This window comes from Triplophysa dalaica, chromosome 1, assembly GCF_015846415.1.
Source record: "Triplophysa dalaica isolate WHDGS20190420 chromosome 1, ASM1584641v1, whole genome shotgun sequence".
Classification (NCBI taxonomy): Eukaryota; Metazoa; Chordata; class Actinopteri; order Cypriniformes; family Nemacheilidae; genus Triplophysa; species Triplophysa dalaica.
Window position 1 is genome coordinate 8,819,003 of NC_079542.1, and position 235,426 is coordinate 9,054,428.

The 235,426-nt window shown below is 38.2% G+C and overlaps 5 protein-coding genes across 7 annotated transcripts; 3 read left to right on the top strand and 2 right to left on the bottom strand.

Moving 5' to 3' along the window:
• Positions 1–61,082: 61,082 nt before the first annotated feature.
• LOC130411758 (NACHT and WD repeat domain-containing protein 2) lies at positions 61,083–103,342 on the top strand. Of its 3 annotated transcripts, none has more exons than XM_056737035.1 (8): positions 61,083–61,224; positions 61,798–61,969; positions 67,519–67,607; positions 81,509–81,625; positions 89,547–89,750; positions 91,549–91,699; positions 94,064–94,653; positions 96,965–103,342. In XM_056737035.1, the coding sequence occupies exons 1-8, from the start codon at positions 61,210–61,212 to the stop codon at positions 100,862–100,864; spliced, it is 5,238 nt and encodes a 1,745-aa protein (XP_056593013.1). In that variant the 5' UTR covers positions 61,083–61,209; the 3' UTR covers positions 100,865–103,342. The 3 variants fall into 3 exon arrangements, with proteins under 3 accessions (XP_056593013.1, XP_056593552.1, XP_056594205.1); XM_056737574.1 differs by having other exon boundaries at positions 61,094–61,254; XM_056738227.1 differs by lacking the exons at positions 61,083–61,224; positions 61,798–61,969; positions 67,519–67,607 and having other exon boundaries at positions 81,519–81,629.
• Positions 103,343–105,352: 2,010 nt separating this feature from the next.
• zgc:194930 (uncharacterized protein LOC557813 homolog) lies at positions 105,353–117,914 on the top strand. Its single transcript, XM_056747094.1, has 3 exons — positions 105,353–105,873; positions 112,737–112,789; positions 113,898–117,914. Exons 2-3 carry the CDS (start codon positions 112,758–112,760, stop codon positions 114,583–114,585), a joined length of 720 nt encoding a protein of 239 aa, XP_056603072.1. The 5' UTR covers positions 105,353–105,873; positions 112,737–112,757; the 3' UTR covers positions 114,586–117,914.
• Positions 117,755–132,796, bottom strand: rell1 (RELT like 1). Its single transcript, XM_056747083.1, has 7 exons — positions 132,442–132,796; positions 127,946–128,143; positions 124,626–124,700; positions 123,714–123,765; positions 120,243–120,506; positions 119,745–119,880; positions 117,755–119,083 (listed from the first exon to the last, which is right to left on the bottom strand). Exons 1-7 carry the CDS (start codon positions 132,479–132,481, stop codon positions 119,060–119,062), a joined length of 789 nt encoding a protein of 262 aa, XP_056603061.1. The 5' UTR covers positions 132,482–132,796; the 3' UTR covers positions 117,755–119,059.
• A 1,124-nt stretch (positions 132,797–133,920) lies between these two features.
• On the bottom strand, positions 133,921–137,063 carry rwdd (RWD domain containing 4). The gene is made up of 7 exons (XM_056749554.1): positions 136,855–137,063; positions 136,130–136,210; positions 135,885–135,994; positions 135,418–135,568; positions 135,098–135,209; positions 134,580–134,986; positions 133,921–134,411 (listed from the first exon to the last, which is right to left on the bottom strand). Exons 1-6 carry the CDS (start codon positions 136,876–136,878, stop codon positions 134,871–134,873), a joined length of 594 nt encoding a protein of 197 aa, XP_056605532.1. The 5' UTR covers positions 136,879–137,063; the 3' UTR covers positions 133,921–134,411; positions 134,580–134,870.
• A 2,158-nt stretch (positions 137,064–139,221) lies between these two features.
• adam19a (ADAM metallopeptidase domain 19a) lies at positions 139,222–225,906 on the top strand. Its single transcript, XM_056749588.1, is given in 24 exon segments — positions 139,222–139,729; positions 149,467–149,546; positions 161,038–161,114; positions 181,291–181,366; positions 191,633–191,709; positions 195,060–195,243; positions 199,203–199,268; positions 199,857–199,928; positions 200,086–200,252; positions 201,509–201,545; positions 201,547–201,594; positions 202,843–202,985; positions 206,140–206,317; positions 207,663–207,752; positions 207,942–208,137; positions 210,775–210,883; positions 211,328–211,532; positions 212,058–212,135; positions 213,938–214,046; positions 215,330–215,471; positions 222,242–222,338; positions 223,022–223,273; positions 223,535–223,716; positions 225,414–225,906. Coding segments are annotated over 24 exon segments (2,841 nt in total). The 5' UTR covers positions 139,222–139,605; the 3' UTR covers positions 225,466–225,906.
• Positions 225,907–235,426: the final 9,520 nt, after the last annotated feature.

The window sequence follows — 235,426 nt, forward strand, 5'->3', positions numbered from 1 at the left end:
TCTATTCTGATCCCATGTGTTTTCTTTTATCAGACAAACTTTTCTTGACTAATATTTTGTGACATAAATCATTATTATATTCACCCTTGATTGGAAATATCTTGGCAATAAAAGTAATCAAAAGTGCTTGTCAACGTTGACAATAAAGTAATCATTTAAAAAGTAGATTCTTTTTTTCCCCCATTTTCTGAAAAACTGTGACTTTGGACATCCGAGGTTTCAGAAGGATAGCGATGATATGCAGAATGTGGGTTCCCTTGAAAACCACTGGACTGTAAGAAAGGGATATATGCAAAATCTATGTTGTTGAGACTGGACATTCAAACTGGGATAAGAGATAATGTCTTACTATTCTACTTAAACAAACATTGAACAACAATGTCTATTGGTGTACTGTATCTAAAGCGTATAACATTAAATATATGAAACCGAATAATCTTCTTTACCAACAAAGACAGTATTCTATATTCTGCAGAAAAAGCAAAGAGTGGTTATCCAACATTGAAAAGATGGTAAATTAATTTATCCTTTGAATAAAATAGTTTTTACGACTTAGTTTATCTCCCGTTCGTAGTTGTCATGTAGATGTTTATTGAATGAAGAAAAAAACACTTTGGAAGAAAGCATTTTTCAACCCTCATGGAGACAGTAAAGCTGGAGCCTAATTTATATGTTTTTCAGTTTGTCTAATGAAGTCTGCTGTTTTCTTCTTGTATTCCACCGACAAAAGACTTCTCGAAGCCTCACATTTAAAAAAAGCTTGTTTGTTTTCATCACACATTCATTTAATGCTTTTAGGCGAAGTTTGACAGCAATACTAAGAAGTGTTACCCTAGTCTGCCCTAGAAAAGAAATATATCATTAAGTGATGATTGCATCAAGACTAACCTAAAATAGCTTACTGTGTGGAATAGAATTAAGAACAGCTGTGGGTGTGTCTGAAACTACTCTGAAGTGAATACATTGTGTATGTACAAATGTTCACGTAGATGTTATTGATTAAAGGCTTTGATGATTATAGCAGCACATTCTCCAGCAGGATCAGGGATCATTGATCCAGTGTCAGTAGACACACCGGAGGAATCATCTACTGAAAATCTGTTTTTTTTTTCACTTGAAAAGGGAGAAAAAACAGCTAGATTGCTTAGAATATCTGGTGGTCGTTCTGTATTGCAGTTGGTCTTTTGTTGTTATAGGAAATCTGGTATGTAGGTGGACAAGAAAAACAAACACGTGCATAAATATTTCTAAACTCAAAGAAACATCTCTTTGTTTGAGAAAACACCTTAGATCCAAGCTTAAACGTTGAAATGCCTTTAGTCGCACCGGATCGTGTGCCTATCTTATCACATACATCGCTTATCAAGGGTTACCTTTAAAACTGTTTTGATGCAATGGAAATAAGAGTAAAGAAATAACAGAAGGAAATGTTTACACTTTATTGCAGCAAATGTAAACACAGAGAGTATGATCTATCAGAGGTGTTAGAACTTTTGCCACACTGAACTGTGTGAGTCAAACATTCACCAGTGATGATGCAAGACACACGAAGAGACATCTGAGATGTTCCAAAGGCCAGGGTCTCACAAGGTGTTTCCTTGCAACAACTGCAGCTTCGCAGTGCACATGCAGGCGCGCAAGGGTGACGACACGTAACTGAGGTAGGCTATGAAAACTGGAAATAACTTAAAAGTAAGTTTCCAAATAATATTGATCATCTTATTCTGACTCGATCATTAATAGTCCCTGTATATGGACATCATATGTTTTTATTGCAAAGCAGGGTAATGGAAGCAGAGAGGAGAGATGATGAGTTTGAAGGAGGTAAGACTTGATAAACAAACGTCTGTACAGTACATCACCAGCCAGCCAGGTCTCAGACATCAGAGGAAAATGTCTCAGGAAACCTTTGTCAAGTCTGTAAAATTGTTTTGTTGCTTAGAAAAACATTTGTGTTCTGTACTTTCAGAAATTAAATTCATATTTAATTTACTAGCTTAAGTTTAGGCCATTACCTACGGCTGTGATAACTGTGTGCTGTTATAGGCAGTACAGTTTAATATAGAACATTGATTAAAAAATGAACCAACTTTGTTTGGACTTTGTGATACTAGAAAAGTTTTTTTAGATAAAATATGCTCTTTATATATAGTTTCTTGAAATACTGTAATTGTAAATTCTTGAAAATATGTAGGCTTATTAGTCATTATTATCATAATGAATGCAGATGTGCAAGATACAAATTCTCTCTGCTTTCATTATTTCCATACAGTGCATGCAAACATGTTAAAAAAGTTTATGGCCAGTATGTTAATGATTCTTAAATAATTTTAAATACAAAAATGTTTACCTTCCCCAGTATTGTTGCACTGTAGAAATAGTGCATTATACATCAGTTCTCTCTGGTTCTCGAATCTGATTGGCTAATAGCCGTGAGATATTCCACCAAGATCATCACGGGAACTGACCGTTGAACAGCTTCACTGACTGTTTGTATCACTCCGCCACCAAAAAAACTCTGACAATGCTGTCCTCGCAACTGCGTTACTCTGAAGAAGTTCTCATATGAAGTTATTATATTATGCTGGGATATCATGGAGCATCAGGTTAAAGCACAAAAAGATATTTTGACATTTAGGTCATCTTTTTCTATCCTATCCAATATCATATATTAAGTCAGTTAATAGAAAATTTGGTGGTATCAAGACTTGTTTTTGTTTGATGTCAATGCTGTTGGTTAGGCTTCATCTGGGTGTTGTCTGCACAACTATTATTAAATAACTATTCTGCTGCCTGACTCCATTGATTTATATTTATAATAGTTGAACATGACTTGAACACACCTGTGCCAAAAGCTCTGGTCACTTAATCTCTATCGGTCAGGGCATCATCTGGTAAGGGGCTGTGATACTGACTTTCTTGCAGTTGATCCTATTAATCTAGTGGTCTTGTGCTCGCCTACACTGTTAGAATTTTTTTTATCACTGGTGTGCTACCCTAAGTTTTTTTGTACCTTTACAGGTATACAGAACAAAAAATAATTTTGCACTTTTTGGGGTATGATTGTATCTTAAGGACTTATTGTTTACCGTTAAAGTTGCAGTTAAGTGATTTTTACCCCTAATATTCTTTCAAATGGAACACAATAAATCCTTAGGTTACAATAATGTACCCAAAAAGTTATAAGGTTGTGTGTTATATACCTAAAAGTAAATGTTGCATTTGCGAATTAATGTGAAAAGTTGCAATTTGTGCTAGACATAACTTAAGGCTTCTCAAATAATTATTATTTATTAAAGATATTTAATGAAGTCATGATATGTGCCATAGTTAAGTGACCATTGCTCTAATATATACATTTTCAAACATATTACTGTAATGCTTCTCTGTACCCACTTGGTGTCAGCGGAGGACTACCAAATAGTTTTCAATATGTCTTTTTCACCCCAAAACAGGGTCCTCTATTAATATAAAAATCTCAAAGAAAACGTTTTACAGTACATCACCACAAATTAAATTGTAACATCTTGAAAGCCTCCAAACTACTGTATAAATGTAAGCATCAATAAATGAGTAGTACTGTAGATATTCTCAAGAAAATCTAATGAGCCAAAGTTGTAAAGTTTTAAAATGTTGTTGCACATTTTTCATAAGAAACGGGATGGGTCTTTTAATAACTGGAATTAAATTATGAATCAGGATGGGAACAAGTTAGAGTGAAATATGGTCTGAAGACACAAAAAAGACATTTCAAGTCAAATCTTCAGCATCGCTCACTAACTCTCCTTCTCTCGCCCACTGTCTCTTTATCCATTAGTCTCTTGCTCTTTCTATCTCTGACTGTAGACTGTTCATAATTTTTTAATGTGGCCATTCCTCTATGTTTCAGCCTTTCTTCCTTGGCATTAATAAGAAGCCCAGGTGTCAGGGGACAAGTCAAACTTCAGAAATCAGTAGGTGTCACTGTGGGTGCACGTGAAAAGGGAGGAACTCAATGTATCCCGATTTGTGGAAGTAATGACATATTCAACACAGACACTCTGCATATATTTAAAGGTTCTCATGCACACTTTTCAAACCCAATCACACATGAGAACAGACTCGACCTGCGTGCGCCCACATCCACAAGCTGGTCTGGCACACAAACGTTCCTCCTCCTAACAATTGTATGTTGCATATCCGGAGTGCGTGTTGCAGCGGGGGGCATCATTAGAGACTCTCGTTGGGCTGGTAGGTGGTCAGGGCATGTGTGGAAATGGGGATGCATGTAAATGTCACAGAAGAAAGTCCTACTGTGCACAGAAGTCATTTATTTCCTGCTAACAGCCAGCTCTCTCGGGTTCTGCATTATTGATAAATGCCACATGTATGCCTGAAAATGCACAAACGCATGTGAATGAAACTCTCTCGATAGAATGTTTAGTGAGGAAAAATAACTGACGAACTGCCTGATTGGTCAACTTTTTAATAATCAAGATGTGTATAAGAATGTCGCAACTTTAAAGTGGCAGTCTGTAAGGTTTTTTGAGTAACTAAAACTTTATAAAAAAAATATTGAGCAAGTAAATGAACGAAAGGTGTATAAAACTGTCACTACCCTTGCTGGATTCACCCCAGAAAGCTTATTATAATGGTTTGTAATCTTCCCTGTCCGGTCGTCTTTTCCCGGAAATCCTTATTTGGTGTCTTTCGTCTATGCGTCATTTCGTAACATTCGTGTACAACAGAATGAAGAGGACCCGGCTGCTAGCCCGCGTGTACACAGACTTTTTTTTCTTGGAAACTTTTAGTATTATTTATGGCGCCGTTTATTACTTTTACTTTTAAACGCCATGCAGCGCTGCGCTGACATCTGTAGATTCATCAGTTGTGAAAACAAAGTAATACGAACTGATGAGAGTTTACAAAGAAAAATGGAATGTGATAGGACTCGTGTGGAAAAAAGGAATTAATGTGGGCAGACATGGATTTATTTCTTCTGAACACAACAGGTAAGATGTTTTAATATTTCAATAATAGATAACACAAAAAACGTAGCGCAGTTGTTGTGTTTCAGACGCGTACTCCGTTTCATCGTTTGTTATGTTCTTTATGATAAATGTAATGTAAGAGCTATTTGCATGGGTATTATCTGGGGACCTCGTGTGATTCAGAAATGATCTCCCCACATCTGTGTTTCATGTGGCGCACAGGCACGGGATAAGTGAAGCCTGTGATTTTACTCAAATTTACAGACTTATTTCCCAAACATTATGGCAAGGCTTTGCGTATAGTTGATGTATATATAGTTGAATGGCGTAGAATGATATATGACCGTACATGTCAGCATTTGAGACCCGCCGTCGCGTTCGGGGATCTTCCGTCCGGTTTGCGTAACAGGAGTTTCCATGAGAAATAACAAACAAGAGACTCCCGGCCAAAACCCCAGTTTTGCGCAATTTGGGTCTGTTTATGTTCTTATTTGTTTTTGTTATATCATCTGCCATATTATGTTTATTATGTGCTAATGATGTAAAGAAAAGATTCTCACAGGTGCACTGTCACAGGCCACAGGGACATACGACTCAAAACATCAGACATATCAACGTAGTTGAGCAGTGCCGAATCACAACTCACGTTAAGAAAATACCTTCGCACATCACCCGCAGTAGCAATTACAAACAGAGATGGCGACAAAGAGGACATTCTTACGGCCTGCCACTTTAATGGACGTCAACTACTTTAATTCATTGAGTTTATAGGGAGAGTATTATCTTGTCATTTCAAACCTGTATGACTTTCTTTCTTCCGCAGAACCTAAAAGAGGATATTCTGAAGAATCAAAGCCCATTCACCCACTCACATCTATTGTATGGACACAAAACCACTTTAGTGAGTGGGTGCCGGTTAACAACAATCTTCAAAATATCTTCTTTTTTGTTCTGCAGAAGAAAGAAAGCGATACAGGTTTGAGGCATTAGGGTGATTTTTTTTGTGTGTAACTTTCATTATGGCTCCAATGTTTAACTTGCCTCTTTATCGCTATCTTTAAATTTTTTTATTGCAGGTTACTTCAAGTGGTTGAAATCAAATGAAGTCAAACTGACATTTCCTGCGAAACCCGACAATACAACATATATTATTATAAGCTTAACATTGCTCAGTAACTGATTTTTCATTAATTATAATCACCAAATTTACAGATTGCAGCTTTAAAGGGGATCTGTAACTGTGTTTCATGCATTCTCAGTTCTTTACAATGTTAAACGTGCCGTCTTCTCATGCTTGACATGGTCAACTTGTCAAAAAATCAGTTGGACGTATGACGTAGTATTTCTGTGCTCGATACACCCCGCATTCTTAAAGGATTCTGAAAGTTCTTTAACACATAAAAATCTTTTTTGTGACAACTTTTCTTAGTCCCTTATTGGAAAATTCTCCCTGAAAAGCACGTCCACGTGTCAATCAGCGAGAGCCAGATGAAAGACTACACATCAACCAAGGAGAGTGGCAAACTGAGCATGCGCAAACTTCAACCAGCTGGAGCAAGAGAGAGAGAGCACTGCATTCGTGAAGTTCAGCCGTGTTTACATTTACATTTACATTTAGTCATTTAGCAGACGCTTTTATCCAAAGCGACTTACAAGTGGGGTAGGTAATGGAAGCAATTGGGACAGCACAAGTACAACAAAAGCATAAGTGCAATCAAAAAGAAGACTAGTCTCATATAGCCTAACACAGTATACAGAATCATTCATTCATACCTTTTTTTTTTTTCTTTTAATGGGTAGAGAAGAAAAGAGTAGAGAAGAAAATAAAGTCAGAACAGATCAGTAAGATGTTGGCGGAACAGATGTGTTTTCAGGTGTTTCTTAAAGATGGCTACAGAATCTGCAGATCTTGTAGCAGCAGGCAGATCATTCCACATAGGTGGAACAGATCCGGAGAAGGTGCGTGAGAGAGATTTTTTACCTTTATGGGATGGCACCACAAGACGTCGTTCGTTTGCAGAGCGTAGGGATCTGGCGGGTACATATGTCTGTATTAGGGAGTGAAGATAAGGTGGTGCCAAACCAGTGGTGGTCTTGTAGGCCAGGAGCAGAGTCTTGAATTTGATGCGAATTTGATGTCTTGAATTTGATGTTTGATTGTTCACTGCATTTCGTTGAAGAATGTTGTATAAACGGTGGATATAATGCTGGATTTGGAGATTGTTTGAAACTGATACATGGCGCGGTCCTAGATCCTAGACATAAACCGCACACGGTAAGTGAAACTGAGTGATTTGTTGGCAATGGGTGCGCACATGCTTTAGTTCCGCTCCCCTACCCCTCCCCATCAAACTAAAGACTCAAGCTTAACATGAGAGTTGCGTGAAACTTTACGAACTACTAAAATGTGGAGATGTCAGTCAAATTAAGATACACAAATACAAGACAATGAGAATACAAGATCAATGTAGATTGTAAATAGAGTAGCCTGATGTGTATGATGACCTGTTTGATAATTTCATCAGAAAAGCTGGTCTTATCACAGTTTTACTGAGAAAGGAATTTCTTTTTTCGGTGAAACATGGCTGCCTTCATTTTTATTGTCTCCTGGTTTGTTAGCTCTAAAATTTCCAGGTTGAAATATGTCAAATCAGGCCAATTTATTCATTAGTTGATTTTAACTATTAACTTGCTTGAATAAACTGTCACTTTTAAGAGGCCATGGAATTGAGGTCATGTCTAAATTACCTTCAAGTAAGAAAAAATTATCCACATTGATTTGATCCTATCTTATCTGTTTAGACAAAGTGATGAGTGTGTTGTTGCCCATCGCGCTTTTAGGCATTCTGAGCTGTGAGGAAAAGAAAAACAGCAGGGTGGGAGAATCGTGTTGGAAATGTCTATGAGGAATTCACGCCTTGGCTGGCCAGACATACTGTTATTTCCCAGAGTAGTGCTAGGGGCTAACACCCTTCTCTACCGCCACATACGAGACGCACACACAGGGAACAGTTTAGAACACAGGCCCATCAATTTTCCGTTTTTCACACCAGGGATGTCTTCTCACAGTTGTCTTTGTAGCATTGTACAAAATGTGTTTCGGGTGCATGTGTTTGCATCTCTATTTTTGTGGTGTTTTACTGTATATCAAAATGATAAATTGTGCCCGATGTCGCACGCTTTTCCCAAAACATGTTGATGCTTGTCACTATTCAGACTTATTTAAACAATTATGGAGTCTGTCATTATATTTTTCATTAAACTGATGTAATTATCCAAAGTGACTTACAGATAAGGGAACATATAACAATTGGAATTGGAAATTATGATCACGTATTTGTCATCCCATCTGAAAACAAACCAAGAGAAACCATCTCAGAAATTCTAATTATGAACCATTAGCTTTTACTATTAAAACCCTTACAAAATTCTGTCATCATTTACTCATCCTTTTGTCATTTCAAACCTCTAGGATTTTCTTTGCTCTGTAGTGCACGAAAGAAGATATTTTGAAGAATTTTCAATGGGTACTGCCGTTGATCCGTTACAAACATTCTTTAAATATCTTTTGTGTTCTGCAGAAGATGGTCGTACAGGTTTGAAATGATAATAGAGTGAGTAAATGGTCAAATAATTGTATTTTTTGGTGAATACCCCTTTAATAGTTTTCTATTTGTTCCCATCTGCCAGATAAGATTCAACCAATAGAATAAATCACATACCGGTAGACACCCTTATAATTTCCACTAAATTCAATACAATTGTCATTATAATCATTAAATGCATAACATTTTCTATTGTGTTTTGGGCAGGGATATCCGTCTTAGAAAAAATAATCATTGGCTAATGCAGAAGTTTTTTTTAAAAGGTTTAAGTTGAATACGAATTTTGAGTTATTGATGTAAAGAAACTATAGGAATACGGTACTTACCCCAGAATCATATTTTTTCTGTTGGCCAAACAATGCAAATTTGTTTGCTCATGAATCACACAGGCGATGCTTTTAGATCCTTCTCATGCTTTTTAACATTTGAAAGCTTCAATCTCCAGAATTGTCATTTTATGAGCAAACTATTCCTTTAATAATAGAATCGAGGTTGTCACAGAATGTGTGCCAGTATTTGTGTGTGAAAGTGAGAAGACCAGGAATAGATAGAATCAGGGTCATACCAAGGAAGCTCTTTACCAATTCTTGAACACACACACACAGAATAGTTAACGCCCTATTGCACATTTTGTATTCTCTGCTCATGGCAGTTAAGATCTGTATGTGACCCTGTAGCAGTCTCTCCTCTCTGAACGGCAGAAAGGTCAGCGTATCTGCTCATGAAAGAAATACATAAATAAATAATGCCTCAACACACACAGGTTTACAGGCAATAAAAAAAATAAACATTCAATGTTAGGCCAGTCTCTGGCTGTGAGAATGAAAAAAAATAGCTGCTTTCAATCTTAATGAAACATGTCAGTGTGTGAGTAACACGGGCCAGAAATGTGTGTGCCCAGCATTCATAGAGAATTATTCTGCAGTCTAGTAGCTAACAAAAGAAACTCAAATCAATACCCGTGTATTTATTTGCTAGGCAGCCGTGTAAAAAGCAACATAGTGTACACTTAGACGTTCATTATCACGAAATAAATCTCTTCAGGGTTACATGAGAACATTTAATTTTGCATCTGGCTCCTGATCACCCTGTCAGGGTTTAGTGTGCGATAATGACTAGCTGATTGTCTATAGCCTTTGTGTGTCCAACTGCCACTTCATGCATTGAATGGTAATTAAAGAAGAGCCAAGTATGAAGCATGGTTTCTCGGAGACTCACACACACAAAAACATGGAGAAAAATCTGTGTCACACTATCCTCGTGTGGCATTGATATGTTTCCCTATTGTGGAGAGATGTTACTGTTGTTTGATATCTTGTGTTACGATAGTCCATGTATGTGTGTGTGCTCATCTGGTGACTTAATAAATGTGATTTGCTGTGGGAGTCTGGGGTCTCTCCAGTAATGAGACTCAGTCTTGCACGCTCATGCACTCATGTCTTCTATCCTCCACTTGAGCTGGCTCAATTTCTCTCTCACTACCCTACAGTTTACCTTTTATATCGCACACCTCCATCTGCGTTTATAAAAAAATTGTGAAAGTGAAAATGTATATTTTACCTATTGTATGTTGGAAATGTCTCAAGTCCAATTTTTTGAGAACTAAAAACAATTCTAAATATAATGGTTCTTAAAGTTAGTTTTTTTTTAACACCCCTAATAATCTGACTATATCGTGGATCATCTAGGATAGCTTGTGTGATACAGATCATGGATGACAGAAACAGCACTTGCGTTACAAGATCTGGAGCCATAGGCTAGCTAGGGATCAGTATATGATGGGGTCCTGGAGATGTTGCTTAGTAACCACACATTCAGGACACCCTGGAATCCCCATAGCAACATGCCACCATGGAACACCTTAGCAACCATATAGAAATGTAACCACTAACCAAACCATAGCAATGTGGAGCTGATTTAGAATCTAGTTTACCTCAATTGTTTCTAATTATTAATATATATGACATTTTGATATTATATGTAAATATTGTTATCAAGTCATTAATAGTATGTTAGTTATTAATAATATTATTAAAACCAATAATACATGTTATAAATAATAATGATAACAATAATTCAATATTGTGTAACAATATTTTTGTATGTTACTTAACCTTGCTGAACTCCTAAAGAATCTCCATCCTATGAATTAATCTTGATTAAATTCAACATAACATGTTTGAGGACTATAATTTACAGTTAGTTTATCCCTTAGCTCTATTACTTTTACCTACACTTAAGTAGCATACAGTATACGAATACTCTTTGTTGGCCTTGAGAAAACACAGGGAAGAAAAGAATGCCTGACGTTTTATAGTTCAACAAAAATCAACTTTATTTTTACTATGTCCGTGTCTACAAAACACACAAACTCCAAGAATAAAACTAGCTCAATCATTAATTAATTCGCATCAGAAATTAAAAACTGAATAGCCTCATTTTGTAAAAAAGACACCTTATCATTCATTATGCCAAATACACATGGTTCTGTAAGCGTACTGAAGCCTTGAATGACTAAGCTAATGGTTATTCAATATCAAATTCATTAAAAGGAATGTTTGCCATATGTGAGAATAAAGGAAAAAATCCCTGGTCACAGTTAATCATTTAGTGAATCCTTGGCTTTTCTGCACATTTGAAGTGATCATTAAAAAGAAGCTGAGGAAGTGGCGTGTTAATAAAAGCAGTCAGCAGAGTAATTGCTGTGTGGCGGGTCTACATGTCTAGCAGCATGCCCGGATATGTGTGTATACAAGGCTAAACCCATATGTATAAGAACACAATTTTATAGGGAAAGTTTACCCGAAAATGATTATGTCATTTATTCATCCTCATGTCATTTCAAACATGCATGATTTTCTTCCACAGACAACAAAAGATATTTTGAAGAATGTTGGGAGCCAAACAACATTGGACCCAAATTTGAGACATTTCTCGAAATATGTTTTGTGTTCCACAGAATAAAGAGTCGTATACAGATCCAAACGGTGTACATCTGAAACCCATTATTTTGTTTTTAAAATTTTCACCACATAAATTCGACATGGCTATTGAAAGTTATGCACCAAGTCTGTTAGGGTTGGCCGATGTCTACCAAATTGGCATTGGACAATGTCTATAGTGATTGGGGCATGCATAGGCACGAGCTGCACAGATACACAGAACTGGGCAGTTATAAATTCAGGTGTGCGTCATTATTATTCAATTATTATAGAAAATTATAAAAGTAGTATATATAAAATTGAATATTTATATATAATACATCATTAAATAAAATTATAAAAATGATCATATTGTCTAATTATCATGTTTGCATATGCATGTTTTAACAGTATACATTAATTTAAGTATAAATAATTCCTTCTCTATACACGTAAAAGCGGCTCATAATGAAGGCCACATTTCTACAACCACAGCTCCTGACTGCTACTAATTCTATACAATCTCGCTCTGTCAGGGCGACAGGCCCTGACATTTATTTGATCTCTCTTGCTGTCTCCTCCCTAATGAACATGAGATGTTATGCCGCTGTTTGCTGCTAACCATCTCCTTCTAGCCCTCTATATTCTCTCTCTTCCTTTCTTTTGGGCCGAACTCAGACCTTTCAGCATCCCCGAAGGATAGCCGAACCATTACTGTAATTAACTAAGGAGGGAGAGAGAGATGGAGGGGGGGTATTTTCTGCAAAGACAGCAACTTTTGCATATGGCTAGCCATAGGGATGCATGCAGCTAATGCCTGACTCTTTTCCATTACCGATGAGTGCAAGGGGGCAGGACCAATTTTAATCTAACAAAGAGCCGAGAAACAGTTTCACACATCTGACAGTCAGCTGCTTATGTTCTTACAGACGGAGAGAGGAAAATAGAAAGGAAATGTGCTGTGTGGTCAAGCCGACTTTTTGCATTTTAAAAGCTACAGTTTTAGTAAATGATACCAGATCACGGTAGCCCGAAACATCCTCCACATCCTGCCAAATGGGGAACTTGCCCATGCATACAGTTTGAGGTGTCTTGAGTTGTGCCATGACATGCATAATTCTGTATAGTGCCAATAAAAAGCAAACCTGTCATAGGAACAGTTCATTATAGTTAAGTCCCCAAAAGACCCAATTCTTGCAAATCTGTGTCTTTAAAATGAAACGGAATGATTCTCCGTTAGCCTTATAGGAGGTTTTTTTTGGATTGCATTGATTGACAGAATGAGTTAATAGCAGCAATCATCTGTAACATCCGCTTCCATCGGCTCTATTTGGAATATCATTGCAGACAACACGCACTGAGGCAGCGGCCTTCTGAAGCCACAGTGCTTAGCTTCAGGGCTAAGCCAGTGCGACCCCCTCTTTCAGAGACACAGAAATGTCACTGCAGTTTATTCATCCACACCTTCAGTTGTCCGGCCATCTTCTCGTCTCATGTCCATTCAGACTTCTGTTCATCTGTGCATTTATCCACGTGTGCATTCTTGCGTCATCTTCCGTGACAGTGTGTTTTCTACGGCAGTCTATTTTGTTGTCTCGTATTGTGTAGATTCAGGAACATGTTGTTCTGTTGATTGACCTTGTCACTGCTGACTCATAAGAAACCGTGTGTGTTTGTGTGCATGCGTGTGTGTGAGAGAGAAACAGGTGATGGATACATCTGTTCGCTCACTCAATTCCTTTTCACTTCAAATTAAGTCTGCTTTATATGCGTGATGGAAACTTGTTTCATGTCTTTTATATGTATTTGTATTAAAGTACAAAAATTGAAAAAAACCAAAGTAGTGTTTAAATAGAAAACAAAAACATTATATATATGCAGTGCACTCCACTATTATTGGCATCCTTGGGAAATATGAAATAAATAAGATAAACATAAACATAAATCTACATTGTTTCTCGTTTTGATCTTTTATTTAAAAAATCTACAAGGTTCCAACATTTCATTGAAGGATAACAATTTAAAGTAGGGGGATAATAACATGGTTAAAAAGTATTTTTTTTCTTTGTTACTCATTGAGACAAGATTAGACTTAGAAACACATTCTCTTAAAGGGCAAATTTGCAACATCTCCGGTCCATTAAGAGTTCTTTGTTATTGCGCGGATGTTGGAAATGGGAATTTTGATTGTTTCAACCATTTCCTTTTAAAACCACTTTCTATTTTGTGTAGCTCAACAATCTTTTGCTGCACATCAGAACTATATTCTTTGGTTTTACCCAATGTGATGATTGATTAAGGGGGTTTGTGCTTTAAGTTTAATAATATTATTTTCCTGTGCAGTCATGACTGGACAACATCATGTTTGTAGTCACCCTGGTGTGCTCAGAAAATTTAAATATTATTTGGAAATATACCTGGAAGATATTTTACTCATAAGAATTTTCAGGGGTGCCAATACTTTTGGCCAGGTTGTTTTTGAGAAAAGTTATTTTGACAATGTGATATTCCCCCAACTTCAAATTGTTTTACTTGAATGAAATGTTGAAATTGTTTAGATTTTAAAAAAAGATAAAACGAGAGACATTTTACAGCCTTCTTTGCTCATATTTACCAAGTTTGCCAATAATAGTAGAGGGCACTGTATTTAAGAATGTTATTAAGTTGATGTTAATTATTATCAATGATGTTGATGACCATGGAAGTCTGTGTTTAGTGATTTTAGAGGTAAATTGTAAAATGTGCATTGTTTAGCATGAGTAACAGCAAAGTGTAACTGAAAGTTATGTTTGTTCACAAAGTACTATAGCTCATCATCCTAACTGTACGTCTTCTGTGGTTGCAAAATGTGCATTAATTGTATTATTTATCTGCATTTTAGAACAGGTTTAAACACAGCTGATCCCATCAGAGATTGAGACAATCCACTTTAGAAGACAAATTAAGTAATTCAACTTAAAACGAGAGATCAAAGTGCAAAACCAAAGAGGTCCAAAATATCTGAAGAAAACTCTATCTTATAGCATCTTGATGACAAAACAAGCAACTTTCATCCAGTGAAACCAATATTCGGTGCAGTTTTAAAAAGCTTGTTTAGCAGTAATCATATTCTAATTATAGAACCATCCCAGGCATATTACTCCAAATAAAGAGCACTTTTTCTTAATGGCTAACAAACATATTCAAATTAAAATACAGAAGCCCATCTGCAGGCCATGTTCAGCAAGTGCTTTTTCAATAACCACAGACACACTGATTTGCTGAAATATGATCTAAACCAAGTACTCCAGGGAGTAATAGAATGTTTGAAAGTGTGAAATACTGTTTAATTCAATTCAAGTTTATTTACATAGCGCTTTTCACAATGTGCATTGTTCCAAAGCAACTTTACACGGGCAAACAGGAAAAACAGAAAAGGTAAAACACAGCACAGTGCATGGTGTTTATTGAACAAGCAAGATCAATCTAATAAATAATATCTAATTAATAAATAAATAAATGCAGTCTTCCGGTGAGCAAGCCAACACTGCCCTGCTGTGGTGAGGAACCCAAACTCAAATGATTGATTAATGGAGAATCAAAAAACTCGGGAGAAACCAGACTCAGCCGGGAGGGCCAGATCCCCTCTGACGTGTCATAGCTGCACTCAGTGAACGATGAAGGTTTGGTCCATTATAGCTTTGGGTGTTATAAACTAGAAATGATTGTAAATGTGGCTTTAAAGGCGGGGAAACCGATTTCGGAGTTACGCTTTAGACAACTAAGTCGGGCCGAGTACCAAAACATCCTTGTAGCCAATCAGCAGTAAGGTGCACCGTGCACAGGACAGACATTAGCCAAGCCGAACGCTGACAAAAGCGAAAGATGGGGGTAGGGGTGTGTTTGTTATGGTGATTTGAACATCAACAACAACTTGTCAAAAAACTAGTTGGACGTATGACATAGTATTTCTGTGCTCGATACACTCCCCCAGCATTCGTTTAGGTTTCAGAAAGTTTTTTTTGAACATGAAAATCGTTTTCGAAACAACTTTTCTTAGTTCCTTAATGGGCAATTCTCCCGGAAAAGTGATAGAAATAGCAAACTGTCGCATCAACCGACGAGATAGGAGGACACGCTTGCCATCAAGATTGGCTGCGCTGCATCATGATTGGCTGCGCTTTGGGCCTGCAGCTCGTTACACTTGCGATAGAGAGAGAAGTTGAGGTGTGTTTATTTGTTCACGGCATTTCGGTAAGGGGATTTTATATAAACGGTAGATATAACGCTGGATTACGAGTTCGTTTGAAACTGATAGATGGCGGGGTCCCAGCACTTAAAATGCGGGACATGAACTGCATGAAGTGAAACTGAGTCATATGTCTGTGTTTTGTTGACAATTGGTGCGCATGTGCTTTAGTTCCGCCCCTTTATCCCTCCGCACATGTCGTATGTTTTCGGAAATAATCGTACAGCTGTATCTGTCTTTTATAAATGTGATCTAACTAAAGACTCTATGGATATTTGAAGGGTGCAATGCTATTCTGTAAGTAGATTAACATGAGATATGCAGAAACTGTCTGCGGGCCAACTGTGCTAGCATCAGTCGCATCATTGTTAGCGGCGATGGCAATCTCAACAACATCCGGTCAATGTCCGGTTTTTACGTATGGCTTATTTGGTTTGCTGTCGAGTGCGATTACTGCATTCACACCTGCCAAAACGAACCACACCAAGAAGGAAAACGAACTCTAGTGCGATTCAACCGTACCAAATGAGTCCGGTGTGAAAGCACTCTGAGATACAACCACTTTAAATGATTTCTTTGCACCGTACACTTTATTATATTTGTCTTTTAGCACAGTTTTCCCCACTTTTTCATATTTAGGTAACTGCTTTTGGGTAATGTCTGAAATGGTACTTCATTTGGGGATTAATATTGTTGGACAATCCCAAATATGAGGAGACAAATTGGAGAAAGGGAGTGAGCCAGCGAGAGAGAGTGAAAATGGAAGATGCAAAGGAACATGAAGACAATTTGCTGTCTGGTTTGTTAATTGCGCTCCAGTAATTCTGTAATCAAACACACACACATGCACATGTACACAGAACTCCAGACTGTCTCTCTGTCTCATCTGCTTTAACACACCTGCAGACAGGCAAACAAAAACAGAACCTCCCAGCTGAGCTTTCATCTGTTGTTATTCCTCTGTAAATTTGATTAACAGGGAAAATCTTCCAGTCTGCTTTAAAAGATAGATTTTCTCAAAACTAAATCTTTAGTGCAATCTGAATAAATGTAACTTAAATCAGCATATTGTTGAGATGAATGAAAGCAAATATGAGCAGTAAGATAACTTCAAAAGCATAAACCACAAGTATCATTAGATACTGGTTACCCATAAAATCCTGAATTGACAAAAGTACCTAGTTGAGGGATTTAGTTTAATAAAATGGAGAAAACAACAGACATGGGGCTTCGAGAGGTTCAGGGTTTGGCTGGTTGTTGTTGCATGATCGCTCTAGGCCTGCTGTCAAATGCATCTTTAATGAAAACCGTTAAAAAATATCTTTGTGTTCTAAGAGTTTTGTAATATTATAGATGTTTTGTTAGGTTCTAGTGTTTGACTTTTCTCTAGGTGAGAGAGATAAGTGAGCTCCGAATGGTCACTGTAGCGATGGGTTTGAGTTCTTGGGACATTATCAGCAATCATTACTATCACGATGTCATTTTCAAGTGGCTCCATTGTGTAGATGGAAGCGATTGACTGAAAACATCCTGGCAGACCTGAGAGTTTCCTGTAGTTCAGTTCATTGAAAATTGTGCTATCGACAGCAAAATCAGGGGCACAATTCCCATCGAACACAAACTGATTAAATTTACAGTTAAACCTAATGCCATTGAAACGGATAGGACTGCTAACAGATAGAGTATATCAATCCTTAATAATATTAGCTATTAACAATACAACTTGTCTTTCTTCTCTCTAAATATTAATGCTGTAAGAGTCAAGAGGATGCGGGAACTATACGCCTCTGGATATTGTGGTAATTAATCCCATGTTAAACAGATTGCACCAGAGCCCCACCTACACGTTCTCACTGAACCTGCAGATTAAATACGCAACAAGGGTGCTGATTTACATAAGGGATCGGCACACAGTAGAATAGTTTGCGTGCGCAGTTTTAATACTGTTATGGAAGGCTCTACTATTTGGTTTGGGTAACTTTGGAGAAGCTAATCCTAATGAATTGAAATCAGAGGTGCAGAGCAAGGTGTTCCCCTTTCAAGTGCTTTTCAATGTTTTTTCGAACTGTTGGAAATTTTAGTGTATAAGTGCTGACTATGTTGGGTTTTTTGCCATGGGACAAGTCAGAAAAATAGCCGTATAAGAGAAACGTTGTAAGGAAAAGAGATATAGAGGCTAAACCCAAGTTGCATTTACACTCCTACGAATAAAGGTGCTTCACGATGCCATAGAAGAACCTTTTTTGTCTAAATGGTTCCATAAAGAACCTTTAACATTTGAGATTTTTAAAAGGCAAGAAAGAAAAGGTTTGCATTTAAGTTCTGGTCTTCTGCCTTTCTGCAAATAATGTGATTTATTAGATGTGTTTTGGAATGTTGCAGGAACATAAGTTTGGCTGGATTGATAACTGATCTATGTTCTACGTGAAACCGGTGCGCCCGTTTTATGAAAGAAGAGCACGATGGCGGAGCACGGAAATTGAAGGAAAAAGCGATACGAGTTAAGATAATGGTTCCAAATGCGATTGCTGTATTCTTCTGTCTTCATTTCTTTGTTTTTAATCACTCCGTATATGAGGGTAGGTTTCTTCAAAAATGCCTCATTTTGATTAAAACAGAGATAATTAACGTTTTTTGTCAAAGATTCCGCCCACATTATACTCCGAACAATCATTAAAAACCGCTAAAACATATACGTTCTAGGTTCTGGGATTCTGTACTTTTTCCCAAATGTGTGCAATAGTGCCTCCTGCTATACAACAGTGCAAATTCTGATTGCTGTAAAAACTCGTATTTGGCGGGGAAGCGTTTTTTTTTAATTGACGAGATAAATTGTCAATGACGGTGAAAGAGTTAATATGACTGAATGTCTGATAAAGCCTTTGTTGTTTACTGTATATCCATTTATATATTTAATTTTTCTGTTCTCAGACATAAAATAATAATTACAGCGTGTATGTGTGCACGTGACGCGGGGGCTGAGTTATATACAGCTGCACTCCATTTTCCGCACGCGTTTTCCAAAACGTACCAGGCATTGTTCAGCTAATGAATGGAAAACACACGTCCCTTCGCGGGCAAGGGCAGTGGCCTACGATCACGCTCTAATGAAGAGAAATGACAAAATGGGGAGTTACAAATTACCCTTATTGTAGTACTTCAAACTGACTGACGGCCTTCAGAATTTTCCATTACTGGAGAAAAGAATCCGTCAATGACGGAGAATTTTCGGTTAACTCGACCTCTGGCTGTGTTCACATATGCCTAAACGAACTGAACCAAGAGAGAAAAAGTCGCTCATGATATCATTAAAAAATATCTGACCGGCAATTTTGTTATTAATACTAATAAGTGCAAGTCCAGTCAATCTTTCTTGAGCCATGGAAGATCTCAAAGAGTTTTTGATCAGTTTGAGTTTGGAAAAGCTCAGTTGTTGAATGAACAAAATGTTATTTTAACGTTAAAAAAGGCTATTTCAACAACAGCAAACAGCAGTAATTTAAATGTCAAACCATATGCAAGGGCACCGCAGCAAGCCACCTGTACACCTTAAACATTGAGGAAAAATGATACTGGAATATAATCGCATAGACCCCAAAGGTAGGCTAATGTAAGTAATGTTAGACCTTCAGTGCAAACGTTAGAAAACGGAAGCTTATTTTTTTATTATAAGTACCAAGTTTATGAAAAAGAAGCTTATTTTTATTACAGAAATATAATCCAGGAAAGTTATTTTTAAAACCAGCTGAGTTAAATGTTGTGTATTGTGATATATTAAGATTGTAAAGCTATTTGAGGATGTTTAATTAAACACATATACAGCTGACTTTAGCTTGCAATATAGTTTACTAGGCTATGCCTATTTAGTTAAAATTCCTTTTCTCAACTTACCTTTATCTTGCTGTCTTTCCTCTTCCTCAGTTTTCTTCCTTTTTTCCTTTATCCTGCACAAGAAGGATGTTTCCTTTTTTGTGACATCATTGAGTTGAAATTCTTCAATCAACTTCAATTACATCAATCAACAATACTCTAGCTGTGCATGTGCATAACATAATATTGCGCTGTGATTTTCATTGAATAATGCATTTTGTGTCATTACCTATATCCTTTGAAATAATATATAAAGAAACGATGTCAAGAAATGGCCCAAGAGTACACGAAATGACATCGTTATTTATATAATATTTTAATGGATATTGGTAATAAATCAAAATTCTGGGGGCCCCCTAGTGGCCATGGGGGCCCTAGGCAGCCGCTTAGTTCGCTTATTCCTTGGGCCGGCTATGGTTAATTTACCCGCTAACGTGAGCTGCTGCATAACATGAAATGCAATAAAAAGGCAGAGAAAATCAGCGCTGTTACAGTTAGAGAACTAATGAAGTGAGTCGTACTGTACATTTAAAGATTGAATGACATGCTAAACCAAGTATGTGATTTGCACGATCGAAGAAATGTAATACAGTTTATGTACTATGTCTTTTTGAAAGATATTTCTCATTCAATACTGTCTCAAGCAGAGCCATTGATAGAGAGAGTCACGTCTTCTCCATTGACTCCAATGGAACAGCTTGTTCACAGTTTCAATAGTTCCCGGAAGTTCATAATAACTCATGGAGTTGCAACTAAACAGACCAACTGAGGTAAACTTCTAATGCATTTTTAAAATCAAAATCTATTTAATGAATAAAAAATGAACGAAATAAAGCATTTTAAAGAGAAAACATTACTTCCTGGAACTGTCTGAGAACTGTCTCTATCAATCGCTCTGGTCTCACGCAAAGACAGTGCAGCTTCAAAGAGACATGAACCAATAGGGTTTGAGTGCTAGCTCTGTCAGAGCCTTTCATTGGTTGAATGTACTGAATGAACACGCCCTTCACTAAACGAACGAGTCAATAGAGTCAAATGAAACGGAATCAACTGTCGTTCATGGTCTAATGTTCTCTGTGTTGCAATGCATATCAAGTAGTTACCTGAACCTTTCTGAAAAATAAAGTTACTGACCTGGTTAAATATAATTCTAAGGTCAAGTAAATTATGTCAAAACAGTTCAGACTTTATATGGAACATTTAATTACACCAATTAAATTACATACATTTACATTTATCTATTTTGGCAGACGCTTTTATCCAAAGGAACTTACATTGCATTATACTATTAATTTGTTTCTGATCCCTGGGATTGATCCCATGACCTTGGTGTTGGTAGTGCCATGCTCTAGCCACAGAGCTACAGGAAAGAAATTTGATTAGCAATAAGAAAATTAGTTAAACCAGTTAGATTTTAGTAGACTAAATATAATGCAGATTTCGTCAACTAAAACGAAAATGGGGATGACTAAAATATGACTAAAACTAAATTGTATTTTATGACTAAAACTAAATCAAAATTTGCTGTCAAAATTGATACTGATCTTAATTCTAATTTCATGTTAAATAGCATTTTTTTTTTGTGACAAACCAGCAGCACAGAAGGTTAAGTTAAGCCTTAAAATGTTAAAATTCTTTGTTAAGTTACTGAAATTGTTAAAATTTTGAAAATAAATGTTATTTGAATTTCAGTTTTATTTTTAAATTTTCTTCAAAATATTGTGATGCGTTTTGTATCGTGAACACAGCATCGAGATACCGAATCATGAGCTGAGTGTATCGTTATACCCTATGTATACTGTAGATACTTTTTCTGTAGCAATAAGAATTTAGACAATACTGTTTATACGTATAGTGCTGGGGACAAAGTAGTACTAAGCTATGATGCTTTGAATCTTTTTGATTGAAACATCACTGAACATAAAGACATTCAAGCATTTGAGCTGGGCTTTTAAGCAGTGGATCTCAAAGCTGTTGTAAGCTCTTTGGCTTGTTTCAATCTGCCATTTCAATCGAACCCCCATTTTGGGAGACACGTGTGGAGTCACCAGAGACTCATAGTGCAAAGACAAGCGCCAGAAAAAACACCACTTCATAATACCAGTCATATACTCAACTGTCATTGATTGCGCAAATATTCATACTTCATTAGCATACATGTTGTCTATCTTCCTACGGTATACATATGATACAGCCAGAAGATAAATATAAATAAATAACAGATCTTTATATCAGAACTTAATTGGATATATTTAGTACATTTTCATAGCTTATCTACATTTTAACTATGGTGAGCATTTAAATGTATTGTAACAAATAATTTGATCAATCATCAGAAAATATAGAATTATAACGGGAGATTGTTACTGTGAAGTACAGTATATTGTTACCGTGAAATAAATGACTCGTTCCATGAAATAGATTTTTGGTCATCCTCCCACCCCAAGGGGACTGTAAACATCTAGTCTTTAAAACTGCAGCTGTGGACAAAACCTTTAGTAACTGCACTTTTATACTGATAATTTCCATATCCGGTTAGCTTCACATTGAGTAAGTGCTGGACACATAGACACACCACCACATTTTGTGACTCTTTTCCTTGCTTTCTCTCTCTTTTTTCCTCCATTTAATTAATGTTCCCCTGCTGGACTGAAACGCTCTTGCCAGCTTCTTATTTCTTGTCCCTTTAAAGGCATTTGAAGTCAAAGGAATCAAGCTGGCAGATGTTGTCTATTGAGAGCCATTAGTGAATCTTTCTTAGTGAGAACGTGATTAAAGTCTCTTTTACTGGCCACATAAATAGCAGTATGCCTGTGGTCACATGACAGTCAAAACAGCAGAGTGTCATCCCGTATCCCTTTCATTAATGTCAGAGCGCTGCGCCGCTCCGCCTTTGACTCTTAGAAACAGAGCTAATAGTGAAGACTTTTAAAGCTGTTTAAAGCCCCAGAGAAAACATCACTCTGTTTCTGCTTCACGGTTTACTCACCCTGAACTAGTCTTAAAAGCATAGTGTTTAATTCTGCTATTGTTTACTCATCCGTATGTTATTACAACCTGTGTGACTTTCTTGTACGAAATGTATGAGAATTGCGTCACAAAATGTACAAGGCTGTCCCTAATTCCCATGAGCATTTTACAATTATCTTATTTTATATACCAAAAGTTTGCATAAGAATTTTTGTTAGTTTTGCCTAATTTCTTAAACATTTGTTTAGTCAAATCTACACTAGAAGCTGTGAAGCTAAAGAAATGAATGACCAAAATACAAATTCTGTCATCATTTATACACTCATGTCATCCAAAACCTGTATATGACTCTTTCTTTTGTAGAAAAAAAAGAAGGTATTATAAGAAATGTCACAATGTTATTTTGTCCATATAAGGAATTCGAGGGGGGCCACTGCTGTGTTTTTACCAACATTCTTCAAAATATCATCTTTTGTGCTCTGCGGATGTAAGTCATACAGGTTCGGAATTACATGAGGGTGAGTAAATAATGAGAATATTTTCCTTTTTGGGTGAACTATCCCTTTTAGCTCTTGCTATTTTATTGGGAATTTATGCATCGACTGTTATTGTTGTATCTATGATTTAATACTTCTGTTAATATTTCAATTTTCTATCATCTGTAGTGCGTGCAGGTCTAACATAGTAGTGAGTTATTGTCAAAATTTCAAAGGTGGATTCTTGTTACCATAGAAACCATCACGCAGCACATCCTCTCAGCTGTCCTCTGATCAAACAAAGTTTTCAGAGATTAATTGAGAAGGCGGCGATGATTTGATGTCCTGATGCCAAAGCTTGTCAATATCAGAAGATGTGGGCAGCAGCAAAATTTCAATAACAATTAAAAGCACACACACAAACACAGTAGTGAAACAAAAACTGGCTGTTTTCTTTCCGGTGTCTATGCTTAATGAGTGAAACTTACTTAAAATGTACTTTCTACAGTTTTCCATCATAGATATGCTTGAACACGAAAACACAAATGTGTTCTCGCTTGAAACCATGGCACAAGCTGATCGCATTCAGGCAAACAATCTGGCAACAGAGAACACGCTGCATTAGAAATGAGGTGAGTCATTCACCCAGGGTGACAAAAACCACACGCATACAAGAACTGAGATTTCCCCCATATGCTAACATTGAAAATCCTGTAAAATTACTTTCAAAGTGCATGTTTTATTGTGCTTTATAAATGTTTAAAAATACAGGAAAGAAAGCAGTTGTAATGCCATGTGAAATATAAAGTATAGTGTTTATTAAAACAGTACAGTTTGCCATAAAATTGATTTCATTAAAATAAAAAACTCCTGTGTAACAGTTTTTTTTAAGAGAGTGTTTGAGAAAGAGAGAGAGAGAGAGAGAGAGAGAGAGAGAATATGCTTCAGACATCAGAAAGAGAAGGAGTGAGATTAGCCTACACATTTAACTCGGCGTGCAGTGGTGTGCTATAAACAGCGACAAAAGTGTGCTGACGTTTTGCCTTGGAGCAGCCAACAAAGAAAAGTGTGTTTGAGTCTGTGTGTGGTGTGTGCGTCCTTGCAAATCCTTGTAACTGTGCTGAGTAATGAGAGAGGTTTAAAATTGTGAGTCAGTAGCTTTACATTCTCGTTCCCTCGTCTCCGCGCCAGCTCACGCCCTTGCCATCAAACAAACCCTGACAGGAGTGACCAATAAACTACATCACAACCATGACTTATGGCTATGAGCTTCTGATTCACGCGCTCTCATGGGCCTGTTTGCACCCTTGCGCAGCACCTGCAGCTGTTTTCATCTGTGGGGAGCTTTGACAGATAACGACGGCTGTGTATAAAGCTGTGATGTTTATGTGTCGTGAGGACAAAGAGGAAAATGTGCAGCGAAATCGCAGGAAGTGGAACTCTATACGGGCTGACAGCTGCAGGATAAAGAGAGAATTGCTAATAACAGCATGCAAATACTGAACCAGATGGGCCGCTGATGTCTGACTCTTAGGTGCTGTTAAACCAATATTGAGATCCACTGCAGTGTTAGATGGGACAGTATATATTCTCCACAGGGACCTCAAAAATCACATATTATTATACAATATACACTCTAAAAGCTTTGTCTGTGAGGTAATGTGAAACAATTTACACTCAAATAAATTGAGTAAATTTGAAAGCTGTGAAATCAATGCACTATACTGTTTAAATTGAGTAAATGTAAGTAAAAAATGTAAGTAAATCTGAGTAACTCAAATATTTATATTAGAATTCACCAAAAATATTAAGTGTATATTAAAAAATTTAATTTGTCAATTAAATACTTATATATTATATGATATATATGTACATTTTAGGGAAATTAACTGTTGGAATTGTATCATTTTTTTAACATGTCCCACAAAAAATCAGTTAAATGATTTTAAAATATTTTAATTTAATATAGCGGTCAATTTTTGTGATATTTACCATATTTTATATTATTTTATATAAACTTTAATTATTTTGGATGAGAAATACCCAGATACCTATTGCTACAATCACGATTTTTTAGTATGCATCGAATGCACAATCCAAAATCCATTTGGCCACAAGAACAGAGGAACTGGCAAAATTCACAAACTTTACAAAATAAAAATAACAGAAATGATGATCTAAAAGAAATCCGTTTTCTTTTCTCCGTTGAATCCCAACACAAACATAAAATGTGTTCCAGAAATAACACAAAGATCGGTCTAGATATGATCAACATAATTTGTGTTTTGTTTTATAAATTCCACAGATTATTATGTTCTTTAACACAACCGTTTTTAGATTGTAAGAAGATATTTAATCTATTTTGTTACCTACTGTCACAGCATTTGATTTTAAATGCAGTTCAATTTTCACTCTTTTACTCATGAACACAAGTAGTGCCAAGTTCCGTTATTTATAATTCTTATTAATGTCTCACTTCTGCTGGACCGAAAAATGTGGAGGTGTTTTGTCACTAGTCTTCAATGTGTTTGGCATGACATAGTTATTATGGAGAGAGCTATATCATATATAGTCTGCTTCAGACAAAAAAAATGTTTTGTAGAAGAAAATGGTCTCCACCAATGCCAATGTAAGACTCTAAAACCATTTCAATACGTGTCAAGGTTTGGCAGCTGGTCTTGTCTTTCTGCTGGTAGTTTCCTAACTAAATTGTGTGACAAAATTAATGTTTGGGCCACATTCAGTAATGCCTGTTAAAGGCGGGGTGTCCGATTTCCGAATTACGCTTGTTTAGACAAAGTCAGGCCGAGTACCTAAACAACCTTGTAGCCAATCAGCAGTAAGGTGCACAGTGCACAGGATGGACATTAGTGGAGCCGAGCGCTGATGAAAGCGAAAGATGAGGATAGGGGTGTGTCGGTTTTGGTGATTTAAACATCAACAATGGCTATGAACAATCAGACATCCTGCCTTTAATGCTTATTGACATAAAAAATATGTCTTTTCTGTCATGTATTTTTTGTTTTATAACCAGATGATCTGCTTATGTCTGACTTTTTATTAGAGAAGCTGTAAAACAGGCATTAAAGGAGCGCTATGTAATAATTTTACTTTATTAAATCAAAACAAAACTTAATGTATTCATAGACATTTGAGAAACATGCGAATATATATATATATATATAATATATATATAACATATATTGGTTTGTCCAAAAAGCAATGCTATAGACAGCTATTCCACACAGAAATGTGCGTTTCGTGTCGGAATGACTGTTTTTGTTTTGGTCCATGTGACCCCGCACACTGACGATTTAACCACTAGTGTATTTCGACAGCTGGTTTGCCAATTGGTGACAATCACTGCATATTGCAGCAAAGAAACGATCTGGGTCAGGGCAGATTCCACCGTTTCCGGTACTATTACATTGCAAAGTTATAAACTATATTATTTTACAACTTACGAGGAGTAATATACCATTTTTTTACGATAATTTAAACGAGACAGCAGTATACAGTTGAAAGAAAAAGTATGTGAACCCTTTGGGCTTACTTGGATTTCTTCATAAATTGGTCATAAAATGTGTTCTGATCTTCATCTAAGTCACAACAATAGAGAAACACAGTCTGCTTAAACTAATACCGCACAAACATTATACGATTTTAATGTTTTTATTGAACACAACATGTAAACATTCATAGTGCAGGGTGGAAAAAGTATGTGAACCTTTGGGTTTAATAACTGGTTGACCCTCCTTTGGCAGCAATAACCTCAACCAAACGTTTCCTATAGTTGCAGATCAGACCTGCACAACGGTCAGGAGAAATTTTGGACCATTCCTCTTCACAAAAGTGTTTCAGTTCAGCAATATTCTTGGGATGTCTGGTGTGAATCGCTCTCTTGAGGTCATGCCACAGCATCTCAATCGGGTTGAGGTCAGGACTCTGACTGGGCCACTCCAGAAGGCGTATTTTCTTCTGTTGAAGCCATTCTGTTGTTGATTTACTTCTATGCTTTGGGTCGTTGTCCTGTTGCATCGTCCATCCTTAAGCTTCAGTTGGCGGACAGATGGTCTTAAGTTTTCCTGCAAAATGTCTTGATAAACTTTGGAATTCATTTTTCCATCGATGACAGTAATCCGTCCAGGGCCTGAGGCAGCAAAGCAGCCCCAAACCATGATGCCCCCTCCACCATATTTCACAGTTGGGATGAGGTTTTGATGTTGGTGTGCTGCGCCTTTTGTTCTCCACACATAGCGTTGTGTGTTCTTTCCAAACAACTCAATTTTGGTTTCATCTGTCCACAGAATGTTTTGCCAGTAGTGCTGTGGAACATCCAGGTGCTCTTTTGCAAACTTCAAACGTGCTGCAATGTTTTTTTTGGACAGCAGTGGCTTCCTGTGCTCTTGCAGTCATCTTTACAGGACGACCACGCCTAGGGAGTGTAGCAACAGTGCTGAACTTTCTCCATTTGTAGACAATCTGTCTTACCGTGGACACATGGACATCAAGACTTTTAGATATACTTTTGTAGCCCTTTCCAGCTTTATGTAAGTCAACAATTCTTGATCGTAGGTCTTCTGAGAGCTCTTTTGTGCGAGGCATGGTTCACATCAGACAACGCTTCTTCAGAACAGCAAACTCAAAACTGGTGTGTGTTTTTTATTGGACAGGCCAGCTTTAATCAACACATCCAATCTCATCACATTGATTGGACTCCAGGTTTGCTGACTCCTGGCTCCAATTAGGTCTTGGAAAAGTCATTAGCCTAGGGTTTCACATACTTTTCCACCCTGCACTATGAATGTTTACATGTTGTGTTCAATAAAAACATGAAAACGTATAATGTTTGTGCGGTATTAGTTTAAGCAGACTGTGTTTCTCTATTGTTGTGACTTAGATGAAGATCAGAACACATTTTATGACCAATTTATGAAGAAATCCAAGTAAGCCCAAAGGGTTCACATACTTTTTCTTTCATCTGTATATATATATATATATATATACATAACACTAAACCTAAAAAAGAGAATCACAATGATGAAAATAATGCGTTACATAAACCCCTTTCAAAACTAAAGTTTTTCGAATAATCGTTTATCTGAAATACCCATTGTTGACTGAATATCACAGAAGACGCGGACTGCTGGCACAGTACAAGCGTAGTATGTGTGGAAGCACAAGGGCCCATGACGGATCTGTTCTGCAAACGTGTTGCTATACGCACAGCATACACACTGCACACAGGATTTGTATGAATCGGCTGTTAGTTTCACGTCAGTCTAGATAGCACACAATATCAATATATGCCTATATCTAGTTCAATTTCTCTGATCAACACAACAAAAAATTCTTCACCCAGCCAAGCAGCACTAGGCTCCATTATTAATATCTGAAATCAAATCCCAATCAGCTTGTTAACATGGATGCCAACTTGTGCTTGTATGCAAATTAAGCTAGAGGTCAACTCCCATCCCTAGGGCATTGTGGGTATTCTTGGCCTATATTTTCCAAATGGCTCTGAATTTTGTTTCTTTTTGAGCTATTATAACCCTCCCTCTCTGCTTTCTGGTGGTGTGGAAATACCGCCAGACTTCCAATTAAGATGGAATTTCCCACAGTTCATGACACCTCGGCTGCTCGCGGGAGATGTCGGAGAATCTGGTCTCACCCAAGTGGTGTCAGAGAACATTAAACAAGCATTCTGCTTATGAATACCTATTCTGATAATGGAATACCTCATTTTTAAACCAAGGCATATGCATTCTGTCCGTTAGTTGGCTTGGAGCTGGTTTTGTGAGTATGTAGTGAATACATTAAGAGTGTTTAAAGGTCCGGTGTGTAATTGTCTGTCAGAAAAAAATTAAATATAATATGCATAACTATGTATTCAGAGGTGTTTAAAGACCTTAGATAATGAAGCGTTTTGTCTTACTTACCCTAGAATGAGCTATTTCTATCTACAAACACTGTAGGTCCCCTAACATGGAATTCGCTGTATTGTTTCTACAGTAGCTCTAAACGGAAAAACTTCTCTACAGAGCGCGTTTCATAAATAGGTAATCTCCTACGGGCAAAGAAGCAAAAAATCTTATAGAGCGTTCACACCGTACGTGTCTTGCGCAAATAAATCGCTCTATTCAGCCGTTTTTTACAATGTAACAGATTGTCTGACCTACTTACTAACTTTCTTCCAGGCAAGATCCTTTTTATTCCTGTTTCGATAAAATTAAGATGTATCGTACCGCTCCAGGTATCCACATACAGCAACGATGATTTTGTCCTCTGCTCGCTACGTCATAATCATGTCACTACTAGAGCAAGCTCCTGATTGGTTTATTGGTTGATCGCGTCATTCTTGACGCAGGATGTCCTATCGAGTCTTTGCATTGAGTTAACACACTCGCAGTTAGTTCTGTGTCAGCCACCGTAGTGTTTCAAAATGGCAGAGGGAGCTGTGGAGTGAGCCATTGGTTTCAATTCGCAACCTCACCGCTAGATTCTATTAAAATTTCATTCACTGGACCTTTAGAAACCTTTGAAAAGCGCTTCAATGGTATGGAGAGATGATGATGTGGACAGCGGTTAAGGTCAAACTACATCCCAATTCCCTCCCGTTGCAATTTATCTAGTTGGTTGTCGTGTTACCGTTCTTATTAGCAGTATTTGGTCCCTCGCCTCTCCTATACGATTTTAACAAGCTGACTCGTACTCGCTCCCAGCAGGTGCACCTCTTCTGCTCAAAGTGGTCATAGTTCAGGTGTGAAATTGGATAGAACCGTCGTGCGTGGAGGTGTTTGTTTCTTCTGTCTGCCTTGTAAACATAGCAACAAGAGAAGGCGTCTCACAGTTTTTAGTTTGTCTTCAAACCAAGCGGACACATGTCACAAAAATTGAGTGTCATACAAACTTGTGATGAGAGAAATCCTGAAGGATTTGAACGTGATGTTTATAGTTCTACAAAAAATGTTTTGTAAGCTTACAAAAGTGAACCTTTGCCTTTTCAATCTAGACAAGAGTTAACCCCAGTCTTGGTTTATGTGAACGCAGATATAAAATGCTGACATACTGTGATATCAGGAATATGTTCGTCTTAGTCTGCATTCAGAGGTTAATGACATGTTAGGTGTCCACTCAACACGAACGGGTGAGTTCAGAAGTAGTCAGACGTTGCTGTGTGCCATAAAAGCCAGCTAGGGGTTGTGCGCCCTCATGTTAGTGCGAAAAACGCTGACCTGTCCTCTCCTGAGTAATCGTCTTATTAAACAGCAGCGCTAGCAGGCTGGACCTCAGCAAACCATCCCCATTCGCAATCATTTTCAACAAACTGCCAGTTGTCAGTCTTGGTTGATTGTCTGTCAGTTTGATTGACATTATTCCTTTCATTATGTAAATTACATGAATTGTAGTTATATTATTTCTTTATATGCTTTTTGTGCCTTGTGAAATATTTTAGATTTTGTGTTTTCATATTTTTCACACTCTTTTGTTTCTTCCATGAGACACATTTCATGCCAGAACTATTTTTGAAACTCACATGTTTGTTTTGTTTTCATATAAGGTTTAGTACTAGAAATGTCCGAAGGTGGAATAGCAATTAATAGTTTGAAGTCATCAGCCTTTAAAAAAGAGCGAGCGAGAGGGAGGGAGTCTGTTTGTACAGTTGTATGTGGTGTAGGTTGATAGGGAGGCGGGTAGGAACACACCAGTATTTCTCATTTCCTAATTGAGCTGACTAGGTAAATTACTGTTGGGTCTGGCTTTGTAGGAGGATTAGCTTCTCTTTAAAATCAATGGGACTTTAAGTGCCTCATTTGCTTGTTTTGTGATGAGCACTTTTTTCCCCATGAGAGTGAATCAGCATCTTTCACAGATGAAATCTATAGCCCTTGATTGTGTGTATACATGCTTGTTTATTTACATTTGTAGATGGACCTGTTTTCCCAGGGGCCACACCTCCTTCTTCGTGATTCACTGTTTACGCTGTCCTTTAAAGACTGAAACAGTGTTTTGCTTTAACTTCTCTAGTGTCGTTCAGTAGAAACTGTATACATTAGCTAAAATCAACTTATTGGTTTATTGGGTAAGCACTTAGACTTTATTGTTTGTTTGTTTGTTTTTATTCAAAGAAATTGTACTTGCAAGTCTAGACTCTCTGCAAGCTGTACACTCCACTGTAATACTGGTACAGAAGCTCTCCCGAGTTTTTATTTAGTTCTTATTAGTATCTCTTAATGTTACATTTATTATTCCATCTTAAAGATCATTGTATAACATTTTAAAATGGTTTTAAGTATTCTGTTTTTATTTTGTTTAAATGTTTGTGTAGTGTTAAAAACTGTAATTGGAACGACTTAAGACAGGGGTGTCCAAAGTCGGTCCTGGAGGGCCAATCGACCAATGCTGGTCCGGATCTTACTTTCATTCCAACTAATTGAACATTTACAACCAAATCAAAATATTAAGCAAATATCTTTAAGATTTAATTATATATGTGAGAATAAACTAAAAAGCTGTATCCGGAAGTGCATCTGCACCAGTGTTTATGAAATACAATGAATTTTCTGCAATGAAAAGTGAGATTTCAAAATGAACTCCTGAAATGCAATGTGCACCTATTTTTTCCCCCGTAAATGTCTGCAGTAATCTTTTCTGAATTTCCCCAAAGATATTTTAGATTTTTAGATTTCTCAAGGTAACATAACTTTTAAATCTCTTCAGAAAGCAATTTCATAGCAATACCGTTTCACCACCAATTTTCATGTCACACAAAACAAGAATATTCTTAACCTAAAAATTCCTCATTTAATGGCCTTGAATGTTTATTTGATAAATGTTTTAATATCACAATTGAAAGCTTAGAATGTTGCTCTGCGCCATCCAACTTCACTGCCCCACCCTGTGTGACCCCATCATTGATTTCAGATCTGAAAGAATGCCTCGTTCATCTTGTATGATCCCAAAAAAGAAAGTTTTCAGCGAAGTGACATCTGTTGATCACACGTCTGAGTGACTTCCAATAACCTCCTCCTTTCAGAAGGTTCTTATCGCTGCCGACCCTGTTCCATAATTCAACGTCTTTCTAAAAGCTGCAGACTCCTAAAGTGATAGAAAGTGATTTAATGAGCAAAGCAAAATCCTCCACGCAGGAAACGGTCGGAAGGGGGCTTTGGTGATCATTTAATAATGCCGGTGCTTATCAGTCAAGAACAAGCCTCAACTTAATGGTGTGGCCTGTAGCAGACACAAGATCATTTCATACATGAGGGAATTAGATGAATGTGCCTACAAAGTGCAAAGCAGGAGGTAATTGGAATGGGGGGGAGACGAAATTACTGGGTGTATTAATAGAAGATTGAAGGGCTAATGTGTGTGTGGCAGCGCCTCGGACAGGGAGGGGTAAAGAGGGGGGCTGTTGGTCGCTGGTGTGGGAATGTATATTATTTGAATTGGATACAAAAGTTGAAGCGAAAACACTATTTGCAACCCATTTAGATCTGTAAGCAGGCATGTTTTTGGGGTGTAAAGGATAATGGGGAAAATTTTTATTTTTGAAAATTTTGTCATCATCTTTTCATTTCAAACCTGTATGACTTTCGATTTTCTGCAGAACACAAAGGAAGATATTCTGAAGAATATCTGTAACCAAACCACGGTGGTACCCAGTTTTGTGCCCAATAGGGTATCACCTTGGATATCATCTTTCGTGTTTTGAAGAAGAAAGTCATACAGGTCTGAAATGACAAGAGCAGGGCCAGCCTTCACGGGATCCTTAGCAGAATTTTATTTGGGGCTTCCCCTTAGCCCCAATACAATCGACTATTGTCAATTTTTGACAATTCTATTAGTGTTTGGGATGTAGGAATGTCATAAAAACACAAACTGTGTATTGGGATTGTCAAATCATTTGATAATTTCATTACTGTCACTTAAAGTTTTAGCATAATGTTACATTCCATTTTTTGTATAGTGATTTTCATAATACATTGATCCGCACTGAAAAATAAGATTCTTGATGCATAAAAATATGCAAACAAATGACTCTTACAAACGTTTTATCACATTTTTGACAAGCATTCAGACTCACTGACTGACATCTAAACTGAAACACCCACAGTTTCATTCATGACGAAGATAACCTTCACTATTGGCTTTAAATATCCTGCCATTTGTCCCCTTAAGAATAAGCTAACAAAAGCATTCTGAGTCAACGCCACTTTTTATTATTTAATTTTTGGTTTTACTGAAGGTCATGGCATTTTTCTGTCTCTCGAGCGTTCTTCCGTCCCAGACAGGCGATAATCTCATGATCACTTCTCCAGCTCTCCATTAGAACAGCATCAACAGTCTGTCGTGTATATATGCAGAATCTTCTTGACAAGCAACACTTATGTTTGAAGTGGATAAACAGAATGTGACAAGCATGTGTGTGTGTCTCTGAGCTGTGGGTTTGTGTGTTGAACGGGGATACTTGGTCGATCATAGTCTTTTTTCCTCCATACTGTTGTTAAACTAAATATTCCAAAAATAAAATGATTATTTTCCAAATAGTTTGAGCTCTGTCATTACATAATGTGTTTCCGAAACATTTCATTGTTGTCAAACTGGCGAGTACATTTCCTTTTCCTTAATTTCTCTCTCCTCCCTGCTATAGTGACTTCCTCCTTCATCATATTTTCTGACAGGTTTGGCAGATAACAGTAACTATGCTTAATTGAAAAGCTGAATGATCTTTAATATTGTGTCAGTGGCGTCCAGCTAGCTCACTCTGCTGGCGTGCACTTCTGTGTGTTTCCAAGCGGTATCCCTCTTGCCAGGCACGACCGTTATGGCAAAGTAGCATGACACGCATTTGTCCTCCTGTTTTCTTACCAAATGTGCTTACATTAACACTGTTACATGGTATTGCAATGAGAGCCAAGCGAACCATAGGAAATCCTGCAGGCAGTGATGATTACATTTTTATTGCGATGCCACGGGTCTGTTGTTTGTTTGAACTCAATGAACAGCATGTTATCTCAGCGATTGTTTTTTGTGAAGTGCCTAGATTATGTTTACAGTCAGCAAGACGCCAACACTAGGGTGCCATTGTCAATCTACCATTAAAAAATTTAATGATGTCATCATGTATTCAGCCTCTCATCCTTAAGATATTTTGAAGAATGTTGGTTAATGAACAACGGCAGTTTCCATTCACTTAACAAAACAATGCAAGTGTACAGCTGTTGTTCGGTTACCAACATTTTTCATAATATCTTCTTTTGTGTTCTGCTGAAAAATAAATGGCCACACTTCATTTTACAGTGCCTGTGTTACAGTGTAATTATACATTTAAGTACTGAGTAATAATAATTAACTACATGTACTTACTATAGGTTTAGGATTAGGGTGTGGAATAGGGGTAGTTACATGTAATTTTGCATAATATATAGTAAATACATGTAACATGTGTAACAAGGGCACCGTAAAATAGTGTTACCAAACTTTTTTATACAGATTCATGCAATGTGTTTTCTGTACAGCTGCTTTGTAATAATGCAAATTTTTAAACAGCAGTTTAGAATTTTTTAATTGAGATGAATTAGTTATGTTAAATTAATATGCAGAGTTTAACGCCTTTACCCTGGGCGATAGAAAAATAATTGTCTTGTCAAATGTAACTTATCTGGATTCTACATTGATGCTCTATGCAAAGAGACCCATTTTTCCTCTGGCACTTTTAATCTATATTGAATCACAAATAGTTAAGTGAAGTGTTAATTCAAGGAGTTACTAAAACACAAAGAATTTTTATGAAGTGTTGTCTCATAGATTTATATTGTAGCCATTATGCAGATATAGAATTGTTCAGACCCAAGACCTCATAATAGCCATAAAAGCAGGGTAAAAATAACCGTTGGACAGACACGGCTGAGAGTCTGGTAATTCTTACCACATCATTAGAAACTTTAGAAGAATAAAGAAGTGATATAAAATTGCTCCAACTTGCTGCAGAGAGAAACAATTAAAATCTACCCTCAAAAGTAATGCATAATGTTACAGTAAAGAAGTCAAACCTCTCGCAATGTACCATTGTTCAGAGGAACTGTAAGAAAGACTGTCTAATTAGGGCTTCAAGGAAACTTTTCAACGAAAGTTTATCTCGTTCTGTTATAGTAGCTTCTTGTGTTAAAACAAGAAGAGAATGTGTTTGCATACACACATACTTTCTGTTTGAAACCGTTGTCATACAAAACAAGTTCAAATTAAATCAATTCAATTTTATTAAATTAAAGTGAGAAAGGAAAGAGAATGAGAAAGACAGGCAGAAAGCTATTCATAGTTTAGCTGGATATCCAGTGTCATAACAGTATATCTGTTATCTGTTGTGCAGTCTTAAAATAGCCAGATCAGATAACCTGACAGGCATCAAATAGAGAGAGAGAGAGAGAGAGAGAGAGAGAGAGATCCTAAGACAATACCTGTGGACACAACATTTATTATCTCTCTTTGTGCTCTCTTTCCATTCTTTACTCTATCATTATTTAGGCACTGTGTTAAATAGGTTAACATGATCCTTCTCTCTTCCTTTTAGCTTCCTAAATTAGGGCTTAGGGTAGCCACTTTTGGCTTTGCCACCTAGTGAAACTTGCGATATTTGGCATCCCTTGTTGACTCCCATAGTATAAATTTTCCCTACTATTGCAGTAAATGGGGAATGAGATTTTGGGTGCATTTCCTGAACAACGACATACAGTTACTCGCTGGTTAACCAACATATGATGCATTGTTGGAGAAATGAAGGATGTATTAACGACTGTTTCCCGAGACTGAAGTAACTCTGTCGAAGATCAATTGTTTGAACCAAGTTGGTTCAGCAATTCCAGTTGATGACACCACACAGGTTGTGGAGTAAAGACGTCTACTAATAAATAAGTTTAAATCGAATTAATGTCCAATTCTTGCTGTAAATAACACACATTGCTTTTAAGGACCACTTTTGTTATCCTATTTTGGTTTTCTGTTGCTTTACTTCACGATATTTCATCCATTTATAAGTGTCCTCCTACATCATGCCACCCAGGGATTGCCTAGAGTCAATAAGGCACGCAGGTCAAACCAATGCACACTTTTTAAAAAAAGCGCTTCTATTTTCTTGACCAACTAAAAGATGTAACATTTAATTTGTATATATTAACAATAATGGATATAAAATGCACTGCGTGTGCATGCTTACTTTGATCAAAAGCTTGATGCATGTAAGTCTACATTTCATAATAATAAGGAACGATGCTTCTAACCACAGCTCTAGACATGTAGTTCCAACAACGCAACTTTGCGATGCTGCTTGCGATTGATTGTCGGAACGATTGCTTTGGGAAACACTTAAATCATTGAACTATGTTGAAACGACGGAACTTGCGACTATAGTTGGCTAACGATGCTTTTGGGAAAATATCTTCCTTTGTGTTCAGCAGAACAGAGACCTTTATACAGGTTTCGAACAACCTGAGGGTGAGGAAATGATGTCAGAGTTTTCATTTTTGGGTGAACTATCCCTGTAATGTAAGCGAATGAAAGCACTTTTGCGTATTCGGTTGACCGCAGTGTGTTTTATATTTGAATTATGTTTATAATATTTATTTTGTTTCTTAAATCGACAGAAAGGTCGTGATGATCATTGATCATTAGAGCATTCATTCTATGGTTTAAAACTATTTTGCAATCTAATTGCGAGTAATTTCTCTCAGCCGTTTACAACATGAATAGACATCACAACTTCCAGTTTTGCTATTAAATCTTCTATTCACAATTTACTTGTGTGTGCATGTGTGCGTGCCTGCGTTGTGGACCCAATGAAAAGAGCATAATACACCTGCTACTGACAATTTGTTCCTGTATTAGTAGAGCAGCATGCTGAAGGGCAAGTTCGTGGGTTTCAATTCTAGGAAAAACAAACAAAGTGCCAAAATGTAAATTGCATTGGATTAAAGACTTTGTTAAAGGTCTCCTCATACGACCACTTTCAACAAGTTGGTGAGATTTATTAGGGTCTTCATGAAATGTCTGGAAGATATTTTGCTTAAAAACACTCAATGGCATTGTAAACAAACCCTTCTTACCTCGTCAAAAACAGCTCTGCTCACATCAACCCGTTTTGGTGCATGTCTCTTTAAATGATAATGAGTTACAGCGCAACCCACCCCCCTTCCGTCCGAATAAGGAATAAGGAGCAGTAACATTATAATAAAATCCGCTTTGGACATCACAATCGGATCAAAATCTTAGTGGCTCGATTTCTCACATGCTTTCATGGAAAGGCACACCAAAATAAACTTACTGGGTTCTTATCTTTCACGTTTTCTGGGTTGCTAGATGCACCCGGGACCCGATTATAGCACTTAAACACAAAAAAGGGGGGGTTTTCATATGATGTCTCCTTTAAATGTATCACTCTTAAAGGCGCAGTTTGTAAAATCTGCCGCTAAAGGGCACACATTCAAAACAGATGTGTTTAAAACAACAACAACTCGTAGTTTGATGACAGCGTGAAGAATATAATGGGAACTGTCCTCGTCAACTCCACTAACAATCAATCAGATGTGAATGAGAAATCGCGTTTATGGATGATGTAAAGTAATAAACTTTTATAAATGTTGAGTTTGATGACATGATTTTATTATATCATAATGAATTAGACGCATTTGACATAATTGATTAAATTAATTTATTACTATTTCGTCAGATGTTCTAAAAACGATTACTGCTTGTTAAGTAAATATACACATCACACTCGTGCTAAATTCGTTCTAAAGACACTCAAACAATAAGACTAACTTTGTTTCTGTCAGTAAAGGAATCATAACAGTCGCTTATGTCTAGTAAAACACATGCAAGATCAGCGTCTCTGTCTAGTTAAAATTTGTTTACATTTACATTTAGGAAATGCCACACTGATATTGGTCCTAGTTTGATCTCTCTGGATTATATCATCTTGTCCCAAACTCTTCTTGGGTCATTGGTGTTGTCAGTAAAAGCGGAAACAGAGGGTAACGCCAGAGACTGTGTTATTAGGGAGATGCAAGGTCTGGAGAAAGCGAGAAGGCTAACATGAATCACATGAGGCACCTCAGCCAATCACATAGCAGCCTCTAGTCTCCTTTCCTGCATTCAGCTGAAGGTTGCAGGCTTTCCATCTTTTGTAACGCGGAAATGACGCCATTGACAGGTGACTGCCAGACACAGTCCGGGTCACTGGTTAAATGGCATTTTCCTATGATTTTACAAATAGTTGGAAACATGTGAGATATTATAAGTTCTCAACTGAACAAGATATGTAACACTGACCTAGGGGTTACTGGATATTTTACTGCAAAAAACGTACAAACTGCACCTTGAATGACAGTGTAAAAGTAAGGCTGTGTGAGCGTGTGGCTCAGTCTTAGGTCTTCATATGTAACACATAGATTTGTTATTTTATTGTTTTAAAAATCTCCTTATAAATAGAGTGAATTGTGCATTGTGTCCGTGTGTCTATGTCGATGTGTGTAAATATGTGTGCATATTGTGTGTGTGGAGCGTATGTCTTCTGTGTTTTCACCTTTTTCTTGTTTTTACAGGTATATGATTTTAGTTGTTTTGCTTTTAGTCAATATGTCTCATGAACAGCTGCTTTGTAAAAATGGAAATTGTTAAAAGCGCTATATAAATAAAGTTGAGTTGATATGAAAGAGAGTAAAAATACTATAGTGTTTTGTGGCTGGGCCAGATAAAAGAAAGAAAGGGGAGAAAGTAATTAAGCAAACAATGTGTCAGATGTCACATTCAGCTGAGAGAAACCTGACTGTTGAGGTTTTTACCCTTCAAGACAACAGAAAGATCAGCGTTTTGCCAGCATAGCGTTGAAGCTTTGTCGTTTTGTCTTTAATTCACAAAGTTTCTTATTATCCTGATAAGACTGAAGTTGAGAAACAGACGCGCGACTGGAGGAAGAATTATCTTTGAATTAAAGTCTTGCATTGTCTTAGTAGACGCTCCAATGCGCTTCAATGTGTTCATGTTCTGCTGTCAGCTATTCAGGCTAATTGAATATTTTATCATCATTTTCAGTTACTGTACATAGAACGCCTCTCATTTTATTGTCCACTATTCTACATATGGTGTGGTTTGAATGAATAAAACACAGATTCACAGACACAATAATCTACGAGGAAAGATTTAGTTAATGAATGGCTCATAATGCCTCACTTTCCATTAAATTCATCTCAGTAGCAAGCATTCAAGACGGACATAGATGTACATGATGATACTCTATAATAATTTGAAATTGACACTATCCGGTTTGTATCTTGTGAGCATGCCTTTGGCACAGCCTGAAGCGGTATTGTCAGGTTGTAATTATCATCGAGCGTGTTTTATGACAGTTGTGTCATATGAATACAGAACAGATGTAACAGATACTCTTCAGAAAACAAAACACACAGATATGTGTAAAGACAATAGTTGCAGGAATAAAACAGACAAGCGTTGCCTGATAATTTGAATCCCACTTATTTAGCAACCCAGACTTGTGACTTTGAAATGTGTTTGTTGTTTGTTTGCGTGTATATTGTTTCACAAGGCTCCTAAAGTAAAGTATGACTGTATTTACGGGCAGACTACATTGTGTAATCATGTTCCCTATTATTATGATTAGTAAAGCTGACCACTGTGTTGACAAATATGCTGGATATTCTGTTCTGATGAGAGACTGAGGGAGAAAAAATAAACTGAAACTATTGTTAATAATATGTTTTCCTCTATGTGCGTCGCATGGGGTAAATAAGCAATTCAATTATTTTGCTTTGCTTCATAGGGCATAATATATGCTCAAGCATGTTTCATCAGGCACCCGCCTGGCCCAAAGTTAACTTCCGGCCTGTGTTTGTTGATCGGTCTGGCTAGTGACTAATAATATAACAATTTATATAGGATGTAATTTATATTAAAATTAACATTCAATAGTATATTATTTTGATTAAGTAAACAATTTGTTGAATAGATTATTTAACTTTGTCACATTTAAGTTTAGCCAGTACCATTCTTCTACTGGTAACCCAAAATAATCCTCGCTAGACATACTTTAAACTAGTTAGCTAATGTAATTTGATTGTTATCAGAAATAATCTAGAGGGACTCTTTCTTTACGGGTGTGAATCGGAAGATAAGGTTAGGCCACAAAAGCATGCTTGCGCAGTAATGTTTGTTTATGTTGTTGGTTTGAAACCGTCTATAAGACTAGTTTTAAATACAGTATTTCTACAAAAACATTCATTTCCGAGATAAACATTTCAAATGTAAACTGTGGGTCCCTGATAAATGACATATTCACCATTTACAGTACTCTTTCCTGGTGCATAAAATTATTTTTAAACCCAGCCTTCAGAGTACTAACTTGGGTTTTTACCTTTTAGAAAAAGTTTAAATTGGTCCCCTTCGAGCAGAGCCGTAGCTAGGAATTCTGCTACTCTTTAATAATTGTTGCTCTGGGCCCCAATAACATTTAGACATTTAGAAATTGTGGTGGACCTCTGGATCTGTGGCCTGTGGCTTTACCGATTCCTTCAGGTTTTTCTTTTCTTTTTTCAACAAACAAGTGCTTGTATATAATATTGTGTCTGTAATGCCATTTTGACTGAAGTATTGTACAGTAGTTGACTATTGCATGGTCAACCCTGAGTTGTTTTCAACGTCCTAAAACGATGCTGTCGATGATGACAAATATATTTAAATGCATTAAAAATACAAAATTGCTTTTTATATTTTATCATGAGCTATCATCGATTTTTGGAATAGATAGCCTATCCAAAGAAAACTCATAAAATCCTAAAGAAATAAATAAAGAGCGATAAAATAAAGTGAGGGTGGAACAGTATTTGGCCTGTGTTTAGAAAGATTATTGCTTGGTTTTGCAAATTTGCATAATTCTTGAGTGTGGCGCGTAATCGCTGCAATGCTAATTGAAATGAAACCGAACGGTGGCGTTTATTAATACGTTTTTAATATTAATATTGGTGATGCTTGATACTTAAGTCCTCATTACAAGCTTTACATTAGCATTTCCTTTTCGCGATTAGGACATTTTCTCATTTAAATACACAATAAAAGGAAAGATATTTGTGCACACATACACATAAACACACACATTAGTGAAATGATGTGCATGACTGCCTCCAGGAGCTGTTTTGACTATAAATTATTTTTATGTTGAGAATATTCAGTTTGACCTTGAAGTCAATTAAATACACATGCACACGCTCACAAATACTCTTTAGAGGCCATGGTGTCGATATTAAGGCTAAGTTTGTCCATGAACTTTTCAGCTCTCCTACTGTCTCCATAGCAACGTGACTACAGAGGATATATTTAATTCTTCATGGATTAAATTTAAAGATATGCAATAAACAAGATCACACATTCACATACACGTGCACCAAATCATGAATGCACACACATGGGTTTGCATACATGTCTGCATAATACAGAGGATTGCAAGATGATGATTGTAATAAAGTTCAATAAAAGGAAAGGAAGGAGTCTGGAACAGGAAGACATTTGAAAACATTTAATAAAGTAATATAACAGCCGGCGGCCCCTCACGGACGACCGCCGGCGAACAAAAACACAGTAAGACATAAATAAATATACAAACACTTTGGGCCCGGTCCTCTCTCTTCGACGGTCCGGTCGCTCGTTCCTTTTATATGCTCCCAATCTCCTACGTGATTCGAGCCCGGTGTGCGCACAGCTGGCGCTCATTCACAATTACTCACCGGACTCGAACCACGGTCTCGCCCCGCCTACTCCACTACAATGATGATGTGATTTGAGTGTTTATGTTTAAGTGTGCTCTATGTGTGTTTCTGTCAAATGTGTAAATATGCAATCTGTTTTTGACATTTACATTTAATCATTTAGCAGACGCTTTTATCCAAAGCAACTTACAAAGAGTTTAGGGATCAATAAGCGATCTGTTATACAGGAGCAATAATACAAAAGGTGCCAGTACAAAGTGACTGGTTTCACCAAAGCTAGACCACTACCTTTTATGAGAAAGAGAGAGGGTTAGTGTTATTTTATTTTATTTGTCTGTCAAGTATTCATAGAAGAGATGAGTTTTAAGTAGTTTTTTTGAATGTTTTGAGAGATGTGGAAGTTATGAAGAATGTTGTTGTTGAGCCAGTTGTTACTTACAGTTGTGTTATGATTCTCATGGTTTCTCTCTTTTGATGTATCGTGTATTTTAAAATATTTTCTGTATGTGATCTGTATGTGTCTGGAATTCTTGAGTGAGATTTATAAATAGAAATTAAAATATAAAATATAAGGCAAAATATATGTCTGCCTAAAGTGTGGAGCCACCCATACAGTGTCCGTTGTTTCCTGTTAGCCAAGTAACAGGATAAAGTGGAAAAATCAATTTAAATTATACAATCGATAGTGAGAAACCAAAGTCAACATAATATGTTAAATCTAATCAAGTACTATTAAAAAAACATTTGTAAAAAAATAATTATATATGTTTATTCAAACCTAAAGTTTTATTTGGCTTTTTCAATATTTTAAATTAGCTTTTTATGTTAAGTTTTAGCAATTTTGGTGTATGCTTTTGCCATGTTATAATTTTTTTTTTATTCTGCTATACAAGATGAATTATTTTTGTTTTAATTTTATTTTAGTTGTAGTTTATCATTATAATTTTAGTGCTTTTAACTTATTTTAGTTTATTTTTGATGCAACATTTCAGTTTTTCATTTAGTTTAAGTTTCAAGGTCAATGTTTTATTTGATTTCAATGAACAGAAGTGTTTTCAAAATGTGTATTTTAGTAAACTAAAAGAACCTAAGGTGTATTCATTTATTTCAGCTTTTGAAGCTGAAAGAAATACAGTTTTGTTTTGTACATCTGGCTGATAGGCCCCATTTATTGATAAATATATTGTGTTTCTTCACTTATACGATTTATGAAAATAGAACATGAGCAATAAGTGAGGGAAAGGGTGACAGTAAAATGAAAGGAAAGAGAAAAAGATTTTTCTCGTCGGCGGAATGTATTGATTGCTCACTGGTTCTTTCAGTGATTAGAGGAAATTTGCTGAGGGGTAGCGGTGCTGGACTGAGGCCACAGCATTGACCGTCTCCGTGTGTGTTCGAGAGGCAAAAGCAAAGGAAAAAGACAAAAAGATAGACAATATACGGTGGGGGAGGATAGTCAGGAAACATTTCAATCGTTTCATCGCTGAAGAAAGGAAAAGAGGTTTAATTTTGGAGTCCGTGTGTATGTGGATAAGTGTGTCGGGGGTTTAATTTTGGCTCCGGGAAATAGATGTTAGCCCTGACCTCTCTGTCTTATAAAGAACACAAGACAGTAATTTAGAGCGCTTGACTTCCCACTGACTGGCTCCAACTTTGCTCTGATCCGGTTGACGTCAGGGAACATTGGACTTCAGCTTTGTTTTGCTGCAATATTTGCTCCGTTTTTTTACAGTGAAATGAAATCCTAGCACCAGAGCAATCAAGTAGCATTGTTTAGAAAATTATGGAAAATACAAAAAGATATTGAATTCAGAATAATTAAATAAAATTGAACGTATCTCAATGAGACGTAATGTACAACATCCATCTGGACTCCTTATGCACTCAATGGTCGCAGCATAGCTGCGCAGTTACCATTTTGTGTGATGCCATAAGGTCAGAATATTAGCACACATAATTATTTTGTATTAGTTAAATGGGGAACAAAGACCCCAAAACCTTTAAAGAGATCACAGCGAGCCAAACATAGACGGATCAATAACAGGCCACCTGATGCCACAGGTCACAAAGCAATCCAAAGAGGAGAGAGAAAGGATGGATTAATGGATAAAAGAAAAGGTTAATGGCTGGGAGATGATGGAATATAAGGGACATGATTGTGTTATTTAGATAAAATAAATGTATTGCACATACAATTATGATGCATGTATTGAATTACATTCTTTTGGTCGCTTTTCTCAGCAAATATTGGTATATGCAATTAATTTAATGAATTTATCTGCATATCATGTAAATTTGATTAAAATCTGTAAGCAATTGACATCTAGCTAGCTATCAAGCTAATCCTAATCCATCTCCCAATGTCCTTTGTGTGCGAGATGCACATGAAATGAGACAGTGTTTTTATAAGAAATATCAAATGAAGCATGCAGGGAGATTGATTGACATCTTAAGACAGAGCAGAACATCAAAAGCCATGTGTTTTACAGCTCTCTATTGATCTGACCACGGCTAGATGTGCTGGGTTTTGAACCATATATTGCCTGAGGGAGAAAGTGTCCTTTGCCTAAGGGTAAGCTGTCTTAAAGGAGCGCCGTTCTGCGGGCACTCGATATCCTCAGGGGCACCAAAAATAGACGTTATTTTTCACTGCTGGAGATGTCTGGTCCCCTACACAGAAGCATGTGCAGTGCATACAGATTTGAAAACATGGTACAAACAGAGAAACATGTAAATGCAATCATATATCACATTTTACGCAATGTTCTGTTTCCTTCATTATTTTTAAAACTGCCTGTTGACCATTTCAGGGGCTGCCTAGTTGTCAGTTTTTCCAATATGCTGACATATTTGTTACCTAGAATTTCACTGAATTTATAGTAAAAAAAAAATGTATTTGCTCTCAAAAGTTGAGAGAACTTTTATAGTTTTCTCAAATCAAATAGCTTGGACAAATCAATTGGATTAAAACTGTAAATTTAGTTTAGTTGACTGCTGTAAAAAAAAAAACACAGTGTAATAGAGTTGTCAGAAGTTTAGAAATGCTCCTTTTTAAAGGGATAGTTCACCCAAAAAATTCAGAAATGAGAAAATTCGGTCATCATTTACTCACCCTCTGAATGTCGGCAGCCGAACCACAGCGGTACCATCGCTTTGTGTCTGACAATTAAAGTGAATTGGTAAAACAGTAACAGAACATTACATGAAAAATAATTTCTTTAATAATTGAAATTATAAATAAACGTTTATTAATTGCTATATTTAATATTTTTCTTAAATATATTCATTTATGCGTATGTGTTCATAAATACAAAATGAATGAGCACAGTACACAACATATAGGCTATTATGTAAACACAAACTTTTATTCTAGATGGGATTAATCGCTTGACAGCCCTAATTTATTTATTTAACATTTGTTGACAGAATGTTATTTTATCATATTTATTATGTTTAATTTTTTAATGCTATTATGCTTGCATAGTATCTGATTTTTATAAATCATTATGTTTTATAATCATTATGCTACAGTATACAGATATTACATAAATTTATACTTTTTAGATAAAAAATACATCATGTCATGATGTACATTGTTGTTGATTTATTGAAAAAAAAAATTTTTACTAGAATGTAACAAAGACTACTGGATTGTTCTAGTGAATACCTTAATACAAATTTTAGAACACAAAAATCTTAATAGGGGACAATTTAGTGTACTATAATAATCTGAAAAACATTCTATAGATTTTTTTTACAGCTGTTTTACATGTGCTCTGAAATTTGCACTGGATTGGGGTTTTAGGGATAGCTGAAATGTCTGTAAAACGAATGTATAATGCCGTGGCAGACAATTCCAGGTACTATTCATTTTTTTTCAATCGGGGTTTTAACTTACAGTAGCATCCTATTACACATTCCCAATGTCACAATTCATAATTAGACTGAGATGGGAATGCGTCACAGACAAGCAGTTCACCCCAATACTCACACCAACCCTCTCTCCCCTATGGGAAGCTCTGATTCCCATCAACCTTCAAGAAAACAATTGAGCACTAAAACCCTCCTAGACATTATGAGAAATGACATTTATTAATGAGAGCTGTAGAGATAAAACACTGTAAACAAGGTCATGCGTTACGCACACACTGCAAAGTGCAAACATAACACAGGAGTGCATTGTGTTGGCTTTTTTGTCATGCGATCATCTCGTTTTAATTTCCAGCATAAACACACACCCCCACACACATGCCATGAATGAGCACAATGAGAGTGCAGGGGCTACAGTATACCAACTGGGTTTAAACCCATTGTTTCTCATAATTACTGATTATCATTAAGCTCTATTGACCAGCAAGGGCATTATTACACAAATACACACTCACACAGACATTCGCACATTATAAACAACGCACTGCAGACAGCTGCTTAACAGAGCTTGCATTTTTAATCAGTTCCCTTGTTTACAGTAATTGATCGATGTACAAGTGAAAAGAGCGTGTAGTTTAGAATTGATATTATTGAAAGGAGGAAAAACCGTGTTCAAATGTAACTGTGTCAATGTTGCAGTACAGTTTTAAACAAGACGAATGATTTTAATTTCCAATTGTAGTTTGCGGAAATGTTATAGAACTAGGCATATAACATATCAGATTAAATATTAACACTACGGTTACTAACTGTTTGTGTGTTCGAAGTAAAAAAGAGCGATGCCTCCAAATTTTTATTTTACAACTAATAGACAAGAGTATGAGAATACCATCATCTAGTATGCCATGGATACCCTGTATACTGCCTAGGTTTTTTTCGAGAATTGCATTGTGGGATGCATCGTTTCAAGAATTGTGCTCCGTTGAATACTGATATTTTTAATCAAAGGCAGTCAGTCATTTAGTTTTACATGCATGTTGACAATTCGCATACTTCGCACAGTATACGCAAATACATACGGAAGCAATATTTAGCTAAAACGGTTGTGTGTTTTTTACTCTCATCCTTCCCTCTATATCTGTCTCTACCTCACTCTCAGACAGCTGAGGGTTCTCTGCAGCGCTCAGATTAGGTTAAGGGTGCTCACAGATACTGGTACCAACTGCACCAACTTCACAAGCCTTTCACAGACTCACATACACACTACTGCTGTGTGCTTTCCTGTTGGAACCCACCCAGGAACCCAATGTCAGCCAATTCAGTTAAAGTCTTATACAGTTGTTATAGTTTTACTGTAACTTAAAGGGACAGTTCTCCCAAAAATAAGATTCTGTCATCATCATTCCAAATCTGTATTCATTTCTTTGAATGCTTGGACCAATCAGTTCTTGGCCACCATTGACTACCATAATATGAACAATTATGATGGTAATGTTAAGTGTCCCATTACTGTTTGCTTTCCTAATGTACGTTCTTCAAAAGATCTTTTGTGGAGAAATCTATAAAGCAATTTTTCCTACTATGGTAGTCAATGGTGGGCATGAACTGTTCGGTTACAAGCATTCTTCAAAATATCTTTCTCTGTGTTCATCAGAACCAAGACATTTATACAGATTTGGAACAACTTGAGGGTAAGTAAATGATGACAGAATTTTCATTTTTGGGTGAACTGTTCTTTTATATGCATGAAAGAATTGTCATTGCATTTTTATGCTGTAGACCTGCATAAAGAATGTAACATTCTTTATTAAATTCTTCCTTTTTTTACAATACTGTATAATCAGTTCCTAAAACATTTGGAACCTCTCTTCGATATGTTGTTCGTTGAGGGCTTCTGGGTTACTGGGTCTCCAGTCATTTTATGTGCTATTTGGATTTGTGATGGAAACATAGGCTTGAATTATTGATATTCACAAAAAGTTATGAGTTCAGCAAATGCAAAACAACCTGTTATCAAAGTTGAATGCTTCAGTAGTTTTGTATTAAACATTTTGATTAATTTTATACAGGCATATAAAATGTTTGAGCATGCAGTGGGCTAGTGGGAAAGCTGACAAAATAATATGATAAGAGTGACAGATGCCCAGTGTTTATTCATGTGTCTCTGTAGTGTGTGTATGGTTGTTTAGCGTAGAGGTGAGAAAGCGCTTGACGGACATCATTTGACATTGTTGTCATGGCAACCATCAATATATTTGGAAGGACACCTGGAGCGCAATGATAAAAGAAGTCTAGCCATCAAGAAAGATTTCAAACATTAATTTGAGAAGAGTTCACATAAATATCAATAAAACATCACATAAATAATTTGCTTTGAACTTTTATACAGATACTGAGAATAAACAGGAAAACACATGCAAACAGTTGAGCAATGCGTAGTATGAGTGTTGTCTTACACAGTATCCACCTTCATTTGCACACTGTCCTAGAGGGCTATATACTACACCAAAGAAACAACCAGAAACCTATTGGTATGGCAACAAACTCAAGACAGGGGCAGATGTGTCAGAAATGCCTTAATTAGCAAGTAATTGAGTTTAAAAAAAAAAGTAAAACAAAAATGAGATTTTGGCAACAATACTTTTATTGTTATAGTTTTTTATTCGCTTTGCTTAAGATGTCTTGATTTGATTCTCTCACATTTCTACATGGATGTTCACAACAATTCAGTATATTAATTTGAGATCAATGCCAGATAGATTTGGAAATGTGGTAGTATATTATCAGTATTTTACGGTTACCACAAACAATGGGACGGGTATTACCATCAACTAAGACTCTTGGGCATAGTTCACTACTTTTACCTTTTGACATACTATAGTTAAAGGTGCAATATGTAATATTAGGTAGGATCTATTTACAGAAATGCAATATAATTTACATTACTATGTCATCAGAGGTTTAAAAAGACTTTGCATAATGAAGTGTTATGTTTTTATTACATTAGAATGAGCTATTTCTAATCTACATACCCGGGGGCCGCTTGCATGGAATTTGGCATGTTGTTTCTAGAGTGGCCCTTAACAGACAAACTGCTCTATGGAGCTCATTTCGTAAATATGGAAAATATTTATATTCTCCTTCGGCAAAGAAGCAAAGATGTGATGACATTGTTGTCCTTTGTCAGCCACCGTAGTGCTTTGAACAGGACGTGTGAGCAGTGGAGTGAGCCATTGGTTGCAGTTTGTAACCTCACCACTAAAGACTGCTAAATTTCACAAACTAAGTGAAGGTTCCCCCAAAAATGGAAATTCTGTCATCATTTACTTACCCTCTTGCCTTTTGAAACCTGCGTGACCTTCTGTCTTATGCAGGACACAATAGAAGATATTTTGAAGAAAGTTGTTAACCGTACAGCGCAGGCACCCATTTATTACCCTTTATTGCACACAATTACTTTTATAATTATACATTTAATATAATGATGATTATTGTTCTGTAATTTAAATTAAAAAGGTAAATTCTGGTTCTGTATATGAATATGGTTATCATTCAGGAACATGGTGTTTCTGTATATGAATTTGACAGACGCTTTTATCCACGATAAAAAGTGCATTCAAGGTTCATTTTATCGTTGTGTGGAAATCAAAACCATGACCTTTTAACTGCTAATGCAACGCTCTTCCTATTGAGCAACATGAACACCAAAGTTTCATTGTTCATCGTCTGATACCACCACTGTACAGTCATGTAAAAACATGAACCTCCAGCCATTTCCAAGGTTTCATCTTGATCTACTTAAACAAATTAGTTTTTTCTGGTCACATTCACCTTTGTCTTGTTCACCTAGGGGTGGAAAAAAGCTTTTTATTATAAAGCTGCTTTTAAACCGAATCCAACTGAAAAAAAAACGTATAGCTGTGTTTACAAGTGCCTTTTTAGAAGAGCAGTAGGAACACAAGACAGCAAGAGATTTAAGCTGAGATGAGATCCAGATTCATTTGTCACTTACTTCCAGTCTGTTGTATATGCCTAATTAAACAGATGAACACCCTGCCGGCACTGTGTGTCCTTGCGTGTGTGTCTACAAGGGAAAGAGAAAGCGATTAAAACAATAAGGCCAAAAAGCATTTTTAGTTTTATTTACATATTCGGCATTAAGTCCGTATGCATGTATATATGTATGAGCATGTGTGAAAGTGTTTGTTTCCATATGTTCACTGTCAAACTGTCAGGTTTGCGTTGTCCAGCGGGACCTCATTAGTCTGCACAGTCTTTGTTGTCATGTGTGTTTGTATGTCTCATCTGTCACTCATCTGTTCTCCACCTTTGTGATCAACTGAATTGAGAAGAAACCATGTGCATAGACTTCCAAACATATTCTCCCTTTAATATCCTCAATGTGAATATGAATTGAAAGTTGTGTTGAATATAAAAGCAGCTCTACTGTTGGACATGTTAAAATGTTACATGTGATTCATAATTTATTTTTGATGTGACCAGCTCATGGAGGCACATCCATAAGAAGTGCGAATGGAAAGAAAGTGGTAGAGCAGGCGGGAAACATGTTAGGATTTTAAGACGGATTTGGCATTAACCTGAAGGATTGCAAAGCCGTTGGAGCAGCAGTATGTGATGGAGGTGCATTTCCCCTGAAGAGTGTTGACACTGAGCCAAATTTGAAGTTTTAAGAACTTAAAGGGACAGTTCACTTCAAAATGATGTCATCATACCCTCGAGTTGTTCCAAATCTGTGTACTTGCCTTAGTTCAGATGAACACAGAGAAAGAAATTTGGAAAAAAGCTTGTATCCAAACAGTTCTTGGCCAACATTGACTACCATAGTAGTCAAGAACTGTTTGGTTACAAGCATTCTTCCAAATATCTTTCTCTGTATTCATCAGAACTAAGACAAGTATACAGATTTGGAATAACTCGAGGGTAAGTATGAGGGTAAGTTCCTTTATTCTGTGAGAAAGTTCCTCTTGGTTAGTGTGGTGCATTGTTTTTTCACATTGTCGTTTGATAAAAAATTTGAAGGAAACAATCTCTGTCTCTCACATTTTTCTTATTTGTTCAACAGCGGTCAATGTTGTGTTAAGTGATTTTTAGTAATTGAATGCAAGTAAGGCAGCAATAACTACATGCCTGAGGGGCATTAACATTACAACTATTAAAATAACATCTGTGGGGGAAATTGGTGGTTACACAAGATCTCATTTCCCTCCCTTTGACTAAAGCTCCATAGAAACTCAGTTGCAGTATTCACATGGTGAAGACTGAAATAGTCCTGACAGAATGTACGTAAGGGGTTGGTGCTTAAGTGTTTGTGGCTTTGACATTCAGACAGTGAAATATTGGTTGTAATTGTTTTACATGGGGACACGGTTGGAAAATTTTCTGAGATTTTTATATTTTTGTCTGGGCTATTTGTGACTTCTGCTATGTGTGAATACAGTGAATTGTAGCTGTGAGACTGTTTCTCCAGTAAGGACACTTCACTTCTCACAGCAGATGCATGTGAATCATCACACACACACAAATGCAATGCTTCGATGTCTTCATTTAGGTGCGTCATTCACTTGTAAAAACATATGCTTTGTAAGCTAAATCTTCAGAGTCATATTGTTACAAGGCATATTGATGTTTTTATTTAACGTGGTCATGACGCACATGATTAACTTCTTCTCAAGGGCACATGTGGCAGCTTTCAGCACTGCGTTGATACTAAGAGTATCTACCTATAGAGAATGTCCTGCTGACGTCATGGCTTATGTTGCATGTTGCAGTAGCGCCGCCATCTTGGGAGGATCATATACTCCTCTGCTTTTATTGTTTTGATATGTCCTTGTTTTGTTTAATATATATAGAGAAATCGAAGGTGAAAGAACCAGGGTCTTTTCCTGGACGACTATCACAGTTTTTAATAGGTCCTAATCAAACAAGAAAAACAACACACTATCGAACTCTGTAGCAGCGATCCTCCCAAGATGGTGCAACTTTCAACACAGCGTGATGTGGCTTCACATTCTCTATATCAAGCACTCTGACAGCTTTTCAGTATCAGTGTCAGGTGCTTCACCTCTCTCAGAAAGTTCTCTCATCAGCTGGTTCGGATCTGCAATCAGGCAACTGATGGGCACCTCTGCCTCACTCTCCACCTCTGTGTTAGCAGGGGCACCTGTGATTTCCAGCGAGAAAAAGACCTCAATACTTCTTCACAATAGCCGGGTTTCTATCACCCTGGTTCAATGTATATATAGAATTTTCGCAAATGCCAAGTTTTGAAATAAAAAACGTTAATTCGCATCTGAGCTTTTACGGTCGCATGTGGTGGGGTTTTTTTGTTGCACAAACACTAAAGCCACAAGACAAAGCCACTGTTACCATTGATTGTGTCTTTCTGGTTTCCAGATCTTTTTTATTTACTGTTGTTACTAGGTCACCAATACCACCGTGATCCGCTCGGACTTGATGGAAACGCACCAATTTTGCATTAGTCCTTTTCCCTTGTTATTGCAAACTTTAAAAAGATTCACATCACGTTTGGATGGTAACTCGCCTTATGATGTGCTGCGTTCCAGTTTGTCATGTAATTGTTTTTGTCTGACAATATTGTAATTGTTAAATTATTATTAAATTATTTATTGTTAAATTATTGTTAACAATAAAACACACATAAAAACTTGCATTTCAGCTCTATTTCAGTCACTAATTCCACTATGCAATGTTTACTATATACGTCATTCAATTTATTAATTCTTATTGACTGTAGCATCACTAAACTCCTCCTTCTTGCAATTTGTTGTAGGGATTGTGCATGGATTTCAACATACTGCAGTTTGGGACATACTTTCAGACACTATTTAAGAAAAATGTGTTGGTCAGTGGTTGCTCTTTTATAGCTTTCGGGAGTTCCCAGTTGTGTTATAAATAGGTAAAAACTTCAAATGTTTCTCCTGAAATTGCCTAGGAGAAATAAAAACAGAAACTAGACAATTTTTCAAATACATGAAGAGTATGGAGGTGTAAAAAGATGGTTGATTGGTGAGGTAAAATCATCTGGATTTGGGTACCTTCAGTTAGAAATGTTACAGTTTATTGCAGACTTGACAAATCTGAGCTCAGTTTGTCACATTGTTGGGACCTCCTTTGAAACTAGCACAGACATTTGTGAGATTTCTGTGTGTGAAACATCTGAGACACAGGAGTTTTTTTAAACCCAAAGTATAGTCCGGCCGACCTTAATTTCAGGCAATTTTGTGGACCGCGTGGACGGAATACACATGCGCGAAAAGATGTCCACAAGGGAACGCATTGCGCAGGTGTCAAAATCATCCATTCGTGCTCATCCGCTGTTGAGAATGCTCAAGAAGTTGTTTTTGCACAACACGGACGCAGAATGTTAACTATACCTGGGCCCAGGGGTGCCGGCAGAAATTCTGGGCCCTATGGAAACCAAAATTTCTGGGCCCCCTACAAATAGGAAAATAAAAAGGGGGTCTGCTCTTCTTGGCCCCTAAATCAGCCTGGGCCCTTAGAATCGTCCTTACCTTCCACCCCTTTACGGCGCCCATGCCCGGGCCTTTATGCAGACAATTCCATGTGATCTTAATTTAAGCTTCATGCAAATTGGGAGGAGGGCAACTCTTCAACATCTCACTACCAGGTGAGATGAATTAATTCCTTCAAAATGAAGCGTTATGTTTTTTTATCTTAGAATGCGCATTTCTATCTAAACTTCCCTATCTTCGATTCCCCTTTCACGGAATTTGTCATGTTGTTTCTACAGTAGACAGACAAACTACTCTACAGAACGAGTTTCGTAAATATCTCATCTCCCTCGGCCAATAGGCTTGAACGCTGCTGTGTCAGCCACCTCGGTGCTTCGAAAGGGAGTGGGCAAGCAGTGGAGTGACCACTAGATGCCTCTGAATTGCATAAACTAGACTTTAATTGGTTTTCTTTAATTAACAAGATTTAATGAGTTGACTAATACTTGCTTTCATTGAAATCAGAATATCATATCTCTGTTTTTCCTATGAATAAAAAAAAATGCAAGGTTTTACTCCTAGATGAATGAAAGATCAGAGTCTATGGAAGAATAAAGAGCAACACAATGTAACAAAAGTGGCACCAAAGCGAAATTATGTTTCGAACACTTTTCATTTAAATTTCATAGCATTGTTGTATTTGCAAGGTCTTCTTTGTCTGTCACTTGTAAGCACAGAGGACAGACCACAGAGGTCCTCTATGGTCTACTCAGTCTCTTCTGTTCTGTGCTCTAGCCGGACACACATTCAATTATGTTTGATAGAGATGCAATGTTTCACAACTACAGTAAACAAGAAGCAAGAGCTATAGGAAATAAGCTAAACACATTCAACATGATATATTTTTTTGTAACACAAGTTAAGAGAAATCCTGTATTTAGCTATAATACAGTGCAGCATATTATCAAGATAACTGGAAAAAAAATTATGATCTGTTTTGTCATAGCACAAAAGTATATTGTCCATACACATTCCCACAAAAGTCTGTAAGGTCACAGATTAAAATGCAGGTGGTCTTCCGCGTCTCTTCGCCTGTCAGTTACAGGTGTCCCCAAGGGAACACAACCCCACGCTATATCACACAGATTAGCCCTCAACCCACAGCAACCCAATCGCCATGGGAACAGCTTAGGCACTCAAAAGGAGGTTACCCACTATCGACTCACCCACCCTAAAAATGGCCAAAAATGTTTTTGTAGAACACAACCTCATTAAAAAGAGCGTTGTGTGTGCAGATGTGTCCAATTGGCTCATCCACGTCTGTCAGTGGGCACGTTTGAATATCAAAGGACACTGTATTTGACCAGAATAATGGAAGTATGTATGCTCGTTCACAAAGCATTTCTGCTTCAATCACAATGACTGTAATCAGATGAGGAGGTGGGACACAGACAAGAGAAAAATATCATCAGGCTGCTTACCTTCATGTGTGAACCTGTCACGGGAAAGGACAAAAAGATTAAAATCTCTATTTTTGGACTACCGCTTGTCTGCCACAAACTTTGTTTTTTTATAGCTGAGTTTGTATAAAAATAATGTATATAGGCATAAATTAATTGTTTATATGTAGGTGGTTATTTTGAGCGTTTTAGTACAATATATATACTATATACAGTACAAAGCCAAAATTAAGAGACCACTCCAACATTATTTAAAGTTTTTCTGAATTAGCTAGGTATGCTAAATGTTCGTTTCTGTATGATTCTGTAAACAAGTAACAACATTTCTCCCAAATTAAATTGTTGTTGTTTTTTTGCAGAAAATTTAAACTGGTCAAAATAACAAAATAAAAATTTTGAAGATCTTAAATACTGCAAAGATAAAAGTTTGTATGTTTAAGCAAAGCATAATACTAAAGTTTTGTTTATGGATATGATGGAATAGCCTGTATTTTCTTCAGTATGCATCTTTGCATTAGTCTTTCACATTGCTGTGTGGTGGCTTTTTGTTGAAATTCAACAGACACTGGACTGGAATTACCACAATATTACAGAAATGCTGGTTAAAGGCAAATCAGAGAGGTTTTTTCGCAGGTGGCAGTAATATAACAATTTAGGCCTATAATATATTTCTTTAATATTTTGATACATACTTTATTTAGTTATTATTATTAAATAAAATTTAAACTACTCAACAGTTATTGTTTTTTTTCAGAGGGTTACTGGAAGTTAAGTTTGGGCCATATAACATTAATCTTGCGCCTTTAACCCAATCAAAAAGTTTGTTTTCAAACTTAACACTCCTTGTCTTCTGTTGGTCAGGTGAACAGAAGCCCTGCCCTAAGCACACGCTATTGGTTATACCACTGCTACTGTGTCAGAGAGATTCTCCCACGAGCTCCATCAATTCTCCATGTAGTTAACCTGCTCTGAAACAAGAGCTACACTCTTAACTCTAAATATGTCAAAATCACAAATGACATAGAGAAAAGACTAATAAAGACGCACAAGCCATAGGCAAATTAAACAGGTTCACCGCCTTTAAAACTTTATCTGAACTGTCAAAACTGTGTTTTCTCTATTTTACTGTTTTCAGTCTCTAGTAGTGAGTCACTAATGACTTCCATAGACTGAGCTGAGGGCGTCCAATTTAAATGTCACATTGGTAAGCCAAAACAACCCACTTAGTCTGCCCCAAAGTCAGATCCTACTCACTTGCCAATATAATATGTTGTGTGTTTTTGTGTGGAAGAAGATAAAGAGGAGAAAGGAAAAGAGCAAAATATAGAAACTACGAAAAAAACAGCTGAATTTGCAGAAATACATATTACATTTGATTCAGAGACAGTCCCCTCATAGAGCTGCCCATGAAAGAGGAGAGTGACAAATAAGATCTCATTATTATCTCATTGCTTACACTACATTTACATTTATGCATTTGGCATTTTTATCCAAACCGACTTACATTGCATGATTCTATACATTTGTTTCTAAGTATGTACAATCCCCTGGGATCGAACCCACAACCCTGCGTTGTTCACGCAATGCTCTTACCACTGAGCTACAGGAAAGTTACTATCTTGAATGTTACCCTCAATTGTTACTCAACTATACACTCAGTTTTGCCAAGAATTAAGAAATGTAAAGGTACGCACATCTAATTTCTATTTCTGTTTGTTTATTTTTGTATTTCTCCTAAGGTGTTTCAGGAAAACATCTGAACTCTTCCTGATTTTTCACATATGCTGCTGCTTTAAAGGAACGCCAATCCACCCATGCTTGGCTGAATACAATGTTGTCTTTTGTCTCTTAGGAATGTGTGCATCTACCAGTCTCCAGGTAAAAAGCTCAAGGTAATATGTTTTCTCATGCGATTTTCTTTTTTTTATAATGATGATGCTGAATGTTTACACACTGCTGTTTTACAAAGCACTCCTTGAAGGGATAGTTCTCCCAAAAATGTAATTCTGCCATCATTCTTTTGTGTTCTGCAGAAGAAAGAAATCCATTCAGGTTTGAAATAAATCCTGACAGAATTTTCATTTGTGGGTCAACTGTCCTTTTAAACATGATCGCTTTTGATTGTATGTGTGGTTATTGCATTTTTTCATCCAACACAGCGTTAGCCAAACTCATTTTGTGATGACTAAACAACCAATGTCTCCCGTTAATTAGTTTAATTAGAAATTTCTAAAGGATCCCGCGGGCTTGAAAATCAAAGTGAATAATGCAATTCAGCACACTTTAAATGCTTTGACAGAAAGAAGGTTTAATGCCTTTTTCAGCAGTGCTCTGGAAATCGTTTGATATGCTGGAAAATGCGTTCATTGTCAACTTTTTTGCATTTTGCTTCTTTTAATGGAAGATGGGTCTCTTTTGTATTTTATCTTCACCAGGCTGTAAATGTGCTTGCGTCCCTGTATCAGAATAAAAAAGCTGAATAGTGAGCCGTCATGATTGACAGCTTTGCCTGTAATGCATTTTCTGAGATATTGGTATGTTTAACATACATGTTCAGTGTATCTTGGGGATGTTGTTTGTATGACATGCCATAAGCCAAACCTGAAAGGTTAAAGGGTTTTAAATGTGTTCTTAATATAAGAAATTCACAGTTCTGCTTCTTAAATCAATTACAGGTATCTTGAAAGCACATGCACCCTTTCTCTCCCTTTCCTTAATTGTCTGTTGTTGAAATCTTTCCCATTACACCGCTATATATACCTCGCCACCGGAATTATTGTCATGACAACCCATCGGTCTTTTCTCTATCAGTGTCTATTTACTAATCAGACGGCTTTTCTCGTGGGGGGAAAATAAGCATAAACCATGTAAACAACATCTGTCCAACAAACCTGTTGGAACATCTCTATTCTATCATTATGACTAGATCAGCTGTGATTGCTTTTGAAGCTGATGTTTTATGCCCTTGTTTGACGCCTCTTAATCCCATCCTTTTGTGCAGAGGACTTTCACACACACTGTCTCATCAGTGCTAATAGCTAGATTAAGTCGGCATGTTAAGGATATCTCATTCATCATTCAGGCTTTTATTGGCATGTGAGGCGCATGGTTTGTTCAACAAAAACATTTACATTTGCAGAGTCATTGACAGGATTAGCAGCCACGCTTAGCAGGACTGCCCGGAAATTTTGGCATCCCAAACGACTCCATTGTATGGATCATCTATCCGGCTTTCACACGTTGGCAATGTGCTCGATATTTCAGTACGTTTGAGATTTGTATTCCATATTTAGCACACCCTCAACCAATTGTTTCTCCATTTAAAAGTAAAATGGATGAGCATGTCTGTATTAAATGAACAACATTGACTGAATGGAGCAAGACCGTTTGGATTTGGGTTAGTGTATGGTGTTTTGTTTTGCAGTTGCAGTCTTGCACTCGGGCGCTGTCCATGGTTCTGAATATTCCACAGGCTGGATAGCGCAAATTACAACCAACAGTAATTTGTTGTATGTGGAAAATATGTGGAAAATATAGTGTTTTTGAACCTTAAATCTTGTAAACACATTGCATTACATCTAAAACAAACGATAATACTCATTTAAGCCGTGTCATATGAGTCCTTTAAAACCATTGTTGGGTCAAATATAAACCACTTGCTGGGTACTTTAACCCAACGGTTGCATTTGTCCATTTTTGACCCAATGCTGTGTTGAACCAACTCAACATTTTTAGAGAGTAATAAATCAGCATACACTCAAAATCAATTCTGCGTTTTTTTCAACCCATGATTGGATCAAAAGGTGTCAAACCCGACCATTGGGTTATAAATAAAATGATGCTTGGTTGGGTCAAATATGGACATTTTCAAGGTTAAATTGATCCAATGTTAGGGTTTTTCTCTTTTTCCCTAACCCTGGTGTAGTAAGCGACAGGACAGTTGATGAGAGAGGACCGGGCCCGAACATGTTTTACGTTTGTATTCATGTTCTTGTGTTTTACTTCCGTGTTTTTGTTTTGTTCGCCAGTGGTCGGCCGTGAGGGGTCTCCGGCTGTTATTATTTATATTAAAACTTTGTTTAAGCGTCTTCCGGTTCCCGCCTCCTTCCTTCCTTTTATTGAACCTTTCTACACCTGGTTTGAATAGAACCCAGCATTTATATTAGAGTGTATGGTACTTGCATGTAAAATAAAAGGGCTCTTAAAACTCATAATGTGCTTTCCTCAAAAGACCCATGTTTTCAAAACTCCTCCAAAATTATACCAATCTTCATATAAGGAAATAAAGTGGCTCTATTTTCCAATATCATGAGAAAACAATATTCTGCAATAAAACAAGCCAGGTACTTTTACAATCCGTCAAAAATGACACCATTCCGTTTGTCCACACAAATCAGCTTTCTTAACTCAGTCAACCTATATTTAACGCCAAAATCTATATTTTTTTAAACTTGCCCCAAATTGCTATGTGCCAATAGGCCATCCGTCAATGAAGGTCTCTTCAGCACAAAGCCCTTGATCTTATACATTCACATTGTGAGTCTCTCGCCCTCAGAGATGGAGGCAAACAATTTTCACATTCTATGCATTCTTGAACGGAGACAAAGCCCCTGTCTCTCCAGCTATGGAAGCTATGCATGCATTTGTCCCGGGGATTGAGGGTATCGATCTGCGGAGGGGTTATCTGGAGGCGAGGATATGCTGGTGGTGTAGCAGATGTATAGGAGGGTTCTGAGCAGACAAAGGACAGGCGTGGGGAAAAGAAAGGAAGTTGGGCTTTGATTTATGGGTCTCATGGCTGGTGGGTGTCTCTGGCGTCAATGTCGGTACACAAGGATGAATGCACAAAAGTGCATTCATGAGCAGATATTAGCCTTTTCATTCTATCCTTCTGTCTTTCTCTGTCTCTACAGCGCACATATATATCTCCATTCGAATAGCATGTACTATAAACACACCTACAATGTCAAATGTTAATTTAGGAGTCTCTTACATGTACTGTAGGTTAACCAATACATTGGTGGTGCATCGGTGTGGTCTAAAATAAGCAACAAGCCTGGTAAGATAACCATAAGCCATGTAGCCATATGGATTCCAAAATTGTCCCTGTAGAGTTGTTCTGTTTGCATGGCTGCTTCTGTAACAATCCATAATAATAATACATCCATGTTATTGCGTATAGTGATTATTTGGCCTGAAGATTGATTGTTGTGTGTGCATGTGGCCTGCCCGAACACATAAACATTGCACATGTGCTGTTAGTACACAACCTTAAATCACTGATTTCAACATTTTCAATCATTTTAGTTGGATGCATAAATGTGTGTGCGTGTGCATCAACACTTTTCACTTTCCCTAATTGCCAGTGGCATGCTGGGGCTGTTTAAACAAAACCCCACTACATTAGCTTCATGCCGCTCACTGTAAGACTCACATGCATGAGAGAATATGATCTTTCGCACTGCTCTGTGATCAGCACAAGCCATCCGAAGCCTGGCCTGTACCACAGAGTTAGGCACTGCCATACCGATCCAGAGTCGAAAGAGGGGAGTTGCTTCCGTCTTGGAGGGATTACAGCTTTACCGGAAGAGCAGAGGAAAGAAAGGTTAAGCCACTGCTGGTTGCCAGTTTCAGCAACTCTCCTCTTGCGGTGTTCACACGTGCATCATGCAGAGGGTCCGGCCCTTATATTAGAGCATCGTGCCAACAGAACCCAGTGTGGAATCGACAAAGCAATCCTTAAGAACAGTAAGATACTTATTTAAACTAATGTTATTTGAAGTATTGTATGATTGATTTTAAAATAAAATGTCCGGGGAGATGTGCTTGCTCATTTTAAGCTTTCTGATTAGGGTGTTTAATAGATTTTTATCCGAGCCTGCAAGGGTATTTAAAGAGGCTTTGCTTATTACCAGCAATTCGTTTGTCGTTTTTGATCTTTTCTTCTCTCGGACGTGATCAATTCTTGTAGCAGACAGCAACACAGACTGTTCCAAGTTAAGCTATTGAAACATCTTGGTGCTTGATTTGGCAAAGTGCTGAAGAACAGCGTATAGGAGCAGGCACGTCAATTTATTTGAACACTTCTGTCACGTTCATCGTTTCCGTGCACTTTTTGTATTTGAACAAAAACATCTTTGGGGAGGAAATAGGGGAGGTTTAAGCATTTCCCCGAGCGCGCAGCAATGCGGTCCAATCAATTACGTTTAATTCAATTCACTTTAACTTCTAGCACGCTGCGAAAGAGAAGCATTTATTGAAAACGATTCAGAGCCCTCCTCCTCCTCTCGTACCTCTGCTCGCCGCTGCGCATTACGAGACAGCTGGCGATGGGGGGACTATCCCTCCACTCTAATATCTGTCATCTCACTTGTGTTTTCCTCAAGCACTGCGGACAGAAAACACCGTGCGCGGACATTTATAGGACGCGGCAGGAGGAGGATGCTGACCGCCGAGCTTTGAGCAATGACCGTCACTCTTGTGACTGAATTGTAGCCAAAGATATTAAATGGGCGGTCGCCGTCTCCGCTGATTTCCGTGAATACCTGATCGGATACTGTTTAAGGCTCCAGAATGAAGAGGATGAACGTAAGCGCTTCAAGTGTGTTGTGCTAGTGTGTAAGCATGCTGAACGTATCCGTTACATTGAGTTTGTTAGACAGACTGCGTTTCGGCGTAATTTGGTTTACTATACGATTGACGCGCAACTTTGTCTTTGGATGTCTGGTATGTGATCAGAAACGCGACTGAGACAAAGCCACGTTCAACTCGTTGAAACAGCTTTAGATCCGTTGTTTGACCATACACAGACATCGTCGATTGCTTGTTCCCTGTGTGCGGGAATGATAGTAAAGGACTGCGGTTCGCGTAGGACTGCTGGTCTGGCCAGCTCATTGGCACAAGAAATCGGGTTTAAGTGATAAAGTAAACACTATATGTTTGCATTTCTTCTAAAATAAATTCTTACTGCGCGCTGATCTTCCATTTAAGAATATTACCAGCGTTGATTTTGATAGGCAATGTTAATAAGTCAAATGCATCGTTAGATGCAGAGTTGAGGTGAGATGCCAACGAAACGCACGTTTAAAATACGCAGGCAGTCATTCATTCATGAATGATACTGTATTTGTCAGCACGTTGAATTCTTTTCTATGTGTGCAGACGCACTGGAAGTCGCCACCCATGTGGCCGTCTGGAGTGGGGAGCAGGCAGCCCTGTCCCCGTGATTCTGCCCTGCGCAGAGCGGCCATCAGTGGGAACGTCCTTGCGCTCCCTCCGTTCCACGTCCCCACGGGCAGAAGCGTCCGAGTCTTCATCTGTGCCAACCCCGACGGTAAGAGCGCAAAGTATCTCTTTCCAGGCTAGCATTTCTAAATGATCCACGAGTGGTGCGTGCGTAAACTTGACACCTATGCACAATGTTAATCGTGCTCCAATATTCACGTGACTTTATGTATTTGGCAGACGCTTTGGTGCAAAACGACTTACTGTACGATGCATTTCAAGATCTACGTTTTATTAGTATGTGTGAAAATCTCAAACCCATGACCTTTGCGCCAAATGAGCTACAGGAACTTTCCCGTCAACCAGAAGGACACCTGTTAATCCCCAAACGATGTGCAAGACGCGCGTTATCATCAAATATGTTAATGAACCAGATTTTACAGTAATGGATTCAGACGGTTCCATATTATCCCATTTCATAACACACGCTGCCATCCTCAGAGATCCGTCTGTCTATTATGTTTGCAGCAGTGCTGTCCCGTGTGCTTTGACAAGACCAGCAGTGACATCGGTTAGTGGAGCCGTCTGTTTTATCGCTGGTCCATAGAAGCAAATGCTTGGCAACCGTGTCACAAATTTCGCACAGTTACACAATCTTCCTTAGTTGCGTTATAGGGAATCTCTCACGCTGTTAGTTCAAGACTGTGTAAAATTCTTGCTCGCAGTCGGTCATCGTTACCACCATCGATTTCTCGTTTATACACGTACAGTCTAAAACCCAATCCTGCTTAGAATTGACCTCAAAATAAATGAGTGCAACGGGAACCAGGCGGCACATATGCCGTCATACATTTAAATATGGGCTGCAGGGAGACCTTAAAATAGTACTTCTAATCTAGGAGTAAACAAGCCAAGGGAAAGTACTTTGCTGTAGAAGTGGGTAAGAAGAGTGAGAAAGAGGAGAAATTCGAGTGGAGAGGTGACCATGAAGGACCTTTGGGTACATTGCACTGGTGAGGGGATTGTCTTAATAAAATGATGATGAATTGAATAGCAATAAAACCATTGATATTCTCTACTGAAGATGTTTCACCCTGTGGATGTATTGTGCTCACACACTCCTGATGCACAATAATATTCTGATATCATTTGTTGAAAAAACAGACCATTATTAATTTCCCAAACTAAAACATTTCAAATAAGTAAAAATAATATTTTTGCATTATTCGCCTTCTGTTTGTGCATAAGGAGACAGCTCAGTCAGACAGCTCTCACCTCACTCACATTTTTGCATTATCACCTTACACTTTTATTAAACGGATGCAATTCATCCTTGTCTTATACTAGATTACTGTTTTGCATTAGATAGTGACCAGAGGAATTTTCTTCCAGTCAACAACGGTCAGCTTTAGAAACTGCTGGACGGAGATGATTTAGTGAGATGCAGAGGTGACCGGTGTGCGCAGAAGGTGTACTTGGGACTGTGATGTGGCTGACTTATAAATGTACAACCCAGAGGTCATTCATTCATTTGTCAAGGTGGAGAATTAATGATACAGAACTATGCGTTTCCTCTGTCCTTCTGCGGCTGAAACAGTCTGCTGTTGGGATTTGGTGCAATGCTCTTCCCCCTTAAGCACTAGAGGGTGCAATTTGTGCATCACAGAATTACAAGTGGAGTTGACCTTAGCACACATACACAGTAGTCTCAATAGTTTCACTTTAACAGTTTCTCTGACTTGAGAGCAATGATCTCAATTTAAGTTAGGGGCAGGTTTGGGGGTTAGATGTAGTTCAAGACAGCACCTGTCAGAATCTTGAGGATGTCTGAGGAAATGTATACCACAACATTAAATGCTTGTTTGGTTTTGTATGTGTCTCTGTAGGCCAACCAATGGCTCCTACAGTTTGTGTAGTTTTTTTTACTGCTTTAAAGACCTTGAATTGAACACTGTACTGTATAATATAGTGTGTGTTTTTAGCCGAGCTGATTTATTAATGTGCTTTCACAATCTTTTAACCTGGAACTAAGTACAACAGTTAAATCAAGTTGAGAGACCAGGGTCCAAAATTACCATCCACAAATCAGTAATTTATTTAACTTTTCAGCATGTTAAGAGTTGATATTAAGCACAAAATAGCATTGGTTTCTAGGTATTGCATTTAGAAAACACTCCAACGGCTTATCATAATAATAGGTAATTATGTGCTTAAATATTCAGATAATATTGATGCCTTTGAGCATTTAGTAATTAGTTTACTAATGCCATGTAGCTAATGGATTCCTAACAGGGACGTGTTTTAGTCACCAAAGGGATTTAAGCACACATGATCACGAGTAAACTTCTCATTGCATCGTCCTCAATCTTGCAAGAGAAAGAGACCTTTCCTAATCCCTCAAAGGCGTCTGCTTCGGCATCAAACAGCTCTATCACACTGAGCTCATCTATATGCAGTTATTGTGCTTCTGAAGACACATGCGAAAGCCCCATGGGAACGACATCTCCCCAGATTCTAGACATGATGGGAGGGAGTGTATGAACGAGACACAGTTATAGATCCAGTTTGGGATTCAAAACGATGTGGATATTCATAAACTATTTAAGCACATTTAGAACATTAAATGACTGTAAAAAGCTTTTTCTGAAGACGGTTCCTTCGTGGCCATGTTGCCTGACGTCTATATTTTTCCATGCACGCAATACAGGAGGGGATTGTTGTGGAAGTAAGGGTTTTTTGAAAGTATGGTTTATTTTTCAGGGATAGAGCAAAGTTGAAAGGATACTGAGAGATGTTAGGGATGAGTCATTTAATGTGGAACATAAAGAGCAATTTTGTTCCTTTATTTTCCTCCTTTTTCTTTACTTGTGTCTGAGATGATGTCTAATGGCAGCTTTTGATTTGGTCTACAATGCTTTATTATAGAAATCTAAGTCTTGTTCAAATCTTTTCTTTCCTCACAACATCGCACGACTCCCTTCTTCATCTTTCCTTGCTTCCCTTCCTCCATTCAATCCAATCTCCTTTTTAATAATACTCCCCACCCCGCCTTAGGAATGAGCTCACTAGTTGTACCTCTTGTTGTTCCTGTTTTTATTATCGTCAATCATGACAAACATGGCACATGTGTATGTGAAAGCCAGCCAGTTCAATAGCTACAGTAACAAATGTACAATACATTCTTGCTTTCTCTCAAAATATTTCACACCTTATTTCTTTGAAACAGTTCTTGATTTATAAATGTTGAAAGTTAAGATCTGATATGAGAATGTGTTTTTTAAAGCGTGTGGCATGTGAAATGTCTTCGCCAGTATGAGGTGCTTTTGACAGTGTTTGTCTTGTTTACTGACAAAATCACTGATCACGAAACGATTTGACAATTTTCACAGTTCATTATACTGTAAGCATATAAGTACATCTGTGCCAAAATGATCACACAATGAAGTTATATTTTTAACTTTGTTAGCAAAAAAGAAAGCCTTAATTCACTTATGATCTTCCCTTCAACCGTAGCTGGAATCCATCTGGCATTCGGATCCATCATTTAAAATGCATTTAATTTCAACACTTGCAAGATTCAGTGCTAAATCTTGACAGACTGAGTCCTGTCATTGTATGTAAAGATTCATCAAAAATGTGTGTTCCATAGAAAAAAAACAATATACAGCTTTTGATTGACACCTGAATGAATGAAGAATGATTTTTGGGTGAGCCGTTTCTTTAGTGCTCTGCTTGTCAAGTTTTATGTTAAGGAAAAAAGAACAAAAAAGGGTGAAAGAAGCGGGAATGAGATGAAAAGAGAATAGAAGGTTATCAATGCTGCAGGTTCAAAGACAAGGGGGTGGGTAAACCTGTAGGCATGTTTTATCACAGACAAAGACTGCAAAAGAACAAAAAAGAAGACGACAGCTTGAAAGACGTGATAGGCTGCGACTGGATACTTTATAGTACGGCTCAAATACCATCCTAAAAAAAGATCAAAATGGACAGATATGAAAGATTAAACACACAAGAGGTCCACAAGCTGTTCTTGTACCGACCAAAAACTCTTGAATGGATTGACACAGATATCTAAAGCATATTCAACACACATGATTGGCCTTCATTTTAAATCTCAAGTCAGAGTTTCCCGATCCCTGTCGGCTATCGGCGGATGTCTGAAAATGGGAAAACTGATGCTGACTGGCAAAAGAGGGAAAGATGTTGCAAGAGTTGAAACATGTGTCGATAACAGAAAACTGCTTAAGATTTTCTACTTGCTGTCAGTCCGAGGTAAATCAAAGAATGACAGACAAAGGAAGACAGAGGAGAGGATAAAAAGATATGTTTCACCAAACGTAGGGATATCATGTGACCTTGAAACAGTTGACTGTCATCATGCATTCTCAGCCTAAATCTTTAACCTTTAGAACACATTAAAGGGTTGTTATTGCAGTGTTAACTGTTCTGCAACGTAAAGGGATATGTCACCCAAAAATGAAAATTCTTGTCATCATTTAGTCTCCCTCTTGTCATTTAAAACTTGTGTGACTTTCTTTCTGTCACATAACACAAAAGAAGATATTTTGAACGAATTTTGGTAACCGAACAGCTGGCATCCATTTACTTTTATTGTACGAACACAAAACCAATGCAAGTTAATGGGTGCCGGTTATCAACATTCTTCAAAATATCTTCTTTCGTGTTCTGTGGTAGAGAGAAAGTCATACAGGTTTGAAATGATAAGAGGGTCAAGTAAATGATGACAAAATGTAAATTTTTGGTTGAATGGGTCAACTCTCATGTCTCATATTGCTCTGGCTGTCCGTGACAAAGAGTGTCATGTAATATACAGCAACTGACTGATGTTAAGTACAATACACATGCACGTCCACATAAAACACGCACACACACACATGGTCATCTCTGTTTTCAAATCATGCTGGCAGCTAACCCCAGTGAGAGAAAATACAATGTATGAAAGAACAGAGTCTTGAAGAGGATGAAAGGTATTGTGAGCAAAACATTTGTATGTGTTATGTGTGTTTTGCTTTTAAAGGGATAGTTCACCCCAAAATGAAAATTATTTCCTTATTTACTTGCCCTCATATCATTCCAAACCTGTGGGACTTTCTTTCATCTCGGGAATACAAAAGAAGATATTTTGAAGAAAGTTGGAAACCAAGCAAGACTGCCCTCCATTGTATGGACACAAAACCACTCAGACATTTCTCAAAATATCTTCTTTTGTGTTCCACAGAAGAAAATAAGCCATAAATATCTGGAATGACATTAGGGCACAAATAATTTTCATTTTGGGGTGAACTTTCCCTTTAGGCATTTGTGCCTATGACTTAAAAATCTTCTTCCACACTAACAACCATCACATGGTAAAGCAATGGTTTTACTAGGGTACTCCCATGATATTCTTTAAAGCACCACATAAATAAAATGGTACGTGGGTATTTATAAGGGATCATTGTATCATGGTGTATATCGAAGAACTGCGATTGTACCATCAGATACAATCACTGTAAAATGGTGGCACCTCAGACATTTTTTTTGATTGACAGTCTGTTACAATGTAAGATACAGACAATTATAAAGAATGATTTATGTTCATGTACAGATAAATGTTTGCTACATTGTCCTCTGATTATTCTTTGTTTTTTGTTACAGACACAGAAGCAGAGAGAAATGCTCTTAAAGAACATGTCTATCCCAAACTACGGGACTTCTGCAGGGAAAACTATGGCATTGAATTCCAGGTAACAGACTATCTGTGGGTACATCTCAGTCTGTAGTAGCCATAAGGTTCATGACCAATTTAAACACATTTCTTTTCTTTTTTGTTTCTCTTTATTTGCTTTCCTCTGTTTCTCAGTGGGTTTAAAAGATTGAGTGGCTTTGGGACTATTGTGTGATCTCTGCAATGATATGCCCAATGCAAGACGCAAACATGCCTCTTATATTCGCCCTCAGGAACGTGGCCCTATATTCTCCACTCTCTTCCTCTTCTCTGGAGAGGTATTTACAATGCAAATGGCCTGTTGTTGAGAGAATGGAGCAGTGGAGAGATTTTTATCAGGCAATTTGATAAACAAATGCAGTCTCTGGAACAGGCACCATGGCCAGTGGCACAGACAGCACGCTGAGATTGGACATAGGGCTTGACCTGATTCGGAGAGTTTACCCTTAAGGAATATAATTTTATATAAGATATTATGCCTCATTAAACAGCAGCCTAGCCTGTGATTTGGGTTTGTTTTTGGTGCTGCCGGAAAAGTGACTTTTGAATTACAGTCTCATAATTAGTTCCAGTTCTTAGAATATTTTATCCATATTAACAAGGCGGAAATGTTTTAGACATCAAAGTGCTTCTGCAGCCTTACGAGCAAAAACAACTGGGATTGTCATTTTTTTAGTGCTTGATACAAATACCAGTGAAATGTCACTGTTCTCGGTATAAATTTTAATACAACAGCCCAAACTATAAGCAAGTAACATTTATCAAATTCAAGTATTAATAAAAGCAGCAAAATAACAATGATGCAAATCAGGTAAACATTAATTTTGCAAGTTGACTGGTATGGTTGAAAGTGCATTATTAAGGTCCAGTGTATGAAATGTAGATGAGGTTGGTGAGGTTGCATCTAACAGCTCACTCCAAGCCTCTCTTTCAAAGTACTACGGAGGCTGACACAGAACTAAGATGTAGTCATGTTTTCACTTCTTTGCCAAAGGACTTTACATATTTACGAAACACACTCTGTAGAGCAGTTTGTCCGTTTAGGGCTACCGTAGAAACAATATGGTGATTTCCATGTAAGGGGACCCGTGGTGTATGTAGATTGAAATAGCTCATTCTAAGGAAATAAAAACATAACACTTAATAATGTAAGTTCTTTATATTCATCTGAAGACATAGTTAATATGTACATTATCTAAAAAAATAGTATTTTCAAAATTACACATTGGACCTTCTAAACTTCTTGCATGCAGTCAGAGTTTAGTTAACCAGACCAGAGCACTGAATTGTTTTCTCTTTTTATGTCAATATTGATGTTTGATGAATGGTAAGTGGCAGGTCTATTAGACTGCATTAACTCTGCCAGTAATGCACAGATCGAATATTCTGACACATCTGTTTTTTTTTCTCTATCCAAATGTATGAAGTAATGGCTTACTCTTCACACTACCATTGGTTGTTGTCTCGTTGCTTTTCTGCTTATTTGCATAAAGTTGATTTTTGAGGTGAAGCCCCTAAACTAACCGTATCTCCACATCCTATCATCATAGATGAGCAGTTCTAACAGTGCTTGCATGATCATGAATCTGTCAGCTCATCCACATCAGGTGTGACTGATCTGAGAGTGAGATGACACATGAAGGCCAGTCATCTGTCTAGGCTAGTCATTGATCTGCCAGACATGTAGTTCATGTTTGGGCTGTTTAGAATCCCTTGACACCTTGTGGCGTCCAGTGCTAGGAGAGATAACTAATCAAATAAACATTTCTTCATCTGCAGATATGGTTTTGGCAAAGAAAGTAGTCACTGTGTTGCTGTGTTTTGCCAGTCTTGCTATGAGGTTGTTCAAAGGCATTTGCATAAAGTTGAGCAAATTTAAACTTTGTCAAGTATCTAGACATGCCCACTTCTTGTCGCCAATGGTCACATTCACTCTGGATGTAGCTAGGCTACCACTGACATGAATGACATCGCTTTGTCGCTGGCGGTCTGAACGGGGCTTAAGGCTTCAAAAGATGATTATGGGGCAGTTTCATAGACAAGGCTTAAGGCTAGTCCCAGACTAAAATTATAGTTTGAACTGTCCTAACTTGCCCTGATATAGGCTTATCTTTAAATTTGCCAGTGTCATTGTTTTGTCTCAAGATGCAATATCAGTAGTGTTTTTTTTTTCTAATGCATTTTAAATATCCTTTTTTAGTTGAAGATATTTTTGTTGCTTTTATAAAAATACCTTAGAAGAATACATTGCTGGTGTGCATCTCGAGACAAAACAATGGCACTGATATAATTTAAGATATTTCTGGCCAAAAACAGGTCACACATTCATTCTAGTCTGGGACAATCCTTCAGCCTTGTCTGTGAAACCGCTCCTAAAAGGCTTAAGCCGTGTGTCCACCGAGGTGTTTACGCCTGCGTCCGGCGTGTTTTTTCAATTGTTTTCAACGGTAGCGCCGCGCTTCTAAAAAAGCCATGAGTAGACTTTTTTATTCGCTCAGCGCTAGTGCTATGCGTTTTCCCACGATCGGCGCCTTGTGTCGACCAAGCGCCCAGAGTTGAAAAACGCTCAACTGTGAGCAGAACGTTGCGCCCTGCAGCGGGGATTTTCAGCCGAGCTCCTACCATTTTCAGCCGCGTAAATGCGCCTCGGTGGACACAGCCCAGAAGTGTTGGCTTAAGCTAAGCCTTGTCTGTGAAACTGGGCCCAAATCATAGACTTAAAGCAGAAAACATGTTGTCAGAAAATCCTGAATTTTGAATTGTCTTCTTGAGTTTGGAGTTTAATTTTGCAAGGTCTTGTATTTTGAAGTTTTCTCAATTATGTTTCGTGGGGCCGGTTGCACTGAGGGGATTTTCCAAACGGAAGTGAGCATCCCTATGCCCTACTCCCTTCGAAGGGCTGACTCCTTGAAGTGAACTCTTTGAAGGGTTTAGGGCAATAATGTCTCTCGTGTATGCTTTTGGAACTCCCTGCACAAAGTGAATGACGAGCCAAATGTTAAATGCCTCTGCCTTTCTGCTTGTGCATCATTGTAGCTTATGTAGCCTGACACCTTCCTATTGAATGTGAGGCCACAGGTGTGTGTAAACATGGCTCATAAAAATCTTATTAATGTCATCTTGGCTTCACTTTCACCATGTTTTTATTTTTAAATAAATTGAAAGGAATGAGAGAGAGGGGGGAGAGAGAGATAGATAGAGGGAGAGAGAGATAGAGGTGTGAGAGAGAAAAAGAGAGAGAGAAAATGGACAAAGAGGTGAGTTCTCTCATCCGGCAAATATGATGTGGCAAATTGTGATTCTCTATGGTCACCGTTATTTGATTCTATTTCCTGTGATGTCCCTCGGAGGGTTGGTGTGTGTTGTTGGAGAGAGAAAGAATGTGTGTGTGTGTGTGTGTGTGTGTGTGTGTGTGTTTGCGTGCTGAAGGATGCATCTTCTTCCAGTCACAGCTAATACTTGCACACTAAATCCCTGTAACAGTTTTGCCTTCAGATCTGAAGAAAACTGTAATAAGCTTTTACAGTGTAGGGGAAGAATTAGGGTGTATGCTATAATCTGCTTAATGTGACAAATTATAATGATAAGAAAACATGATAATATACATTCAACTTTAGTTTCATTGAGTTGTAGTAGATGAGTATTATATAAATTACAGAGGGGGAGGTTGCTTTATAGTGTGTTATAATGTGATTTTTCTGGATGACTTTTATTTTGAATCAAAACAATAATCTCTAACATGTTATTTTCACACTTTTTTATTTTATTTTCTTGAAAATAGAATAGCAATACTTGGAAGTCGAATGATATCTAAGAACGCACTAATCTCAGACCCATGTGATGTCTGAAGAGACTGACAGACTGAAAATAACTGCGTTGTGCATTTGTTTGTACTTGTAATGAGTTATTCTTCGTAATAATCTTGAATCAAATCATTTTTGAATTCTCTGTTCAAAAATGAAATCAGCGTGTCCATAAAATTATAATGTTTTTATTTCAGTCTGTCCGAAAGCACTTCCACATCCCTGTCTCGCTGTTATCCAGATGGTCACACTTGTCCTGAAACCCTAACTGACCATTTAAACAACTGTGTAATGTGTTCCCAAACTCCCATTTAGCTTCCAGTCAACTTAATCACATCAACCATCATAATTTCAACATGCACATGCACACCATGACGTCCTGCTTTTATACAAACAATACCTTTTAATGAAGCTCTTAATAGTTCAATGGGGGAGCAGGAGACGAGCTGAAGGCACTTGCAAATGGCTGGTACTGTAATAGCGTTTGGCTGCCATGGCGACGGCAGCAGAGGCGAGGTTTGATTACAAGGCTGAAGTCGAGGCTGTGGGAAGGGCAGTAGAGCCGCCTGACACATTCAGACCATCAAACCTAGTAATAAGCATGTGTCTTTGTAATGCTTTTGAAGTGTTGTTTGGACAATTATTTGGCAAAAAGGCAAATTGCAGCATATCAGGGAATATGGGTTTAATTTTAAAAAGCAAAATAAAAATGCATTAAAAACCTCCCAGGAAATAAATCATACATTAAGTGCCATTTTATTCGTTATTAATATTTGTTGGCCCTTTTTTATGATATTGTACCATATTTGATTTTATGGTACTAAGTAAACAAAAAACTATGTTTTATAGTATGTTTTGATAACTTTATTTGCTATTAATATTTGTTCATCCTTTTATAACACTGTACAATATTTGCTTGTTTGGTACAAAAATGAACTGACTTTTTGAGCCTACACATGAAAACGCATGTTGGAACTAAAGTGAATTCTTTGGAATACAGACTAAAGGTTGGTCTCGTATGAAAAAAGAAAAGAAGCTGATTATTGCTAAAATCACACACACAAAAGAAAATGTTATGCTGTTAGGTTTATGGTAGAGAATAAATAAAAAATGTTTGTTTTTCTTTGATTAAAAAATACATACAGGTTGCAAAAGGATAACAAAAAATCCAAGCACGCTCCTTATAAAAAAGAATCAATTACTCTCCCTACATAAATTATTTTAAAAAACACCAAAGAAATCTGTATTCTAGAGTCTTTGACCTTTCCAATGATATATAGTTGTCATGATTCGATTAGAAATTGCATGCACAATATTGACGCAATCTTAGGTGTCCTGTAAACAGAACGGGTGACAGTTAACAGGATACGATATTTTTGGATTAATTTATTTGGCAATGAGATGAATAACAGCATATTGGTGAACTGAGGTAAAAGGTAAAAAAAACATGCACACATAGTGGAATTGGGCAGGTAAAGAGAGGAATTTACTCTGTGAATGTGACGTCAGGCTGATAAGGTTTGTTATGTCAGAATAAGATAAATTGCTCTTTAAATATCTTTTGTTTTTGGAATAGTGTGATCAAGTAAACTTCTTTTCCAACTTTCTTTCGGACCTCTATTTAATAGACTCTGTGACATCGAGAAATTGTGTGTTGACCTGCAGTAGACCAAACACAGAAATTGCAGTTTGTGCTATAGTAACTATGTGGTTTAATTGCGTTTTTAGGTTCATAAAGGTGATAAAGTGGATTGTGAACCAAGTAACCCTTTAGCTGGTGGCTTATTTGCACTCCTCGGTAGACCATGAATCAACCTCTACTGGCACCCTGGGAAGTTGTGTAAGCGCTTTATGCTGGCGATAGCACATTGGCTATGTCAGCATTCATTGGGGCTTCATCGGATGAGAAGGCGAGGAAAAAGGATGGAAAACAGCTGAAGGGTAACAGGAACAGGAAGAGATGAAAATATACAGGGACAGAGATCGAGGTACAAATGCTCACTTCTCTTGGGGCTTGTGTGTTGTTGTGCCGGGCCCATTGATCCAGGGCCTTGTATGGAATTAATGTGACTTCTTCGTTCTGACTTCAAACGTATCGATTAGCCATTTGCAGGAAAAAAGGCCATTTTCATTCCAGGCATAGACATGATTGATGTAAGGTTTTATGGTTTTAACATTTGGCTGCTCTCTCTCTCTCGCTCTCTCTCTTTCTCTGTTTCTTTCTCTCTCTCTCCCTCTCTCTCTGCCTTTTTTTCTCTGACTCTCCCTCATCTAAATTGATAAGGCAGGCAGCTGGTTGCCATAGCAGTAGTCTAATTGCAGAAGCACTCAAGATCAGTGCATTGTGGGTATTGTGAGAGATAAGATGAAGGCATGGAGATTGGTGACTGCTCCAAGGGTCTGAAGACGTGGTTCTCTCTTTAGGGTGGCTGAGCAAACAGTGTGATAAATCAGGAAACGGGTGGTTGACGTGACATGGGATTTTCACTGTCACACATGATAAAATCAAAATGATTAGTACTGTGATCATTTAAAATCCAGTGAATGGTTAAGCATATGTTACATGGACCTGTCGTTATAAAGCTGCTTTGTTATTCGATTTTTTTAATTTTGAGCCAAATCTCAAAATTGTCCTAGGGTGTGACTGTCTCAAGCATTCAGTAAATTTTAATGTAAATGGCAGTAAATGGCAATAATGTTTTCATCCATATATTTCTAGAAGCGTAGGAACTTGATACATTTTGTCTCTGAAAACCAAGTCCTCTGGTGTGACACCAGATCCTGATTTGAAATCAGGCAAATCCACAAACAACATTAATATGCCAAAAAGACCCCATTCAAGATCATGTTACTGAAGCCCCTGTGAGGCACATGACGTGTATACATGATCTCAAAATTGTTCCAATATTTCACTTTTTACATAATCATGGAAAGTTGAGCAAATTATTTTTGCTGACTGCTGTTGACAGGTTAGCTAGAAACAGCAAGGTCGTCATCTGAGACAAAAGACTGAACCTCCTTTCTGGTGTGACGGATAATGTTCACTGTTGTGACAACTGTACCGTCACACAAGAGGACAAGGTCAATTTAATAATAATTGTTGAACTCATTTCTTATTCATTTTTGATAATTTGTGGTGTTCTCAAATGTGATTGTTACATTAATTACAGTTTTTCTTTTTGAAGAAAATGTATTCTGGTAAGTGTCATGCAAATGAATAAAATATGGTACTACTTTGGGAGAATTTAAAATGTGGATTCAAAAATGATTTATTAATTAAATGTGTGATGAACTGGGCTTGTTTATTGTTTTATACTGTTGTATAAGGTCCACTTATGACGCTTGTGTGATTTTTACTTTAAACAACATCAAAATCAATAAGAAATAGGATATATTTCTACCCCGGGTCTGAGATTTTTTTAGTAACCGCGCTCTGCTTTGATTGGATAGCAGTTTGCTTAGTAGGAGCCTTTTGTGAATTTGGTAAGAGACTTAACGTTAGGTTACACATTAGCACCATTCACAGTTTTCACTCGCCAAAAGTATTATCTGGAGACCTCCTCTGATTTATAAATCACATCAGTATTTTATGTGACGCATTCGCACGGGATGATTTGACTCAAATTTATGGACTTATTTCCTGGATGTGATGGCAAGGTCTTTGCGTATAGTTTTTATAGCGCATCGTTGTATTGCGTTTAATGATATATGACCGTACCTGTCAGCATTTGAGACCAGAGATTGCGAACCGGACAAAACGATCACCGCTATCACGGGTCTCATATGTTGTGAGAGTTTCCATGATAAGTAAACAAAAGGGAGACACCCGGTTACTTATGGATATTACCCAGCACCCGAAATAATACCAAAACAGTTCAAAACAGCCTCCATTATTCTAAAAGTTGAAAAGACATTTATTTTCAATATATAACCTTGAAAAATAATATATGAGCCTGCCAAATCACAGAGATGGCGATTTGCACGGTATTAAGATCACAGACAACCTCTGAAATTAATCCAAATGACTAGAGGTAATACTAATCTCATGCAAATAGTGCTCAGGACACATCAAGCGATCTCTACAAAACACTAGGGATGCATATTACAAAAATGTTTTACTCACATAAGATTGCTGCGCCGTGCCTATTGAATCTAATATTGATGGCACGGCACTGCTTTTTAATTTAAGTCTCTCCCTAAATCTGTGCCTTGTTCATGATGGAATCCTCGGAGCAATGAAACAAACAAACACTTCCTATTTTCCCATATGAGCTGGAACGTCTTTAAAAATAAACTTTAACCCTGTATCTGAATCTGAAGGAAGGTTCTCCATACACACAAAAAACTTTGACTAAAAAGAGTTGACTAATTAAGTGACACCTTATATTTTCTGAAACTTCAGACTTCACTCCATACATTTACATTTACATTTAGGCATTTGGCAGACGCTTTTATCCAAAGCGACTTACAGTGCACTTATTACAGGGACAATCCCCCTGGAGCAGCAAGGAGTAAAGTGTCTTGCTCAAGGACACACTGGTGGTGGCTGCTGGGATCGAACCAGCAAACTTTTGATTTACCAGTTCAGTGGTTTAACCCATACATATATATATATATATATTTTTTTTTTTTCATCAGAAATGGTGTTTTACAAAACTTTTTTTTTACTGCATATTCGTCAACTAACCGACCACACTTTTTAGTCCTTCACTTTTATGTTTCGTTTCAATATTTCCCCACTTTTTGTTGCATACATGCTCATGCTATTTTTTACGCAGGGTGAGTGTTTTAATAGTAACAGTCGATTCATACATACTGTGCAGTGCGTATGCGGTATGTATTTTTTCACATGCCCATGTTAACAGATTAGATCATTCACACAGCATGCGGATGGGGTGCAGTCTGTCCGTTGTAGATGTGGTGCGGTACATCAGCGCAGCGATCGTTTACGCATTGAGTATTATTTTTATTGTACAGCACGGACTTAAAGTAATAGAACACGTATCATGCTCAAAATTAACACGAATTGACACAGAAATGCAGTAATTTCACCATGAATGCATATAAAAAAAGTTTACAACTTTTATTTATTTATTTATGTTATTTGTTAAATTAAGCACCCTTATTCTACAGTGTTTATATTGAGTGAGGAAGGTGCTTATATACAGACAAGCAGGTGGAAAGTACAAGACTTTAGCACAATGGGAAACACACGCTTAATTATTGAGGTAGAGAAATACAAAGTGATTTTTGACCCCCAGGACTCTTTTACAAAGACATGAATGCTAAAGAAAAGGCATGGGAGGCAGTTTCATCGGACACTGGAATGGATGGTAAATTGTTGTGAAACTCTTTTAATAGGCTAGGCTTATATAACTTCACTGTGTCATCCTAAATTTACTGTAATTCAAAGTCATATTTTATAATCTAGATACACCATGGAAATTTACGGTGGATGCTGTTATAGAGTTTATATATATCTATCAACCACTCGCACTAAACATAAAACAGAGAATCACAAAGATGAAAATAGCGCGTTTCCCTTTACCCATTTTAAAAACGTACGTTTCGATTAATCATATATACCAATATAAATACCAATTGTTGACTGAATCACACAGAAGGCGCGGACCGCTAGCGCGCTACAAACGTAGTATGTGTGCACAATGAAGCACAATGGCGCATGACGAATCTGTACTGCATACGTGTTACTCTACGCACCGCATACCCACTGCACAGCATGTATGAATACATTTTTTGCATACATGCTCATGCTATTTCTTACGCGGTGTTCTTGTTTTAATCGTGTGTTTTAATAGTAATACCTACTGTAGCATTGGCCGCTCATACAGGGGTCCTCACTTCACACATTTGTCTTCTGTTAAAGTGGAACATTGTTGTAGAGCAGCATCCAGAAGGACAATAACTCATAACCCATCTCAGGAGAATCTGTTGGCCTTTTTTATTGAGATGAAATTGGCAGCTGCATTGTAAATTATGTGCATCTTTTGCTCAATCGCTTTGGAGCTGATTGTGAATTCGGCTCACAACTATCAGTATCAAACCACTTGACTCCTCTGCCATTTACCTTTAAGATGAAAAGTTTTCTGTTCTGCAAGAGTTGTGATCAACACCGGCAGTAAAGTCAACGTAATTTAGATTTTAATAGCATCTGTAGACCTGTACGGTAGCTGTTTGCAGATTCTATAATTAAATTCAGGCTGTTGTGCTACTTCTTAATAAATAGCACCATTTGCCCTGCAACTCTACAAGATGAAACCAAATATATGAAAGTAGTTTTAGCAGCAGTGGTATTTGTAACTTTTTTTGACTTTTATGTTACATTGTGTGCGTTTAAGAAATCCAGGGAATGGCTTTATCATCATAGTCTTAAAATGTGTAGTTAGTCCACACCGTGACAGTATAAACACTGTATTGAGATGAGCAAACTGACATCATGCAATAAAAAGAAAGACACGTCTCTGTTTTTTCATTTAAGGCTCTTCTCTACGATGTGCCTCTAATACTTTCGGAATGATTTCATTCCAATTCATTCTATCTTCAAAACACTGTTGCAACGTTCTCGGATTAATCCTGAAAAATGGAGAGAAAAGAAAAAAGCAAGAGATAGATCATAGATGCAGCAATGTATTAAAACCTGTCAACAGTGCTTGTGTCTATTTTGTCTTTGTTCTTTGTGATTTTTGTTTCATTTTGTCAGCTTCGCTGAGCCAATTGTTAACTACTTAATGTCACTTTAAATATATCCCTGGTTTAGAATTGTCATGATTGTAGCATCTGAGCTGACCAGTTTACACATTTTCACCCCTTATTGCCAGCCATTCGGCTAAATTTGCAAATCCACAGATGAAGCCTAAATTCATGCTGTGTACTTATGCAAATACAGTCATATTTGCTTTTTGTTAGGAAATGATTTTTTACAGCCAGAGCATTCAGGGGCTGTGTAAACCTCATCATCATTTCTTTACTATAGCACTATTAGTGGAAAACGATGCTTTTCTGTCTTTTTCCCCTGTGTTTGGGTGTAATAAATCCCACTTAATGATACTCCCTATGAGATGTGTGCATATTAGCTTTGAAAAACATGAGTTTGTAGTCTCGTGTGGTTAAAACGTGTGCTGTTTGAATAAGTTTGAAGGAAAGAAAGCATAACAGTCAACATTTGTCCTTCAATTCAATTCTACCTGTTCTCATTTCTCATCAGTGTGATTAGTTCGCCATCTAAAGATATGAGTATCATAAAAGTAGACAGCTGTCATAATTCAGGGATTGAGTAGCAGACGTTGTGTTTATAAAATCTGTCTTTTGTTAGCGTTTGGGGAATATGGTCAGGCATTAATTTCCTTCACATGCTGGACTGCGGTGGCTCATTCACTTACTACAAATCTGAAGGCTTTGTGGCTTTAGTTCCCCAAAATATCTTCGTTTTGCTGAAGATCACAACTTTTTTTTACTCTGTCAGCTCCTCTGTTAAATTTATTGTGTTTGTTTCGCTGAAAAACATCGGATGCATGCTAATTGTCTCCCTATGTCCCCCTCTCGGTGAAACCTGAGGAGTTTGTCATCCATGTTGTCACATCCAGATGTTTGGGCTTCGATAAACCTTGTTATCGGGCTTTCCCGAGGGCTTCGCTGTCAGACTGTAATTGCTTTGTTAGTTAATAGTTCATCTCCATCAACCCTAAATTGTGTAAGTGTCAACATGTGTGTGTGGACTTGGTTTTTATAAGTTAGTGGGGACCTAAACCTGAATGCACACCAACTCATGGGGACCCGTGTCACTGTGGGGACCAAAATTTAGGTCCCCAGGGCACAAAAGCTTATAAAGTGTACAGAGCTATAATTTTTGAAAATCTAATAATGCAAAAACGTTTTCTACGATCTTTAGGTCTAGGGGTTGGGGATAAAATACACAGATTGTACAGTATACAATTTATTACACCTATGGACTGCCCCCACGGAGATAATAAACATACATGTGTGTTTGTGTGTATTGCTTTGTTTATAGTTGTAAGTTCCACATTTCTGAAAATGTCCACATTTGTGATAATATTTGATGTGATCCTCACTCATACCAATCATAACAACCAATCAGACCTGATATCATCATGCAATATCTGGCTTTGGGATTAAACAGACTTTTATAGTTTCTAAAGAATACACCCTTAAATATTAAGGAAGGGTGTACATGTAATGTACAATAATGTACAAGTAGACCGTTGCTATCGTAAGAATAAACCCTGTGTGATCACAGCGAACTGGTTTATTCTGCGATAAAAGCCGGCTGTGTGTACATTATAATGCTTATTACATAGCTACTTACCTCATAAATTGGTTATTAAACATCCCATTTTGATATGATATATACTTTTCAGCTCATTTTTAATCAATCGAGGCCTTACTTGAGGAAAACCCATTTACTAGGTTAGAGCTTACTAGGTAAGTTCAAATACCAGGAACAGGAAATTTTGTTAAATCATTTGTAAATAAAATGTCATATATGTTATTAAAGGATATACTTGACTAATATTTAATTTTAATGTATTATTAAACTGTGCCTGTCAAAATGAGGGTTACCGTGTGTAATTAGTTTTGAGCGGTTGTTATCTGTGAATATCCGACATTGGAATGTAGCGATTAGCCAATCAGAATCAAGTATTCCAGTGCGTTGTGTTATAAGTGTGTTTTACAAAATAATCTTATGCTGATTCAATTTACATTTATTTTCAGTTCATTTTTTATTACATGTTTTACACCAAGATAAATTAATTGTATTTCTAGCAGACTCATACGAGATGAAGGATACAGTCATTTAAAAGAAATGTATACATTTTCACGTTTTAACCCGACTTGATGTCTTTTGCCGTTTTGTTCAATCGAAATGTGAAAAAAACCACCTTGACTTTCCTCTTTCAGATTATAATGAAGCTAGACATTGTTCATATGAAGCATTTTGCTCTCCTTAGAAGTTTGATTAGCATAGAGATCTTGCTAGTCCCTTGTGCTCTATGCGCTTTTGGAAGGAAGCCATGATATATTTGTTAAATGAAGTCTGGGAGGAAAGCAGGGCACAATGCAGTTTTGGATTAGCCAGCTGAGCAGGAGAAATGTGTCTGAGATCTTAAAGAGCCACCCCAACACAAACGACAACAGAATTTCATTCGGCCTGCCTTGAGAATGCATGAATGGGCATAAAACACATGAAATTAAAATCACAGACCAGAGATGATCAGCATGCAAATCACACATACTATATGCAACCCGAAACCCAATATATTATGAAACCCCAGTCCTTCAAAACAATCGCATGCGTGTGGGGAGAGAGAGAGGTTTTCCCTGCAGCGTGTTTGCTGTTTGAATTATCTGCACCAGTGACACTGATTCTGACAAATGTGTCCAGGGAAATCCCTGTGTCCTGCCATACTGGTGCTGAGGAAATGGCCTGTCTCTCTTCATTAAGTCCATTATGACACACACCAAGACACAAGCCTCCTCTTTCTCCTTGGCTCACTCTCGTTCCACTATTATTGTCTCACCAATGCAGGTACAACTTTATTTGTGTGTGGATATTGTGTGCGTTAGTTTAAATCTATCTATTATTTGTGTGCCACAGACAGTTTTTGTTGCTATACCGTATGTACTGTAGTAAACTGGATAGCATAGGTAAGAGAATACGAATTCGGTGTCAATGATTGGCATTCTTGAGATATTTTACTTGTTCGGCAAACACACATATACAATTACAATTAAGATTAGCCGTGGAATCTGTTCTGGGCATGCGTGCAGTGTTAAGCTGAACGCAGGAGCATACGTTGTGAACGTTGCTTTCGCTTTGGTCTTCTCCACTCTTGTTCTCTCCCATTTTCTGTCTCTCTTTATCTCTTTCCTCATTCCTCTCCCTGTGGTTCGTTTTAAAGTGGTAATGTGCGCTGAAAGAGTGTGGAAATTCATACTCTCCCAGGATTCACTACTCACTTGATCAACTATAGTTGGAATTAAAAAAGAATTATGCTTCAGTTAAGAGTTTTGATACATCACTTTTATAAAATACAGTTTAAAGGGAAGTTGTGTTTATTCTTTATTGTGTATTTTTTAGGTGGTGGATCTCTACTGGGGCATTGATCCAGAGGAGTGGGACAGTCCAGAACTGCACAGGCTACGGATGAAACTCCTAGAGGAATGTCTGCAGACTTCAGCCGGTCCATGCTTTGTTGTGGGTATATACAACATTTTATCAAACCCTTAACCTGCACATCACGGGAATAATAATCAGGGTGTATTTGCATTTGCTCAGGGAAATATCAGTGCTTGCAAAGCAATGACGTTTAGAGAAGTAAACCCAAATGAGGAAAAGAACGACATCGGTTGTGTTATTCAATATAGATGTATTAACAGATAAAGGATGCCTTTGTATTCAATGTACCAGCTTTTTTGGTGTACAGATGAAGGAAGGATCAAGCAGAAATTAGTATGAAAATACTTCAGTGACGTCAATCAGATTTTGAATTGCAAAAATTCAACCAGTGTACGTCAGTGAAGGATTCAAACCTGAATCTGATATATCAAGATGAGATTGTAGGAATAAAGCTAGATTAGTTTGACCAAACCGTGGAAAGAAAATACAATGTTTAAATTATATCAGTATGGGCTGCCATGTAAGAACTGCAATAATAATACAAACCTTTTCTTCAAAACTCGGAAGCAAGTTAGTATAGTAGCACTTACAGGTTCCATCGCCCCAAAGTCTATGGGTTTTTTTAATTAGTTTTTTGGTAAATTGTTTGAAATAACATCTCCGGTTTTAATCTCTGACATGAAACACACCAGTTATCACCCACTCGTGATTTTTTCAATCTTTGCTGTGTCTTAAAAACAGCATTAGCTAACGTTTGCTAAATGCGACTACATCCTTTGGTTGAGACGATAGACATCATCGCGCATATAAATCTCACAAGTAATGCAACATGGGCACAAATCTTTGTTAAAATGGAAGGGGGTTCATTCACAGAGTGATAATTTACCATGAAACACATTTTTAATAAAGTTCGAAAATGTTTTCGGAGGCTTGGTGGTGGTTGATATCGAGCGATTGTAGTATAGTGTGTTTATAGCTTAATGTTAGCTGGTGACATGGCGATTGTATTTATGCTTCAAAAGTAACCAAAGTTGTTTTAAGATTATCTAGACAAAACGTATAAACTTTTGTTAATCGTAGATCTTTTTTTGCGATCTTCCAAAAGTCTATCAGAAACATTCTTAGGCTTTCGGTCGAGGGAACTAATATGGCGCTACGGGTCGCCCTACAAAAATCTCTGAGGTACCCTTTGGGTTCAGTTAGTAATCTATATGCTTTAAGCTTTGAATGATATGTTATGACTAAAATGATAAATGCTGCAAGTATTGTGTATTCATATAACACTCATCAGAAGTATACTGTATAATTACAATGTTGCATGTAACGTACAGCAGGGTTTCCCCAAAAAATGATTTCTGTGCTCACCTTGACAGTATCGATATCAAGCGCCACCAATACATTGTTATAATATTATGACGTTTGTATCTTACTTGTCATACAGTATTGAGGAGCTGGTATTATGTTTTTATTTATGATTGGTGTATTATGGGTCTTCAGTCTTATTCTGAGGCGCTAATGGTGAGACCACACATATGCGAATCAAGCACTTGAGTTCACTGGCAAGATGGAGCTAATTTTGTCTGTGTGGCTTGCTGACAAACACATACTCAGCAGAGTGACTCTCGGCACTTCTAATGTAGTGTGACATCATGCAGAAAGAGACATACACACACACACACACACGCTCCAGAGCATCATGTGTGTTACTAACAGATCAGTGGGCTTACATGCAATGAGAAATATACATCAACACATGACCACATGCTCCCTCACAAGTGTGTATGTGATGAGGAGGGGTCTAGGAGTCCGTTCTCAGGTGTAGAGAGATTGATTTCCTAATATTAAAATGTAAATGAGCAATCTGGGGTAGAGGATTGGGATCTTATTGGAGTCAGGGAGCGATGGGTGAGGTGAGGCAGAGTATGTGTGTGTGAAAGTGAAGTGGAGTGTGTGAGAGTCACTGGAAAGGGAATATAAACACTTTTGTCCTTCCTTTCTCTTTCTCTCTCTTATACTATCTGTCTAAAGGGCTCTGCATAGTCCAGGCGAATTGCGCTTTCGTTCTGCGTTTCGGGTAAAACGTTGAGAGACGATGTAGTGTTTTAGAACAATCCAACACCCCTTTGTTTCTGGAGGTGTGGTTTTCATGACGTATGCAAATAGTGATCGTAGAGGTGTGTGGGTACATCTGTACCATCTCTGCCACGCGACATTCAAATGCATTCATGCTGCTCAAATGTTATCGTATTTTTTTAATGTAGACCTTATCCGACCTCACCTCAGCTAAATAAAATGAGGCATTATTTCCCACAGACCAGGTGGCACTACATAACACACCCACCTATTACGTAATGGCCATGGACCAATGGTGACTCAAGGGTGTTTACCGGCCAACACAAACTTTCCAGGAGGGTTCTTTTTGGTTTGCTGCGGCGAACCAGTGAAACCAATTGTCGTTTGGACCAGATTTTATTTGAAATCAGGTCACAGACGGTCGTTTTTTCGATTTTTAATGTAGTATGCAGAGCCCTCTATACTTAAAGTGTGCCCTTATCTACCATGACAAGTCCCCTTTTTTGGATAGTCTAGAAAAATGGACCAAAATTCAGCTCCATGTGTTTATTATTTGTATAACGTGGATGAAGATGGGTCACTAGCTTGCAAGAATTTGCACGTTGTGAATCGTATAAAAAATTTGATTATTAAATCAAAAATACATATAAAAAAGCAATACTGAAACCCACCCCCAGCGCCACCCCTAAACCCAGCATCACATGCACAAAAATAAATCATACTAAAACGTACACATAATACTGTACGAATTCATTCGAATAAGCCATCTCGTGTTTCAAATTCCCATGAGATTTTGTTGGAAGCCTAGAGTTGGATATTATATAAAAAAATATAAATATTACGTTCCATCCTTCCACATTTCCATTTAGTCTGTATTGCAATTTGTCTAGCACTTACACCTTAGAAAGTGCACATAGCAACACACTGGCAACCACCCACAACACCTTCGCTTATGCTGCCACGTTTTTCCATAGACAAACACCTCTCACATTATGTTCAGAATGTAAAAAATCTTTCCCCACAGCTACTTTATTATTTATTATTTTTCTTTTGCAACTCATAGTTTCTCAGTTATTTCATAAATCTCTTTTGCCCTTGAACTGTCTCTTTAATTGTGTTTCTGACCATCTCCCCTTCCTCTCATCCATCTCTGTTCCATGCACTTCAAACTCTTCACCGCTTCATTCGGCTCTCAAGTGTCTTTCATCCATTTCACCTCACCTTTACAATGTGTGTCTGCTATTTCTCCTAATCCTCTCCTTCATCCTCTTCCCCTCACCCTCTCGCCTTCATATTCCCATCCTCTCTTAGTAAATGATATGAAGTGGTTTGACCTCCTTCCATGTAGGGCAGCGTCTGTTTTCACCCATATTAGCCTTTCTCATTCCTGCGATAGCATTAGCAGCCAGGTTTTGTGGCAGTAGACAAAGGAAATACAAAGCTCTTCATTTTGGTCACAGGCAAATAGGAGGAGTGGGTAAATAATTAAACTCGAATTAAATCGATGAAATCTGGATTAATCTCAATGATCAATATTTGCAGAGAAAGTGCTCAAATAAAGATTATTCAAAGGCAATACATCAATTTGGCAGACATGCACGTGTTAGATGTGCAAATATCGTCCAGTGTCCTATGCATTTGATTAGGTTGGTGACCAGTGTTTATTCATAATATGACCTACCAAGGACTTATTTTATATGAACAGGGCAAGATTTAGGTCATATTGCTCAGTAGTCTAGTCAAAAATATCCAAAGTCTTATTCCAAAGCGACATATGGGTCATAAAAAAGTATTTTTCCCTTGTGTACTTTCAGTACCAAAAGGTTTTCTGGAAATATGCTGCCAAATTTCCCAATTCATTATTTCATAATACTTGATATGGAGGTCATTTTTAAAGAAGAAAGACGTTTCAATCAAAATCCAGCTTGGCTGGCCCAAACCCGCCTTGAGTTCAAAGACAGTTCCCTTTAGACCTCATGTTTTGGAATGTGGAACAAGCAAACCCTGACACAGTTTGAGCTCTCCGAGCATTTGATCTAAATATCCATTTTCCTTCCTGCTGTTCAACGATGATGTGTTGTCATTGCATGGTGGTAGATGGTTGTATTCGAGTCTATTTCAGAGTCAAAACTGAGCCTTTGATCAGAGCAAGAGTGAGGGAGCGTCAAGACGGTTTTCTGCGGACAGTTCTGGGTTGCGCTTGTTGGTGTGTCTGCGGAAGAAGTCTTTAGGCAGATTATAATTATTTAATCTAAATGTGACGATTGAAAGAAATTAAACGAAACGATCAGAATAATATGGAAAGTAAATGAAATCGGCATGGGATTGAAACATAAATCATTGTCGTTTTTACAAAATATAAATTATAACAAGGCCGCCTGTCAGTCTTTGTGTTAGTGTTGTGGGGTAGCTTCCTCTTCCCGCCTGCGAGTCGGAGTTTATTATTCTCCATTTTTTTTGCTGAAGTTAGCTTCAACAGAGCGACGCAAATCATGCAGTCATGTCAACGATGTCCTGAGCTTAGCAGTCTTTAGACGTGGGGCATGGCATATCAAATTTAAACACACATGACAACTAGCCCATAAACAAACTTAATAAAAATGATTCTAAATAATTAATTCCATATCCATTGCATGAATTTAATAACATTTGTCATCATCATTTTAACTCAAATAAAAATATCAGAGGGACCCCCAAGTCTATTTTTTACCTCTTAGGGGGGACCCCTAATGCCTTATGGGGGGTCCCGGAACCCCCCTGTCCCCCTTCAATTCGAGCACATGTGTTATGTACACATGTACAGTTTAAAAATAATGCTTATAAACAAACCTTATCGCACCTTTAGTTTTGAGGGTATAAAAAATTCTGGAAAATGCATTTAAAATTGCTGAAGATCAGTTAATCCTCAGCAGCAGCAATACTTCCCACAATGCCACAGTGCACTCAGAGGTTATGGTTTCCCAGCTCAGTGACAGTAAGACTGACATCTAAGCTCATGCAAGAGGAGACGGCAGAGAAACACAGCTGAAACTGTCACACAGCCTGCGGCAGTAACAGAGAGAGTTAGCGAGAGAGAGAAAGAGAGAGAGAGAGAGAGAGAGAGAGAGAGAGGGATGGGCAGAAAGAGCCAGAAGCGGGAAACAAACACACAGTATAAAGAGATGAAAGACAGTAACAGAGAAACCAAACAACAGAGAGTTTGGAGGCAAGAAACTATGATACACACTTCTAGGACACCTTCAAAGTGTCTTGATGTTTTAATTCAGTGATGCCCAGTGTCATTGGTATTCTGCACACTGTCCAGCCAGATTATTTACACCTGCTGGTGTTGTTTTTTGTGAGGCTACACAAAGCATAATATATCCTAATGTTTTGACCAAGCTGGTTTCAAAGCATCTCAGAGTTATTCTATACATTGTTTATTGTGGTAAAACAGACAGCACTGTAGTATAATTTTACAGACACACAAACATATGTCTTGTTTTTCTTCTTGCCTGGGGATGTGACAATAGTGTGTATTTTCATCACCAGAAGAAAGGAGCTGGATTTTTATGACATCTGGGGTGATTGTAACATTGAGAATGGCAATCTCTTTACTCTGGTTAGAAAAGCTTAATGTGTTGTAGGAATTTCAAGAACCGTTTTTTTACTGTTGAGTATTATATGTTAATATACAACATATATATATATATATATATATATATATATATATATGTATAAATATATACAATCTCACGTTAATAAATGGGTAAATAGATATTAAAGAGAGTATCATATCACCTAATTCCTTTTAACACATTAGAAAGACTGAGAGTAAGGTTGAATATAGCTCATATTGCAGGTTTATTTTGATGAGATTTCCTGAAATGGGAGCCAAATGATTTTTGACATGTTTAGAATTGCTGGAGGCTGAGCACTGTATAGTTCTTAGCTCGCTTTGTTCAGGTTTTTCAGTCTGGATGTGTGCGATACATGAGACTTGCTTGCACAAAGTAACACCAGTGAACTAATAAATATATGTTTTTAGTCTTCGTTATTCATATTTCTATATGTTGGATTTAATTTCATTTTTATTATTGGCGAAGATTGGTGAAGCTAGCATCAGTATTATTATTGCTCGATGTTGTGCCTGTTGTGCATTTAGGCCACTCATTTACAACCCACACATTCCCTCCCATCTACCAAAGTTTCATAAAGCATTCAGTATGTTTTAAAAATGATCAGATCATTGGTGTATAGGCTTATCCAGCACAGTTTGGACTCTTTACAGCTGGCAGCTATGGGTATGTGGACACAATGACACTGGAAACATAGCGAATTGGCTTTGCTAATCTCAGCGGTAAGGACAACAATCACACAGAGGAGGCTAAATACAGAAGCTTTCTAAATAAAGAAAAGCTGGCATTGGTGCTGTCTGGGTCCAGCAGCCTTTATGTTTGTAAATCATTACCAATTGTCAATGTTAAATGCCAAACGTGGTCTGCTTTCCTTTGGTATTTGGTTTCTGATGCCTCTGTTAAACAAGCTACTCTGTTTTAATTTGTTTCTTGATGATTTTGTTGATTGAGCCCTGTTATTGAGGATCATTAAAGAATATTTCAGAATAGAGAGTTTTCTTTCTGTATTAATATTTGTATATAAATGCACAATCAATGTGTTGTATTCCTTTATTTGTGTAGAGGAATGGTTTAAAAACATACAAAATACAAACATACATACTCAAATATGACCATATTTCTGCCCATTTTAAGGAATGAACTATTGTTGAGAGTTGCATTCTTTTGTCTTTCTATCACCATCTGTGTTTTTAAACATAAAATTGCAGGTAAAACATATATTTACATCAAATGAAGATAACATTATATTTCCCATAAAATCGTACCTTATATCTCAACTTATAAATCATTATTTTGAATTAATTGTCGTGAATTGGTAAGGTAAGAAGGCAGATTTTCAACGCTGTCTTTTTATGTATTTACTCAATGTTCATTACTTTTTAACCCAAAAATAGCAGCTTGACATATTTGTCATGAAGACCCACTCTTCAAGGGCAAATCTTTTTCATGACATCTCAACCCTGTTACTGCTATTTTGTAAAGTTAACAGTGTGTTTAAAAGGTGCGTATTTGAAATATGAGCATTCAGTTCTCTAAGAAACACCATATCATTTTACAACCTTAAGCACAAAGTTTTTGTCAGCCTATCAAGCCTGTTATCTTTATTACATTTTATTGCACGGCTCGTTGGAATGCTCGATTCTGATTGGCCTGTCGCAACATTTTCAGGTTCGTTATTCCCAGAAAAATACCTCTCAAAACTAATAACACACGCTAACCCAGATGTAGCAAATCATTTTGAAAGGTTTTTGTGACAAATTAAATATTTATATGTCTTTTAATAACAAATATGACAATATATTTATAAATGATTAAACCAAATTGGCTGTTTGTGACATTTGATTGTCGTTCCTCACCTTAAAACCAAAAGTAAACTTAATTTCCTCGCGAAAGGTCTACATTCAGTAAAATGTATTAATAAAATATTTCAAATTCACATTTCATGTCCAGTTTTTTTCTCATGTGGCAAGTAGCCGTGTAATAAGCGGGATTATTTACAGGCAGCCAGTTGTTATCCCGAAAAAGCCCCTTTCGTGTGATACAAGTCTGATCACACTGTCGTGGCTTATTTCTGCGATAATAACCGGCAGCCTGTACATTTTCCCTTACACAACATTTATTCAAATGTAGCCATTTTGCTTGAAATGGTGAAATGCAATTAATACATGGTTTGTTTAAAATCTTACCTTTTTCTTTCAGTGCTCCTATCTCAGCTTCTTTCTTTCTTCTCTCTGCATTTATACTCATTTAAACACGTTTCTCTGTATGTTGTGATTAAGTTTAAATAAATGGGTTTCCTTCTTTCCCAGGGGCTGATTGGGGAGAAATACGGCAGCATCCGGGTCCCAGGGGAGGTGGAGTCAGCCGAGTTTGAGATGATCTTGGATGCGGCGGTGGAGGCGGGATTAGACACAAGGATCCTGGAGGAGTGGTACTGTCGGGATGAGAACTCCGTCCCGCCTGCCTACTACCTTAAACCAAAAGCTGAGATGCTGAAGAACTATCAGAACTCTGTGAGTACAGGAATAGATAAAGGACAGAGAGAGTAAGAGCAAATCTGAATAATTGTGAGTTATGTTACATTTTAGAACCGGAGCATTGTTTTCAAGGAATGCAATCAATAAAAATAATGATTTAATTCAGCTAAGATTTCGAGAAGAATATGCGTAAATCAAAGAGCTTGTCTAGACTACACAAATGCATTTAAAAGTCCATACTCTAGTCTAGACATACAGTAAGCAGTCTAACAATGAAGCAAACCCTGAGTCAACTGTTTTGGCCCTTTTAAAGCTATAGAGAGGGCACCTTCCACATCCAGATTCCAGCAGACCCGTTCTGTCCAGCTCACAGTGAAAGAGCCAGTAAATGTCAGCGCCTGACTGCTGTTTTATATGGAGCGCTGGTGAACCGGCACCAGGAGAGAACTCTGTTCATCGGCTCTGGAGTTTATTAGCTTCATAAATTCACTTTGCCTTCCATTAAACCTTACTGCAACTCTTTTTATTTTTCCTTATGAAATCGCACACAAATTCTGTTTCATTTTCTATCATGCCTGCACACACACACAGATCATGGAGCGTGTGTATAAATCAGGTTTTTTAAAGCAGAGTGGCTGCAAATTGAGGGAGCGTCTGTGATGCTGAGGGTCTCTGTTGGACTAAAATGAGAAAAACAGCATGCAATGAATTTTCACCTGAACTCGGCAAAAACACCCACTGATCTCTTTCTCTCCATCTCTCTTCTGTCTTTAGCCGTCTGTCTGGTTCTTGACAAATACTTACTAAACTGTCAAATGGGACAATAATCTTGTGTAATTAACATTAAATAGAAACCAAAAAAAACTTTAAAAGCTGGTACAATTTATCTGAATTCACGTTGTAATACAGAGGGTTCCAGTGGCCATGGTAATGTTCATATACTAGAGCAGTGGCTCTCAAACTTTTTTGGCTTAAGTACCCCTTTTTATGATTTTTTCAAGCCAAGTACCCTTTGACCAGACAACAACATTTAACTTTACAATAGAGTGACATGAGATTTAAACCTTTATTATATCTAAATTTATTCATTTATTTTTATGCATCTTTGTGTTGTCCTTATTTCATATATAAATCATATTATCCTTATTTATTGATTTTCATTATTTTTCCCTAAATGTCAGTTTCTTTCACATACCCCCTGCAGTACCCCAAAGTACCCTGGGGGTACGTGTATCCCCATTTGAGAACCACTGTACTAGAGAATTTAGAAAAATTTTGTTTTCAAGATAGTTAAAGTTAGTTAAAAATTAATAAATGGAAAATGCCAAAATTAGCCAAAACTTGTGATTTTGTGCAGTTTGTATAAAGGAATAGTTTAAAAAATGACGGAAGCGTGTTAAATAAATTGTTGCTGTCTTTCCGAAAGGGAACAATTTGGAAAAATGTGTTGCATTTGTGTTGAAAATGCAAAAAAACCTGTTATTTTTTAATGATTAAATACTGTGTTGTCAAAATTAATGAGCACTTTTTAATACTTTTTGTTGTTTGGGGCGACTAATTATCATAATTTATAGCAAAATATAAAAATCACAAGGTATGGAGATACAAGGTTTTAGAAGGACAGCAGTACAGGCTTTAACAATCAAGCCAGCAATTATTCAAGTAAAAATACTATGGATACATTTGTTATTGTTTTTCTTGCTTTGTGAATAAGTGTTAATCTATGTAACTAGGGCAGTGATGTAGGTTAGCTGTTTTATAGGCTTAAATAGGCAACATGCAAACACTGGAACCTTGAATAATTGGTTGACTCCATATGTGCTTCCCCCCACAGATGGAGTCAAGCAGCGTAGTCAAGTCAAAGAACGACAAAGCATGGAGGGCGGTCTCTGAGGACATCAAGAGGATCTTCAGAACCTCTGTTTTACAGCTGCAGGAGAAGGGAACCATGAAGAGCTGTCAGGCCAAGAAGTTTTTATGCTCGGGTAAACTTTAGTTATACTGTATTTATGTCTAAGGTTACTGCTAATAAAGATTCAGGTATGCCTGAGTCGGTTGTGAATGTTTTACCCTAAACATTTACTTAGTATGCAAACATATAGTTGTGAGTAACATCTTGAGATGCGTGAACAGAAATTTTATTTTTATTTTAAATTTATTTTACAAAGTGGCTAGGTTAAAAAGTACTGCAAATGTGATACAGTTTACTGGCACCTGTGTGATGGACATCAGAGGGTCTTTGAAACACCTCAATGGAACGTTACTTTTCAACAACAAAGATCGCTTGTCTGTTGAATCACATGCATAATTAAAAAGACTGAATCCTGTAACACAACAGTAGTTTACAGCTTTGTGGTTTCAAAGAGGGCTTATTCAAAGCCTATAATGAATGTAAATGTTACTTTTATCTCGCTCTTGAAAACCATTGTGACTAAATTAAAGTTTGCCCACATTAGACGGCATAAGAGAAGATCTTATCAGGCTAACTTAATTCTTCCAGGTTAATCCAATATTCAGTGATCCAGTTAAATCTCATCACCATATTCCACATTAGGGACTGTGGGTCGAGACGGGAGAAAGAACAGATTTACTGCTCGCTCTTTGATGCCTACTTGAGAGCATGGTCTTATAATTAAATACATCACTGATACACCTAAATCTTGACATGGGATGGAACCCCTGCATATGGGTGTTTTAGATTTCAAGCAAGGTATTTTCTATGCAAGGAGCAATCCGTTCTCAAACTCAGAGTTTATTAAAAAATGGCTTTGAAGTCAACTTCTGATTGACTTCCTTCGTATCTGAGATGCATAAAGTATGTGCCATTTTGGCCATTGTTTTTTTACTTAAAGGTACAGTTTGTAGAAATCGCCACTAGAGGGCGCAGGATTAAAATTAAAAACAATCGCGTAGCTTGTTTGATGGGATATGATGGAATGATGGGATATTTTGTTGTTAACTCCACCGCTGACGATTTCGCTGATACATCAATCAGACGGGAACGAGAAATCATGTTAGCGGAAGTGGTAAAGTAATAAAGTTTTATAAATGTTGTGTTTGATAAAATCATTTTATTTCATTATAATGAATAAGACCCAAGAAATGTAAGGTTTTTAACTAAATTGTTCGTCAGTAACATTTCAGTAATTGTCCAATTCGATGGTGTGATAACACTGCGCCGTTTTAAGTGTTCAAATCCATCATAATAAAAGTTATTTTGAACGTACCCACATCATTTGCAATAATGCTAGATGGACAGACGTAACAAACTACTTCCGGATCTGCCTACCACAGTGTCACGCCGTTGCTACGTCAGTAAAGGCAGTAACAAAGGGTAACTGGGATATGACGCCTTTGATAGGAGACTAAACAGCCCCGGTCCACTGTTTAGAATGCCGATTTTCTCAGGACTTAAAAGCAATTTGGTTATTGTAAGTACTCAGCTGAAAAAATATAGAACATTGGCTTAGTGGTTTTTGGAAATTTTACTACAAAATTCGTACAAACTGTACCTTTAATTCAAACATCACACATTTATTATCAGAATTGCTGTAGTGGATTTTTTTTTTGAAAGATATGGATTTGGTAGTTTTTTGTATTGAGGATTCATTTGCTTTAATGGCATGGAGATATTGTGGATTTTTTTTCATTTTACACAATAAAAATATTGCAGCATGTCAATTATGGTTTAGAATTATAAAACATTGTTTATTCCCAGGCTTAGAAGAAAACAACTCCTTCAAAGGACTTTTTATACTTTTATTTTGTCACTTTTAGATTAATAAACTTTGTGCCTGCTGCTTTATGCTATTTATATAACATACAATTTAGTGTTTTATTCCATAACATAAACCTATGTGTGATAGATAGATAGATAGACAGACAGACAGACAGGCAGGCAGGCAGACATGCAGAAAGACAGACAGACTGTTATATCATGATATGATTTTTAGTTATTGGGCGGTTTTGCGATCATGTGCATCCCCCATCTCCTCACATTTACAAAGTTAGCTGCAATATAACACTAAGCTGATGGGGTTGGCAGGCTATCACTGGAGAGCTGCCTTTGGAGGTTGATAAAACCAGTCAATGCTGGATTAAGAGATCATATCACATTTTTCTTTCCTTAAAGCTGCTCAGACAGCTGGATCTAATCATTTGCTAAACGCTGCCAAAAGTGTGGGAAGCGTTCACCTTCTGACTTCAAAATTAAGCATGTTTTTTCAAAGTGCCACTGTGTGTGTGCTGGATGTGTCTAATTAGTATATAGTTGCAGAGCAGAAAACCATTACGTGAAAAAATCTCAGTAATGCTAAATATGGACGGTTTTCTTTTTTCCTGTCTTTCAGCATTAGAAGATGAACTTGACTTTGCATTAGGCAAGCAAACCCCAGCCTTCCTCAAGAAATGCGTTTGCTACATCCGAAAGATCTCCAACTTCGATCGCTTCGCCAAACTCCCTGAGATGGCACGCTACATGGATACTGTGGTGAGCGAAGACCGCGTCATGAGGAACCAGGAAGCCTACGAGCGCCTACTGAAGGTCCGGGATGAGTTCATTCCAATGATCGTGGCGGCTTCCAATCTTCGGGTCTACTCGTCGGTCACGCACTGCGACATGAAACTCGGCTACTCGCAGGAAGTAGAAAGCCACTATGTTGAAGGGCTATGTAAACAGTTTTATGAAGACATGGTGGACATCATACAGGCAACTGTGCAGCAGAACTTTGATACAGAGACAGATCTGCTCTATGACGAGATTATACAGCATCTATCGCTGTGCAAGACTTTTTCATCTTTTTATGTCTATAAGAGCGAAGCCTTGGATATGGTCCAGGAATATCTGTATCCTTCGAAAGGTGGACGGATAACTCCCCTCGTGCTGTACGGAGGACCCTGTACCGGAAAGACCTTGTTACTGGCTGAGGTGGCAAAACAGGTACGGATTTTAAATCTGTGTGTTTTTAAGTGTGAACATTCTGACCTGTTTTTGAGGCCATCTGGATGACAGCAAATGTTAGAGTAGTATTGCTTAATGCCTGGATTTTGCCTCAAGCTGGTCTTTGCTTCCTCTGACTTGACATGTTGTGCAATGAGATTTAAATTAGCATTTAAATATTTTGGGCTACTGTTGCTTACAATGACAATATAGCGCAAGCCAAATAGACAGAATACTTATCATTATATTTACATATAAAAAACTAATCACTGATACACTTTAAATATTTATTTGTTACTTTCAACACAATGTTGGGTCAAAGAGGGACAACTCCAACCATAATTCTACCTATGCTGGGTTGTTTCTACCCAAAATTCTGGGTTGTTTTATCCCATTGTTGTATCAGAAATAATTTGGGGGGTTAATTTAATAGGTTTGTCCCTTTTTCTCCCATTTTTAGAGCGTATTATCCGAGTGGTTACACTTTACAATAAGGTACTATTTGTTAACAGTAGTAAATGCATTAGCTAATGTTAATGTTAATGTTAGTTCATGTCAATACAATTATTCATGTTAAATCATGTTGTTTAGTTTACATTAACTAATGTTAACAGTAACAAAGTTGGATTTTAATAATGTATTCATTAATGCTGAAATGAACATGAACTAACATTAATAAATGCTGTATTAGTATTGTTCATTTGTAGTTCATTTTAGCTAATCCATTAACTAATTGTTAACAAATAGCACCTTATTGTAAAGTGTTACCATTCAAGTTTAAAGTAAGATTTGGATGGTCCGCTAGTAGTGCAGCAAAACCAATTTGCCAACCTCAGAGGTTTACTAGTTTTAGTTTTAATACTTAAGGAACAGGCCTTTTCTTGGCAAAACTCTCCATGAGAAGATGTATCTACTGCCGTACACATTCAGACAAATTACTTGTTGGACGACTGAATCGTGTCCTGTGCTATTTTGTGAGCATCTTCCCACGAGCATTGCATTTTTGCATTTATCAATTGCTTTTTTTAAATGTAGTTTTTCAGATTTCTACTTATTCCCATCTGTCAGCTTCAGCAAATATTGTCTTTGGTAGAGATCGATGGTGTGTGTGTGTGTTATGTTTTGATGGTCCGAGTCGATGGTGGTGATAAGTTTGGGGGCAAGGAACAAAGGAGAAAGGGTAGTGTTGACATTTGCCGTCACCCATGGCAACCCGTCAAAGACCTCATCCTCTAATGTTAGTTCACAGATGACGAGCCTGGGGACCTTGACTAAGTCCCTCATCCTTGCTAATGCTCTCTCTCTCTTCCTTTCTCTGTCTTTCAGTGTCCTTCAGTGTCCTACTATCTAACATACACACTACAAAGACACAGACAACCTAAAATATTTATATGAAACTCTATTTCTGGAATGCACATCCCTACACGTCACACCACCTTTAATAGCCTCGAAGGGTGTGTCTATTCGCCACGTCTCTTATTTACTCCTAACATGTTTTCTCACTTACAAACACAGACACAACACAAACACAAACACAACCTGTCACAAATGCACAGAAATGCACAAAGACACATGGATGTAGGCAGTCCTCTTGGAAAATATGGCTTCGACAAAGCATTTCAATATTAACAGTCAGCATCTTCAGAGAGAAATAATTTTTTACGTTTCCTTGAATCGCATTCAAATACAAATGTGCTTAGATGACGAGGGAACGAATCAAACTGACTTAGAAAGTCCTTGTTGCACTCGGGGCAAGAAAGCCAGTGTTGAATTTATTGCCGTTGAGTGCATTCGATTATTTGTTATACAGTCATTCCTCTTGGTTTTCTTTTCTCACACACTGAGTTGTCAAGGTTAGTGTACAGTAGATCTACTAAATAATGGATGGACTCTTGTCATTTGATTTTTTCTTGCTGGAGTCGTGCGTATAATCACTTTGCTCTGGGTCACAGCAGTTCGGGGACTTTCACCAAAGTTTTTAATAGCAAATTTCTTTTTTAGTACTAGATAATAACCCATAGTTACTAATACTCCTCTTTTTAATGGATATGATACTTAATTAAATAGTTTTTTATATAGAATTGGTTTACTCCTATGTAATGGAGCATAATAATTGATAAAGTGTGGTGCGAGTAATGCCAGGGTCATGGGTTTAATGTATACCTTGAATACACTGAAGGTTCAATAAGGGGTTAAAAGGATCTGCCAAATTCATGAGTATTAAAAAAGTACTGATATTACAAGAAAATATTGGAATATGCAAAAATAGGTGCTGTTTTTCTAAACTACGGTTTCATTTTCTTTCTTTTAGGCCTATTCCTGGCTACAGAAAGAGATGGGTCCTGAGACGGACCCAGTGGTCATTGTAAGATTTATCGGTTCAACTGACCCCTCCACGGACCTCCGCTCCCTGTTACAGAGCATCTGTGAGCAGATCGCTCTTAACTACCGGTGCCTGATCCATTTCTTGCCAAACAAGATTCAAGAGATGAGGGAACTGTTGGTGAATTTGCTAGGGGAGTCATCATTCCAACGACCTCTTGTTATCATTCTAGATGCCTTGGAGCAGATGTCGGATGTTGATGAGGCTAGAAAGCTTTGGTGGCTGCCGGTCCATCTCCCACGTACGGTCCGCATCGTAGTGTCCACACTGCCTAACAAGCACGGGATTCTTCAGAAACTGCGTTCCCTGATACATGTCGAGGACAGTTATGTTGAACTGATGCAAAGAGATCGCAAAGCCTGCAGTCAGACACTTAAACAACAGCTGCTGAGCGTCAGAAGGAAAGTGACTTCAGGTCAGCAGATATACGTAAACGAAGCTCTAGCTAAATGCACGCTGCCCATGTTTGTCAACCTCATCTACCGTGAAGTAGTTCACTGGCGGTCACATAAGGATGTGGATGATAAATCATTGTGCTCCACAGTGCATGAAAGTATTGAGCAACTTTTCTACTCCATTGAAAACAAGCTTGGCTCACGCTTTGTCTTTCGGGCGCTGGGCTACGTCACGATGGCACGGGCGGGGCTGACGGAGTTGGAGCTGGAGGACATCTTGTCCTTGGACAACAGTGTCCTTGGGGACATTATGGTGAGCTCTAATCTTAAAAATCCACTACGTATTTCTTATGACTTCATAGCCCGGCTCAAAGAGGAACTTGAAGGTTACTTGGTGGAGCGTCAGATCCGCAATGTTACACTTATGGTCTGGGCAAATCGCCATCTGCATCTCATAGCGCAAAAGCTATACCTCAGTAATGAAGAAGATGTACATCAGATGCACAGTCTGTTGGCCGAGTACTTCCTCGGGGCATGGGCAGGGGGTAGAAAGAAGATATTCCACTGCGACAATAATCACTTCGCCTCGCTAAACATCTCCCAGCATCGAAACCCGCATCAGCAGCAAAGCCTCCATGATAAAACTTCTGCTGACAAGCACTCCTATGACAGACAGACACCTGAGCAACCTTGGGTTTTCCAATGTAACCTACTGGAGCCGGACATCTTTTTTGTTAACCACAGAAAGATGACAGAGCTAACGTACCACCTGACGAGAAGTGGCCGGACAGATGACCTCATGTTTGGTGTCATCATGAACTTCAGTTGGCTTTACACTATGATAAAAATAGGGCAGTTTGACAAAGCCTTATCGGATATTGATCTAGCATACAGTTGCACGCAAGAAAAAGAGCTCAAGTTTCTTGCAACTACACTTCGCAGCATAAAACTAAAAGTGACGAAGAATCCCGCGTCTCTGTCCGCTGAGCTCCAACAAAGGCTCCTTCCTGTTGTCACATCCCTTCCCAAACTCAGACACCTTCTTCTTGAGTGTGATAAGGATGGTCCTAAATACTGCTCCATTGTGCCACTGCACTCCTCCATGGATGTCACGTATAGTCCTGAGAGATTACCGCTCTGTACCAGCTACATGCAAATAGTTGAGATTTTACCCACGTTAGCTCCAAACATAGTCATTGTGGCTCTTGAAGACGGTTCCGTCAGCACATGGGACGTTGAGAGTAGAGAGTTGATAAGACAGATCGACACAGCACGGTCAGTTGTTCTTGGCATTAGGTTAACCACTGATGAGAAGTATTTGGTAGTGGCCACTACAAAAAACACACTGCTCATTTATGACAACCACAAGTCCTGCTTGCTGTCTGAAGTGGATGTGAAAGGGTCCAAGCACTGTGGCATAACTGGCGGTGTAGCCTTCATCAATGGATTTACATTGTCCAGCCACCATGCCTTAGCTTGGCTGGAAGCGAGCAAAGATGTCAATGTGATTGATTTACTCTATGGCTGGCCATTGTATCAATTCCATTGTTGGTATGAGGTAACCTGTGTTCAGTGTTCCCCGGATGGTATGTATGCTTTCTGTGGACAGTATCTAAACACCACAACTATATTTCACCTTGGCAGTGGCGACAAGCTCGCCACAATGACTTCTGAATTCTCTGGTGGTTTTGTTAAGTCCATCTTGATTCTAGACACAATCCATCAAATGGTAATGATTGACAATGAAGGCAGTCTGTCTGTGTGGAACACCAAAGATATCACAAACCCGAAACTGATGGAGGATTACGACTGCAGAGGAGATGAAAGTGAGGTGGTGAGCATAGAGCTCTCAGAGGATCAGCGATCCATCCTCATTTGCAAAGCGAGAAGCATTGAGGTGCTGGACACCAAGATTTGGAAGATGGCAGAGAAGTTTAAGGCCAAACGTAGTGAGAAGTTTGTGGCGGCCGTTCTGTCAAAGAATAGTCAGAGTATTGTAGCCTCCATGGAGAACACGTCATCCATATTTGTGTGGCGGAGAGATAGTGGACAGTGCATGGCCAGCTTGATAGATATATCTGGAGCCATTGTGAAGTTGATCAAATCTACGCACCACAACTTGCTGCTGTCCGTGGCCAGCAGCGGCGTGCTTTCCGTGTGGGACATTGATATTATAACAGCAATGTCTAACATTGATAAAACAGGCAAACCTATCCAAATCTTACAGCTGTCTGGAAGAGAGGACTTTGTGTACACCATGGATGGGTCCGAGGTCATCCACAAGTGGAACTACAGCACAGGTTTCATTGAGATGGTGTTCAAGCATGAAGGACTTGTGGACAACTGCGTTTTGACCACGTCTGGTGACCTCATGGTGACATCCGATGACAAAAACAGCCAGTACATTTGGCATACGACCACTGGTGAGAATATATTCCGCATCAATGGGCAGAGGATATCGCAGCTTCTCATCACACACAATGATCAGTTTGTTGTGTCCCTCTGCGAACAAAATGCCTCTCGTGTTTGGAGGCTTGCGACCGGTCACAAGGTTTGCAACATTCTAGTTACACTCCAGCATGCTCTCATTACCACAGCAAACACATTCCTCGTGGGCACCAACAAGAATAAATTGTTGGCTGTTAGTTTATGGTCAGGCAGTGTGTCCAAAAAGTTCATCTGTGATGATGGGATCACAATTGTTAACTTCAAATTAATCCCAGACAGTCCAGATTACGTCGTCTTCATCACCTCCACAGAAACGGTTTTCATCTGGAGCGTCGCTGAGGAGTCTGTGTGTAGGCGAGTGCAGCTACCCAGCAACTTTCTGAAGAACCTGGAGGATTTTCAAATATCTCCAAATGGGAAACTTGGGATTGTGTCAAAAGGTGATGAGAACATCAACATCCTAGATCTGCACAGCGGTAAACTGCGTCTGGTTCATGCTGCTGGCATAATATGGCGGCAAAAGCTCTCACGGGATGGACGCTACTTGGTGTACATCTGTTTCCGAAATTGCGATGAGGATGATGATGCTGGTGTGGTTTCGAGTCTGATCGTCATGAGACTGGCAGATGGTAAGAGCATCGGCACCTGTTCCCTCTACAAAACACCAACCTACCTGTGCCTATCACAGCGAGCACTTAACATCATTGTGGGATTCGAAGATGGCAGCATCGGCACCTACACGGTAGTGGACCGCGTGGACGCTGCTTTGAAAATCAAGATTGCCACGTCAAACAGCCGCCAAATTGTTAACAATGCCTCACAGAAAGTACGACCCAAGTGTAGCACCAATGCCTTCAAGACCATTGCTGACTGTGTGTGGAGGGAGTCCACGGAGGTCTTCTCTCGAGACAGTCCCATCAATGTGTCTGACAGTGGGGAGCCAGAGACCACTACGCCCACAAAGAAAACTGAACTGCTGCAATGAGAGCGCCCTTTAAGGACTCTGAGGGCTTGTTGGAACAAGGTAACGTTTGGGTGAAGGTGATTCTTGTTTACAGCAACTTTAATTCAGCTGCACAGATCAGTCCTCTGGGTAACAAAACTACAACAACAACCGGCCAATTGCTATTAAGCTGCACTTAAGCAGCAACCAATCACTTTGTTTTTCTTTCTCATCATCAAGATATTGGCCAGGATGGTATTCAAGGAGCAAATTCATGAAAGTATGAACATTATTCATTACAAAACCCAATCCAGTGGACTTTATTTTATATGTTCTTCCTTATTATGTGTACGCCAATGTGGCCGTAAATGAGTTTTGTCAAATCAAGCCATAATGTCACTTTATACAGATGCATAGAGAAATGTAATACATTTGTAGCCATATAAGAGTTGCTGCCGTTTTTGCTTTTTCTAAATGTTCATTTATGTCTGTTGAGTAATGTCCTCTGGTACTGTACTAATAAGGAAAATGTATGTACGTATGTGTACATATTGGCTGCTGCAGTTCGTGCAACTACTTAAAAATGTTACGTTGTGCTAAATGCAATCAAGTGAGTGCCTGGATTTTAACCTTTTCTTTCGTACAGAAACTGATGAAGAAACCTTTGCAGGGAATTTCTAAACACAAATACCTTGATACAAATATTTATCATTGCGACAAACATTCTATGATAAGCATACAAGGAATAATAATTGGGTTAATTTGGCATTGAAAGTTCATCGCTATATGTAAAAGAGCATTGTTGAAAAGTATGCTTGTATTCAGAGTAATGTATGAGTTCAGAATTTGATTGTTTTCTTTGACCAGAGAGGAAGTTGTGGAATTATGAAATGCGGGGTATTTACTCAAAATACCACATTTTGTGTTTTAAATCCATTCTCATATTTTCCATAATTTATCAATGTCACTTTTGGATCAATAATTCTGAAATATTCATATCTCAAAAAAATGGACAAAAAAAGTTATGTAGGTTTTACTGAACTATTATTTTATTACCTCAGTGAAAGTCTTTGAACTGACAAACTGAGAAAGTTAGGACTATTTGTGGCATTACTTAAAAAAAAAAACATGTAATTCACTGTACCAAAATAAGATTAGAGTACAGCTGTGCCGACCTACAAATATTGAAAATTGATTCCAAGACTGAGGATTTCTGTGTACCATCTCATCAGAAGTATCTACGCCTTAAACAGTTAGGTCATGTTATCTTATATGAACTACAGTATTTTTATTTGTTAGCTCATGTTCCTTGTGAGGTAAAGGTTGAATGTGTGCTAGAAAAAAAGTATTTTCATGTTATAGATGACTTGGATATATTTATGAATAGACTACATGTTATCATAAAAAGGTTGATTTATGAATGGCCTGTACAGGATGTTATTCACAAGGCAGGGTGGAGTAGTTGCACTTTATTTTAAACAGGTTGTTTACTAAGGTTGACATTAAAAAGGTGTACCATATTTTTGCCTTCAGTTAACTTATGAGTGTTTACTGGCATGTTGCAAAAGAAAGCAGTTTTATCAAAATGATCAGCCATGCCACATTCAAACAATTATTTCTCCATAACTCAAGGGCTATTCCGTCAAATTGTATGTTTACCTCTGGAAATACTGAGACATGGCCCGTATACAACTCACAACCTGTAGCAGTATTCAGGTCTTGTTAAAGCTGAAGCGTTTCATTTTTTCGATGTTAAAATATTTTCTTCAAAGTCAGTTTAATTCCCAGAGACTAGTATTACAAGATGGCTATGAGTAAGCTTTTCTTAGATTAAATTCCCCGAAAAGTCTAAAAACTCTTGCTTTATTATGCTTCAAAACATTGACTCAAGCAATGAAGCGCATTCGGGGCGGGGCTATCTGTTTGGCTGATAAATGGCTCCCCTTTCTGCCGTAATAGAAGATTGTGCCCCAAACTCATGCCTTTGGTTAGTGAAATAAGTTGTATAGAAAATCAGTTAATCTTTCTGTCGAAATTACACTCTTCATATTTACCTTTGCCCTCAAGTATGTATAAGTGATAGATATACAATATTTGCCAAAGTATTTATTTATTTTTCCTGTTTTATTTAAGGTTTATCTCTTTATTTATAATGTCCAATGGTGTTGGTGTTGGAGTTTTCTGGCTTCATTGTGTTTTCTAGAGTTACCATGAAAATAGCGTGAAGATGCATTATCTTTCTATAGAGAAGTCCATCTCTATTATATTGGAATGCCAGTTATAGATTATATTTGAATGTGTCAATATGAGAGCAGTTGAACAGTATATTATATGTTATGTAACTTGAATGACTTTTAACTACATGTTTGCAAAACCTAGTTCACATACTGGTATTGAATGTGTTTATTGTATTATTTGTATTGTCAAGATGAAATCCCTGTTTAGAGATTGATATATTTTCATAAATGTTGTACTTACATTTTGTTACAAAGTTGTTTAAGTATTCTGGAAAAAATAGCAGAAAACGTGTCTGAAAGCAATATGACTTAGTGTGTATGCATTGTTTGTATGGAACATTTTAATGTAATAAAATGATTTTCTTTCTGCCTCTTGAATTCGCTTTGTCATTATGCTTTCGTTACTTTTCTCTGTGTTCTCTATATTGGTTTTCTGTTCAAAAGAGAATGGTTGATTTATATATTAGTTTTAAAGTGCTTCTTTTTCCCAAACCTACAGTATGCCACAGTTATACAATTTGTAAACCAGCTCAATTTATTCTTGATTTATCTCAGAGATCTCTTGAGAGGCATTGTTTACACAAGCAAGGCTTTGTTAAATAGATTACATGGCACAGTTAGAAACTGAGACGTTGAAAGATTTGGGTGCTAGATAATAGTTTGAATATTTTCCAAACACAAAGTAGGTGCTGTATGAAATCAATATTACAATTAATGCTTGCTAACCTGGATTCTCTCCCACAAGTGTGCAGCAGTCCAAGCATGTCAGTAAACAAACAGAAGATCAGGGCGGGAATAGTGTGTTTAGTCTCTATGGAAACTGCGGAACCCTCTGTGACATCAGCCCCCTGTTGTTATGACCGGGAAACTGCCATATAAGCATTGTGCATGAGGAAGAAAGCCATCACACCATAGTCACTCAAAGTCATTTCTCGCTAAGAAGTCATAGTGTGACAAGAATTGTCATCAAACATTCAATATTTGCATTGCTAAATATATCAGTTTTCCTGATCACCCTTTATTTCTTTTGTTTCCTGGTATGAGCATGTTCCAAGCGTTCTCATCCCAAAATGGGGGGGGGGACTGGGGAATTACACTAGGTTGTGGTTAATACATTAAGTTTAAATGTGCAAACCGTTGTTACACACCATCTCCATTTATAACCTTGATTGTTTAATTTAAATAAGTTAAAAATGAAAAATGAATTTAAATCTATATTTTGTGTATGTGTTAGTCTTCTTTATCAGATGAACTTGAAAATATCTTTAAAAAGTTTTTACATACATCATTTTGATAATTCTTCAGTTTCAGTGTTACTTTATTCATTCAAATCTTAACATAATTATTTTAATTACTTTGTCCACCTGACCAGCACTTCTATTTGGTTATTTGGAAAAATGAAGCAAAGTTTACACCTACACCCGATATACAGCATTGACAAAAAATGCGGACACACTGCATGCTACTGTTTAAAAATTGGTATCATCATGACAAGACAAAATTGTTATTGATTATTATGAAATATTATGTGGTGTTTACCACAATTAAATATCATAACAGCTCATTATAAAATCAACACATGATCAGATAAGAAAAATTGAAGACTGAGCTTGGAAAGGTGTGTAGCGTTTACCTTTGGTGTAAACCAAACACTTTCATGTTGTTTTTCCAGAGTAATTTAAGGTGCAGCTGGTCAGAGTCAGTTCATCCTGTATTAGGCTATTCAAATTAACCACACAAAGAATACACTGTATGTAGTTGTGGTCTTTGTGCAGAATTAGGCATGAATGTTAAATAATAAAATAATAAATAACATTTGATAATAATAACAAACATCGAGACTGTTTAATGTGTGTATTAGGCTACTTGCACACGAAGAAACTTTTTTTTTTTTAGGAACTAAGTTGTGCAAACCGTTGTTACACACCATCTCCATTAATAACCTTGTTTGTTTAATTTAGATAAAATAAAAAATGAATTTAAATCTATATAGAAACGCATTAAAAAATGTCAAAGGATAGCAGACATGAATATTAGGCAAAGGGCCCAACACAATTAAGCAGAACACAACACAAAATTCAAAGAAAATTTTGAAAGAACACACAAACAAAACACCTGTTGAACGGAACACGACTGACTTGACATACAACACAGAATATTTTAAGAAATGAAGGTTGTAGCTTGACGCAAACCTCCCATTTACAAAGACATGTAAACCTCCACCTTCGGTTTCACAGTTAAGACCACAGGTTCAAACTTTCACAACTTCATTTGATAGTGTAATTTATTAAAGCAGGCTAAATGAAAGAGCTGTTGTTTTGTTTTTACTGATTGTTTGTTAACATACTGGTGCACCTGCCCAGAACACCTGCCATGGGCATGTCAGTATAGTGTTAAGCATTAGTCATAAGTTAAAGCTGTTGACCATTTCGCTGAGTTTCCTGATCCCTCGTCACATGGTTTGTCATCAACGTGCCGAGCACAGGCCCTCCTTTGGACTGCCACCAGAGGTTCAGATAGACGTGTCTGGAAGGCATGGGAGAGAGTCGCCGGGGACCTGCTTTTACTCGGAAGCACCAACACAAGGGAGAAAATAAACATTAAGAAGGCGGAGGGAACGTGCTGCGATGTGCGCGCGACGTCTTCTGGTTATGGAATAAATTTTTGGGACACTTCGCTTCCTTGGACCGCTGTTGTTATTTTTAAAATGGGAAGACGAGCTACGAACTGGAAAAAAATAAACGAGCACCGGACTTATCTGTGAAATTGTAGCCATTCTGGCAAACGACTGCCACACCTTCGTCCGTGTAACAGGTAACGTTAAAGGTTTTCTTCTTCGGCGTGTTTCTAACACTGGTAACATATTACGATACTCGGCATTGGTGCTCTGAACGGACTTCGTTTCCTCACCTGTTGTGCAACGCGGTAACCTGGATCGAAGTTACAATACATTACAACAGTTTAAATAAAGTTAGTTTATAATATGAATCGTTCTTAAAGGCAGGATCACTAGTTCGGTTTAAGCAAACAGAGTTGCGACAACAGTGACGCAGATCTGATGTTTGGTTAATATTCGTTGTCGTAAAAGTTGAAAGAAGACATGAAGGGTGTAGTTTTTCTTTCTTCCATTAAATATGCATGATATAGACATATTGCGTGTATAGCCTAGTGTCTGTTTTGGGTTCGGGTGTTAAAGGCACAGTTGACCAAAAAAATATAAGTTTTGTTGCCCTCTTCTAATCTCACATCCTTCTCTTCTGTGAGAATTTTTTATCTCGTGATATCTGTCACGAGTATAAGATTATACTGTTATGTTTTCAGTGAGTTAAAAGTTTATTATAGCATCAAAGCAATGAGCCGTCTCTAAAAATGACAAAATATTTGTATTATAAAACAAAGCTGGGACTGAATGGAGATACCAATACACACCCAGTCCTGCCTGTTGGCTATAACGCATTAATTGTCGATTCAGCTTTTGACTTTACTGTTAAAAAAACACTTTTTTTAAATTATGATCACTAGGGTCAATCTGTGTACAGTCAGCTTGTGTTGACTGTTATAGCTGTGGACAGTGTTAGGCATGGGGGGGTCTGAATAGGTTCATGCCGTTTGAATAGGTGTTGTTTACAGTCATTGTTTACTTTAGACTAATGTCTGCCTTTACTAAACAAGGTGTGGCCCCTGGGCTTCCATCCCGGTTTGGCTATGGCATTTTACCTTGACATTTAAACTACTGGTGTGTACACAAGCCTATATTATACATCTTAGTATGAACGGGTGTTGAACAAAGCATTACCTCTTTCCACGATTCATTGTTTTAATCTGTGTCTTTTCCATTAACAAATCCCTACTTTGTGATTATAATTCTGTGCATTACATCCATCAGTGAGTGCGCGTTTTAGTTAACCCCCCAACATGAAGTATGAATGTACAAGAAGCACATGTGTGCCTCTTCCCATTCGTGAGGTCCCATGACTGGATCTCTGATTGTGATAATAACCAGTGTATGCGTAGATTGATTGAAGAATGAACAAAGAATGAAATAGATTTTGGTGGCTTTGGAAGAAAAACTCAAATGGAGTGAGATTTCTGAGCACTTTGCTCTTGGTGTTCTTGGGTGACCTTGGAGGAAAAAGCTGTTCCCTTTGTGCGAGAGTTAATTTTTCACTGCATCCAGCATCTGTATAATGGAAAATATTTGTTGTCTCATACCAGGTGTACTGTAGTTTTAACTATTAATTTGGGTTGTTATTTACATTTTTGATTTGGAAAAGTGAACCGTGTTACCAGCAATATAGAGTAGTATACGTAGTTGTATTGGAATGCCTTTCTCTTGTGTGAATACAAATGTAAAATGTGACCGTAAAATGTGTTGCATATAACCTGAAATATTATTCAAATAAACTACATTAAGCGACGTCTCAAAGAAAAGTGAACATAAAACCACCTAGCCCGTAGTTTGTCATTTAAAAGGTTGTGTAATTTTGTATAGCAATTTCATGAAATCACATACTGATGTGAAATTTTGTATAGCAAGAAGTGATGTTTAGTGATTATAAACACAGGATGTAAGGTGTGTGTGTGTTTGGTATGTTTAGCATGGTATTAATTGATGAGATGGCCATTCTCTAGAGGACTAATCTTGCACATGTTGGTCTTTAGGTACTGAGGCCGTGGCAACAGTGTCACAGGCAACCCACCCATATTTGGCAATATTTAAAGGGGGCATCATTATTTGTAAATGTAAAGCATTTAAAAAAAAACAGTGAACAAATAGTTTCCCATTTTACCACCTGTCTTTAGATGTAAATGATAGAGAAAACCACAAATGTGAACTGACAGAAATGAAAGAAATAAGCTAAATGAGATTAATAAACGTCGTCTATTAATGATTAGGGTAGTACACTTGAAAATGTTGTTTAAATGTTTCTGGCTTTTGTGAAGTATTCGTAGTGTTTCTTGCATTGTTAATGACCCATGTCAAATGTACATGGAATATAATTTCATGCCATCTGGCGTTTCCATATGCCATAAATAAAAATGAAAGGGAGCATAACAGAGAGAGAGAGAGAGAGAGAGAGAGAGAAACCAGTTTTGCTTCTTGTGTTTAAAACACACCTTCCTTAATCTGATCCCCTATGTAGTAACCCTCCACCTGTTAAAGACGTACACATCACGTACACATCAGTACTGAGTTACACACACGCCACTGGCAGATAACCTAATCCTTTAACATAACCTCTATCTCTCACAGACACAAACGCAGTGTTTGTGTTTTAGCTATTACACTTTGTGAAACATTTGCTCAGGCGTTGAGGAACAAAATAGTATGTAAAAGTTAAACATTACCCAAGACTAGGCTTTTGAAGTCCTACATTTAAGTCCTCGGTTGGCTCTGGGCTCTTCTTTATGTTTAGATGGGACATACAGGGTTGTGTAATGTTTAACCTGAAAACACAAACCAGTGTTTAACAGGCCAAACTGAAAAACTACCAAAACAATGAAAAGGCTTCATGTGAATTTAAACCCTAAAACTGATCCACAGCTGGAATGTTTGTTATGTGGATGTCAATGAATGTCTATCATTGTTTTGGTTAGGATTTTCATGAAATTGAGATCATTTATGCTTTTACAGTATACATTTTGATAACAAATTCTTATTGGATGATTAGTACTTTTTTCACAATTTTATAATACATTTTTTATTGACGGGTAAAATAAATGTTTTGGGAATGTATATATTATTAAGTGCAAATGCGTGTTTGCTTACCATTTGGAATCATCTTTTTGTTTTCAGTAGTTAATTTCAAATTTTACTATGATGTTACATTCACTTTTAAATCAAAATACAAATGATACATAGTGTCTCAATTATGTCATTTTTCATTTACATTTCTGCATTTGGCAGATACTTTTATCCAAAGCTGCTTTCAGTGCATTCAAGGTCTATATATTTTCTCTGTACGTGTTCCCTAGGAATCAGCTTCTTAACCTTTGTGCTGCTAATGCAACGAAATGAAACATAATCTGCATGCAAAATAGTTATACAATTATAAAATGTAGAATGTGTTTTAAAGTAGCACAACAGCATTTAAAATAGATCCAAATGTTTTTAGTACGGGATGTTTTCCATCTTATTGTTTTAAAGGGACGGTTCACCCACAAATAAAAATGAAAATATTACTCTCAAGTTGTTCCAAATATGTTTTAAATTCTTTGTTTTGATATTTTGGAAGAATGCTTGTTCAAACAGTTCTTGGCCACCATTGACATAGTAGGGAAAATGACAATGGTAGTCAAAAGTGCCCAAGAACTGTTTGCTTTCCTACATTCTTCAATATATATTTTTTGTGTTCAACAGAACAAGGACATTTCTGAAGCATTTTTCCTTCTAGTCAGTGGTGGCTAAGAACTGTTTGGTTACAAGCATTCTTCCAAATATCTTTCTCTGCATTCATCAGACCAAAGAAATTGTGAGCAAATCAAGACCGAATTTTTATTTGTGAGTGAACTGTTCCTTTCAATCACTTAAAATATAGTATTACGCCATTTTTCAATCATAGTATGATATGTACATATTTCTTATGAGCCCTGACATTTCACAGGTGTCTTTCAGACAATGTGTGTTAATCAGAGATGTATATCGCTGTTTTATCTGCCTGTTTGCTTGACTTTGTTCTCGGCACATTAAAGGAAATGAAACATTAGTCGCCTGTGCATTTGTTTATCTTGGCTGTTGAAGGCCAGCACGTGTGTGTAGGTTAGGTTTGTGCTGGCACGCGGTACAGTTGAGTCAGCGAAGGGTTTTTAACATTTATATAATGCTTGGAGAGCATAGCGTCATCTAATATGTGTGTTTGTCAGTAATATCGTATGTCTGCCTTTAGGTCTAAACACGTTAGCCTGCCTGTTAGTTCAACATCTGTGTGTGTTTGTAAAAGCCTACCTGTTTGTGTGTGTGGGCCTTAGGTTAAGGTCTCAGGCATGGAAAAGCCTCTCATTCTCAGGCAGGAGATTAAGCATTTGTCACATTCAGCGCAGAATAGAAATTAGCTGGAGGGCAGACGTTCTACAGAGATGAGAAACTCCCTGCTCCAATTTATTCCAATGGAAAAGTCTGCCAATGTCAACAGTCTCCTGGTTTCATTCTGCCTCTGTTTTAGTGTCCTCTTCATGACCTTATCTCCTTTTACCATTACCACAGGCCTTTTACCATTTTAATATCATATTAAATCCTATTCCAATCTATTAACCTTCCCTTCAACTTTAAGTCTTCAGAGGTATATCTTAAGTGATAGTTCACCCAAAAATAAAAATTACTCACTCTCTTGTCATTTACATTGTACATTTAGTCATTTAGCAGACGCTTTTATCCAAAGCGATTTACAGATTAGGGAAACAATGAAAACAATTGTAACAACATAGGGACAACAAAAAGCATAAGAAAAAAGTGAATTTCAAATATGTGATATTTTGAAGAATGTTGTTTACTGGTCCCCATTCACTTGCATTGGTTTTGTGTCCGTACAAAATAAGTTAATGGGATGGGATAGATGTTTGGCAGAAGGTTCATAACAAGAATATGTTTGTTTTGTAATGAAAGAAGTTGCTAAATTATATTTAGGTCTAAAAATGATGCTTCAGATGAAAAGGTTTTTAAATTCAGGAGAAACATTTCTGACAAATGATATTAAACTTGTATGTGAGTGTGAATCTTTTTGAAGACCTGTTTTATCTTTTTCTTTCTCTTGGGTGTGATAAAGTGTTTTGAGTTATATAGGTTTAGATTTTATTCTCAAGGCTTCAAAAGTGAACATGTGTTAAATCTGTTTAATCTTTTAGAATGGTGCACCAATCAGTTTAGAAAACTGCTCAAGGAATACATTACATCCTCTCCTACAGAAGATATAATCTCGGTTTATAGAACGTTTCATCGAGTCACATTTTATCTTTTCTTACACACAAACCTTTTTGTATCATTAATGTGATGATAGAGAGATTATGTGATTGTGGTAAATCCGAGGGTGTGCTGTGTTGAGTGCTGTAAATACAATAATTCCTAGCAGCTGACAAAGGGGTTGCCAGGTGCCCGTGTCATAGTCCTGCTGACAAACAGGTTTGTGATGTGTGCCACATCCGTCTGCTAACTTCCAACCAGTTTTTCTAAAAGCTGTGAGATATGAGTCATACATTTATAGTATTTGAATAATTGTCTTTGAATAATAGCACTTTTTTATGTTACTTTTATATTAAAGCTTTGAAAGGGACACAGGTTCACAGTAAAATAATCTTTCCCGATTTGAATTTTTCCACTGGTGACCGATACGCCTTAACCATTTGCCTTCGCGTACCGTCTACTGCTTTGCCAATAAACCCTAAAAACATTGTCTTATATTTGCTTATGTTATTTACTCTTTTTGATGCTGTTAGCCATATTTTAAGTTTCAGTGCTACAAGTACCACAGGAAAAAATATTGATTGTAAATAGTGTTTTTTTTTTAATTTATTTAATGGTCTATATTTGATTGAATTTACTGAAATCAGGATTAAGATGAAAATTTCACACTTTGATTTATTGTAAATGACTTTCACAATGTGCTGATAAGGGCCAGGCCTGCATCGCTCTCATAGTTTTGAATGTTCATTTGTCTAACATCACGTGAGGCTGCGTCTGGTTTTCCATCCTCTTTCCTCTCAGGAGAAAGAGAGGGTGTCTGGGATTGTCTTTGTCTTTGTAGATCTTTTTCCCAGACTGAACCATCAATTATTTACAAGGCAACTTGCTCATAAAAAGCACAAGAAATGCCAAAACCTGAATTGGCGCTGTAGGCCTCGGAAAGGTCAATCCGTCTGTGTCGCTCTTCTCAGAATAAGGATGTTTTAATAATAGACTTTATTTGAGCGGGCGCTGTGGGGAGTAATCTTGAATGTCAGAGACACATGTGTGGCTGCCCCTCACTAAAGACAGCACCTTAAACAACATGCTGGACAATTTCATACATCAATGAGACAGTTGTTTTTACCTTTGTGTTAGAGTTTGGCTCCTTTCACGGTAACTTTGGTCGGTTTAGATTTTGCTTATTGCGCCTGAGTCAGCTGTGTTCTTTACACTGATACGACTGTGCTCGAGTCCACATGGTCAAACAGCCGAGGTGAGGAATAAGCGTCCTTTCTAAATAGCCCTTTGTTCAAATCACGTTTCACTCTCCTAAGCACCGATTCTGCAACTCGGATCTGGCACAACTGTAGATTCTTCGAATAGCTTTTGAAGAAATGTCACTTGTGTATTTTAAGTAGGTTTTATTTTTGTTTAAAGATTAGAAATGGAAAGAATTGCATGCATATTCACATAATACAAAAAAAATTCATCTGGCAGACTCTTTAAAAACATGAAGGAGTTTAACCGTTTAACCAACCGAAATATTGATTGTATGTGTAAGAAATAATTTTGTCTCTGTTTCCAATTTAATTCTGACCAAAACGTAATTTTGACTAAATGTGTAGTTCGTGTCTTAAGACGGATCCAGTTTTCATGCTGTATAATTTGTCAATATTGTTGGTTTAGGAAAATATTATTTAAGGGAAGTGCAGTCATGCAAGTCATAAAACACACACATACTAATGGATCTCTCTCTCTCTCTCTCTCTCTCTCTCTCTCTCTCTCTCTCTCTCTCCAGGTACACTACACAACTGTCCAGATGGGTTGCAGTTGCTGTAGGATGGTAAAAGGGTAAGAGAAACGGTTCTGTTTTTGTTTTCTACCAGTGCATTTCCCACTAACGTAACCACTAATGTTTAACAGTTCAGTCAGACTAAGGGGTCATGTTGTGTCATGGAAGGCTGACCTGGGATCAGTTTGCTGTTAAAACATTATTATGTTAAAACATTATTATTAAAACCCTTTGTCAGTGGATGAGTTCTTTTAGGCTTGACTGAGTTTAAAAATGTATGCTTGAGTTATGGTAGGGATGGGCGATATTATGATGCATTTCCCAGTTAAAATAATATGAATCTTTCATACTTTCTCACTGGCTTTTAATTGCCCAGAATGTCACATTTGTGAGCTTAGCTTGAGCGTTCTTATGCAAATAGTACAAACATTGCATTTAATCTTTGTGTGTTTGGAATTGCTTTTTGTTAAATCATTTTGATTTTGTATAGACTGGACTAAACCGCATGTGTAATCATGAAATGAGACATATTCAGTTAAATATACATACATAGGCGTGCTTTTCTTTTGCAACATCACACTGAACTGATTATGTTTTATATTATTAAATTCAGTTCTTTTTGTGCAGAATGTTTACGGCATTTTAAATATAGAAATGGAAATTTCGGGTTGGTTATTTCAGATTGAAAATGTTCCCTTGAAGAAGAATGAGGAAACAGAACAATGTGAAGATGGACATGATCTGTAGTTTTTACAAATGTAGATCGATCTTGCTTGCGTCGATGAGGGTGTTTGCCTGCGCCATGCAAATTTCAGGTTCATTCAAATCCATTGGCTGCATCAATTCCAGAAACCCCATATAAGTTAATGCATTTATTTATTTTAATGAGTTTGATAACAAGTATGATGGTTTGTGTGGCACAGCTTGTAAAACGTGGCACTAGCGACTGCAAGGTCACGGATTCAATTCCCAGCTATTCAGTTTAACGACACTACTGCCATAGAAATGAAACCATTGTTGGTCTCTTGAAGTTGTTGAAGACCTGATCCACAGCAATGGGGACTTATTTTAATGTTTAATTTGTAGCATTTGTGCTTTTTAATTTGACTCCTCAAGCTCATGTTTATCTGCATTATTTTAATGCACTTCCTGCATTTCTCTCCTCAGTTATATCTCTGACCCTTCAGTTCCTGTGGATGTTCCTGGTTGTAAGCATGACCCCACCACCAGCTCGCTCTATCAGTCTAACTTATTCCCAGAGAAGGGAGATCACATCCACAAAAAACAGGGCTTCCACAACCTGGGTTACAGCACCCACCCCAGCTCTACCAAACTCGACATAGACAATAACCACTTAAACCTATTCCACGCCAATGTTCTGGACCAGCGGGTCAGAACAAGCCAACCTGAGCATGACCCTAGACAATACATCCTCAGGGCTGAGGAGGAGGGGATGCCCGTCAAAACGTTGTGCGACGAGCCGATTTTGGGCACGGAACCCGGAAAGCGGGAGGAGAGATTTCGAGACTCTGGGTTGGGCAGCGGGGGGATATCAGAGGGGTCAGATGGTTGTCCTTATGGACAAGAGGAGGAATTCGAGGAGATGAGATGCAGGGAGCCTAGCACTCCAGACACGGAGAGCATGCTGTCTGTGGATATGCACACGAGCAGCACAAGCCTCTCCTCAGCGGACACCAAGCTTGTTATAGACGACAGAGATGAGAATGAGCCAGTGGTCATAGAAGAAGTGCAAGAAACGGAGAAAGAAAGCGACGGGATGAGCATCACAGACTCGATGGTGGCCGAGGCTCTTGCTGCCCTGGATGCAGCGACGGCAGGAGAGGATTTTGAGTGACGGCCACGTGAGAAAGGGCGTGGTACTGCTCTTTGTAGATGTGGAACATTTCCATACTTGCTCCCTCACACCCTGCACATTTGAATATAGCCAAAATAATAGCTTTCATAAAATGAAGTCTTTCTGTAGGCGTCGATTTCTACTGACTGAAAAGAAAACTTTCAATTCAAATGAAGACTTGACAACAGGAGCTGCCTCTTGTTTACACAACAGAAATCGTCCACGTAAAAGACAGCACACTTGCTCGGAAATGAAGGTTGTGTGAATGTTTCTTTGTGATTCAGTGGACAAACTCACACAATTTTGTGTGATTTTCCTTAGTACAGTTTTATACACATTTAAATTCAATGTGATAATGAAATAAGCTCTATATGGTCAGATATTCTTTCAGCGGAGATAATTCAGTCAAAGCCCTACTTTTATTTTCATACTGTTCTGTACAAAGTGAAAAAACTCATTTCAAGCCAGTGTCCAGGTGTTGGGTTACTTAACTGTTGTACTTTTAGAGATATTTAATGATGGTCAAACTTCTGTTTGTAATAGATTGAAATCAAGTTCATATTTAACAATCTGAAAGACAATCAATATGCGGGTTTGTGTGAGTACATTACATAGTGTCAATATCATAGAAGTTTAGGAAGACATTTGTCTGACACATGTCTGGGTCATATTTTAGCCTTAAATTTAAAATAAAAAATATGATTCACAAAAAGAAGCATCATAAACTCTATTTTTGCTATAATTTTACAAATAATTTTAAATATCTATTAAATTAAATATTAAATACAAAATCGCAAGAAATAACAATAATGTTGAATTTGAAATTTAAGATAAAATGATGTTTTATTTGCATATTTTAATTGCCAATTCAATAGAATGGTAAATGCTCAAACCAATATTGCAGTTGTCCTTCTGAAACCGTGGATGTCCAAATTCACTGTTTGTGAAAAAACACAGTACACACTTTTTATCGGTTAGAGATATTTGCAAAATCCAGTAACAAACATGAAGGGTGATTAATAGTAATGATTCGTGGCAAAAAATAATGAAATATGGAGATACAAGGTTTCAGAAGGACATTAAAGGTATTTTTAATAAATATTTTGAATATGAAATATGACCTGGGTTTCACGTGGTTCACCATTGTATATTTATATTCCTGGTTGGGTTCCTGGTTCTATTAAGACTGGAAAAATAAAGTAGTGTGTTGAGGAATCAGGCCATTGAAGTTGTTGATCCGCTATGCACACAGATATGAATTATGCCTTTAACCAACACTGGTTAACCAGCTGAGGCCTGAAGAGAAAGAATCAAAGCAACTAAATGAACTCCACAGCATATGACGCACATTTCTATAAATGTATGAAAAAATTAAAGGAGAATTTCTCATAAAAATGAATGTAAATCCCATTTACCAGAATTTGTATGATACCTTTATGAGGTTAATGTTTTAAAGTAGTATTTCCAAATGTTTCATGAAGTATATGTGCTTTTATGTCTGTTAAAATAATTTCTTTTGAACCAGATGAGACTATAAAAAGACGAGATCAAATGTATTTACAAAGACTGATTTTGCAATAACTTGACATTATGACTGCATTGAAACATTTGAAATGTCACAGTGAATACTTTAACTTTTTCATTCCATTCTTTTTGTCCTTAAATACCAGACAACATAGGATTGTCACATGAGCCAGGGGAAAAATAAAAACAATGTAGTTGATCATAAGACTTGCCATGTAATCCGTTGACATTTATGTCTCATGGATAACAGTGCCACAGGGCCCTCTGATATAACCTCATATTATTTCCCTCCAGTCTTAACCGAATGCTAAGAATTGTCCAGAAGTTTGTGTGCGCAGCAGCAAAACAATGCCATAGTGTGTTTGTGAATGTAATGTATGACCGCTACATTGTGCTGAACCTGCCTGATGTTTGTTTTCTGAGCAGGCCTGCTAACAGAATATTAAAACACGATTATGACAAAGATTATAAACGCTTTTCATTTCTGCTGATGTTTTTAATGGATCTGGGGGTGAAAATAAGCCATCTTGACTGGGAATATAAAGCTATATAAACTATTAAATTACATTTTGAATGCAAGAAACCGTGAGAATGGAAATAGTTTCACTGCGGTGTCATTCATGTCAGTTTTCTGTTCTCCTCTTTCCATCATTTGTGTTCCTGTGTTGTTTCGGAGACAACAGCTGACTTGTTTGCTTTACAGTTTTAAATCAGATGATGATATTCCAATTGCTGCACTGTGGTTTCTATGGTCAGATTCATGATCATATATTGGCCATATATCAAAATTTCTACATGTTTTTAAACTATATTTATTCCTAAATGCGTAATGAATACTTCTGTGTATAGTTGGAGTGACTAGAAAGAACATAACAATTATACAAAGTATTTGGATGTGTAAAAAGCAATGTGTGCAATCTATCTGAACTTGGATTTGAGTTTAAATAAGGTTCCTTTAAATCAAAACGTAAGTGTCATCAACTTAACCAAAGACCCAGTCACAGTTTTTCTGTAAGGAAAAAGAGAACATATGCAAAATAATTATTTACTGACATGAAACTGTTTGAATTAGCCTGTAACAAAGTCGCTGAGCATTTACATATCTTTAAAGTCAGTGTGGGTTTGAGTTAATGATTCCCAAATCCTTAAACAAATCCAGACTAATGCCACCATTTGTATGCTCCAAACATTTATAGGAACAGCACATTTTTGTTGCTTGATGTTTTTTTGTTCCTAGAAATAGCATCATGCATGAAGTACAAATATAAAACAAAACCATGTTATTTTATAAGGTCACATGCTGGATATTTCAGAACGACAGGAGTTGTGGTAAAGGCACAGACCTAAGGGCATTAGTTCTGCTTCAGTCATCTATTAACTGACACGTACTGATGTTTAACCTTCTAGAAATGGACTGCATATTTTACGTCTCACGCCTGACTGTGATCGCTGACTCTGAAAGTTTGTTGTTAAAAAACCAGGAAGGACATCCAGAAGACTGGAAACATTTCTACGAATTATTTTGAGCTAGACTGAATTGATCTCAGGAAAGGTGAATGCAGTTAATGTACAGGTACTGTGATGTTCAGAATGGAGAGGCGTGTTAATTGTCTCTTTAGAAGGTCATAGAAACAATTAGTCAAAATGTGTTTAATTTTTTTAATGTATAAATTCTCCATATAAAAGATTTAAGCACTCATCATATGCATTTACATTTAACAATTCGATACATACCTCTGCAAGTCTTCCATTTTTCTTTTACATTTGTTCTTTGTCTTCTCAATAAAGACTATTTCTGTACAGTATTTCAGTCTGAATTCCTTCAAAGGCAGTTTGAACAGCAAGGCTTTTAAACAAACTACTGACTGCTATTGTGCAAGCAAATATAAAAATCTAGATTGCTGTTTAATAGGTTTTCGTTTTAATGCTGGCTGTAAAATAAAAAAAAACAAATGGCAAAAACCTAATAATATTAGGCAATCTACAACATTTGAAATCTATATTTGAGAATTTGTTTTGGTTAAAATGCTCCGATCCCATTCCACACAACTAGTAAAAGCCTTAAATTATTGTGCTTGTTGCCTATATGGTTCCATACATTTAACTACAATTATGTTAAGTAAGTATAATGAAGAAATTGTCTTTTCTCGTTTATACTTGAGACATACATTATGCTAGCATCTGGAGTGCTGAAAAAGCATGCAAGTTACACTGATGCTTTTTCATGACCATAAAAAACATTTTACAATTGTGAACCACAGTGTTTTTGGGAGACTAGTGAAATAAAGCAATAATTACAGCGATGCATTAAGTGACCAATTAAGACATTACAGAATACACCACCAGTCAATGAATGTGTTAAGCAGATAAACATGCAATTACATTGATTTACGCACAAATGTTAATAGATAATTTAAAGTCATAAAACCCAATGGTGAAAAAGGGTGTATTCAGTGATGAGCACATGTACTCCAATGTCAAAAGCTGGTTAAAACAAACAAACAAAACATCGTTTGGATTGTAAACAGTAAGAAATCTCATGGCTCTGTTTTCACGTCTGTATCACAGCTTGCAAATAAAAAGAGGAAACAAAAGAAGACACTTCTTCCTTCCAGGAGTGGTGTAAAGAGGCACACGACAATGATATCTTACCACAGTGCCTGGTTTGATTAACCATTGACACGCTTTAGTCATTGATGTGTCTGTGAAATGATGGTTGTCTGTGTCTGTGAAATGATGGTTGTCATGGTGACAGGTTAACCTATGTAAAATGGCTTCTCTCCTTCCACAACTGACACGCCACACGACAGTTTGGAGGTTGTGCGTCATTTTCCGACATCCTTCTTTATTCCTCCGTTCTCGTGTCTATCGTACTCTTTACTGGAAGTGTGACTTCCAGATTAAAATCTTTTTAAAATGTTGCCTGAGAACCTGTCAGAAACTCTGGTTATCACTTTGCATCGTCACCCTTCACCTAAAGGAAACAAGAAAAAAACAAAGACATTCAGAGTTGAATAATTACTTGATAAATTGTACGGAGAGATTTCAATCTAATATAGACAACAATCACGAATGCAAATTCAAGGACATCCTGAGGAGATGGATAACAGTATATTATACAGTCGTGGAAAAGTTAATTTTTCACTTTTTCAGAATTTTAAATTTTTCTGAATTTACTAGGTTAAATGTTCAAGTAAGATTATAATTTTGGTTTCATTATTTCAACTGGTGACCACATTTCTCCCAAATGAAAATATTGCTTTTTATTTGCAGTATATTTTAACTGGACAACCTGGTCAAAATTTTGGAGTTTGAATACCGCAAAGAAAAGTGAATTCACTATTAAACAACACAGTACTAATGCTTTTACATTTAAGGATCAGTTCAAAATGAATATAAGATTAAAAGCCTTTTTCACAACTATCATGCATCTTTGCATTCTCGTAGTCTTTCACATTGCTGTTGGGTGACTTTATGTCATTCCTGAGCTTTGTTTTGGTCGAAATTCAACAAACACTGGACTGGAATTGCCACAATACACAAAACTGGGGTTGTTTCTTAATTTTTTTCAATGGCTGTATATTAGAAGAATATTATAATACAGACATAATATTTATATATTAAACTCGGCTCACCTGAGACTGTGCACCTGTGCTAAGTGCAGGGGGGTCAGCCTTAGCAGGGGATGAAGGGACACTCCCATTGGGCTCAGTGATCAGCAGGGTCCGCCTATCACGGGCCAATTTGGGGTCACACTTTGTCACCCGGAATCTAGGGAAGATTAAAGTAAATGACGTCAGAGTTATTTTGAAATAAATTCCACAGGAACAACTAATACTAATATCAATAATACTGACGATCAACTAGATTTCTGTGTTAAATGCATCTACTTTTTATTAATCATGCATGGTCATCTATAACAACAACTAAAATCCTATATATTTACATATTTTAGAAATGCTAAAATTATATTTTCATAATCATGTATTTATTCAAGTTCATCTAGTTTTATGGAAACAAACAGTCAGCCCTAGGAAAGCCCTGTATGTTTAGGTCATGACCCCATCATCAGATGCACGCGAGGGTGTGTGAAATCCTGCGTATATAAATGTGCTTATGCAAATGACACGAACCTGCCCACAGACAACACTGTGACCTCTCCCATGTGACTGCGTCTGTCTATCCTCTTGCTGGACAAGCGTCTCATGAGAGGCCATTTTTTTTGGTTGCAGCGGTTGCAGATGTTCTTATGTCCGCTGGCTCCTCCGATGGTGTGCAGGTGGTTACAGGTGTGTTTGGCCGTGCTGGGTAAAAATCCTGGCAGCGCAGGGCTCAAGGGGCTGTTGGGCGTGTTTGGAGAGGTGGGCGTGTTTGGAGAGGTGGGCGTCACTGGGGCACTGTTGGAAATTTTAGACAAACAGAAAAATATCAGCTTAACTGCGACGTTAGATCAAGGAAGCCAGAGTAAAAGCACATTACGCACGTGCCGCGCGCACTGTATGCAAAACAGTTGTATGCAAACATGGAAAACTTGGAGGAGCAGCTGAATTTACATTTGTTGGGTACTGAATCCCACAATGCAATGCATTTGATATGATCTTTGAAGCGTTTTCCCAAAACAACATTACAAGAATAATAAAAGACCGCAAACAGTGGATATGTCATTCTCATTCTGAACACATCCTTTTAAGGTTATTTTTGTCTATTTGTTTTAGATATAATAAACACTTCCGCCCTATCCTAACATCCTAATCAGCTCAACCACCCGCGTTTGGAGCGGGACTATTGTTTGTCTGACCAAAGGCAGATGGGGGACATCTTTTGGAAAACCTTTTATTTTTGCAAGTCTATTTGCTGATGCTAGCGGAGCAGAAATTACACACTTCACCTTTAACACCCACTGCGATTTTGCAAAAGTGGAGCAGCTGGTTCCAGAGCGACACAGATACTCTCTTTCCCTGCTGCTTTATCTCCTCTCTTGCTTCCTCGCTGTGTTTATTTGGTCCTTTCACGCTGACAGTTAGAAAAAGGGGCAAACGCTTTAGTCATTTTCTTATCTGTCTTCATTACACTGCGGGACATTGTGCATGTGTGTCTGCAAGCCTCACTTGAGAGGAAGAGTAGGACAGAGATGTTACCTGCACTGCCATCTGCAAGAGGGATTATAAGAAAACAAACGAGGAGATACGTGCATGTGCACACATATAGATGTTCTTAACACTTCAACCCCTTCAGACTCAACTCATTCAGTAATACTCAACCAAAGAATCAAGGTCTGTGAAAACACAAGAGTTTACTAAACACCTGTGTGTTTAGTAACTGAGAGCCACAACTACATAGCGTGAGAGCAGTTGGCTTGATTATTTATAAACTTTGATTTAAAGTGACTCTTTCAGTAATACTCAACCAAAGAATCAAGGTCTGTGGAAAAACTAGAGTTGAAATTTGCCATTTATGACGTCAACACGCTGCGCTCAAAAACAATGGTGGAAAAATGTAAATGCAAGTTGAAGGCATGACTCACCAAACTTTGTTTTCTTGCCGTGAGATTGTGTTGGACAATAACAGTATAAAAAACTGTATTCGTTTTTATTGATTTTGTTTCAAGGTTTCATGGTGATAAAGCAAACATTGAATAAAAGAATGATATGAGATGTATACAAGATAAAAACTGTAAAATATGGCATGAATGCATGTTTATAAATATCAGATAAACATAAATAAATCTATTGTCTATTTGTGTTGAAGAGAAAAAGGAAAAGTCTGTCATCATTTACTCACCCTTTTGTTAAACCTGCATGACTTACATTCCTATGTACAAAGCAAAAGAAGATATTTTGAAGAATGTTTGCAACCGAACTATGGCGCTCCCCATTGACTTCTATTGTATGGACACAAAGCCAATGGAAGTCAATGGGTGCCGCTGTTGTTCGGTTACCAACAAAACAAAAATCTTCTTTTGTGTTTGACAGCAAAAAGAAAGTCATACAGGTTTGAAATGACATGAGGGTGAGTAAATGATGACCGAATTTTCATTTTGGGTGAACTATCCCTGTAAAACAGGAAAGGTAAGAGGATGGTTCTTCACTCATTAATATTCATGTGCAAATCTTTTAATGGTCTAAACATGTTTTTACCAGCACAAACTGATATTACGCCAAATATAAAAGCCAAGATCCACCTGTGACAACACAAGCCCCGCCCATGACTCCTCCCCCCTCATAAGCCCTATGCTCCACAGTAATTGTTCTTCTGGCTCTGGGCCCAGCAGGCTGTCTGGAGAATAGACATAGCAGAATACCCAATCACACTATTCCTCTTCACTGTATAACCTACTAATCTAACAAGAGTAATTACCCTATCCGTGTCTTTGTTTTCTCATTCTCCCTCACAGCTTCCAACCACCCCATCTGGAGCTTCTCTTGTCCTTCACACTCTCTGTTGGCTCTCAACCTTCTATCCTTCTCTCGCTCTCATTCTTTTGCTGATGACTGGAGGAAGCATGAGGGTGTGAGACTCAAGCAGAGTGACCTCATTGTTAAACCCAAATCTGCTTTTCACACAAATGCTCAGATAGACTGAGAAACATACACCACCCACACTAAAATGAAAGATCGGTGACGGATCTACGAAGTTAAATTATGCAGTGGGCCATTATAAAAGGTGTGTGATTCTGGGTATTAAGTAAAACAATCTAAATCAAAAAAAGCAATTTTATTTTTTAAGATAATAGTAAAGGTTTCAGATGATAAAAACACTGTTTTACTCTTCAAAACAAAACTTGGTGGAATAAGTCCATACGTAATGTGCTGAACTACATCTGCGGTTACTCTGAAAATAATATATCATCATTATCTGGGTTGTTTTATCGGAGTGGAAAGCATCTCTCCACCCAGACTCATATTCCATATCCTCCGGACCATGACACTTCTTTATACACTATATATGTCATTTTAAAGGTCTGGCTTGCCGGATCTAATTCTGGCTCCGAGGGTTGTCAGTGATTTATGTTTTTGTGCTTCACAGTGATTTCCCTCACGATATGTCATGTGAAACAGACAGACCTCACCTCTAAACTTTCCTGTGTTACGGGCATCATTTAAGACGTAACAGTGCCACCTTTTGGAGGAATGGGGTACTGCTGTGCAAAAACACTAGCAATCGGCTACTACGATAACCCCAAATGTTTGAGGCCTCCTTGTTCCTTTGCATCTTTGTGTATTTGATTAAGAAATATATAGAGTTGTAGATCCTTTTCTTCTGCTTCAAATAAAATGTTGAAATGCAATACATTTCCAGGGATTAAAACTGTTTAGAGATCTTTTATTGTCTAAATTAAAGGAAATTATATTTATAGAACCGAGAACACTGGAAATGTGGTCAGTAATCCTTGCCATGGCTCTGTAGTGAGTTTTTTTTTCGAAACTTTCAACAGTTATTCCCATTCCAAAACATTAAAAGTGTGGACAATGTTTTTAATTATAATGGGTTCTATGTAAGATGTGTTAACAGATGAAATCTGAACCACATATTACAGGAGAGATGTGAACCATCAGGCAATTATTATGAGGCACTTACAAATGAAGGCTTAAAGGAAGTCTTACCCTTCTGAGTCAATGCTCTCTTGAACCATGGCTTTGAGTGCATCAGTGTTGGCTGGAGAGAAAGACAAACAAACAAGGGAGACTGTTTTATTAAATAGCTTAAATTAACACTGAATGAAGAGACTATACAGCCTCACATATAGAACATCTTCATTGAAAACCTTTTGACTCTTAAAGGGAGCTCACCCTTCATATGGATGCAAACCAATAGCAGTTGCACCTTTACATTTATCCTTATTTGAGGTCAGTTTATCCATTTTATTCATAACTGTAAACGTTCTTGCAGTTGGAATGACAACATGTTTAAATCGATTGTGAAAACACTATCTGAACCCAGACAAGCAGCGCCATCTGCTGGCACAACAAGGAACTCAATCTAAACAAACAAGTTTACTACTCCAAGCTTACAGTAAAACACAATCTTGTGACCTGCTCTTTGTAATTCACTTTGACATGAACAAAAGTACAATTTTAAACTTAAAAGTGGAATTTTAAACTATATTCACTGAACTATATTCATTTTGTTTCAATCTCTGGGTCACAGTGAAACAAAATGATATTGCAGCTAAAACATTTGTTTTAAATGCATGTTTTGAACTGTCTGGATTTATACAAACGGACATTTTTTTACATCCAGTGCATTGTTTGAGTCAATCGAGGGCCATGGCATGTTCTCTCGAACTCAATACGCTTCACTGTTCGAAGGTCAGAAGAACAATCACTTTGTCTGTCTGACTGGGTAACACACCTCATTGACCTCATAATGTACAAACATATAATGACACAATCAATTCTGAGAAGCCTTATATCCTTATCTAATGATTGAGCAAACCACTATTTCCTCAAGTACAAAGAAGGCAAAAATATGTCCAAAGATGCTGTATGAGAACAAACAGACCAGTTCACACTTACCTTCATTTTTCATGATGTATTGAACAATTTGTCCTACTGTGTCGGCGTTGCACTCACTAAAGGTTTCGTTCAGGTCTAAGTAAAAAAACAAAACAGAAATCACACTTAATTTAAGTAAATATTGGTATTCCTAATAAATATGTTGGAAATATAACCCTTTGTAGTAAACTAATAGTGATGAGTGCTTTATTTTCACCCTTTTAAAAACTCTCCCCACCAACTGTAATGATGCTGGTGGTAAAACTACTGATACAATTTTTTGATGACACACTACTGACTAATCCGCTGATATGATAACAATATGATTTAAAATACAAACAATAAACATTATTCATTGACTTCTTACTGTTAAGGGCCTCATAAAAGTATGCCTAGTATATGGCTTGACAGAGCTCATAGGAGGGATTGACAGTTTAAAAAAAAACACCCAAACACAGTTAACACACCCATGTCCTTCCTGAAGCCATGGACCCCATGCAGTAAGCCAGACATCCGGTGTTTAAATGAGTCATAGAGCAGGAGATCCATACAGTGATATATGAAATAAACTGCTCAGAAGACATGATCTTATTCTTAGTCAGTTTGCGATTTGCAGTTATATTATATTTCATGTTCATGAGCTTCAAAAAAACACTGGAAGGTGTTCTGATCTCAATCACTATCATTAACAATCCACAACACTGTAGTCAGAGTAAAATTTCCAAATGAGAGCAGAGGGATATAGGAATCAAATGAGTGGCTCTAAAAAGTGATTTTTCACCCTAAAATGATTATATCCCATTATTTGAAGAGTTTAATTCCAAAATGAGATAACTCTAAAAGTTCTATGTTGTGTATTCCAATTAATATCAATCCAACTGCAGTTGTTTTGTTTTGATTTAAGCCATAATAACCCAAAAATACAGCTAACTAACTAACTAACACAATAAAAACATAATAACATAAGAAAGACGTGATTTTTTAATTTTGGAAACAAACTCTTAATTTACTTCACTTGTGTCATTCTAAACCTGTATGACTCTTCTGTAAAACACAAAAGATACTTTGAGAAATGTTGGGACTCCATTGACTTCTATTGTTTGGACACAAAACCACAGAGACATTTCTCAAACTATCCACTGCTAAAATAATCAGTCATATATAGGTTTCCAATGACATGAGGGTGAATAAATGATGACATTCAATTTTAGGTTTAACCAAAGAAATTCTCTGTAAATAAACACACTAAAGGAAATTTAATCTGGATGAAACTAGATATTTTCTGATATTTACAGTGCTGAACTAAAGTATTATTCACTGCTTGATGTTTTATGGTGTTTTCCAAAATAAAGGATAGGCTTGGAAATAGGCTTATCTAAAGGAAGAACATATATCTAATCCTTAACAATGCAATGGTATGTGGGGTGATATAGAATATGTAGAGTAATACAAAAGAAAAACAATATGGAGATGGTGGTCTATTGGGTTAAACCACTGAACTGGTAAATCAAAGGTTGCTGGTTCTATCCCAGCATCCACCAACAGTGTGTCCTTGAGCAAGAAACTTTACTCCATGTTGCTCCAGGGGGATTGTCCCTGTAATAAGTGCACTGTAAGTCGCTTTGGATAAAAGCGTCTGCCAAATGACTAAATGTAATGTAAATGTGATATTGGGCGTGTCCGAATGAATGTGTTCAGCAAGCAGACATTTACGCATAGACATTCTTAGAATACACCTTAAAAGCCCATTTCCACAATATATTTAAAATGATAAACAATAAATAAAAAAAGAAATGGTAGATAATGTTGTTTTAAAGAAATAGGCGAGGTAGTATGTGTACTCTAGTGTCCAGCAGCTAAGACACTTCCTGGTTACCAGCATAACAGCATTGTATGTCAACACCAAAGAAGTTCAGAGTCATTTGGCAAAGACAAACCAGGTTTGTCAGCAATGTAAACGGGATAACAACATGTAGAGTAAGACAAAAGAAATGTGAAAACAAACAACACCACTGATGTACAGGTAAGTCCTGTAAAAGTAAATGTGTGTCAAGGCAACAATTCTGTTCCTGAAGCAGTTAAAAATAGAACAGAAAACAACAATAAAAACACAATTGTCTTTTCTAGCTAAAACATGTGCTGTTCAAAGCATCTTTCGGTGCATTTTAAACAGTCTAATGCACTAAACGACAAACCAAGCCAAGAATAGGGACTATTATTAAATATTGGCTGTACTACAGTCTAAATTACCATAACTGATGACTTATACAGACAATAATTAGAAGACGAGACATATTATGAGACTGAGAGTTTGTGTGTGTGTGTACAGGTTTTAAATAAGCAATAAATGAGTATTTTAATAAACATCTTGAAACAAGCATGATAAAATATTTAATACGAATATACAATGATATTCAAAGTGATACATCACCCAAAAACATTTCAAAAACACACTCTCTTCTCATGTCAGACCTGAATGACTTTCTTTTCGCAGAACACAAAAAATAATATTTTGAAGAATGTTGTTAACTGGCACCCATCCACATGCATTGGTTTTGTGTCCATACAGAAGAACTGAGAAGGTGTCGTGGACGGTGTTCGTTTACCAACTTTTTTTCAAATAATTCTTCTTTTGTGTTCTGCATAAGAAAGTCATACAGGTTTGAAATGAGCGAGAGAGTATTTTAGGTGAACTATCACTTTGAAGTGATCCTTACGGTGTGAAAGGTTTATATATAGGTCATATTTATTCTGTAACCTAATTTTGTCAACAGGTTTCTGGAAGGGTTACATTTGGGGTGCAGCAAATGTTATTAGTACGAAAACCATGCAGTCTATGTTAAGTCCTCACTAATAAGACTTCTAGGGTCTCTGTGTGCATGCAGGACTACATTTCTGTGTGTTCTTCATATCATTACTTTCTTCACCACGTTTTCAAAACAAACAATGTCTGAAATCAAAGAAAACATCTATGTATCCAAGTGGACTAAATTTAAATCTTCCATCCCACACGCACCATAGAATGAGGTAATGTTTGCACATCCACTTTCAACCTTCAATGGCTCTTCAGCTGATTGCTGAGAAGGAAGTGATTTAAAATATTTACTTGCTTTCAATTTAATTTAATTTCAACCCATAAAACATGACTGCAACAAACAATCAGGAGCCATTTAATAAAATAAAAATTCTGCTAACACCAAAGATTTCCATAATTCTACCTCTCTAAGCAATCAATAAAAACTGAGCAATGAGGAATGTTTTAAGGAAAGTTTGTCCTCCTTGAGTCATCATAAGACACAATATAGTTTAAATTCTAACAAACAGTCAACAAAAGCCCACACCTCCTTTTTCTGGATCTTTTTCCACTTCGTGTTCATCTTCATCTTTCTCCAGCTCCTCGTCTTCATCTGTCTCAGTTGTACAACGGTAGCCCTTTCTCTTCAGTATGTGACATATGAGGACCCCCAGAAGCCCCAGCAGAAAGAAGAAGGGCACCAGAAGAAAGGCGATGTACTGTGTGTTTGCCTCATCACTGCTATCTGGGGAGATATTGTTCAATACAACCGTTAATAAAAAAAAAGAACTTCAATGTTGTGTTTAACGCTTGCATGGTGCAGTTTCACATTTTAAATCTGTGAGCTCTTTAAATTGAAATGTTTTTTTTTGGCTTTCAATGCTTTATTGTTCATTCTCTGTAAGTAAATCTGAAAGTGATACCAGCAACATTGTTGCTTTGTCTCTTTATAGTTGTGGTGTGGATTCTGCCATTCTCCTAAATTTAGATTTATTTTTAAATGTCCAGTATATGATATTTAGCGGCATCCAGTGGTGAGGTTGCAAATTGCAACCAATGGCTAACTCCACCTCTCCCTTTCGAACTCTAAGCACTATGGTGGCTGAAAGAGGAGTAAGATGTTGTCACGTTTTCACTTCTTTGCCAGAGGAGATATCATATTAACTAAATGCACTCTGTAGAGCAGTTTGTCTATTTAGGGCTGTTGTAGAAACAACATGGGCCATGGCTTATTCCATGTAAGGGACCTGCTGTGTATGTAGATAGTAATAGACCATAACGGTAATAAAAACATAACACTTCATTATGTAAGGTCTTTATACACCTCTGAACACATAGTTCATGTACATTATGTTGCATTCCCATCAATAGATCCTTCAAAAATATTCACATTAGCCTTAAAACCTTTAAATGTTCAAAGTTATCGTCGCTGGTGTACATAGGCCTATAAAGTACACATTTAAATGATAGCCTTCCAAAAAACTTGATTCCATGTAAATGCAAGTTTTTGTCATAAATATCTGCAATAGCTGCAAAAAAATTCTTGGCAAATTTAATATGTGCTATGGTATAAATCACATTGTATACACGAATCACGATTGCCTTCTTCCAAGATTCAGTTTCGTCCTGTATCAGGTGTCTCACGGTACAAAATCAAATTCCAAGCTGCACTTTCAGAAAAATGCTTTACGTAGGAGCTATACAGTTGGATTAAACCATATCTTCATTGAGTTACAACACTTGCTAAAGAGCTAGAGTTAGAACAGCTAGTATTCAAAGACCTAAGCATTACGAACAACACAGACGATTTAGAAATGATACACAGAGTGTTTGGTCAGGCAGATAAACAGAGAATGACAGTACAAGACTGCACAGGGAGAAAATGACCTCTGAGAACCGCACCGAGGACAAATGTTGGCATGGCACCCTGCTATGACTCAGGGGATGCAGTAATCCCTGTTCATTTCCAATGTCTCTCATTTCATCACCCTGTATTTCTTTCACAGTCACCCATAGAAGTTTTGATAGTATAATGGTATCAGTTCAGGTAATACCACAGTCATTTATTCCATGGTAGTAAAGGATTTTCATATGCATGGCCAAAGGTATTTACATGGTGCTTCAGGGTACTTAAAAAGTACCATTGAATTAGCATGTGTCAGTGCAAAAAACCATGGTATTATCATGGTGCCACTGACAGGGATTGCTAAGGCAAGCATTACTATTATCATCACTATTATCATATATGGCCTTTTCTGCCTCAGCAACATTGTTTTCCATTCATCCCTTATTTGTCCGGGCATTGTTACGTTTTACTAGATTTAGCCACATTTCCGACCCCTTAAGCAACTTTTGTTCAAAAGATGCGCATAACGACAAACCTAGTGTCTTTCAAAAGGTCATTGGAAAACTTTCAGTACCGCCCCGCGAGCGTGAGGTCTCACTTTCCCGGCGCAGGAGTAGTCTCTTTTGGCATCTACTCTGTGCAGTGAGCGGCAAAGAGAAGCAGCACATTCAGTTCACCGTACGCATACCGGCACACGAATGAAAGGTACAAGATAGCAAAACCTGTCACTGTTATCGACTGTTCGGATATGCATGCATGAACACAGTTTGTCTGTAAATAAGCACATGGCTTACTGGTCTAATTGGATTCAATGATCTATGCTAAGCTATGCTAAAAGTGCTATCTCCAGACCCGGAGAGAGGCAGAAAACATTCAAAAAAAAGGTAAAACTGAATTTATTACCTCTTTGGAAGCTGGAAAATGAGCATATTTAGATATTTAATAAAATATTAATATTGATATTAAATATTAATGTTGGTATTATATAATGTTAAATTATTTTATAAATATTAATACAATAAAATTAAGTATCAAATTAATTGATATATCACTAGCCAGACTGATAACCAAGCACAGGCAGAAAGTTAACTTTGGGACAGGTGCTTGTGTTTATGAAACTATAACAACTTAGCAATAATCATAGGTGATACATGATATATTCCACAATATAGGATATAGGGTGAGGTTTTGAACACAGCATTTTTCTTGTATGACTGAAAAAACTGCCTGTAGGCAATGCAAAAATAGCTGTTCCTAAAGGGGCCTTGCATGTAGTTTAAAATAATAACAGCTTCCAGACTTGTGGTAATATAAATATGTATCTCATTTAGCTTTAGTGACAAGAGAAAAGTTCTTGTCTATCGGTAGTTCTTAATATGTAAATTCTTGCCACAATTTTCATTGATCCAATAAAAAAAATCTTTACCTTTTCGAAACAGCAAATTCCCCAGCTCACTCTATACTTTTATAAAAGCAGAATACAAAATCCTCTCAGCGCACACTTGCGTTTCTTCTAAGCTTTCTATCTGTGAAGCCAATAACAGAACCACCTTTATTTAAACATGATGTTCCAGAGCACCAGAGGTCAAAGGGTCATTCAGTCTGCATAATGAACTGTAAATCAGACTCCCAGTGTGAACTCTGAACCCCAGCAATCTAATGTGCCAAGCACACATGCAGACAAAGAAGTTATTGTGATATCTGCACGTCAGCATAACATACACGTCTGTGTCTATGCTTACTGAATTAACCACACACAAAAATGCAAAAAAAAACAAATGTCAAGAATGTTATTCATAACGTTGATTCAGTCATTCAGCTCAACTTGCTCTACGCAAACACAGTCCTGGACAAGCAGGATGACTAGCAAATCATTGCTCTGACTCACTGACTCGTGAACAATACGCATTCCAAATACTGGCTCCGCCCACTTCTGAAAGCAGGCCTGATGATCAAAGGGAAATAAACGCAGTGTCTAAAGTTACAACAGGTGCCGTCAGAAAAATACACTCCATCACTCATGGGAACTGAATGACTTTGCGAAACAAATGGATGCTCGGCTGATCAAATAGGCCTATTTGTTAAAGCCGTAAAGTCGTTCCAGCTCTATAATTTCTCTTCCAGTTTTACTGCTTTACTTGAATCCTACAAACACTATAAGGGCACATCAAAGTAATTTCCTCCAGTCACACACTCAATACCAAGATCATGGTACTGAAGTGCAAGTGTGACACAATAAATAAAAGGGTTTCTGACAGGTATTTTCCAACTAGTCATCCGAAAACACTTCCTCTCCAACCATGTGATGTGACAACTGTTTCTCTGTAATGCAATAAACCAGGGCGGTCCTGCTCTGACACCCTCTGCGAGCACGGAGAGTCCCCAGCCTACAGTGAGATGATAACCCGAATCAAGTTTCTTATATGCAAACAGCGTAAGCTTATAAATGCAATGAGGTACATGAAAAAACTCATGACACACTAAGCATTTATGTATTGTGTAACTCAGAATTGCAAGTTAGAACAATGACACAAACTGTAAAGACACGCATTATTTAAGACTTGCCTTACACCATCTGACAATCGTTCAACACAACCTAGTGTAAGTAACAATGTCAAGAGAAAAGTGATGGGACTCTCACACCTGATGTGTCTTGCATTCAAGATATCTGAAAAAGTCTGCATCATTCTAAACATTTTGCTAGAAAAACAAGGAATTAAGTTTGTCGCTCCATAATGTACTGTATGAATACATTTGGTTTAATTTTTGACTTGTATTTTTCCTAAAGACCACGAACAACTCGTGAGTTCTCCTAAACTACCAAAGATCAAACATTGAGCAACTTTACATGTGGAAAACGGATAAAAAAGAGATTCCTAACAGGTAAAAAAGAGCAAAAGTTGAAGGTCGGGAAATGTTCAATTCCTAAACCATATTGATCTCAAGACTGGCGTGTAGCATCAGCGATCGATCCCAGGTCAAGCAACAATAACTTTACGAATGACAGCTGCACCAAATACCGCTTGCATTCACTTATAAGTGCGCTATAAACACATTTGTAAGCCAAAAATACGTATGCATTTACGACTCTTGTATTTCACACGTAGAACACATCTTGTTTAATCGCTGTCCTGCGTCCACCAGGGCTCGTCTGCAGACGTGTTAAGATACATACGTCTACTATGATGTGTACTTACTTGTCCCTGTCGTGGTGTTGGAGTCTGACGGGTCTGCCATCGGACCGCCGATCTGGAGGCACGATGCTGAACTCGGACACAGAGTTGTGTCCAGAGACTCGTGTGCACTGTGCTGTGCTTACAAACAAATCAGTGAGAGACGCTGGTGTTTCCTCATTCTTATCACAGCTATGGGGAACATCCCACTCTTAAAGTTATTATTTATAACCTGTCTTACCACACTCGCAGCGTTACAGTACACAGTACAAACCGACCTTCTCGTACTTGTAAAATAAGAAGCGTTAATGCTCAGTTAAAATAACGATAGCTGGGATAATATAAAACTGTGTTGTCGAGTTGCCTGAAGAAAAGCAGTTCCTCGCCGATCCTCCTGAGGGCAGCGTGTTTCTGCAAAATGCGGAAAATGAGAAAGCGAACCCGGAAACGCCCAGCATTGTGGGGCTTGTAGTTTTCAAGAATATTTCACACCATGTGCAATTTTTTTATGAAAATGGAAAAAATGGACTTCATTTATTTTACTTCATGGACTTCATATATTTTAGACCGTTCATGACTAATGAAATGATAACAATTTAATTTTATTTTGGTTTTGATAAACATTGTTTGTATAATACGAAGTCTGATAAGGGATGTTTTTTCATCCATATTTGCTGTTTTGCCATATTTTAAAGCGACAATTTAAGACTTTTAATAAATGAAGACATTGGATAATCTACCCAAAAATGAAAGTTCTGTCATGAATTACTCATCCCCAAGTGGTTCCAAACCTTTATTAAATGTGTTTCTTCTGCTGAACACAATGATATTTGAAAAAAATGTTAACAACTGAGAGTTCTGGAACACCATTGACTACCATAGTGGAAAAAAATAAAAAGGGCTGTCAAAGGTTCCCCAGAACTGTTTGTTTTCCTAAACACATCAAAATAGCTTTAGTGTTCAACAGAATTAAAATTAAACAATATTTTTGTCAGTTGCTACATTCTTCCGAATATCTCTCTTTGAAAATACATTTATACAACCAGGGAGGGAGAGTAAATGATTTAGAATTTTCATTTTTGGGTGAACTGTCCATTTAAAGACGAAACCCTATATGAACAAATACTTTTATAAATAAAAAACACACATTCCAAACAAACTATAAAGCTAGTTATGCTGATAATATTATATGGAACAAAAAGTTTGTTAAGATAAAACAATGCACAAAATTGATATTCTTATATGGTTTTAAGCGTAAGGACCTCACTTCATATGAATTATTATCTATAAACAGTAGTCTAAAATATGTTTGTATAAAAATACTTTTTTGGGCCAGATGTCAGATAACATTCAAATATTGTGAATATCTGTGGCTTTATAAGGCAAATAACTTGCGACAACAATATAACTAACGACACCATGTTGACACACCTCTGGTGCTCAATGTTTTGAAATTCAACTACATTGCCACTATCCACAAAAGACTTTACATTAACCACTGCATTTCTTTACAAAAAGGCATAGAACCTCCATTAAATTTATTTAGTTGGTGAAACATTGGGCATCGGTGCAACATTTGCTTGCATCTGATGTAAAACCTTAAAATCAAATACAACTTATTTTACAGGAATTGCACTGATATCACATTGGTTTGTTTGGTGAAGAAACACCCAAATGCTCTGCTTGTAGGCAACATGTTATTTCTAGGACTTGTTTTTCTGGTGTTTAGCTAATTGACCATTTCACAACAATCACTTCACTGACTCTGAGAACACAAGCAAAGTCGGTGCACAACTTTGCACTCAGTGTTGATATAGCTCTGTGGCAAAAACAGAAGAACTGCAGCTTCTGATGAATTAAAATAATGGTCGGAGAAAGTTCATTTCAGATTTCTTTAAAAACAAGTGCACCGAGACACATTTCCCTTCAAGCATTCATCTGGCTTCAATCCAGGCGTCTATTTAATTCTCCTCTTTTCCTCCTGTTTTGCTTAACTGTTTAAAAGAAAAGCAAAAAAAAGACTGTTAAGGTCAAAAACTGACGCAAAAAGTGTGGTTACCTTGCATTGAATATAGAATGTAATATAATATGTATGATATAACAAAATAAAATAGATGTTAATGATTTTTATCTCAAAAAAGTTTTAAATGAAAAATGCTTACATGCTGTTTGTTGGCAAAAGTGTGGCAAGATATAAACAGGAATCACATGGAAAAAATAAAAAGAAATTAATTATTCACAAGAAAACATTTTAAGACAAATTCATTATGGCCTGGTTTCATAGAAAAGTCTTAATTTAAGCCAGGACTTCTGACATCACTTTTATTAAAATGCCTTAGAGAAAACACATTACTGCTGTGCATTTTGAGATAAAACAATGACATTTACATATTTAAAGATATGTCAGGGCAATTTATTTTCAGTTAAGACAGAGCTGTCTATCAACTTTCATTTTAGTCTGAGACTAGTCCTAACCCTTGTCTGTGAGACCAGGCATTTATTGTATACTTCTTTTGTACCTTAATTACATCTACCCAGTTCCATCCTCTTGGTAGCTCTCCTTTGTTATCTACTCATTGAAAACAACATTTTCACATTAACATGCATTCAAGAACATCTACCAGTTAGAAAATGCAAAACTATATGGCAACAGAACATCATATCCATCTGGAAAGCTCACCTGTTCTTCCGATCAGTTTCCTCTTCTGTGCTTTGCTTAGTTGCTCTTTCTTCTCTTTTTTCTTACTGACAGAGGTAGCATTATTGATGACCTCACTGTTGGATATCAGGGTCTGGGAGACAGTACACAGAGCTACTACATTTAGTTTCAGAAGCCATGACAGGACCCTAAACAATACCATAACAGAGAAGCTGCAATGAAGCTAAAATTAATTGATTTAAAAAAATGCTTGTTCAAAACTAAATATAGTCAATAATTCAGTAAAGAGAATGTAAAACTTCTCAAAATGCTTTAAGGTTAGAGTGTAATAATAAACACACCACAGCAGATGTAACAGGCTGGTGGTTTTCCATAAGCATTTCCTTGTTCTCTTTGGCCCACTCAAAGAGTGTGTACATCATGGCAGTGCCCAGGTTGGCCTCCACCTGCTCACCCAGCTTGGAAAGAATGTACTGCTTTGTGTCTGGAGATCTGAAAGTTACATTGAACTTTAATTCGGCGGTACATAATGTTTTTCAGCACACTCATTTTTCAAAATATTTTTTCTAGGCAAGTGATCAAATAGAAGTCCTCTCTCTTTCCCAAAAACTATCTATACTACCCACCCTATGTTTTTTAAAGGCAAAACACACACTGAAACCGTAATAATAGAAAACAACCTTACAAAAATTGTGTGGATGTTACAAACTATGAAAATTGCAGGTAAAGTTAAGCTGAATTCAGAATATATCAGAACAGAAAGCTTTAATCCATAAAGCCTAAAGCATCACTCGTGTGCACAACTTACAATTTGTTGTTGAAAAAACCACCTAATAATATCTCTGGTGCTGTTACAGGATATGTTTCTGGCCATGAGACTTCTAGCAGAAATGAATTGGCGTCATCAAGATCTCCTATCTGTAAAAAAAACAAGAGGAACAACAGTCACACAACACTGAATGTCTTTACACAAAAGAAGGAAAGTGACGGCAAGCAACATCGCATCACAAAACAGAGACAGTTGCCGATGACTTGCTGAGATGCAGCTCATACCCTGAACTGAAAGGAAACCGGGGTCAGCTCTTTAAAGCAATCATCTCCTTCATAGATTGACTGAAGAGCCTCCAACTCCATCTGCACAGAAAGAGTTTAAGTTATCACTAATACCATGTTAATATCATAGCGCTCTTGACAGATACATTATTGCAATCGTTTTTCCTCAGGATTCTGTTGCACTTCCGAATGAAAAGGAATTTCAAAGAAGATTTGTAGGCATGGCTTGCGTTTTATAAAGCGATTTGATTGGATGTATAAAAACATCCTTTTGCATTTTGAAATGAAACTAGCAGCAGATTTACAGTTGAAGGGGAGGAGTTAACGGATGCTCCGCCCATGCCGTCATTAGAGATAAATCATCATTTCAAGGCAGAAGTGCATTTTCAGATTTTATCCGAGATTTTGAGGGTACATGAATTTTAAAAAGAAATGACCCACATTTATAAGCTATTTACTATAAACGCTGCAATATTTCATAAAAAATAGGAATTGTATTTTATATTTCACTGGGACTTTAAAGACCAACTTAAACAGCATAGCACAAATTTAAAGGTTTACAAATTAGTTAAACACCGATGACAATATTTCACGTATTAAGCATGCCAGTCAATACTCAGTAGTGATACTGAAGAATAGTACATTGTCTTTAATGAGCATCTTCTAGCATTTGAGAGACATCTGCTCATGTGATTATTTGTTAGCTTTAGCTACATCCGTCTCACCTCCTGGTCTTCGTTGGCAGTCATGTTGTCAACCTCCGCCAATCCAACACTTTGAACCAGTCATAAACAGTGCTATTATGCCAGCGGATTGTTACTTAAATAACTTTTATACTCATATGAAGACCAACATGCTGTAGTTAACCGGTGTTCAAGATGATCTTTATAAGTGCCAACTCTAAACCATAGATGAAGAGCGTCACACAAGGGGATATAAGGACTGCCGCCTACAGGACTGGAGGACAAATTTCACTTAAGATGTAACTTGTATACTTATCCCACAGATGGCGGTAAAGTCTTCTTATATGCAGTGGAAAAGGATTTTATGATAATATACCACTAAATACATTTTTTTTTTTTCTTCCAATATGAACTAAGTAACCAACTGCATGAGAATATGAATACCAATTTCACACACGTCAGACTCAAATGCAAACAATACATTACTTCAATTCTCTATTAAATTAGACAAATCCATTTGAAATAAACGTCAAACAAAATGGAGTAAAAGCCAAATTAGATTTTAATATTCTGTGTGTATTTATGGGTGTCTGTATATGTATATATATATGTACCGTTTATACATAATACAGTATACACCCATAGATAAATGATTTGGCTAATGCTTTTACTCCCTTTTGTTTGAGGTTTATTTAAAAAGGATTTGTCACATTTAATAGAGAACTGAAGTAATCTGCTCTCTTTTATAAAATCCAGATCATGCTTTATTTAAAATGCTTACATTGCAAGATATTTAAAGCTCATCAGTTCACTTTTTAACCTTTATTGATGAGATTTCATTACAAATAACCTAAAGAAAACAATTACAAACGACTTTACACCTTTTACTTAATAGTTTACATTTACATATAATCATGAAAGTGAAACAGTCGGATAGACTGTCACAGCTCATTTAGTCTTTCTTTGTAAAGACTTGAACGTTGATTATTTTAACTCATTTACTTGTGGAACTCAACAAGACAGGGTCAAAGACATCCTCGTTGAAACAAGATTAAAACTCTCTCACCATTATATAAACATGCCTGCATTTCAAGTCCGCAGTGAGGTGGACCAGAAAAATCAGGGCCAGAAGATTATATCCTTTCTCACATCTGACAGCCAATAGCCAAATTACCTGCAGGTAAGATTTACTGCTGTAATTTTAGATCTATTTCTCCGGGACTCTACAAACGCATCCATTAGACAATCCATTCAAAAACGAGTTCATAAAAGACAACTCATGGTCAAGAACAAATAATTTATCATCTGTCCACAAATGCAATATTTATCATGTCTTCATTGTGCTAAAGTCATTTCGGGTACAGTGACATAAGCTGAAGAGATATTGCTTGAAGATCTCAGTATTTCCTACAGGTTCTGCTGTGAATTTCAAACAGGTAAACAAAACACTCACAAAAATAGATTGGAATTCATGTTCCTCTAAACCTCACATGCAATTTCAAGTCATAGCATTTAAAGCACACCCAAATTAGAGAATTTTTTCACATTGTGCATTGTAATCGAAATAGTCTTTGTGGTGCGGAGTTAAAAGAAGGTACCAGACACATTCAGTAAAGTGAAGGACTTTTCCATGATGCACCACCCTCCACAAACATTCTGTTACATGCATTAACTTTGAGCATTAGAAGGGCTTAATTCAATCCAGCAGCTTGTTTTTCGCTCCCAAACCATACGTGGCAGTGTATACGGCGCCATGAAGCCAAAAACAAGGTTATATTTGAATTTATATTACTTATGCCATAAGTGTACTGGTCGATAGCTAAAGCCTTAAATTAATAGTTCACCCAAAATGAGAATTCTGTCATCAATCACTTACCCACTTGTCCTTTCAAACCAGTATGGCTTTCTTTCTTCTGCAGAACAGTAGAGAAGTAAGTTGGTAACCAAACAGCGCCGGCACCAATTCACTAGTATGGTATGGATGGACACAAAACCAATGCAAGTGAATAGGGGCCAGTTAACAACATTCTTCAAAATATCTTCTTTTGTGTCCTGGAGAAGAAATTTGTTTTCCGCAGAAAACAAAAGAACTTTGAAAACAGTTTTTGACCCAACAGCGATGGCAGCCATTCACTTGCATTTGTTTTGTGTCCCTAGAAGTGAACGGCTGCCACCGCTGTTCGGCTATCGACATTCTTCAAAATATCTCCTTTTGTGTTGTGCAGAAGAAAGATAGAATGAGCAAAAGATGAAAGTTTTCATTGTTTTAATATGTAAATCAGAGTCTAGTCTGATCTACATGGCATTGTAAATTCCCACTTGGTTTTAAAAAGCTGTAAGGCCAGTTGTGTTCAAGTTTTGTATTCTGATTTGATTAACCTGTACTGTACCTGAATGGTATTAAAACTTAAAGAATTGGTAGGCTAAATATAGGCCAACAAGTCATACAACGAGGTTGTTTTAGATCTTAAGCCACCAGCCTCTCAGCCAAGTCTTGGATTGCAGTGCTGTTACTGTACAATGATCAATGAGTCAAAAATACACAGTTCCCAAAAGAAATTCCCGGACAACGTGCGTGCTCTTCCGAGTGCCAGGAGGTCCACGAATCAGATCCACCGCCGTGTTCGTTTCTCTGTTCATAGTAGTACAGCTGAACGCATAAACGATGTCCCCGTGGCTCACGCCAACCGAGAGGGAAGAGCTTAGTTCACTCAATTAGATCCATTTCTTGTTTTCTCTTGCGCTGGCAGCGGGCGAGCGACGAGACGGAGGACAGCAAAGACCGTCGGAGGGATGTATACCAAACATAGGCAGAAAAACGGACAGATTTCTTCGACACGATATGTGGTTGTGATGCTATCCGTTTTCCTGTGTAACGGCTTACTGGAAATTGTTGGCGGAAATCCTTGGGAAGAAGGTAAGCGGCTTTAATAACCTACTTGGAAAGTTGTTGTCTTTTATCAACCAGTTGCGCGCTGCCGTGAATAACTTTTATTGCTAGAAAAGCGCATTGTTATCAAGACATCGCTTCGACGAGTGTTAAGTTAATACATAATAGTGCAGGAATATATAGATTTTTTATCGCTCTGGGTTTCTACCATATAAGGATGGGCAGCTGTTCTGCGGATCTACACGATGGCAAGAAGTCTGTATTCTCAGCTGGCTGTTACTTATGATGATGTTGTGCACACTCTATGAAAAGTCAGATGGGAAAAGCCACTAACTGACCTTAGAAGAAAGTAACTTACACGACTATGGGGAAAGTGCTACGTTTTTTGAGCGATTATAAAATGTTTTATTTGTTCTGCCGAATGCTTTGAACACATCTACAGTAAAAGCATCACATCTCAATGAAACCGACGATTCAGTCGATTGGCGAGTTTGTTAGTTTTGCGAGACGATAATAAACGAGAAGCTAAGGCCTGACCGAAGATGACAGTCGCATCAGCGCGAGGCCAACACGCGCTGATGCTGATTTGAAAAAAATTAAAATCACGATTTTTTCCAGATAGATCACGATTCACGATTTTATCGCTGTTCTTCTTCAAGTTGGTTTTAAGACTATTTTGCAAATTAAAGGGGCTTTAATACAGCCAAACTAAGTCCCCATATAAAAATATACTCTTTACCATTTATATTTTGAATAATATTTTAATCAAGTTAATATTAAATGCAAGTGCAAGACCATAAATCAGCTGTTAGCAAAAAACTTTACATTTTGAATTTTGTTTTTCATCTTGTTGCGGCACTCGGAGTAAAGCTGTGGAATGGGCGTGGAGGATTAATATTTTTGGCTGGGTATTTCGTAACGTGGATCCACGACTTTGAGCAGTTTTTAAAGCCCTCATTTACCAATGTCTTTATGGGAATCATGTCTTTGGCCAGGTAAAATGCGACCGCGTCAGTGACATCTTTCCAGCGCTTGTTCATTCTGTCATACTGATACGTGTTTTTTTTTTCTCAAATGGTTCTTTCGCTAAAGTCGTTGTTTAAGCCTTTTAGTTTCCGTATGCTTGGTTGTACCTGATTTACTCGCGTGGGATCACTTTATAATTTGACTGTCGGCATACTCTTTCAGTCCCTTTATTTTGAGGTGGTTGAAAAGGTTTCGTTGTGCTCCCTTACGACGCTCGAATCTTATCATTGCCACATTTGCAAATAACTGTTGTTTGGGCCGTGTCAGTTGGGGAAAACCCAAACCATTTCAATATTACTGATGTAGAATTTTTTTAGGGACCAAGTCCTCCGTGTTTCCCTCCATCTTCACTGACCACGTCACTTAATCTTACTGAATTCACAAGCAACGTATACGAGCTTGTTAACATGGCGCAATCTATCGCAAGTATGTTGACGAATTCTATAGAACACTACTATATAGGACGATTTAACGATTTTCCCGAAAAAGTGGATCGTGCAGTCATTATAATCGTTCGCGATCTAATATCGTCATATCGCACACCCCTAGCGGCTGGGCAGCCGGACTTGACGGGCTTGGTGCCGGTTGCTGGACCGGGCTTGGTGCCGGTTGCTGGACCGGGCTTGGTGCCGGTTGCTGGACCGGGCTTGGTGCCGGTTGCTGGACCGGGCTTGGTGCCGGTTGCTGGACCGGGCTTGGTGCCGGTTGCTGGACCGGGCTTGGTGCCGGTTGCTGGACCGGGCTTGGTGCCGGTTGCTGGACCGGGCTTTTTGCCGGTTGCTGGACCGGGCTTTTTGCCGGTTGCTGGACCGGGCTTTTTGCCGGTTGCTGGACCGGGCTTGGTGCCGGTTGCTGGACCGGGCTTTTTGCCGGTTGCTGGACCGGGCTTGGTGCCGGTTGCTGGACCGGGCTTGGTGCCGGTTGCTGGACCGGGCTTGGTGCCGGCGGCTGGGCAGCGCCCTTAGACGGCGGCTGGGCAGCGCCCTTAGACGGCGGCTGGGCAGCGCCCTTAGACGGCGGCTGGGCAGCGCCCTTAGACGGCGGCTGGGCAGCGCCCTTAGACGGCGGCTGGGCAGCGCCCTTAGACGGCGGCTGGGCAGCGCCCTTAGACGGCGGCTGGGCAGCGCCCTTAGACGGCGGCTGGGCAGCGCCCTTAGACGGCGGCTGGGCAGCGCCCTTAGACGGCGGCTGGGCAGCGCCCTTAGACGGCGGCTGGGCAGCGCCCTTAGACGGCGGCTGGGCAGCGCCCTTAGACGGCGGCTGGGCAGCGTTGTCTAACGGCGGCTGGGCAGCGTTGTCTAACGGCGGCTGGGCAGCGTTCTGTGGTGGTGGCTGGGCAGCGCTCTCTGGCGGCTGCTGGACCAGCCTGGGTGCCGGTTTCTGGAGCAAATATTTGGGGTTTGACACCACAGGACTCGGGACCACAGGACTCGGGACCACAGGACTCGGGACCACAGGACTCGGGACCACAGGACTCGGGACCACAGGACCCGGGACCACAGGACCCGGGACCACCGGACCCGGGACCACCGGACTCGGGACCACCGGACTCGGGACCACCGGACTCCCAGCTGCCCTCCGCTGCCTCTTCTTTTTCAGCCGACCCACCCGTCTGGTGGTCGGCTAAAGGAAGGAGGTGAAGGGCTCTGCTGGTTCGGGGTTGGAGGCCTCAGAGGAAGACCCCGAAGAATTTCTTCTCCCCCGCTTGCCACGGAGACCAGATGGTGATGGAGAGACTGTAGAGGATGAGGGGGAGGGAGTGGTGATGCCCATAACCCCGACCTGCAGGGTACGACCCTCCGGGATAGCGACCAGCTGAGATGGAAAACAGGACTGAACTGGGACTGAACATCTCCGCTGGCGACAGAGGATCCCTGAGGCCGCGGCTGAACAACACCGCCAACTCCTCCTCCCCAAAGACCACCTCCTCTGCGGCATCGAGGAACCTATCGACGTAGGTCCCCAGGTCGTCGTTACCTTGACGGATACCGCAGAGGTGGCGTGCCTGGCGGGACCGCAAGCAGTTCGCCTTGACTGCCTGCTGGGTTCGGTATGGCTCGTGCATTCTGTCATGGATCTTCTCAAAGGGCATGGCAGGAGAACCCAAGTGCAGGCACAGTCAAGACGGATGAAGGTGTTTGACAAAGATATTTATTTACAATAAATAAAACAAAAGCCCACGATGGGGTAAAACAGGACAGGGATATATAAATAGCTTTAACAATAAACAAGGACACTGACTAACTTAACTAAGAAAACAAACACTTGATATAAACACTACAAAAACTGAACTTACTAAACACAGAGGGAACAGCAGCATAAGACAAGGTATGGGAAACAGCTCAGACGAGGACCAGGTATTACAAACAGGTACAGGTACAATGCACGAGCACAGGACAATGAAACATGAGGACTCTTTATAGGGGAGACAGACAAAGGATCGTTAACGAGCAACAGGTGCTGGGGATTGGCACTAAGGAGAGGCTGACGAGGGACGAGATGTAGGGAACAATGACGAGACACGAGAAAGATCACTCAATCTCACACAAAACCATAGGTTATGCCATGATTCCACTCAAACAACAAGAATAAACATGGCATGATAGTGGAATCATGACAAACACATTCTGATAGATGCTGATGCTGAAGTTCACCGCATCCAAAAAGTTTAATTCCACTCAGATCAGATATTCACAGGGTAACGTTAAAGACAAAATCAAAGGCAGCAGGTTCCTTTTAATAGAGCGGAAATCACACCAGCTCGTGCTCTCAAGATATAAGGCAATGCCCCAACAACCAGGACACGAACTCACACATGTTCTGTATGTTTGAAAAAGTAGGTACATCTCTTCGAGATTTGAGCTGGGACTCTGGGACCCGCGCTGAACTGCAGTCTCCATATTGCGCGGCAGACCTTTAATGCATTTATAACAAGGCGAGCGATATTATAAGCTTGTGCTTAAAATTCTGCTGAGCTGAAACCAAACAGAGATACGAGAATTTTAAAATACACTGTTCTTGTTTGCTACCAACATTGTTGCCTTCTGGTTTGTTTGTTTATGCTATGTGGATAATAAGCAATGACCACAGCTACTGTTACATGTACATCTCAAACGTCTGGTGATTTGACGTTATTTTCTGAATAAAAGTACTTGCAGGGCAGTTTTTTTTGTTAGTTTAGAAAGACTTGGTCTCTGTCTGCGTAAAATGTTGTATCAAAACTAGGGCTCTGTCATCTTTTGTACGACTACGATGAAGTTAAAACGCATATAAAGATATCCAGTCATATGACGTCAATTTGTAGGCCACACCGGAAGGATAATTCGTCACGGGTTCTGTGTGGACTAAGGATTTTAATTTACATTGGCGGTTGTCGGGAGGAAAATAAGGTATTTTTAAAGCATTAACGTTATTTAAACGGAAACGTCAACTTTTGAAGCAAATGTGTTGCAAACACTAACAGTACCATAACGGTTGTCTGTTTCATCAAGTGCTACATTTTCTGTAGTTGCTGTAGTATGAATGATAGTGGTAAAGATATATCCTTTACAGCATTATTTGCCGAAGTAGGATAATTTCCCTTAAAGTCAAATTTTAAAGAAGTTTGTGGAAATTCCTCAAAACCAGACAACGTTTCCACAGAAACATTTTTAAGCAAAAACACGCGTCAGACTGAGGCTTTAAACGGGATTGACGGTGGCGCAGGAATGATCACATGATCCAGCAGATATATAATGTTGTAGAAATATTTAGCAAATGTAGTGTACAATATGTAAATGCAACAGGTAACATACACTTAAGCTTGAGCGCACAAAGCAATTGAATGGCAAATTTTTGCACCATTTATTTTGCATTGACAAGCATTGTGTTGTGTTTAGTCTAAATGGGTTGATCCGCCGCAAATACGTGTTTTTCTTTGTCTTTGTTGTGTTATAAGTTGCCTATGCATGTATTAGACATGTACAATTGCAAAAATGTATGTATTTTATCTAGAAGCGAATGCTCACCCAGACCTGCATGAATCTACGGCGAATCTACGTCAGTTCGTAAAAACATTTGTTTCACAGACAAGGCTTAAGCGGATACTTCACCCGAAAATGAAAATACTGTCATCATCTACTCACCTTAAAATAGGAGGAAAAAACAATGGTATAGTCAAAAGTGCCCTTGAACTGTTTACTGTCCTACATTCTTCAAATGTCTTCTTTTGTGTTCAACAAACGTAATTTTTCCTAATACGGTAGTCAATGGGTGTTGAGATGTGTTTGGTCACAAGCATTATTCCAAATATATTTCTCTGTGTTCATCAGAACAAAGACATTTGAACACATTTGGAACAACTCGAAGGTTAGAAAAATGCTGACAGGGTGAATTATCACTTTAAGACTAGCCCCAGACTAAAATGAAAGTTTGAGCTGTCTTAAATGATAATAAATTGCCATGACATATATTAAAATATGTCCTTTCTATTGTTTTGTCTCAAGATGCACACCAGTTATATTTTTATCTAAGGCACTTCAAAAAAAGCGACTTAAATATCCCATTTTAACTAAGGCATAGTTCTGGCTTAAGCTTTGTCTGGGAATCAGGGCCATTATGTTTTGTCTGGGAGAAACTTTAATGTGAACTTTACTGATATTTTACTTAGTTAGAATATTAAAAAGATTTGCATACCCCTATCGCCACCCATTTGTTTAGTACCCCTTTGGAGTACACTCCAGTTTGGGAACCCCTGTTCTATAGTATTCAGAAGTCTTATTCTTGGATTTAGACAGGACCAGCCTCAGTGTTTTCAGCAGAGGCTACTGTGCTGTTTGTGACAGAATGATTTGAGGGCTGAATTTGAGAGCTTTAAAAATATAAAATAAGATGAATACTGCAAGGAAATAATAGTGGTTATGTTGAATCAAATACAAACTAAGCGATGGTACAAAAGTCGACAGAACTCTTCTCATGGAAGAAGGCACATGTTTATTGATTGAAGACTTATTTGAAATATGCACATAATAGCACAGGAGGTATAAATAAGGCAGGCTTTTCACAGTGGTCTACCCACAGCGCATTGTGCTCTCCACAGCTGCATGGGTTAGTTATAGTGCCATTATTCATTTATACGCCTTATGTTTATGCGATGAGAAGAAAGATGGATGACTTTGGATTTCATCAGTACAGTATGTCTAAAAAGCCTCTTGTTCCTGGAATGTTCCATTAGTCCCTGGACTACAGTTTTTCTATCAAGATAATGACTTTTCATAAATTGCCTCACACAATAGATAATGGTTGTTTTTCTGTGTAAAAAAGCGAAATCTTATTATAACACTATCATCTTTTCTCAAGCAGTGGTGTCATTATAAATCCTCTTTTTATTATGTATTGTAAATACCACATATTTTTTAAACGCTCTCTGGGAATTCTGTGTATTATTTCAGATTTTAGTGCGTGCGGCACATGTTGCTGGCATTTTAAACTGTTTTGGTGAAATTGCATGAATGCCCTCAGCTAGAGCATAGAGTTTTCTTTCTTTGTCCATGTATCACAGAACAGTTTGAAATGCGGGGCACTTAAGTGCCCTCCTACACAAGGAACACTCGTGGCATTTGAACCGAAAAATATCCAAGGCGTTATGAGTCAGATTGCGTTATCAATTTATATTTTCAGGTTCTATATAATGATACAAAGAGAAAAAAACGGAGAAGAATAGTGCATGTGTATGTGTATGTGAGAGATTAAAAACAGAGACAAAGGTAATCAGATAGTGAATCGGAGCGATAGGGAGCATGGCAGAGCTGTTAGTTGGAAGCTATGGGAGGAGTTTGGCAGTGTTGTTTAGAGCTGTCACTGTAGACAGCAGTCCCCATGGTGCTTTGTGATTGCATTTGGTTTAAACTGCACCCTGCAAACAGTGATAGAAACAGTTTCATTCAAACTGTTGTATCTCTCTTTCTTTCTGTCCGTCTCTCCCTCTCGCACAAACCAGGAGCAATTCAGAGAAGAGATTCCCAACACATAAGCAACGTTCAATCTTGTGCCAGCTTATCTCTCACGCGCACACACTCGGAGTCCGTAAACTGCACTCTGCTGCACCTTTCTGATTGGTTTGGACTTACCAAATTGCAGATGCTTCCTGTATCAGATATTGAGATGTTTTTATCTTTTTTATACGAGTCCCTGTCTCTCAGTGATTTTCTGTAGATTGGTCAATCATACCGATGAGGGCTGTTGTGTCTGAAATTGTTCACACATTCAGACAGCATCTGCGATAGGCTGATCTGGCAGCCAGGCCAATTCTTTGGCCAATATTTAACCATTTTGACATAATCTGCATTAGTTTATAGCCCTATCTGCTTGACCTGTTAGCTGAGGTCTTAGTTTTTTTCCACTTCTACTATTTAGAGATGACTACTATAGCCGATAAACTTCAAACAATTTATAACAATTTAAATTTCATTAGTGCAATTTAATTTCTGTAATTTATTGAGCGATGTTTAAATAGCATGCACTCATTTATCCTATTTAGGACACTGGCTGGATAAAACTTGTATTTCTGTCAGCTGGTTCAAAAGTCTGTATTTGACATTTTAAAGCTAACATCAGGTCAGATATGGCATCCTCGGAGCGGCCTGTAATATTCTACATCTTTCTTTATGAATGTAAACAAATTCCTATGAGGATGCTTTAAAACATGACTCAATATTGGCATCCATATAAATGCAGTGCTTTTCAATATTCATTGCTCCTTGGGTTCATAAGTCTAAGCAGACAACAAGCCAAAATAGCATAAATTGGCTCCTAAGCAGTCCAGTGTAATGTAATTTTTAAATGTATAAAATCTTTTAATAACACTTTCTGTGCAGAGCCATTATCATATTGTGAAATGGCCAAGGTAAAAGTTGTGACATTATCGAGCCAGTTGTGATGCGACGGAGATCAGCAAAAAAACTGGGGCAATGCTGGGGTCATTTCTCTTTTTCATTCAGCCGTGTGAAATCATAAAATCCAAATGCAATAAGCAATACATTGTCATTTTGGATTGAAAAGGGAGTTTTGAAATCTTAAGAATATTTGTATTGTTCAATGAGCTCTTATATAATTATAGATCAGGGAAAATTTTATTCTACAATGAAACCCTTAAGGGAAGTGAAATATAGAAATGGTGATTCATTTTCTGTAGATTGATGAGACTCGTAAATAACGAAAACAAAGGGGAGGAAGGAAAAAGTGATTTGAAACCCCCCAAAACAGGAAGATTACTAATCCTCTTTTCCTTCAGACCTCACATTTCTCTAAGGCTCTTTCCTACACAGCCTGGTAAGAGAGGAAGTGAAAAAGTGGGGCTCTTTGGGACCCCCATGGCAGCTGAATGACTAGATGGATAGATAATTGTCAACCAGAGAAAGGTCATTTTCTCTCAGTTTGAAGAGCAACTGCCCTCAAGCCAACTCCGGCATTCTCAGATCATTCTTTGGGAACAATGTCTTAGGCTGGCTTGCAGCTAATGCCTTCTCTAAACCTATTAGTTTTGGAAAATGGTTTTCTCTGGAGGCCCATCATCTGTGTTGATGGATTCCCTGGATTTATGTTGTGCAGGCGACCCACTGATTATTTTAAGTCCCAGAACACTAACTTGGCTTTGATGATGTTTATTGTGCAGAAGAACTGTGTACAGCCAGTATAGACTTTGCAGTGCGTTACATTATGATTGACAAGCCACAGCCATTTAGATCAGAACGACTTCAGGTGAGTCCGATATTTTAGCATTAGAAGAGATGACAACAATGCAATGTGGAGATGGAAAGCAAATTGAAAAAATGGACGATCTTGTGAGGCGCATGCCAACACACTCCACCCCCTATCAATTCTATCGTTTCCTTTTATCACGTCATATTTTATAAACCCCAGCCATAATGGATATGGCGAGGTCAGTAATGATCTTATTTTTCCACATTTGTGTGCATGACAGCTCTGTGTGATACCCTAATAGTGCTGGTTCAAGCTGTGAGGGGACGCTTGTGTGGTTTAGTTTTTTTCCAAAGAAAAAGGGAAAGTCAATGAAGAACAGAGAGAGGAAAAACACAAAGGAATTCTCACACCCCTACCTATTTTTATGAATAGCTGGTTTTACTGATAATGGTCTAGCACACCTAACCGGTGCTGATGTGACAAGTGGTCGTGGCTGGTTAGGACATAAAGCTTGTAATTATAAGAACTAATTCTTAATTCTAATTCTGGAGATCAAAGAGGTTTAAATCAAGTAAATGAAAGCTGAGACACATTAAAAGATTTATGAGGACTATAATTCCTCTTAATACTGAGTGATTGATGTAGATTAATAGTCTGACACAGTGGCCACTTTGAGCAGTCTCTCTAGAATTGATTTACATAATACCAAGCCACTATTGCCAAACCTTTATTGTATTGTTGATGCACACCCATGTTCAACCTGTATTATGTTTCAGGATTGCTTTTTATTGGATGCCCCAGAAAGATGCTTTGATAAAATCCTAAATACGCTTAGCCCTAGTGTTATATCCTGTTTTATCTATGAAGCAGTATACACGTTAGCAGAAATGACAGAGCCGACCTGGAGATTTTGTTTTTAGATATTCAATATAAAACAAGCTAAAATGAAAAATATATCAAAGTTTATGTGCAGCCAAACTATTGGGTCAAATTGAGACTGAAATGTCAGTAAACTTCAATTTCCTCTGGTCATTGCTGTGTATGTATGTGTTTTTCAGTGGAGCACAAGGGGCAGAGAGTGGCGGCACACTGGATCTCTCACAACACAATACAACAGGAGGATGGAACGACATTTAAGGTAATAAAGCCTACATGTTTCACATAAAAGAATTACCGGTTTATTCATGCAAACTTTATGATAGGACACAGCACACTAGGGTGGCATTTTGGTAGTGTATGAAGGACATATTGTCTTGGTCTTAAAAGTTTTTTTTCCCAAATACAGGTTAAATTTAGCAAGAATGGTTGAAGAAACTGGCAATTTGTAACCACAATTTGACTCATTAGTATGAATTTGTAATGTATTTTAATACAACTTGCACACGCTCCCTTGTTGGTTAAGTTTACAGGTGGGATCTCATGTTAATGCTTCGCACACAAACCCTCATGTTTTTATACGAGTAACACACCAACTTTAAACAATGTATTTCTTCTTGTGAGGTCCAGTTGGTGTAGCTTCCTCAGTTTTTTCTTGATTTAGGCACTGTGCGTAAAAATGTTTAAATATTATTGATGAGGTAGTCATCCTATTGTGTGAGGAGGGTAGATGCTGTTTATTTGTTTTTCTTCACAAAGATGGTCAAGCCAGTGTCTTCCGTGCAGGTTCATTGGGTCATTACGATGATGAGGTGGTTCATCCTTTTTGTGGTCGCAGTGGCAGCACTGCTGCCCGGAAGTAGCTCACTGATAAGATCCTTGGGGAGCGTTGTTTGTGTTGTGTTAAGCCTTGAAAGCTTGCACGGGATCTGCGCTGGTGCTTTTAAAATGATTATACAGTATGGAATGGCTGGATGCAGAACAGATCTCTGCTTTTGGTGACTGCAGATCACTTTTGCTAATAAAGATGTCTTTTTATCCAAATGGCATTGAAAAACGAATAGCAGTTTACCACTTGTTGAACGGTTGTGAAGAAAGTGCCTGTTAACTTGGAAAAGTACATTACCTTTGCCTGGGTCTAATTCCCAGTGCTCTCTGTTTTCAACCTTAATTGATCTTTCTCACGGTCGTACTCTGGTGTAGTTCTTGTACTGTAATACACACCCACACATAGTTGTGCACTCGTCTCAAACATCCACAGAATTAGATTTTCAGCCCCATGCTCAAAGCCCTGTTGTATTGACATCTGCACTCAGTCTCGATCTCGATGCCCCGCGGACACGTCTAACCTGCTTGGCTGTTGTGAAATGCTGAGACTGTCTGGAAATGTCAAGCCAAATGTCTCCGACCCAATTCAATCAAGGCGGTTTGAGAACAAGAACGAACAAACAATAATACACATATTTACACGCAAACTATACATGGGTTGTATATTTTTTGTCACTTGTCAGTTTTGCCATAATAAAAAAATGAAAATTATCTTCGATAAATCAGGAGGTTAATGCATGCCAGGTATTGTGCCTGTTACTCGTGTGAAAGTTTGTTGTTCTCTGCAATATTTATATTTGGCTCAACATAGGGACAGCATCTCTTGTCATTGTGGGTCGCACTTGCCATGGCTTGACTCTGAGTATTTGGAGTGCAGACAGATTATATCTGGTTCTGCCACGGGTCCTGACTATTGATGCAGTGGCAGCTTATTGATATTTTCAGTATGTCCAGGCTGGGCATGTGTTGTCTGTAGCCAAATTAATCACTTTGCCATAGTTCAAAAATAAATCTGTTTTCTTGGGACCCATAGTGGAACCACAGGCCCCGGGGTCTTGAGTGTCTTGAGTCTGTTTGTTTTTCTTCATAATGTTTATTCTCGTAATTGCCGCTTTGAGACTTTATATCACCCAACTGCAACTTTATTTCTCATATTTGCAATGCTATTTGGACTTTAAATCACACAACAAGGGGCCTTCAAAGACGCCGGTGCCCCGGAGCCCAGCAGGACCATAATCCGTCCTCACACAGGCCATAAGATGCTGGACGTTTGATTGGATTTCTGGCTGTTCTGGTGATGATGTAATGAGTCACAGTGCAGTTTGGAACTTGGCTGAATGCATGTCAGGCGGATGTAATTTTATACGCTGACACAAAGACACACACACTTCCCTAAGGATGGGGGCAGGGGAGCAGAATGTCTGCCAGAACTCAGAACGTATGAGGGAAAAATGTCGGACACTTCTAGAAAAGGAAGTTTTTTTGCCTATTTTTTGTCTGCTTTGAGCATATAGTCTGGCTTTTGTCAGTTTTGTTTTCAAAGTTCACCTCATTGATAATCACTTATCATCTAGTCTTCCACTAGATTTGGATTTTGTAATATTTTTTTCTAAATTGTGACAATTTGTATATATTTATTTATAACACCAGTGCCTCTATACATCCCTGAGGATTGATGTTTTCTGTTTTGGCTGTAAATTGTATAAAAAAATCGATCATTTATTATTTGAATATTTTTTTATTTGGCACTGTATATTTGACAGAACACATTTTCCTCAAGATGTCCAAAATTGTTCATTATTTTTTGATACTATGCTCATATTATGATACATTAGCTGTTTTAAAGTGTGTACATCACTCAAGTTAGTCTAGCAATTTAAGATAGTAAGATTTTTTATTTAGATGGTATGTGCATTTTACATGAGTGTCCAGGTGTAGGTATGTCAGATAACATGGACAATGTTTGTGTCCAGAGCTAAGATTGGATAAAATCCCATTTAAAATGCTTTCATTCAGCTTTTCAAAAGCGCAAATACTGTATAATTGATGCTTAAATGCCAAATGTCGCAAATTACTTTTGTGCTTCCTAAAACAAGCAATCAATGGACTTATGGCTTTCATCCAAGTGACACAGAATTCAAAAAGTACACTTTAATCATTAGCAATATAATATTAAAGGAATCCAAAATTGTCTGTGTTTAATTGCTATAATTGGGTCCCCAGTGCATCTAGCAACCCAGAAAACGCGTAAAACAAGATCCCAGTAAGATTGTTTTGATGAGCCATTCCCTGCAAACAGGTGAGAAATCGAACCGTTCAGATTAAAAGCAGGATCTCATTATAATATTACCGCCCCTTAATCTACACAATTCAACCCCTGGCGCTGCCGCCATTGTTGTTTCACAAGCGAAAGCTTGATTTGAGATCATTTGAGACATGATTTGAGACATTTAAAATTAAACAAACCGCAGATGAGTTCAGGAAACATAATTTAGCTAAACCATAATTGCCATGGCAGTACTACACGTGTTTTGTGTTGACACGCTGGACGGAAGGGGGGTGGTGTGCACCAAAACAGGTTGCTTTGAGCATAGCTGTTTTTGACGAGGCAAAAAGGGTTTTGTTTACACAGCCAAAGAGTGTTTTTAAGCAAAATATGTTCCAGACATTTCATGAAGACCCTTATAAATCATACCAACTTGTTAAAAGTGCTCACACGATGAGTCCTTTAAATAAAAACGTGTTTGCAATGATAAATGTGCAACAAGTGTATATTATTTAGATTCTTTCCGTTTGATAGTAGTCTTATAGCTGAATATACAACCTGCAAGCTTCACAGATCGTTTTATATGTATTTTTCACATAAAACCTTACTAGCAGTGTATCTTCTGATTGCTCATACAAACACTAAATCATTCTTATTATTGAGCCCTGTATGTCAGGATTATGTTAAAACGCAACATTTTTCAGTGAGAATATGCTCTAAGTTCAGTCAGAGAGCAACAGCAAAATGAGAGAAAGTGCAAGGTTACATGGGAGGATGGCCAAGTGAAAATAAACACGTTTGACACCAGCAATCCTACAAAGAATTAGATTTGTTTTCACTCCAACCCTACATTCCTCTTATGTCTCTCTCTGGCTTTCACTCCAAATATTTTTCTCCTCCTTTTCATTCTCCACTCCATCACATTGACTTTCCTTTTAGATGTTTTTAATTCTGTCCCTGAACTCCCTTTTGTTTCTGGTTTTGCACTAAAAGTGGCAGACTTTCATGACCTCCAGAAGCGAGGCCACTTTGAATTGAATTGAGTCTGAAGTCCTTCTTTAAAAAGTAAAGTAGCTGAAGTTGCTAAATTTGCAGCTATGATGGAATAGAGCTCATTTGCTGTCTCTCTCAGTGATGAACTCTTTCAGAATGTGGGTCACATACAATGGAGAAAGTGTGCCTCGAGGTTAAAAAGAATATATGATTAAGGGCAGGTTTAATAGACTTTGTGTGTGTGTCTCAAGGTAGATATGTATAAAAAATATATATTTGTGTATGCTGTACTGGTCAATAATGGGATTCGATAAGCCACATAATAAAACCATCTGGCACATTCCACATTCTCCAGCTGAAAGTCGGCTTTTGTACGGTTCGGCAAATCTTATTTAAATGATGTGGTGAGTGAGGAATAAAGAGGATTGAATGCCTCTTCTATGACTCAAGACATACGCACATACTTGTAACACACAGGCAGCGCACAGAACCCAGTCGAGACGTGGCTACAGTTGATATTTAATCATGTTTCTTCATTCAGGCTTGTTTTGTTGGACGATTGACTCATTCTGGTGAGAGGTGGTTGGGCGTTAGGACATCTGACCAAACTGAAGGCAATTAATGATTATTTTCAGTACATCCGAGTTTTGAGTTATGATATTTAAGTATTGTGAGTCATATTTTGTATCCAATATGGTTACAACATTCTCAAAAAGGTGAACATTTAAAAAGCTTTATTAGATTTAGCAGTCCTATGTGAGGGAATTCTCGTTGTATCCACATGGCTGCGTGGAAAATTATTGCTAGAGGAATTTTTAAATCGAGTCTGGTTTGAATTTTCTTTTTCATAGCAGAAATTATTATTCTAAATTATTTATTACCCAGGTGTGGCTTTTCATTTTTTGCTTTGTCGTCTGCATGTTTTTATTGCTTTCTGAGTCAAGGTTAGAGTGTATTAATGCTTGTGTGCGCATCTACAATGAATGCCAATCTTAAGTCTACATGTCTTTGAATGCCATATCAAATACATCCTGAGAATCAGGTATTTAATATTGGACAATCATTTTCAATGCCATGGAAATAGATGATTGATAAAAGTTACAACAAATTACAGGTGCAAAAAAGATTTTTAAGAAGGTGACGTATCACATTTAATGAAAGTTACAGTCTTTTTTTCGTGTTAATCTACAATATCAAATGCAGTCTTAGCCGCATACATTTTTTAATTGGCCATGCACAGTTCATTTAATGTCTGGTTTATCTAATTTTACTTAAATGCCAGGGCCATATTCTTATTTTAAAGTCTAAACATGTTTTCCTGTTTTACATAAACTGCATGCAAAACGAAAACAACTGGTTTGTCTGTGCTTAGTATTTCAGTCTCGGCCAGAGTAAACTGCCGAGTGAACCAGACTTAATAATGATATTCATAAGCAGTGGCATAATGGATGGGCATGCAGGGCACGCACTGCGGGGGCCCCCCAAAAATTCTTATTTTATGACTTAAATAATTGGACTTTTATTTTGGTGTTAATTTATGCCTACCGCTGTTTGGTGATCCCTGTATCCTTTGTCGTCGTTGTTGTTATCCAAACGTAATGGAGAATAGCTACAAATGTCCTGGAACGTAATTATCTTGGCAATCTTTGCTAAAAAAGTAGGATAAAATATCTCAAATACACTGTCCGAGTGTCACAGATGTGGCTTTGCTCTGAAGTTTTTTTTAACCATCCCATTCCGTCACCATCCAAGTCGCGATCGAGATGTCATTTTCTAAATTAAGACTAATTTAAGTTTGTCTGAGAAGTGCAATGAGCCATAGAGACTTTCCGAACTTGCCATTCTTAGCATTAAAAGTCAGCGCACGCTTTAGATGGACAGTGTGAAAGACCAAAAATGCCAGGTGAAAGTGACGTTTTAGACAGTCTTAATGGTAAGATTCTCATTGTCATGAACTCGCTGTATTCTTTTTGTGACAGATTTTAAATTCAAGTTCCTCTTAGTATATTAATATATGTAGCCTATAGCCTACTCAACTACCAAATAAGAAAGCCGTCGTAAACACCCTGCAGAAGTCCACCAAACGCGTTCTCATTCATAGATCATATTTTATATATGTTTAAAGACATTTACATTTAGGCATTTGGCAGACGCTTTTATCCAAAGCGACTTTGCTTTATCCTATACATTTTACATAGGTATTTGCAATCCCCTGGGATCGACAACCTTGCGTTGTTAACGCAATGCTTTTACCACTGCGCTACAGGAAAGCTAAAATTAATTAAAGACAGTAATTTTAAAGCTAACAAAAAATATTGTTACATTTTCCATGTGGATTTTGAATAAATTATACGTTCATTCACACTGGGAATGTGCATAGAGCAGGTTTAATGCGAATTGCCAAATAAAATGATAAAACAGTGACTTCCGGAAATTTTTGTGGCACTTATCCTTAAAGGTTGTAACTACTTTTTACTAGGGGTGTCGTCGCCTAAGGATTTACATAGTCGAATCAGAATTGTCAAGTCTTGCCTGTAATCGAATCGCACTTGTGTGTGAGTGTGCACGCACGTGCATGTATGGACGACACCAGGTGGTTAACAAGGGGTTAGCAGAAAATGTAGCGCAACATTAATGCACTAAAACAATCAAAGAACAGATATACCTTTATAACAAATAATAAAATGAAATAAGCCAGATTCAAGTCCCTGTGTGCAAAATAAATGTGTTAAGGCCAAAAACCGGAAATACAGGGGTACATATAAAAAACACAAGCTACAAATAGTAAAATTAATGGACATTTTTCTTAAACATCATGTAAAAATGCCACTTTCTAGACCAGATCTCGCCTCAAGAATATTTATAAAAATACTTGATGATAATGAATTATTTTTTACCACTGGGAAAAGAGAACGTTCATTAATCATTACTAATGAACGACCAATAAAGTTACTTTATTCACCAGCATGTTAAGGAGGAATGCAATAAAGCATCTTAACATTTTAACAGTCAAAAGTCAATTTCATCTTTTTTTCCTTTGCACTTTTTCTCCGTCCTTCTGACACGCACGCTTGCTTTCAGTGCAGAGAATGACAAGTTCCAAAAGTCTGCAGCGTGCTTGCTGTATGCGGTGATTTTGGTTATAATACTTTATAAATTTTTTGTATCATCCAGCGCAAAGTTACGAGCTACGTGCATTTACAGACAAAGTGTTAATTCGTATTTAAATGCTCAAACATTCAGTAAGGGACAAATGTTTGAATCGGTTTAAACATTAATTTGGGGATGGGTGGGGAATGAGCTGCTTCTCTTTACCAGCCTCGCAGCACAGAAGACGCGGAGAGACACGATCCTGCGCTGGGGGTTTTCGTTACCCAACCCTTTAAATTACCCATTTCTTTACTTTATAAATAATAATTTTGCCGGTGCATTGCGTGCCTGTCTGCTGCGCAACTGCCCATATAACCAAAATGACATGATCCCATAACACATCTCTGGGAAGATTCAACTCTGAGTTTGGAAGTTGAATAAGGCTCCTCCTATCGAAGCATTGAATCTTACACTGTTCGGGGTCACCCCTACTTTTTAGATAGGCCTATTGACACAAATTGAATTAACTTGCACATTCCTATGTATAAATGTATAGGATAATGCAATGTAAGTTGCTTTGGATAAAAGCGTCTGCAAAATGCATAAATGTAAATGTAACCGGAACCTAGTGAGATGTACCATTTCAAGTTGGATGTCAACACGGGACTATGTGCAAGTAGTCCAATAGTTTTGACACAAAATATGGTAAAGGAAATGATGTAGCACTGGTAAGGTACGCGATTTTTAAATGCAGGACTTCCTCTGATTTGATCATATGTGAAAGGTTCCCTGCCTCCACTCTGAGGGAGGGCCACCGCAGTTTTCATTACGCCACTATTCATAAGTCTGGCTACGTGAGAAATATGTACTATGTAATGGTCTTTGATCAGTCTTAAATAGAAAGGTCTATCAAAATCCAATATTTGCACTTTCAGTGTGTCATTTTTTATGTTGCTTTGGGACATAGGGATACGGAAAGCTGCCTTTTGGCCCCGGTTAATTTCCTACAAATTGACTTGCATTTTTACATATCCCAGCCTTGTGACTCCCTCAACATAGTCATACACAAAGAATAAGAGATGAGGAATCCTAGAGGACAAAGTATCATACTGAGACTGTGGTAAATTTGATCTGGTGCACACAGTTCCCTTAATGGCAGACAGGTCATATTAAATATTGTCCTCATGGCTGATTTGCCGTATCTAAAAGCTTTACAAAAAAGCTGATGACCACGTTTCCAAAGGTCTCGTACGTGTGATGCTGAGGAGCTCAATAATTTCATCACCTCCATTAGTCAAAAAGTGCGCTGCAAGTTCAAAGGAAAAAACACACGAAAATGAAGTGGTTTTGAAACCGGGACAATTTATCACATTGAAAAGAGAGTGGATGTAATGTAAAATCACATTGGCTTTGATTCCCCTGGTTGATGTAAACACTGTTTCATAAGGTTCCTCTGTGGTATCGGTCTGCTATTATGTGCCATCATGTCCCCATCTTTGAAAAATGATGCCATGTTTCATATACTTCAAGAATATTAAAGCAAAGTCCAAGTTCTTTGTGAGATGAAGCAGGCTGAGCGTGAAAACACTTCAAATCTGAATGTAGGCAGTGTTTTCAAACAACCTCACAGAAAAGGGTTGCATTACCTCAGTCCTCGCAGGTCTCGTTGCTGAGAATTCATTATTTGCCTGGAAGACATTGATACTGATCATTACATCATTTGGAAAAGTAATTGCAACCATAAGGAGAGTGCATTAGAAATCCAACCTTTACATCGGCTGGATTTAAAGGGATAGTGCACTCAAAAATAATAAGTCCTCATTTATTCACCCTAATGTCAGGGCGATATGGAGAAACGGGATGAAGACAAACATCATTTTTAATATGTAACCTGGAGTATGGTTGTATTACGCATGAACATCTTCCGACTCATTTGCATCCTGTGGAACACATTTAAAGCCCAGTATGGGGCAGTCCTTCAGGAAACAACAGGAGTCCAGCATTATCTCTGCGACTGCGGATACAATGGTGCGCCTGAGTGCACCTCTCTGGCTTTGTGTAGCTCTTTCATTTATCATTCAGATCTAATCATGTCAAAAGAGGAACAACTGATTCCATTGATATAAATATTTAAAGCGAGGTGATGAAGAGTCTGGAGAAGTGTCCAAAGGATCTCGCGTAATATTAACTTATTTAAAGGGACAGTTCACACGAAAATGTTTGATGTGTTTTATGAGGAATGCTGTTTACAAATCAGGAAGCACAAATAACATTTTAATTTGATTTTTTGGTGGATCTTTTGACAGAAATGCAATATAATATACATAAATATGTCTTCAGAGGCGTATAAAGACCTTACATAATGAAGCGTTATGTTTTTATTACCTTAGAATGAGCAATTTCTATCTATGCTTTTATAATACAATCTCTATCTATGCTTTTTATCAGCAGTCTTGGAATGTGTTTTTGGTGACTTTAGATTTTAAAAAAATTTAGAGTATTTTCTATTTCTAGTATTTTTTGAAAATTCACATTGACTCCGTTTCACAGTAGAGAGAGTCTCATGTGGGATAAGAGGGTGAATGAACGACAGAATGTTCATTTTGGGGTGAACTATTCCTTTAAAGGCAAGATATCAGTCTTAAAGATAATTTTATTTGTACATACCCTGATAACGAAGTTATTTATATTATGTGACCTAGTAAATTGGCTGTGGTTATGATATAGAGTGCAACTAAAATCAAGAATATGACAGGAATGATATGAGAAGTGATAACAGATTTAGAGTTCCCCGAAATGTTTTAAATGCTAAGTCTGGAGATCTGAATTCCAACCGCATTAGCTTTCAGACTGTTTGCAGAACGCTACAACAATCTCTGGCGTGCACACGTCCCTACAATTCCTTACAGGCGCTCTGTCTTTTTGTCTTCATCTTTCATTTTTTTATCTCTCCCCCTTCTAATGTCTATTTCTCCTGTTGTCCTCTGACTTCCCTTCTCGTTCCATCACCTGTCTCTTTGACAGCGGCACGAAGCTCTCGGGGTTGGTAAGTGATTACATGTTCAGGAAGAGCGACCCTCCTTTCCAACTCCCAATTCTTCAATCTCAACCTTTTCCCCATTTGATTTGAGAGATGTGAACTTGTCTGAGACCTCCTCGTTCGTGCTCTCTTTAACCCACGGAGCAGAACTCCCCCTCAGCCTGGAACATTTTGACAGATGTCTGCATCTCTAGTCCTCTGGTTTTTAATGCATTACTCAATATTGTCCATTTCTGTTTATGTAGGAAATACGCCGTCATCATTTGATAACCCCACACACAGTCACCAACAACTGTATTGTGTATGTTTTAAAGAAACTAAAGAAGGCCATTCTATATTACATCTACTATGTTACACCGTAATATTACATATTACTGAGGGAGGTTGCTAGGGTGTTCTGCATGGTTGCAAGGGCATTGCATTCACTGTACAGAGCCACCCAAATTTTGTAAGAAAAGAAGTGCAGCAAAATCACAACATCTTTAGTAACTTCATGTTTGCAGTGAAATAATTCAGGCCGTTTACCTCTTCAATACAAAGTTGTTTTTGTGTTCCTTTCTAAACAGATGTGCCCTCACCAAATTACTTTCTCAGAACGCATGGGCAACAATATGTTTCTGAGAAATCACTTGAATCATCCCTGTTTATTCTTCCTTTAGTCCAGTCTCCTCTAGTCCCTGTAGGGGTACTGTTTATTCAACATCTCCCTGCGGGTTGTTAAATATCTCATTGATTTTTGTTGCCACTGGACTAAAAGATTTTCCATTTGTATCACAGGACTTTTAATGGCAGAAGGGAGGAGTTCATGACTACTGATGTCTGACTTCTTGGAAGGGGTTTACATTGTTGATCAAAGTACTCAGCTTTCTACCCGTTTTATCTGCTAGCATAGCTAACCACAAGCGGCGCATTTAGAGCAAACACAGTCACAGATGCTCGATCTGGCCCGATGGCTTTTAACACAGTGTCTTCCCTTAAAAGCAGGGTCAATAAGCGCATTTTCTGTTTTAAGGAGTGAAATGTTGGGTTATTTTAAAGATCCAGTGTATAAATGTTGTGGCATCTAGCGGTGAGGTTACGAATTGCAACCAACGGCTTATTCCACACTTCTCCCTCCCATTCCATTCCACTTCGGTTACTGACAAGATATTGTCACATGTTTTCACTTATTTTTTCGAAGGAGATAACCTATTTACGAAATGCACTCTGTAGAGAAGTTTATCCATTTAGGGATGCTGTAAAACCAACATAGCAAATGCCATGCAAGCGGACCCCTGGTGTATGTAGATAGAAATTGCTCATTCTATGGTAATAAAAACATAACGCTTCATTATGTAATGTCTTTACACACCTCTGAAGACATAGTTATGTATATTATATTCCATTTCTGTCAACAGAACCTCCACACTACACATTGGACCTTATTTTGGAATGGTTGCGCACAATTAATCTGTGCACATTGTATATTATAAAAAAGAAAACATATTTGTCTGCATGATCTTTTTAATTCTCTTTTGGCGTTTTCTCTCTCATCAGGACCAGTTTCCAGAAAGGGGGGAGATATTGGTCTCAGCCCAGGACTTGAATCTGATTCTTGAAGTTGAACGGAATCGGTAGGTGACCTTTCTGAGTTACTGACTTGTGCAAAATATAAATGTATATAATTGGGAAGTGTTGAGTGATTTGCAACTTCATAACCTTTGAAATTATAGTTCTTATAAATTCAAATTATTTTCGCCCTTCCTGCTTTGACACAAGGAGTCACAGGGTGCCTTGACTGATAGGCAGATTTCATACTGCCCATTTCCTCTGTGATGAAGCTGATGGCTTGGACTTAATAAAAAGCATTTATTAAAGATTGCAGCACAGGCATATTAGATTACAGAAGAGAAAAGTTCAATACCATAATGGACCGCTGAAAGATTTTATTACAAATTGTTATTCAAATTGCTATGCAGTCACTTGTCATTGTTGAAAACGTAGTGATTTTAATATTTGGCAGGGAATTATTTTCACTGAAGCAGCTCTTCATTTGGAAGTAGATCCAGATAGTCACTTATAGACACGGATATGAAAAATAATAATTTAGAACATTTATGGCAGGTAAATTTGATCAATTCATCTGTAATCACCAATTGTTGTAAATCAATTTTAGACGCTGCACGAATTATTATATGTATATAATTGGAGCTTACAAACTGTGACTTGTAGCTTAACCAATTCAATAAGTGTGGAGTTTAGCAAGTTGGAAGATGACAAACTAGAAAAGAACAGTTAACCCAAAAATAAATTTTCTGTCACCATTTCCTCACCCTAGAGTTGTTCCAAATCTGTACAAATTTCTTTGTTGTGATGAACACAGAGAAAGATATTTGGAAGTATGTTGTGACTTAACATTTGTCTTAGCCACTATCGGCTACCATAGTAACCAAACAGGTATTTCAATCACCCTCAGAATGTACTGGAAGTCATTGGGGACGGTGACTTTCCCTCGTCAGCAATTTTAGATCCACATCACTGTACTTTGGCAGAGCTTATGTTTGTTTTACCAACATATGAACTTTGCATTCCCTTTGAGTCTTGGCTCGTCTAGTTCTCAAAATTTAGGTCAGAAGAATGGACACACATACAGTACACAAACCCAGAGGAGCCTTACTTCCTGATTAGTGTATATGACTCAAAAGAAGGCTCGAAGCAGTCTGAGAATCTTTTCTTGGGGTTTTGTACGAGACCGAATATTCTCCAAAGCAGGTCAAAGTGAAATAACAAGCAGAAGGGTTTAGGCTAGAGGACTGCCGCAGAATCTAGATCGCATCCTCATTGTAATGGACCCAAGAAATGGAAAATAGCCCAAGGACCATTTAATGAATTAGTTCAATGTATAGACTGAGCTCTTCTTGAAATGGATGAAAAGGAGGTGCATTACTTGAGTACATTTGTCTAATTGCCTCTTTACATTTCTTGCATCACTCGCAGTGGAGTGCTTTCAAAACATCAACAGGAAGCTGTGCATGCAGCTCTATCTGAACTGAGAGGTTTTTCTCGAAAGGAAAAGACAAGAGGAAGCTGCTGATGGTAATGTTAGACTAGCTGAGGTCCTTATGCCTGGTTATTACCCCTCCCTAAAGTATATGGCAAAAAATAACACAGTCTGAAGGTCACTCTCAGTATGAATTGCATCCGTAGGATGGTCTTAAAATAAAGAAAGGATCTGCCTCTGGGTCTGTGCAGAAAGCGTTTCAGATCTGTTTTTGTCACCATGCACTTGAAAAATGTTTCGATTTAGACTGAGCTCATTTTAAAACATTTAAGAGTTTAACATTACGGCTGATATTATGACCTATGACAGTTGGGTTATAGGTTACATTCTTATGAATGACCCATAACATGACCATAATACATTTTGAACCCCCCAGTACTTCATTTTCAGTCTTTAAATGTTTTGTCTCTATTTAGTATACAGGGATACTTTAATTGGTTTTCTTGAATAGCCCCATTGTGTATTGCAGACGGCAAGCTCCTATATATCACATATTTGCAAGAAAAATACAAAATAATTGGTTTGCTCTTATTCATGCAGTTGACAATGGAAAGTGACTATGAAGAAAGAGGTTCCAATTTTGTTTATTTTCATATTTTTTAGCTTGGGTTTAGATTTTCTGTTTGCCATTTCTTATACTCTCTTCAGAGATATGTGTGCTTAAAGTGGCCCTGCAACGACGTGTAATGCATTCTGACTTCTTTACCATGTTAAACGTGCCGTCTTCTCATGCTTAACATGGTCAACTTGTTAAAAAACGAGTTGGGAAATACTACGTAGTATTTATATGTTCGAGACACTCCCCCAGCGATCGAACAGGTTTCGGAAAGTTTTGATCGAACATATAAAGCTGTTTCGCAACAACTTTTCTTAGTCCCTTATTGGACTATTCTCCCGGAAAAGCACACGGAACGGCCACATGAGAGCAGGAGAAGGAGCATGCACAGACATTTTCATTTGTAAGCAGGAGAGAGAGAGAGCATACGTTTGGGAAGTTGTTTGTTTGTTCACCTCATTTGGGTAATGAATGTTATATAAACTGTGGATATGATACTGGATTTGGAGATCCTTTGAAACTGGTGGTGTTTTTTTTTTGACAACGGGTGGGCACTAGCTTTGGTTCAGCCTACCCCTCCCCCCCGCATGCGGCATATGTTTTCGGAAACAATTGTTAAGCCGTATCTATCATTTATAAATGTGATCAAACTAAATAATCTTCGAAGATACGAATTATGTAAAAGTACTCTATAGGTAATCAAGATTAATATGAGATTGGCAGAAACCCTGTGTGTTACGCCCGCTTTAATAGGACTAGTTGTTATAATTCCACTATTTCAGCACAGTTGAATTGCCCAATAGAACATTTCCCACGCCTTATGCAGGGGGGAACAGTCATTAATATGAATACAGGAAAGGACGTCTGAGGTTTCACTGGTTTGTCAGGTAGGCATCCTATGTGTTTGGGGGATAAATGATTATAGAAATACATAGCATACTTACCTTTCCTTGCAATTATCAGAGAGACATCTCATGAGTTGTGTCCCAATTTCATCACATTATCCAGAGTGAAAGATGCCTTTTGGTGAGGTGCTGGTACCATTACAACACATTACCAAAATCAATGCAAGCAAGGCTGGACTTACCATTGGGCTTGACTGGGTACCAGTCATTGGAAATTGGCCACATCAGGCGTGGCAACAAGCCAAATTGGAAGCACCAGAGTTTCAGCTTCCCAGGAAGAGCTGTATTATTGATTTTCTTGAGTCCACTGGCTGTCTCATGTCTGAGTTGTTCCACCTGTTTGGAGTCTTTATGGTACCACCATCCAAGGGTTTTGATGAGCAATTCCGGGACTGTGGTATGGGTTCACCCTTTATAGAGAACCTGTCATTGGTAACCCTGCCCTTGACAATAGAAATGCTGCAGGATTTGCTTGGTTTGATCTCCATTTGTGCCTTACTAATGTTCTTCAGGAGCTTATCCTGCTGCCGCTTTGTTCATGCTTTGGTTGTTGTTTATGGTTGTCATGTCATCCATGTATGCCCTGATTGGAGGTAGGCGCAACCCACTTTTCAAACGCTCTCTACCAACCACCCAACGCGATGCCCGGATTATTATTTCCATTGCCATTGTGAAAGCCAGTCGTATAATTGTGCAACCTACCATTATGCCAACCTCCAGCTGTTGCCACGCGATGGTACTATGCTATGTGGTAATACAGAATTGGAGATCCTGTAAATATGCCATAATCAGCTTTGTTACCTGATCTGGAACGTGGAACAATTCAAAAGCTGTCAAAATCAGGTGTTTACTGTGTTTGAAATGCAGAGAGGGGGGGGGGGGTTGAAGAAGCAGATACAGGCGAAAGACAGACATTGTTTATGACAAATTTGCCTCACATTATATCTGAGAAAACCTGTATGAAGATCATTTAAAGACATCACATTATTATGGTGATATGGAACATGTTGAATAGAAGCCAGGACAGGATACTGAAGAATTGTACATTATTTATATATACTTTATATATATGAAAAATATATATATTCACATTAAATTAGCACATTGAATAACAGCTCTATAAACTCTGTAAAAGCCACTTCCTTTGGTAAAAAAACAGATGTGTGTGTGTGCAGGAAACTGGTTTGAGAGGTGTGTAACTGTGCAGCTTGATTAGCGGAATATGAAACCTTATCTGCCACTAAAGATCCACCAAAACCCATGATGTGTGACCTCCAAACCGTTGAGCTGTTTAAGGTGTGAAATCATAGCTTTTAGGTTCAGCTCACATAGTTGAACAAACCCCATATTTGTGTTTTGTGATTAATTGTATACATGTTATGCAGTTTTTTGTTTAAATAAAATATAGAATACTGTACATGTGAATGTACTGTTGTTGTGCATCATTATATATTTTGCTGTGAGTGCTATGCACACAAATTGCCATAATAACCATGATTGGCTTTTTTAATCTATTTTTAATTTTATCATTGTAGCTTTTATGTAAATAATCACTAAATTAACGTTTTAAATCAACTTATTTCCAAAGAAATATCCATTTCTTTATTGCATTTCAGCCCATTCGCACCAATTGCGTATAAATAACACGCGCTGTGCATTATCGTATAATACGTACGCCAAATTGCGATTTTTTTTTCGTGCATATGATACGCCAATTAGGGTGTTTGCATATTAAACAGCAATTTGTCTCATTACCCTGTCCCCTAACCCAAACCCTAAACCTAATGTTAGCGTCCGTGCATATTATAACCTCTACCCTAACCCAAACCCTAAACCTAATGTTAGCGTCCGTGCATATTATAACCTCTACCCTAACCCAAACCCTAAACCTAACCTTATTATTTTAATTATTTCAGTGTTTCCTCTTCATGTACGTTTTAAAATGGCTCCTCTTCACCCAGGTACAAGCAAACATTGGTGTATCATATGCACGCAAAATCGCAATTTGGCGTCCATATTATACGGTAATGCAACAGCGTGTTATTTATACGCAATTGGGTGCGATCAGGTTGTGCATTTCAGTGAATTATGCAGCAGTTTGTCTTTTAACATTTGGTATTTTTTTTAACTACTGCGGTGATTATGTAAATCATCTCATTTGGTATAGTTAGAGCTGACATTGTGGAGTAGACTTCTTATAAGGTCAAGTGGTTTGAAAAAGGTTGTTTTTACCTGGGTACTTCACATGCGTCTAAAGTCTGTTGCAGAGGGAGTCCAGAGGGAGGGGGAGAGATGCTGGCGTACCAGGGGTGAAGGAGATTAATAGAGTTTATATAATATTATAGAATGAGAGAAGCAGGAGGGGATTTGTGAGAGAGAGAGAGAGAGAGAGAGAGAGAGAGAAAGTATTGGAGAGGTTTAAATGGTTTGATGGTGTGAAGGAGACGGGATAAAGGAGGGAGAACAAGAAGGCTCTAGGGCACGGAGAGCAATGATAAGGAGATATAGTGGATGGAAGGTTGAGTAAAATGAGGGAGAGACATCATGAAGGGTCCGAACAGGTGGTTGAGCGTTAAGATCCCGTGGCAGCTGAACTCCCAGGAGCTTGACCTCATATCCCATCAGAGCTGAAGTGACCTACATATTTTAATAGGAATTTTTAATGTATTCACCCCAGAGGATATAGTATTTAAAAAAATATTGAGGAAAGTGAAACACATGTTCGGGATTAAGGGAGCAGCTGTCTGTATAATTCAGTCATCACTCAACAAGGAAAAAAGTTCACTTGGAATTCACTAATATGAAAATAGTTTGATGGACATTTTTCATATTTCATAGTTTCTCATCAGCGGAAGTTGTCAAAGTTGGGTAAACTTATAAAGCGGTGAATGGAAGACTGCCAAAAAATATTTTTTTGTATTCTCATTTGCTCAAATAGCAAAAGAAAAACTCAACTATAATGTTTTCACTACTTTCAACAAAAAGAAAAAAGTCTGAATAACGTGAGTCAAAAGAGAGAATGATATCAAATTTCATAGACACTTTATAAGAAACAACCTCCCATTGGGGTTAAAGGTCTGGTTGACCGTGCAGTTTCTGGCAACCTTATATTAATCTTTAGTACCTATAGAGTATTGCATACTTTGTATCTTCGAAGAGTATTTAGTTTGATCACATTTATAAATGGTAGATACAACTGTACGATTATTTCCGGAAAAATATGACCCCCTGTGGGTCTGTGGGGGGGGATCACGAGCACACAAAACATCATCGCATTGATTCACTATAAGAATTATAGTTTACATTATGCCCGATAGTTTTGTGCTGATTGGCAACAAAACACACACATTTGACTTGACCCATGTCCGGTTCATGTCAGTGATCTTTTAGCACTGGGGCCGTTCCATCTATCAGTTTCAAACGATTTGCTAATTCAGCGTTATATCCCCGTTTATATAACACCCATCACTGAAATGCTGTGAACAAACAAACACACCTCAACTTCTCTCACCATCGCAAGAGTTCAAGCTTCAGCTGCAGGCACACAGGGCAGCCAATCTTGACGCAGCACAGCCAATCTTGATGGTGAGCGGGTCTTCCTATCGTTTGTCGGTTTTCGCATGAACGGTTTTTCATGTACGAAAATAACTTTCTGAAACCAATACGAACCTTGGGGGAGTGTATCGAGCACAGAAATACTACGTTATATGCCCAACAATAAGCATGAGAAGACAGCAGGTTTAACATTGAAAAGAAGTCAGAATGCATGAAACAGCGATAAATCACCCCTTTAACTATTTTTTTGTAATTTGATGCAATGTTAATATAATATAATGTACTGTGTTATAAACATACATACATTTAAAAAATATATATAAAAATGTATGATCCTGATGACTGTCATATGTCATCAAAGCCTTGTGAAAAAGTTCCATTTGTATTGTAGTCTTTGGTTCTATGTAATTAAAAAGCCACATGACAGTTGCTTTACTGGTATCTTGACACGTACGTATAAGCATTCCTTGAAAAAGTTTCACTTCGAAAAAGGTGCCAAATGTTACCAACTTCAATGTAACCGCTAAACAAAACTGCAATTTCTTAGAAAAAGATACGGTACATCTCGTAAGGATGTACAGTAACATTTTGTAGAAATTAGTCACTGAGCTTCATTTTGCATGATGGGATTATGCATTTATAAGCAGTGTGAACGGTCGCATGCCTGGGTGACACAAGTCTGATTCACACTGATTCTGTTGTCAGACTCGGCCCTGCAGCCCCATCTGCAGAAGGCTTGTTTTGTTCTCTCCTGACAAGCAGCCAGTGTTTGTGTAATCTGCCTTCTCATGCTTCCTGAAACCTTCCCTCTTTAGCCTACATTGAACATATCACTGAGGGTGATGAATCCATATTTATACTATAGTTTAGAGATGATTCTTCTTAATGCTGTATTGGAAATATTGAATTTGTTGTCGAATTTAAAATGCCACTGTGATATGTAGCAGGAACAAGCTGGTGGAAAAATAATTTTGAGGAAATAAGTGAAACATATTTGACCCAGATGTTGGAATTAAAACTCTAGATTCCCTCTTGTTTGAATAAACAGCTGTGTTGTATTTTGTCTGCCAAAGTACCCTGATTTCTTTTAAGGCCCAGTGATTCATAACTCATGGAGGCTGTGTTGAGCATTTTTGTTGAACATTCAGTTCATTTGGTGGTATTTTGATGTTGTGTTCTCCGCAGAATACAACTATACAACAATCAGCATTTCTAGATGTATTTTGTCCAACTAAAGCAAACATTAGGAGTGATATAAAGTCAGCAACAGCAAGACCGGCAGCATGACACGACATAAAAACTCAGATAAATATCTAGGTTATCACTCACATTTGTTTTTTTAACTTTTACTAAATACATGTACAAATATGATTGTTGTAATACTTAAAAGGAAATATGATTTTTTTATTTTTATATTTGAGGTCTGAATAAATACAGAGCATCTTTTCTGTTATTTTCACCTGTTTCTCCCGTTTAATTATCTGCAAATAAATGCAAATAGAAACAGTATTTGTATTTGAAATTTGGGAGAATTATTTTTAGTTCACAGAATGAAACAAAAATGATAATTCTACCTTAACACATAAATAAAGATTTCCGCGGATGTATAATGCTTAAGACACACTAGGTTTCACACATTGTTTTTCCTCAAGACTCAAGGGTAAATTCAAAATACAAGTGTGTGATGTATCCTCAGCATTCTAACTACAGCCGGCTTTACTGTTAGTAAACACGGTGACACGTTTTTTTGTGTGTGGAGCTTATGTTGAGGCAAAAAGATTCACCTGACCGCATTAGTAATGCCAAGTAGCACGTTTTGTTGGCTTGCTTTCTAACAATGACCAGAGAAAAAAATCTGATTAAAGTTTAACATTTAAGGTCACTCATTGTTGACCAAGACTTTTTTTGAAAAAGTTAACTTTAATACATAGAACCTGGCCGACATGTCCTGGAAGAACTGACAGGATTACCTCCAGTTAAGTGGCCTGACATCTAAACCTACCAGACAGAGAAACCAAGCATGTAATGCAAAAATAAAGCGAGAGCGTATACATCTAAAGGCCTGCGTGTACTAACAGTGGCAAACATTAGCAAATAAATTTACTTGAACACGAACCTGACACATAACATGAGCCTTCTCTCTGTTCCCTCTCCCTTTATACGAATGCACTTGTGACAACTAAAGAAGAGTTGACACACAGTTTGCTTTATGTTTAATTTCTCGCCGATAGTTGACTGCAAGTTGTATAACTAACAAAACCCTATGTGTTTAAAAGTTGACGTGAAAAATAACCTTGTATACCCAAATCATAATCCACACCAACAAAAAACATTCGTTTTTTAATATTAAGTGTTATGAAGTGAAACGCAAGCATTTCTGATGTTCATTTCTCTTCAGTCCATTCCATTCCATTTTCTACCGCTTATCCGAACTACCTCGGGTCACGGGGAGCCTGTGCCTATCTCAGGAGTCATCGGGCATCAAGGCAGGATACACCCTGGATGGAGTGCCAACCCATCGCAGGGCTTCTCTTCAGTCCACTGATTTTATTGTGTTTAACTAAAGTTGTCGTAAGTGTTTTTGTTTGGCAATGGTGTAGCAGGTATGTGTTAAAATATCAAATTGGAGACTGTATTCTGTCGATTGTGGTGCAACAAGATGATATTTTAAACTCCTTATGTAGCCGAATCTGTGCTGGTTTGTATTGGCCGCCTCCCGTTTTCCCTTTATTTTGCCTCCTGCTAAAACGTTGGCGCAAAAGGGGTCTATAGCTGGCATTTCCATAGACTGTATTCATAGTCACTCTTCTCTAGTAGGTTGACTTTGGTTAAAGATGGTGTCCAAATAACACATCCTGTTTATCAGCATTTGATCTCCTTCCCCATCTATAGTAGTAAGATTTATTATCGCCACGGTAACGCAAAAGCCACCTGCAGCCAAGCTTTCACATCTGCGCATCCATACTCACGTATGCTTCTTTACTATAAGCCATTAGCTCAACGACTGCCAAAGCTTCTCTGCTTGAACATTGCGCAACTCATCTTTAACAGATGCTGTGTGTTAACAGTCAGTATAAGTACAGTCCTTATAGGGGAGCGACGGGGATGTTTGTGTTAGCATGAAGCCACCGGACTTAAGATTCGAGCATGTCTTGTATTGTTGGCACTGAAATATTTATAGCCCCCATCCTGCCACATCATGAATCACTAAATTCCAGAAAATGTACATAGCATCTTGCTCTTTATTTTCGTCTATCTTGTCTCTCTTTTGTGTGTCTTAAATGCCTTCTCTGCACCCTTCCCCCATTTCCTTTGTGCTTTCTCTCTCATTCTTTCTCTCTGTATCATGTACAGTACACTGCTGGTTTGAGTGAGGTGATTAGTAACAGATGGTGCCGCTTTAAAAGGGCAAGGAATGTTTTGCAGCAGTAGGTCACTGGGCCATGGTCGCTTTCTTTCTGTCTACCTTTGGCTCTCATCCACAAACACACACATCGGACCCGTTTTGTGTTTTTGTGTCCTCAAAGACCTTCAAACGTAGTAAAGTTTTAAGAAGGTTTTTTTATGGATTTTTTTAAGGAAACAGGTTAAGGTAATCATGTGTAATCACAATTTTTTTATTATTATGTTTTGGTGTAGTTTGTAAAATGAGCATTGTAGTTGGTGCTTTGTCGGCAAATCTTGACCTACATTGACCAAAATTTCCAATTATTATAAACCCAGTGAAATCAAAACAAAAGTTTTCTTTTTTTCCATAGGGAACGTCAATAAACTGATACGCTATTAGGTGCTGACAAAATTCACATCTAGGAGATATAACCGTTCAAAACTGACAGTCTGGCAAAATCTAGAAATTCCATGACATCAAGCTGTACATCAGCCACTCGTCAAAGTTCTCATACAATCTAATCTGCTTTAGAATCGGAAAGCCCCTCCCCCTTCAATATGAGAGCTGCGGAAGCAGCGACTCATATCAGCCACTTGTTCGCACATTTATTACGTCCTACATGGTGAGTGACGCATAATGCACTACATGGGAGATAGGGGATGATCCACATGGCGTAAACAGTTACATTAAAGTCTTAATTTCGTGTAAGTGTCATGCGAGCGGTTGCATGTGAGTGTTCTCCAGTTAAGAGACACTATACCTCAGAGCTGATCATATGCGCGATCATACGCGCAAATCCGCTGAGAGAGCAAAACGTTTCTAACCCGTCTCAAGTCTACACAGGGTTTCAAATGTTAAGGCTCTCTTGTATTTGTTCGTTGCTAGCCAGGTCATATAAGCGGTGTTCTTCACTGATGGGCAAATGAATACCAGCCCAAGTCAAATGATTTCAATATTACAAATTTCTATATTTTTTGGGACATGACATGTCCCTTTAATGTAAGTCTTCACGCTTTTTCCACTGAATCTATGACTCACAAGGTGAAACTTGTGTGTTTGATTGCATTTTGATGTTATAAACATCTCTTATCAACAAACTGCACATTTTGATGCATCATTTATGACCGCTTAATACTTCAGGTTAAGAGCTTATTTAAATCAAGGCAAGTAAGTATGGGCAAAAATAAAGTGTTACTTCCTTGGTCAACATCGGTGTCTAAAGATTCACACCTTAAACTGCCAAAACTGCACTGAGATATTGGCACATTCTCGCTAATGGTAAATATAGGTTTAAGGGTGGATAAGGTTTCATTTTCAACCAGGTTTCAAAGCTATGCACCTCCATCAAACAAACATCCTGTACACACCCTTCTACCCACAAAAATCGAGAAAAAAATCTGAGCAGATTATGCATATTATGGCGTGAATAAATGTCTTTTACGGGATTTTTACTTCAGCCTGAAATGTATGATACTTTATGTTATTATGATATGTTAATACAACTAACAATTTATTAAGACATTTTGTAATAGGTAATGTGAACATCTTTACATTTTCTATGGCGGCCTCTCTTGTTATTTTATATAAAAAAATTGATATGGCACTACTGGTTAACAAAAAAAGTCTCAGGGTTTACAAGAGTTATGTTTATTTGACCTTATGTTTTATTAGACAGCACAGTTCAGATAGATAGAGATTGTATAAATGTGTGATTAAGAAGTGAATGTGTAGTATTTTCATTTGGAAATGTTTCAAAACGATGGCTTTTGCTGCTTTTGTGGCCTGTCTTTTTTTGTCCAAGTCTGTCTTTCAACTGGAGAGCTATGAGCAATTTCACTACTGCTAAATGCTGAATTGCACCTGTTTTACCTCAGAGAGAAACACACACACATACTCAAGTCCTGTTCTCTTTGTTCCTCTAACCCAGCTGTGCATAAAACAAGGACATTCATCTAAGACGAAGTCCACAGGACGGTTATCCCAGACTCGGGTGGTTGAAAATAGAAGCGTAATGAGACACACACACAAACGTTTTTTTTCTTTCTCCACTGCATGTCCTCTGTGTTGTGTCTATGTTATTCATTTTGAGACGAAGCCTAAAATGTCTGTGTTTACTTTATTTGTTACTTAATACCTCATCATTAGTATCTTCATTAGTGTCATCATCTCATTTCATAAGTATTTCCGCCTCCACCACTCCACTCTTGTTTGAACGCAAAGTTAGCACGTTGAAGCACTCAAAACAAACAGAGCAATGTTTCAAAACTGTGACAGAGAGCCGCAGTGTTTACGCTCTTCAGGGAATCAGCCTACGAATGGATTACTTATAGTTGCCTCTGCATATTAGGATGCGATGGCAGAAAGTATTTAAACATCGGAAAAATTACACACTTTGAAAAAAATTACATAATCCCAGTGAAGCATGATTCCTAAAGAGTCTCACACATTCTCGTGCCAGCTATTCATCCACTGAGATAACGGTTTGGAGAGTGTGGGAGCAAAACGATGGATGTGCTACATTAGATAGAAGCAGATGGATGTGCACTTGCTTACAATTGGCAGCAAACTTGTGCAACATGTATTGTAGAAGCTGGTGCTTTGTAAACATGTGATAAAAAAGAGTTAAAATGTAACATTTAATGCAATTGAATGAGACCGTGTGTAACTTACATGTATGCATTGTTCACTCTACAGAAGGCTTAAGCTGATGAGAGAGCTAGCATTGTTTAAGTATTGTGACTCCATAACCAGCAAGGCTCATGCCGAGAACCCATCTCAAATCATGTTCCCCTATTCTATATTTTGCCTACGGGGGCACCACAAGAATTTAATGAGCATTCAAGGTTTGGCTGATTGGGCTGCAAGGACTACCATACAGCTCAATGCTTTTACCTTCTAAAAATTACTAACAGGTGATTTGGCTACCAGTCTATTTAAAGATAAAGAATTAATGGTTTTAGCCAAGTGGTACTTTGACCACAGAGACCTTGTGGAATTAATTAAACATACTCACACATTTTTAGATTACTGTGAATGTGGTTCCTTAAGAAAATTGTATTTCTCTGTTGAACTCTCAAACCAAATATTCTCTTGTTGTGTGAATTCCACCCAAATCCTTCCAAATAAAATCTCTGGATATGATGAAAAGTCTGCTTGCATTTTTCCTTATTAAAGGGCCATTGAGTAATTTTTAGCGGCATCTATCAATGATGTTGCGAATTGCAACCAACCGGTCACTCCACCCCGCACCCCCCTTTCAAAGCACTACGGAGGCTGAGAGAGGACTAAGATGTTGTCAATCTTTTTGCTTCTTTCCAGAATTAAATATTGGGTTACAGTTTATCAGCTTAATTTGTTGGGTTATTTTTGCCAACATGTTTTTTATTATATTATTGTTATATTTGTTGTTTATTATTTTTGGCCATCCTACTTATTATTGTTTTATTGCAGAAATACCTTTATAATTCATTATTTACAATACAATAAGTTTAGGTTGCAGTTGTTTTATTAATGTACCTCCATTTATCATAAAGTTACTAGCAATTAAGTATCAATTTACAATAATCAATTAAATAAATAAATAAAAAGAAACGAGGCTAGTCTAGTTTATATGATTATAAATGACCAGTACCTATAACACCAGCACCAACAGGCTTGGCATACTCCAAAATATAAATAAACAACAAATATCAACTGCTTGTAAAAGACAGTTTTCCTCCAGCATCATGCTTCCTACAATAATGAAGCCTTAAGAGAAACTGGTTTTATCCCCAAGCTGCAGAACGTGCATTGCTCCTCCTGATACTGAAAGACGTTTGTTCCAACCTATAAACAGACACTCTCATATGTAAATATGCACAAATACACAGTATTATTATTTGTTATTGCAATAACTATTTATAATTAAAAATGTATCGTCAAAAATGATGTACAGTCATGTGGAAAAAAGTACTAACGCACTTCAATATAATGAAGAATTTATAGGTCTTTACATCTTAGTCAAGCCTCCTCTTGTTTTGGTCAATGAACGCCAAAAAAATATATTTCCTGCTGTTTGCTTTAAAAATATGATATAAGGTATAAATGTAACGAAATGAAATTAACACTCTCCTCATTTGAATTCCTGTGCCTTTGACGGAGTGACTCTGCAGCAGACAGGAGCCCTTCTGCTTCTGCTGGGTCCTAAAACCTGAGGGCACTGCCCAAATATCTAAAATATGATTTCCACAAAAGTTTATGACTTAGCTAAACTTTTCGGACAAAGAGAAACAAAGAGAGGGGGCGTCACAAACAATTATTTTGATCCATGTTTGAAATAGGTTAATGATAATAGCAAGTGTTGGCATGGACAGTCATGCAGATTATAAAAACATTCGAGAGAGATGTAAGTTTGTGTTGCTTTTCAAAAACACGGCATACAAAAATGTATATATATAAACACGCACATTTAATAAATATTATTCAAATTAACTTACCTCTCGTCTGTCAGCAGTGGCGCTGGCCGACCGCTGAAATTTACCACTTTTTTAACCCGACTGGCTGGGTTGTTGCAGAAATTACCCAATGAACTCCAGAAATAAGTCAACAAAACGACCCAATATCTCTAACCTAACTATTGGGTTACGAAAATAACCCAACATTTTTAGAATGCCCCCAGGTTGTGCAAAACATTTTCTAAAAGCTGGCTACCTTAGCGTGATTTGTCAATGACTGCTTGACTAGAGGATGCTCTTTAATTAAGCCTACAGATTATACATAATAATGGCAACATTGCTCTCAGCAGGTGATATGAAGACGGTTATGTTAATGTCAGGTGCCGGAGTCCACACTTGGATGCTTTTTCAGATGTGTCAAATATCACTGATGTATTATTATAATTTTGTAAATGCTGTTTTGAATGCGGTTTTTCTAACTTTGTTGAAATTCACCCACACAGCACTTCTGTAATGAGAGCTTTTTAATGTGCTGATGTAAGACCATTACCGTAAAGTGGATCTAGAAATATGAATATTATATGAAATAATTCAGCTTTATTCATTAATTGATAAAAATTTCTTTCATCTCAATATTGTTAATATGCTATTGTTAAAATCACAGTTCACCCAAAAATTTACTCGCCCTTTTGTCAAACCTGTCTGATTTCCTTTCTTATGCAGACCACAGAAGAAGATATTTTTAAGAATGTTGTTAACCGAACAGCGACGGCACTTCAGGCTCCATTCAAAAATATTCAAAGGCCCCTCTCTCTGACAAAACTCACTATTTCTACCCAATAAAATAGTTCAGAGCTTGTCATTAACTCGAAAAACATTTATTTGTAATAAAAATGTCTAAAAAATAAGAAATATATAGTATGTATTTCAATGCTAATTTTGTCTCATTTAAGTCAATATGAGTCATTTTGAGGCCCCCTTAGAAGTCCGCCTGTGGGCCCTGGCCGTCCTGTTGAAAATAAACCCAGCATTTTGTAGAGTGTTTCCTCATTTATTGACTAATCTCGAATATAAAATTGTCAAGTAAGTGGATTAAAGGCTTGACACCCAAATTCTCTTTATCTTTGAGACCGCTGTCTTGTAATTTGGGATTTTTTTTGGGACACACTATAATAGGGGGGAACTAGAGCTATTCAACTTTGTTGCTTTTCTCTTACATTTGAACCATATATTTTTAGTTTAAAGTCGTCCTTATATTTCATTAGAAAACAGCCCCAATGCTCTTTGACGCTGATATACAAACAGTACTGCCAATATTGATTTCAATACAAAACCTATTACAGCCCTGGCAAACAGAGCTACAGTTGCATATTGCCCATAACGCTCCAAGTAACAAAGCAAACCTCTAGAAGAAGAATCTGTTCTTTTAAACTAATTGACCACACAGTTCTTTGCCGGGAAACTTCAACAAAAATGCAAACAGTGCTTTGTGTTTTATGTCAGAAGTGTACGTTTCATTTTTAAAGTTTTTTGGGAGACGCAACGAGACCATTGGTGTGCAGGGTCTTAAATACAGTATATTTGTCACAGGGCTTAGGCCTGCAGGCTTCTTTAAACAAGAACAGTTCAAATGGATTTTAGCACCACAAGAACATTGCAGTTCCCAAATTAATGAAAAAAAACGTGACTCATTCCTTGTTGATCACATTAATAAAGGCTTTGTGTTTTTTCGAACACAACCCGCACAGCCATTGTGGTTAAGCATGACCTAGTTGTAGGATGTAATGTGTGTGTTAAAGCACTTATTTGCTTGACCGATGAATGTGGATGTGAGGTTGGCCAATTAGTCAGGTTTGTTTAATCTGTCTTCATTATAATATACAAGGAGACTGTGTGGTTGGAGAATAAATGTGGAGTGAAGATAAGAAGTTTGGCACAACAAGGGTTTTCAACATTTGTGCTGTTATAGAAAATCATAGAATGTGTAGGCAAAGGTGCGCACTCCGTAATAAATACACAAAATCAAACTGTCAGATGTTTTCTGTCATTAAAATGTAATGGACCCGTGGTCCTCCCGCAAACACGGACGCGTCAGTGTCTCCTCTCCAATTCCACCGTCTCAGTAGAAGCCTCCACATCAACTTTAGATTGAATACGTGCTGTCATTTTACTCTCGTCAGGTGGAAAGGGTCGTAACTCTGATGCATGTTTCAAGATTTCATTTCCTAGCACATTTCTCTCTCTTCAACAGCTCTTTCCAAAATCGTGGTCCTTATGGCTCACATCTGCTGTTTTGGTGGTACATGTTAGAGCTTCATCTCTTTAAAAAGCCTCCGATGCAATTTTATTCTCAATGGAAAATTGGATTCAGATCTGCTAGGAATAAAAATGTCTTGCAGATGTGTTCACATACACATATCTCAAGGTTACTCTTGTACTCTGTGCCTGTTCTCTTTTCAATCGTTTGGATGGTATATGTAGCCTAAAATGTTTTCTGCAATTTAAAGGAACAGTTCACCCAAAAATTTTAATTCTCTCTTTAATTACATTTACTATCAGAACAAAGTAATTTATACAGGTTGGGAACAACTCAAGGGTGAGTTAATGATGACAGAATTTTTATTTTGGGTGAACAGTACTTTTAAGTGATAATTTTAAGGGGGGGAAGTAGGAGATGTTAAAATAATGCAAGTGTCCTTTAGTGTTGTCCATATTTTTTTGGTAACACATTAAGTATATTGACCAATTCTCACTATTAACTAGTTGCTTATTATCGTTAATAATAATAACGATAAGCAACAAATTAAGTGTTTATTGCGGCAAAAGTGGTTCAGAAAACTCTACTTTTGAGTTGATTTCTTTATTTAGGCTTACTTTTATTTCTTATGAACTATTTATATGATTTAACCTTATCCTAGTTTAATGGTCATAAATGATGCATTGTGTGTGTGTGTCTATGGCCTGATAGACAGACTAGTGGGGCTTTTCCACTGAATATAGTACTGCAAGGTACGGCGTGTTACAGCTCACTTTTGGTTGGGTGTTCAATGGATACAATACCTAGTACCTAATAGTGAAATAATATTGGCATTTCATTATACTTTTTGACTGTAATATAGAGATTGAGACCCATAACGCAATGCTAAATGCAAGATTAGCTTACTCTTGTGCGCCGTCGAGCAAACCAAATAATCGTTGTCTGCTTATTGCTGTAAGATTTCCCAAACTCTCCGTGATTTTCAGCAGTATTTTGTTTTGCTCCCATCCGCCATCGAAATGATACATTTATAATCCCTCCTACTTTGAAGTGGTACTAAACTGCAGTGGAAACCAAACTGAGCCGAAGTGAAGTGAACTGTAACGAGCCGAGTCGTACTAAACCTGACGGTACCGTGCAATGGAAAAGCGCAATAGATTACACAGTCAGTCCTCCCATCCTGCTCTAATCATTGCATCTCTCTTTGAAGAGATCATGGCTTTGACCACCAGCCGTGTCTTAAGCCGCACAATAACACTCCAGCTAAAGCCGGCCTCTTATCGGCCTGATCTTTACCACTAGTAAATGCTGTGATGAAGGAAGATTCACTTGACTTGACATAAAGACAACCATTGGAAAGAATTCTACACATTCTAGAATCATTCTGAATAATTTGTGTTTTTAAGGCCATTGTGAATTCATGTTCGCAGATGTTAAAGAGTTAAAACACAATTTACCTAAAGCATTACATTTTATTTGTTGCAATTCTTTGCTTTTTCTTAAAAGTAGACATTTTAATAAAGGTCTTTTTTATGTTTTTTCTTTATACTGCATTTTTAATAGATTGCATTTCAATTAAAAAAAAAACAATAATACAATAAAAAGTATATTTCATATAGCTTTGATGCTTATACTGTATATTAATTATGATTTTTTAAATGTTATTAAACCATTTACCTTTATTGACCATTAGTCTGTGAGACTCAACGTTAATTTAATTGACTGAACACAAATCCCACTCATCAATCATAATTTCAAATAATTTCCAATTTGTTTTGACTTAGACATGACCAAAATTATGTTTGAATTGGTGAAATCTGCACCTTGTAGTTAGTCTGCCTATCTCCACCTTGTAGCAAATCTCCATAAAAGGGAAGGAAGGAGGCGGAAACCGGCAAACATTTAATAAAGTAATTTAAGAGCCGGCGGCCCCTCACGGACGACCGCCAGCAAACAAAACATGAACATAAATATAAATACAAACATAACATAAGTTCGGGCCCGGTCCTCTCTCCTCGACGGTCCGGTCGCTCGTTCCTTTTATATGCTCCCATCTCCTACGTGATTCGAGCCCGGTGTGCGCACAGCTGGCGCTAATTCACAATTACTCACCGGACTCGAACCACGGTCTCGCCCAGCCTACCCTACTACATACCCCCATCACCCCTCACAGGCCGGGGGGTACCCCCGCGACTGTGCAAGCTCCCTCCCCCTCCTTCGGGGGGGGTGGGGTGGGGGGTATGCAGCGACGTGACGAGACAACGGAGACGGGAGCCCTCGGAGCGACCGGAAAGAGAGAGGGGAGAGGAAAAAAAAAAGTTAAAGTCCGGTTCCCCGACATGCTGCCGCTCATTCCTCAACCAGCCGGAGTACTCTCCTTCGCGGTGCCTTGCGGTGGTCCTGGGGCTTCGGTGGACGGCTCGACCGTCCGCCCCCTGGCGGCCGGCGGTGGCTCCTCCTTTATCTGGGAGTCGGGGCGGGTTCCCCGTCCCCTGCTCCTCCCCCTTGGGCGGACGGACGCAGGCTCCGGCCTCTGGCAGGCGGTGGCCGCACTCGGCACTTCCGCCTCCTGCTCCTCCCCCTCGGGGGACGGACGCAGGCTCCGGCCTCTGGCGGACGGCGGCAACCCCCCCGCTCCCGCTTGGACGACAGCCACCCCACCTCGACCCAGGGGCGCGGCAGCAAAGGTCGCCGTTCCACCGAAGCTTTGACGGTGGCCGCACTGTGCACTTCCGTTTCCCCAGAGCCACCGCTTCGGGCAGCCACTGGCGGACGCCCTTCGTCCGCGCTGCCCGAACTCTCCGGCACCGCGAGGCCACTCAAAAGCGAGGACTCTCCGACAGCATGTCTCTCCTTCCTCCCGGGTTTCGGCACCAATGTAGCAAATCTCCATAAAAGGGAAGGAAGGAGGCGGAAACCGGCAAACATTTAAACATTTAATAAAGTAATTTAAGAGCCGGCGGCCCCTCACGGACGACCGCCGGCGAACAAAACATGAACATAAATATAAATACAAACATAACATAAATTCGGGGCCCGGTCCTCTCTCCTCGACGGTCCGGTCGCTTGTTCCTTTTATATGCTCCCATCTCCTACGTGATTCGAGCCCGGTGTGCGCACAGCTGGCGCTAATTCACAATTACTCACCGGTCTCGAACCACGGTCTCGCCCCGCCTACTCTACTACACACCTGTATGACACATTTAAGCCTATTTGTGGAATGGTTGCTAGAAAGATTGCAGGGCATCATGACATTGACAGGATAATCTGCCAATCCCTGTGATTTGAAGGCCCCGCCTACACTCAAGTGACTTTTCTCCTATATTTACCCCCTCATGTTCACATCATGCTTTAGGACCTCATGAGAATGCAGTGAACTTAGTAGAGGCATAAAATACACCAGTGTATGATTTTTTTTAAATGAATTTGTATATACATTACATATACTCACATCATAATTTTCATCAGTTGTTTTTCATCCAGACTTTGTTGAGGGGGTGCTGCCTCCCTTCACAGAGGAAACATCTTGGCAATTTAGCACTCACATTTCACACTCCCAAGTATTGCGTGAGAAAGAAACTATTGTTATGGAAAAAGCAGTACTGTTTGTTTTTGTGTTGAAATCATAGTGACAGCTTGTTCATGTCTCTTTTAGGGAACTACTGGGTGACGACTTCTCTGAGACTCACTATGAGAATGGCCTTCCCATCACCCAGACAAACAATCACACAGTAAGCAGGATTGAGATCTCTCTATCTTCTTTATGTCTTGCTCTCTCTTTCTCTCTCTCTCTCTCTCTCTCTCTCTCTCTCTCACAATTTCTCTCTCTATCTTTCTGTTTGTGTCTCTGTTTTCTCCCTGTCACTGTCGCTTCTCTACCTTCAGACTTGGGTCCAGGGTGTTTTGTTTTCATGACATATAAAGGTATTTTCTCTATTACAAAAGATAGTGCTGGCCTTCTCATGAATGTTTTAAGTATAATTGATGGGGTGAATCAAGCATATCTAGGTCATATCTAAAAGAAAACACCAATAAATTATATAAATGCGTATAAAATAAGTGAACCATACTTGGGTTTTTTCTTCCCATTGTGACATTGTTTTCATGATGGTTAAGGACATTTTCTCTCCTACACTGCAAAAAATGGCTTTCTTACTTCTTGCTTCCAGTAAAAATGTCAACAAATTCTTGAATCAAGAAGCATTTTCTTGATGACCAAAATCACCTACGAAAATAAGTCTTGATTTAAGCACAAATTCACTGAAATTTAATCTTTTTTTACTAAAAAGAAAGAAAAAAAATCTGTCAATGGGGTAAGAAAAAGAATCTTGAATCAAGGTTTACATTTTTCTTAGTCACACAATTCAAGATTATTTTTCTTACCCCATTGGCATTTGTTGCTTGTTTTAAGCACAAATTCACTGAAATTATATATGTTTTTACTGAAAACAAGACTTATTTTCTTAGGTCAGTTTGCTCATCAAAAAAGAAAAAAATGCACAATGATGTTGATTATCCTTTTTCTACTGGAGTGCTTTTTCTGTTTAACAGTAAACTGAAATATAAATGCATTATTAAATTAACGTTAATTAAAGAGATAGGCAAACCCAAAATTCTGTCATTACTCACCCTCTTGTCATTTTTAAACCTGTATGACTTTCTTCTGCAAAATGATAGTAGCCGAACAACGGCGGTGATGACAGAATTTCTAATATAATAGCTAACTATCCCTTTTAAAGCAATATATCAACTCCTATTATGGTGTACACTCTGCAATTTCAAAATATGAACGGTGTATTTTGGTTTGCATTCCAATAATGGCAATAAGACGTCTTTCCCTTCCATTTTAAACAAAGACGCAGAAATTGAAAGCTTTTGCAAGACTCACTAGTGTATATACATTTGATCAATATATTTTATATACAGTATATCTATATGTAAATGGTAATGTAAATGGGGCAATTAAATAAATAACTGCAAAAACAAACAAACACAAATAAACAGCCTTGCACAATGTAGGCAATATAATAGTGTAATGCTGGCAGTAGATATATTTTCTGTTATAAATAATTCTCTTGCTTCTGCAAAACATTCAAGGGCAAAAAGAGTCTGGGGAACCCATTCCGATATATTTTAGCTGAAAAAGGCAGATTTTGCAATGATAATTTATTGCTAGCTCTTGCAAAAAGTTTGGAAAACTTGTCACTTATACGCTTCTGTTGAATGCGGTGAAGTGCCAGGTTCTATCAAGGACGAGAGCAACGTGATATTAAAAAGTGTGAGTCGAAATATAAGACAAAATTGCCGTGTTTTTTTCCTCCGCCTGTCTTGTTTTGTTCCACGCATCTCCAAAATCTGACTTATTGATCAGACAGAAAAAGACCACAAAACCACGAGTGATTTTCCTCAGCTGTATGTTGCCTTTCCAGACAGTTACGAAAGATTGTCTTGGTTACGTATGTAACCTCAGTTCCCTGATGGAGGGAACGAGACGTTGTGTCGAGAACGACAGATGGGGTTCGCCCTTGAGAACCAATCAACTCTGACTACTATAGAAAAGGCCAATGAAATTTGGCGAATGCAATTTGCATGCCGGGCTCCGCCCCCGGAAATCCGGTATAAAAGGAGGCCGGCGTACAGCATTCACTTACCTTTGTTCTGAAGAGCCTGAGACCTCTCAAACTGCAGCAGAATACGATACGTGTTCGTGGCATAAGGGACACAACGTCTCGTTCCCTCCATCAGGGAACTGAGGTTACATACGTAACCAAGACGTTCCCTTTCTGTCGGTCTCTCGACGTTGTGTCGAGAACGACAGATGGGGTTGCCTATGGAAAACGCCACAACGCTGTATCGCGTCACAATCTCTAGCGAAGCGACGGTAACAAGCCTGGGCGTGTCATCTCGAAGCTTTCGTGAGACTGTAACCTTCCAGTGTGGTGGTCGGGGGGTTCCAGAGCTTTCTTGGAGAAAGATGGGTACAGCCCTGACCGGTAACTTTCACGGACGGGGCCTTAGCTCTCTATAGGCGAGAGGCCGTCCAGATCAGTTTACACCGGGTAAGCGCGACTCTTAATCAGAGAAGCGCTACAGAGGCCACCTCCTACCCGTGGGGAGGAATATGGTGGATATAGGTATGGTCTCGTCCTTGGAGGAGAACGCATGGAACGTGCGGACTGAGTAGTTAACCGCGAGGTGGAGGCCCACCTGGGGAAGCTCATGGGTTACCAGGAGTGGGAACCATTCTCATGAGGATACATCAGACGGAACAGCCCGAGGAGGGGGTGTTACAGACGTCCGGTAGCACTAGGTCCGGTTAGAGCTATCTGTGATAGCTCACATGGTATCCCGGCCTAAGGGGGAAGGCTGCTCTGCCCAGCCAGCCCCCAGGGGGTGCTTGTTTGGTGATGGATGGAATGCCTATTCTTAACCAGTGTCTGGGTAAGAAGGGAGGCTGGTGAGGTACCAGTTTCTTAGCGATGTGTTCGGGTAAGAAGAAAAGGTAAATAGCACACTGACCCAACCTGTTAGAGGGTGGAAAGGTGCTTTCGCAGGCATACGCCCCCCCGGATGCCAGTCCTACATGTCGCCACGCAGGACGTGGGCTGACACCGGGTTTACGCGAAGGTTGTTAACCCTTGCGAAGGTGTTTGGGCATAGCCCAACCCGCAGCTCTACAGATGTCTGCTAGAGAGGCGCTTCTGCCAGTGTCCAGGAGGTGGCTAAACTCCGTGTGGAGTGAGCCCTCACTGCCAATGGGCATGGGAGATTCTGAGATCGGAATGCCGTCGTAACGGCGTCCACGACCCAGTGCGCCAGCCTCTGTTTGGAGACAGCCTTCCCCTTCTGCTGTCCTCCAACAGACACGGAGCTGGTCAGAGCTTCAGAGCTCTGCGTGCGGTCCAGTACGTACTGGACACAACACTAATCGGGTTGGGTCTTCCTCCCCTATGGGGAGCGCCTGCAAGTTCACCACTTGGCCCCGGAGGGAGTAGTGGGAACTTCTTGGGCACGCATCCGGGCCTGGGTCTCAAGATAACGTGAGAGTTTCCAGGGCCGAGTTTAAGGCAATCCAGGGACACGGAGGATGCTCGGTGGTCCCCTACCCTCTTGAAGGAAGTGAGCGCCGTCAGGAGGGCCGTCTTACTCTATGAGGAAGATCGGAACCTCCGAGGGGCTCTTTGGGGGGCTCTGAGGCTCCCCAGGACCACTTAGGGTCCCAAGAGGGTATGGAGCGGAGATGAGGCGGATTTCGCCCTCTCGCTGCTTAGGAACCTGGTGACCAGGTCGTGTTGCCCTAGAAACTTTCCACCGACTGAGTCGTGATGAGTGGCAATAGCGACTACATACACTTTCAGTGTGGAAGGGAGATGTTAGTCTCCAGTCTCGTGAGAAGGGGAACACAATCCTGATCAAGCACCTCAGTGGGTCTTTCTCGTTGAGAAAGACACCAGGACGAAAAGAGGCACCGTCTAGAGGCGTGTAACCGCCTAGTAGATGGGGCCCTAGCCTGGGTGATGGTCTCAGCCGTATAGGGGGAGTAGCCATCTTAGGATCTTCTCGTCCCGTCTAGAGACCAGACATGGGTGTTCCAGAGGTCTGATCTGGGATGCCAGAACGTGTCCTTCCCCTGAGAGAGCAGGTCCTCTCTCAGGGGAATGGTTCAGGGGGAGTCGCTGTCCAGAGCATCGGCTCTGAGGCCAAGTGCGGTTAGACCGGTGTGGTGTAACCAATAACACTTGGTGCTCCTGCTCCCTGACCTTGCACAGAGTCTGTACAAGAAGGCTCCTGGGGGCGGGGAAGGTGTGCTTCCGCCCATCCCGCGGCCAGCTGTGCGCAAGGATATCCGTGCCGAGGGCAGGGACTATCAAGCGGGCAAATGGTGGTGTTACGGGAGGTGAACAGGTTTTACCTGGGCCTACCCGAACAGCCTCCAAATGAGCTGGACTGCACGGGGGTGGAGTCGCCACTCTCCACGAGGAATAAACTGGCGAGAAAGCACGTCGGCTGTCTAGTTCAGTTTGCCCGGGGTGTGTGGCCTGCAGGGAACGAGTCACCTGTTGACTCCACCGGAGGAGGCATCGAGCAAGTTGTGTTTAGCTGCTGTGTGCGAACGCCACCCTGACGATCTGTATTCGCTACAGCTATAGTGCTGTCCTCGGAACAGCACGTGCATGTCTCGCACGAGAGGCCGTAGCCTGCTCAGTGCAAGTAGCATAGCCCACAACTCTTGGCAATTGATATGCCAGCGCAGGCGGGGGTTCGTCCAACACCCCACCTGCGTGCCCGTTGCACACTACACCGCACCCCTGCAGGGAGACTTCAGTCGTCACCACGACCTGCCTCATAACCTGCTCAGAGGGACCTGAGTCCGTCGAAAAAGTCATAAAGACTAGGGGTTATGGTGCGTCGGCAGCAGGGCGGCATCACCATGCGCCTGCTGCCGGTGTGCCACGCTCTCCTCGGAACTCGACTCTGAAACCAGTGTTGGAACGGTGTCATGTGCATCAACTCGAGGGGTATTAACCCGCGAGGACGCCATGTGTCCCAGGAGCCTCTGAATTGTTTCAGGGGGACCGCTGTCTGCCTAAAATGTTCATTTCAGACAGTTCAACACTGGTTGGGCACAACTGCGGACAGGTGTGCCGACATGGTGACAGAGTTGAGTTCCATACCGAGAAAGAGGATGCTCTGCACTGGGGAGAGCTTGCCCCTCTCTTGGTTGACCTGGAGTCCCAATCGACCTAGGTGCCGGAGCACCAGGTCCCTTTGTGTACATAACAGATCTCGCGAGTGTGCCAAGATAGGCCAGTCGCTGAGATAGTTTAGTACCCGCTCGCCTTCCTCCTCTCAGGGAGAAAGGGCGGTCAGGGACAGACCGAAAGGGAGGACTCTGTACTGATATGCCCGCCTCTCGCACGCGAACCGTGGGAACGGCCGGTGTCGAGGAGGATCGAGACATGAAAGTAAGCGTCCTTCAGGTCGATTGCCACGAACCAATCTTGACACCTCATAGATGTCAGGACGCGCCTCTGTGTGAGCACCCTGAATGGCAGCTTGTGAAGGTGCTCTGTTCAGGGTACGCAGCCTTTGGGGGCAACCCGTCGTCTTTCTTGGGAACGATGAAGTGCGGGTGGTGACCCACTGAACATCTTGGTTTTGAGGGACGAACTCGATGCCTGTTTTGCCAGAAGGGTGGTGACCTCTACCCGAAGTACGGAGGCGTCCCTGCCTCTGACAGAGGGAGAGATGATGCCCCGAAACTTGGGTGAGTCTCTGGCGAACTGGATTGAGTAACCAAGACGGACCGCCCTCATTAGCCAGCGAGACAGTGTGGGCAGCTCTCGAGCTCCCAGGGACTGTGACAGGGTGACCAAGGGGACGGTCTGCTTCATCATTCCCACGGAGGGTGGTTCGTCGGCTGGCGGAGCTAACCATGTCGTGGGGAGTCCCCGGAGGGAAGGTTTGCTCCGCCTACTTACCTGCCTGGCGGGACAACGGCACGCACTGTCGGTTTGAGAGTGGTGACGGCTGTCGTATGTGTACGACCTCACGCCTCGCCAGGGTGTGAGGTCGGTTCGCCGAGCACAGTCCAGTGGAGTGTGCGATCGGCTGCAAGTAAACCCGGGGAGAACAGAAAACTCAGTGAGTAAGTGGGCGCCAAGCCCTAACAAGGGCCCGGCTTTGGTGACGAGGCAGGAGTCGTCCCGTACCGACCGATCAGAGCCGTGGCTGTGAAGGTTCGGGCCCGATGTTGTTCTCCCTGGGGTCTTCCCGTCAGTGTCCCTTCTCGCGAGGAGGTTGCTGACGGGGTGGAGGTTTCCCCCTCGACCTCTGCTTCCGGGGTGCCGCCTGTGGGGGCACAGGAACCGGAGCCGATGTCGAAAGGGTCCTGGGTTGCAGGGAAGCAGACGTCACGTGAGATCTCGGAGGCCTGTAGGCGGCCGAGTCGCGGCGTGAAAAAAATGTGGTTAATTGCCACTGTCTGCTTCGCCGTCAAAAAACTGCTGAGCGCAGTCCTCGACGGTGTTACCAACAACCCACCCTGCGAGATGAGTGCATCAAGAAAGCGGACTTCCTTGCTGTCACTCTTCTGCACAAGGTATAGCCGGGGGTGTCTCTCCTGGACCACTACCGTGGACATCGTCCGACCCAGGGCCCGTGCCGCCGCCTTAGTCGCCCGTAGAGCGCTGTCAGCGGTGGCACGGAGATCCTGCATTATACCCGGGTCGGCCTTACCCTCGTGGAGCCCTCTCAACGCCCTGGCCTGGCGGACCTGCAGGATGGCCAAGGCATAGAGAGAGGAGGCAGCCTGGCCCGCAACATCGCAAGCTTTCGACACCAGTGATGCCGAAGTCTTACGTGCTTTGGACGGTAGGAGTGGTCGATCCCCCCCCAGGTGGTAGCCGTCCGCTGCACAGGTGCACCGCAGGCGGACGTTCCACCCGGGGGATCTCGACGCAGTCCTTGGCTGCCTCACCATCGAGGGAAGTAAGGGAGCCAGAGCTGGTTTCACTGGAACGGTCCGTGAGTGGAGCGTTCCAAGTTTTACACGGCTCCTCATGCACCTCCGGGAAAAACATGGCACCCGGGGTGGGCGCGGTTTGCACCGCGCACCGACCTCGGGAACCACGTATCCCCGGGTTAGCACGGATGACATCACTTCTGCTTCCTCCTGAACTCGACCGCTGGGGGTGGAGTTTGGATTCGGCAGAGTCGGATGCCAGTCTCCCTCCGATGCTGCGAGCGACATCTCATCTACGTCACACATCGTTTCTGAGTGTGTGCGTGAGGATCCGGACGGTATGCCACCGCCGGTTGGGGAACGTTCAGAAGAGCGAATCGGGGTGCGATCGGCCCGTGAGCACTTGGCTGGCGGGTTTACGTTCGCAGAGTTCCCCATATCACTAACGCTGCTAACGTGGGTGGTCATCGGGGCCGTAGCCACAGATGTCACAGCCCGGGTAGCAGACGAAATGGTGGCTGGTTCCCGTAGGAAGACAGCCACCCGTGACCGCAACTTCTGAATGACAATCTGCCCGCAGTGCAGGCAGATGTGTCAACGAACGCTGCTTCAGTGTGCTGGACGCCCAGACACCTAATGCAGCGATCGTGTCCATCCCCCTCCTCGATGAGGGTGCCGCACCCAAGAGAACAGCGGGACATGCCGCGCTGGAGAATGCTCAGTCAGTCCTGAAAAGGACTTTTAGAAAAAATCTCTAACACCTCCAGAACCGCCGAGACGCCCAGGGGAAGGTCGCTGCAGGAAGGGACGATCCGCTGTAACACGTCGTAGCACCAGCGTGTAGTTGTAGAGGATTGAATCCTGAGTTGTACTCATGAGCGATGGCTCTGAAGAACAAAAGGTAAGTGAATGCTGCACGCCGGCCTCCTTTTATACCGGATTTCCGGGGGCGGAGCCCGGCATGCAAATTGCATTCGCCTAATTTCATTGGCCTTTTCTATAGTAGTCAGAGTTGATTGGTTCTCAAGGGCGAACCCCATCTGTCGTTCTCGACACAACGTCGAGAGACCGACAGAAAGGGAACTTGTATCCACACGCGGTCCCCGCACAAGCTCCGAGCTTTATAATTACGTCTCCATCACTTGACAAGACTTGATGGGAGAAAAGTCACACCCGTGATTATTTCTGAGCCCCTTTAACAGCTTCCAGCTGCCCCCTTGAGTGAGCAGCGCTGGATGGGCGTAAATCTCGCCACTGTGCAACAACACACAAAGGGCTTTTCAGGGGAACGAGCAGTTCACTTTACTCGCTGTGGAGATCACAGCGCACCGCTAGGCTCCCTGTTGTGATAGACAGGATAATTCGATCCAGAGAAAATCTTTAGGATTTCTCTTCCCTTAGAATATCAACATCTGCAACAGAAAACACGACAGTGATGGAGCCGTGATCCTGCTGGTTAACCGTGCATTACAAACAGAGTGAAATATTTGCCCTTAGGTGCCCACACCCGCACACAGAGGTTTAATTAGAGTCGTATTTATAACTTCATAAAAAAAGTCATTAAGCAAACCTTATTTCTATCAAATCAGAGAAAATCAAATATTCACGAGTCTTACAGCAGAAGATTAAACTGTCAGTGTGCTGCCTTCACATTATAACAGATCAGTTTTATGTCTTAGTACCGTTTATTGGAAATGAAAATATTTCTTGTGATGACATGAAATGATGACATGCAGCGACTGTGTGTGTAAATGTGGGGCAGTTTAAACCTACTGACAACCACAAAGAGGAAGGAAGAAGACAGGAAGAAAATGAAAATCTGCTGAGTTCAGAAACGTATATATATGGCCATTTCTTCTGTAGGTTACACGACTTCTAAAAAATAAACTCTTTTAAACCCACCTGACTGTGTAAAGAAACGTGGTGGAAATGATGTTTGTTCTATTATTTAGATAAAAATCTAATTCACTTTTGTCTAGGTACAACTGCACTCTTTTTGGGTTAAAAATAAACCAAAATTAAAGGTCAAGCAAGTTTATAAAAGCCATTGTTGAAAGCTCTCTTTACCTTACCCAACTTATAATTATATAAAATTTATAAATTGAGCCACGGAAAATGGAAAATGTTAGTTTGACATTATGAACCTATCTTTGTGTGTTGAAGTTAAAGTAACATGCAACAAATTGTATGTTTTAAACAAAGGTTACAGATTGCAAATTTAAAGGTCTAGTGTATGAAATTTGGCGCCATCTATTAGTGAGTTTGTGAATCGCAACCAGCGGATCAGTGCACCTCTCCCCCTCCCTTTCGAAGCACTACGGTGGCTGACACAGGACTAAGACGACACATTTTGTCTTCTTTGCTGAAGGAAATAACATATCCTCAAAATGCGCTCTGTAAAGTAGTTATTCCGTTTTGGGCTACTGTAGAAACAACATGGCGAATTCAATGTAAGGGGACTCGTGGTGTATGAAGATAGAAATAAAAACATAACACTTCATTATGTATGGTCTTTATACACCTCTGAAGACTATATGTATATTATGATAGTTATGTATATTATATTGCATTTCTGTCAATAGATCCTCCAAAAAATTACACATTGGAACTTTAAGGCTTTAAATCTGAAATGTATACATTTAAATATGTTCACACTTTTTGCACATATTAACCAAACCTCAGCATAAATGGAAATGATGAACGATTATTGATTTATTGATTTCATATCAAGGAAAGGTCTTCACTGACTAATTAGATAACAAGTACAAATATAAATGTGACATAGATGTATGAATCTTTATTTGTTTTACTTTGAGGATTGTTTATAATACATAGATGTAACAGATGTCATAGTACATTTCCTTACGATATATTTTCCAACACAGTCTTATTGTTACCTTTTATATACCAAGAACTTACATAACATGTCCAAAGATGAGAAAGCCTCCATTAGTTTGCAGCCATTTCCTGACATTTACAGCTTCTTTAGATACTGTATCTCATTATATGTCTGGATGATCCACAACCGGCGAGATTATCGGCCGTTATCTCCAGAGTCAATTGATTTGTGTGTCAACCGTGCTTGGCCATCCCTCTTTTTGCTTCCGGTCTGTTCAAATAAATTAACTAATTTCACGGTCTGACCGTTCATATAAGCCTTTTGTCTAATAGCTGAAAGCATATCAGTTGTACTAGTTTGGCTCTGTTTCAGTAGTTAAATGGAGCGATTATTTTCCAAATGTTCGGAAAACTTGGGAGGGGTGTTATACAACACTTCAGTGAAAAAGACCTAGACTAATTAAGTCCAATAAACCTGCTCACCAAAAATGTATCAAATATAATTGTGATTTACAGATGTAGTCTTTTTTGTATTAATTAGATAGATGTGCCATTAACTTTGTTTTGCTCGGTTTATGAACAACATTAATGCCCAAGTCTTTGCAAACTGCTGTATCGTATCTTTTGCATCTCTTTGGGATATTTTCTGTTTTTTCCTGCCTCAAATAATCGTATTCTCTTCCTTTATATGCAGGATCATTGCTTCTATCACGGGAAGGTCAGGGGTCATACAGATTCTTGGGTCGCTCTGAGCACATGTTTGGGAATGAGGTATGTTGTCCTACATAATTGGATTTTCTCGGGTCACTCCAGAGCACAAGCAGTTCAATTAATTTGGTCGTATGTCTTAGGAATGTTGATATACCAACGTGTGATACACATGCACAGTACTTGATTGTCTACTGATTGTTTTTGTTTATTACATTTTTCATCCACAATGGGAATCTTTCAAATACAGTTGATGCATTTGGAGAAAAATGGGCACATTGAGTGTAATCTAAATTATTTGCCAGTCAACCCTTTAGCGCCCCCAAATGTTTTTTTCTGTCGTTTAAACAACTTCGATCCAAAGTTGTTTAAAGATGAGACTTCATTAACATAACACTTTTTTGTCTTCTTTCTTCGTTTGAAATCGTTAGAAAATAAATTGGTAAAGATGTAAATATTTGTAAACCTAAAGATGTCCACATATCTACTTAAAGATTTTATTATTTGTCTTTTTATTTGTCTTTTTTTTCCATTACTGAACTTGAAAAATGTTTTGTCATAGGACAAAGGTCACCTAACTCTGTGTCCTGGTCCAACCGCTCTATCAGATCCCATAGACAATTAACCATAAATTCTAATGCACACTCATGGCGTGATGTAAAACTACTGAAATAATTTTTTTTACGATTTACTAAAATATTAATGCAGCCGATTCAGTGAGCTTGGACACTTTTGTTTAAATGTGTTTTATGAATAAGCAATGCTCATAAATAGTAACATCACTTGAAATGAATAGCATCTTGGACCCAGAAACGATATATTCCTTGCCTTATAAGGGACAGTTCACCCAAAAATCATGAGTTACAAATCTGTATACATTTCTTTGTTCTGATGAACACAGAGAAAGATATTTGGGAGAATGCTTATAAACAAACAGTTCTTAGACCACCATAGTAGGAAAAATGGCTTTATATACATTTCTTTGTTCTGTGAAACACAAGAGAAGATATTTTGAAGAATGTAGAAAAGCAAACAGTTCCACTTTGGACTACCATTGTATTTTCCCCTACTTAGGTAGTCAATGTTGAGCATGAACTGATTTGGTCACAATAATTCTTCCAAATATATTTCTCTGTGTTCATTGGAACAAACACATTTATACCGGTTTTGAACAACTCAAGAATGAGAATATGATGTCCGAAATTTTGGTTGAACTGTCCCTTCAACAACGGAGTACTTTATATCGAATACGGCTTGTAAATAGTGTGGGCCATTTTTCAATTGGCAGATTTTTGTGCTTCATTTCTTGAGAGTAAATGCTTTGGCCAGGATATTGGGATGCTATTGAATATAAGCCCTGATGACTAATACTGTAGGCCTTGCACACATTCCACATTAGGAGCTGCTTCCTGTCTGTGTATAAACAATTTCAGTCTTGAGTTTGTGTCTGTTCTCTATCTGAATAAACTGACTGCTTAGATACAAATCAAATATCTCTATTTCTTAAAGGTTATCACACACAATGCTGACATACTAATAAATCAAAGGTTTTGACATACATTGTCTCACAAGGCATGTGCCAAGGTGCTGGATTCATATATTCACCATAGCAGATAAACATCACAAAAAATATAATATGTTTTCATTGCTAAGGTAAATTAGTGTCTGTGATAACTTAAACACTGTAACATGTAAGGGGATGAGCCACATGTAGTGAACTCCATCAGGTGGAAATCCTTTTAATAAAAATGCCATGAGATGATGCCGGAATCATTAGTTAATAGAAATCTGTAAATATTTCCGAATGTTTTCAGGTCATGCAGCAGCTGCAGACCAATATATGAAGCAAGGTTTATGCACATTTATTTTGGTATTTTTGCTTTTTGAGGATAATTAATTGTAGACAATTTGTAAATGTTGCAGAATCATTCAAATATTCCTTCCAATATAAACTAAATATTTATATACAGTTAATAATATTGGTAACTATAGTTATACTGTAGATGGTCTGCTAATCTAATTTGGAATAGTAAAAGCTCTTATAATAGAGGCAGAAAATAGATGAAATGCATTATCATGAATATGTCAGCCATCACTTTAGGCAAAGTTATAAATGATGTTTAAACAAAAATGGCTTAATTCTGCATGAATCATAAATTGAAGTAGAGAGCATGTGTTGACTACATGGTTGGTTAAATTTTGAATGTGGAGGAACCGTGAAGCTTCTGTTTACTCTGGAAAAGAGTCTGAAACCAAAGACCAGCCGTTGTTGAGATGTTTCGGAGATGAATCAACGTTCCCCATCGTCTGTTTGCATAGCAGATCATTAAGCGCAGACTCTGAGAAGAGAGCTCGCTGGTGTTTTCTTGTAACTGACTCTTGTACTTATTGCAGTGTTGTCGAGGCTAAATCCCAGGGGTCTCTTGATATTACCAATGGTCTTGAATTTTTTGCGAAGACCGATCGAGTCATTAAACAGCTGTTGAAAGGTTTCCTATGAGCTGAATTATTAAGCGCTGTACATTTTCATGTGGCTTTTTTGTTATTTTGCGTAGATATTAGAGCTTGGGTTAATTTTACATTTGTTAAATCTGCAGTAAATGGAGTTATCAATTAATGTCTAAATTGTGGTGTTATTTGTTGTTTAATTTGTATTGTTAAATATTTATTTTTATGAACATCATTATATTTATGGCAAATTAAATCGAAGCCAAATTTGTCTACAGTTGGGATGTTAGGAGCAATTATGAAATTAATATCAGATGCATTTTGTCTGAAATTGTTGTGAGCTTGGGGAAAATAACAATCCTCATTGAGAAGATAATTGTTGGATGCCCTGGGGTGTAAACAAATGGTTTCACAGCTAAATGGATTTCTACAAGTTGTGAATGTAAGGACAAAACATTTTCAATATATTTTTATCGTAAACAATATAAAACAACTTAAGAGCTGCTTGTCATTACTGTAACTGCGGAAAAATAGCATATTTCTTTACACTTGAGTAAATGTTTTGAAACAATCTGTACTTTATATATGTTTGTGTGCACTGCCTATAAAATCATTCAATGGATTTGAGTGTAAAATCTCCTCTACCTCTTATACAATAAAAGGATCAAGAGGCATTCAAATTCCACTCGTGTGTTTGTGAGATGGTGGAGAGATAAAATGGAAATGAGATTGTTATTGTTGGGATTGTTAATAGAATAGTCCATCCAAAAAAGAAAAGCTTGTCAGTATACTAACCCTCATCCAATGCAAACCTATGTAACTTCATATCTTATTATATGATCTCATAGACTGATATTTCATGGACTATATTCCAAATAATCTGGACTATTAAATACTCAATTGCAGTTCTTTTTAAACTATTAAAGAGCTTTTTAACTGCCATTACACCAAATGTTCTCTTACAGAGGCCTGATTGTATTGAACTCAAATGACACATTCTACCTGGAGCCGATAGGAGGACAGGAGGTTCTCCACCACACGTTCTATCGCACTGAACACCTGCCAATCAAAAGCGGCACCTGTGGACACGGCCATCAGACTGGACACCTGAGCCCGTTCGGTGGTCACCTTAAACCTTTGCATCAAAGGGTCAGTGAGTAATGAGTGTTTCTCCATTCCTGTAGCTCAGAGCATTGCAATAACAGCATAAAAGTCATGGGTTGGAATCCCAGGAAACCCGCACACTTATCCAATTTGACGTACAACGCATTCACGCTACAAATTTTATGAGAATATCGGCCAAATGCATCAATATAATGGTATCATTGGCTCCTGATAGGAGGTCTCAGGGTCATATTAGAAGGTAAAAAGAGCAAATTCATGATTTAATTGTGGTTAATTTTTGTTGGAAAATATGCAATTACAGAGTTAAGCTACATTTCAATGATGCCACATGTCAGGTAAAAAGGATCTTTCTGATCCTTCAATACTTCAAAAAATCTCACCTCGTTTTGAAGGTTATTAGGTATGAAGGTCATTAAATAAAGAGTCATTACCATCATTATTCAGCCTCTCTATTTCTGATCTCATGACTGAATTGTGTATGCTGAAAGAGCTAGTTTCTCCCTCGCAAAAGCAAAGATGTTCCGTTCCCTCCACTCTATAATGGATAGCTGTTAAACACAGGCCGCTCACGAGAGAGAACATTGAGGTCTGACGCAAACCTGTTGTGTCTCGCTGTACTTCTGCACCTCTACCCAGTTTCAGGTCAGGTATCTCTTCCTGTAATGTGCTGCAGGACGTGTGTGTTTTTACTCGTTAGTGTAGAGAAATAAAGGCATTTTAAGGCCAGGTTAAGTATTAAGACTGATGAAGTGCCTGATGTTGATTTATTATAAAACTCTTGAGGATTATTAGCAGCAGTTCGGAAGCTTCCTCCTGGTATTGTTTTGCCTGCGCTCACTTTCTCATTAAAGCTGAGAACTGAACTTCTAACAGGCCTGCTGTTTACAAATGAGATTTTAGAGGGTCCATAAATTTTAAAAGCACTGTGGACTAATGCTCTCGCTCCTCTGTGATGAAAGATTCCCCCTACAACTGGATTATAAAGCTCTTGATTATTGAGGTTAAAATATAGTGCAGTTTGTCCCTGGGTTTGTTGGGGGGGTAGTTTATATACATATATATGCAATGGTACATGTTCCATTGAAAGAACAATCTAAGGTGAGATCTCTTTTGTCTCATTTGTGTATCCTTGAAGGATTTAGATTAAATGGAGCGGTCATCAGAGCCGATGGCCTAGTGGGGAGTGCTCTGACATATGGTGACAATGCACATATGGTGACTCAAGGTCATATACATTCCTGTCTTCTATCATAATGTCCTGTCCAATAAAGGCAAAATGCCTCCAAAACATATCTTTAAAAAAAATGTACAAGTCCAGACAAGTTTTTCTCCCCAAAAATAGACCACAGATATCTCATGTGAGTTTCAAAAACATCTCAATGTCTCGGACACTGTCTCTTTTGATTGCATACTTTGGTATTTTTGCAAGTCTGAACGCAGTTAGTTTTGACAGTCTGTATGGACTCTTCGTCCCCAGAGCGATGAAAAAGCAACATTTGAGTCATACATTTTTCTCAGAGTTGTGTTAATGGACTTAAAAATGACACTGACAACATGGAATAAAAATGTTGCTACATAGCCAAAATACCGTGCAAGAAAAAGTATGTGAACCTTTTGGAATTTCTTTGTTTTCTGAATAAATTATTCATCCAAGTCAAGGGTTTTGACAAACATAATGTGTCTAAAAATAATACAAAAAAAAAATACGGATCTTTCATGTCTTTATTGAACACACTCATTCAACATTCAAAATGGCATTGGAAAAAGTAAGTGAACCCTTAGAATTCATAACTGGTTGACCCCCTCCTTGGCAGCATTTACCTCAACCAGGCGCTTCCTGTAACTGTGGATCAGACCTACACATCGTTGGAGGAATTTGAGCCCATTCTTCCTGGCAGAACTGAAATTGCTCGGTTATATTCTTTGGACGTCTCATATGTATGGCCCTCTTCAAGTCAATCCATAGCATCTCTATTGGGTTGAGGTCTGGGCTCAGGAGTTTGGCAACTCCAAATGCAGATTTTGTTTTCTGAAGCCATTCTGTTATGGACTAGCTCCATTGTTTTTGGGTCGTTGTCCTGTTGTATCACCCACCATCTACACTGTTTCAGCTGACGTACAGACACTCACATTATCCTGAAGAATTGTCTGATATACTTGGGAATTCATCTCCCCTCAATGATTCCAAGCTGGCCAGGCCCTGATGCAGCAAAGCAGGCCCAAATCATGATGTTTCCTCCCCCATACTTTATAGTTGGGATGACGTTTTAAAGATGATATGCCGTGCCCTTTCTACGACAGATGTAGTACGGTGTGTTTTTCCAAATAGTTCAATCATAGTTTCATCAGTCCACAAAACATTTTTTCTAATACTGCTGTGGATTGTCAATGTGCTCTTTTGCAGATTTCAGGTGTGCAGCAATGTTCTTTTTAGTAAGCAGTGGCTTCCTTCGTGGTGTCCTGCCGTGGAAACCATGTTTTACGTATTGTAGACTCATGAACAGAGATGTTAGCAAGTTCCAATGATGCATTAAAATCTTTGGCTGTCATTCAGGGTTGTTTCTTCACCTCATTGATGAGTCTTCGTTGTGCTCTTGGTGTCATTTTGACTGGGCACCCACTTCTTGGTAGAGTAGCAACAGTCCCAAAGTGTCTCCATTTGTAGATTGTTTGCCTAACTGTAGACTGGTGAATGTCTAAAGTCTTTGAAATAAATTTGTAATCCTTGCCAGCTTTATGTACTTCAACAATTCATGATCGTAGAGCCTCTGAAAGCTCTTTTTGGCGATGCATGGCTCACATAAGCATGTTCTTCTTACACCGACTCCAAAAGTTAAGAGGGGTTTTTATTTCAGTCAAAGTAGCTGTAGTCCACACCTCCAAACTTATTATCTTATTATAAACCAGACTCCAGGTGTGCTAAAACCTGACTCCAATTAGCTTTTTTGAGGTCATTAACTCAAGGGTTCACATACTTATTCCACAAGCACTTTGAGTGTTTTTTGATTGTTCTCAATAAAGACATGAAAGATCAAACAATTTTGTGTTATTATTTTAGACATTTTATTTGTCATTACCCTTGACTTAGATGAAGATCAGATCACATTTTATGACAAATTTATTCAGAAAACCATGAAAATTCCAAAAGGTTCACATACTTTTTTTTTGCCACTGTATTTAAAAATGCCAGCAACCCTGGTTTCTCCAGGGCTTTTTGTTATTGACTGTGTGTCCTCCAAAGTACAACTCTTAATAAATATTTGACTTTCAGCACTACCACCAGTATCAAATCAAAAAGACATCGCATCAAAAATATTGCTTTAGCAGAGGATAAGCTTACAGGCCGAATAGGGTCTGATGAGAGAAAAAGTAAAGTGACAAACCATTGAGAAAACCTTTTGATATCTTTTTATTACATCTTCATTGGCAGCAAGCCATGCAGTATGAAGTCTTACTCAGATTTGGTTCTTTTGAATGATCCTAACATATTTTCTGTCTCACTTTACATTTTATTTACAAAAGATTTTTCTACATGCGACTACCTGGTATACAGAGTTAGCTGTCACTTAAAAGAAATGAGGCAATGGCATTGTAAACCTGAAAGGTGTCCAGACGTCCCTAAACAGCTATTGGAGTAAACTGGACATGCCAATTAAAATGCAAATAAAACTAAAGGTGAAGAACAGCAGAAACAGGGGAAAAAATGTCACAGGATTAGCTTCATTGAGAATACCTAACCTGTCTGCATGAACAACAATTAGCTCGTTGAGATATTCATTTAATAGTAACATCAATGTGTTTGATGTGATGATTTTGTAACTGTATTACTGTCACATTGTTGGTGGAATGCAGACGTTCTTTGTATATGTATGTAAAAAAGAGCACCAGGAGACTCGAAAAATCCTCAAAATCCTACCCCCCGGCAATAACGTTGTTTTTTGTTTGACGTTTTTTGTTTTCTCTATTTTGTTCCCGACCCTCAGGTTAGACGAAATGTCTGGGGTACTACTAAGTACATGGAACTGTATATAGTAGCTGACAACACACTGGTAAGCTGATGATACTTGTGTCGCACACACTTTTACTAATGACACGTGAACAACAGCAAGCTTCACTGCATGAATTAAACCTTCACAACATCAAATATAGGATATGTATAAAGTTATACAAACCGTGTTTTAAGCTTAGTGTTGCGTTCTCCTTCAGATGTGCTCACTGGGCAGTTGCTTCTTAAATCTCTATCTAGCTATAGCCCACTTTTTCATCGCCCTCCTTTCTGATATCTTCGAAGGAGTTATCAAAAAGTTCAATGCATTTAATACTTAAGCGTGATGGCATAGTTTCATTTCTGGTCTCCTGGTATGAGGAACACGTAAAAAGGCCATGCAGACCATCTTTTAATGTTACATTCTATTGAGTTCTCTGATTGAATTTCTTTTATGACTTTACATCAAAACCTGAATCATATTCAGCAAAACTCAGAAAAAGACTAGAGGTCATGTGAGATTTCATTATGAATGGATTTAGTTAATCAAATTTCTTAGGAATAGTCTTTTTTTTGCAATATCTCACATAGAATGTGTGCATTTCAGTTTTGATGAATTTGCCTCGTGGTGTCTCCTTTTGTCTCTATACAGTTCAGAAAGCAAAACAAGGACCTGCAAAAAACTAAAGAGAGGATAATGGAAATTGCTAATTATGTAGATAAGGTATGTCATGCCTGGGTACATTTCATTGGTTAAAAGGACTGTTTGCACAACGCGTTTGCTTTTGGAATACAAAATTGGAATATCATAATATGTGTAAATATATGCAGTGAATGTTTATGAGGAAACACCTTTCATCGTGTTGTTTTTGTCTAATCAGTTTTACAGAAACTTGAACATTCGTGTACCTCTGATCGGTTTAGAGGTTTGGACAGAACACGATCAGTGCATCATCAATGAGGAGCCAAACTCAACACTCTGGTCCTTCCTTCAGTGGAGACAGAAACTGAAATCCCGCAAGAAACATGACAATGCACAACTGCTCACGTAAGTTGCCAATGCTCAACAACCATATACATATACTGAAGAGGACTGTTTCTCAACCAACAGCTATTTTATTAATAATTTTGCATTTAATTAATAAGCCGTGAAACTGAAAGTGAAAATAATGATATAATATTCATTGCTTTGGATCAAATATTTAACCAAATGCCATTCAAATAATGTACATGAAAATGTATTTTTTCTTAAAAACATTTTTGGGTAGCTACAGTCATTTTTAACTGGTGTACATATAAGAGGCCATCCAGACAGAATGCATCTCTGAAACGCAAGACGCAGACATGTTTTTTTAACGCTTTTCGAGGCTCTTGAGACGCGGGCATCCGGACATCCACTATGCCTCCTCCGCCATGTTGTCGTCAAATAAAACAGTTGTCATGCCAACTTACTACTAATGGTAATGCACATCCGTCACAACGCGTTTACATAGAAAAACAATGGGAAAGTAGCTCATTGGAATGGAAAAATACGTTCAGTGTGAATGGTCCCTTACAGTTTCTGTAGCAGAGTATAAGGTATAATTCACAACATTTATTGTTAAATCCAAAGTGCCTAAATACTTGAAATGATGAAAAAATATAATTTAAAACTTAATTTAATTAATTAACATAATTTTTAACCTAATTTATTATTTATTTAACTTTATATAATTTGAATAAACGTTTTTATCAAACCCACACGCCTGGACCGAAGTTAACTTGTGGTCTGTATTTAGCTTTAATCTTACTATTTATTTTATAGTTAATTTATATTAATATTAATTTATATAAACATTTGATTGTATATTAATTGTATTAAATTGAATATAACTAAATGACATTTAAAAAAATCCTTGTGGTTGACTACCGGAAGTTAAGTTTGGACAATGTTCGTTTCGGTTGTTGCTGCTGCAACTGTCTATATTTATATTTCTTGAGAAATAATTTGCTTGACATATCTCTGTTCAACCTTCATTTGGTTTAATATTTTATTGTCTAATGCAATGACATAGGAATAGTTCACTCAGAAATGGTCCCCATTGACTTTACCAAATCCAAAAATCATGGAACAATGGGGTCCATTTTGGGGGTGAATTTTTAGATGTATTTTTAGTGTGACTGACATGTTCAAATACTACATTTACTAAACCAAACTTTTTTGTGCAAAATATGATCATGCTGTTTCCCTTAAAATGCTGTAGAATTAAATAGTTGTTTGATATGTATCTAAACTTGTTATCCGTTTTGTCATTCTCTCCTAAGTGGTGTGCTTTTCAAAGGTACAACTATTGGCATGGCGCCCGCTGGAGGGAATGTGTAGTCACGAGAACTCGGGCGGCATCAACGTGGTAAGAAAGCGCTTCTGTAACGGGCTTGTAAACAGTCTGTGTATAGTGTGCGTGTGTTTGTACGTGGCACATGCAGGGGTGTTGATAAAGCGATCGATGCCTCACACACATCTGATTAGCCGTTTATTTGACTCTATTAGTTTGTGCGGCCGGATAGAGACACTTTGCAGAATGCTAATGAGGCTTGAAGCCTTCCAGCTTAATATGAGCAAACGAATGGGGTCTTTTTACATTATATCAGTATAGCCCGCTTAGATCTGTGAGTTAATTGAGATGCATATTTTGAATGCATGCTTGACGTGAATCACTGGTTTCTCAGTGAAAATCTTGAGCATGAGATTTCGTCTATATAACATACTAAACTATTTTCAATATTGACTTGCAAAAAGAAATGTCTGTATAATGAATCCGTTTGAACATAAATTGTCACATTTAAATAGGAAAATAAACAAAGAAATGGTTTAACGTGATATACACTGTAATGCATTGAAAATGCCCGCTGTGAGACTTTGGTCTTGTCTGGGTCGCAGTCTGCAGTGCTTATCTCAAATGGACCCCCGCTGGTCCCCCGAAAGCCTCAGATCCCGCATCGCAAGGACAATGTGATTTTTAAGGTGGAATTTAACTGATGGAAAATCCATAAAGAAAAGTAATTTGAAATACAACTGCATGTCATATTTCATTATTGTCGTTGGAGACGGTGGAGATATTATCAGTGCTGTCTGTAAAAATCAACACGGCATGCCCTTTGCAAAGATATCAGTTTACTCTCCTGTTCTCGGCAAGAGAAAATATGTATGAGCGTCTGATGTGTGTGTTTTTGTTTGTGTTACGTTATGAAGATAAAGGAAAGGCTGTTTTCCCCGGCCAAGGTACTTAAATTAACACCTGCAGGTAAAAAAACCCAGACGTACTCTACAATTTATGGCATCATTGTAACATATCCAAGATGTCTTTGGAGATCAGAGATGTCCTCTGGGCTTCTTCTTCCATTTACTTACAGTGGTGTTGGAGCTTATGCACTGTGGTATAAAGAAACAGTTGCCTGTGGGCTATAAATAGGCTTTTTTCCATTATGAAGAACAATTAATCTGTAGCAGGAAAGTAAAAGAACTGTAAATACTTTAATGCTGTGGATTCAATTCGTCATTTTAGACAGACCCTAAAAGTAGTCAATGGCTTTGATGTGCAGTTTAATTTATTGCAACGTTTGTTATGGGCGGTAAATTAAAAAGTTTTTTCTTCCAGGATCATTCGAAATTGGCCATTGGGGCGGCTGCCACCATGGCACATGAGATCGGCCATAACTTTGGCATGAGCCACGACCATGAAGGTTGTTGTGTGGAAGCCACTGCTGAGCAGGGTGGATGTGTGATGGCAGCTGCCACAGGGTAAGGATGTTTTTATTTTCTACATTTACATTCGTAAAAACATCTGCAGCATGACTGAGTACTTTCCTTGAATTTCTTTCTTAGTGGACAGAATAAGATACAGAGTGGAACAGTCTATATGCTGATAATGAATATGCTTGCGATGGCAGTGAATGCATGACCTTTAACCAAAATGTTGATCGAGGGGCATGCGGTGAGGGAAATAGAGCTCAGCATTGTTAAGATTTAGCTTGAGGCGACGGCTAGACGTTGAGTTTGTTTGCTCCTATCAATGACGCCATTGTAACGTATAATCATTTCTGGTCATATGATGAAGATTCTGTCTATAATTATTTACAAAAGAAGCATGTGTTAGACAGTCACGCTGAGATCCGTTCCGAAAAAAAGTGAAGGCATGTAGTTTTAATACAAATGGGAAGCAGCAGGGGTTTGCGTTTTGAGGGACTTTGGGGGAGCGCTACACGACTGCTGACTTGGTGAGAACTGTTTTCCAAGACATATTATGAACCAGAAAACATCCAGAAAATCTTCCAGAAATTGTTTTGGATAAAAAAGAAAAGCTGCCAGCTAAGATACGAACAGTTAGTTACATGAATGTCGAATGATGAAACTCGTGAGTTGTTAATGATACACACGTTGCCAAGTTGTGACATTGGAGGTGGGGTGTCAATATAGAAAATAGCAAAAAACAACTTTGCAATAGATGATAGAGAATGGTTTTAGGGTAAGAGCTGTGTTTTTAATCATATTCATTTGTTATGTATGACAGAGTTTATAGTCCACTAATGTGAAGCTAACGACTTTATGGTTTGCTTTATGCAAATGAAGTAATTATCTTTAAATACTATGCATAAATAAATCATATAGTTTGTGTATTAATTAAAGCTTATTCACTTTTGCAACAGAAAAAACGAATGGCTTTGCTGTCATTAATTGTATGTATTCAGCTGCAGAAAAAAATTAACAGACCATTCAAAATGTTATATTGAATCAGGATTTCGAGATAAACTGTGGCTGTTCCAGTCCATTGTCTGTTTAATTTCAATAAATTCAAACCTCAGGAGTGACAAAGTCATCCAACAGCAATGTGAAAGACAAAATGCATGAAACATTATACATTATAATTTTTTAACTTTACATGTACAAATATTACTATTGATTTACAAAAGTGAATATGAACTTGTTTCTTTGCAGTATTTGAGTTCTAAAAAAATCCAAAGCCTATTTTCTGTTATTTCACTTGTTCTTCATATAAAAAATTAAGATAAAATTATCTTTTATCTAAACACATACCTATTGTCATGATCACTCTATGTCTTCTGTAACGATCCAGTGTCTGCCCTGTGTATCATGGCCTTTTATGTTACTTCCTGTCCTGTGCCCTGTTTTGTAGTCCTTTGTAGTTTTTCGTTTCAGTTGGTGTTTCTAGTCATTCACTGTGTATGACTAGAAATATGTTACAGTTGTTCTGTAACAATGCATTAACCAGGCAGGGCGTCGGATCCACATACAGTTTAACATTTATTAAACAAAAAGAAAGTCAAAAGAAACAAAGCAGAGGCCTATAGCACGAAGTGAGATGAACAAACTCGGAGTTGCAGTGTAAGTTTCGAGTTGACAAAACCAGACAAACCCAACCTGGTTAGATCAGGTTAAGCTATTGCACAACGCTTGGTATTAACGTTCTCTGTTAACTCAGGTTTGATCCAGAGTTTGTGAGGCACGTGCACTTGAAAGTGTACAGCTGATCACCCGGTACACAGAAAGCATTATCAGTTTGATTGACTTATCACAAGTGTCCGCACAATTCACTTTTCTGTTAAAGATGAAGAAGTCTCATGAATTCAAAAGTTTACCAGGCAGGAATAAATACTGCTGCAGTGGAAGTTTAAGACAACTACTGACTACATAAATGCATGTGAATTAACCAAAGTTAAATATTTTATATAGGTTCACAAAAGGTCAAATTAAAACATTGTAATTATAAATCATTACACTGAAGTTTGTATTTACACCTACAGTATATAGTTATATTCATTTAAATGCTAAATTATATACTACATTTAAATTGACGCATTGGACCAGGTGTACTGGTGACTGAGTCGTCAAACCTATAAACAGTAAATTCAGAAAATCTGTTTTTGAAATGGTCTCTTATTAGTTCCACGGCTATATATATATATATGTTTAGTTCTGGCTATATTCCCATTAAAGTCTTAAGAAAACCTCAAATATACTGTTCATGTGCTGTTGATGACAGCATTAGTACAAGAGATATTCTGATGCGCTTAGTTCAAGGAGAGGAGTTAAGAGCGAAGTGAACTTGATGGATAGGGTTCAGGTCGGCTGTTATTGATAAGAATGGTTAACGTTTGGTTGAGTACAGCACATTCCAAATTGTAAGATAAAATGGGTTAAGTGAGATTGTGCAGTACTTCCTAATGTCAGAAGAGTTTAAGAGGTGGGTTTATTGTTGGAGGGGGTTATGTAGACTTTCTTGAGGTCTGATGAGAAATGTTCGCCAGATAAGAATGTGTTGACAGTGGAAGAGAGGAAAGGCAGATGATCGGAGGAGATGTCATGGAGGACTGACAAAATCTCTTCTGTCTTTATATCAATATATTCATTATCATGTTGTTACTTAAAGGAAGTCCAGCAAAATATTGAAATTATTTTTATTTACCCTCACATTGTCCAAACCATGACCCCATTGACATTCATTGTATGAACACAAAACCACTGAGACATTTCTCAGAAAGCTATTTGTGTGTGTGTGTGTTTCACAGGAGAAAGACTTATAATTAAGTTTTGAAAGACATGAGGGTGAATAAATAGTAACAACATTCTTGTTTTGGGTTAAACTATCCCTTTAACACAGAAAACTGGAGGCAAATCTGTAACCACATAGTAAGAACTGTGGGAAACTATCATAACCATCAAAGTATTTGGTATTGGAAAACTGATCAACCATAAATCTAAAAAATAATGAATGAAATAAATTTTAAGGGCTGACAGCATAACTTTAGGTTGAAGTTGTTTCCTACATCATTTTGAAAATGTTTGTGCAGATATTTTATTATTTGTTGTTTTATTGTGTATTTATTCATAAAGTCATTGATATTCAAGAAAGAATATTTTCTGATATCGTCCACAGAGATCCATTCCCGAAAGTTTTCAGCCGATGTAGCAAAAAAGACCTGGACAACTACTTCCAGAAGGGAGGCGGGATGTGTCTCTTCAACATGCCCAACATGAAGGATTTGGTCGGGGACAAAAAGTGTGGAAACGGCTTTGTAGAGGACGGGGAGGAATGTGACTGCGGAGAACCGGAGGTGATTTGTGCCTAAATGAATTATTGAATAGAATTACTTATTGATTTAGAGAATATTGAATCAGACCAATCATAAATTAATCATTTTCAGAGACCAGTGGAGGGTTTGTAATACAAGAAATAAATCAAAACTTGATCTGCATTTTTAAAATGGATTTGATATATTTTCTGATTGGATGAGCCACATTCAGCGGCATTGGAAAATGACTGTAAATGCAAACCTATGACTGCTACCTGGCTTTGGTAGTATAAAAACTATTTTAACTCTTTATTTTTAAACTTTAAACTTTTTAATTTCACTTTTTTTTAAGAATTGCATCTTTATTAGCTGGAAGGTAGGCAGAATTTTTGCAGAACACAAATGGCTTGACAAAGAGTGACACACAAAAATGTTTGTGTTTTACATCTGCTTGCGTGTCAGTGCCTGCGCGGAGGGAAGAAACATAAAGCTGTGTTAGACAGCCTGTCATTGCTCATATAATGGGTGGCTGATTTGCCATCTGTTGGAGGTAGACTGAAGTATTGTAAGTGTCAGTATGTAAACATCTGGATGCCAAAAGTACATTCAATAAAACAATACTTGCCTTGAAAATCTTTTAGTGTATACTTTTTCATGCAAACCACTCTAATTTGCCAACCTTCTACACTTTGAATACTCAAAAATATGTGGTGCCAATGAGTGTATTTCTCTTATTATATTCAGTAAATCACACCATTTAGTTATTGCTCGTGTGATAATCATAGCTGTCTGTTACGTACGTTGCTCTGAAATGATTTCATGGCGTGTACCAGTTGATGTATGTGTGTCTATGTGTACACACAAAAATATCACACAAACACTTGCTCCCAACCCCTATTCATTTTCAGCTGTATGCCATAATTATATGTGTGTGTGTGTGTGTGTGTGTGTGTGTGAGTGTGTGTGTGTTTGTGTGTGTGTGTCCATACATGTGTGTTCACAGCTTGCACTAAGCGACTGACCGCATGAGTTCAAGGCCATATGTTGATTGCAAGGGAAACTGCCATGTGTCTCTTCAGCTGAGCACATGGTTTCTCATCCAACACTGAGAAATGCTACAATTGATGAGAGGATTGTCAGACTTGCATTTAAAGCAAGACTACAACTCAGAAAGAATGAAAATATAAAACATTAATTACTGGCTATGAAAAGAAACTGACATTTATGAACAGAAGGCTTTCATGTTTGATGTGTATTGGATGATTGGATATAAATACAAATTAAAATAGTACTTTCGCAACTTATGTGTTTAAGGATATATGGTGATTTACTTTCAATTTATTTATAAACTGTGTGTGTTTCTGTGTGTGTGTTTCATCTCCGGCAGGAGTGCACCAATGACTGCTGCCATCCCAGCAATTGCACTTTGAAGGCAGATGCGCAGTGTGCCCACGGGGTCTGCTGTGAGCACTGCAAGGTGCCTAACTATTTATCTATCTATTTACTTCTCTCTCTCTCCCCGCCTCTCTCTCTCACACCATCTGTATTGTGACTCTCACTTAGTGTGTTTTATACCCACTTTCTCTCTCAAGTCTGCCCACCACCTGCTCTTTCTCTCTCTTTTATCAAATTCCTCCAGTTTCATTATTACGCCCTCTGTCTGCAGCTGAAGCAGGCCGGCACCATGTGCCGTGGACAGGCTGGCGCATGCGATCTACCAGAATACTGCACAGGAGGTTCGCCCTACTGCCCCGCTAATGTTTACCTGCTGGACGGATCGTCCTGTCAGTACGGTCGTGCCTACTGCTACAATGGCATGTGTCTGACCCATGAGCAGCAGTGCCTGCAGTTATGGGGCTACGGTGAGAAACACGCTGTTTTACTCTGTGCTCTTGCCTTTGGTTTGTAAAGAATTTACATTCAGTGAATCCAGGTTATTTAGAGGTAGTTGGATGTCAGTTGGTTTGAATTTGTGTTCCTGGTAACACTTCCTGGGTCCAGTTCTCACTATCAACTAGTTGCTTATTAGCATGCTTATTGGCTGTTTATTAGTACTATTGCCTTATTCTGCATGAGCATAACCTTATTTTACATCATTTAATCCTACAAAGAAACTTAACTTAAAAACGACCTTATTCACAGTAATAAGAGTTTAATGAGGCAAAAGTTATTGTTTAATAGTTGGGTAGCCTGTTAACTGTCACCCGTTCCGTTTACGGGACACCTAAGTTTGTGTCAATATTGTGCATGTAATTTCTTATCGAATCATGAAAAACTATATATCATTGGAAAGGTCTAAGACTCTAGAATGAAGTTTTCTTGGCGTTTTTTTAAATAATTTATGTAGGGAGAGTAATTTATTCTTTTTTTATACAGAGCGCGTTATCCTTTTGCGATCCTTATTTTTTTAATGTATTTTTCATCAAAGAAAAACAAAAACTTTTTTTTTTACAATAAACCTAACAACATAACTTTCATTTTTTTTTTTTTTAGCAATAATCGGCTACTTATCTTTTTTCAAACGAGACCAACCATAAATCTGTATTCCAAAGAATTCATGAGTTACCGCCATTTTAGTTCCAACATGCGTTTTCATGTGTAGGCTCAAAAAGGGCTCCGACAGTTAACTTAATAGTGAGAACTGGGTTCCTTTAGTTTTGAGTGCTAATAATTACAATAATCAATCAATGATAATGAAACACTTTACAATAATGTTGTATTTGCTTACAACAATAAATCTTCATTGATTAGCTAACATGAACTAACAATGAGCAATATCGTTTTTTTGCATTAATTCGTCATTCATGTTACTTTCTGCAGTATGTGTTAACCTTGACAATGAACCATGCATGAACTTACATGAACAATTAAATTGACATTAACTAACATTAACAAAGATTTATACATGCTAAAAAACTTTATTACTCATTGTTTAAGTTAGTTAAAGAGGCTGTAAATCTATCTATATCTTACAGAAGACTTACAGAATAGGATCGTACCCTTCAAATATCGGCGTGCGGTTCATGTTCAAACGATCTCCAAATCCAGCATTATATCCACCGTTTATATAACATTCATCACCCAAATCCAATGAACAAACAAACACAGTCAAACGTCCCGAACGTAGTCCTCTCTCTCTCCTGCATATAAGTAAATATGACGTGTGCGCACGCTCCTTCTCCCGCTCTCCTCGGTTGACGCGTGTCGCATGCTTTTCCGGTACAATTTTCCAATAAGGGACTAAGAAAAGTTGTTACAAAAAAACTTTCTGAAACCTGTCGAACATTGGGGGAGTGTATCGAGCACAGAAATACTACGTCATACGTCCAACTCGTTTTTTGACAAGTTGACCATGTTAAGCATGAGAAGACAGGACGTTTAACATTGTAAATACGTTCGAATGCATCCCCCCTTTAATGCATTAACTATTAGCATATACAACATTATTGTGAAGTGTGAACAATAATGCAAATAATAATAAAATAAAGTATTGAATTGAATAAAATTACATTCAGGAAATATGAATTTAATAAACATACATATTAATACTAACAATATATTGAATATATATATAGGATTCATTGAAGATATATTTACATCTGAAAAATCTCAAATGTTACGAAAGTTTCACAGTACAGCTCTTTCTGTCTCTTAATATACATAAGATTTTTCATGTTATTGAAAATAACAAAAAATAATAATGCGGCAGTACTGAAATAGTAATATTATTGTACTTTGATTCGGTATGTCGTGGTGCTGACTTACCTGATTTATATCATCGTTTCCATGTTAGTTGAATCCTATTTCAAGATACATCAAAAACGTGGTCTTACCATGGGAACATGTTCAAAAATCAGGGCAATTGAATGGAGATGTTTTGTTTGTAGACTGAATCTGATGCCAAACGTCTCTGTTTCTATTATCCCTAAACAAACCTTTCAAAACTTGCGTTTATGAATGCTAATTGAGCTCTTTGGGTGTTTAGTCAGCACTAATGATCAAATAGTGCTTGATGTTGATTATTTACTGAGAGCTCAATGCAGTTGGCTGTACACCTCCAGTGTGTTCTGGGCTCACATCCAGTCAGCCTTTTTGGCTGTCTCGGAGTAGATGGACTTTGTCATTAGTGCAGTTGTGAGTGGGGAGGTGGAGTGACATGTTTGAGGTTAAATGCACGTAACAGATGTTTTCATATTTACATATAGAACACTTTTCATTTTTGTTTAATTTTGGATAACTTAAAAAAGTCAGTGTTTTTACACATACGTGGAAGACTTAAACTATGACATAACCATAAACATTTTGCAGTTAAAACTTGATTTGGTGACTGTTGATATCAACATTTTTCTCCATTATATTATCTTAAACTACATATAAGCTACTGGCATCAAGCACGTTGGTCAATTTCCCGTTCACACAGAGTTTTTTTGAAAACGTGATTGAATTTGGCATTTCTCAGAGATAATGTGGGTTTAATAGAGTAAGTGATTTTATTCCAGGTGCACAGCCAGCGCATGATGCCTGCTTTCAGGATGTGAACGCGGCAGGAAACGCCTTTGGAAACTGTGGCAAGGACAGTCATGGCAACTATCTGAAGTGTGAGAAAAGGTGAGAGGTGGGATTTCTCTGTATTAAACAGCCCTGTGCTGTTTCCTGTTTAAGTTGCTGACTTGACATGAGGACTGTCAAATCACAAAGTCCACATCAGCAGTCATGAACTGTACACTTTATTATTAAAGAAATAGATTTTTAAATGGAATTGCATGCAGAAAGTGTCTCTGTAGCCTAAAGGATATCAGTGAATTGAGTGAGATTATTTTAGGTCTAATTACGTCGTATGTTTAAGTTTTTAAAGAGATTTATTTAGGTGCTTAAAAATAATTCTATGAAAAGCCTGTCGATTCCTTACATCATATCAGTCGCCTAAAATAACCTTTATTACATTTATTAAATATGACCCTTATTCATTTTTCATGGTGGAAAAGTGTCATGTTTGCTTTTGCCATGGATGAATTTATGCATGAATGTTAACTCTCATATGAAATCTTACAGAGATGCCAAATGTGGCAAGATACAGTGTCACAGTGCTGCCAAGAAGCCAAAGGGCACCAATGCTGTGTCCATAGACACCACCATTCGCACAGATAACAGCGAGTTCAAGTGCCGGGGCACGTATGTTTACAGCACTCAGGATGGAGAGGGCGATCTCCAGGACCCTGGACTGGTCATGACTGGCACCAAATGTGGAGAGCGGAAGGCAAGTTTTGTCTTTTCTTTCTTTCATGTTGTAAACTAAGTATACAACACATAAACACACATAAAATATGTGACCCTGTACCACAACCAGTCACAAGTACCACGGGTATATTTGTAGTAATTATAGCAAACAATACATTGTTTGGATCAAAATTTTCTTTTCTTTTTATGCCCAAAATCATTCGGATATGAAGTAAAGATTCCAGATTTTCTAATAGTTGTGTCTCGGACAAATATTGTCCTATTTTAACAAACCATACATCATTGAAAAGCCCGTATGACTAGTTTTGACTAGTTTTGTGGTCTAGGGTCATAATTCAGTATACAATATATAAACAGACTTAAAATATCACTTCAAATTGAAATGTTTTTTTTATGCGAGAAAAGAGACTTTGGAGTGATGTGGGAAACTGGATGACAAAAAACAATTTCACATAAGAGCAAAGAGATCTAGACAGCTGTGCAATGAAAGTGTGATTTGTTTTGCATTTGTGATAAAATGGACTTCTGTTTCGCTTGCCATTAGGTGTGCAGGAACCGTCGATGTCAAAACGCCTCTTTCACCGAGTTAGAAACCTGCATCGCTCGCTGCCACGGGCATGGGGTGAGTGGTCATATAAAATAAAATATTTTACTGCTTTAAAACAACAGTTCACAAAGGTAGCAATGGATGGCATGGCTGCAAAAAAAATTCCATGAATGTATTTGGCAGATGCTTTTATCCAAAAGATGCTGGATAATTTCATGACCAGACTCATACAGAATCCTTCTTTTGAAAAGACATGATAATGTGTCGACGCTAATTCACACTGATCCGACAAACACCAATAAACACCCTATCTAATTTATAATAATGTGTTTGTTGGTTTTTGTTGGATCAGTGTGAATTGGGCTTTAAACGGAGAAACAGGGAGGCGCAGGACAGTTTATTTTGTGTTACATTTCTGAGGACCTTAAATCATAACCATATTAAATCTATTATACCAAGAGATTGAATACTAAATAAGTTGATGGGTCACAAAAGCATTTTTTATTATTTATGTCAGAACTGCACTTTAAAAACATAAGTGATGTAAAAAGTGTTAACTACGGCATAGTTTTCCTTCGTACTTAAGAGTTCCTCTTTAACCCAGACTGACTCAGAGATGATTTCACACCTTTAATTCCTTTAAAGCCGCCCTTCGGGTCACTCCTCTCCTACACGTACTGCCTCTAATAAAACCAATGCTTTTTTATATTAGCAAGGCTATAGCATTTGATTTGTGTATTTTCTGGTCAAACGGTCGTAAACAGCCTTCAAGCTGTATAAACTCAGATCCTGTCTTTCTTAATCCGTTTGCCCTCTCTGCCTCACGCTTTTGTCGGCTTTTCTCTTATTTCTTTATTTCTTGCTTATTTACCCAGACGCTTTCTGAAAGGGCAACCAAATACGACAGGTCTTTCAGGGGAGATTAGAGATTCAGAAAGTGCTTTTTTTATCATTCATTTGCATTATCATTTGATTCATATTGATTGTAGGGCTTAGGGAAGTGTGTGGATGGTGAATAAAGTGAGTGATCGTAGTATTTGCACACAGCACATTTTCTTTCCCGTCCGCTCTGCCTGTCTTGCCTCTGGGTGAGATTGAAGCGTGTAAAATATTCCACGTTTATAAAAAATTCCATTAAGATGAAAGCTGGTGTATTCTGTATTTGCCCTGTACTCAAAAAGACTTGTCGAAAAATGTTGCCTGTGTCGTAGTGAAAATAGGGATTTGTAAAATGGGAGCGTATGATTTTACTGTAACTAAAGATTAATTTACAGTACATTGGTTGTGAAAAGTACTTGAATTCAGACAAAGAAATATATGAATGCCATTGCAATAGATAGCAAAAAGCACAAAAAAGTGTTTAGTTGAAAATGATAAAACAATGTATTGTGCATTGTAATTGCAAAAAAGTATATCAATATATTTGCTAGCAGATCCCAATTGACTTGTCATATAATGCAGTAGAACATGGAATAGTTTTCTTTCTTCTGTAGAGCAAAATAATTCTCTGTCTAAATGCCAGACTGCTCTTTTCAAGACAAGGTAGATAGTCACAAGGACTCCTGCAATAAATCTGGTCCATATGAATGACATTTGAGAGTTCCAGACACAAAACCATTGTATGGAAGATTTCTAACATAGAGCAGAAATGATACAGTGCTCCAGATAACATCTCCTGCTTGGATGTTTAAGAGTCAGCTGAAACTGTTGGCAGTCACAGGTTTCACAAATTTCACAATACATGACATCAGACTCAGTAAATTATAAAGTAAAAAAACACTTTTCCTTTTAAAAGCACAATTCACAAAACAAAAGGCATGTTAAAGTTACACCCAAAACCTCCCTGTTAAATATCTTTTCCTGTGTTTTTCATTCAGATGTGTAACAGTAACGGGAACTGTCACTGTAACCGTGGGTGGGCCCCACCCTACTGTGAGAAACAAGGACTGGGTGGCAGTGTGGATAGCGGTCCTATACAGTACGAAAGTAAGTTAACCTTCAGCTTACAGCGAAAATGATTCAGCTTTCAGTTTTTCTCACATTATTCTGTTTTATCCATCTTTAAGACAGACTGATCTGAGATTTTATCAGTTGAGATTTTGTTTGCTCATTCTGTTTTCACTCCCTCTTTCTATATCACACATCTTTCAGGATGTTACATTGATCATTATTCTCAGCTGTCCGACTTTTCCTCTTAAAACCCAGACCAGTGATGTCTTTGTATAAAGAGCAATCTAAAAAATTCTAAATACAACACAGTTCTTTCGACACAAACTCGCGGGAATTCTTAACTATTTTACGAGACGGCTTATTTATTGGGTTTGTGCAATTTTTTAAAATATTTTTATATTTTTTACGTTTTGGTACTATTTACTTTCTGGCCAGTGGGGGTTAGGGCTTCAATATTGTTTTTTTCTAGTAATGGAATGTTTTTGTACAATCTCCATTGTACAAATTGAAATGCCACAGTTGTAAAGGTTGTGTTCAAAATAAAATACTGAACACTGAATATCTGCTATATGCAGGTATAAATATTTTAGACACTATTATGCGACATTATTTTCACTTGACCTCACTAGGCACATAAATCAATTCAGAAAAAAAAAGTAAAATGAAAATTCTGTAATCATTTACTCACCCTTGTGTGATTTTAACCGCAGAACAATAAAGAAGATATTTTGAAGAATGTTGTTAACTGGAAACCATTCACTTGCATTGTCTTTGTGTCTATACAATAGAAGTGAATTAATGCTGGCGCTGTTTGGTTACCAACTTTTAAAAAATATCTTCTTCAGTGTTCCGCAGAAGAAAGAAAGTCATACAGGTTTGAGTAAATGATGACAGAATTTTCATTTTGGGGTGAAACATCCCTTTAATCTTTGGTTTACAAATTAAATAATTAGTCAATTGGCAGACAAAGAAAAAAGAAATGAACAATCTAGACAATAAAGGCCAAGGTCTAGTGCAGTGCATGGTGGGATGCAGCATTCATTGTGTTGTGGTTGTGCAGTCATAAAGCACATTTTGGCAAATGTCGTTTCGCATACAATGCACATTATACATAATGTATACTTCAGAGAGTAGTATAGAAGTGCATTATTCCAAAGACAGCATTAGATATTATAAGAGTCCAGAGTGAATACAGTGCTCCACACATGCAGTGTCTTGTATAAATTATTCAGGAGGAGAGATGTTTGGTAAGCGCTTCTCTGTGTGATTGTTCTTGACCCTTGTCTAACGGTCGCTGTACATTCTATATTTGTTTTCAGGTCAGGTGGGATTGGTTGTTGGGCTGCTCTTTGCCTTTCTAGTGCTTCTCCCCGCTGTACTTACCGCTTTCTACTGCATCAGGATAAAAACCTCCTACTTCCACAAGTGGAGAACACAGAGAGAAAAGAGGAAAGCGAGCAGGTATTACTCAAGAAAAACTCACATACATATATAAATATTTAGAGGCCTTTAGAGACCTTTTCTCTTTGTTTTGTCACAAATTACATTTATGAGCATCTTCCACAGTTAAGAGGTGAAAACGTGAACTAAAGTAACATTTCTATATGGTGCAGTGAATATGGTGCTTTCTCTCTTTGATTGGGAAGGTTTTGTCATGAAATAAAATGTTTAATGAAATACTTTGGCTGGTTAGATCTCATAAAACACTAAATGTATTATAACAGTTGGGTATAACAGTTGGGTATTATAACAGATAAAAGTCGGCAATTATCGGTATTGCCTCTGAAAAAAAGGGCTTGCAGGAAGATTTGAGTTGGTAGATAGATTTAGGAGACTGAACACAGGCAGGGTTTACTGCTGTCAGTGCTGTGTATTTAAAAGGTGTGTATATTAAACCATATAATAAGAGAGAAGTGGCTTCTACAACCTTATATAACATTCCAAAACTGCTGAAGAAAAAATATGTGGTTAAAACATGAGTTTTGAAAGGGTTTCAAAGTAATTATTAAGATTCTAGGACCTCATTGAACCAGCGTATAATGCCTTACCATTAGATGTGGCCAACCATCCCAAGTTTCTTCACTGGCATAGTGGCACCTCATGCGGGAAGTTTTAAAAGATCCAGGAAAAACTTTGAAAGAAATGTTGACATCTCTAGCATCTGAAAGTTTCAGTTTTCATGACTCAACAATAAGAAAAAATATAAAGATAGTACAAAAAAGACCAAAATCACTAACAAAGGACATCGCCGAGCATTATAATAAAGCAAAATGGCAGTGGTGTTAATGTAAGTGTAAGTTTTGCTCCTTTGAGACCTGACGATTTGATCGCTAGAAACATGATTTTACGGAAATGTCCAAGAAAAAACAATGGTACAGAATGAGAAGTTCCTGGAAAGATCATGTTAAAAAGAGGAGCTGAAAATTGAGCAATTCATCCTTAAAGCCCGTCAAATCACAGAGATCCAAGACAACCTCTGCAAGTATTACAAATGACTTGAGATCCCTAGGTAATACTAATCTCGTGCGAATAGTACTCAGGGCACATCAAGCGATCTCTAACAAAGCTTAGTGACGCATAGTACAAAAATCTTTCACTCACATAAGATTGCTGTGCCATTTCTATCGGATCATTCCTAATATTGAAGGCACAGCACTGCTTTGAGTCTCCACAAATCCAGTGCCTTGTTTATGAAGGAACGATCAAACGCTCCATGTTTTTCCCACAAAAAAAATAAACATTAACCACACATACTAATATCGGAATCTGAAGGAAGGTTATGCAGCGATTGTATTCTTCCACAACCAGGGGTGGCACAATATTTAGCTATCTTTTACAGGATGTTTGTTTACTGCTTGCTCGCTCTATCTGATTCCGCGCAACCTGCGTTACTTCAGAATTGTCATGTGCGAACCAGTAGGTGGGGCTAGAGAAGTCGTCATTGATATTCTTTATGTGTAGGTGGTGTTTAATCTAGATAGGTGAATTACAGAACCTATCGTTTACTGGGCCTGGTATCAATAACAGATGTAATCTCAGTTACATTTTACATGATGTTCGCATGAATACGATTCCCTCTTATATTACAAGAGAAGCTCGGGTAAGAACTTTAATTCATGTCTCCTTTAATGTTGTACTGTAGTTCTCAAAATAGGCAATAATATATAGAGAATTTGTGTTGTAAATCATACTGTATTGTTAAGTTTTTGTGTTCTTTTGGTGGAAAAGCCTGCAGAAAACGTTCATCATTTATCAACATAATTGACATATGATTAGAAATCTCAACAGAACACCCCCTTCTTCCTCAACACTTCAGAATATCATGAAGGACTAATATTTCTACATTATGTTCATGTTGACTTCACAAGTTTCATTGCTTTTAAACTTTTCTGAACTTGTTCAGTTCCCTTGTGCAAATGTATGTGACTGAACATAATTTAGAAAGGTACACCTGTTTTTGTCGTACACATTGCACACAGCTAAGCACATACTCAAAACATGAAGTCTTTACATATGTCCTAGATCCTACCAGCCCCTACTGAATTCATACGGTGTTTGAGTAATAAACTACACAAATGAGCAGTTTCTATTTCCTCAAGACCTTGCACTTCTCTACTGTATTACCACCTGTGGGTATGTTGAGTGATTTGGCAAAGTATTTTACACTTTATTCAATAAAATAATATTCTTTCTTTCCTCAAGCCCATCAGTTATGTTCAAGGATAAGGTTCTTTCTCTTGAATAGTAGACTGCTTCCAGTACAAGGGCCCTGTGATAATTTGACTATTGCAATATCCTCTATCAGATTTTTCTGCAAATGTGTAATTCACTTCAGATGAGAAGGTGTAGCCTTGGGACACATTTTAATCCTAGTTTTGCTTTGTCCAAAACTATCTTTTGCTTTCCAAATACCATCTTCCACTCATCTGTGTTGTTTGGGAGACGTTTTTGATAAATTCATTTTAACCTATTGGATCTGATACAATTCTTAGAAATAGCATGAATTATGCGTGATGAATAAAGGGGCTCTTTAAGCCAGAGCGGATGTAAAAAAGGTTTATAAACAACCTTGTGATAGAATTTAAATACTTACTGTATCACTGTTCAAAATGACCATATACTTCATAATCATCCAGTGAATTGAATGCAAATTTGGCCTGACAGAAAGGAAACCTCACTAGTCAATGTCTGTAATATTTGGTACTTTTTCTAACTCTGGTTAGGTATTTTATGGTTTTTATTGGGATTTTAGTGGCATCTAGTGGTGAGGTTGCAAATTGCAAACAACGGCTCACTCCACCGCTCGCCCCTCCCTTTCGAGGAACAGCGGAGCTTGACACAGGACAAGATGTTGTCACGTTTTCGCTTTTTAACTGAAGGAGATAATGTATTTATGAAACACGCTCTCTAGAGCAGTTTGTCCGTTTAGGGCTACCGTAGAAACAACTTGCAGAATTCCATGTAAGGGGAACCGCTGTGTATGTTGATAGAAATAGCTCATTCTAAGGCCATAAAAGCCTAACACTTCATAATGTAAGGTCTTTATACACCTCTGAAGACATAGACACATACACTAACCTAAAGGATTATTAGGAACACCTGTTCAATTTCTTCATGGTGGTGTAATGGTGTGGGGGATGTTTTCTTGGCCCACTTTAGGCCCCTTAGTGCCAATTGGGCATCGTTTAAATGCCACGTCCTACCTGAGCATTGTTTCTGACCATGTCCATCCCTTTATGACCACCATGTACCCATCCTCTGATGCCTACTTCAGCAGGATAATGCACCATGTCACAAAGCTCGAATCATTTCAAATTGGTTTCTTGAACATGACAATGAGTTCACTGTACTAAAATGGCCCCCACAGTCACCAGATCTCAACCCAATAGAGCATCTTTGGGATGTGGTGGAACGGGAGCTTTGTGCATCCCACAAAGAATGCTTTCAGCACCTTGTTGGATCAATGCCATGTAAAATTAAGGCAGTTCTGAAGGCGAAAGGGGGTCAAACACAGTATTAGTATGGTGTTCCTAATAATCCTTTAGGTGAGTGCATATTATATTGCATTTCCATCAATAAACCCTCCAAAAAATTACACACTGCACCTTTAATCTATGAGATTTAGTAAAATTTACTGCTAGTTACATATTACACTTTGATGGGATCTTTGTCATTTTTTCAGTAATACGGATATTGTAGCTTTAATAAGGACAGTAAGAAATTGCATAATGTATTTCAATATTTTATAAAATTCGTTTGGAAAACCATTGATCCTTGAGGCTTTGCCACTGCTCAGCTGAATAATGTCATTATGACAGTAGTGACATTCCTTAAATAATACATTTGAGTGCCTCAAAATGACTTTTTCATCTACAATGAAGTCTGAATTCCTGTTCACAAGAAACTGCTCATAAACCACAAACTTGGTAGATTTTCAGTTTGCAATTTTTCAATTGATTAAGGCATCTTTGATCCATAACCATTTTCTGCTCTAATAGAGAACAAAATAGAATAACAGAATCATAGCTTTGTATACAGAAATGAAAGATATGTGACCTTATACGCTTTAATCTGAAACATTGTGACACGACTAGCAACTGTTTAGTGAGACAAATTGGTTCTGGTGCTCCTAAATCACAGTAGATGTAGATTCAATTTTATCCATTCAGAGCATTGCAGTATTCATTTAAATTATTCCTTGGGGCATAAAAGTCACATCTATGTTGAAAAGCATGCAGCACTAAATTTATCCCTAAAACAGTCTTATTTAGTTTAATTAATGGAACAATTCACCCCCCCAAAAAAAATTCTGTCTTCATTCGCTCACCCTCAAGTTGTTCCAAATCTGTATAACTTTCTTTTTTCTGATTAACACAGAGAAAGATATTTGAAAGATTGCTTGTAACCAAACAGTTCATGGGCACCATTGACTACCATAGTAGAAAAAGTTACTTTATAGATTTCTTTATAAAAGAAGATATTTTGAAGAATGTCCAGGGGCACTTTTGACTACCATTGTCATTTTTCAAGCATTCTTCCAAATATCTTTCCCCCTTTTTTTGTGCGAACTGTCCCTTTAAGGTGTTTTTGCAACAAAGATGAGTAGTGTGGTGTAAAATACTAATAATTTGGTTTCAATTGTTCCACAGATGTTTGAAAATCATGTTTAAAGATGCCGTACTTACTATTAGCTGATAATGACAGATTGAATGTGTTATTCTAGTACTCTTCTTCTATTGGTTGCTATAAGATTCGCTTAGCTTCCCCTGAACAAGCAGAACACAAATATTCCATTTGTCAATAGCGCTCTACAAAGACGATTTCAATTCAGGATCTATTTAGGGCATGAGCAGACTCTGACCTCCATGACTACTGTAGGCAATCCATGCCTCCATACCTCACTAATAGTTTTCTACAGCTATGGTCCAATAAAGGGTTTAGAAGGATTCAGGATGTGTTCTTAGATGACTCATTCATCTCCTCAGTTTAGCTCAAGGAGAATGAATTTAATTACAGATCTGTTCTATTCATTACCTGCAATAACCAAAATCAAGCTGTGTAGATTATTGTATCATAGCTGAAACCAGGGATGGGGGATTTCGTAGCTGAGGCATATGGCAGTATTGATAGCATTTCTTAATCCAATATTCAAACTTTCACAAAGATTTTCTATTAAGATACAAGTCTTAAACATCGCGTTTCTGCCAATCTCATAGTAATCTTGAGTGCCTATACAGTAGTATTGCATACGTTGTATCTTCAAAGAGTATTTAGTTTGATTAAATTTATATAAGAGAGATTCGGCCGTATGATTATTTCCGGAAAATCACGAGCTGCTAGAGGTGGGACTAGTGGGGAGAGTGAGATGGAACTACAGCACGAACAGGCAACACATAATTACTTTAATCCCTTCTTGTTTTGTACATTATGCACGTACGCGCAGATTGCCAACAAAACACAGACGTATGACTTAGTTTGACTTACCGCATGCAGTTCATGTCCGGCATCTTTTAGCACCGGGACCTCACCATCTCAAATGATCTCCAAATCCAGCGTTAAATCCACTGTTTATATAACATCCATCACTGAAATGCCGTGAACAAACAGACACACCTAAACTTCACTATTACAAGCAGCGCTGGGCGTGCTCTTTCTTTCACCTTGCAGTCGTTTTCTGGGAGAATAGCGAATAAAATGAATATATCAGAAACTTTTTATAACTCTGGATCCCTGTGACGATACAGGGATCGTCAATCCAGAATTATAAAAATCTCTCAGAAACAAATTGGAGTGCTGGGGGAGTGTATCAAGAACAGAAATACTACGTTAAACATCCAACTCGTTTTTAAAACAAGTTAACCATGTTAAGCATGAGAAGCCAGCAGGATTAACAGTGTTAAAAAGTCAGAATGCATAACATAGCCTGATACCCAATCTTAAAGTTTTGCTCTTGAGCCTAGACACAGTACGTTTTCTCAGATTTTGGGAAATATAACTTGAATATATTTCAATATATATAATTGATTTTTTTCAACGTCACGAAAACCAGTAAGCATTTTGACTATTTACCATCAGCTAATACTGCTGCTGCAGTGATGCACAATGTTGGCAGCATCAGGCTAGGGGATTATTCGCAGGATTGGCAGGCAACTGGACTGAGGTTGAATAGAGCCAAATATAGAGCGATCCTTGAGGAGAGGCCGCTCCGCAGAACACGCAACCTTTGACAAGAGCAAAGATCCTCCTTTCGCCATGAGAATGACCCAGAGCACACAGCCAAGAGTGCTGGAGCGGCTTTGTGGCAATATTCTCCAAAGCCCTTGAATGATGCAGCCAAATACACAAAGCCCTTAGAAACATGAAGATTGGAGTCCGCCAGCAATCTGACAAAGCTTGTATGAATGAGAGGAAGAACCGAGGCTGGGAAACGGGCAGCAGCTGGGCACTTACATAGATATATGGCCCGAATATTAATGAGGAGGAGGTATTTTGGATGTTGACTTTGGACTTAATGAGGCTTAATGGCTTTCATTTTTTTCTAGCACTCGAGTATTTCATTGATCAGATTGTCAAGAAACGTGCAATGTGATCATGGATCAATGTAGTGAGGAGTGCATCAACCAATATTGTAGAATATTACTTTTTGCAATATTTATTGTTAAATAATGCCTACTGTCTTGCCTCATAGTAACAAAATGTTTATCTGAATTGTGTTTTTGTTACGTTCACAGAAATGAAGTCTCCACTGAAAAGGGGAAGAATGGACACCTAAACCATGCTTTCCATCTAAAGGTGGTTGGGCCATCAAACAGAAGTGCTAACCTTAAGGTATATACAGCTAATTTGAGACTAGAAGCTTCATTCTGTATATGCACTTAGGTATGAATGTTATATCACAATGTGAATGTTTCCATATAGAACTACAGTATAGGCTTATGGTTAAAAGTACAAAGACATCCATTACAATAAAGAGGTATTATTAACAAACATTATAAAATCAAATGCATAATACCAAGTACGCCAACCATTTCATATTCAATCTCAACCTAAAGAGGCATTTTAAATTTGTACATTTATTATGGGAGAAAAGTTGAATGTTAATTATCTTTAGAAGTTATGATGGTATTTTAAAGTGGCTCTTGCATATTTTCAAATTCAAGTCAGAAGTATTATTATTCATAATAAGATATTTTTAATGGAACTGTTATAACTAGTGCTTTTACGTAGAGTGACTGATCGGGATTAATCGAATCCAGAATATAAATTGTAAAAGTGTTAACATGATATGTTTATGTATTGTGAATATTGGTTTTATATTTATAAACACAAACACATATAATATATATAGTTAGACAATAATTAAAAGTCTATATATAAACGTTTATATATTTTTATCATTTATATTTTTCTTAAATGCAGGTATGTGTTTATAAATACAAAATGAATATGTACAGTAGCCTACAGAAAACTTTTATTCTGGATGCGGATGTTATTCTTTCTTTTTTCTCCAGCTACCTCACACCAGTAAGGAGGTGCTTCCTCTGAGGCCAAACCCAGTCTCCAACGGCACCCAGCCAGTTAATATTGTCCGTCCTCTTCGACCGGCTCCTTCTCCATCCCTGAGCTCCGCAAAAGGATCTCGTCCTCCCCCGCCTGTTTTCAAGCCACCCAACTCCCCCAGCAAACCCAAATCTGTAGCGTCACCTCAGAAACTCAGTCCGCCCAAGAAGCCTCTGCCTCTGAACCCTTCACGTTCTCCACTGGTGAGAGTTTAGTCCTGCTATTCTTTGATTTGATCAAAATCACAGGTACAGTAATTGGATCTCATAGAAAAGAAAACAAAAATTGAGATTTATTCAAAGACTTTTGCCTAAATCTCCTGCTTCTTCACAACTACAGTAACCTCATATGTGGACTGATGTTAAATAATAAATGAAGATTTTTTTGGGGCAAAATATCCTGTCGTGGCAAAAACAGCACGACACAAATTCCCTGATGCGTTCTTATTTCCTGTCATCGTACAGATGGCATCAAAACAACAGACCAGACCCCCTTCCACACCTCCCAAGAGGCCACTTCCTCTCAGTCCTGCACGTGGAGCAAAACCCAAAGCCTCCAGTGGGGGACTCCTGGTGATGATGCCCCCTGCAGTCAGCCCAAAGCCAATGGGAATGGTCACCGCCGTCCCCCCTCTGAGGGCTCTCCGGTGAGAAAACACGTTCCATAGCGTCAGGAAATATATATAGATTTTCAGTGGTCAGTATCATTAATGCTGTGAGGCAGGTGTGCAGGAGTTAAATGTTTGAGAATCGGTTGATGTTGTGTCAGCTTCAAGGGCTCTAATCATTTTACTGGATAAAACAAATGTGAGTCAGCTATCCTGAGGAAAACTTTGGAGTGAAACAATTTGCATGTAAAGACTGCTGCAGACTATATGCATGAATCACTAACTGAGAGAAGTTCTATTGGTGTCGCAATTATGGAATAAATGCTTTTATCTCCATTTGCAAAGCAAATTTCACTTGCTCCCCACATTAACGTTTAATTCAATTTGTGTAATTCTGATAAATTGATGACAATGGTGTCTCTGCTCACAGTATCCGATTTCTCTTCTGTCTCATATCTATAGCCACATTGGTTCAAATTTCTCACTGTTTTCTTTGGATGAAGTCAAATGCTTTAGCAAATCTTACAGTATATCCCACAGGTGTCTGCAATGTTTTGCTCATCACTGTTGACATTAAATTTCCCAAACAGCAGACTTGCAGTACTGGGGGCTTCTCTATCCGTGCTTTATCTCTTCCTCTTACTACTATTTTTGACAGTTTTCAAAATGTGTAAACTGTGATTCGGAAAGCAGATAAAATAGTTTACTAAACAGCTATTCCTTGGTCGGAAAGGAGACCTACATTATACACACAGGCTTGATGCTGAAAGTAACTATTTGCTTTGATTTTTTTAGGGGCGACTCACATTTCACATCTTTAGTTGGTTATTTTAAAAGTATTTTAAATAGGGAGTGACACGGTTGCGATGCCCATCCGATGTGCCGCATCGAGATTAAAAAAGTTCAACTTTTCAGAATGCCGCACTCGAACCACATGACCAAGAAGTGCGGCTCGAGTTTTCGATGTGGTTCACACGAAATGTGAATCGCCCCTAATGCTTCCTTTCTTCACACACCACTGCAGTTTTCTTCTCTTTTTATTCTAAAGTCAAATTTTGATTTAATTTTTATTACAAGTTTTGAAGTCATCCATACCTAGAGAATTCCTGATGCCTGGGTGGAATGTTGTGAGAAGCAAAACATTTGAAACTTTTTTGTATCTCTTTGTGTCTAGACATTAGTGTCAGTCTGTTATCAGAACATAAAACATCACTTTTCCTCTTTAGTAAATAACTGTGTACACACCTTATATTCAAGCCTGATTTCTGCTTTTGTAGCCCACACGTTCCTCCTCTAAGAGCTAAGAATTGAATTTTATATCCGTAAAGAGGAATCTGTAGCTTCCCACACTTGAACGCTCTGTCATGTGTTGTGATAAAGAGACATGCATTTTCAGCACATAACACTGTGACCCAAGGTGAAGAATGTGGTATTTTCAGAAAACTGTACTTTACGGACTCAGCAGTGTATTATGTTTCTATAAGGCTTATGTTTATCACGATTTTTCACACGAATAGAAATGCACTCGTGACTAGTTTTGAAATGGTGGGTAACCTTGGAAATGTCACTCAATAAAGCGAAGCAAACAAAGAGATGCAGTGACTATCAAATCTATGCTTTCAAAGTGATTTTAAATAAACATCACAGAATTGGACACCATAGTGTACTCTATATGAAGAGCATGCAATCCATGTACGGTAGTTTTATTGTACTTCATACTTTGTTTTCTATTTCAGGCCTGTTTCAAGACCCAAACCACTCATAGTTCCATCGCCTTTCCGAAAATGACCCTCGATTCATTTTTGAAGACTGCAGTCAGCCTATTTGCACTATATAAGGACCCTTGAAGACTGGTACTATTGAGCTGTTTTAACAAGCAATGGAAAAGCTTGGTTCTGGGTCCACAGAGGGGTCTGTGAATGGGTCCGTAAATGAGCCCTTGATAGCTGATGTTTAAAAACACAGCACAGACATGACGCGGTTTTGCATGGAAACAGATGCAAACTTAGACAGGACTTTTCGGATAGACCATCACATTGCCAAATTTTTGACGTTTTCTCACTTAGCAATTTTTTGTACTTTGTTTTGTGCATCTGTCTTGTTTACATTTTTTATTTTATTTGTGCCAAAGATGTTTTGTTAAATTCCCTGATTGTTTCATTACTGTGCTGTACGATAATTTGTGTTTGGTACATTAAATAATAATGTTATAAGTTTTTAGTAAAGACACCGTGATGTTGTTGCTGCCATTATGTTATCAGAGGATTTACATCATTTCCAATTTTTTAAAAATCAAAATCAACATAGACTTGAAGGGGCATTTAAATGAAAGTAAAAATGTGAAATTAACGCAGTTTAAATGGAATAGCAGAAAATATGTATATATAACACCCATCTCTCTCTGTATTTGGCAAAATGAAAGTCTTGCCATTGGTCCACTTTTCGAGGGACAATTTAGCCTACACATGAATTTCTAATAGTTGTCTGTGCACATTAAACTGGCCTAGATGAAAGTATATTAATGTCGTAGAAATAACCTTATAATGGTGAAATCTAAAAGAACAACCCTACTTGCATTCTCGGATTTGGATTCATGTTTGATCATAAAAGATTCTTTAAAGGGAGAAGTGATATTATTTAACAATAATGAATTATTGAAGAGTAGCTGAGAGTATTTAAAACTGCTGATTTCTTATAAAAACCTTTCTTATTAAATAAATATTAGGTTTAGTTTTGAATTAGATTACACTTAAATGTCAATTCACACTTGAAACCCTATTTTGCAGAAAACATCGACTAGACAACTACACCAAGTCTTAAAACATGTAATTGCAAACAAATCAAAAACCTCCTAAAATAATAACTTTATTCTGCCTTTTCTATGACCCCGTCTGGCTAAAGACACATAATCTATAATCTAAATCACATAGTCGAATCAGAATTATGAGATTAGGAGCCTCAAAGTACACATAAAAATGACAAAAATAAATAAAATACTTACATTTTATGATATGATAAATACTGAATTGAATCATTTGACTGTTCATAGTTTAGTTTAGTTTAATAGATTTAGAGATGCAAAATTAGGCCTAGTGGACTGTGTATTCAGACATATGAAACGGTTGCAAATTCGTTCATGTGTAAATTGTGTCCGCATAGGACCCAATTTCGCAGGTAGTTGTAATGCATGATCTCAATATTTTGTTGTATGGCTAACCGGAGCTACGTTAGCTTATAGAGAGCTAAATACGCTGGGTAAAATAAAGCAAAAATTTTACTTTACGAAAAACATATGAGCATATAACATAAGCATATCAATCTAAGCTTGATGGAACAAACATTCCAGTATTTCTGTATCAACATCTGCTCAAAAAAAATCACTTGATATTTTAAAATTACCATGGTTTTATTATCGTAATAATTATAGTATTTCCCTTCTCTCTCCCACTTCACTTCCTGTCTAAATAAAGGCAGAAAATCCAGATACAAGATACAATACTTCACTATCACAATAATGACTATCATTATGCAAAAATAAATCCGGAAGTTAGCTTTCAATACACTGAGCTCAGTCTTCGACATGGCATTACTTATATCATTAGGATATCAATGATACCCTTTATGTATGGTTAAACAATAAATAACAAAAAAGACCTCAAAGACAAGGTCACACACATATATGTGACGGACCACAAAATCAATTAAAAAGAAGCACAGGTATATTTGTCGTAATTGCCAACGATACATTCTATGGGTCAAAATCATAATTTTTTCTCTTGTGACAAATATCATTAGAATATTAGGTAAAGATCATATTCCATCAAGATATTTGGTACATTTTGTACGGTAAATAGTTCAAAACTGAGTGAATGCAGCAAAATCGTGAACAAAAATGGCAGGAAACTGTCGGAGCCGATGGTCGAGAGGTTCGTGCTTCGACATAAGGCGCTGGTGCGTCCCGGGCGACCCGAGTTCGAATCCCGACTCGTGGTCCTTTCCACGACCCCACCCCCTCTGTCTCATCCACTTCGCTTCCTGTCCTCTCCAAAACCACTGTCTGTCCAATAAAGGCAAAAAACGCACAAAAAAAAATGTCCAGAAACACACCTACTCACACTTGCTCACAACTACCCACTGTTTGAGAGTTTGTATCTATGTAAAACATTAGGTTACTCAATTAATCCCGGTTCTCTCACAACATGAGTGATGTATCACTATGGGAATGCCTTTGGCGCGACAGATCCTGGACGGACCAATGACACCACCTCTTCCAAACAGTCGCTCGGTATCTCACTATGGGATTTAGACAACTCCCGTATTGCAGATATGCTGTCTGAAGCAGACATGTCAGTCAACTCAGTGATGTTCAACATAAGAACAACACCCGAAGCCAATACCCAACGTGCTGCCGCACATATGTCCTGAACTGACACGCCATTAAACAATGCCCATGAGGTAGCCATACCTCTAGTAGAATGAGCCCTCAGACCCTCCGGAGGGCTAAGACCCATGCTATTATAACACAATATTATAGCTTCCACTTCCCAGTGGGACAGGCGCTGACGTGAAATAGGTTTGCCCTTATGAGAATTAGCTCATGACACATATAACTGATACTATTTCTTAGTGCCTTCGTTCTATCCACATAGCGACGAAGGGCAAGGACAGGGCACAACCAGTGAAGACTCTCGTATTCCGCTGAGGAAAAGGCAGAGGATGAAAAGACAGCAAATTCACATACTTACACGTGAGAGCTGACTCGCTGAGAAACGCTGGATTAGTTTTGAGAGTTACTCTCGATTAATCCGTTGCAACAACGCATGAAGTTCACTAACCCACTTCGCGGTCAAAAGAGTCAATAATAAACCCACCTTTAAAAAACTTTAAATCAATAGTTTCTATAGGCTCGAATGGGGCTAGAGGTAGTGCATTCAGGATAACACACAGATCCAACAGCGGAATCAGTGGTTTTGAAACCTTGTTCAGACGCCGCACACCTCTCATATACCTGCATACAAGCGACCTATAGTATTTCTGTCAATCCAGAAATAGTGGCAATATATACCTACTGTATATTGTAGAAAGGGATTTACCTTTGTCTAGAAGATCTTGCAGAAAGCTTAACACATCTGCAATCGAGCAGAGAATAGGAACTATGTCTGTGCACGCACAACTGCTAAAAACACTCCATTTCCAATCATACGCTGAGCGTGTTGAGGGCCAAAGAGCTACTTTCTCCAGGGCTGGGTGGAAATTTCCCTCGCAACAGGAAAGGCCACAGTTGGCCGTAAAAAAGTTGTATTCTCTCCGTGAGAGAATTTCCCCTGCCAGTTCCAGGCAATCAGAATTACTGAATGACCACACTCTCTTACCCTTCTCAGATTAGGCACGATCAGACTTAGTGGAGGAAATGCATACAGCAGTGCGTTTGCCCATGGGTGTGCCAAAGAATAAACACCAATAGGCGCACCGTCTCTCGCCAGAGAGAAGGACAGAGTATCTACGGCAGGATGGCCAAACCTCTCCCACAACTGGCTCACCACGTGTGCTTGAAGGGTCCATTCTCTGTACAGAGGATTTCTTCTGGATAGGGGGTCTGCCCCTGCATTCATTATTCCAGAGATGTGTGTTGCCCGTAATGAATGAGAAAACTTTGCACTACACACTATCAGTTTCTGAGCCAAACTGTGAAGTTGAGGGGAACATATGCCACCGCTGTCGTATTGTCTGATCTGATTAAAACATGGTGCTTTCTTAGGAACTGCAAAAAATGTTTCACTGCCAGAAAACTGTTAACGGTTCCAGTAGGTTTATGTGCTTGTTCTGAAGCGAGACGGGCCATTTCACTTTCGCTATCCTGCCCTCACACACTGCAACCCAACCTGTGAGCGACTCATCCATCGTCACCACTTCTCTCAGTAAAACGGCCCTCAGCAGAATCCCTGAGTCAAGAAAGGGGCGATCTCTCCAGTGATGGAGAACGCGCATGCAAAGTGATGTCACTATTACTTTCTGGTCGAGGTGATGTTTTGGACACAACCGTTGCGCCGTCATCAAGCGCTGAAACTCTCTCATTCGAAACCGTCCCAGTGGAATGACCGAAACTGTCAAGGGCATCAGCCCCAGTAGACGTCAATGCAGCCTTTCCAAAAAAGGGAGAGACTGCGCAAATCGACCTGATGCGTTCCTCCGATAGCAACATTTCATACAGGACTGAGTTCAGTTTGAGACCCAAGTAGATAATTTCTTGTGTAGGCACTAAACAGCTCTTTGTCTCATTCACTTTGAAGCCTTAGCTTTCCAAATCCGATATGAGCAGTTTTGTATCTAACTCCACCTGTTGCTGTGATGGGGAACAGAGGAGAAGTTTGTCAAAATAGGCTGACACTCTGACACTCGCTATTCTCAGCGGAGTGAGCACTGCTTCGACTCATTTGCTAAACTTTCTCAGGGCTAATGAGAGCTCGAAAGGAACCGTCAAAAACTCGTTGGCTTTGCCCTTATAGGCAAACCTAAGGAATTTTCTGTGTGCCGGGTAGATTCTTATGTGAAAATATGCGTCTTTCAGCTCAACTGGTGTACACAAGTCTCTTTGACGAATAAATTGGCACATGACTTTGAGCGTGATCATATTGAATTTGCACTTCCTGAGATGTTTGTTGAGGTTCCGGAAATACAGTATGGGACAGAGACCTCCCCTTCTTTTGGGAATGTAAGGCTGAGCAGGTCTTGGAACCCTGAACACTGAGTGCTTCTCTGGGGGTTCTCAAACCCTGCACGTGCATGTGTAGCTAGCCTTGCAGGGACTTAAGAGGGAGGCATGTCTAGAAAGCCTCACCCTCCTGTTTTCTGAGGTCACGCCGTTGTCGCAGACCAGTGACTGACAACCCAAACAGAGCTTTGGGTTCAACCGGAGCATCCAAGAAGTCTACTTCTCTCTGTCTGTCAGCCCTGACAGTCGCAGCTAGAGCACGCTACCCCACCACTGCCAGGCCCATTCTGCGACCGCACCTCTGGAAGTTCTCAGGTTGAGATCTGCGATAACGCAGATCTCTTCCCAGAGAGCTGGGTTTGGTGTCCCAGCTTCCATTTGTTCAAGAGCCCTCACCCCCAGGCTGTACAACAGAGGCCGCTAAGCACTCAGTGTTCGGGGACCGATTGCTTAGGCACTGCCTGGCCGGGAGGTGGTCGGCGGGAAGATCACGTCATCTTCATCCTCCTCTCTTTCCTCCAAAAGACGAGTGATCACTTCGTCATCATAATCCTCCTCTCCATCGATTGTTAAGGATCCGAAGATAGGAGGCAGCTTGACACGGTGGTGTGTACAGTCTCCTCCGCGGGCATTGCAAAAAGGCAGGGATCATCTTTATTACTGGCAACCCGCACTCTTCTCTCTAACATCCTTGATGGGAAGAGAGAACAGAGAGTTCTTCCAAATTAGAACTTCAAATGGAAGAGATCGAGAATGTAGTAGAGACCACTGGCAGTGGTATATATACTGTATCATGGAGGCGGGACTCCCGCATCACTGTCGTGATTGATCTGTCAGCTGACAGACTCTGTTGCGCCAGAGGCATTCCCATAGTGAGATACAGAGTTAGTGTTTGAAAGAGGTTAGGGTTCATCAACTCTCCACAACGTCATAACAGCGGTGGGCCAATAGAGAGTGTTATAAAAAGTCTCAGCACCTCTGAAGGACAACTTTAAGCCAAATTTCTCAATATTTAGATTTCTTTTGCACCCACCAATTCCAGATTTTCAAATAGTTGTATCTCGGCCAAATCCAGTGTCCTATCATGACAAACCATATATCAATATAAAGCTTATTTATTCAGCTTTGATAATGTCTAAATCACAAATTCTAGAAATGTACCCTTATTGCTGGTTTTGTTTTGTGCTCCTACAGAAGCAGGGCCAATATTCTTATAGTAAATTCAAGATACATTTATATAATTTATTTTGAATTTATATATATATCCCATGATTATAATAAATAAAAGTCTTAATTTGTATATCTAACTAAACACCACAACATGCTGTATCATCTGGTCTAGCTAATGGATATTTTCAACTTTCAGAGTGCAACATTATTGTCCTCTGTGGTCAATGAATCTAGCATTAAGTTTAGTTAGTTTACAAGTTAATCGAGTCTGAATTGTTAGTACCCACCTGCATTAAACAGTGGCTCAAGGTGGCAATCGGCGACAAACCCTTGAGAGACGTGTGTTTGATTTGCAGCAGTCAGACTCCTCAGCTTCTAATACGTCCCAATAAAAGCTGCACTGACAGCAGCGGCTGCTACATTTAGTGTCAGCACGGATGAGCATAGCTCCAAATTGACGAGCAGGCTTTACGCTTAAATTTTTGTTTTCACTTTAGATTAAACCTGCAGGGTGTCATGGCCATTTTTGGTGTAGTCTGCTGAGCTGGCAGGACATGTGCTTTGCATTGTATTGGTTTTAATTAAATTTAGCTTCCCCGAGTTCCTGCCCTGAGTCCATCGCTAGCGAGTTTAAGAGGAGATATCTCGCTTGATTCATTATGGACGTAAAGGTGAAAGACTGTTAAGTCAGGGGAGGAAATCAAGCAGTGCGGCAGAAAATCCAAGTGAATCAACTTCAGTATCAGCACCTCTTTAATTGAAGAGGACTTTTTAAACTCTTCTAAAGTAACTGGGCTTTAAACCACGAGACAGCCATAAAATGCTCAAGAACAAATTACGTTCCGCGGCGGTTTCGGGCACACAGGGTCTGAAACACGAAAGTGCACTACATTTTGTGTTTAACCTTCAAAGACAACCTCAGAAAGCCAAACAAAATATAATGCAAGCTGTTTTGGTTTCTATTCTGGTTGATATTTTTCCACTTAGCTGTACTAATGCTGCCTTCACGTGCTCTCGGAATTATCGGAAATGTGAGTATCCAAGGTAAAAATCCCACATGAATGCCTTCTGACGTTGCAGTTTTCATTGGGAAGTTGGGAAATAGTTTTAATACCAGAGTTCCCGAGAAGGGCGGGCCTGAACCTTTAAACATGGCTGATGGGAGACGGATTTCAGCTGTGACAGATATGATTTATTGTTATTTTATCACAACAACTTTGTTGTATAGTCGTTAAATTTGTACATATTTACATATGTGAATAATCAATTATAGCATAGCCTACTGTGTGCTTTATACAGTGCGAAAATAGCATGTATTTCACCAATATTCCAGAATAGTCAGCAAGCAGTAAAACTACTTGCACAGGAAGTACAGTCACAAATCTATTCCATATATAATTTCATGTAGGTATACCTGTATGCCTTCACGTGCTCTCGGAAATTCGATAATTCCCGCTTCAAACCGGAAGTAACGTCTAGATTTAGTAACATTAAGAGTATGTTGTAACATTAATATTACTAATGATGAGTTCCATAAATTATTTCCGGGTTGAAGTGGGAACTATCATATTTCCAAGAGCACATGAAGGAAGCAAACCCACGGCAACAAAATAATATGAATAAAAATATTCTTCCGCTGTACGCCGCAACCATAGACCGTATAAAATGGCAGCAACACAGAGGCGGTGGCGCAGTAATGCTGATGTAACGCGGCTCAACCAATCAGAATCAAGGACCGTAACAATCTTTTTAAAATCCTACATTTTGTGACTTATTTTATTTCATTAAACAATAAAATTGAGCAATGTCTATAGACATTTAGCGATAGCCTGGGGGCTTATAATGGTAGTAAACATATTTCCATTAAAAGAAGCCTGGATAACCTGAACATGAATACACCCAACACGACATTATGTGTAAAAAGTGAGAAAATGTTATACCATGCTATGCAAACAATTCAAATTGTACACAAAACTGTACCCTTATTCTTAAAAAGTGTCCTGAATTGTTTTACTGCCTTGTATTCTTAAGGTCTTGATGACCGTACCGTACAGATGCAGCCGTCCAGCTCTGATAAGCCTTTGCACGCCAAAATTAAACAGCACTTAACTTGATTCTAATCGGATTTATATCATATCCCATTAAGGCCAATGCACAAATGAATGCACAAGAACACAAAGACCCTACATAAGCCGGTTGATTCAAGTTTCTTCAATTAGAGGATATGCACTGAGGGATGCTCATGCTTTCATTGGTAAGACTATAGTCCTGGAGGCAATAGTCAGATGTCTTTAATACCACCTTTGTGCTAAGAAGACGTAGAACATAAGAAGTAATTCAATAGAACAAAGCAAAACTACATTTTAGTGTAATGCATTGGCTTTCAACTAAATTGAACAGAACATGATACAAAAATTTAAAACAAATTGCGAGGTGAGAAGGGTAGAAATGTCATTACATTTAGGCTCAAACATGGTAATGGGCGAGTATGAGCAATACAGCTTATACATTTTTTTTGATGCAAAGTGATATTCACAAGACTAGCATTTGGATATTCCATCAGAAAGTCCTCAGTGGCTGACGGGCAGGGCACTCAGCTTTGATTTTAATTCCATTTGTCAGGGAATAAAACATCCACAATATCAATGAATCAACCTATATTATAGTTGGTTGAAATATTGAATGCTCTTTTTGAGTTCTGCTGATTCTACGCGGGTCCATAACCACCCGTTACATCATCAAGGACAAGTTTGGCACCATAAAGCGGGCTTTTCCAAGCTAGTGTTAGCCACTGTTGGTCAGGTGGGTCTGGAAGATGCAGTGTGTTCCATATTAAAGATGCACTTTGAAGAAAGTGCATCTTATTAATAATTGATGCGAGCCGTCTGTAATCAATTTGGTCCGTCTAACATAGTACACATCAGCTTTTGGACTGAATGTAAAATAGCATGCTGTTGGTGCGACTGTTTTGGTGCCAGATGTAAATTTGCATTCTTTTGAAACCAAAGCCGCATACAAGAAACAGTTTGCCCTTTTAAAAACTTAAGATCTCCCGCTCAAGAGTGACATGAACGAGATTGATCTCAATTGCTGGATTTTGTTTACCCAGCTTCAGAATCAAACCTGGATTGCAGCGCAGATATAACACTTCTGAGCCTCAGCTTGCCCAAGAGCATCTGCAGCAAATGTAAGATCTTCCATGTTTCCTCTTCCTGTCTGTAGGGTGACTCTTAATACTTTAACTGCTTTTAAGATAGAAGTATGGAGTAGGTAAGCAACGTTTTGGGGCTTCATTGACTGGTGCAGCAATAGTGTCATTTATTCAGGTACTTGGTTATTTATTAAGAAATATATTTTTTTAGCAAATGAATATTCTTTAAAGGCCATTTGGAATTATAACTTTTTTTTAAAGGTATTGTATGGTTTAAGTACAGTATATAAAACAGTGTTGACAATAACCATGTTAAAAGAGTAGTTCACTTTAAAATAAAAATTTCATGATGATTCACAAAGGAACTATTATTCCTTTAAGCACTTAATATCACAACTAGATGCTGCTAAATTTCATACACGAGACATTTAAAACACAATTATACTAAATTCTTAAAGAAATATCATAAAGAAACGTAGGGCCGCATTGCAATTTCAAATGAGATAAAAAACTTTTTTCTTCCAACAAATGCATTTTAAATTCTGTGCGACTGTCTGAAAATTTGATGTGCGTTTAAATGTTTTGTCTATAATAATGGTCAAAATATTTAATAATGTCTTCAAGATTGTTTAGAAGTTGAAAAAATAAAATACTCTAAAAAATATTTACTAGAAAGTGTTGCAACTTAAAAGTAACACTGCAACGAAGGATCATTA

Bases quoted from the DNA above. Each gene is read 5' to 3' on its own strand.
- LOC130411758 (XM_056737035.1), top strand. The intron at 89,751-91,548 runs GTGAGTACAGGA...TTCCCCCCACAG, and splicing joins TGAAGAACTATCAGAACTCT to ATGGAGTCAAGCAGCGTAGT. The intron at 91,700-94,063 runs GTAAACTTTAGT...CCTGTCTTTCAG, and splicing joins CAAGAAGTTTTTATGCTCGG to CATTAGAAGATGAACTTGAC.
- zgc:194930 (XM_056747094.1), top strand. From the start codon at position 112,758: ATGGGTTGCAGTTGCTGTAGGATGGTAAAAGG. The intron at 112,790-113,897 runs GTAAGAGAAACG...TTCTCTCCTCAG, and splicing joins TGCTGTAGGATGGTAAAAGG to TTATATCTCTGACCCTTCAG.
- rell1 (XM_056747083.1), bottom strand. From the start codon at position 132,481: ATGGCAGACCCGTCAGACTCCAACACCACGACAGGGACAA. The intron at 128,144-132,441 runs GTAAGTACACAT...ATATCTCCCCAG, and splicing joins CAACACCACGACAGGGACAA to ATAGCAGTGATGAGGCAAAC. The intron at 123,766-124,625 runs GTAAGTGTGAAC...CTTTCTCTCCAG, and splicing joins ATACATCATGAAAAATGAAG to CCAACACTGATGCACTCAAA.
- rwdd (XM_056749554.1), bottom strand. From the start codon at position 136,878: ATGACTGCCAACGAAGACCAGGAG. The intron at 136,211-136,854 runs GTGAGACGGATG...CTTTCTGTGCAG, and splicing joins CTGCCAACGAAGACCAGGAG to ATGGAGTTGGAGGCTCTTCA. The intron at 135,569-135,884 runs GTAAGTTGTGCA...TGTAACTTTCAG, and splicing joins GGTTTTTTCAACAACAAATT to ATCTCCAGACACAAAGCAGT.